Genomic DNA, 288,358 nt, shown 5'->3' on the forward strand with positions numbered 1-288,358 from the left:
CTGTGATCATCCCTCAATCAGCTCCATGTTCAACTGAAAGGGGTTCTCAAAGGAACAGACCTAGAAGGGGTAGAAAGAAGACATAAAGAAAGTAGGAAATCCAGATTTGGGGGAAAAGCAGGAAACCCAAGATTAGTTCCAAATTAATCTAGAGAGCTGTCTATATAAAGCATTGACTCCGATTCCGCCAGCACACCAGAGTTGCTGCTGCCCATGTGGTTCTCTCACTAATGCACAGCTAGTGTAGAAAAGCACTCTCTTGCTTTATTTCCAAGCTTTGGATAAATTTTCTTAACAAGGGATATGAGCAGGGAGCAGGGACTCAGGGTAAGAGGCAACAGTGGCAAGGGGAGGGCTCTGCCTGCATCAGTGGTAGGTGAGGTCTCTGTCTGGTGGCAAGGGACAAGAGGTGAGGCCTTTCTTTATATAAGGTTCTATGTCAGGTGTACTTAAAGGTAACACCATAATTAACATTTGCCATGGTGACAGGTTCCAGTGGGCACTTCATGAATAAAGAAGACACCAAAGGGTTATATGGATACATACTAGAATAATTGCTTTTATTAAAATGTTTTGCTTGACTGAATACTCGTTTATGGTGATGCCACACAAATATTACTGCCTATTAATTAATTATTTGCACATTTGTTCCTTTCTGGAAGTTAAAGCACTTTTCTTTCTCAGCTCTTCAGTTTTTGAAAATCCTAAAAACCAGTTTTTTTTGTCTTTTAAGTCCTTTAATTGAAGGACAAAACAAGAGCATTCCAATAATATCTGTTTAAAAAGTGTTGTTGTAACTTATTATTCTAGAATGAAAGTGTCATTTTTAAGAAATCATATTTTCCAGGACATGAAAATGGAAATGATGCTTATTTTCTAGGATCATTTTCTTCTGCTACTATCTGACACAGAGAATACATTAGATGACCTTTGGGACTCCTTTATAATTGTGTAGTCCCAGGATTCTAAAGTAACTGGAGTTCCCAAATGGTCATATATCACATTTCAGGGACAGATCATCAAAATTATACATTGAGGTAGATTTTTAGAAATTCACATCTCAAATTTCCATCAACCCATTTAAAATATAAAATATGTGTTAAGAACATTTACCATTCTCTACGAACTAAATTATAGGCACCTTAACAGCTGGGATCCTGTCATCTTGTGCATGTATAAGTCTAACATGCTGCTTAGCATATAGTAGCTGATTAAAAATATTTTTTGATTGAAGAATGAATACCGTTAAGTTAAATATCCAGAGACAGAGATTCTGATTGAAAAAAATTAGTCAAATCATTGTGTTGGTCTTCCCCAAATTGAAAACCACTCCATAAAAATACGGAGAAAATAGTTGTTTTAAAAAGTTTTCCCATTGGAGAATAGTTTATATTTTAGAATGTGAAAAATAAAAAACAAAAAAGTAAGATCCATTGCTATTAATTATTTACCACAGATAAAGTAACAACTCAAGTGTTATTGACAGGGTTAGAAGTCTATAGTATTCTTCTCTGGAATGCTTTTTCCGCTTCTTTCGGAGTATCTAAATCATTTTTTACTATAGTCACATCTCATTTCTGCCTGGTCATTATCTGAACTATCACAAAGTTATTAAACTGTTTGTTGTTCTGTTTTTGTTGTTTCTGTTGCCAAAAAGTACTTAATAATTAATTTCTAACATTTTGAGTCACATTTCTTGGGAAAATAACTATATGCTCCTCTTTTAAAGCTATCTAAGCTCTGTTTTGACATGTTTTCCAATGTTTGTCTTTTGGCAAGCTCTTGCAAAATTAAAAGCAGTGATGAAAGAGTTCTTTGTTTGAGACCAAACTATAAAACTCTTGGAAGTCTAACTGCAGTTACGAAAAATAACAAAATTCCATGTTAAAAATGACTTCCAGGAAAAGTATTCCATTTTGTTTGGAAAAGGCCTGTCAGAATTCCTACTGATGGGCATATGCAGTGTAATTGTAACCTACCATTTTTGTTTGATTTTTGTTCTTTACTTTTGCAAAGGTGCTTAGAAGAGAGAACTGGAGAAGGCACATTTTTGGATCTACAAAAAGATCCTAATCCATACATCCAATAAATGTTATTTCCATCTTCTCAGGTCCTATTCCAGGTACTGGTGATAATTAGTGAACTAAATACACAAGCTTCCAGCCCTGGAGACTTACAGCCTAGTAACTGAGACAGACAGTAAACAAGTGAGCAAATAAGTCAAGAATATAATTGCAGATTTTGATAAGTAACATGAAGGAAATAAACAGGGTTTATGATAAGTAGTCCTGGGAAGAAGAGACCATTTTAGATAGGTTTGTCAGGAAAATCCTCTCTGAAAAGTTGTATAGGTTAGAACTTTTTACATTATAAATAAAAACAATAAAAAGTGGCTTAAACCATAAAGAGAATTTATTGACTTGTCTGGGAATAGGTCTCATTTCCTGCAGGGTTTGGTCTAGCAGCTTGAAGTCATTCCAAAAGACCTTCAGCGTGCCTCCCAACTCCGCTTCCTCACTGACGAAGTCATCCAGTTGCTACTCTCCGCTCCTTACCTCCCACACACGTACACAAATATACTCCCAGTTATGAACATAACTACTATCCAATGATCTAGGGAAAGAGGAAGGTTTTGTCCAAAAGCTCTCAATGAATCAAAAGAAACTGTTCTTTCTCAGAAACCTTGATAAATGTCTTCTCCTTGGCTCTGACTGGGCTACAGGGCCATCTCTGAACTGATCTCCATGGCCAGGGTAATGGAAAAGACATACTGGCTCAAGCGATTCGGGACCACGCCTGGAGCTGCACTGGGGGCCATCCCCCCCTAAACCACAAGTTTAAAAGGGGGTAAGGGTGGAACTCCTGAGGAAAATCAAGTCGCTCTTTACCAAAAGAAAGATGGATAAATGTTGGGTGCAAAACAACAGATGCATCTATAAGGAGATAACATTTAAGCTGAAGGGAGGGTTCCATGTATCAGGAATAGCAAGCGAAAAAATCTAAGGCAGAAAAGAGCTTGACACGTTCAAGGGACAAAAAAAGTTCAGGTATTTATAAAACAGATCATTACTAAGCTCTGACAATTTAATCAAGAACTCTCTTTTAGCCCTGACTGGTATGGTTCAGTTGGTTGGGCATCGGACCCACACAGCAAAACGTCTCTGGTTCAGTTCCTGAGTAGGGAACATGCCTAGGTTGTGGATTTGATCCCCCATTGGCAAGCAGATGAGAGGCAACCAATCGATGTTTCTCTCTCACATTGATGTTTCTCTCCTTTTTCTCCCTCCCTACCCCCTCACTAAAACACAAATCATAAATTTTCTTTTAAAAAAAAAGAAGTCTCTTCTAACCACACACATACACACATACACACACACACACACACACACACACACACACAAATCTGAGTGGAAATATGTCCACTTCAGGTCTGTTTTCCCATATTTCTATATTTTACCTATAATAGCAAATAGCTTTCACATGAGCTATTTCTATGATATCAGACCATAATATGGCATAAAATGCTACACATGGTATAACTAAATAATTCTATATAAATTCTGTAGTTGATAGTTATTCAGGCAAATTAGGCAATGTCTGAATGGAATCGCAAATTCTTATTTTAGATGTGTAGCAGGACTATTTTTCATCAACATTATAACGTATTTATACAGCAATCTAAAGTTTTAACCAAACTTTCAATTGCTTGTTTTTGCATACTGCAGTTGCTAAGTGATTGAAAGATTATACAAGTATACACTGAAATTACTCGAGTCAGGTAACTTCCTTGTGTGTTATGTAAAATAAATGCATTCAAAATAGACTCCAGAGCTGACTAGAGAGCAAAACAGACTGTTGCCCAGAGCCTTCAAAGCGCATTGAGTACCTGGCACCAACTCTGTAGAAATCAGATGTGGAAAGTATGTTTCTCAAGTGCAGAAGGGCTGGAGAGCTCTAAACGGTCAGAGACCTTTGCCTGAGGGCACTTAGTACTGCCTCCAAGTACTTCATGGGGGCATGAAGTTCAATTGAAAAAACACTGCTACTCTGCGTTTTTTTTAGAGGTGGTGTTATCACACGTGACAAAAGGACATAGTATGTAAGGCAGGAGTGGGTACATAACAATTAATTATATTTTTTCTCTGATATATATTTTGAAATTTTTCATAATAAAAAATTTAAATTAATTAATTAAAAGATGATTTGTGCCTCTTGATGAGAGACTGTCAGTTGGTCATTGTTTTAATTTGGGAGTAGTATAAAGACCTAAAGAAAAGTTGCATGTTCCAGAATTGCCCTCTTTAAAAGGACAGAGGAATAGGTTTTTTCAAACACCTAAGGGAAGGTTACATATATCAAAGCTCTTTACCTATAAATATTACAGATTCCACATAGTTAAAAAAGAGATTCTTTTATATACACACAGTACACATGAACTATAATAAATTTAACACTGTTACAAAATTTTATCTGTCTTTATTAAAGTCCTGTCAATTTACATAATTATGTCAACAAAGGTATTTTCTTTGCCATTCAGAACATCATTTAGTAGGATACTTTTATTTCTTTTTTTAAAATATATTTTATTGACTATGCTGTTGTACTTGTCCCATTTTTTCCTTCCTTTAATTCCCCTCCACCCTACATTGCCCCACCCTGTAGCATTCCCTGCCCCCTTAGTTCACGTCCATGGGTTGTACATGTAAGTTCTTTGGCTTCTCCATTTCCTATACTATTCTTAATCTTCCCCTGCCTATTTTGTACCTACTATTTATGCTGCTTATTCCCTGTACCTTTTCCCCTATGAAAGATCATAGCTTTTGATCTTTCTCTTAAATAAGACCCTTTAACATTTCATCTAATAGGGGCTTGGTGATGATGAACTCCTTTAACTTTACCTTATCCAGGAAGCACTTTATCTGCCCTTCCATTCTAAATGATAGCTTTGTTGGATAGAGTAATCTTGGACATAGGTCCTTGCTTTTCATTACTTCAAAAACTTCTTGCGTAGGTCCTTGCTTTTCATTACTTCGAAAACTTCTTGCAAGCCTCTTCTTGCCTCTAAGGTTTCTTTTGAGAAATCAGCTGACAGTCTTATGGGAACTCTTTTGTAGATAACTGTATCCTTTTCTCTTGCTTTAGCTTCTTGTTTGTTGGACTTCCATACAAATCGATTTTCTGGCAGTTCTGGTTATTTTTTGTTTTTAAATTTGTTGTTGTCCTTCTTTTGGTTGTGCAAGGAGACAAAGTGTATCTACCTACACCTCCATCTTGGCCAGAAGTCTAAGATATTTGTATTTGTTTTTATGATGGAAACAGCCTAAGTGCCCATCAGTAAATGAGTGGATTAAAAAACTATGATACATTTACACAATGGAATACTATTCAGCAGAAATAAAGAAGGAACCCCTACCCTTCGCAGCAGCATGGATGGAACTGGAGAGTATTATGCTAAGTGAAATAAACCAAGCAGTGAAAGACAAATACCATAGGATCTCACCTATAAGTGGAACCTAATCAACAAAACAAACAAGCGAGCAAAATGGAACCAGAGACATGGAAATAAAGAACAAACTGACAGTCACCAGAGGGGAGCAGGGAGGGCGTTAATGGGGAAAAGAGGGAGGGTCAAATCAAGGAACATGTATAAAAGACCCATGGACAAAGACAACAGGGGGCAGAGGTTTGAATGTCAGGGGTCGGGGTTAGGGCAGGGAAGAGTAATGGGGAGGAAATGGGGACAACTGTAACTGAACAACAATAAAAAAAATTAGCACATTCAAAAATATATAAATAAATAAAAAGAGAAAACTTTTTAAAAAATTGTCAGAATCATGAATCAGTCACTGCAGCTGGGTCATCCCAATTCCATGAGCTCCTTTGTCCCCAAACAAGCCTTGTCAACATAGGTGAAGGAGGCCAGGTTCCTTAAGCCACCCTCCCCACTGTTCCAAGCTTTATCTTTAGGAATGCATTTCATCAAGGTAGCAAAAAAGTCTTTTTTCGGAGAAGTAAAATTTCTATCAAAGAAATGTTTCTGTACAATTAGAGAAAATTGATTAGTCCCCATCCTGCCACATTCTCTGGAGAGGGTAGTCTCTGTTCACTGTTTATCATAACTGAGGATTTTTATTCTTTCCAAATATATTTATTTTTTCTTCTAATAGCATAGTGCTCACTTCTGTGGGTGCTGTGTTTGGGTAATATTTAGGGAATATCAGAAGTTTGGGCTTAGAGAAAAGAACAAGTCCTCCTCAGTTCTTAGCAAGTGCCTACTTTGGTGTCTCAGAGGTGATCGGGACTGGGAAGGAGGTTGACCTTGGCTTTGCTTATCTGCCAGCTCAGAGTTATGTTACAAAGGAGGAGGAAGTGGGGATGCCTTGTTCACCCACTAAAGACCTTTTCTTCCTTTCTCTCCAGAGAGGTGAAAAGAGCTTGTGTGAGAGTTCCAAGTGTCTGAGTATGTGCATAATAACCTTGGATACCTGACTATGTGTACTCAGGGTGGAATAGGGTTGTAAACAATATCTGTTGTCTCTTTTCTTCTCTGTCAGGAAGAGGCTAATGAGAGGAGAAAACAGTCCAGGAAGCAAAAGAAAACCTGGAGAAGCAATTTATACTTATTTTCATGTAGTGCTCATGTCAATTTCTCCAACTGGAGTGTGAATTGGATTCCATAAAATTGACTCCTGATTGGCTCTCCCCTCAACCTTTTCTCCCTTGCCCAACCTTCACACCAAGACAGGCCAGCTCTGTAGTGGGTCAGGGACAGGACATTTTTTCCTGAAAACTGTGGCTTTTTGCATTTTAGAGAAAGTCTCCAATATTATTGGGAAAGTCCCCAATCCAGAACAGTATATGGGCTGGATTGGGGTATGTGTGGTGGGCAACACTGCTGTGTAGGATCCTGGGGTGGCTCAGGGTACAGACCAAGATTGGAGTAAATTCACTTAAGAATCTATTATGTCTGCAGTGTTAATCTGTCTAAGAAGCAAACCTTAAATATAACAAATAGGTCTCCCTCTGAAGTGAGCACCCTAGGGAAGGGAATCCCCTTCCAACTGAGTCTCTCAAGGGTATCCAATTTGATGACACATTGCTAAGATAAGGAATTATTTTGCTATTAATTGTGGAAGTGTTCATAGTGCACTCTCTCTGCCTGGGGGAAAATGAGGAAAAGAGTAAAAAAATGGTTTAGGTTTCACTAAACAAGGAGGAAGAAAAAAATATAAAAAGGGGGAATGATTCCTCTGGTTGGAAGAAATGAGGATGTTCCCATTATCCCCAGTCATGCCCCTCCATACACAAACAACATGATCCAGGCCCCACCTCCTTGAGGTTCATTAGTCACTGTGAGTTTGTTGATGTCATCCTCGAGGAAGCATGCAAGGATCTTGTCTTTGAGCACAAGATAATTTTTATAGGTGTATTTTTGGCAAGGCATGGCCCTATGCCCACTCTGGGGAAGATGGCTTTGATGCAGTACTTCCAGCCATACCTGATGACAACGTGTAAGACATGCACACACTTTGGTCATTAAGGTTGAGGCACTGTCTTCTTATTTTAAAGCTCTTGATCTTCAGAATCCCTGAAAGATCTCTGAAGAAGCCTGCAGTTCATGCAGGACAGGTGAGTGGCTGCTCCCAGGGTACACTGGTGCGACAGGTTGACTTGGACCCCAGTTCAATGCTTTGAAGTCAAAGTAGTCAGAGATAGCAAGCAGATCCTCCTCTTTATGCACATCCATGTCATCTGATCAAATCCATTGACTTCCAAAGGGGATATCTGCATCCAAAGAAGATATCAAAGGGATGGGGCCACAAAGGAGGCAAAGGTAATTTCTGAAACCCAATAAAAGGTAAACGTAAGAATGTATCAACACCAAACTGTAGGCCTTGGGTGAGAAGAGAAATGTGGATCATCCTGCCTCCATCTTGGTCTCATCACCCTACCCAGCTTTCAATTCATAGGCCCAGAACAGCAACCATTACAGAGAGAGCCAGTGTTAGAGGAAGCAAAGCCTATAGACTGACAACATTAATTCCAACTATTAAAAATATAATGCACAACCCTCATTTTTTTTTTCTCGTATCTTAAAGTTTAGAGAGGCTGAGTTACCCAATAAGTAAAAAATTCAGTACTACAGGAACCCAGCTGTGATTGTCAGTTTGGGGGTCCTTGCCATGAATCCACAGGACACCTAAGGGGTGACTGACCAGTCTAGGGTACACCCAAAGTCATCATTGGTCCCCAGATTTTCCCTTATCTTTAGAAATACACAAGAAATAAAGCAAACAGACAGGATTGAAAAAAGCAGGAGGCTAGTAAGGAGTAATCCCTTAATCTTACTCTGCATCTAGCTATATGGTTCTCCTTTGCAGGATCTATCCCATATAAAAAAGCAGGAGGGCAAAACTCACTAGCAGCAAGCATTCCAAAATTCACATCATAGGGGTGCCAGAAGGAGAAGAGAAATTGGAAACCTATTGAAATAATAATAGAAGAAAACTCCCCTAATTGGTAAAGGAAATAGAAATACAAGTCTGGGAAGCACCAAGAATCCCAGATAAGTTGGACCCAAAGAGGACCACACCAAGACACATCATAATTAAAATGCCAAAGGTTAAAGATAAAGAGAGTATCTTAAAAGCAGCAAGAGGAAAGCAGTTACTTACCTACAGGGGAGTTCCCGTAAGACTATCAGCTAATTTCTCAAAAGAAACTTTGCAGGCTACAAGGGATTGGCAAGAAATACTCAAAGTGATGAAAAGCAAGGACCTACAACCTAGATTACTCTATCCAGCAAAGCTATCATTTAGAATAGAAGGGCAGACAAAGTGCTTCCCAGACAAGTTAAAGATAAAGGAGCTCATCATCACCAAGCCATTATTACATAAAATGTTAAAGGGACTTATTTAAGAAAAAGAAGAAGATCGACCTATGAACATTAAAATGGCAACAAATTCACAACTATCGACCACTGAATCTAAAAAAACAAACTAAGCAAACAAGTAGAACAGAAACGATTGGGATGGTGGCCAGTGGGTAGGGGAGTCTGGGGGAATGGGGGAAAGGTGAAGGGATTAAGAAGTACAAAAGAATAGGCAAGGGGTTGCTAAGAGCAAGTATAGAAAATGGAGTTGCCAAAAAACTTACATGCATGACCCATGGACATGAACAAAGGAGAGGGGATTGCCAGAGATTGTGGGAACTGCTGGGTGGAGGGAGACAAAGGTGGGGGGGATTGGAACAACTTTAATAGCATGATCAATCAATCAATTAATTAGGAGCTATTTCTCTTTTAAAATAAAGTTTTCAATAACTTTGTGCCCAAACCTGGGGCTCATAGTGTTCAATTTCTCTCTTTTGTACCCACTCTTGAACCCTCTGCCCAGCTAATCTATACTCTTTCCAATCTCATCTTAAGGCTTCCTTTAACTTTTTTTCTCTGGTGTCTCCTTGTCCACCCCACCCCCGTTTGGTTTGAGGCCTCTCACCTATGCTCCCATAGCAAACTGCACTTTCCATGTCACAGTATTTATCACTTCAAAAGACCAGTATCTGTTCACCTGTCTATCTTTTAAACTACATCACATGCTACTTGTGGCAAAGACGACGACCTGTCTTGCTCACAATTATATTCCCAGCACCTAGTCTAATAAAAAGTAGAAGTTTAATATTCATTTCTGACATGGATGAATAATGTGTGCATGGCTCCGCAGAAGTACTGCATCTGCCTCATATTTTCATTCTGCACAGGAATTTATAAGGCAAAAGTGGTCTTCCACCCTGAGCCAAGAAGTGCTTTGTGGTTGGGCAGTGACACAGACATTGTTTCCAACAGAAACTGGAGAAGTATGAAAACAAACATGTAGTCACTTGAATATATCTCCCTATTAGCTAGGGAGAGCTCAACTCAAACTTCATTCCAGAAATTAACCCATGTTACTTCTGTTGTTTATTTATTTTTTTTAACTTGAAAGGGAATCAAAATGTTAACATGGAACACAAACTGCTAAAAAAAAATCAAGGGGTGGGGGCAAGGAGGAAGAGATGGAAATAGAAAAAAACAGTGAAAATAAACTGAGTAAAACAGCATTTCAAAAAACACTCATATTCTGAGACAACAGGGAGCTATGTGACTCTGGTTCTCATGATGTAAAACATCTGACAAAGTTTGTTGATTTTCAAGAGAAAAAAATAAAAGCAACTTCTGGATTTGAATCTGACTTTTTCTAAGATACCAAGTAGAAAACAAAATATTATCTTTCTTTTTCCTCAGCAGGGATCTCACCCCAAAAAAGAGGGGGGAGAGAGAGAGAGGTTCTGAAATTTTGTTTTTATGAAATGATTACACTATATAGACTAAACATAAATACAAGGAAATAGCAAAAAGATTAAAGAATAAAAAGAAAAACTACCTGTTAATTTTAATCATTCTTTAAAATATTGTTAATGCTCTTAAAAAGGAAACACAGTCTTTCCCTATTCAAACGGAGCAGTTACTATAGGCACCTCAGGGCTAGCTGTAAAGCGACCCCCTTCCTACTTTCTCCCTACCCACTCCGCCCACGCTCACCCACCAGCTATGACTATAGCACCCCCCATAGGAAAGATGAATCCCAGGAACAGTATCATGCCCGTTCCCTGACATAGCTGATTGAATCAGGGCCAACGTCGTTCCCCACTGTACCAATTAAATATATTCTCTCAATTTGAAGTAACAGACAGAATTTGGTTTTAATTCATCCCCCTTTATAACTAGAATAAATTTCACACTAATTTAAGTATGATTCCACTGCAATATAGCGGAGGGAGGGAGGGAGGGAGGGAGCGGGAGGGAGGGAGGAGGAAAGAAAGGAGAGAGAGGAGGGGAGAAGAAAAAAGGAGAAAGGGAGGGAAACAAAACATACTGAGGATTTCCACAGAGCTGAGATAAATGTTCATTAACTGTAGATAGGTTCTCAAACAAAGTAATTTAATACATTTTGACCTATTGAAAGTCAAGTCTTGTTATTGTGGTCAAATATTTATAAATTCTGAAAATATTTACTGCAAAGCAATTTAATGGTCTTGAAATTTCTAAAATGGTTTTACAGCTTCATTTTTAAAAATCTGTATCACATCAATCAGTTACTATAAAATTATGAATTTTGAATTAAGTATGAGTTGAGATAGGAAAAAACTACATAACAATTTCCTTTGGAAAATATGGAATAAAACTGAAGATGATAAAGCCATTTTCTAGAGTATTTAGCTATTTTTTAAAAAATAAAATTCCATTAATAGGTAATAATCTGGTAGACAATTAAATTTTAGGTAAGCCAACATTATTAATTACAAAAATTATACTCATTTATTCTACATTTATTGAAATACACTATATACCAGGCCCTCTACTAAGCAGTGGGGGCAAAGCAGTGAATAAAATAGATATAAATCCTGCCACATGGAATTTACATTCTAGATGAGGAAGATAATAAACAAAATTAATAAAGTGAGCAGCATAGTATGTTATATAGGGATAACATAGCATGAAAAAGGTGAAATAAAGAAGGAGATAGTCAGGGAAACCCTCAATGAAAATCTTACATTTGAGTAAAGATCTGAACGAGCCTTTAAATGTATTCATGTGGTCTAAACTTTAAATTGAAATGATACTTATTTCATAAAAACAAAACGATGAAGGGGAACTCTTCTGTGGTGAGAGTAAATTTTCTGTCCCCAGAGTGAGTGGCGCTCAGGTGGTGTCACTGAGTCTTTGTCCACCTGGCAAATACCATTCAAGGTCTGTGCCACCTTCCCAGACACCGGGACTCTCAGGCAGGATCTGAAGTCCCTTCACTATGAACAGACTTCTAAGACATCCTAGGCTTCCTTCTCTAATATAATATAGTCTCCTTGAGGTCTTTTTTTTTGAGGGGGGGACTCTATTTCCCCCACATGTAGCACAAGGACTCATTTATTACAGGCACTCATTTATTTACTTTTAATTGAACAGATGCACATATCTAGAGTTAACAATAAACACAATCATAAAACACATACCTCAATATTGGCTAGATTATCTCTGGCCCAGAAAATAGTGCATCCCTGCCTATAAATCCTTCAAGGCATTCTCGTGACCTACAGCAAGAAGTGTTAGGAGATCTGAACTAGGCATTCAAGGCCTACAGTAGCTAGGCCCTGCCCACTTTTTTAGCCTTCTCTCCCACCACCTCTGCTCACCAATCTTAGTCCAGTCATGCAAACATGCTATCATGCCAGAAAGCCAAGTTTCTGAGCTGATGCAGAGGCTGTTTTCTTTGCCTAAAGTTCTTGTTCTCCTCCTGTGTCTTGTAAATTCCTACTCATCTTAAGAATCTGTTCTAGTTTTGCTTCCTCTGAAGCCTTCCCTGATTTCCTTATGTAAAGTGAGTTATTCATTCCTCTGAGCTCCCATCTTGCCTCTTCCTTTCCTTGGCTTCAGTATTTACATCACATTATGATATAACTGTTTCCTTGTCTGGCTCCTCCACTCAATTGAGAGCTATTTGAGGTTAGAGACAATTTTATTAATCTTTGTATCCTCAGTGGATAGTAACAGTGTAAGGCAAGTCTCCAGTGTACTTGTTCCTGGATGCCATTCTGCATATTGAGTGGTGGCTCACATTCTGGAATCACACAAATTTAAACCGAGCACATCATTTATGTCATGATCTCTGAAATCCTTGGTGGTAGAACATGTATGTGGCATGCTATTTCATATGGCATTAAGGATTTAAAACACATTCAAAATTAGCAATGTGGATAACTAAAAGGGAGAATTTAAGCAAGAAGTTTTTAACTAGGGACATTCAACAATGTCTGGAGCCATTTTTTGTTGTCATAATTTTGGGAGTGAAGCTCCTCCTAGTATTTACTGGATAAAGGTCAGGGATGTGTTTAAACATCCTACGAAGTACAAGACAGCCCCCTTAAAAAACTATCCAGCCTCAAATATCAACAGTGTAAGGTTGAGAAACATTGACCTAATCTTTTTACCTTAAGAAACTATAATGTTTTTAAAAAGTAACTCTAATTACAAGTTATGATGGGTTCTTATGTAGATATGACTGCTTCCCTAGTCAACTTCTAGGAATGCACAACTTCTAAGAGTAATGGTAAAACATTGTACCTTGAACTGAGGGAATTCTTGGTCGCAGGAAAAAGGGAAGGGCTGGGTTTTCATGTTCTACATTTGACCAGTTGCAATTTGAACTCAGCTAAAACAATTAGATGATAATAATCATCATACTCAATCTCAGAAATATTTGGATGAATTATTAATTTTATTATTAATATATTATTGATGATAAATGGATGACAACTTTGGAAAGACTATTTTGACTACTTAGCAACAAGATGACCAACCTTTGTAACATTTTACCAATGCATACTAGACTAGAGTAGTTAAAAAATAAGGAAATACATCAAAGCAGAATCAGGAATGTGAAAGCACTCTAAATGATGACACCTAAGATTAACTAGGCACCCAGACCCCAGAAATATGTCAAGAATCTGATGAGAGTAGGAATATTCTAACCCTACCCACTTATTCCAGTGACATGATAGCAATGTAGTACAAAAGCAAAATTCTACCTCTGTCTCTAGCTACTTATTGACCATATCTTGTTTGTCCAGAGGTGATCTGCCCCCTTAGATTCCCCTTTCATCTACAGAATCTAACATTTCAAAAACTGAACTTGTCCTTCTTTCATAATAAAATGGAGGTCCTGTATTATTTTTTAATGGCATCACCCAACTTCTGAGCACCTGGGCTTACCATCCTGTTATCTTATATTTCACTGTCTACACTTCAGCCTCAATATCCAACTACTCTCTGGGTTTGTATCATGCAACTTCTTTTGGATTTGGTCCTTTCCCCATTTATTCCCTTTCATCTCTGTTTTTCAGGCCACTACCTTAATGCAGGTCTTTATTGTTTATATGCCTAGATTTCTGTAACAACCTCAGGCAGTATCCTGTCAGGTAGTATCTTCCTGATCCGCTGTTTCATATGATATTGTAAGAACAACAACCACAGCAATACTGATAATTCTAGGCTGCTGTAGCCTGGGAGTTTATAGCTCAAGTTTTGGCATCAGACTGCCTGGATTTCAAGCACTCACATACGTTATTTAATCCTTATAACAAACTAATGAAGTAGCTACTATGATTATCCCCACTTTACAAATGAGAAAACTGAAGACCACACGTCTAGTAAGCACTGAGCCACGATTTGTCCCAGTCTGCCTGACTCCGCAGTCCGAGGCCTCACCGTTGTGTACGCTGCCCTCCCTCCAGCCTCTTCCCCAGGACTTGGTGAGTCCTACATCCATACCACGAGGCCACTCTCTACACAGCGAGATCCTATGAACCCAACTCATTTTCTCTTTCTGTATCACTTGTGCCTATAAGGGACTAGTCGCCTTTTATTTTATGCTGCATACGTAGTGAATTGTTTTTTAATTGTTCTCAAGTAGCTCCATTTGCTTATATTTTGTCTCCTCATCTAGGCTTAAGTTTTCCAAAGAACTTGGTTATTTTTCTACATTCTTCGAAAGCACTGAGTGTAATACTTATGACTATAGAGTGCTTTAAGTCTAATCTTTTAATTACTTACATGAAAACACTTTACAAATAAAAAATAGAATGAATTTAGGTGAAGAGCTAATACTGGGTATTATTATAAATATAAAAAATCAAGTTGGAGAGTCCCTTAAAGCTCATCAAAGCAAACTAGGTTTGGAGATCCTGAACACAGTAAAACTTTAATGCTTCATTTGTGAATGCCAAATACGGGCAGAAAACCAGGCTTTATTTTTCCAATTATATAACTGGCCTAATCATTCCATAATACTGCCTCGTTTGAGGCATAAAAGCTCCCAATGCTTTCAATTCCATGGGCCACTGAAATTGGAACCTAGATTAGAAGTAAAGAGTGGGGGGCAGTCCTACACTTTGTACAGTAGCTGCATTTGGGCGAGAATCCTCCGGAGAATTGAAACTGCACTACTATCACCACTGTGGCTATGACTCAGAAATATCTAATTGGATTAATAGCTGCAACAAGTCATTATTATGGGTCTTTGGTTTGGCTTAATTTACCAATTCATGTAAACTCAGCCTTGATCATTGCAGTTCACTCACTGTCCATCTTGTGTACCCGTAACAGGTGACTCAATTTGTTGAATTAATGAATGGGTTTAGAAATTTATATTCTCTCCATATAACAGTAATAATAACACTAAAATTTATCATTTGTTGGTTAAAATCTAACTCTCTGGAGTCAGATCCCCTGAACCCATGCACCAGCTATTTGTCCTTAGGAAAGTTACTTAACTTTTCAAACTCCTGGTTTCTTCACCTATAAAGTAGGCCTCATAAGAGTAACTACCTTCCACAGAACTTCTGGAAGGATTCAAGCAGAAAATAAATGTTACACAATTAGTATAGTCTTATACACATTACTTAAATACTCTAAAAACTGTAGCTATTTTTGAGTGCTCACTCTATGTCAGGCATTACACCAGGGTTTCTCAATCTTGGCATGATTGACATTTGGGGCCAGATAATTCTTGTTGTGCGGGGTGGTCCTCTGCATTGCAGAATGTTTAGCACGTACCTAGCCTGTACCCACCAAAAGCCAAAAGCACCTCCCAAGTCACGACAATCATAGGAGCAAAATCAGCCACAGTTGAGAGCCACTGCACTAAACTCAGGTCTTTACAAATATTTTATTGATTCCTTAATATACTCTGACAAGGTTGTATTCCAATGGTATTATCTCCATTTTACAAGTAAGGAAAGGGCAGCTCAGAAGTGTTACCAACTTGCCTACGGTTACTCAACCTCCCTAGGTTCAGCTGACATCATGGTGTTGACTGTGCATTATGCCTCCCTTACGTAGGTGATGCTTCTCTTCGTGATTTATTCTTGGCTTCTTACCTACAAAGGCACTATCTGTAGACAGAGGTCAGGAGGATCTTCGTAGGATCTTCAGAGGATAATAGGGAAGCCAAATCTCACTGCTACAGTCATGAGACGACCTCAGGAACCCTCATCTCATGCTCATAATCCAAGCCCTGGCATTTCCATGCAGAGCAACAGAGTTTTGATAAATCCCACCTGGAGTGGGTAAACAAGCCAAAATGGCATTATTCTAAAAACCAGCTCAAGAATGTGAACTAAAAATATATAAGACCCATCTTTAATTCCTCTCTCTCCCTCAGTTTCTGTGTCAAGTCTCTCTCTAAACAATAGGAATGCCCTTCCATTTAGCTTCTTTTTGTTTCCATAGACTCCACCTTATCTCTGGGCCTCACTAAAGACCACGTCCAAAACGCTCAGTGGCTCTCCCTGTGCCACAGTTCATTTAGCATCCTGCTTCCAGACCAAATTCCAGCAGTAACTGACTACACCAAGTTACTGCCCTATTAGAAAAGCATTAATAAATCCTTATTTTCTGAAGCATCAAGTTTAAATTTCACTAACTGACATTCAAGACCTTTGAATACTCTCTCACTCTGCCCCTTGTCATCCTATCTCTCTATGATCCCCCTCCCCTACCCTGTTCCCCACCAGCTCACCACCCCACCACACTCCTCATTATCCTGCCAATTGGCTGAGGGGAACCTTTGTTTCTCTGTGTTCCTCACCCTGTGGCTTCCATGTTTGGCAAGGCTCTCCCTTCTCTATGCCTCTCTGTCAAAATCCTAACCACTCTTTTAGGCCCAGCTTAGGCTGAAGCCCCTCCACCAAGCATTCTCTGTTGCAGCTTCATCAAGATCTTTCCACTTAAAGATGTTCATAGTCCTGTAAGCCTATCCTATACCACCCAGCACCTTAATTTAACTCTCTGGTATGTGCTGTGGTTTCATGTTTTCCCAAATGCATTATAATTCTGTTGTATGCCAGTACTGTATCTCACATTTATGGGCTGTGCTCAGAGAAGGTCCTCAGTGAGTCCTTACAAATTTACCCCACGGAAGCCTCCTGCTGCTGTAGGAACAGAGGCCGTGCACACAAGCATGTGCACCCTGATCTTATCTGTACACTGGGGCTCCACCCTATATGATGTCACCTTATATGGTTCACTGCTACTGGGAGACACCGTCACCAGCATACCTGCTTTCTGCCAACTCATTTTGAGCCTGAGTCCTCTGTTGGCCCTTAGCTCTCAAGACTCCTGGTTTCCTTTTCTTATCAGCACACCTTGACTTACTTCGGCATCATGGTCTTTGATACTGACCTTCTTCCTTGGGAGTAAAGCCAAATCACCATGCTGAAGTTAGCTCTTTATGGCCTCTTTAATTGGCATCTCTGGACATGGAAATTATGACATCATCTAAGCCAATGATTCCCAAATATAACTGAGGATAAGATCACATGAGTACTTATGAAACATTTCAGTTCCTGGGCCCTCCCTGCTCCAGGCCTACTGCATCAGGGTGTTCAGGATATGGGCCTAGTCATTGGAATGCTTAGCTAGCATTCTGGGTGATTCTTACGATCAGAGCAGTCAAAGAAAAAGTAACCTTAGATACCGGGTAATAGTTTACCAACTGATCTAATGAGAGATTCAGGCTGAACTGCCGATCAGAAATCAGACATCCTGAAAAAAACTGATTTCAGGGGCTTAGCAACATCCTTCCTCATCAATTTCCATTAATATAAGAAAGTATGTTCTACCAAATAGACCACTAATATAGAAACTTGCCATGTGATTTTGAACAAGTCATTTAAGAACTCTGAGTTTCAATTTCTCTTTTATAGAAAAATGGAGGGTTGGGCCAAATCTGTAGCAGTTTCCTTTCATGGATACACATTAGAACCACCTCAGGAGTTTTTAGAATATACCATCCTGCCCTGGACGGTATGGTTCATGGGTTGGAGCATCATCCCTTAAACTGGAAGGTCATGGGCTCAACTTAAGGTCAGGGCGCATGCTTAGGTTGCAGGTTTGGTACCTTGTCAGGGCAAGTTTGGAAGGCAACCAACTGATGTTTCTCTCTCACATCAATGTTTCTCTCCCTCTCCGCCTTCCTCTCTCCCCTTCTCTCTAAAACCAATAAGCATGTCCTTGAGTGAGGATAAAAAAAAGAAACAGAAAACGAGTATGCCATCTCCAGGGATTCTAACTTAGTTGATCCAAGTAATTATGTTGTATAACTGAGGTTAAAATAAAATAAACTAGGTGATTTTTAAGATGACTTCCAGTTTTAAAATAATTCTGATTGAATAACGGTACCATTTTTTAATTCTTCTGTCAACTGTAGATATATATTACATATGTAAAAACATATACTCTTTTTTATCCCACTTTTTTTCAATAACATCTTTGTAAGGTATTAGATGTTCATGTGGGAATGAGACTGAATAATTTTAATGAGTTATTACTACCATGCAAAAATATTCGGGAATGTAATAAAGTCTTTTAAAAGCTATAGGCCCAGATATGAATAGCAACAGCCCAGCTACTAATTAAACCAAATACTGTGTAGGGGTTTACCTATCCATTCCTTCAGTATTTCAAGTAATATTTATTGTTGAGTGCCTATTATCCATCAGTTACTGGTGATACTGCAATAGATGAGAAACATAGTCAAGCCCACATGGAAAGATAAACATTGTGTGAATATTATCAATGTGATTAAGATCACGATGGCATACAGAGAGCTGCAAGACTGCATAAAGGGGACTTAACCTACTCTGTGCAAAAAAGGCTTGTAGAATGAAGTGAGCATTAAGGTGAAACCTGATAAACTAATTGGAATTAAGTGTATGTGTTGGGGCAGGGTGGACAACATGTCACAAGGAACTGAGGTGGAAAGAGCTTGAAGTGTACTCGGAACAGAAGGAAGACCACAGAGGCTGAAACTGGTAAGTGAAGGGGAAGTGGCACAAGTAGTGGGCTATGTAAGAGAATTTAGAATTTATTCTAAAATACCCAAGTATCAGAGTTTAGGATGTATTCTAAGAGCATTGAATATTTTAAGCAGTGTGCTGAGTAACCTGCTTCATAAAGTTTGAAGTCCCCACAGTGCTTGGAGTGGGTACAGGGAAAACGGGCTACCGTAACAGTCAGGAAATATGGTAGACTAATGTGGTGTGAGCAGAAGATGGAAAAAGGTGAATAGATTCAAGATATCCATCCAAGGAGACTCCGAAGGACATAGTGATTGATGGGCTGTGGGAGAATGGGCTGTGGGAGGTCAGGGAACTTAATGAGTCAAGGTTTCAAACTTGAGTAACTGGGTGGATGGCTCTACCACTTACTGAGATAAAGGAGCCCAGAAGAGGAAGAGTTTTAATCAAAAACATGCTTTCAGTCTGGGACACAGTGAGTGTGAATCACCAGTGAGTCAATGAAGTAGAGGTCTTGATGAAAATGGGTCTAGAACTCAAAAGAGAGACCTGGACTAAAATTACACATTGAGTGTGGTCAGCATATAGATGGCAATGGACGTCATCAAAGATGCATGAGGTCATCTACTATGTGTCAGGAACTTATGATAGGTGCTAGGGCAATAGATGGTATTCCAGTTGCTGACATTCCAACAAATGCAACCAGGTATGATCAGCACCTGAGTTTAAGTTCAAGTGCCATGAAAACTACCCTGGAAATCCTTATTATTAATCATAGCAAGTATACCCTTCTCTTTTCTACTCTCTGAAGGTTTAACTCCTAATTCAAACCCAAAACTAGAAATTCCCCTAAAAATAGACTGGCCTATACTTTGTTCTAAGAAAGTGGGCTTCAGTAGAGAGTACCTCTTAAGCCACTAGGAGATTTCACTTAAATCTTAAAAATAAAATTTACAAGTTAAAATATATTTACACTAACATCATACCTTTTAAATATCATTGGATGTAAAAATCCAGGGAGAAAATTGTAGATTTTGTGCTTGGTCATTCTCATGGTGATGTGAACTTTATAGTTTACAGGGCTACGATCACAAAGCCCAAGGTCTGTTAGGCCTATGCCACATGTAAATAAGTCCACAGTCTAAGGGGTTCTTGGGACATGGTCTGCTTTTAAAATGTACTTTGTAGTTTAAAAGAGCACTGCACCCAATAACTAAGCCTTCTGTTTGAAAGTTCACCGATGCCAGAAATAGTCACCAATACACTTAATGGAGATTGACATTTCTGAGATTTGACCCTTCTCCAATTATCCTTTTTCCTTCTCCCTTCTTTTTTCTTCCCCCACTTCTCCCCTCCCTCCCTTCACTGCTTTTCTCTCTCTATGTTTTTTTTCATTTTTCTTTCTTTCCAAAGACAGTTTCTGCTCCAAAGCTTTTATGGAATGAGACAAGGCATACATATATTATCTACACACCACATACGATGTTAATGGCCCATCTATGCAAGGCGCTTTGACAGAACACGGCATTAATGTTAGAAATGAAACAGATCTCATAGATCATCCTAGCTATCTAATTCATCCATTTTACAAATAAAGAAAGAGACACTTTCTTGATGTTCCACTGACATGCTTGAGAATCATCTTAAAGTTTATTTGGCCGTGATGTTAGATGTCATACTATAACAGCAGACACTTCCATATTTTATTAAGGCAGGAGGCCTAGAACTGCACTAACCAACATAGTCATTAGGCACATGTGCCAACTGAGCCCTTGAAATGTGCCAAGTCTTAATTGAGATGTGCTATAAAATACATAATGGATTTTGAAGAAAGTATAAAAAGAATGTAAAATATCCCACTAATTATGTTTATATCGTTTACATACTGAGTAAAATAAAATATATTAAAATTAATTTTACTTTTTGTTTACTTTTTAAAAAATTTTCACCTGAGGCTATGTTTATTTTAGAGAGAGAGGGAGAGAGAAACATTGACATGAGAAACACAGATTGGTTGCCTCTTGTACACACTGCCACTAGGGATTGAACCTGAAACCTAGGTATGTCCCCTAACCAAGAATCAAACCCACAACCTTTTGGTATGAGACGACACTCCAACCGAATGAACCATCCAGCCAGGACTATTTACTTTTTTAATGTGGCTATAACAAGTTTTTATATTAAATACATGGATCACATTTGCTACTTACATTATAGTCCTATTGAACAGAGTCATTCCAGTATAATAATGCCTACCTTATATAAGGTTGCTTGTTGATTGGCTAACATTTCAGGCTTTTATAATTTAAGTTCCTAAACCCATCTGGCATTGATATATAAAAGCGTTCATTCACATATCAAAAAAAAACAAACAAACAAAAAAACATAACTGAATTGCATGTCCTGGAGATCTCATGCTGAGAATTTCCTGGTCACAGCTCAAAAAGGACAAGGAATTTAATGATTTGTCTAGGGTCACATAGCTTATTAGTACAGAGATGATACCAAAACCCAGGACTATTTGCTCATTGATGTTTTATCATAGGACAGTTCAATGAACAAAATTGTGAAATGGTTTTCAATGGCTGCGAAACGAATTCCAGTTGAATTTAACAAATATTTGAATGCCTCATGGGTGCCAGACATTGTGCTAGAAAACAGCGTAAGTCATCACTTTAATGTCCAAGGAACTTCCATTCAGTCCCAAATGAAAAACAAAATTGTTTTCATCATGTTTTTCTCACCTTCGTAACTTAAATAGTACTACATCTGTATGGGAATGTTATCTTAACTTTCAAATTCTAAACTGAATATTTTATCAAAGTAAAAAAGCTGTTAAAAATTCCATAAAATGCAAATATATGTTAATAAAAATACTAATTTTGACTCTATGAAATATACATTAAAGCTATTACCAATTTTTTTCTCAAAAACAGCCTTATTCATTTTAGTTATAATTTAGTTAAAGCTTAAAACTGAAATGTATTATCTGAAATGTACTATTACATGATGAGGCAAAGTAGGTTTACATTCATATGGAAAATAATAAAATAATAGACAATAATACAAGAATAAACTCTGTGTTTTGCATTCTCACAACTGTAAACCTACTTTTTCTCCACCTTGTATATTCTTTTTTAAAGGGCCAGATTTTAACATCTATTGATATCATTACATGGTTATATGGGTCATAAATGTTTATTTGTTACTAAATAGGAAATTTTAGTTTATTTATTATAGGCAAACTTTATAAATATCCTTGGTGAATTTAGCGTAATTGCACTTTATCCAGAGTAATTCTTGGTTGTAAGTGTATTACAGGAATTACTTTAATTACTTGCTTTAAATTTCTTGACACTGTTGCTTAATTCTCTTTCTATTAACATCTTGGCTTTATCTGTCTGTCACTTAGGTCACCAAAAAGGAAACCTAGCCTTGAAACCTGGGAATAAATTCTACTTTGCCATGATCTTCTTCCAATTCGGTGATGGGTTCAATTTGTTAATATTTTAGCTAAATACGGGGTTGGCCAAAAAGTTCATTTAGTTTTTTTCTGTAAAATAAAAGGCACATTTTTCATTTTCACCGATAACTTTATTGATTTGGATATTTTGAATATGTTGGCTATCACCTGCCATTGGCTTCTAGTGGATAGAGGCCAGGGATGCTGCTAAATCTTCCAGTGCATAAGACAGTCCCGCAGCAAAGACTTTGATCAAAATGTCAATAGTACCAAGAAACTTTGCAAACCACTTTTGACGCATTCGATCAGTCAGAACACCTTTTCCATACACTGCACAAAAAATGTTTTTGTTTTTGAGATGTGTTTTTACCTTTCTTGAAATAATAAAGCATAATATGCCAAAAATGTTGCATATTTTCTTCCATCTTTAATATTAAAATGGCTGCACAGAAATTCACCAATTTTGGTGTGTTTTTTTAAATGCACTGATATGTCAGATATCACAATACAATTTAACAAAATTGTTTCAAATGAAATTAAAGACAACTAAACACTACTAGAGCCATCTTGTGGAAAAAACTAAAGGAACTTTTTGGCTAACCCAATATTTGCATCTGTAGTCATAAGTTTTGGGGGAGGGGGACTACTTTGATCAGATTTTGGTATTTAAGCCATGTTAGCTTCATAAGTTAGTAGTTTTCCCATTTTTTTCCCTATGATTCAGTCTAGTTCCAATGCAGGAATTGTCCACTCAGCAGTAAAAATCACTGTCTTGGTAGCTTTTGAAATAGTATTTCTTCAACAATCTTTTCCATTCCTTCTATATTTATTAGTCTTTTCTATTTTCTTTTCTTGCATCACTTTTGTTCATTTATATTTTGCCAGAAGTTGTTTCCTCTAGATTATAAAATGTATTGCCACTGAATTACAGATAATATTATCTTAAAAGGTTTTCTTTTGATTTCTTTCATGTCTATGTTCACATTCTCTTTCTCATTCCCAAATTTATATATTAAGCTTTTTTCCTTTTCCTTAATCAGGCTTACTATCTTTTCCAAGAATCCAGCCTTTTATTTTATTTACTTTCTATTAATTTTTAAAAATCTGTTTTACTATTTCAAATTTTATCTTCTCTAAATCTCTGTTTCTACTAGTGTTAGGTTTGTTTTGTTGCTGTTAGTTTTTAGTCTCTTAATTAATTTGAATTTCTAAATCATATTGTTTTGGTGTTCTTATTTTAAAAATAATGCTTTTAATACTTAGGTTGGGGAAAGAAAATGGATGAATAGTTTTCTCCTTTGTACTCTTCCATGTCATTTCACTTCTTGTCAAAATATAACCTTGCTTCTGTAGTTTGACAGAAAAACAAAAGAATAAGGTATATGTGTTATCTGTGAGGTTACACCGAAACTGTGGTGAATAAGTAAGGCAAAACCTTCATATCCCTCAATCATTCAACAATGACCTGAGCACTATAAAAACTGTGTCTCCACTACAACACCTCTTACCTTCCTCTCCCCCATGAACGCTAGCGTCCATCCTCAGTCATTAAGGGTCAGTCTACAACGGTGACATTGAAAACATCAGGTGTAAACATACAAAATGAAAGTGAACTGCAAAGGAGTATTACTAACGTTGCAAAACTGCAAAGTATGTTACATGGATCACTGGAAAAGCTTTTGACTAAAGAGAAAATCCAAAAGGCTCATATATAATACAACAGGTGATTCAAGAGAAAATGCTTTGAATATCAAAATATTTAGAGTCAATTTTGAGAAAATTAATGAAGTATTAAGTTCTCAAATACGTTTGCAAAATTGGCCTTCTCTGAGCATTTCATGTAAATCAAATATAAGGAAAGATGTCAAATTAGGCTCTCATATGTTGTTTTCTCTTGCGCCTCAAAACCCAACACAATTCATTCTTTGTTCATTCTAAAAAATATGGCATGGTAGTCATATAGCCTAAATTTTATTAAATATAAGATAAAAATAAATTTATTTTCATAAGTGTCATTTAAAAAAGTAATATAAAGTTGTTTATTTAAATATTTACTGTAAAATTTGTTTTCATTTTAAATATAGTCACTTTTAAGTAAACTTTTCTAGTACCAATTATCCCATTTGAACATTTAGCAACTGTCCCAGAAACCACGTGAAAACAATGTTTTCTTCTTCATCTGGTAGAATAGACAGTAAAAAGGAACAAAGAGAGAAGGCATCCAGCAATGATTTAACTGCTTCCTAGTGTCTCCCAGCCAGGCATTCCTCATGTAGTTTTATTACTTGTTTTTAGTTGAATTCCAAAGACAATAGGCAGTAAACCCTGGACTAGCAAATCAGGAGCCAGCTGCTTCAGTTCACATTGCACCTTTCCCGCATACCAGCTGCATAATGTTGGGTAAATTAGCCAACCCCTCTAAGTCCTCATCTGTCAAATGGGGTAATGCTGAGTGCACGTACCTCTCATAGCATCGTTACAAGAACTGAGTTACGTATCTGTGAGAATGGCTATCATCAATAAATCAACAAACAACAAGTGCTGGTAAGGATGTGAAAAAAGGAGAGCTCTTGTGCACTGTTGGTGGGATTGCAAAATGGTGCAGCCACTGTGGAAAACAGTATGGAGTTTCCTCAAAAAATTTAAAATGAACTACCTTATGACCCAGCAATTACACTCTGGATATATATCCAAAGAAATCCAAAACACTGATTTGAAAACACATGTGCACCCTTACATTCACTGCAGCATTATTTACAATATAATAATGCCAAGATATGAAGCCACCTAAGTGCCCATCAATAGACTAGTACATAAAGAAGATGTGGTACATATATACAATGGAATATTACTGGGCCATAAAAAAGAAGGAAATCTTACCCTTTCCAACAACATGGGTGGACTTAGAAGGTATTAGGCTATGTGAAATAACTGAGAGAAATAGAAATACCATATGATTTCACTTACGTGTGGGATCTAAGTAAAAAAACAAATGAACGAACAAAACAGAAACAGATGCATAGATACAGAGAACAAACTGTGAGTTGCCAAATGGGAGAGGGATTGGAAAGCTGAGTGAAAAACGTGAAGGAATTAAGAAGTTGGTAGTTAAAAAATAGTGATGGGGATGTAAAGTACAGCACAGGGAATACAGTCAATAATGTTTCAATAACTATGCATGGTGACAGGTGAGGACTTGAGTTACTTTGCAAATTACATGATCATCTAACCACTGTGCTGTATGCCTGAAACTAATATAAAATAGTATTAAGTGCCAACTTAAAATTTAAAATAAAATTTAAAAAAGAATTGAGTTCAAACATGTAAAGTTTTTAAATCAGTGCCTGCTCCATAGTGATAATTCTCCAATAAATTTAGCTGTTGTTAAACTTGGCATTCATATACATGAGTATAAAAGCATATAACTTTAATGGTGTTGTTGGATTAATCATCCCTGATTGCTTTTGAGTGTTTTCAGTGGAGTAAATAAGTGAGAGTTCATTATAATAGTTGCTTCAGTATTTCATCATATTTTCATTACCAAGCAGAAAAATTAACAATACACATTACATTTCCAATTATTTCATTTGATAATAAGAACAGATTACAACAACTTATCTTTAAAATAAAAATAATAAATAAAACTTTTTCTTTCCCAACATCATCCCTATTAACTTTCAACTTGTAATGCATCTTACTCTCATTAGAAATACAAAGAATAATAGAAATATCTGGCAAAGTTATCTTTCTCTCTGCACTAAGACTCTGAAATCTTAATACATATACATGATCCTTTCCTATTAAGTACAGAAATATCTGAATTCAACTGTTTCCCAGTAACATAATAAAAATGACAACTACATTTGCACCATGTGGAGTATTCTATTCCATCTGTCTTTTTTCATCCCTTGTACTTATTGTTTTGTTCAAATCCATTAACTATAGCAACAGAATTTTTTTAAAGAAAGTGGTGCATGGCTTTCAAAATCTAGGTTATATTTTCCTACCCCCACCTATTCAAATCTATTCAACTGTGCCTGAAAACATTTTGGTTGATTATCTAAAAACACGTCCTTATAATGTGTTTTAGAGGTTCCAGATTCTCACTGGAAATTTTTTCTTGCTACGTGCCTGTTTTTTTCCAAATTCCCAGAGATAAGAGTATAACATTCTGGTTGATTAAAAAATAAAACTATTCACCCACACATTTGGCAAATATTTAATAGTGACCTGGTGTGCATGACAAAACAGCCACAGTCTCTGACCTCGTGGAGGTGAGCTAAACAAGTGATCACACAAATAAATGTGCACAGTTACCGGCTGCTCTCAAAGAGACAGAAAAGGGAGGGGGGCTAATTTCAATCAGAAGATTTAAATCTCTGAATCTAACATTTAAACCAAAAACTAAAGAAAGAACGGGAGTTAACCCTGAAAAGAATGAAAGTATCCTGGGATAGAATGTGTGATGGCCTTGAGGTAAGATGCAGCTTTGTTTGTTGTAGGAAATAGACCAGCTAAGCAAGAATATGAAAAAGTATATGAATGGTGAAAATGAGTCTACAGCCATCGGTGAGACTTTGTAGGTTATTTACAGGATTTATTTTGAGCAAAGAACAACAACAATAATAATGTTAGTGATGGCAACCATTTTTCAGTTATCATATTAAATACTTTAAATGAATTATCTCCTTCAGTCTTTACTTTAACCTTCATTTTACAGTTGAGAAAACTGAAGTTTCAAATGGTTTGGTGACTTGCCCTAACTCGCTCAGCTGGTAAGTAGTACAGGTTATAACTCCAGAGCCCATGTTCTCAATCACTTTGGCATATTGTTTCCCATGATCAGATTTCCATATATATTAATTAATAGTTTATTGATAATAAATTTATATATAATATATAAACATGGAATATATTAACTATGAGATGCCTGTAAGACATTTATGTCAAGATATAAAATGAGCATTTAGCTACATATATCTAAATCTCAGAGGAGAGGTGAGGTGAGGATCCAGTTAAACTGTTAGCCTTTAGATAGATTAAAAGTCATAGGAGAAAATAAGGTTGCCCAAGACCAGGTTGTAGATTGAGGAAAAAAAGGCCTGATTAATTCTAACATTTAGAGATTGGATACAGATAGTCCAAGTGTCTAATTTGGCTAAGAAACCAAATAGGGATTAACCTAATCGATCACATGATGGTTCTATTCAATAATTGTGAAAACATTCTCATTTAAAAATTTTTGAGATTTAGCCCTAGCTGGTGTGGCTCAGTGGACTCAGTACCAGCCTGCGAGCCAAAGGATTGCTGGTCCTATTCCCAGTAGGGGCCGCATGAGATGCAACCACACATCGATGTTTCTCTCCTTCTCTTTCTTCCTCCATTCCCGTCTCTAAAAATAAATAAATAAAATATTTTTTAAAGTTTTTTTAAAAATTGGGGATTTATACACATGCATATTTATACCTATAGACCATCTTTTAAGAGAAATTACAATGGAATTTATTAATACCTTCCAGAAGTATGAAAACATTTTACATTAGCACAAGATATAAAAGCTGCCCTAAATTAGATACACAGACACACAGAGAGGTTATAGCTTCAGTTTTACAACTTCAATCCTATGCTGAGAGTCAACACAAAAGTACAAAAAAATTCACCAGCCCAGATCTCAAAAAGCTGTTCCCTTTTCTGGTGGGCACAAAATTCTTAATTATTTTGAGCTTGCAAAGGACAAACAAAGAGACTAAAAGACTGGATTCTCTGTCATTGCTCTTCTAATAGAGGCCAGCTCTCCATCACCCAACAGGTATCAACAAATGATCAGACCATAAAACCAAATTCCCAATCACTGCAGCTACCAGTGTGGAATAACTTAGCCATGCACAAATCAAAATAAAAAAAATTTTTTTAGTCATTAAAAAGGAAAAATAAACAGTAAACTTGGTCCTATAACCACTTTGGATTTACTCAAAGAGCCAATAAAAGATAAGCCTGGTCTTAAATGACCGATGAGGTTGTTCCTTACCCATAGTTTGTCTCCTTCATGTGAGTCCATTTGGATGTCTCCCTGGAAGGTTGAGATTTCCAATGACAAAGTATAATTTAAAAAATATAAAATCATGTCTCTCATGAAAATATGTAATGAACATATGCCAAAATTTTATTCAACTAATTAATTAATGAGGGAACAGGTAAGATGTTAAGACCAATTGAAAGAGTCTATGAAAAGCTAGGGCTATATTAGTAAAGAAATGTTAGCCTGGGATTGCAGGATTTGATACAAAACTGATTAATGTTTTACAGCACAATAAATTATAACCTGTGGGGTTATGGGTCCCCCAGATAGAACTTATTTTCATTTCTGCCACACAAAAATCTACAGGTTAACTTCTGTCCCTACAAAATCATAAAAGAGTCCCATCAATACAAAGTCAAGCCCAGAAAAGCACTGAAAAACAGCCAGTAATCTCTTGATTCTTTCCAAGTTTTGGCTAATTTTTCCCACAGGAGTGAGGTAGTGTAAATATTGTGTAGGGTGTACATATACTAAAAAGTTGTTCATTTAGCTGAAATTCATATTTAACTGGGCATCCTGTATTTATCTTTTAATCCTAATAGCAAGTTAACAAATTACCAAGTCTGTACAGTTCCATTTCCAACAATACATCTCTTAAATCTGGACTAGCTTCATATTAGATAATAAGCATTGGCCAAAAAGTTTATTTTTCCGTAAGATGGTTCTAGTAGCACTTAGTTGTCTTTTACTTTATTTGAAACAATTTTGTTAGATTATAGTGTAACAGTTGTCACATCAACGTGCATTAAGAAAACATCAAAACTGGTGAATTTTGGTGTAGCCATTTTAATAATGAAGATGGAAGAAAATATGCAACATTTTCAGCATAGTATGCTTTATTATTTCAAGAAAGGTAAAAATGTGAGTGAAATGCAAAATAATAATAATAATAATAATAATAATAATAATAATTTGTGCAGTGTATGGGAAGGATGCTGTGATGATCGAACTTGCCTGCGAAGTTTCATGCTGGATATTGCTCCTTGTAGGATACTGTGCAGTCAGGTAGGCCAGTTAAGTTGACAGCTCTCAAACCGAGACGTTGAGGACAATCAATGTTATACCACACGAGAGACAGCCGACGTGCTCAAAATATCTAAGTCAATAAAGTTATTGGTGAAAGTGAAAAATGTGTCTTTTATTTTATTTAAAAAAACTAAACAGACTTTTTGGCCAACCCAATATTAAGTCCTATTTCTACTGCGCTCCTATTCTTCACATACACCACTGGGAGGCGCACACAACTCACAGTCCACTGGTCCCCAGGAAGCGAAGAGGTCACCAAAGTGTTTCTATTTCCTCTGTGAGCTGACTTTTCAGGGGACCTATCAGAGTTCACGACCCAGCTCTGCTCTCCTGCTCCTGAAACATCGGTGCGCAGGCGCAGAACGGCTTCCTCGCCAGTCGGAAATTGCGTAGGCGTTCCCGGGAGCGCGCAAACGGCACGGGTAGGGCTCTCGGAAGGGGGGCCGTAGGTCGGTGGAGTCCTGGAGAGCCCTCCGAGCTGAGCCTGCCAGCCGGAGGCTGCTGGTGCGCTAGCCCCGCTGCGCGTACTACGTATTTTGTGCTCGATGGACATGCCCTTCCAGGAGGCACGCCCAGAAGACAGCGCCCGCCTGGGCAATACCGACAGTTCGGCCCCTCACAAAGAGGACCTGAGCAGCAAGGTGAGTGTGGAAGGAAGCGAGAAGGCCCGCAGACACGAACGGGGCGCCTCCGGGCCCCTGAGAAGGTCCACCGCAGCAGCAAGGCCTGCTCTCGGCTTGGCCCAACTGCCGTGCTCCTTTTATTCCTTGCTATGGACAGGTGCAGTTAAGGGAGACCCTGAAACGTGCCCGGAAATTAGACCCGACCGGCAGTGGGCGGAGACTTGGTTGGTCTTAAAGTTTTGTAAGTTCCGCCCATCTCAGATCCGCTCCCGTGGCTCCGAAAATGCTTCCATCCACTTGTCCTTGCCCGTAATTTGGGAGCCGTCTCTGACATCCACCATGAAGTCCTATCCATTCTACCTCTGAAGCTCGTTTCATATATATGCCTTTATCACCGTGTACACTCTTACCATCCCAAACCAGCCACCGTCATCTACCTGCTATACGGGACCCCGCAAAGGCTTCTAACTGACCTGTCATTCATCGTCACCGTCCTCCAATCTGTTCTCCACTTTAGCCAGAGCACTGATCCTAAAACATCTGATTGTCGTTCTTCCGCCCAAAAAAAGGGAGAGGGGAGCCAATATAATATAAATCTTACCTGCCATTGATAGATAAAACCTTTAAAAATATATTGATGTTGGGGATGGTTATCCCCATCATTATATTAATGCCTTTCAGGAATTAATGTCCTAGATTCTTTGGTTGTGTCCGAAACTAATAGTTATGACTTAATCTCTAATAGGCAAATCTCTAATCCCTCTATATCAGTTTACTTGTTAGAATTAAAATGAAATATATGTATACCTACCATTCCTAAAATGAATGGGAAGCTATTGTCCAAACACAAGTTTCAAGGATGTAAAAATTCGGTTTTGGAATTCAACTCAGTATATTCGGCTACCATACTGACTGTTAACTGGAAAGACAAAAGGGTACACACTCGTCGGTGTGTTGAATTTTCAAACCACACCCAGCCCACCCTGATTATTGTTGTACCATAGCCAGCTACTTATTCTGATGTATGACAGATCTCTGAGGTATGTGAGGTAGGTCAAAGATTATAAACCTGGTTTTAGAGGCACTAGTAATACTATGTAATTAGTTATGTTCACAAAATAACTAACATTACTGAAAAGAGAAAGAAACTTAGTTTCCACTTAGTTGAGCCCTCTCCTACTAATAAAAGTGAGGTCTCCTTCAGCTGTGCCTGCACAGTGCTAGTCTTTGACATGCAAAAAGAAAGAAAGAGCAAAAATGGAAGGTTATAGGTCTTACTCCCCCAGGTGGGGCATTTAGTATCACCTGCATGTTCTGAATGCCTGGCTGCACCATTTTGTACATAAATCAGGAAAAGCATTGGTATTTGGGGCAGGGAGAAGTAGCGCACCCCTCTTTCTGTTTGCTGTTCTTTGTTTTAAAAACACTGAAACAAAATAAAATCATTGGAAAACTGGTGCATGTTGTCTATTTTAAGTAAAGGGTATAAACCTAGTTCAGTGACTCCGACTCTTACGTTAATGCTGATTACCAACACCAAACGCCCGTCTGGACTCAGCGGGCTGTCTGATACTTAGCCAGCCTAATCACTGTTTCCTCCTCCCGCTTTCCCACACCTGCACTCTCACACCGACTACTGCTGAAAAGAATCTGTGTTCACAGGCTCATTTGGACAATGAGTACACTATAGCCTGTTATCCCATTTCTACTTTTAATGGGCACCCATTGAGCATACTTTGAGAACTTCCGATTTAACAAGTTTTTCGTTATTTCAATAGATTAAAGAACAAAAAATTGTTGTGGATGAACTTTCTAACCTGAAGAAAAACAGGGTGAGTTATCAGAGTAATTATGAATCAAATGTGGGAGGATTTGATTATATCTTATTAACTATATGCTAAAGTTGTAAGAATTTTAAGCTATATATTTCAGCATCTTTTTAAATGGCAAGAGTGAAGTGTCCAAGGTTATACATGTATATATATGTAGATAATATATAGATATCTATATTTATCTTAATTTTTGCAGTTCAAGAGATAATATACATATAAATATCTATGTATTAATCATAGTTGATAATATCTTTTCCCTATCATATGAAATTTACATTACCTTTGAACCAAATGATACTAATTATGCTATGATATCTTGGAGCTGTAGAAACTAATGGTATTTATTTTGTACCTAAAATTTGGTATTTTCTTTAAAAATAAATGAACTTTAAATATATTGAGAAGAGAGGAAACTGTTCCTTTAAGTGAAAGTGGATAATTGTTAAAAATAATTTTAAAAAGGGTAGAATTGCTTCCCCTCCCACTCCTGCATTTTCTTCCATAAATATTCCAAATATTTAACATGGTTATTTAATGCCATTTCCATTAATATATTCATAAACAAGCAAGCTACTGCTTCCTGTGTAGTTATACTGTCAAAAAATTACATTTTAAAGTTCAGGAAGAAATAATTTTGAACCTTTTAAAGCATTTTACAGATTATTTGATAACTGACGGTTAGACATTTCTGATATTGTCACTTGTGGAATATTAGAGGTTAAAGTGCAATTGATACAGATTTTCTAAAGGGCAAATTGGCAGAATGTATGAAAATCTTAAAGGTATGTAACACTTTGACCCAGGAGTTCCATTTATAGGAATTGATACTTAGGAAAAAAAGTCATGGGAGTGCAGAGATTTAGTTAACAAATACGTTTATCACAACATACATTTGTAGTAGTTAAAAGTTGGTAACACCTTAAATATCTAAAACTTGAGGACAGACCAAATAAACTGTAATATGTTACGCCCATACAGAAATGTTGTAAAAGAACACATTAATAAGAAAAAAGTTCTCAATATATTTTTGACTGATAAAAGCAAGTTAGAAGTCTATACTTATAGGAGACCGTTTTTTGTTGTTAAAGAAAAGTAGTATCATGGTATTGCAGAGAAAAGAAAAAATTTCCATCTCAATCTTAATGGTAGCAGTGGCAGGGTAATGGGTAACTTTTGTTTATGCTAAGGTACTGTTCTGAACATGTTACTGAAGTTCAAGAATAAGTAATAATAAGGTTCAGAGTTTTGACATCTGCTGCTTTTTAGATCAAATCGTAATATTAGCCTAAATTATGTTTTGCAGAAAGTTTATAAACAGCAACAGAACAGCAACATATTCTTTCTTGCTGACCGAACAGAAATGCTTTCTGAAAGCAAAAGTAAGTTTTTTTGGTATATTATGTAGAAATGTACAGAAAGTCTTTTGTAGTCTTTCTGTAGAAATTCATGTTAGTTACTAAATTATATTCTGTATATCAGAATGTTTAAATATATATCCAAAGATTGGGTATCGGTATGCCTGTTAATAAATTTAATGCAATAGTTTTGTTTTCTTCAAGTTAGCCTTCCAAAGGTGAGTTTATGGTAAAGATAAAAATCGAATAAAAATACATAAGATGTGTTAGAAAGCACTAATTACTAATGTGTGCTTTAGAGTTTGAGACAGGTCTAGTATGAAAAACTATTCTATCACTTTCTGAAACCCTTGTGACTTTGCATGAGTTACTTTGAGCCTCCAAAGTCTGTGGGATTTAATTAAGATGGTATATATAAGAGTGCACAGCCCTGTGCCTGGGCCAAAATAACCATCTAATATACAGAAACTGTGTTCCTAAAAGATAAATATTCATCATGAGAAGCCTATTATAAATTATTATTTGCATTAATACACTGCATTATACTCAAATGGTTTGATCTTGGTAAATATGTTGTCCTGTGAATTACTAGGTAAAGGTGCAATAATTTTTATTTTACTTAATATTCTATTCCCCTCTCTGCACAGATATATTGGATGAGCTAAAAAAAGAATACCAAGAAATAGAAAACTCAGAGAAGACCAAAGTCAAGAAATAGTCAACTTGATTTCACAGAACAATGTGCGGCATTTGTTGTTCTGTAAGCTTTTCTGTTGAACATTTCTGCAAAGATTCGAAGGAGGATTTATTGTGTAATCTTAAACGACGGGGACCCAATAGTAGTAAACAATTGTTAAAGTCTGATGTTAACTACCAGTGTTTATTTTCTGGTCATGTCCTTCACTTAAGGGGTGTTTTGACTGCCCAGCCTGTGGAAGATGAAAGAGGCAATGTGTTCCTGTGGAATGGGGAAGTCTTTAGTGGAATAAAGGTTGAAGCTGAAGAGAATGATACTCAAGTAATGTTTAATTATCTTTCCTCTTGTAAGAATGAATCTGATATTTTGTCACTCTTCTCAGAAGTTCAGGGTCCTTGGTCTTTTATATATTATCAAGCATCTAGTCATCATTTATGGTTTGGTAGGGATTTTTTTGGTCGCCGTAGCTTGCTTTGGCATTTTAGTAATTTGGGCAAGAGTTTCTGCCTCTCTTCAGTTGGCCCCCAAACATCTGAAGTTGCCAATCAATGGCAAGAAGTTCCAGCATCTGGAATTTTCAGAATCGATCTCAAATCTACTTCCATTTCCAAATCTGTGGTTTTAAAATTGTATCCTTGGAAGTATATTTCTAAGGAGAATGTCATCAAAGAATGTGTTGATAGCCTGACTCAAATTTCAGCAAACTTGCCAACATTTGTATCAGTGGTAGCAAATGAAGCCAAACTTTTCCTAAAAGAACCTGTTGTTCCTTTAAATATGATGTTACCACAAGCTTCATTTGATAGTCATTGCAGTAATATTTCCAACATCTCACCTACAAGAGAGACACTTAAGGTCTTTCTTACTGATGGACACATGAAGGAAATAGTCCAGCAATTCATTGACGTCCTGAGTATTGCAGTCAAGAGACGAGTCTTATGTTTATGCAGGGATGACCACCTGACACCAAGTGAAGTTTTGAAAACTTGTGATAGGAAAGCAAATGTTGGAATCCTGTTTTCTGGGGGTATTGATTCCATGATTATTGCAACCCTTGCTGACCGTCACATTCCTTTAGATGAACCAATTGATCTTCTTAATGTGGCTTTCATGACTAAAGAAAAGACTGTACCAACTAGTTTTAACAATGAAAAGAAACAACAGAAAAATTTTGAAATACCTTTTGAAGAATCTTCTAAAAATGCTGCTGCTGCTGCTAGTTCTGACAAACAATTCATGGTACCAGATCGAATCACAGGAAGAGCAGGACTAAAGGAACTGCAAACTGCTAACCCTTCCCGGATTTGGAATTTTGTTGAAATTAATGTTTCTCTGGAAGAATTGCAAAAGTTAAGGAGAACTCGAATATGCCACTTAATTCAGCCCTTGGATACAGTGTTGGATGATAGCATCGGCTGTGCAGTTTGGTTTGCTTCTAGAGGAATTGGTTGGTTAGTGACCCAGGATGAAGTGAAATCATATCAGAGCAGTGCAAAGGTATGACGAAATATCTGCTTGGAAGAATTACTGAGACCTAATCGTGGCCCTTAAAGCTTTTGACATTTAGGTTATGAAAATATAGCATATTTTAATTGCATTTAAACTGCAATACAAGGTATGTGACCTTAAAAATTGGGCATATTTTACTATTTTCTGACTTTGTCTTGTGGATTTTCTCTGAAAATGTTATCTTTGAGATTATAATTTTTTTAAGCTTTACTTTTATTTTCCTTACTGTATGGTAGATACCATTTTTATATGGATTTCTTTAAACCTCTATAGGTAGTTCTTACTGGAATTGGTGCAGATGAGCAACTTGCAGGTTATTCTCGTCACCGTGTCTGCTTTCAGACGCATGGGCTGGAAGGCTTGAATAAGGAAATCAAGATGGAACTGGGTCGAATTTCTTCTAGAAATCTGGGTCGTGATGACAGAGTTATAGGTGATCATGGAAAAGAAGCAAGGTAACACCAATTCTCTGAGTGTTTTGTAATTTTGTAAAAATAATAGGCTGTAAAAGGAGATTTTTAGGTTCCTCTTTGCTTTGGAGACCGTTCAAATGAATAACTATAGCAACGATAATATCGTGGCTTTGTATAGTAAACACAGGTGGCAGCAAGGAAGATGTGTCATTCAGTTATAAAAAGAAGAAATTTTTTCAAGTAGGTTAATTTGTTAAGTAGTAGTTTATTACAAGCACACAAGAACAGGGAGTCCAAATAAGCTTTGTGGGAGTTAGATCATCCTAATACACCAGCTCTGAGACTTCCTTGTTTCTTGTCTCCTCTTCAGTCTTTGCCTCTTTCCGCTGAGCTATGGTTGTCCTTACACCATTGTCATTCTTATGTTGCTAGTTCTTCTTTTTTTTTAATATATATTTTTTATTAATTATTAGGGAAAGAGGGAGAGAAAGAGAGGGAGAAGAAACATCAATGTGGGGTTGCCTCTCACACCCCTATTCCCCACTGGGAACCTGGCACTCAATTCACTGAGCCACGCCAGCCAGGGCCACCAGTTCTGACACATGGAAAATTTTGACCACTGTGCCATTATTCTATCATAATTTTCAAAGTTACATTATAAAGAGATAATGCCACAGCACAAAGCCTGTAAAATGTTACTCCTTTTGAAGGGGGTGTATGTGTGTGTGTGAGTGAGTGAGAGGTGCGGGGAGAAATTCAGTCTGTTATTTCAGCTAGGTCAGGGAAAAGGAATTTATTTTATTTAGTAAAAGCAGTTAATTCGGAAGGTCCCATATGATAACCTCAGGTAAAAATGCATATGAAAAATGTTTAAAACTGATTGTTATTTAACAAATACAATTATAGTGGCTAGATCTAAAAAATTTATTATGTACTTTTGTGTGCACATTAACAGTAATCTATTAATTAGATTCTTAATCTAAATATGCTTTTACAATTCATTTTTATAAAATATTCCATATTACAAATGCCTTTACCCTTCTAAATCTCTCTACCTGAGCTAAAATATAGTGAGGAATTGGGAGGGATGAGAGTGTAAAGTACAATATTTTAAACAGAAAAAAGAACAGTTTTGTAGGAAAACAGGAAAGCCAAAAGTGTAGAGAGTTAGTTTTTAAAATCTAATACTTTGTTCTGTTATGTCAACTTAAATGGTTTAAATGTTATTAAACTGTTTTGATACTTAAAGCTTTAAGTTCAGTATTGCAGAGTCTGTCTGTATTGGTTTCATGTCCTTAAATTTAAGCTCAATTTTTTAAGACATGATAAAGACCAGATAGAAACTGAATAATTGACTTAAGACCAGGCCTATTTTTAAGACACCCTCAGACATCCTCAAACATATCTTGTGAAATAATTTGAAATTATTTCTTGATACCATAGGTCTAATTTATATATTGAGGTAAATTTTTTCTGTAACATATATTAAAATTACATATTATAAAATACTTTTTTAACATATACTTTATTTGTTATGCTATTACAGTTGTCCCTTTTTTTCCCTCCCTTTTATTCCCCTCCACCTTGCACCCAACTCCTACCAGCATTCCTCTCCCCCCACCTTAGTTCATGTCCATGGGTCGTACATATAAATTCTTTCGGTTCTCCATTTGCTATATTATTCTTAACCTCCCCCTCTCTATTTTATACCTACTACTTATGCTTCTCATTCCCTGTTCCTTTTCCCCCGTTCTCCTTCCTCCACTTCCTCTCTGATCTCCATTTCTGTGATTCTTTTCCTGTTCCAGTTGTTTGCTTAATTTGTTTTTATTTTTTAGGTTCAGTTGTTGATAGTTGTTTGTTATCATTTTACTGTTCATAGTTTCTGATCTTCATCTTTTTCTTAGAGAAGTCCCTTTAACATTTCATGTAATAATGGCTTGGTGATGATGAACTCCTTCAACTTTTCCTTATTTGGGAAGCACTTTATCTGCTCTTCCATTCTAAGTGATAGCTTTGCTGGATAGAGTAATCTTGGATGTAGGTCCTTGTCTTTCATAACTCTGTATACTTATTCCCAGCCCTTCTTGCCTGTAAGGTTCCTTTTGAGAAATCAGCTGATAGTCTTATGGGAACTCCTTTGTAGGTAATTGTCTCCTTTTATCTTGCTGCTTTTAAGATTCTCTCCTTCTCTTTAATCTTGGGTAACTTAATTATGATGAGCCTTCATGTGCACTTCCTTGGGTCCAACTTCTTTGGGACTCTCTGAGCTTCTTGGATCTCCTGGAAGTCTATTTTCTTGGCCAGTTTGGGGAAGTTCTCCTTCATTATTTTTTCAAAGAAGTTTTCAATTTCTTGCTCTTCCTCTTCTTCTGGCACCCCTATGATTTGGATGTTGGAATGTTTAAATTTGTCCCAGAGGTTCCTAAGCTTTGCCTCATTTTTTTTTAATTCTTGTTTCTTCATTCTGTTCAAGTTGAATGTTTATCTCTTCCTTCTGCTCCAAATCATTGATCTGAGTCCTGGTTTCCTTCCCTTTACTTTTGGTTCCCTGTACATTTTTATTTCATTTTGCATAGCCTTCACTTTTTCCTCCATTTTGTAACCATACTCAACCAATTCTGTGAGCATCCTGATAATCAGTATTTTGAACTGTGCATCTGATAGGTTGGCTATCTCAACATCGCTTAGTTCTACTTTTGGAGCTTTGATCTGTTCTTTCATTTCGGCCATATTTCTTGTCTCACCATTCCTGATACATTGGAAGGGGTGGAGCATTAGGTATTCGCTAGGGCAGGGCAACTCAGGTTGCTTTCTTGTGGCGCTGTATGTGGGGGAGGGGTCTGAAAGGGAACAGTGCCACTTGCTTGGCTCCCAGCCAGCTTTCAGCCACTTCCCCCTCTACCCACAAGCAAATTGGGTTCTTCTAGTGCTGATTCCCATGTGGGTGGGATTGTGTAGGTTCTAGGACCCCGTGTATCTCTCCAACAAACTCTCTTATGAGGCTGGGAGTTTTTCCCACTGCTGCAACCCCCCATAGGTCTTTACCTGTAGAGGTTTTGAGGCTTTCTTTTCCCCTCACTGGAATCCTGGATTACATAGTCTGTCTCGCTCCCCAGCTGTTCCTCCTGGTTTATCCTCACGCAAATGTGGGACCACCTAGTCCGCCAGCTGCCGCCTTGCTGTGTGTCCTCTCCCCCCTGGCTGCCCGTCTCTGCCCCTCGTACCAGTCTGGATGAATGTTTCTTCTTTAGCTCCTTGGTTGGTGGACTTCCATACAGTTCGATTTTCTGGCAGACTGGTTATTTTTTGTTTTTAAATTTGTTGTTGTCCTTCTTTTGGTTTTGCAAGGAGGCAGAGTGTATCTACCTACACCTCCATCTTGGCCAGAACTGTAAAATACTTTTTGTATGTGATTAAATTTTAACTGCAAAACTGTGTAAATAACCAGAATATTTTTAATTGAGAAAAATAGTACCTTGAAAAAATTAATTTTATACTGTAAATTTTAACATATTGAATAAAATGCAAAAAAAAGTAATTATAACAGATTGATTTTATAGTGTTTCTATTTATCTATTTATTTTAGATTTCCTTTTCTGGATGAAAATGTTGTCTCCTTTCTGAATTCCCTACCAGTTTGGGAAAAGGCAAATTTAACTTTACCCCGTGGAATTGGTGAAAAACTAATTTTGCGACTTGCAGCAATGGAACTTGGTCTTACAGACTCTGCTCTTCTGCCAAAACGGGCCATGCAGTTTGGATCCAGGATTGCAAAAATGGAAAAGAATAATGAAAAGGCATCTGACAAATGTGGAAGGCTCCAAGTCATTTCTTTTGGAAAACCTTTCTATTGAAAAGGATACTAAAACATATTTCACAATGTAATAACATTTACTAAATAATGATTATACAAAAATAAAACACTGTTGCTCTGTTGTTTAATGTAGTAATTTTAAAATTCATTATGTGAATTTTTACTTAACTGTACAACTTAATATAACCAACTTAGTCATATTGACAGCCTACAGAAAGAATGATTATGCTTGAAAGAACAACTTGGATATTTTAAACACTGGTTTTGACTCTTACATGGTTAATGTCCCACCAGCAACAGAAGGCAGCTTTTATTGACTCTTTTCATCATGGTAACTACGTCCAAAAATAACTCAGTTTGTGGTTGTCAGGGTCATGGCTTACATGGGACCCTATTTGACAGGTGAGAGAACTAAGGTTTATAGAAGCTGAAACATTTGCTTGAGGTTCATGCTCCTGAGAAATACTTGGTGCTTCTGTTATATCCCTTTAGGCAACTCATTTTCCCACTCCGAGAGCATTTGAAGACTATTTTAAACATTCTCTTGTCCCACAAATCTCTGTCTCCCTCTCCTTACCCCATTCTCAGCTCATGACCTGGGCTTTTCAGAGAGATCAGTCATTATGCCAAGAACTGCCTCCACTTTCCAACACCAAAATGTCTAATGCGCCTGTAGGTACACCTATCCTTTTCTCCCTTCTTGCCATTGGAGAGGGAAATGCGTCAATCCACCCACCAAAACGCTGTGCCTCCACATATTCTCAGTATCTCAGTCCTTTCTGCTTTTCAGGGATCATTTCCCTCTCCAGCATCATCGGCCTCTTTGCTGTAGGATCTTTCCTGTCGTTATTTAACTATTGTAGTATATACCAATTTAAAATGCACATCTCTAGTCCTCCATCTTCCTCTATTTACCTCTTCTTCCTCCCATCCACACTTGCCCTCTCCACCTTCTCACCTGACTCACTCAACTCCACTCCAACCTGGTATCTACCCGTATTATTCAGCTGTGAGCACCATACCAAGATCACTTGGGCATCTATCCCCAATTAGGGCTGACATGCTTTCTGGATATGGACATGCTTTGATTCCTTTAATCATAGAAAATACTAGGATACATATACAATAGACAAAACTGTCAGACTTTCACATGCCCTGAATTTATTCCCTGGTAAATGCAATGTTGAAACCAGATTTAAATATTACCTGAATAGCTTTTATCTCTACCTAAAAGCAGACAACTTCAAGTGTCTGGTACTGAGTGTTAATTTGACATTGCTCATATTGCGAGTGGATAACCTAAGAGGTTTGCCCAGTAGCCTACAGTAGAATTTATAAATTTTTATAATAATATAGTTCAGTACTAAAAACAGCTGTCATTCACATAGTGCCTAATCAATTGAACCTCTAGGGGACCTCCAGGTCATCTGCTGCAGCAGGCTACTTTGTGCATGTTTGTTTTGGTTGGTTGGTTTTTTGCTGTATTTCCTAGAATGGCCTGATTGGTAATTATTTCCATAAACGCTGGGATAAAGTTCTATGTTAATCCTTAAACAAAGGAACAATCTTTCTGAAGGTTTGAGACGCCTGGAACAAGTGTCTGGGTATCTGAACAAGAAACATTTTAAGTAGAGATATTTATGTATATTGTTCATGCTTCATTACTGCAAACAGAAATCTCTTAAAATGATTCTTGACATCCCCTTTCCCAGCCCATGGTCTCCGTTAGCTTTCCTTCCTCTGCTATCTATGCATCTGATACTTACCACACTTTAAATAAACCTCTATGACCATCTGTGTAACTAAGCTCCTTGGGGATTGGGGTCTGCCCTGTGTTCCAGGTTCTCCCAACACAGTGCCTGGCTCATAATAGGCGTTCCATAAATGTTAAAGAATGATGATGGAGGTGGGATTCCAACTCGGCAACTCTCTTAGAGCCTGGTGCTGTCACCTCTGCCACTCCTTTTTTTTTTTTTTTTTCCAGAAACATGTAGTAAAAGTAGAAAGTAATAGTCAGGGTAACCAGAGCATGAGGAGGGGCTGATTTCTAAAGAGGGGGCGGGGTGGTGTACATGTATGGCAAGCATCTGAGCTGTCATCCGTGGTGCCCTAGGTGGGAGGACCCACCGCCCTGACCCGTGCACGGCAGGCAGGCTCGGTGGAGGGCTTCCAGGGAAGGGCCGCCCCACGGAGGGAGCAGGCCTCCCCAGGCTCTCGCCTAAGCAGGCCTCCTGACGGTGGACTCCCACCCTGAGAGAAGCCATTCCAGATGACCACTGTCTCCAGCCCGCCAGGAATATCACGGCGATCCGTGTGGACGCAGCTTCCCTCTCCAGGACAAGCAAACAAATCGTTTGAAAGTAGGTTTCTACACTTTCTCCTGTCTTTTCCCCTTTCCCTTGTCCATGTGGACATAGGTATTGGATTTGCTCATGGACAGACTTTGGTTAGTCCTGATTCTGAAGGTGTGAAACCTTAGGCACGTTCTATGACCTTCTTAGTCTCCATTTCTGTCCACATAGTGGGGATAACTACTCTCGAGTCCTCACAGCATCAGTATCCCCTCTTAACTTTCCAGAAATGCAAATTCTCTGGCCCCAGTGCAGCCAACTGAATCAGAAACTTTAGGGTAAGGTCCAGAAATCTGTTTTAACAAGTCCCAGGGGTGATTTCAATGCAGGCTAAATTTTGAGAACCACTGTAAAAATTGGGGGGGGGGGCACAATGAAATATTGATATGGAGTTAAATATTAGATGTTCAGTAAATAATGGTTATGGTTATTATTATTCCAGGAAGGGAGAAGTAGTTAGTTAGTTACAATGAAACAGAAAGGTAAGCAGGCAGTTCTTGTCTTTCCTTTTCTTTTAAGCAAATCTTTATGATCTTGCCTTAAAAAAATAAAAATAAAATAATAAATGCCAAAAAGTCTCTCCAATAAAATATAGCTATGCAACATTAGCTTCTCATGTATAAACTTACATTTCTTTTTGACATACTTAGTATTTTTTGACTTCTTTAGAAAAACAGAACAAGATTAGTGTTAGTTTTACTATTTTAATTGTTTTAATTCAAATTACAACTTTCTCATGCTGCAATTGGCTTAAGATCAGAAAGTATAATAGATCTACCACATGACCCAGCAATTCCACTTCTGGCTGTTTATCTGAAGAACATGAAAACACTAACTTGAAAGATATGTGCACCCCTATATATATTGCAGCATTATTTACTGTAGAAAAGATATTGCAAACAACCTGTCTCCAACAACACAATGGAATATTATTTAACAATAATGAAGAATGAAATCTTGCCACTGTGACAACATAGATGGACCTAGAGGGAATTATGCTAGGTGAGGTAAGTCAGACAGAGAAATAGAATTGCTGTGTGGTTTTACTTATGTATAGAATATAAACAAAACAAACAGATTTGTAGATACAGAGAACAAATGGATACTTGCCAGAGGAGAGAGGGGTGGAAGAATAGGCAACAAAGGTGAAGGGGGAATAAGAGGTACAAACTTCCAGTTATAAACTAAATAAGTCACAGGGATGTAATGGACAGCACAGGGAATATAGTCAGTAATATAATAACTTAGTACAGTGACAGAAGGTTACTAGTCATATCATGGTGATCATGCTGTAAAGCATATCAATGTAGAATCACTGTGCTGTACACCGGAAACTAATATGATGTGGTATGTCAACTATAATTTTATTGCTTTTTTTCTTTTTATTTATTACAGAAAATTCAAAAAGGATACACTAGAATTAATTAGAAATGTTAAAACTGCCCAAAAAAGGATTACCTAAATTTGATCAAACTCAAGATGAAGAAACCTACCTGGAAAATTTAGCAGTGCAGAGAAATGCTTCTGCCTTTTTTGAAAAATATGATCGGAGTGAAGTACAAGAATTGTTAACTGTCGCACTAGTTAACTGGTTGTCTGGGAAAGAAGACGTCCACTCTCAAATGGACATCCCGAGTGGAATTATGAGTCAAATGAATAATGTAGGCTTCAGCACTGCGATTCTGCTGACTCCTGTGGACCCTACTGCCCTTTTAGACTATAGAGAAGTCCATCAGATCATAAGAGAGTTGGCTGTTGGAATTTATTGCTTAAATCAAATTCCTTCAATTAGTTTAGAAGCTAATTATGATCAGAGTTCTTCTTGTCAATTACCTCCAGCTTATTTTGATACCAGAATTGGGCAAATTCTGATCAATACTGACTACATGCTGAAAGCACTGTGGCATGGAATATACATGCCCAAGGAAAAACGAGTCAGGTTCTCTGAGTTGTGGCGTACCATCATGGACATTGATCCAGATGGAAAGCCTCAAACAAATAAAGATATTTTTGCAGAGTTTAGTTCAGCAGGTAAGAGAATATAACACATTTTATTTTTATAAGAAGCCATTTAAAAAAATTGTGTTGTGAATGAAAGAGATTTTTTTATTGAGTTTATTAGAGTGATGTTGGTTCACAAAAACCATGCAGATTTTAATTGTACAACACAACAAAACATCATCTGCACACTACATTGTGCATTCATCACTCAAAGTAAAGTCTCTGTCTCCATCTATTCCCCCTTGCCCACCTTCACCTACCTCCACCCCCCTTTCCTTCTGGCTATCACCACACTATTGTCTGCATCTGTGTGATAGATAGATAGGTAATTTTTTTTATTAATCCCTTCACTTTCTTTCATCCAGTCGCCCACACTCCCTCTCCTCTGACAGCTTTCAGTCTTTTCTTTGTATCTATGCCTCTGTTCTTTTTTGTCTGTCAGCTTATTTTGTTCATTTAGATTCCACATATAAGTGGGATTTTATGGTATTTGTCTATTTCTGACTGGCTTATTTCACTTAGCATAATGATCTCCAGGTCCAGCCATGCTGTCATAAAAGATAATTTATCTGTGGCTCAGTTTTAGGTATTTAGCCACATTCTTAAAAGAGATTTTTTGAATTCCAAAGAATCCTTTCAATAAAATTTTAATTTTTTCAGCATCACCAAAAGTTATGTTTTAAGTCAAACAGCTTGCCTCTCTCATCTTAATTGCCATTTTCTACAGAACAGATCAGATTTCAAATACCTGATGGAGGATTTTCAGTTTATACTTTTTGTCTTACAGGGCCTAAGTAGGAAAATCCACAATAAAGCCAAGGATAGATGGAGTGCAATGAGAAAAATCTCCAAACTTGAAAACAAAATGATTACCAGATTCATTAGCCATCTACATTGCTATTTTTATAAACCTCAAAAATGAATGATATAAGAATGGAAATTAAGGATAAATAATGTGCATCAGCAATCCAAGCTTTGGTATTTTAGTAACATTTGGTTTCATGAATATTTATCCTTGATTTACCTAATTTTTAAATCCCCCCTTCTCATGGTCATAATTCTCTAATGTCTGTGTATAAACAATAGATGCTACTAAATCCTGATGCATCCCCTTTAGCATATTTCTGTTTTTTATTGAAGCTTTAAGATTTGTTCCCCATGGTTCTTTTACAGCAGGCCATGTGAAATGGAGAGTGAAATGGGAACTGTGTGACACTGTTTCTAACAGCTTTCATTGATCAAACATATTTAATCATTTTCTAAATTTCTATAGTTTTTGGGCACAGGCTTAACAAGTCTCAATTCTGGTAAAAAACAAATTAGAATTTAACTTGACTGGAGGAGAGAGTCTGGCAATTAATTTTAGATATATTTTATCATATCTGAAACTAAAAAAGAGAGACAGCTCATCCTTCAGAAATAAAATGTCACCCATATGGTGTGGCTCAGTTGGTTGGGCATTGTTCCACAAAGTGAAAGTTCATCATTTTGATTACGGGTCAGTGCACATGCCTGGGTTGTGGGTTCATCCCGGTTGGGGAACATATGGGAGGAAACTGATCAATATTTCTTTCTAACATCGATGTTTCTCTCCCTTTCTTTCTCTCTCCCTTCCCCATTCCTGAAAAATAAATAAAATCTTTAAAAATAATATTTTAATTTTTTATTCAGTCTATTTTGATACATACTCTTAATATGGCAAGAAGTTTTTGCACAATCTTACTAACAGAGAAAAGAATTATTATTGTCCCATAATTGGCCAGATTTCCCTTGGTTAAATAGAGCTAATAACAGAAAGTTCTAATGGTAAGTCAGGTGGAAATGAATCACTTTTACCTGAAGTGGACATCTAATTGAAGAGAAAAGTATCTGGAAAAAAAACAATTTTCATTTGTCTATGTAAATCTGGTTACTAAAGAAAATACTTTGAAAACTCAACTAGTTGTTTCTTAATCTCTCAATAGAATGTGGAAGAATTATGATCATTTGAATATTTAGTGTGTCCACTTATTTGTATTTTCTTTGATTTCTATCTTCAGTGTCTTAAAATTTTCCTATACAGGTGTTTTACATCCTTGGTTAAATTTACTTCAAGTTATATTTTTTTTATTCAATTGTAAATGGGATTGTTTTCTTAGTTTCCCTTTCTGATAGTTCATTCTTGGTATGTAAAAATGCAACTGATTTCTGGGTATTTGCTTTGTATCTGCTGCTTACCTGAATTCATTTATCAGTTCCAGTAGTTTTTTGGTGGAATCCTTAAATTTCTCTATATACAGTATCATGTCATCAGCAAATAATGACAATTTTACTTCTTTTCCAAAATAGATGCCTTTTATTTCTTCTTCTTGTCTCATTACTGTGGCTAGGATTTCTAGTACTATGTTGAATAAGAGTAGTGAAAGCAGACATCCCTTTCTTGTTCCTGATCTTAAGGAAAATGCTTTTATTTTCTGCCTTATGAGTATGATGTTGGCACTGGGTTTGTCATATGTGTCCTTTATCATAAACGAGTGCTGGATTTTATAAAATACTTCTGCATCTATTGATATAATCATATGATTTTTATCCTTAATTTTGTTTATGTGGTGTATCACATTTACTGATTTGCAGATATTGTACCAACTTTGCATCCCTGAAATAAAGCCCACCTGATCATGGTTTGTATTCTTTTTAATGTATTGCTGGATCCAGTCTGTTACTATTTTGTTGAGGATTTTAGCATTTCTTTTCATCAGGGATATTGTCCTATTATTTTCTTTGTAGTGTCCTTATCTGGTTTTGGAATTAGGGTAATGCTGCAAAGAAATAAAAGTTTGATGAATATTTGTAAAGGTTGAGAGTTTAGGAAGGATAGGTGGTGTTAGCTCTTCTTTGAATGTTTGGCAAAATTCACCTGTAAAGTCATCCTGTCCAAGAGTTTTGTTTGTTGGAAGTTTTTTTGATTACTGCTTAGATTTCATAGTTGTAATCAATCTGTTCAGATTATTTCTTCTGAATTCAGTTTTGGAAAATTATATTTTTCTAGGAATTGTATGTTTCTAGGAAATTTCTAGAAGAAATTTCCATGTCTTTTAGATTGTTTAATTTGTTGGCATATAGTTGTTCATAATATTTAATGCAGTTAATATGGTAAGTTACTTTCAAGGAATTGTTTTCTTATTTTTCCCTTCTCAGTCATTGATAACTAAATCAAACATTATATACATGTGCACCAAATATACATATATGTTTGTAAATGACTCTAGTTTGATTTACTCATCTTACAAATATTCAGTGAACTTTTATTTCTTGCTGAGACACAAAAATAAGTCTGGTGTCAAGGACAAGTAAACAGTAAGGCTAAATGTAAACACAATGAAAAAAGGGCCATTACCTGCCGTGTTTATCCCTGTATGTTTAGTGCCTAAAACTGCCTGCCACATTGTCAGCATCAACAAATGTTTGTTAAATTGCATTAAATGAACTGAATTAATTCACTTAACGAAGGGTTGTTGCACATCCTGAGAGATTAAGTCTAGCAAGGCTGTCCCAAGGGCATTTAATAATTGTCAACTCAGGGAACAGCCCCTCATCCAGGATGTCATCCTTCTACTTCTGTCTCAGCTGACGGATTCTTCTGTAGGCACTTTCTCCTCTTCAAAATACATTCTCCCATTCTCTGCTCTCACTCTCCCCTCCATTCCATTCTTCCGCCTCCTCTCCCGCCTCTCCTCCCCCTCTCCTCTCTCCTTCCCCTCCCCTTTTTCTTCCTGCTGTGCTATCTAGGAAAGGCAATCTCAGGGTCTCAATGCTCCTTAACCTTATACTATGACCTGTCCTTTGCTGCTTTAAATTTCTGAGTCTTTCTGTGCTGACAACTGACTTGTTCCCACCCACTCCAGCCCAGTAAGTCTGAGAGGTGTCAGCAGTGCTCTGACTCACATTTAGATTTTGTAGAACTGTCAGAAACACTTTAATTTCTTTATAAACTCTTAATAATTTATTTTACTAACTTTTGCCAAAGGGATATGAATCATAGTAGCCATTAAAAAATTAGAGAGTATTGTGGAGAGATAGTTAAATAGATAGAAAGAATTTATCTATCTTAAATTATCTACCTTGAGGGGAAAAAAGGAAAGAGAGGAGCACATTAATGTATCATTTACTCTTTAAGGTTATATGTTACAAACAAACTACACACTTTATTGAAAGTTGTATTTTATGATTCTAAGCTGTTTTCTCAAGCTTAAATTAAGCATAACATTATAAATGCAACTATCTTATCTTTATTTTTTCAAAATCAGTTTGCATTCAATATTATCTGTATTAGTCTCTGGTGTACAGCATAGTAGTTAGACAATCATACACTTTACAAAGTGATCCACCCCTATATTTCCAGCCCCCTTTGACACTATACCTGGTTATTACAATAATATTAAATATATTCGCTATGTTGTACTTTACATCCCTGTGACTCTTTTGTAACACTATTTTGTATTTCTTAATCCTTTCATAAATGCAACTATAAAAAGATATTATTAGAAACAAGAAAGTCCTTAATTTCATCATAAGTGGAAAGAAAATATAACAGGAAATTTGTCATTTATAATTGAGTAAAATCAAGTTTTAATTATTTGATTTATCATGGTTAGAAGGAAAGCTATTTATTGCATGTTTATCTTCTGTTATCAGCAAAAACAAAAAATAGGTAATATAGGGCTTAAAAAGCAAATTACACTTTTAGCCAAAATGAGATGCTGATTTCCTGTCTAAAGGAAGATAACATTTTCTTGTTCTTTCATGTTTTCCCTGATTTAAAGTTGGAACTTACATTATTGTTTTCATGGTATTGTGTTTCTTCTCCTTTAAGGAGACTGGAAATCTATTGGTTTTAATTCTACACACTTCCATCTTTCTTTACTCTGCTTAGTTACCACGCTTCTGTCTGTTTTTCACTTTTAACAATTTTATTGGCATTTATTGTCCCTTTACTGTCATGTTAGTAGGATTTCAAGATGAAACCTGTGTTTAATCGGCTGTTATTTATCTAGGAGCTAAGTATGAAGTTTTCACTAGCTAAAATTTTTCTTTGTTACTGTGAAGGTTTGATTGATATTACAAAGGATCCAGACTTTGATGGAATCTATGATGAAGACATGAATGAAGATCCAACATATAATCCCAATTGCTCTGAGGAAAAAGCTGTATTTATGAAACATGCTGAAAATATTATGCTGAAGTTGACATTCAGTACTACACAAATTCAACAGTGTGAAAATGTTTTTATATTTGAAACAGCCTATTGGCTTACTAATGCTATAAAATGTTATCAGGATTATCTTGATATTTGTACCTACCAGAGAATACAGCAAAGGTTATATCTTCAAAAAAAGGTTATTCAAAAACACTTTGAGAAGAAAAAAGAAATCAAAAAAGGGATAGGATATCTAAAGTTAATATGTTTCCTGATTCCATTTCTACTGAATTTAAAAAAGAAAATGAAAGTCCCATATTTAAACAGTCTGCTTCAGCCCTTTTCAGGTGAGTATCACCAAAAGTCAAACATAAAATATAGATATATATTAAATTTATATTTAAATTTAATTTTGTTTTAGTATGTTATTATAGGCATGTAACCTAGCTGTTTCTTGTTAGAAAGAAGAAACAAGATTTAATGTCTCCAAAGTAATTGAGTATAGTTGGTATTTGTACATAGTACTTGGTCTATATAATTGGCATATAATTGGTATACAAACCAATTATAAGGGCTATAGAAAGTCTTAAATTCTGAGAAACTTGGAAATATGTCCTATTTATGATGGGACAACACTGTAGATATACCATATTTCATCCAAATTACTCTATAAAGTCAATGTGCGCTTCTTTGTAAAATTCCTATCATGTTTTTCATGTAAGTTTATAAATTGATGCAGAAATTAATATGAACTGCTAAAGGATCATGAATGGTCTTAATTTTCAGCAAAAAAGATGAGAACATATTTTAAATTTTTAGTATATGGCTCTGCAGTTAACAAATAGACCAATGTAAGAGAACAGAGGGCTGAAATAAGACCATGCTTAGGTGGCATCTGACAGGACAGCAGTGCAAACTCTTCCTCCCACCCAAATTAGCACACAATTTACGTATTTTCATTGAGACCCAAGCATGTGGGTTACCTATTCAGATGACAAATAGAAATTTTGTCAGTAGAAATTTTGCAAATCACTTAATGAAAATTCATATCATGAGCATTCAAATGGTAAAGATTATCCATATCTGTCAACTATTTAAAAATGGATTCGTGACAATACTTGTCTGAGGGTGAGGGTGAGGGGATGGTGAATGTATCAAACTAAGAGGGCCTTGCATAAAGAGGGTGTTAGCTATATCCGTAATGTTTCATTCCTTAGATTATTAAAACCAAATATGTTAAGAGTTAATAATTAATTTCAAGGTGCTGAGATTAAGGAGCAATACTCTTCTTTGTACTTTTCTCTATGTGCCTTTTACTTTTTTCAAAATACATTATATACTTTATATTGATGAAACCATATTCTGCTAACAAGTCAAAATATTGAACAAACCTAATCCTTACTGATACTTTAGAAAATTATTTTTAAATTAAATATTTTATGTGTGGTTTTATTACTTTCCAGGAAAGTGGGCTGGTTATTTTTGTAATGTGAGAGACACCCCCTTATTTCTTTTTAATGTCACTTTTTAGCTAAACTAACTCAGTTAAATTTTTGTTTATTTAACCAAAGATTCTCTAAGGAATAAGATTTCAAATCTTTTCTGATATTTAGAGATAATATATTACTTTTGAGCTCACACATAGAAATCAATCAATAGAATAATGTTTTGACTATTCTTTTGGAATATCTATACAATAAAACCACAGAGAATACCCAAAATATATGACATAAATATAGTCTAATGTTTAAAATATACACTAAGAGCATAAATAATTTTGTAGACTACAATTGACAAATTTTTCACTTTATGTGGATTTTTCACTTTGTTTACATAGATGAAAATCTAGATTTCCAAAATATGATTGTTTATATGATGTTTTTCACTTTTTAAATAAAAGTTTGTTTTTATTTTTGGAGATGACAAGGTCAAGACAGAGCGAGAATTGCCTCCATTTATTTACGGGCAAGATTTTAAATGCCAGAACTTTCACTACACAGTGGATCAGTATTTTCATGTTCATGGAGGAATTGAATTTGATATCACCACCCCTTCAATTGAGAGTGCTTTGGAAGATGTTAAGGTTTAAATTATTATTGTTCCTGAAATGGTTTGTCATTTCATACCTCTTTTATCCTATTTTCCATTCAGAAACAGCCTCTGTTCATACAGACAGAAGGCAGCCTACAAATGACTATCTTCCCAACTCACTAATTCTCCATACATTATGTAACACACATGAATTAAGAGCCCTCGATTAGTAAACCAAAAAGTATAGAAGTCCATGACCATTCACTGCATGTTCTGTTTTCTTCAAAGATTAGTATTATAACAGAGATTCTCTAGAATTGGGGAATAATAATTCTTCATCTGGAACGTAGTAAAATATACATTTCAGTTGTCATTGCTTTTCAACCTTTTCTATATTTCTTTTCTTTTGTATTTTTTTCTTCATTCTCAAAGTAGGGATCTGACACATGCAGTTATTATTAGGGTCTGGGGGAATATTACATTTTAAAAAATTGTCCTTTATATGTATAAAATTTCATCTAAACACATCATAATTGTTTAGATTTGTTTAAAGATATGTATTTACTACATTACTTATTATTTTAGAACAATTTAGAAAAAATACGAGATTGTGCTGCTAATATATTTGTAGAAGATTCAGCATACAAAGAATATTACTCAATACCAGTCATGGAACTGAATGGAAAAAGGTAAGGAACTTTAAGTAAATATTCACAGTAGCCACAATTTGTTGAAAGCAGAAAACTGGAAAGTGTCAAAATTCAAAGGTTAACTTAAAACCTTAAGATGGAGATCTTAAAACAATAAAAACCCCCAAAATGACATACGAACTCAACAGAGTATTAAATGTTATGTTATTACTTCATGAACTTTCATCTATTCGGTGTAATAATCCTCTGAGCTGGTAATTATCATTAGCACAGTCTGATCCATACAGCTCCATAATGTTCTAGAGTTTATCACCACTATGATTTGAAAGCCTTCTGAGTAGCATTCAGGATACCTGCTCCTTGATTTCAGAGCCTGGAGTCTAGTTAGTTAGGCAAGTCCTTATTAATGAAGGTGGCAGCTCCATAAGTTGGGGCCCATGGATAAAGTGAAAAGTACCACCGCCAGGCCGGGCACTGTATTTGCAAGGTGAGGGTGAAGACAGCCTTTAGTTTATATTCTTGTGGTCTAGTTTCCTTTTGTTAGAGAAGAAGGATGACAACCTCAAATAAATGTGAGCAGGTCCTCAGACATGCTTACATATGTACAGAGGTCTATAATATTCAGAAAACTGAGATTGAACTAAAGGTCAAGGAAGAGGACATTAGCCTCTGATCATTTCATAACAGAGTGTTTCCCTAAGGCCTTCCTTTAACTGACCAGCCGGGCCCAGTTTTCTGAGCATAGTCGGTCACGGGCTCACTTCAGTAAAAATGTGCGCAGTGGAACAAACTTCTCAGCACCCGTAGGAGAACTGATAGTCACGAAACAGTAAAGTGAAGAGCCATGGGAGGGGGTTGACCACTGACAAGAATACTGTATTTACAGCAATAAATATTTACAGTATTTGAAGCAGAAACCCAGGTAACAGTAAGAGGCTTCCCACTGGCAGAGGTGCTTGCCACTGAAATCTGGGGATGGGTAAACCTATCTCAAGGGCAGAAGTGGAGAAAGGCCACCATTTTCTTTCACCAGTGATAATAAGCAACTCCAGAGATCAGTCACTCAAAATTTTGTTACTTTTCCATTCCGGATTGAAAGGGGCCTGGGGCTATTTTTTACCTCTGTCTCAAGGACCTGGAGCGGGGAGGGGGGGTCGCGGAGGGGCGGGGGGCGGGGCGGGGGCTTCTCTAGTCCCCTGCTGCAGTGAGTGGAAGTCAAGCAACCATTACCCAATCATCATTCCAGGTCAGACTCAAGGTAAACTCTTGAGAAAGCAAATGAAGGAATAATTAGATTAAAAGGGTTAATACATAAATTTGTTAAAGGAGAGTAGGCAGATGGTTAAAAGGTAAGCCTAGAATTCCTTCGGGCAAGACTTAGGGCTTCCAGTGATTTTCAGGCAATGCTCCTAGTCACTGGCATGGGAAGGACAGAGTCAATTAGAAGAACCAATATGGAGAAGATACTTGTTATAGAAAGACTTGGTTTTTAACAATTGGTAACCATGTTATTAAAATATTTACGATCAAGTACAATTTAAACTATATTTTTATATTTAATTGTTATTTAAAAAAGTTTACTGGGATATAAAAAAAGTAGCAAACCACTTCAAAGTCAGAAAAACTTATCTTTTTAAAAATTTTTTTATAGCTACTATGTGATTTATTTTGAACTTGAAACTTTCTATCAGCAACTATATAAGACACAGTGGTGGGGAGCCATAAATGAAATAATGAACAATCTGAAACTGAAAAGACTTCCACTGACAGATGCTCAATTACATGAACAATTTAAGAAAAAGTTTGGCTTCAAGAAAGCTATGAAATGCAAGGTACTTCAGTAATTACCACATAATTCTGTGTAAGAAGTTATATATCCTAAGAATATGTCTCGAATTTTTACCTCAGGGATAAATAATAGGTTAAGTAGAGTTTTCAATAAGAAATAAAAATTCCACATTTTAGCAGCTGAAAAGCTATACTGGTTTATAAGTTTATGGAAGGGTTATAAAACAACCTGCTAATAAACTGGATTATGATTTTAATAATGACTAATATTTATTGAGTGCTAAGTTTGTATGTCAGGCACTATTATAAATCTTTTTATCAAACTCTTTCAAGGTACTACTAGTATTGTCATTATTCCTATTATACAAATGAGAAATTTGAAGTACAGCGAGGTAAGGATCTTTCCCAAATCACATAGCTCATAAATGGCAGAGGCCAGACTCAGTACTGGGAACTAAGACTAAAGAGCAAACCTAACATCCTGAAATAAATCTCTGCATCTGCTTGAACAAGCTTTGATTTATAGCTTCTGGAACTGATTTTTAAATGGCGAACTCACCAATTTCAAAGAATATCCTGGCATTTCTTACCATTTATTTGTTTAAATTTCTATAAATTTTAAAATTTAATAACATGTTAGTTTAACTTTAAAATATTAAGTAGTTGGGGCTCTGGCCAGGTAGCTCAATTGGTTGGAACATTGTCCTGATATGCCAAGGTTGCAGGTTCAATCCCCGGTTAGGGTACATACAAGAAACAACTAATGAATACATGGATAAGTGGAACAATAAATCAGTTTCTCTCTCTCTCTCCCTCTCTCTCTCTCTCAATCAAAACACAAAAAATTTAAATATTGAGTAGTTGGAATGTCTCAGAGAACAGTATGACATTTTTATCTTTTTGTTTTGAGCCCAAAAGCAAAGAACACCAACTATATTTCTACAGCTATATATTTTGAGTTTCTAGACTTCTAAATTAGAGCTATATTCTCAAATCAGAGACGGAACCCAAGGGTCTCCCTTTGCTTTTAAATTATTTCAGAAAGATATTTGTCTACTCTCTTCTACTTGTCTCCAAAGAAGTATCTGCAACTTCTCCCTAAAAAAATGGGGGGGGGGGGCTTCTCAAAAGCAATGTTTAAAGTTCTTGATGTTTCTTTAATAGCTCTAACAACTTCAACCATTGCCCATGAGACACTTTCCATGAGGATCATGTGAAAATACTACAGAAATTGAGAACCAATCGTGATTATATCAATATATTTCACTGTCCTTTTTTTTTTCAATAAGCCAAAGTTAAGGTGTATTTTGAAAAGCACTAACTCTGGCTTTCTTAATAATTTTAGAGTATCCCATTTGGCATGAAGTCTGCTGTTGAAAGAGGATTATCTGCTGTTTTCCACACATTCAGCCGTAAAACCTCAAGCTCAGCAATCAATGTTTCAGATGAGGCCGGTTATGCTATTTTCCATCATGCTGCTCTGCACAACAGAGTTTCCGTAATATGTCAACTGTGCTATGCTAACTTCAACATCAACCAGAGACGCTTTATTATGTTAAGCCAAGGCACTAATAAGTTTTTAAATCTTTTAAAAAGTTTTAAAATGTTTTTCTTTTTCTTACCTCTATTCAGCATTAAGAATACATGTCAATTTTAGACAAGGCTAAAATTTGGTATTGGTACTTAGAACAAAGTTAAGGGTTTTGTTTCATTTATTTCAGAGGGGCTCCTTTTAATTTTCTAAGAATCACTTAATTGCTTCCTTGTCTATTGTTATGTGTGTATTGTGTCTCTGTCACTTGAACGTAAGTTCCATAAAGGTCAGTGATTTGGTTTACTTTGTTTGCCATGGTATCCTAGTGCCCAGAAGAAAGCCTGGCTTTGATTGGTGCAGGAAATTTATTGTCGCATGAATGCATGAATGTATGAATGTGAGGTAGCATTTGAGAATCACTGGCACAATGTGCAGTGATTTACTATAGAAATTCAGAGACGAGAGAGAAATAGAGACCTTAGCAGAACATCCATTTCTATCCCAGCAGCTCAGCCAGGGGATAGTTTCTTCACATGACATAAACTTAAATTATATTTAATAACAAAAATTTCCTCTATAATAATTTTTAAGATTAGTGACCTCTTTAAGCTACCCCTGTTTAAACTTTGAAAAGCACATTTTTCTGGTTCTTAGCTATACCTACATACGTACATATTCTTTGGAACATATTTAACTGGTACAAAAGTAATAAAGTTGAAAGTGAGGATGGGGGTCCTCCAAAAGTGAAGAGAGAAATAGAGACAAAGGGTCAGGGATGGCTGATGCAACAATATTGGCAATAAAAGAAAATGATGGTTTTATATTTTAACTAGCTATCTTAATAAGCTGTGTTAAATTTTCACTCATCAAAATGAAATGTTCTGCTTTCATCCTTTTGACTACTAATAAATTCTGTACTCTATCACTATAATTAAACTGTTTTGATAGGAAGATGCTTCTATTACTTGATTAAAATATTCAGTACAGAATGCACTTAGTTAAAATAGAGCACAAATTCAGTCAAATTAAAATGCAATGGGTAGATATTATTTTAAAATGTGTTATATTTTAAGCTTTTTTTGGTGTGAAAAAAATCTTTGATAAATTAGAGTCTCTCATTCATCCCATGACTACTTGAATTTCCATCGGCTGAGAATTGGGTAGATTTTGAAGTATAGAAAATGCTCAAGTCTACTGGCACTGTCTACTATTACTTAACCAACACAACACTGTCTCAACTGTGAGTTTTGACAAAGCACTTGAGAGGCAGCATTTCCAGGTCTTCTCTGACATGATGTGAGGTGCACGCAGTGTGCCCAGGTGGCTTGACCAAAGGTTACACCCAATCCTGTTTGATGAAATTTGTGTGTACACATAGTCTCTTTTTTCTTATTAATATGAGTCTATTTTGATTAATATAGGAAACTGTTAAATAATAATAATTATATTTCTTTGTGTATTTCCTTTTAAAATAGAGCCATCAAAAATGGATGTGAAGAAAGAAAGAAATGGTAAGACAGAAGTAAAATATTTGGTGCATTTTAAAATGTTATTGCCTATATTAAAACTTTTCTTATAATCTCCACAATGCTCTGTCTATGAGACTGTCACATAATGATGTTTTATAATCATTTTGAAGTATAAACTCTTTCTACCTGTGGTTACTCATATTCCTCCTAAGTTTGTTTGTTTTATTCATATTTTAACTGTGAAATTTGCAGTCACCTCTACTTATTTTTATACAATCAGATCCAAAAGTGATTTTGATACCTTAAACAAGCAAAAACCAGTTAATATTATTTAGATATGCTGCCATCTAGTGACAACAACAATCTATGAGGTCTGAGGGATGCGTGGGCTGACTGAGGAGAGAAAGTATACGGCTATACTTTCATAATCTGTGTTAGATAACTCAGTGAGGGTTTATTTTTAAAGAAACCATTTACAAAGACCTGAATGTTGTCAGGGGAGGGTGGTAGTATCAAGCCAGCCACCTTGCATTGGTGGAGGAGCGCAGCGAACCTGCAAAGACCTCAGAGCAGGAGCCTCTCAGAACAAGCAGCACAGGGCGGGAGGTAAAAGATGAGTGGGCCTGCAGTGGGGAAAAAAAGGTTATCTGGTTCACCTACCCCGTAGAAACTTACAGCTGAGTAACAATAGTGTTAAAGGGGAAAAAATTGGGACAACTCTAATAGAACAACAATAAAAAAAATCATTTAAAAAAAGAATCATTTTATGGCTGCCTCATATAATAGTACTTGCTTGTTCAGTGTGTCTCCCTCACTTGAATATAAACTCCATACAGGGCAAGGATTTGGTTTACTTTGCAATGGTATCCTAGTGCCCAGAAAAAAGCCTGGCATTGGTAGGTACTCAGGACATAGTTGCTGAATGAATGCATGTATGGATGAGTGCAGAGTAGCATATGACAATTACTGGCATAATTAATATGCAGTGATGTACTATAGAAATTCAGAGAAAAGGGTTCTCTGAACTCTAGACCAGAGTTCTCAACCAGAGAATAGTTTCTTCGGACTACATAAACCCCACCAGAGCTTCCCTGGTTCTAGAACACATGACTTTGGACAGTGTTTCTCATCTTAACCACTCTTGATACTGTGGGCTGGATAATCGTTTCTTGTAGGAGGCTATCCTGTACTCTATAGAATGTTTAGTAGTATCCCCATCCTCTACCTACTAAATGCCAGTAACAACCCCCACCTCAGTTGTGACAAGCAGAAATGTCATCAGACATTGCAGATATGTGTACTGGGAGGTTCTGTGATAAACTTTCAAATTCATATGAATCAGCCAGGGATCTTATTAAAATGCAGCATCTGATCCAGAGGGCCTGGGTGGGAGCCAAGATTCTGCATTTCTATCAAACATACTTTAAAATAGTAAGAGGGGGTTTATAGGAACAGTGCTCCTGCCCTTTGGTTGTCCTGAAATGGTATTTGGAGAGCAGTAGACAGGAGAGAATGTCAGAGGGGAGGGTGCTGTGGTTTAAAAAAAAAAAAAAGTTCTTCAGGTCATTCTGATACATTTCTCCTGCTGAGAGCAGCCTACTGCCTTCCCTTTGGTTGAAATGAACCAATATGCTCTAAGTCCTACCATAGGTCTCAGTCCTTCGGGGAGCCTGTGCTCTTGGACTGTGAATTTCACATGCCCTTGTCAGTGCTCTCCCCCACCTCAGGTGGATCAGGGTGGCTGCATTGGATATTTCCTTCCCCCAGATGAGTAAGGTTCTGATACCCCAGAAGTTTAGCTCCTGCAAAATAGTTTCTCCTGCAGAAAGGCTTGTTAAAGAAAACAGAATGCTCTGCTGTGTTTTGAACAGTTCCCTTTCCCTTCCTCCTGGAATCAGGGAGGGATTTTTTTTCTCTGTGAAGACCTGGAAGCAAAACTCACTCAAGGGTAGGGATCCCTCTGACTGGGTCCCCTGGAGTTTTTAACACTCAGATTTGTCCGCATTGAGCTGCCAGCAATTTGTAGATTACAATTCAGGTCTTTCCACCCCAGCACTGGTTCCTGTGCAGGTTTCTGCTCTTGTGTTTCTGCTCTGATTAAGTTGTGATTCTCAGAATCTGCCTGCCTAGCTCTCCAGTTCTGGGGACAGCATTTTTACACTGTGACCTCATTTCTCTAAGAGACCTAAGAAGAGTTGTTGATTTTTCAGTTTGCTCAGCTTTTTACTGAGGTTAGAATGGAGTGATGACTTTTAAGCTCCTTACATGCTAAACCAAAAACAAGTAAAACTAAGCAGTAACTTTAAATAGATTTATTTCAGATGTTATAGATTTTCAAGACTATGACAGAAAGCTTGGACTCCTAAGGCAGGCAGAAGGCTGTTGGAAGAAAAATGGTCCTTTTTTTTTTTTTTTTTTTGAGAAATTGAGGAGTTAGCTAGACCCTGGTCAGGGAAGTGTTGTCTGGGGAAAGGAAGCTTTCAGAAAGCAAGAATAGCCTAGGGTGACTGGATAATTCATCATCAGAATGAGGAGGACTTGATAATGGAAGGGCCACTATTAACATTGTTCTCGGGTGACAGTCATAGACTAATATTTTCCTGGGCAGCCTGGGATATGTGGTTGGTCTCCTTAAATTGGAAGAGCTATAAAAAGGCCCACATGAAGAAAACAAGGTGTGTAAGTTGTGGGTGTTTTAGAGGGTCGGAGTCCAGCTGGTGGTTCACGGTAAGTTGAAGCCCGTGGCTTTTCTTTCTTCTGTTCACGATCAGATGGCCTTGAGAAGCCACTGAAGAGTTTTAAACAAGGGGATAAAAAGGTCACATTTACATTTTTTTTAAAAAATGGATTGTGGAGGGGCAAAAAGAAGATGGGGACGTCAGCTGAGAGGTGATTATGGCTCGGAGGAGGGTGGCGGTGGCAGTGAAGACAGGTTCTACCAATATTTAGGATTGGTGATGGGCTGGTTATGGAGAGGAAATGAAAGGGAGGTGCCAAGGGGCCTTTCAGGTTTCCAGTTTGTAAAATTGGATGGCTGAGTGATGATCTCCTTCACTGACTTAGGGGACAGTGGAACAGGACCAGGTTTGGAGGGAAAGATAGGAATTCAATTTTGAATATGTTAAGTTTGAGGTGGTGTATAGAGATGCCTAGTCAGATGTTGGCGATACAGATCTGGAGCTTGGAGAAGAAACTATTCTAGAGACTGATCTCTAGAGACTGATCTACAATCCGGGGACTCACCAACTTACAGGTGGTAAGAGAAGACATTGACAAGATAAAAGGACCAAGACAGAGCCTTAAAACACATTTAGGTACAAAATGAGAAAATCCCAAAAGAGACTACAAAAGAACAGCCAGAGAGGTAGAAGAAAAATAGGATGGTATGATATCACAAAAGCCAAGGAAAGAAACTATTTTAAAGAGGTAGATGTGGTCAATTTACTGTTGAGAGGTCAATAAGATGAGAACTGAAAAGTGCTCACTGGATTTAGTGACATAGAAGCCTTTTGATTGAGGGTTGTTTTTTTTTTAATTTCTAAGAATCTTATAACAAAATATTTGAATTAAGTGGAAAATAATTTAAACAAGAAATAGTCTATCACAAGACTATTTAACACACTGAATTTTCCAATTATTTAATATTTTCAATGTTATTTATTCTTAATTTATAAAGAAGTATTCATTTTTAATGGTTAGACATCCTGAGTTAGAGAAATGTAGAACTGCCTACATTAATTTGTTCAGTACTTATCTTGGGGCTTCTATATCACATAATACTAAATTTTGGAGAGATATCAAAACATGTTTTTTAGGAATGATAGATCTTTGACCACTAAAGGAGTTGTCCATCCTTTCTAGGTCCAACGCCTCTGCACCTGGCCGCACAGGCTTGCTCATTAGAAACGACCATCTGTCTGCTGTGTTTCAAAGCTGATTACACGCTTTCTGAAAAAAGAGGCTGGATGCCCATTCATTTTGCCGCTTTCTATGACAATATCTGCATCATCATTGTTCTTTGTAGGAAGGATCCTAGTTTGCTAGAAGCTGAGGCAACAGCTGAGTAAGTTATTAAGCATTTTTAAGACTATACTTTTCTGCCGTCATAACTTGCCCGCAACACTGCCACTAAAAGAAATGGTTCATACAATTGACTTGAGCAACTGTGTAAGACTTACTCTGCCTTCCTTTCTGGCCACTATCTTCTTCTCCTACCACTTATCTTTAGAATTACACAGACAGGGCTTCTATTAATCTATGGATGTTGTCTGGAGGAATAAAGAATAAGCCCTAGCAAGCTCTCCTAGCCTTCTCCCAATGGTATGGTTCTACAAGCTAGTTTATCAGGTTTACTACTCAGTGCCCCAAAAGGACCCTGAGACTAGGGAGGAGAAAGTTCCCCTGAATTGGAACCTGTACAATCAGGAGGCAGCCCAAGGGCTCCATACCGGAACGGGGAGGTCTTAGGTGAGAGGAGACATATCTAGTGGTATCCAGGAGAAAAACACATTAAAAAGAAGTTAATCACATTGAAATAGAGATACATCCCAAACAAGTGTCTATTTTCACAGTCTTGCTGAGGACCAACTTTTGAGGGTAGGTACACTCTTGGCTGGTATTCAAAAAACCAAGTTATTGTTGTGAATCTCTGAACATGATTTAGGATAATTTCATTCAGATATTTCTTGGTCTGTGAATAACCTGTCCATTATTATTCAGTGGAGAAATTAATCCTCCCTCTAGGCTGGGGCAGAAATGTGTGCAGGGAAAGCTCTCAGGAAACTAGAATCTCTGGCTAATAGATTGTCTAACTAATAGATTCTGGAAAGATGCATGGAATGTGGAAACCAGAATTCAGGCCCTGGACTGTCAGGTCCTGGATCCATCAGAGTTTGGACAAGAAGGCTACAAGACTGCATGGATTGTAAAAGGTCAAACAACCGGGTATCCAAGGTAGAACATAAGGAAGAGAAGCAAAGGGATTCATAGAGAGGATGATTACAGAGGTTGAGATCTCCTCTGTGGACTTAATGAGGAGTGTGGCTGTGTTGAGTGTATGTTTGAATATGGAGCACAAATGTGAAGGTATAACAGGGAACTGTGAGATTGGAACCCAGATGGTAATTAGCATGGATGTTGAAGTCACTGACAATAGGAGGGACGTGTGGGTGAGGCAACTCATGAGCTAGGGTGTGGAAGGGGACCCACTTGAACAGGGGTCAATGGCAATGTGGAACTAGATAGGGTAATACAATGTGATAGCATATTTTTCAAAGGAGGCAAATCAGAGTGATGATGTTAGAAGTAACAGTAATCTTTATTGCTATGATTGAGTAAGAGAAAGAAAGCAACAGGAGAATAATCTTGTTAAAGTAGAAAAAGGAGAAAGTGAAGAGATGTTCACTATAAAGGGCAAGAATTTCCCAAGGGCCCAGGAATAAGGGAAGAGAGGAGAGGGCTTGGGGTCAGCAGGGCAGAAGTGAGAGTTCAAGAACAAGATGCAAGAGAAAGAGGTTTCATGAAGGGATGAAGGCATAGATATACGCATTTAAAAAAGTAATGTTTGAGGCAATGTAATAGGGTAAAAAGAGGAGAGGAGAATTATGTATCAAGACTGTGTGCTAAGTGCCTTATTCATCTCTTAGACCAATACTATCAGCTGATTGTTGCTACCTTCATTCTTTTACAGACAGAGAAAATAACCCAGTTTGCTTCAGGTGACATTGCTATTTGGCAGATCTATTAATTAAGAAACAGTTGAAGCTGCTGTGACAAAGATACCCTAAAATACGTGCAGTTTAAATTAGATGAACATGTAGTTCTTTTTAATGAAGTCTGGGTTCATGGTTGAGGACTGGCATAATGGCTTGACAATATGAGAGACCCAGACTTCCTCTTGTTGCTTCTAATTCTGTGGTTTCCATATCCTGGTGTGAAATGACCACTTCTGCCTTCATTATTTTGCCTCTATTCTAGCCATGAGAAAAAAGTGGGAGAAAAGTAATGGTGCCCTCCTTTTTAGGTTGTTGTCCAGTAACTTTTATTAATATGAGATTGGCCAAACTTAGTCTGGCAGCCATACCCATCATAACAGAAGATGGGAATGTCATATTTTGGTGGAAAGCCATGTGGCCAACCAAAATATTTTTATGCTCTGAAAAGCAGGTAGTGAGTTTTCAGAAAAACTGTTAGTTTCTGCCACAATGAGGAAGCTGGGATTTAAGGACCAGACATGAAGTATAAATGTGTTGTAACTCTACTTGAGTCTCAGTTTTGTCATAAAAGGAAAGCTGATAACACTTGCCTTGCTTTTTCCTTCACTCATAGAGTGATTGTAATGATAAATGAGATAGCATATTCAAAGAACTTTGTGAATTATCAACTTTTGAAAAAATTATAAGACATGGTGATTACTGGGTTGGCCAAAAGGTTTGTTTAGTTTTTTTCCTGCAAGATGGCTCTAATGGTGCTTACTTGTCTTTAACTTCATTCAGAACAATTTTGTTAGATTGTATTGTGACAGCTGTCATGTCAGCATTAAAAAAAACTTATCAAAACTGGTGAGTTTTTGTGTAGCCATTTTATATTGAAGATGGAAGAAAATGAGCAACATTTTTGGCATATTATTCTTTATTATTTCAAGAAAGGTAAAAACACAGCTGAAACACAAAAGATTTGCGCAGTGTATGAAGGTACTGCAACTGATTAAACGTGTCAGAAGTGGTTTGTGAAGTTTTGTGCTGGAGATTTCTTACTGGATAATGCTCCACACTTGGGGAGACGAGTTGAAGCTGATAGCCATCAAGACATTAATTGAGAACAATTAATTGTATACCATGCAGGAGGAGGTAGCCAGCATACTCAAAATATCCAAATCAATAGATTTATCGGTGAAAATGAAAAATGTCTTTTATTTTATGGATAAAAATGCTTATGAACTTTTTGGCCAACCCAATAATTTGGGAAGGGGTATAAGGACAAACACTAAGAACAGCTGGGGCAGGGGAAGCAAATCTATTATATATGGAATAAACGGAAAAATAACGCGTAAGAAGGAGAGGTGATGGGATAAATCAGACTTCCGCCAATAGCTAGTTTCCTCCAAAAGCAATTTGGGTAGTTTCACAAAAAGTACATTTGATGTGTTATATGTGTGTCCAATTTTTGTAATGTGTTCCTTGATTTTTAGGAATCAGTGTACTCCACTGTTACTTGCTGCCACTTCAGGAGCACTGGACACTATTAAGTACCTATTTTCTCTGGGTGCTAACTGGAGAAAAACAGACATTAAAGGAAATAATATAATTCACTTATCAGTGCTATCCTTTCACACAGAGGTTCTCAAGTATATAATAGAGTTAAATATTCCTGAACTCCCAGTTTGGAAAACTTTGGTAGGTGAGTATAGAACACATAATCTCATTATAAATAAATGTTCTAATTATTACTGTTTAATTATTGACACTTACTCTGAAATACAGGGAATAAAATGTAGTAACACATGCATAATGTTTTAAATATTTAAAAATCATGAAGTAAACATTTTTTTAGTTAAAACCAGAAATAAAAATAGCACCAAATTATAGTTTTGTATATGCAAAAGTAGTTTTATTTCTAAATTAAAATCAAAGATAAATAACCCAGAGTATATTTTATACAATTATTTTTATTTTCCAAGTTTTTTCCAAAAGCCCGACCATCTTCTCTCCATCAAAAAAGCAAATTAAGAAAAGAAAAAGGAAAGAGGGAGGAAATTAAAGTTTGAGTGGAGAAGATTCCCTCCAATTTATTCCTCACTTCCTAATTTTAGAGACAGATTCAGTAACATTTTTCTTCACATTTTGATAAATGTTTTGTGAGTAACCTCTTCAAGATTTCTGTCCAAATTTTTATACAATCTAGCTGGAACTATTATAAGGGAAAGAGCTACTTGGCCAACTGAATGCACACATCTAAATTTACTCATTCTCACTAAAATTACTTGGAGAGTAAATAAAAATAACACCACCACCAGCAGCAGCAAACAAGCATTCAGGAGAAAACAGGAAAAGATAGAACTGCAATAAAATATTGGAAACAGGCAAGTCTTAGGACTTAGCCGACCAAAAAAACCACCCAAGGCCAACAGTGGGAAAACTGAAACTCTCGGACCCCCACCATCAATCCCCCATAGATCCACGAACTCTGCAGAGCCCGGCAGGAGTGCTCTCTGCAGAGCCTAATCAGGAAAGACCTAAGGATGCGAAGGAGGGAATGCCCCGCAACCAGCAGGAAACGGAGCCTGGCCCAAGAGAAAAGCAAAGGGAATTTCAAAGATGACAGTAAAGGGAAGTCCCAGAATGGAAACTGTGTACCCAGGCCAAAGGGAAAATATGGGAGGAATTACCAATAGATACAAAGAAAACTAAGCAGATGATATAAAATAAGAAAATTATTACACCCAGGGAAAATGAAAGTAAGAAAGTAGACACAACTGTACTATACTATAATGCTTAGCTGTGAATAATATCTGTTTAGGTACCATAATATAAGTATTTAATATTCATTTTTTTAAAGATTTTTAAAATTTGCTTTTAGAGAGAGGGCAAGGGAGAGAGAAAATGAAACATCGATTGATTGCCTCTCATACAGGCCCCAAAAAGGAACCAAACCTACAACCCAGGCATGTTCCCTCACCGGGAATCAAACAGGCAACATTTTGCTTTGGCTTTGCAGGATGATGCCCAACCAACTAAGCCACACCAGTCAGGGCTTGAATGTTTATTTAAATATATGCATAAATATGGGAAAGAGGAAGCAGAGGAAATGGCAGAGCAGTATTGAAAGAGCTAGTTTCTCATTTACCATAACATGAAGTCAGTCAATTATGTCTAAAATTTATATAGCAAAAGGTAACGGTGCATATAAATATTTAGAAATATAGAGATATGTAAATCACAGAAGATAAAGGGAAAGCATCCAAAGTGGTTCGCTCTGGAGAGAGAAACTCAGAAGGCTGAAGAGGGTAGGGCAAGGAACCACTATATTTTGCTGCAGGCCTTTAGAGTAACATATACTACTTTAATAAAATAAAAACTAAAGCAAAAAATGAAAAAGTAGAGATAAGAATGGATATTTTTTTTCCTGCAACTCATTTTAGCATGGGAAAAGATATATTTATGACTTTGAGCCCAACCTACTGATTCAAGAAGTCTGAATAATTGGTTTTTACCGGTACTGAGAACACATTCCAATTATCAGCCCCAAGAGATACTGGAAAGTGTTTTCAATGTTTATATATGTGTGCATATGTATCATTTTATATATTAGTCTTTTTAGGAGGAATTAAGAAGACCATCCTGTTACTTTGAATTGACTAAGATATTTAATACATCACCTCAGTATAGAATAGTATTTTTACCAGGAAGAGCTTAATGGCACAAAAATTTCCCAACAGTCACTGCTTCCTGCAGTCACTGTCAAGAAGTCCCAATGATGATGCAAACACAACAAACAGTGAGCATCTGGCCACTGTTTCTTTGCTTTAGCCCTTTGGAATAATTCTTCCTCCTTATATTGACTATTTCCACTCTGAGTAAAAGAAAAATAGCCAGAGTATATTATATTTTCAGGATTAGCTTGAGTGGAAGCTAAATTTTAAAAGAGAGAGCCATGGAGTGATGTAGCCAAGGTAGGAGTTAGGACCAGATTTGTTATTACAGGAGCTGGGTAATGAGAGATGAGGCAAGGATACTTTATGTGGTTTTTCTTGCACCATAGACATTGTTTGGAAGCATACCCATTTGTATTATCTCATGTTTGGAATATAAATTCATTCTTCTTCATATTCAAGAAATGTATAAAGCCTCACATATGATTTAATAGATATTAAATATTCATTGACAACAATGTAGTTTACATTCTTGAAAACCCATACTCAAATTTTATTCGGCTTCTGATTTCAGGCCACAGAGGTGTACTATTTTCCAACTGAACTTGAATCATGTGACCTCCCAATCTAAATCATTCAGAGCAAAGATAAAAAAGTTTAGGGTTTTTAATGCATATTACACAGACTGTAAACCTCAAAGGCCTCGAGTGTATGCGACATGTTCAGCGCCTCCCAGAAGGCCACGTGCACAGGGAACTTCATGGCCACAGTGGCGGTGATGGCGCTGGCGATCTCAACTCTCGGCTTCACTCGGCCCAAACAGAAACAGAAGCAACCATTCCACTTCTTTTTGTAAGATTATAATGCGTGTTGTTTTTTATTTTTGTTCAATATTCACCAGAAATGTTGCAGTGCGAAAGCTATAAACGAAGGATGATGGCTGTCATGTCCTTAGAAGTAATTTGCTTAGCAAAGGATGAGTACTGGCAATATATTTTGAGTGCAGGTGATGTAAAATTTATTAACTATCATTTGCTTATGCTGTTTTATGCAGAGCTATATTATACTCAGTTAACCACTTTAAGAAATATTTTGATTTTCTACACGGAAGCTGCACAAGATCAAAAAACTACATAAATCCCATTTTTCTAAAACTTTGCAAATTTAATAATGATATTAAATTACTTTACCATACTATGTCTCATATTTAGTACTTTCGTTTAGAAGCAATCTATTCTGTATTTAGAACATTTATTTTTTCAATTAAAAATAGTTTTTGTGGTTTGTAACAGAAGTCCTGGGTTTGTAGATAGCTCTGCACTTAGAATTTAGGCTAATTGCTTACCCTCTCTAATCCTAGTAATCTAGTAATCTAATAATCCTTTCCTTAATAAAATGGGTCCTACCCCATGGGATTGTTTAGAGAATAACATTGTTCAATATAACTTTCTAAAATGATGGAAATGTTGTATCTGCACTGTCCATTATAGTAGCCTTTTCTCTAATGTAAATATTGAACACACATGAAATGCTCCAAAAATATTTGTTAAATGAGTAAGTAGAAAAAACTATTATAGGTATTTCCCTAATGTGTTCCGTAAAGTATGTACAAAAGTTCTATGTCCAAAAAGTGAACCATAGATAAATAAGTCATGAGGGAGATTACATTTCAAATAAATAAATAAAGGCCTAATTATACCTACTCAATATTATATTTTCCAGCACTTTGTGTTTGCTCTTTTCTTTCACATTGACCTGATGTAACAAGCATCCAACTGAAGCCAGATTTTTCTATTTTCACCATGTCCATTGATTTTAGAACCAGTTGCAATTAATCAGGCTAAGGTTGCTTTTTACTAGATTTAGCACCTTATTTTTGTTTTGCAGGATTTGTGTAAAATATGGTTAAAATATAATACAATGCTCAAATAACTGCGCAAACACTGCCACACAAATTTGGCACAATAAACAAAATGAACTCTACCATATGTCAGCTCAAAGAATGTATTTGTCCATGATCTTAAGCCAAAATTCAGTGTTTCAAAGGTTGCTTATGGTTATCAATATGAAATGTATGATTGTATGCTGTGTGAAAATTAAATATATGAATGAGAGAGCTCTGTACTGTAGATAAGACAGAAAAGTGCATTTGTGTAGTTATAAGCAATAACATAAATATTTTATAGAATTATTTGCCAATTTTTATATAGCATAATCCATGAACATTATTTAAATCTTATCATGATAAATTGACTACAAATGATTACAAATAATCCATGCTTTTCTTGATCTCTTCATTGCAGGCACCATTCCTGCTTTAATCAACCTATTAAAAGGTTCCAAAATAAAATTACAGTGCAAAACAGTTGGGCTCTTGAGTAATATCTCAACCCATGAAAGTGTAGTGCATGCTCTAGTAGAGGCAGGAGGTGTTCCAGCTCTGATCAACCTGCTGGTTTCTGATGAACCAGAACTACACTCTCGCTGTGCTGTCATTTTATATGATATTGCACAACTTGAAAACAAGGATATTTTTGCCAAACATGTAAGTTCTTTTTATAGAAAATCATTTTGACTGATAGTAATTCCCTCATAAAAAAGCTAGAAAGATACATATCATGTTATTATGCAATAGCAAAGCTTTCAGGGAAGAATTCCAGTCTCAATGAGGATGGCTAAGAGCATACCTGCCACAATCCCATGAGGGCCAAAAGTAAGCAAAAGCAAGACAGTACCAGAACAAGCACAGCAAAGGACATGAGCTTCAGCAGAGATGCCGGTTCCCCTGTCCCCAAGTCTCACAAGGTGACACAGTGGGCCCAGGTGGATGCTACCTACACAATAGCTTCGTGTTGCATCTGTGGAACCTTGAGCTTAAGAGATCTATCACTTTGCTAGCAATCAGTAAGCAAGCCTGTTCTTTGTCTGAAGGGAACTCTTACCATGTCATACAAGATTTCTAGCCACATAAAAATCCTGAAGGATGGCCCAGGCGAAAGAGCTGTAGCAATCTTGATACACTCGCACGATACAAGTAAGCATGCAAGAGGCCCAGGGAAGACTGTTTTCTCAACAAAAACATCTGGCAAAGCTATCCCCTGGGCAAATATGGAAGGCAAGCCAAATGCCTACTTAGGTCTAGGGAATGTGATTGCTTTTTGCTGTTTATAAGAAGATATTATAAGAAACACTATCATTTTAGATTTCCATTCTGCCTGAGAAATAGTCTAATTCTGTATTAGAATTAGAAGAAAATTATTTTTTGTAAACATTAATCTTTGCCATACCATATTTCCTCAAATAAAACATACTTTATTATGTCTGCTGATGTTTTATTTATGATCTTTTAATATATACTTATAACTAATATTTTAATAGTTTTCTTCAGATAATGCATCTTCATTATGGATTGAATCAGCATTATAAAATGCACTGTTTTTGTCAAGTATAATACTTTTGCACTGTTTTGTCCAAAAATATGTTTATGATCTGTTTTCTTTATGCTCTCATTTTTAACTTGGCTTTGCCCATCCTTTTCTTACTTTATTTTATTTCTTGTTGGTTGGTTATCAATCCTTTGGAAAACATAGTAGAAATATAAAAACCCCCAGGTCCTCCTTCAGAGTTAGTCAGTCTTATTAATTTAAACCTTATAATCTTCAGTGATTCTGAGAACTACCCAAAGTTAGGATAAATGTGTCCCTTGTATGAAGTATATTTAATTTTTGTTTTGTCATTTACTTATTATTGGGTTTATAATTCATTAACATTTATTGATGTCATATGTTTAATCTTTGTTCTGTCATATTTTGTTATTTTTTTAATATTCTACTATATAATCAGTGTTTTCTTTATCTTTAAAATCTAGGACTTACACATCAATGTTAGTCATTTATATTTCCTAGGACTTGGTATAATTTTTCAACACGTACATTCATCCTTTATTTTTGGAATGTTTTCTTGATATCTTTAAATACTACATCTCTGTAGTATTCTTTCAGTTCATTCATACAACACATAATTTTTGAGAGTTTATTATATGGAAGACACTATTTTAGATGCTGAGGTAATAGCAGTGAAAAAAACAGACAAAATCCCAGCATTCTTGGATCTTTTATTCCAGTTGAGGGTAACAAGGCAATAAACAAAACAAGTGAGCCAAATGCATAGTATGTTCTTTTAATTGAGAATAGGAGTTAAGGAGGAAAATAAAGCAGGGAAAGGGGAGATGGGAAGCTTGTTGAAAAATAGTCGACTAAGAATTGGGCATTTGAGTATAGACCTAAAGTAGATGGGAGAGTGCGCCACGTTTTTCTGCTGTAAAGACCATTCTAGTCGGAGAAAACAGGGACAAAGTAAGTGAAGTGAGAGTGTGCCTGCCACATTCAAGGAATAGCAAGAAAGAAAAAGTAGCTGAAGAGAAATGGGAGACAATCTTGGCTGGGCAATGGTGGACCACATCATGGAGAGCCATGCGGACAACTGTTAGATGCCTTGGCTTTTACTCTGAGGATATTAAGCCATTGAAAGATTTTGTTCAGGAAGTTCCATGGAGAAATTTACATCATTCTATTTCTGTGTTGAAATGGGTAAACAAGGGTAGGTGCAGCAAGACTAGAAACAACTGTAATAATAATTCAGCTGACAGATGATAGTGTCCTGAATCAGGGTGTTAATAGTCGAAATGATGAGAAGTGATCATATTCTCTGAGGGAAAGTTGGAAGATCTGGAGGGACTGCAAATGAGACAAAGAAAGAATAGCCAGTGAGGTAAAGGAAGTCTGAAGAATCTATTGTCCTATCAGCCTAAGGAAGAAAGCATTTCAAAGAGGACAAAATGATTAACAGTGTTAAATGTGGTTGTAAAATGAAAGTAAAAAATTGACCATTGAATTTATTGATCGCTGAATTAGTTGACCACTTCCATTTGGGCACATCAATTATTTGTGAACTATATCACCTTTTCCTGTATCAGCTTTCCTTACATAGCCATCATTTTCTCTCTATTCCTTTTCCACTCATTATTTCATTTTTATTTTTTTCTCAGTCCTGTTCTCCTTGTCCCTTGCTATGTTTTTTAGTTTTATTTTCATATGGATCAAAATTTAGCTTTTATATCTCTCCACATCTTTCCTGGGCTTTTCCAGCTCTTGTTTTTTCCTCCCCTGTCTCAAAAAACATTTTCCCTGAGCTCTGGGGTGTTTCCTGTGCACTCTTATTTTATAGAGGTGATTGTCCTATTATTTTTTTCATTAATGACCATATACCACTGTTAGTAATACTTTTATCTCTTTTGTGGCAATATTTTTCCGATAAGCATTCTTAATCTGTCGCAACTCTTTCCTATTTTTTTCTCATATTTGGACAGATCCTATCCTGGTCCTTTTATGATCATTACTCATCTCTGAATTAGGTTTTTCCCAGTTCAACTATTTGCAGGACGTATATTTGGGAGAGGGCCCAGTCCCATGTGCTAGTCTAGCAAGAATATGACTTAGGGAGTAGAGTTGTGTGCGTGGGTCCTGTCAGCTTTACTTTTCCCTAGCCAACAAAGACTCATGGAGAGTAGCTTACAAAGTCAATTTTATTTCCTCCACAATGCGAAGGCTATTTTTTTCCTTTTTTACCTCCCCAATAGACTACTTTTTCCAAACCTATCTGTTGATAAGACTCCTTGTACAACCTTGCTTTCCTTGGTTTTTGAAACTTTGTGCCACACTGGTCCAGAAAAAAAACATGCTGCCATGCTGCATACTCATTGCTCTAGTTCTGGAGGGGAACTTTGCGTTTCTTTTTCTGCCCCTCATAGTAGAGCCACTCATTTTGGAAAACTGTCCTCTGCCAGAATTTTCTGTGGCCAGCGGCCATGGGAGATCTCTCTCATCCAGGTATTGTGTATGTGGACAATGCATACACATTTATTATGCTTTACATTACAGGTGTCTCCTAGCTTCCTTGAAAAGGAGGTTACATTCCAGTTGTTTATCTTCCTTAATACTCTTGCATTATTTCTAGCAGTAGGGAGAAATTCCATCTTTACTCCATTTAATATTAGGAAGTTACATTCACATTTAAAAATAACAATTTATGATGCCCACATATAATTACCAATAATGAGTGCATCTCCAGTGGCAAGTATTTCCAAATGGACACTGTATTCAGTTGATCTTCCTCAGTTGCTTTACTTTTTAGATATTTATGAAATGTTACAGTGAACTTGGAGTATCAATTTATCTTGGTATAAAGGAGGATATTTTAAAATATAGAATACTTACATTAATACCAAACATACAATATTCTCAAAGTTGTATTAACTGTCACTTTATGTGCCATATCAGTAGATTTGTTTATGGATAGATGTCCTGTCCTAAATAAACTGTTATTTACAGCAAAATTATATACATGTGATTATAAATAGAGATTGCATCCCTTTCAAATAAATTTAATTATAATTAAATTTTTTGTTTATTTTTAGAATGGAATCCCAGCTCTGATAAATCTCTTAAAGTTAGACATAGAAAATGTCCTAGTAAATGTAATGCACTGTATACAGGTATTGTGTATGGGAAATGAAAACAATCAAAGAGCAGTAAAAGATCATAAAGGTATCCAATATCTTGTTGCATTTCTGAGTTCTGATTCAGGTGAGCCTCAATTTATGTATTATTTTTAAGCAACCAGATATATTATTAAGTGATATAAACACAGGTGTGGACTTGTCCTGGATTTATCTTAGAATGGATCTGGACATATGTTTATAACCCAATCTGGAACACCTAAATTTAAACTGCTGGGTTTATAAAATTAAGGGAGTAGAAGGGAAACCTTTCTCGCTCTTACCCTATATCCTGCATCAGTCCAAAAAGTCGAAATTACCACTTTCACCTCCCACTCAGGAATGTTACTCATTCTTCCCATGAAAGAAATAGTGAATTATGTAATTTCTCATTTCGAAGAATGAGTCATTACAAATGCATGGTTTTGGTTCTTTTTGGCACTTTTTCTCAAAACCAGCTTTCCAGCAATAAGATTGAAGCTTTTATCTCTGTTTGATTCCAGTGTCTATTTACCAATTAGAAAGAAATTCTAAAGGAAGAGGGCTGTTTTAGCACCTCAATCATCCCAATAATCTGAGCTTTAAAGTTCAGAAGAGAGGTCAGGGATTTGGATAGAGAAGTGGGAAGAATAGATTATAACCATAACAAAGTTCTTAACAGTAGGATTGCTTAAGGAGAGTTTGCTGTGTGAAAAAAAGGAGCAGACCAGGACGAGAAAGTTGAGGGACTCCAGCAGTAAGAGTTCGGTGAGAGAAGCCCAATGGTGAAGGTAGTGTGTATCTAAAATCCTTGGGATCATAATTCCAAAGTTTTCAGATTTTAGAAGGTTATGAGTACATGTAAACATAGTTCTGCAGTGAAAATGTATGAATAGTCATTCTGAGATGGATAAGGTGCTCTTTAAGTTTTTCTCAGGTGGTTTGGAGTTGAAAGCCTTTTGTGTGATTTCTGTTACATACTTGAATTTCCATGGTGGTGTCATATAAATCTTCATCAATACCACAGAGCAAGACTATTGCATGTCATAAAAAAGATGAAATCAGAAGCATTGAATGAATGAAAACATGAGTATGCACAAACATATGTGGAAGAATATGAAACAAACAGATAAAAATGGGTGAAGCATATGCCTAAAACAAACCAAGCTCAGGAAAGGCTGATGAGCCTCTAGAGATAGGGGTTAAAACTTAGGAGATGTTAATAAACCCATAGTCTCAAGAAACTGCTGTGAATCTACTTTGGGGCAATTTTACCAGAATGTGTGACATTTTAGAGTGGTTCAGAATGGTTAAGAAGAAATGCATAGCCATCAGAAAGATGCAAATTAAAACCACAATGAGATACCACTTCACACCAGTCAGAATGGCCATCATTAACAAATCACCAAACAATAAGTGCTGGTGAGGATGTGGGGAAAAGGGAACCCCAGTGCACTGTTAGTGGGCCTTTTGATCCAGTGATCCCACTGCTGGGATTATACCTTAAGAATCCCAAAACACCAATTCCAAAGAAGCTATGCACCCCAATGTTCATAGAATCATTATTTACAATAGCCAAGTGCTGGAAACAGCCTAAGTGCCGTCAGTAAATGAGTGGATCAAAAAAGTATGGTACAACTACACAATGGAATACTATGCAGCAGAAAGAAAGAAGGAACTCCTATGCTTCCCGACATCATGGATGGAACTGGAGAGCATTATGCTAAGTGAAATAAGCCAGCCTGTGAGAGACAAACACCACATGATCTCACCTGTAAGTGGAAACTAATTAACAAAACAAATGAACAAAATAGAACCAAGGACATGAAAATAAGAAACAAACTGAGAGTGACCAGAGGGGAGGGAGAAAGAGGAATAATGGGGGAAAGAAGAGGAAGGGTCTAATCAAGGAATGTGTATAAACATCCCGTGGTAATAAACAACAGGGCAGGGATTGCCTGGGGCGGGGCAGGGGAGGACAAAGAGAGAAAAATTGGGACAATGTAATAAAATAACAATTTAAAAAAGGTTTTTTCTCTCTCTTTAACCTTTGCCATTTTAATTATGATGTGGGCCTCTTTGGGTTCATCTTGTTTGAGACTCTCTGTGCTCCTAAACTTCTGTCTTCTTCCTTTACCAGATAAAGGAAATTTTCAGTCATTATTTCTTCAAATAGGTTCTCAGTTCCTTGCTTTCTCTTCTCATCCTGAAACCCCTATGATGCAGATGTTGTTATGCTTCATGTTGTCCCACAGGTTTCTTAAACTATCCATTTTTTCAAAAAAAAAAAAATTTTTTTTTTTTTTTTTGCTATCTTGTCTTTCAAATCTCTGATTAGCTCTTCTGCTTTATCTATCTGCTCTTGACTCCTTCTAGTGTATTTATTTGTGACTGGTTCCTTTTTATGGTTTCTGTGTCTATTTTTAAGCTTACTATCTCATTGTTGAAGTTTTCACTAAGTTCTTTGAGCATCCTTATAACCATTGTTTTGAACTCTGTATCTGGCAGATTGTTTGCCTCTAATTTCTTTAGTTCTTTTTCTGGGAATTTCTCCTGTTCTTTCATCTGAGGCATGTTTCTTTGTCTCCCCCTTTTGGGTGCCTCTCTGTACTTGTTTATGTATATTAGGTAGGTCTGTTATGTTTCCAGGTCTTGGTAGGGTAGCCTTATATAGTAGATGTCCTGTGGGGTACTGTGGGATAGTCACCCTGATAACCTGATATACATGCTCCAGGAATATCCCTGTGTGGATTACGTGAGCCCTCCTGTTAAAGTTTAGTCTTTTGGCCTGTCCATGGGTGGGGCTGGCCCTTGGATTTGCTAACTTTGAGACTTGATCCTGACCACAGTGTACAATGTGCTATGCAGGGACTGTTATGACCCAGCAATTCTACTTCTGGATATGTATCCAAAGAAACCCAACACACTAATTGGAAAGAATATAGGTACCTGTATATTCACTGCAGTGTTATTCACAATAGCCAAGATATGGAAACAACCTAAGAACCCATCAATAGACCAGTGGATAAAAAAGTGCAACGGAATATTATTTGGCCATAAAAGATGAAATTTTACCATTTGTGACAGCATGAGTGGATCTAGAGGGTGTTATGCTAAGTGAAATAAGTTAAAGACAAATCAGAATATTATTTCACTAATATATGGAATCTGAAGAGCAAAATAAATGAGCAAACAAAATAGAAAAAGACTTAATAGATACAGAAATCAAACTGATGGTTTCCAGAGGGGAGGGAATTTGGGGGGCTGGGTGAAAAGGATGAGGAATTAAGAAGTACAAGTTGGTAGTCACAAAATAGTCCTGGGGATGTAAAGCATAGGGAATATAGTCAATATTTTAATAACTATTATTGTGCCAGGTATGTACTTGAAGTGTTGGAGGGCCACTTTGTAAAGTATGATTGCCTACCCATTATGCTGTATACCTGAAACTAATACAAAATAGTATTGAATGTAAACTGTAATTTAAAAATAAAATGTGAGTTACTAAGGAAATGTGATATACCCATTCATGGAATATTTAGAAGACCTTGATATTTATAAAGAATAGGATAATATTATATTGGTAAATTAAAAGGCAGACATTGTGTTTATACTACAACTGCATTAAATATATCTTTAACACTATCTAAATTTATATATATTCATAAAAAACAGTAGATGGGCTTACATGAAATGTTTGTGTTTGGGTGGTAAGAATGTAGACAGTTTTATTTTTTCTATTTTTATTTTCTAAATTTTCTAAAAATTCTATAAATTTGATTTTATGAGAAACTAATGATATGCTGCTTTTCATATTCTTACACTTTAAAAGATTTAATTAACTGATTCTTGAATTCATTTGAAGATGTGTTAAAGGCTGCATCTTCTGCTACAATAGCTGAGGTCGCACGTGACAATAAGGATGTTCAGAATGCTATGGCTGCGGAAGGGGCCATCCCACCTCTGGTGGCTCTTTTTAAAGGAAAACAACTTAGTGTCCAAGTGAAGGGTGCAATGGCTGTGGAATCACTAGCGAGTTACAACCCTTCTATACAGAGAGCTTTTCTGGAAAATTCATTAAGTAAATATCTTTTAAAACTTCTCAAGGTAAGAATTTTATGATGACTTGTCCTTTTTCTTAAACAAACTATTTGATATTGAATTCAATTCAGCAAAAAGAAAACTAAAACTTCTTCTAGAATAAACATTTATAAAACAGGTATTCCTACAGTATTAAATAAATGCTCATTAAATGAACGCAATATCTCTTCAAATAGGCATTTCAAATAGATGTTAAGGAACAGGGAGCTGTAGCACTTTGGGCCTTGGCAGGACAAACACTGAAACAACAAAAGTATATGGCAGAGCAAATTGGATACAACTTTATAATAAATATGCTTTTGTCGCCATCAGCTAAAATGCAGTATGTTGGTGAGTTATTTTCTATGTATAAAGCTTCACAGTGTGGAATATTGGAGATCAGACATGTTTCTTGCTTTTTATTTTTTTTTTAACCAGGAGGTGAAGCAGTCATAGCTCTAAGTAAGGACAGCAGGATGCATCAAAATCAAATATGTGAAGGGAATGGAATTGCACCATTGGTTCGCTTACTAAGGATTAGCAAACTCGCTGAAGGCACACTTCTGAGTGTCATCAGAGCAGTGGGATCAATGTGTATTGGTTTGTAAATTTATTGATTTTTGAATTATCAAGAAACTTCCCATACCTGTCTTTCCCCACTGTTAGAGCCCTCAACCATATTTATTTTATAGATATAATTTTTTTATTTCTCCAAGACCTTAATAAGCAAAAGTGGTATAATTCAAATTTTTAGACCAGTTTGGCTCTTGAACTCTGGTTAGAAAGGGATGTGAGGTCAATGATCCTTGGCTATTTTGATTTAAAGGAATCTCATTTTTCAGTTTAAAAGAAAAATATTTTTTCTTTTAAACCTCAAGAACTCAGTTTTTGAAGATGTAGAAGAGTTTGTAATGCTGGGGCACATTTTTCAATTTCAGTCTCTTGTCTTGATGATTCTTTGTTCAGAAAGTGCCCCTTTGGAAAGGAATTAACATTTTGGAATGTCTGGAAAATGTTATGAAATTGTCAATGATTGACCTATGAAAAAATAAAAACTTGGGTTATTTAATGACCTTTGTGAATGTATGGGGCTGATTATATCCTGTGTCTTGTAGACAAGAGGAAAAAAATCTTTATTTCTAGTTCATTGTATTTTCTCAAAAAAAAAAAAAAAGGTAATCTAGCTGGAAAAAAATGTAGCAATTGCTTCCAAAAGGTTTTTTTTCTTTTATAGCTTGCTTGAAAGAGCTACATTACAGAATTTCATTAATTGCTCCAAGGCAATCAGTCATAAAAGATAATGTTCCTTTTTTAGCCAGAGAATATGGTATAAATTATAGGTAATTTTAAAATTCAGGTAAATTATTATATATAAACATAACTCATGGATGTGTGTATTCAATTGTTTCTCATTAGTCCACTTCAAGGCTGTCCACGTTTGCCTAGATAAGGAGTGCTCCAGTAGAACTACAGAAGCAAGCCCTTGTTTTCAAACTCAGCAACTTAGACTGGTTACACACACACACACACACACACACACACACTACACACACACACACACACACACACACTGTCCTTCCTTTTTCTTCCTCATCATGTTCATGCTTTCTTCTACATCCTTGAACAAACGCAGCATATTTTAAAATAGCTGTTTTATGTAGGATATAAAATAACTCATATACAGACAACAACAGAACGGTGGTTACCAGAGGGAAGGGGGTTGGGGGCGGGAAGTAAAGGGGCCACATGAATGGTGATGGAAGATGATGTGACTTTGGGCGGTGGGCACACAGTGCAATATACAGATTGTGTATCATGAAAATGTACACATGAAACCTATATGACCATATGAGTACACCAATAAATTTAATAAAAAATAAAATTAAAACATTTAAAAAATTAAAAATATAAAATAGCTGTTTTATCATCCCTGTATCTAGTTCCAGCATCTCTGTATTTCTGGGTCTCTTTCTATTGCTTAATTTTTTCCCTAATAATGAATCATATTTTCCTGCTCCTTTGCATGCCTAGAATTTTTCAGATAATGCTTCTTTTAAGTTTTATTGAAATATAATTGACATACAATAAAAATATTTAAAATAAATAATAGAATAAAATACATGATTTAAATGTTCGATTTGACAAGTTTTTACATATGTCTTCAGCTGTGACACCATCGTTGCAATCATATAAATGAATACAATCATCATCCCAAGAGATTTTATTGTGTCCCTCTGTAATCCCTCCCTCTTTGCACTCCTATCTCCAGATAACCACTGATCTGTTTTCTATTCCTGTAGTTTAGTTTGCATTTTCTAGAATTTTATGTAAATGGAATTCATTGGATATACTTTTTCTTTCACTCAGCATAATTATTTTGTTATTCATCCATATTATTGTACATGTCAATAGTTCACTTCTTTTTCATGCTGAGTAACATTCCACTATATGGTGTGATGGTTAATTTTATGCCTTATGAAATACATATATACATATCCTGTTGGTTCTGTTTTCCTGGAAAACTGTGACTGGTACATATCAATATACTATGACTTGTTTATCAATGCACTCATTAATGCATATTTTGATTGTTTTGTTTCTTGATATTGTAAATAAAACTGATAGGAACATTTATGTAGAAGTCTTTGAGTAGACATGTTTTCATTTCTCTGGGGTAAATACCTAGAAGTAGTATTTCTGGGTCACATGGTAGGTATCTGTTTGACTTGTAAAGAAACTGCCAGATTATTTCAAAGTAGTGTTACCACTTGGCATTCCCACCAGCAGTGTGTAATAGTTCCAGCAACTTCACTTCGTTGTCAACACTTAGTATGGTCATATGGTCATTTTAGCCAGTCTAGTGGGTGTGTAGTAAATCTCAACGTGGTTTTAACTTGCATTTTCCTATAGACTAATGATTTAGAGCATCTTTTCATGTGTTTGTCATTTGTGCATCTTCTCTGGTAAAGTGTCTGTTAAAATATTTAGCCCATTTTTTATTGTGTTATCTTATTTTCTCCCAGTCTATGGTGTATCTTTCCATACTTGTTACAAGGTCTTTGGAAGAGCAAGAATTTTTATTTTGATTGTCTAATTTATTGATTTAAAAAAATTTTAGTTTGTAGGTTTTGTGTCCTATTCAAGAAACCTCTGCGAAATCCAAAATCATAAAGGTTTTCTGTTTCCCTGTATATTTTGATGTACGATCCATTTTGATTTTTTACTATCCAGTTTGACACCATTTATTGAAAAGATTATATTTCCTCCATATATTTTTGGCACCTTTGTCAAAACTCAATTGACTAAGTATTTGTGAGTCTGTTTTTGGATTCTATCCTGTCTACTTATCCATTTGTCTATCTTTATGCCTTACTCACTGTCACAGTTACTGGAGGTTTACAGTAAATCTTGAAAGCAGTTAGAATTAAGTCCTTAAACATTTTTCAAAGTTGTTTTGGGAATCCCAGGACCTTTGTATTTCCATACAATTTTAAAAATTAACATTTCAATTTCTGAAAAAGATTTTCTGGGTTTTTTTTAAGATAAGCAGGTCAGTTTCTATTACTATCATTTTACAAGTGAAAAACAAATACTAAGAAATCCCAATACCTATCCTTTATATGTTTCCCCATTAAAAAAAAATCCCAAAGAATATTAATTCTGTACTTTCTGATGTCCAGCCCCCATATTAATTTTTCTTTAAACACAATCTACCAAAGTCACATCCTATTATTGTCCAGATCTTCTGTTATTTGATTGGAATTACATGTAATCTATAAATAAATTTGGGGAGAACAGACATCCCAACAATATCAAGTCTTCCAATACGTAAACATGGTAAATCTCTCCATTTACTTAGGCTTTCTTATATCTCTCAACAATGCTTTATAGTTTCCAATATACAACATTTGCATGTATGTTGTCAATTATATCTTAGGTATTTCATTTTAAAACCATGCGTTATAAATTTTGATTGAATGCTAGACATTGTGAGTTTCAAATTGATAGATGCTGACTCTTACTGTTTTTCTTTAAAGAATTAGGCGCCGTTCTGGCATCTGGAATCTAATCCTTCTGGAGCTAGCTTTTAAGCTTTGTTAGGACAAATCCAGAGCAACCTTTAACCTGGAAGTAACTTAACCCAGTATTAAGATGCTACTTTTTCTTAGACTTGAGAACTTGTATATAGCCCCCTTGTATTATGGGGTTGTATCTAGATTTTGTCCAGTAGGAACACAAACCATCACTAGCCCTATGTGAGCTCTGAGAACCGTTCAGCCATTGCTTGCAATGGCTCTTTCCCCAACTTAATGGAGTTTCATCCCATTGTTACCATGTGAAGTTTCAGTCAAAGAATTGGGGGTATTTTTCTTATAACAACATCATTATTATTATCATAACCATTATTGAAAATACTCATATTTTGAGGCCCACCTGTAGCGTCTTCATGCTTTGAAATCTCCCTTCCTATCCCTTTCCCAGCTACTCTCAAGTGAGCAATCCCTCTTCTGTCCTCCAACTGTACTTTTCTACACCTCTGTTAAAGCACTTATTACACAGTATTGAAATCATGTATTTAGATAGTTGCTTCCCCTATAGAATATAAACTCCTTGAGGGCAGATATTCTAATTCCTCTTTTTAGCCCTACTTCCTATCTCTGTGCCTGATGCATTAGGCATCCAATACCTGTCAATTGAATGAAGAATGTTCATGTAGTAAGTGTTTGTATAGCCCTAGCTGGTGTGGCTCTGGATTTAGAGCTGGCCTGTGAACCAGACAGTCACTGGTTCAATTCCCTGTCAGGGCACATACCTGGGTTACAGGCCAGGTTCTCAGTTAGGGGTGCACGAGAGGTAACCACATTGATGTTTCTCTCTTTCTCCCTCATTTCTGTACAAATAAATAAAATCTTTTAAAAAAATAAGTTTTGTATACATCCCTAGGTGGCCAGTGGGTGGGTAAGGGACAAGGACACAAAAGTGTTCTTTGTTCCTTCTATTTCCCCCAATTCCATCAAACCTCCCTAGATCACAATAAGTAGATGGTTTCTCTTCATTGTTTATGGAGAGGCCCAATCTTGCATTTATATTTAAGTGTATAAACACATATAAATATAAACATATATTGTTTATATTTATAAACTTGCATGTGTTGTGACATTTCTGGCAAAAGAACAGAATTAAAATTCTGTTAGGTCCACTAGAAAAAGATTTTTAAAGTTTCTTCATTGAGATCAGGCCTACAATTTAAAGTAGTAGGTTAAAAAAGAAAACAATAAGGTTATCTTTTAGTGTGTGTATTTAGGGAATCCAGAAATGTTTAATATTAGGGAAGCCAGAATATTTAATCTATTTAGCTTTATAAAAACAAACGTTAAGGAAAACAGTAGCATCATAAGCTTAAATACCTTGCACATAATAATTCGTCAATAAATGATAGCTATTATATTATTATTCCTTGATAGTCTAACATTTCTAATTTCTTTGTTTTGTGACAAAGCATGTTATTAGAAAACTACGTACAATTCTAATAGTAAATTTTCCATTAAACTTTGCCTTTTGAAAACTTAATTCAGGTAAATTAGTATAGATACAGCATTTCCTTTTGTAATTTACTAATCACATTTTTTACTGAGAGCAAATCCACTTATGTTTATTTACTTTTCAGTAAGTTTAAATCCCTGAGGGGCACAGCATTACATGGCTTCCATGTCCAATGGCCTTAGTGAGGTTGCCCTGGAACCTGGCATGAGCCACGCCACTGTTTGCATGAGCACCAGTTACCTTTCCCCAGGTCACTCTGGTTTTGTTCAGTTTGCCAACAAAAGTCACTATGTTGCTCTTTACTTTGTACACATGAGCACAACTCTTGCCTGATAGAATTCAGTTTCATCTCAAGCATAAACACCTTCAATTTTAAGAAGAGCTGTCTGTGTCCTCTGGCTCCAGGGATCCTGGTTATGCCACCAAAAATGGCTCTGGACTACAGGCTTCCAGGCATATTTGTCACTTTAGAAGCCCTTTTCCAAACAGGCCCACACAATTCAGAAGCAACAACCCCACTTACCTCCACAGGCTCCAAGGTGGTGGAGTTTACTAATCACATTATGCTAGGACACTTTATCAATCAAGCATATCAAGCTATGTTTGACTTGGCCGCTTCCTAGATGGAAATAAAGTGTCTTATTGACATGTGGATTCTTACAGGCGTTGCTCATACAAGCAATCCCATTAGTCAACGATTTATTGTAGATGAAAATGCCTTTCCAGTACTTATTCAACTACTGAGAAATCACCCTTCTCCCAGCATTAAGGTATGTATAAGGTTTTAAGGGTTTTTTTTCCTGATATGGTAAAAATGAACATAAATGAATTTTTAAGAATAATTTCTATCTTTATGTAAAGTTCACAAGCTCAATAAAAATATTTAACCTTTTAAACAAAATTCTAGAAGTTTTTTAAAAAGTTGCTACAAAGATAGTAAATTAAAATATTTCTTCAAAATAAAAAATTCTTATATCCTTACTCATCAAACAAGTTTTATTCCTCAGATGTTTGATTATTCACAGAATTTATTCCCTACTTCCTCAGATATTGGTTGCTAAAAACTGGGTGGGGATAATAAGGATGTGTGATTTATGTAGCAAAATTTCTCAAATATAAGTGAATCCTGTCATTGCTACATCATCAATATGGCCTTACCTTCTACCCAACAGCCTGTCCTAGCTGGCAGCAACAGTTTTCTCAAGGGTAAACATTACCAAGAACTGCTAGGAGTTGTTGAAGAGTCATTCATTCTTCCATTTACTTCTAGTAGAATGCCTTTAATAAAATGACATTCACTTCTACTCAAACCCTCCTACTAAAGCTTTGGAAATTGAGGCCAGGCAGAAAATGAAAACAACAAAAAAATACATTTTCTCTTCAAAATTTGGTATGGGCTTTGCTGGAAATAAGAAAATAGAAATAACCAAAGAGGAAAATATGCAAGTAAACATAGCATTATTTCTTTTGAGGAATGTGTTTCTTGACTTTGAAAGTGCAAATAAATTTTAAAAGATTATGGAAAATGCTACATAAAAATATTTTTATTTTAAAACATGCATTTTCATGATTGCATCCATCTATATTTCAGTATATCTTTTCAATGAGTTCTTAAACTTGTTGAAACAGAACATAAATACATTTCAATACTTTTCCTCAAATGAAATTCTGTAGTAAACACAATACTTTTGCATTATTCATGCTTTTCAAACTCAACATTTTTCATAGAAGTGCATAGTGTAACCATTTTAAAAACTTAACTGCTGAACCCTAGTAATAAATAAGGTTTATTTACATCAGAACGTGTAATAATAAATGCAGATAAAGAGAACTATTCCTTAGCACTCCTCCTCCTCAGTACTTTGATTAAACTGATAGGCGTTCCATTAAAAGCTCACAACTCAAAGATTGGGAGCTAATGACCAGTTCAAAAGAGCTTTTTAGCCCATGCCAGGACATTTTTAAAGATATAGAAAGGATATACCTATGCCCTCAAATGGAGTTTGCAGTCATGCCAGAGGAAGGGTATTTTTCCAACTGTTCAAAATGATAAGCGACATTCCATCAAAAGTTAAAATACCATTCTCTAAGTACTAGTGAGATAATTGGAATCAATGGATTTTATAGAATCTTTGAATTAATATATCCCATGTGAATTTGTATAACAAAAATGCCATTTGATAAACCATAAATGAAAAATAATTTCTGAAAACCACATATTTAGGTTGAAGTTGCATTTTCCTTGGCATGCCTTGTCCTAAGGAATGATGTGTTGCAGAATGAATTACAAGAAAATGAAGGATTTAAGTATGCTGATGTCCTTTATCTTCTTCATTCACAAGATAAGGTAATACCATTATAAAATATTACAGATCATTTAGAAAATAATGTTTTTTAGATCACATCCCCAAATTATCATCAAGTCTTTTTCATGGCAATATCCAAATGTGTTACTTGAGAAATGTAAAATCTCTTGTAAGTAAGTCATTTGTACTGATGGAATGATACTGTTCCATATTTTTCATAGTTAGCATGTTTCATTTTTGAAATGTAGCAATTTTATGCATTGGGACAAACAAGAAACACATCTCTTCTATCCTGAATGCATCAAACCTTTAACCTGATTTCATAATCTTTCAATCCTCAGTTATCTGCTGCTTACCCAGTATTCTAGAATGTTGCTTCTCAATCTATTTGTGATAGCTTTTCCCCACCAATCTATTATTATTTTTTTAAAAGACAAACTTTAAATTTTGAAACAATTTTAGACTTTCCAAAAATTTGCAAAAATAATACAGTGGTCTGGTACATCTTTCATCTAGTTTTTCTGGATGTCAACCAGGAAATGAACATTAACACATTACTACTAACCAATCTGCAGACCTTATTTAAATTTTGCCTATTTTCAAACAATGTCCATTTTCCTGTTCCAGAATCTAGTCGTAGATTCCACGTTGCATCTAGTTGTCATGTGTTTTTAGTATCCTTCAATCTGTGAAACTCAGTCCTTGGTATTTCAGGATTTCATCTCTTTCATGATCTTGACATTTATTAGGAGTCCAGGCCAGTCTTTTTGTAGAATGTCTTTCAATTTGACCTATCTGACATTTTCTCATGATTCAATTGAGGTGATGCATTTTGGTAAGAATATCATAGAAATGACATGGTCTTCCTCACTCACCTTCCCAGTGAGTGCATCTTCTCGGGAGGTACATGATATTGACATGTCCTATAACTGGCCATGTAAACCCATTAAAGTGCTGTCTGCCATATTTCTCCACTGTAAAGTCACTGTTATTCCCAGTGTAACGAATAAGTATCTTGAGGTGAGACTCTTCGAGGCTATGCAAATTCTGTTTTGCATTGTACTGTTACTCACCAATTTTAGCATACACTGATGCAACAGTGATTACTGGGGCATTTGCCTACTGGGGATTTAAGAAAAAACTTCCCCTCCTTCCTTCTACATTTATTCATTGCTACTTAATTGTAAGAAAGAACCATTTTTTAAAAATGCTTATTCTCAGTTTCTGTAAACCTGTTGTCAAGCATTTCTGTGGATTGTCACTGCTCCATTGGCCACACTTTGAACAGCTCAATCCCTAGAAAAAACTCCGGGACTTCTGTTATCTACAGTGCATTTGGCAATTAGGGAAGAAAATTGCCAACAATGTCTCTCAGTTCTGGGAGATTTGGGAGGGAGAAAGATGGGTTGTGAGGGGAGAAAGGAAGTCACTACATCATTTGTTTTAATAGAGAATTTTAATTCACTGTGGTACACAAAAGAGAGAGAAGTTCTGCTTTTAATAAGATGAGGAATCATAGGGTGAGGAGACTGAGTTCATGTCTGACTCTCCAAGCCACCTTTCTTTCCTCTCTGTTCCTTTCCATTTTAGTATCATCACCCTACTCCTCAGGGACACCCTTCTTCTCAGTCTTCTTCTACTACCCGTTCCATTATCAATCATCCTCTTTTTCCCTCCAGCCTGTTACCACCTGCTTCACTCCCTGGACTCTATTTCTTTGATTGTACTTAATAACTTTCTTCTTGCCTGTGGCCAAGCGGCTACTTAGTACGTATATAATTTTTATTATGGAAAATTTCAAGCAACTCATGCTCAATCCTATTTCCTCTATAAACCTACTTGCTATCCCTATGTTATTTTTTAATCAAATATCAGGCATCATATAAGTTTATCTGTAAATATGTCAGTATGTACATATAAGATTTTAATATAATGATTCATAGTGGCAGAAGAAAACTTACTAAGACTAACGGTTCTCTCTCTCTCTCTGTACTATACAGTTCAAATAAAATATTAAAAATAACATTTAGTCATAATATTCTATCCATTTTGCCTATCTGGAATATTTACCATAATTGTTCACTGATGGCAAGCAAACTTTCTCTAAAGGAGAATTGATTTCTGCTCTTTTCCCAGTCCCAGAATGTTAAATGTTAAAATGAGATTTTTAAAAAATAAATCACTTTTTTATTCCCTTTTGAAATACAGCACAATAGAATTTTACCAATGAACTTATTTTAAGAGGCGATAATCATTCCACAATGCATAAAATGCAATATATAGCCTGTTATACAAGGGAAGTTTTGATTTATCAACTCTACTTTGAAATGTTGAAAACAAAAATATGTTGAAACAAATCAGTTGAGCATAAATGAAATTATAAAGTTTCCTGTTACCATTTTGGCATTCAATTACATAATCGGTAATCTAACATTCCCTTTAAAAATTAATTTTTTTCTCTTTTCTTCTCCCTGATAACACAACCTAATTCTTTATTTTCTGAGGTAACTGTTTTTATCCATTTTCCCCAATACAGTAATGTCATATTTTACTCCCAGAGATAAGAATGCAATATATTATAATGGCCAAGAACGCAAAACCTATTACCTTGATAACATGATAAATGAAGTAAGTTAACGATAATGCATTCTTCTCCTATTTCTAGGATATCTGTTTAAGAGCAGGCTATGCATTAACCCTTTTTGCCTTCAATAATCGCTTTCAACAATATTTAATACTGGAAAGTGGAATAATGACCATATCAATTTTTGAACCTTTTCTTGAATCAACAATTGAAACTGAGAAGGCAATGGCAGCATTTCAGGTACAAAGTTGGAAGTTAAATCGTAACAAATGTCTTTTTAGTAAAAAGTTGAAAAGTAGAAAAATTTGGGGATCTCAAAAAATGTTTAATGATCTGTAAAATTCACACTATTTTTCACATGAGCCCCTTTCACATCATATAACCCCATTACATACAAGGATTTCTCTGTTTATATAGAATTTTACACATTAAAATGGAATTTTTGCTTTTATACATCATTTGATGTTTATAACACTGTTACATTGATAGGCAGGTGGTAGTAGTTCCATCACCTCCATATTACAAGGAAATAGGTAGAGAGACATGGCAGTGTCCAACTGAAATTTTCTAACTGCAAATCTTTACTTGATCACCCTGATTCTTCAACCCATGACAACTAGATGTATTTGGGTTCCTCTTAGTCTTATTCTCTCTCTCCTTTTTCTATCCTATGACCTTCAGGAGTATTTTCCATGAATCCATACTTCAAGGATATAAAAGTTACAAACATTGTAGAAAGAATAATATGGCCTACCATGGTCAAAGAAATGATCAGACAGGGACAAGTACTTTAACTTCTACCCCTGTCACTTGCTTCTCTTCTATGCAGTTATACCAAATTACCCCTCTTGCCTTCCTGAGAAGTACTAAACAAACAAACAAATAAATAAATAAATGCACAAACTAGAGAAGCTAAATAGAAAATGTTCAATAATTCTATGCTCCTTTTTTTTTTAGATTATTATATTAGCTAAAGTCATTATAGATGTGGACCATATTACTTTGTCTTCAAGAGGTGTTACTATTTTAGTTGATAGTCTGTATTCAGTTCATTCCTCGACTATTGTATTGACAGGTAAGAAATAACTGGAATCTACTTGTATCCACATAAAACTATTTTCAAAAAAGAGCTTTTGTAATCTGAGCAATAATGAAATAATAAGCCTGATAACTCTGTCACACAGTTTGAAGAATGAACGCGTCTACATGGAACAATTCAAGTCTCTTCTGCACCCCAAATGGGAGCAGAGTAACTCTGAACATGGCCTTTTTATTTCTTCAAGTACTTTTTCAAACCTCTAATTATTTTTTCAGAATATAAAATGGGAATTCAACTATGTGCTACCAAGAAAATTTACACACTGATTTATAATAGTGGCTGATTTATACTGACATACCTGTGCCTGGTTCCCTTTTGACCAATTGTACATATTTTGCTACTATTTAAAAGTTCTTTACATTGATATGCAATATAGCAAGGCAAATAGCCCAATAGAGTTCTTGACACAATGCTAATTGTGTAACTATATCTACTCTGGATCTCTCTCTCCAGTTGATCAATAAGTACTTTATTGACTTTGTATATCACTGTCAACACAACATAAAACAGTATCAAAACAACAGCCATATGGAGTAACTACCACCAAAATATAAATAACTAAGGTATTTGCTTTTTAACTGAAATGGATCACTGAAGGCAGCAAAGGAAACTCCACTTGCTGCCATAGAATTATATTTTTATGTTGTGCATTTACTTAGCACAGAAGGAAAATTCAGGCAAATGAAAAGTTTCTGATGGAAATTATCTAGAAAAAAAACATGTTTAAAAAAGTTATTAAACATATTTTTCTCTAACTAACATTCTTAATTCAATGTCATAGTAATCCTATGACTGAAAAACAATTGTAGTAGGTTTAATTTTACTCCATAAACTGTTGTATTCAAGAAATGCCACATTATAATAGCTTTCAAATATTAATTTGCCCAGGCTGATAGGCATTGAACCCCCCAAATCCCTGGGCTTTCTTTACATTCCTTCAGAGTTTTACAGATCTCCAGAGTCACATGCATGCCAGGGATATCTCAAGCAACGCGGGCTATTCTCGCCTCAGGTATTCCTTAAAATAAATGATGTGCTAAATGTCCAAGTTGACACAGTTCCCAGAGGAGGCTCCAAAGGCATAGGAGTTTTGCACAGACTGAAATATCTGTTGCCAAGTGTCTGGTTCTCTTGTGTTCCACTTTGCTATTATCCAGTTAAAACTCCCGTTCCTACTATGTCCTTCTTAGTCTTAGACTCTTTGTCCTCCTCCATCTGTTCCCCATTTCTTACTCCACAGATTTAAAGACACCTCTCTCCCCTCCTGCTAGCACATGCCCTCTATAAACTCAGGTTTTTGAAAATATAAACCTGAAAGAAAGGTCATCTTTACACAATTTTTGCTCTAGGCTATACAACCCAGCCCTCTCCGTCCTGAGACAATGTATACAAAGGTCTTCTTGGCTTGTAGTGATGGGGAAAAAAAACAAAACAAAAACCCAGCCAATACCTCAATAAAGTATCTACCCACAAATGCAAATACATTTATTTGTATCTTAAAAGTTGTGTTACACTTATACCAACACAGCAACAATATTATGAAAGAACATCACAAGAAAACTCTAAAATTAAAACAAGAATTTAATTGAAATAGTTTTTGTTGGTAGTTGCACATTTAATTACTGAATCACTTATTTTCAATCCCAAAACATTTATTTTCATGGCAAAAACTGCAGTGATTTTAATCTCCAATAAGTAATATATTGTTTGATTTTAAAATGCCATTAAGCTTTTCCTAACTCAAAGCCACTTGAACTTCAAACAGGACATATTGTTTTCTTATTATTTTTTTATTCTTGCCTCTACATACTGTTTTCTTAAGGTACGTCAATGTTTATAGGCATTTAAAAAAAGCCCTAAAACCTCAAAACAAAACATATTCTGAAACCATGAGGAAGAAAATCTCTAATTTTCAAATATTCCCTCTCTTACATAAGCCTATTTAAGTTTTACTCCTTGTGACAGAAAATCAAACCAGAATTTTGGGGAAAGTCAATTCTAAATTTGACATATAAATGCTTTTTCTCAGCACTTCTTCATTAACAAAGACGTCTTGTGACTTAAACCTTTCTAATACTATATGCAAATAACCAAAAGCACAGTGTATCAGTTTATATCAAATAGCACAAACTTTTTTTTCTTGTTTAATTTATAGGGAATTTAATAGCTAGCCTGGCTCACTCCAGAGCTGGTATTCCAGAAGCATTTACCACATTAGGGGCAATCCAGCGGCTCTGCTATCATTTGTACTCAGGAAAAGAAGAGGTAAAGACAAAAGTAATACTAAAATTGAACATCCTAAAAATATAATTTGTCTTTCTCATTTCTGTGGGCTAATTTCTTCAGAGGTCGACTGTTATAGAATAGCTCATGTTACTAACTCAAAATGAAATTATTTCTCTATTACTATATCTGCCATCCACAATTCTGATTCCCACAAAACGTGAAAATTTGTTTTGAACTTTGATATTTATAACTGAATCTACAAATAAGTACATGGATAATATGGAAATTTATAATTAAAACATTTATGAAAAATTTCACTAACTTTTGTGAACTTACTATCATTTCTATGACAATTTGGAATGAATGAAAGTGAAATTTATTGGACAGTTTTCCTGATCTGCCAAGCAGGGTAAGAGATGAGGGTGCGTGAAGAAGGCCAGGCTGGCCAGTAGTGGTGTGTCTCAGAGTGTTCCCCTACGCTTCCCCCCGCCACCATGTGAGGAACTGTTTCTCCAGTTTAGGGTAGACAGGAATCACCCAGATGAACCTGTTACACCATCAATTGCTGGGCTCCATTCCAAGAGTTTCTGATCTAATATATCTGGTATAGGACCTAGAATGTGCATTTTTAACAGGTTCCTGGAAACTGAAGCTACCGTTCCAGGGACCATACACTGAGAACCACTGTTCAAGGAGTGGAAGATATATGGGCATATAAGGCAGTCAGATGTCAATGTAAAGACCAATGTGTCAAGATTCTGGGGCCATGCATGGGACACATTTCTTATGCCAACAACTAACAGATTTTCTTAACAACTGCCCAGGAGTATACTTTAATCAATCATATGAACAACCTAATTATTCCAAGGTCATAGACAGAGGGTATTTCCTTCAAGAAAAGAAACGACTTTTCCTGGAGCCCTGTGGCCTGATGCTTGTTCTTGTTTGTTTTTGCCAATGGAAAATTTAGTTGCTTTCCTCAGTGGTTTCCTATTACAATCACTTAAGCAGTTTTGAAAAATTGTGATATCTATGCCATACCCCAAAATAATGAAATCATAGTTTTGGGGGAAGGGCGAACCCCAGGCATGAGTAGCTGTCATAGCTATCCAGGTGATTGCAATTCACAATGAAGACTGAGATCCACTGTCTTAATAGTTCTTACTGTGGATGCACATTAATTAGAATCTCCTGTGGCACTATAAAAACAATATAAATGCCCAGATTCTGCCCCAAGCATCTTTGATTCAGTTGATGGGCTTAAACAACCACAAAAACTTCTGGGGATCCTAAAATGCAGTCAAGGCTGAGAATAACTACTAGAAATCAATGGCAGTTGACATCCTCTCTAAAAATATGACTGTGGTTGCCATAGGTTGACATATTTGCTGTGCATAGCGACAGGGACTTTCCTATGAAATATCTAATGAGAGCTCTGGGTTAGATATTTTAAGAACAAAGCTCAATGGTTAAGGAGGAATTGTTTCTTCTTCATGCAGGTTCGCACAGCTTGCTCCTGTGCTCTTGGCTACTTAACTTACAATGCAAATGCTTTCCGCATCCTATTAAAGGAATGCAGGAATAAGCCTAATCAGTTCATTCGTATCACAAATAATATCAGCAGAGACGCAAGTATTAACCCGGCCTTTTTAAAGGAATTTCAAATACAACAAAAAGTGGGACTCCCTTCCTTAAGGTACTGTGCTTATATTTGAAGTTATAGTAGTGAAATTATTGATAGAGGAAATTTTAAGGAAGTTTAAGGATGATCAGATAAGGGGAACTATCCTTGATATGAATATATGCCTCTTACACCAAAGGATAAACTTCATTCTACATGTCCATTGCCAAAGCCTGTTTTAATTCCAACTTATCAACAGAAGTGTGAGTGCAGACAAGAACACAACCAGATCTTGCAGATCCTGTCTGACAAGGACAGCCACATTTCAGAAGTTTTGGAGAGCCTGGTTGCCTTCATGTCTGTTGAGAGTTGTGAGCCAACCAGGAATACCACCACCAAGACCCTGGCATCAAATAGGACTTTGGGCCTTGATGCAAAGCTAGGTCAAATCTGAACCAGTGGTTGGAGTTATGCCAAAGTTTGCCAGGCATTTATTCAAAGGATTTTGCATCAGTGTTCTAGTTTCATCATGAACTTAAGCTTCTGAAAAAAGACGGGAGGATCTCCTTCCACTAGGCATTATTTCCTTCTGTAAATGTAGCTGAATTACAAGTCTTCTCTGTAAATAGCACTATTTATATATAGGAAACAGACCTACTCAAGATATACTATTAACTTTATAATTATAGAATAGGATCCAATATCATGGTTCTAAAAATGAATTTTAAGTATAGAGAAAAATGCATACATCTTCAGAGTCATTTTAATTTGAATTCTTTGAAAAAACTAAAAACCCAAAACTTACTAATTTTTAAAAACTATTTTATTTATTTACTTTTAGAGCAGGGAAGGGAGGGAGGGAGAGAAGCATCAATGTGTGAGAGATACATCGATCACATGCCCCCACCTGGGAAACTGGCTGGCAACCCAGGCATGTGCCCTGACTGGGAATCAAACCAGGGACCTTCTGGTTCACAAACCAGAGCTCAATCCACTGAGCCACACCAGCCAGGGCTATTACCTAATTTTTTTTTTTTTTAAATAAAAAGCCAGGTAAACCTAAGTTGCAATTGCTGCAATTGGCAATGTCAAAAAGTAATTTTTGATGTTTGAAAAAATTAATTTAGGATGAATAATGGAAGCGGTATTTAACAGTTCACTCCCACAGCTAGCCCAAAAGGCACCTTTTTGGGGAATTAGGAAAAAAAAATACCTCTTCTCAGGACACTTTACTGCCATCTGCTGGAAAATTGTTGTCAAAACTATGCAAATCTGCAATGACTGAGGTGAATGCTCTTCCTATAATTGTAAACATTCAATTTTCAGGATTATAAATAAGCAGTGACTAGCGGTTAGTTAACCTCCAAGAATGGTTAGCCAGTGAGATGGAACTGGCGAGCAAATAACAATTATTCCCATAACAAATAGTGCTGTGCACTCCCCTTAGAGCACTTACATGGACTATTCCCCGTAACAATCCTATATAGGAGTTTGGTTTAAATAAAACTATGGGAAATGCATTAAAAGATTACTAAAACAAGTTTGGAAGCTTGGGATGAATAAACATATCCTTCCACAAAATATTCTACTGCTGGAAAGAGAATGCAGATTGATTGTGGTTAGGATCATAATAGCATTTTTTTATTTTTGAGTATATACCACTTCTCTATTTCCACGCTTTCATCCAAGAATGGAATATTAGAAGAGTTTTTAGATGTGTAAATTTTGAAGTACGTGGAGAGAAATATTTTACTGGTGTTAACTGACTCTGCATGAAAATAATGAGACCAACACTAGCCAGTTTCATGTTACCCTGTAGCCACGAAGTTGCCTCATCAAAGTTGAAAACAGCGAATGTTCTTCATCAAATTAACCAAGAATATATTTGCGATAACTACCTTTATTAACTTTAATGAAGATTTACATTTTATTACCAGGGGATTTTTGTAATAATGTATTTGTATGTTAAATGTACATGGAAGATGGTGATTAAAATAATGTCTGTTAAAGCCATAAATCGCCCCCCTCACAGAACACACACATAAACTTAGGTATACTTTATTATTCTTTGACTTGAAACACTTCATTGGTACCCTGTTACTTTGAAAATGAAGTTTAAATTTTCTTATTCTTTTTTATAAGTACAAACAATTCTTTATTGCAACATGAATTCTTAAAGTTAGTTCAAATATACACTTTCAAACATTAAGAATTTTTATTTAATACATATTGTATTTTTTTCCATTACCATTTAGTCCCCTCATACTCCCCTCCCCCCAGCAATCCCCACACTGTTGTCCATGCCCGTGAGTCCTTTTTCCTTTTTGCTCAATCCTTCTACCCTCTAACTTCCCCCTCACGATAGCTGTCATCTACTCTCCATCTATGAGTCTGTCTCCGTTTTGCTTGTTAGTTCAGCTTGTTCATTAGATTCCACATATGGGTGAAATCCTATGGTATGTGTCTTTCTCTGACTGGCTTATCTCACTTAGCACAATGTTCCCAGGTCCATTCATACTGTTGTAAAGGGTAAAATTTTCTTTGTTTTTATGGCCAAGTAGTATTCCATTGTGTAAATGTCCCACAGTTGTTTTTTTTGTCCTGACTGGTATGGTTCAGTGGATTGAGCACCAGCCTTTGAATGGAAAGGATTCTTATATTCCTGGCTGGTACCTTCCAGGAGATGGTGTTCACAAGGTAACTTTGTGGAAGGTAATCCTGTGGGAGTTCTCCACCATGAAACTTAACAAGAATTCAAAATACAGAGTAAACAATGTCTGTTGATTTCTCACATTCTTAATACATAAAATGACCTGATCTGTATTCTCCAACCTTATCTCCTATCATGTCTCCAGATACCCTTTAATTCTGACTATACCAGACTACTAAGTGCCCTCGGAACATGTGCTGCTGGTTTATAGTACTGTAATCTTTCATACCCTATTCCCTCTGTCTGGGACCCTGTCCCCCACCTCATCCATTTGAAAACCCATTTTCTTCAAAACCCAGGTCAAGTGTTTTCCCTTCCATGAAGCTTTCCATGATCGCTTCAAGAATTTAATGTTTCAAATGTTCTGAATGATTGTGTGTAAATGAGTAAACGAATATAAAATACCTACAGGTAACATGTATAAATTAGACCATTAGGCATTGAACATGGTACATAGGTATACAAAGTCTTTATATATTTCTAGTTTAATAAAAATGTTTTCCTTTTAGTCTGGAGAAAAATGGAGGACCATCTGTAATTCCTGTCTTTAAAAAAGGTAATTGATTTTTCTTTTATCTCTGAGATACCTTCTAGCCCTAACACTTTATAATTCTGTGTTCTGTTTATAAAAATGAAAAATGTAGAGGCTACCAAAAGTTTACCTGTAAACTTTTGCCTTTGTTATTCTGTATAACTAAAGTATCTTCCCATTTACAAGCCAATGTTAAACATTTCTTTTAAGGCCTTCCCTCTTACATCACTTGACAGAAATTCATTTTTTTGCTTTTTCTCATAAGCCATGCACAGTAATGAGTCATTACTGAAAAACATGTAAGTATGACTTAAATTATGACCTTGCTATTGTTCTTTTCCATGTACAACTTGCCTAATGAATTCTTAGGGTAGAGGCCACATTTTTTTCCATTGATATTCTGTAGTTCTCTACATAGTTGATAAATGATGGCTGAGTGGCCTAGGCCTGCAAGATCAAAGTCCAGATCTTATACTGTTACCCATCAGTCCCTATCAGACATATGACGGGAAAAACAAATTACTTACTGATTTCACATATATGCTTAGTGTTTGTTCATATGTGTTTAATGTAGGACCAAATTTAGTCTTACTTGGTATATTGTCCTATAGTCAAAAGCAAGGATAGAACCACTCAGAAGTCAGATTGCTGTAGTCACAACCAGAAAGAAGGAAATTAGGAAGAGAGAACAAAAGAAGAAGAAAATAATTTCATTTATTCAGGGAGTATTTGAGGGAAGCCAAATGTGTATGTATAGGAGGCTGTATTTCTGAATATCATGGGTAGAAGAATGCCTGTTTTTTTGTACAGCTTTTTTAGTTAGTCTCATTCTTTCTTCACTTTAATACTGATTTCTAAATAATAATCTGTGCCAGTAATGGTCTGAAGAAGTTTTCACAGGTTTGTGGTAACATAAGGCAAAATAAAGACAATGTAGTAAGTTTCTGATAAAGTCCATCATTTTGAAATAATGCCTTTTATACTTTTTTTGGTGTTAAAATATCCCTTCTTTTATAAAATAATATTAAAAATAATGGGCATTTGTTGTTTTATTAAGTGCCAAATTGGCACGATAAAAGTTGGCAACCATATATTTGGTCCCCAAAGATTTTTGCACTCTGACATCTAAAAGTCTGGAAACTACTGATCTACTTTCTTAGTATGTTTTACTGATGTAAAGAAAATAGAACTATATGGAACTAAAGGCAATTAGACCATACCTAGGATTCTTAGGTTTAACAAAGAGACATTTAATTGTGGCTCTCTAATTTTTAGGGAAAGAGCACAGAAGAAAATTAAAACCTAAAATTCAACCAAGAGATTCTTTGACTTTATTGCCTCCTGTAACTAACTTCATGGGACTCTTCAAGACAACAAAAAAGACCACTGTTTCTCATAATATTTTTTCCTTTTCATCTGCAATTTCATCAGATATCATAAAAGTATCAAGACCAAGAATAGTATTTTTGAACAAACTTGGAAAACAGGTACAGAAGGCTAATTTGGAACCTGCAGAAGGCTAATAAAGGCATGTTAGTATGAAAGGATTCCTGAGAAATCTTTTAAATTTTTAATTGCGGTAAAATACACATTAACATAACTAAGTAATCTTTTTAAATGGAAGATCTTAATATTTAACAGATTTCCCTTAGCATGTCTACGGGAATTAAACTCAGGCAAAGTTATAGATTCAAAAAGTAGGTAGAATTTTCTGAAATAAAATTTCTGCACTTAAAACTATTAAAATACAGGAACTGACACAAGTGGCATAATTAGCATTTGTATCAAGTGTTATGTTTTTTAATTAGTATGCTGGGCTAAAGAGGCCTAATTCCAAGTAGCCCACATGTTAACACTCACTGTAATACCTTAAGATATTTAATAATAAATACCTCAAATTCATTAGCTTTTAAATGCATACCTTTAAAACATTTTATTTTTATAAATCTGAACTCATTGACCATCAAGTATAAAAGTATGGCTAAAAAATGTGGCAAACAGCACTGACCACTCTCCGTACTTATTGAGAACCTCTGGTTTGCAGCTGGAAAGGGTGATGATATTCTCTGGCTTAGAATGACATGGTGTCTCTGCCCAAAGGGTACTGTTTCATCCCAGTAGATGGAAGTTTTGATGTATGTCTGCTTCTCCTATTTTACAGCAGCACATAGATGTGACACGAAAGCAAGCTGGGCTTCACTGTATCCTTTAAAGGCCCCTTTTTTCTCTATCCGTTTTGCTCAGTGTCTTCATATGTCCTCCTGGGCTGCACTGAACATATATACTAATTAGGGGTTATTTTTCCCAACATGCCTTAACACAACAGTAATGACGGTGATGACAGCAGCTACACATACTTGGACTTTTCAATGTGCCAGAGTCCAAAGCCTATGCTCTTAACCACTGCACCATTAACAAACCTCTTGAGTCCTCAAATACAATTCTATATTCTCTCAATTATTGACTCACAACTTTCTGGTAAATGGACTAAAATATAGGAATTGTGGTGGGAGGGATGGCTTATTTTATACTAGAAAGGGATAAATAATTCAAATGTTAAGAAACCATGTCATTTATTCAGTATCATTAAAAATTAGAGTTAATATCAAAAGAAATATAAAAGCTCTGTAGACTTTTAAAAAAAGCCTTTAAATAGCAAACTTTTAGCTTTGCAACTGTCTTTGGGTGAGCTAAACACTATATTTTAAGAGTATTTTCAGGTATCAGGATCAGGGTTTCTTTGTATTCAACGGTATACACATTACCTGAGTATCTTGGCCTGGCCATACCATCCTACTACTTCTAATACTTACAGTGTTTCTCTTAAAGTACAGCCCCCTCTTCCCTGTAAAGATTATTTTAATTATCTTCCACTTTCCTTTTGTTTTTTTAAATTATGTGTAAGATGAGAAAGGCCTCTAGATATAAAGGTTTCAGCAAATTGACTCGTACCTGACTATAAGCTAAGTTTGGTACATATCCTTGCTAATATAGAGTTCAATGTTTCTCCTCCTTTCCTTCCTCCCTCCCTTTCCTTTCCTCCCCCCCTCCCTTCCCCTCCCCCTGCCTTCTTGTGTTTTCCTCCTTCTTGTCTTTCTTTCCTTCCTTCCTTCTTTCCTTCCTATGGCTAAATACTGAAAGGGCTCAAGATATGAATGCTTCCAGAATTTGCTCATTTTCCATATCTATAGTTTCCCTTACTTATATCATGAACCCAATTCTGTATGCTTATAAATTTAACAACTTATAGATATATCTACTTTATAGTATTTGTGATAGTGGGGAGAAATTTTGGTCAATTTTCTTCCATAATTTATATGTACTCTGATTCTAATAGCCACAGCAAAGAATTTACACTTCTCTTTGAATTCAGATCTGCATAATACAGAACACAAATTCAAATGTTAAATGTGAATGCACCAACTGTTTCTTTTAAATATTTGTAAACCAAATCCATCATACCTATACTTCAAAATCAAAAAATGCAAAGCTTTATAAACATGGACTGTTTCTGTAAGTTCCTTCATATAAATTATATTTTCTATTTCCAGTATAAAATGGATGATCATGAAACAATACTCTATGATCACAATTCTAAACAAAAGAGTAACTTATGGAATTTCCCAAAAGGGAAGTCACCTGAAGACAGAAAATAAGAAATCTTTTCATTATAGATTTGTATCCTTACCACCTAGTTTCTCAATAAAGTCACTGACTAGAAAGTTAACGACATGTCCTGTATGGATGATGTAATATAAATCTCTACTGGTAAATTCTCTCAAAGGACATTAAATAGTCAGTAGCATTGTCCTTATATTGAAAGTTACTTTAATCTAGACAGAAAAAAAGTGATAAACTATTATATACAGTACAAAGTTTCAGATTCTAGGAAATTATCTAAAAACAAAACCAAACCCTTTTCATCGCATCTATTTTCACCAATTAAATAACATTTCTAAAATAATGAATAAAAATATATATGGTCAAAAAAAGTACAATACACAATGATAAATTACTTGCATATCATATTTCTTATTCTTTTACTCTCAGGTAAGTTTTAAGAAATGTATAGACACTCCATTTGCTCCAGAGAACATATCCATATAACATAAATTTTTTTATAATTAATAGCATACCTTCTGTTAGACATCACCTTTTGTCTTGATTTAGAATTCTCTGATTTGACATGACTTTGACCTGGCTCCTTTTCTAAAACTCTTCTCTCATTAGAAAAGTCAGGCTATAGTTTCAGCAAAAGCCAAAAAAATAGCTTCTACTACTCTGATATAAAAAGGGGAAAGATGTATCTAGATCTGTATAACATGGAGCCAGAATTTAGCAGAATCACTGTATTTCTTCCTGCAGGTTTGTTTTTTCTACTTGCCAATATCAGTTCATCCTTCCCCTCAACAGATGTTTTACTTCGGTTTTTATTTAAAATATGTGTATTCTCTAATAAGACAATAACATGTTATTACAGTCTCTCAGAAAAGCAGTCTAAATATCAAACATAAGAAAAGGAGTAAGAAAAGTGTCAATGAACGATATTATATATCTTCTACAATTTGATATACAAAAAAATCAAAACTGAGTGTTGAAATACTACCTTCAGGGATTTTTGAAAGCAAAAATCAAATCTTCATTTTTAATCGTGGTACTTTTATGGCAGCTTCTCCAACTTCTTTTGATATATCTATTCCTAGAGGACATCTGCATGATAATCAGATGAATAACATTATTTCAAATATTTGCTTCCTGATTTTTCACTAGTCTACAGACTACTTGCTCAGAATTCTAACAAATAATATGTGTATCTAATTTATAATTAGTCATATGGGGTGATAATTCTTAAATACATATAAATACAATCGGACCTGAATGGATAAAGAAAGGCCAAGTTCCATTGATAAGAAATCTAAATTTGGAAATTTTTTTAACCACTTTGAGGTATATTTGACATGTAAAAAGCTATACATATTTAATATATACAACTCAGTGACTTTGGGGATTGAGATGTTTTAAAATAAATAATTCCATGGTTCTCAAATACTGTAAATAAATAAAAACTTAAAATGAAGTAGAAAGATTTTTAAAAAGTCTTTTAATTTTCTACAAAGCTAAGAAGGCAAAAACAGTTTACCAAATAGCTAAAGTCGAACCCACACCCACTTCTACTTTAGAAATTCCCCAGGTTTCTACTGATTTCTCTCTGAGGTTTCAAAATCTGGCCTGTTTCTTTTATATCTTCCTTTGTCACTGTTGGCAAGGAGGTCTTAGACCCTACCCTCTTTCTTTGTTCTTCCTTAGCAAGTAACTTTAGCTTCAGATTTCTTTTTCACTACGTTGCTCAAACTGGAAAAAGCCACCGTCTCCAGCCTCCACATTGCCCAAAGAAGACACCACTGGATCAGATGATACATTCTACCAAAAACCAGGCCATAAACATAGGGGTTTTTTCTGCCACTACTAACTAAACTCAGTTCATTTATAATCAGCCATAAGAGGCTGTCGTTCACGTAGCTACAGGTATGGACTACAATGCTAAAAAGTTTTAAAAACATTAAATGAACCCATGTTGAAAACAGAATTATGTCAGATTATAAAACATAATCATCTTTCATTATTTTTAGTGTTCTTGAATTAACTTAGAGCAGAACTTGATAACAAATTGAGTAGCTGTGCTATTCTTTGGAAGTTTGACTTGGGACATAAACTAACACCTGCAGAAAATAGCTATCTTTTGGCCATTTCTCAGTTTGCACGTAGAAGAGCATATTCACAGCCCAGTCTCACACGTGAACACTTTTTGCACGTTTTCCTTGTTTCCCAGCAAACTAGCTGGTTCTGATGTAATATAGATGGTCTTGATATTGTAAAAGTCAGGCCATTGACATGGTTTCCATTCTGATTCCAAATGAAATTCATTACTTTATTATTCTCACTTTATAACATTTCTCACTTAGGATTTGTCACATTTTTTATAATTTGAAATTGCAGCAAAAATATTTCTTATAATGTATCTATTTCCTAGGCTCATGACACAAATGAATGTAAGCAGAATGTCAATGAAAACCTCATATATAAAGGCAACAACAAGGCTTTGACTTTTATAATGCAACTTGCATAAAGATATAAATGGTACTACATACTTTGGTTCATAACGGATGCCTTCTGTGTCGTATAAAACGCCCAAGCCAGCACGCAATCTTTCAATACCATTCCTAAAGAAGAATCATTGAAACAAAGTAAATAACCCAAAACTTAAAGCATGAAATAATGGCAATTAATACTTACATAATAACGAGGGAAGCACATATGTCTCATGGCTTACCATGCAATCATAACACCATTGTCAGTGCACAGTCTGGGCGGAGGACACAACAAAGTGCACTGTGTGGCATTTGTTACAATTTCCAGAGCTTTTCGAATATATAAGTTACTTGCAACTCCTCCAGACACAACCTGAAGTAATTGGGCAGACCAAAATTAACAAATATTACATATGGAAATGAACCAAGCTGTTATCTAAACTTGGGGGAAAACAGCAATGTTATACAATAAAAAGATCACATTTTGATAGATGGATAATGAGCAATTAATATATCTGTACAATAAAAATTTGGAGAGTAAAAAATATCACCAAAAATTATCAACCTATAATCACTCCTATCCTTTTTGTATTTTTAATTCTAACCTTTTTCTAATTACAATCATAGTACAATAATTTAGACCCTGAGGTTTTTACTTATAAGCCTTTTTCTTTTTTAACTCATAATTCTTAAAAAACTGTCATCTTTGATATTCCATTTTGTGAATCTACCGTCATTTAAACATCGTTTCACTTTATAATTTTCAAAACAATGAAGTTTAAGATACAGTTAAACAAGAAGTTTATCAAGGCTTTAAACACATTAAAGGGGTTTCATCAAAGGAACATAAATTTTAAGGAAATCAGCCTATTTGTCTAAAATTAATGACACCAGTTACTGCATTTCACTTCTTACTGTAAACTCCCTTTTAAATTCAATGAGAAGATGCAACCTTGGACTGTTTTGCCACATAGTCTGTACGTATACCATAAAACTGCCATACCTGTACAGATATGGATGTCAGCTTTATTTCATATCTCATATTGTCAGGGCTAGTGTTTGGCATAAAGGCCTTTTCATCCTCTGCACAGGGTCAATTAAGCTCTTGGAAAACAAGTGTCTTACAGTGAAGTGTTACTACAATTCCAAAATGAGATGAGAAAACTTACCAGTACTGCATTACTTTGAGATAACAAGTTTCTCTGCTTGCAAAACAGAATAGCACGATGTGTTCTTTTTGCAATGTGACATGCTGTGGTGTGCTGCACTGCAGCAGCAATGTCGGCAGCTGAGGACAGAAGTTGCCCCTTCTCAATACCTGCAGAAACGAGCAGGCATTTTTAGGCAAAACCCAGGATTACTTATCTGTCTAGCTTTACTAATTAGAAATATACCTTCCTCTTTTTCCTTTTGCATTATTGTTTTATCTATAACATGTTGAAGTCCAGAAAAAGAAAAATCGCAATTTTTCGCACGTTGCATGGGAGGTTTGAAATCAAAATGCAGTTTATTTCCTTGATTAGCCAAATGTTCTATAGCCTTCCCACCACTCATGGTGGAGCACTCTGGGTGTTTTATTAAAGAAAGTCTTCTTGCTACCTATCAAAAACAAAAATTTTATAGTGAGTCATAATTGCACATTTTGAAACCAAAATGCAAACGAAATGAAAACCATACAAAAACCTGGATGAATAAGACATGCTATACTTTTACTTCTGACAGTCTGGTCAATAGCGGCCGATCATTGCCTCCTTCTTTACTTTTGCTCTTATACTGGGTATGGAAAATAGATTTGAAGTTAACAATGGCCCCTCAGTGCTCAAATTCAAATTTCAAAAATAAGAACTTCAAAAATGAAATGAGTTCTCATTTATTCCAATCATGTCAATTGTTGGCAGCAGGATTCTTTGAATGGCATTAGGATTCTAAATCCTAGGATCCTAAAACAAAGGAAAAAGGAATCTGCTTGGTGGTCACGTCAACAATTGTGACGTTTAACCATAGAGCTTTCTGTATCTTTAGCATCCTTATCTTTATATATCCTCATTTTTCATATTTTTATACTTTACACTTCACAAAATACTTCCTTGCACATACATTCTCCTAGCTGATTAAAAACATAACTGTATTTGCAAACTATTTGAGCCCTTATGTGTTAATATAATCTTCTTACCATTTTATTTGGAATGGATATGAAAGAATCTTTTGTAAACTAGGCACTACTTTTTCTTTGTCTTACTTCATATACATTTTTCAGTCTAATATTACATCATTCAGAAATATTTAGATGAATGGTACCAGTGCAGCTATTACTATTTAACTGAAACTGACACCTTAACAAAAAAGAATGGAGAAATTAATTCTTAATTACCTTGTCAAGCATGTCACCCGGTGCTATGTCCAAAGACTTTCCAAGAAGAAGAAAATCTGTAACTCCTCTAACTAATGCCAACAGACAATGGCCTCCAGAAATCAAAAGAACTAAAAAAGGAAATTCTACTTTATTTGTCAGCCTAATAGTAAGTGCATGAGCTTCCATGTGATGAATGGGAATAAAGGGCTTTTTCAACTGATCAACCAGCTGTAAGCTAAATGATAAGCCCACTCCCAAGCTTAAAGCAAGTCCTGGTTTTATGGTAGTTGCAATTGCTGAGAGTTCACTTGGACTGACTTTACTGACAGAGAGAGCTTCTTGTACTATTCGTTGAATATTTTCTCTGTGAAGCTGTTGAGCTACCGGAGGAATAATCCCACCTGTTCTGAAAGAAATTATTAAAAAGCTTTTTATAATTTTAAGATTGTATAATAGGAAGAAAAATTATATATTATAGCTGAAGACGTTTTTAAATTAATCATTACATAGCTAAAAATATTAGTTAAGTATTTTCAAACATGTGTCTTATAATGCAGCACACTATAAGAACTCAGTATGTAGTGATTAAGGGTGTAGTATCTATTTAAAATTGTGCACAGCAAACTCCTACAGATTTGTTTGTTGATGAAGGAAATAACCAAGATAACCTTGAGGGGCATTCTAAGCAAGAAATTTGAACACAGAAAGGAGAGAATAAAATTGGATTTTAGGAAAATTAATCTCTCTGCAGTAGTAAGATTTTAAAGACTTAAAGTTATTGCAAAAGTGTATGGTGATTCTATCTTAAACTGGGTGATTGTGGGAATAAAAAGAAAGGGAGACAGAGTCTAGAAAACTATAATAATTATTGGATATAAGGGGAAGGGAGTCCAAAGCATCAAAGATGATTCAGATACTGAGCTGGAATGACTTGGAATACAGAAATACTAAGAGAAACATGAAGAGTTTTGTAAAGAAAGATAAATTTATTTTTAAATACTCTGCACTTGAAGTCATGGCAGAACTGTAGTAGACAGCTTGCAATGCGGAAATAAAGTTTGTGCTCAGTGTCGGTAATTTTGATTTTTGGTCCATGTAGGACAGGCAGTGGGTGCTCACTCCAAATGTCAAGAATAAAGAATTAGGAGGTAAAGTTGCTAATAAACTGCCAGCATGTGATAGAGAAGCAGAGCAATAAAATACACGGTCTGCAACAAGCACCTCAATTCTCAAAAAAACACTTCAAGTATTTGTTGTTGAAGATCTGCTAGTTCTCTACACAGAAGTTACAATCCTCAGTAAGAGCATGCAATGAATATTTATTTAACATAGTTGACCCTTGAACAATGCAGGGGTTAGGGGCGCCAACCTCCATGAAGTCAAAAAGCTATGCATAACTTTGATTCCCCCAAAACTTTACTACTAATACCCTTCTGTTGGCAACCTTACTAGTAACATGAACAGTTAATTAACACATATTATGCATATGTATTATATACCTTAAGTAAGCTAGAGAGAAAAAAGTTATTAAAAATAATAAGGAAACTACATTTATAGTACTGTACTGTATTTATGATACAATGAGTTTGTCATCTGTTCACAAGATGAACCCATCTATCATTACCTACATCAATATTGTCTTGTACAACACAAAACATTGTAGATTCATACATATTATACTAATATTAGACATCAAAAATGAAAAGATAATATAAACAATTCACATTTATTTACAGGTATAATGATTCATGCATTAATAACAAAGCAGCAGCAATGTGATTGCTTTATGGTATAATATAAGCGATATGATTGCTTCACAGTAGCCTACCCTATAATAATAAATGGTTATAAAGTTTTTATGGCATGCAGTACTATAGTTATATTCATTGTTACAGTATTGAAAACATTGTTACATTTTAAAAAAACTTGCCTGTGATGATTGGTTGATACGCAGTTCCTCCAGTTATAAGAGAGGGGCATACTGTACAATAATGTAATTCTTTGAAAGCTAAATTATACAACAGTAAGAAAACTAACATTATTCAGTTTATATTAAATATCACTCACCTTACACCTAAGTAAGGACAGGCTATCCACTTGAATATAAGTCTTGCACATGATGTTCTACATGATGAATACTTAGGTGATGATGATGATACAGAGAAGTCAAATACATTTTTGGCCTACAGTTATTAGATTTTCACATGAAGACATACATATACTACAGATAAGTTTATTAACTATACAGCATGATTATTTACTATTCATTAAATGGAAGTGGGTCATTGTAAAGGTCTTTATCCTCATTGTCTTCACATTGAATAGGCTGAGAAGGAGGAGGAAGAGGGGTTGGTCTTACTGTCTCGGAGGCGGCAGAGGCAGATGAGGAGGAGGAGGTGGAAGCGGGGGTGAGAGAGGCAGACACATTTGATGTAATCAAATTATGGAAATACTTCATCACTTCCGCCTGTCTTTTTCCTTTTTCATTTCTTTAAAAATATTTCTATAAGTACCAATCCTTCTTCCACTGTTGTCTTTAGTTTCAGCGCCCATATCGTATAAGAGTCCGTCATAAAAGAAGTCAAAAGCAGTCTTGAATAATTGGAACCCTTCTGCCAGATTATCTAATGTCAATGTATTTTCTGTCACTGCTTCTTCTACATCTTCTTCATTATCTGGCACTGGTTTGGAAGCACTCATCTCCATCAAGTTGTTGTTTGTTAATTCCTCTGGTGTGGTGTCTATTAGCTCGTGATTTTCTCCCAAAATCCGTATTTTGAAACTCCTCACCCCCACCTTTCTTGCTATATCCACAAACTCTTTCATGACTTCCTTGATTGGCCATCATAAATCCTATGAGGTCATGGACAACATCTGGATACAGTTTTCTCCAGCAGGAATTTATTGTTTTTGAGCTTGATGGCTGTCACAGCTTTTTCTATAGCAATGGCATTTTCAATGGTGCAGTCCTTTCAGACTTTCACGAGGTTCTCTTCCATAGAGTTGACAATCCTTTCCTTAGGGTACAGTGTGTAATAAGACTTAAAGGTCCTAATGACCCCCTGATCTATGCACTGAATTAGAGATGTAGTATTTGGAGGCAAACAGACCATTTTGATGCCTTTAGCATTAAAATCATAGGTTTCTGGGTGGCCAGGAGCATTGCTCAATATCAAAAGAACTTTAAAGACAGTACCTTACTGGCAGTGTACTTTCTGACTTCAGGGACAAAGCATGGATGGAACCAATCCAGAAAAAGGATTCTCATTGTCCAGGCCTCCTTACTGTCATACAATCAAAAGACTGATGTTTTATCTTATCCCTTCAAGGCTTAGGGGTTAGCAGCTTTATAGATAAAGTTAGTCCTGATCATAAATCCAACTGCATTTGCACAAAACTGCAGAGTTAAGCCTAACCCCTCCTGCCTTAAATCCTGGTGCTCACTTCTCTTCCTAATAAATGTCCTTTGTGGCATTTTGCTTTTCCAGAATAGGGTACTTCTGTCTGCATTAAAAACCGGTTCATGTAGATATCTTTTCTCCTCAATGATTTCCTTAACATCTGGGAACTCATGTGCTGCCTCTTGGTCAAAAGAAGCTGCTCCACCTGCCATGTTGACATTAAGCCAAAACTCTTTCTAAAATTATCAAATCATCAATTGCTGGCATTACATTCTCCAGCTTCAGATGCTTCATCTTCATTTTACTTTGTCATATAATGACTTTGCTTTTTTTATAGGTATGCCTTTCTTATAGCAATCCTGCACCCACATAAAAGCTGCATTTTCTTTCTTTTTTTAAAGACACATTTATTCAGCGTCATGATCAGACTATTACATTTAGCAATCAACAGCATGGGTGCAAAAAAAAAAAAGAATAAAGAAAAACTACATTAAAAACCCTTTGTTGGAATGCCTTACACTTCCCACAGAACAGAAACTAAAATAACCTGTTATACAATTAGTCACAAATACAGTCCTCGAGTTTTTTGCCCATTCTCATGAGTATTGTCTAAAACATGTCTTCTTTGTAGCAGCTAGGTCCTGCCACCACTGTGCTTGGCTGAATTCACAAATCCGTTGTAACCTGTAGCTTCTCTGTCACTTCTCTGGCTCTCCTCTCCTGCTAAGCTTTGTTTCCTGGCAGCAATTAAAACCTTCTGCCACTGCCATAGCTACTGCTGCTGCTGGAACCGCCATAGCCACCTTGATTTCGTGGTTTGGCAAAGTATTGGCCTCCACCACCATAGGGGCCAGAAAAGCTGCATTTTCAATACGAGATAAAAAAAAAAGTACTTCCTAAGACATGCAAAATCTTCACAATTGCTGACATAGCTGCAGCAATACCTTCATGATTTTTTTTTTTAAACAATGGCCCTTACACTGGATTCATTTACTTTCAAATGGAGAGTATATCTAGATACATATCAAGCAATCCATCTTTTTCTTGTAACGCTGTATCTTTTCTCTGCTTGGTATGCATCCCATGGTGTTATTCAAGGTTTATGGTACTGCACGAAACACAATGGAAACTGCACAAAACCCCAAGTAGATCACTTTCTACTGTGATACGCAATTTACTGGATAGATGAACTGCTTGTGTAGAGGTATTAGAGTCAAAAAGCACTTGCAGCAGATTAACTCGCAACACTTGAGCTCACTGCAATGGCAACAGGCCATGGCTACAAAACTATTATAGTAGTACAGTATGTACTACAGTTAATCTTATGCAGTTATGATTTACTACTTCATCTTTATGTTTGTTTACATTTCTCCTAACTGCAAATGGCACTGTGTATGGTCTACAAGTATATTAATAAGTTTTGATAAAATTTAACTTTCTATAATAGATTTGTGTGTATTTTATGGTAGTAAATGATAAAATAGATTAGTATCGACATATATTTTATGCATTCATGACATATTATCTTTTTCTTATTTTTTTCAATATTTCTAGGCTACCCAGTCCATTTGCAAGTTTTTTCCAACTGTCACAAATCTCCAAAAATATTTTCCAATATATTTACTGAAAAAATAACTATGCATAAGTGGACCTACACAATTCAAACCCGTGTTGTTCAAGGGTCAACTGTATATCATATCTCAGAGATCAGGATAAGCCTCTTGAAGCCTAGGACTTCCTAGGACTCTACTTCACTGTGCCTTACTAACACCTACCAGTCCCTTTCACATATTATGTAACCATTAGAGGCCTATTCTGCCTTTTCACATATATTCTTTTTAATTATAATAGTCTATATTATTTCTATTATATTTACCACAATCCTATATGGCAGGTATCTTTCCCACTTTATGGATATGAAAACAGAATCAGAGAGGATAAAGAACTTGCCTAAAGTCAGCCAATACCAGATGCCTAATTCATGATTCAAATACAGGTGTGTGATCTCAAAATACCAAACCTTTTTCCACTATTCATGTTTTAAGTTGATGGCTTCAAGGCATTTTTGATACACAGTGCTTCAACATATTTTGAATTAGCTACTAATTTAAAAAATCTGGAGGTACTAGAGTAACATTCTGGATTTCCATTTTCTCTTGAAAATTCTGATGATCCAATAATATAGGGTCTATATTCCTGCATGGCAATAATTGGCTGGAGCTGAGTACTGACTCCCTCCAGATATTTTCTACTTTATATCCAGCCCGCTTATTTATATAGCTTGCCTGGTGGTCCTCTGGAAACACCTTAGTTTATAAAACTTGCCCCATTCTGTGTTTTAATACAATAATATATTATTCTTATAGTACCAGGATGAGTTATGTATATAAATGTCAACAGGATTTTTTCTTTTCAGGGATTAACACAGGCTAGAGGTCAAGTCAGACTTTCCTAAGATTTCAGTTCAGAACATGAAACATACAGGTAAACAAAAGAGGAAGGGCATTACTGAGGGGAAATCATGGATAAATACTGGTGTTGGGAATGAGCTTAGTTTCTTTTTGTGAACAGGATTAGCTAAGGTTTGAACCTTATTGTGGAGAGCCTTAAAAGCCAGGTTGAGGAGTTTAAGATTTTATTATAATAGCAGATATTAGAAGCTTTTGTACAAAAGAAGAAATTAGCTCCTAAAATTGTTTATATATAAATACAAAAGAATTATTTCATTTTACTTTTTCCCCAAAAAAAGTGAAAACTACCAAGATAATATCTACTTACTTCAAGTGAACTTCAGTTTGGGAATGTATTGCTTCTCCCAAAACGTTTCCAGTTTCATCCACCACAGCAGCTGCTGTATCATCACAACTGGTTTCAATTCCCAAAACTAGTTTATGAAGAAATGCTTTTCCAGGATGAAAATTAAAACTCCTTATATATTCACAAATTTTCCTTTTTGATGTTTTAGAAATAACTCCGGCTATCTTATTCAATATTAGCATACTTATTCTATAGATAATTCCTGGAAAAGAATTAAAGAAACAAGCTAAATATTACTTGGAAAGGACATGAGCCACTAGTCCATTTAATTTAGCAAAATTCTGAAAGCTTGGTTTATATTTCAATATAGAGTTTTATAAAATTACAGGAAAGTTTTGTAAAAGTCGGCATAAATCTTTAAAGACTGTAGCAACATGTTATGTAATTATATAATTTATATAATATAAAGAACAGTATGAATGAATATAATGGTCTTCAAAGGGGAAAACAGAACATGAGATATAAATTTTTTTTTGTATTACTATTATTTTCATGCTGTTCTTACCAAACCACTCGTTATTCATTATAAAACAGCTACTATTACAGTTCAATAGCTGCATGGAATAGTCCTCTGAAAAGTCTTATTTATTTTTTGACAGCTAACATTAAGGCAAAACGAAAGTAAAAATAAATGCATTCCATTTCCGGGAAACATTATTCAAAATAAAATTTAATCATTTCGTTGGAAAACAGAGTACACACAAAACACACGCAAAATAAGATTTAGTCATCCAGTTTAGAAACAAGTGTTTTCGTAAAGCTCATCTTAAATGAACCACATCTCAACTACGGAGACTGCAACCTCCTACCTATTTTATCCATTAATCACAATTTTTCGAATTAAATCTACCTTTTTGCCACAGCTTTATCACAACAGAGATCTCCCCAAATCCTATTTTTTTTTCCCAAAATAACAGCAGTCCATCACTAAAGCCCCCTGGTATTTCCACACTGCCAAGTATCTAGTTTCATGCTCCCAAATCACTTGTTCTAAAACTTGTTGGGTGTTTACTAGGTAGGCTCTTTCCCTACCACACTACTGACAGCATGGAAAAAAGAGTGAATAAATATTGAAACTTTTATTCTTCCACTGGGACAGAGGGCACCCAGGGTCTGAATATGATCGACCTATTATTCACAGCGAACAGCTGCGGAGAGGGGTGCCCAGACAGACACACCCTGAGAAATTAGATTTGCAATCACTAAATCCAGGCAGGGCAACTTGTGCCAAGCACAGTACTTCTCTTTTGGGTCAAGAAGGCTCCCAAGTGCACCCAGAAGACCTGGCCAGCACTATCTGTTGTAAGAAGGCGAGGGACTCAGTCTGGAACGGCTTTCCCAGGCGTGCAAAAGCATCAGCAGGGAGAGGTGAGCATTCACCCACCTCTCCGCTGTACAACAGAAGCTGGTTCTCCTTTCTGTTCCCGGTAACAACGGTGCACTGCCCTTTCTCAGGCTCTATGAAGCCCGACCTTGGCGCTCCGGAAGTGACGTCATCAATACGCGTATCGTTGTCAGGTCAACTGCAATTGCCCTGGAGAGTGTCACTCTTCAGAGTAAATATACGCGAAAAACTTGTCTTTGCTCAAGACACTGGGACTGCGCTACTGCATCTTCTCCCAGATTTCTAGGCAACGAGACTTCTCTGTAAGGTCACAGGGCTAGTGAGTGATCTAGCGGAGGCCGAACGCAGATTTGTCCGACTACACACCATTAAATTCTGAACATTGTGCTACATTAAAAGAAAAAATACTTATTTGGCTGTATTTCGTACGCCACTATGAGAAAATGATTGGTAGTTTGTTCGTTATTCTGTCTTGGAGGAACTCGCACCAAAATTAAAGGTGTAGCCTGAGATAGCTAATATTTTTAGAGACAATAGAAACCCGGGGCCCCCATAAAGGTTTGAACAAGTCTCCCAGAGAACGGAAGCGTTTCCGGTCGGACAGTTAACCGTTACTCCCATTTCACTTGAAGTAATAGGTGTGGGGCTGGTTCGTTTTTCTGAGAAAAAATAAAACGGGGGTTGCGGTAAATATTCACTTAATTTAAAAAATTTAATACCCTATCTTCGCAATACATTATGTGGTCTTTGCCTACTGTGTACACAGCTTCAGCATGTCTTCATATCCTTGCACCTCCTTCACTTTTTTTTTTTTTTTTTTGCTTTGATTGGTATGTGAGCTTATTACCATTTGTTTGAATAGAATTATCCCAAGAGAGTTTCTTCTTCCTTGCTAAGCAAAGACCTTATAAATACAAGGTTGGCTGAGCTGGCACACATCCTTGTGCTTTGCAGTGAGAAGTTCTTGGTAGAAAGAAGATGAATAAATCACAGTCAGGAAGTCACAGTTATAGGTTAGTGGTAGATACAGATATGTAAATTCCTAATTACCAGAATGTTTGGAAAGTTATTTGTGTAACTTATGTTTTCCAATATTTTCATTTACCCTTGGCAGGAAGAATCATAATTAACAATAAAGTGTCACTGTGTGCCAGACACTGTTGTAGATTAATTTATTTAACTCTCCCATGAGGTAGTTACTGTCTTCATTTTACACAAGGCAACTGGTTCATGGAACTTGGGTGATGTTCAGGTCATACACCTAGTAAGTGCAGAGCTGGTATTAGAAGTCAGGCCATCTGCCTCTGGAGTCTGTTTTCTTAACTGCCAGAAGATAAAGTAACTCATATTATCCCTATGCTGCATTGTTGACTCAAAAGAAGGGGAAAAAATTAAGACCTACAGGTTAAAAAAAAAAATTGGTCATCCTGTCCAATTGGATAAAATAGTTCAGAGGTGGTTTTCTATTATGCACTGGAATCTAGCCTGAACATAAAACTTTTCGCATCTGGCATTGTTCTTGCAATTTGAAATATGCTCTGCAGGTGTGGCCTAATGGTCTCCTGTGCTTCCAAGAGTTATCCTTGTTGTATGTGCTAGCATCATTGGTAGATTCCTCATCTAGGCACCTTTGGCTGGTGTTGAGTTTGCTACATCATGTGAAACAGCAGAACTCTAGGACACATTAGAAAGGAATTTTATTCTTTTGATTGCATGTTAGTAGAAAGAAATGGCACTTTACCAGTCCCATATATTTGGCGAGTGAAGGTATCCATCTTCCACGTTCTTTATTGTACTACAGATGTTATTGGGGGGAAGCATACTGAGACCTTTCTAGGCTTTCATCAGACCACAATGTGGTTTGAGTGGCACCCATGGCATTCTCAATGAAATGTGGCTTAACCACTGTAACTTGAGCTTGAATTGAGTTCCAAACGAATCTAAGTACACCTGTTTTGCTTCTGCTGTTGTTTACATTTGCAAACTTCAGAGGAAAGTTATATACAGAAGAATCTTTACAATACTCATTTCCTAATTATGTCTTACTAAGTCGGATTTTATCATATATGTATTGGATTCCTCCCTTTGGGTTAGGAAGTTTATTAGTTGTTAGAGATAAAATACCCATTCTCTATCTTCATTTAACCAAGTCTAGTAAGAGATAATTGCAATACAGCATTTTGGAAAGTGTACACTGGAAAAGTTGCTTGGGGAAGGTGGTGTAGCTTGCCTAGCAGGACATTGGTGTGATTATTGAGTTTCAACATGATTCTTATCTAGGCTTGAAATTGGTTTATCAGAAGTGACTGGACTATGGAATACTTAGTCACACATTCAATTGGCTAATGAACTATGTAAAAACCATTATACTAATGTACTAATTGCTGAGAAATGCAACAATGACTGAATTACAATAGTTGAACTTGCTGGTCCTCACACCTGTGTTGACCAAATTACAATGGAACAGAGATGAGTTTGGTGCTTTTAATGGCTAATGTTTTGAGCTTGATGCACCCCTTCCCAGTTGAGTCACATACTTCTCTTACCTTCTTCATAGGTGGATTATGCTAGAAATACACTGATTGCTTCTCTCCTCTTTTTAGTTTCTTTGCTAACAAATATCTGATATGAAACATTCTTTCATTAATGGTAACACTGTCTATAAGATCTCACCTCTGGAAGATGTCTTTTTATTTTGTTTGCTGAGCCATTATGCTTATTTTACAAATTTACCCTTAGATGATTTTAACCATTTTTAGGTATACAGTTCAATGGTATTAAGTACATTTATATTGTGCAGTCTTCACTATCATATTACCATCCATCTCCAAAACTTTTCATCTTCCCTAACTCTATATCCATTAAACACTAGTTCTCCATTTCCCTCCCCTGCCCCTGCCTATGGCAGCCGCCATTCTGTCTGTCTTTATGACTTAGACCGCTGTAGGTATTTCACGTAAGCAGGATCACACAATGTGTTCTTTTGTGACTGGCTTATTTCTCTCAGCATTGACATCTAGGTTCATCCGATGTTGTAGTATGTGTCAGAATTTCCATCCTTTTAAAGGCGAATAATATTCTACTGTGATAGATACCTCATTTTGTTTATCCAGGCATCTTTCTATGGATACTTGCGTTGCTTCCACCTCTGACTACTGTGAATAATGCTATAAACATGAGTTGTACAAGTATCTTTTCAAATCCCTGCTTTCCCTTGTTTTGCACATCTACCCAGAAGTGGAATTGCTGTATCATGGGGTGATTCTGTTTAATTTTCTGAGGAATTACCATACTCAGATGATCTTATTTTTCAATATGTGCAGGGTCCATGTGTTTTTGGCACAGGAGGGAGAGGGTAAATCTCTTTGTTACTCCCATATGCTTCCTATGATTCTTAGTGCCAGGACAGAAGTATATGGTTTAGTAATTCATTGGAGGGCCAAATGTTTCAAAGCAGGATCACTATATAAGGTTTTCATGCAGTGGTGGTATACTGGTATCTTCTTGGGCAATAGCTAATTAAACCATTTGGCTTCTCTGTTCCCATTTTAAAAAACTGTAAAACGAAGAAAGTAATGCATGCTTATCTTTTTGATAATATAGTCAACATAAATACAGAAGTTTTGCAAAACCTGGAGGTTTTTCAAAGTATCATTGATAAAAATTTATAACCATATAATTATAATTGGAAAGTCAGGAAATTTATATATTATAAAATTCCTCTTATTTTTATATTTTAAAGAGTTCATTCTACAGTATTAATGTTTTTTTGTTCTTGTGTTTGAGAAGAATTTTTTACAACATAATTATACAGTTAGAGTGAAAGCACACAGTGATAAACTTGGCATATTTGCTAAACTTAAAATTATATAAATCTTTAGAGTTACAGGTTGAGTCACTTACACAACCATTAGCTGCTTATCATGGGCTTGAATGAACCAACAATGGAATAAATTACACTGCTATACTGAACATAAAATTCAAATATTTTTACTAAGCTATTTTTAAATTATGAACTATTCCAGATTATGAAAAAGTATTAAGAATAAAATAACCAACTTTGGTGAATCCAACACCCAATTTAAGAGCTAAAATATAACCAAATACAGTTGAATTGTGTGTTGTATACCCAAGATATTCAGTATTCTAAATTTGATGTTTATAATTCTCAGGTGTTTATTTGTAACTAAATGAGAAAATTTAAACACCATTTACCAAACTATCTGTTGAAGAATTTTTTTTAACTGAAACTGAAATTAGAGAGTAAAATAAAAACCATCTATATCTCACTTTTGACATCAAACAAAATGGAGTTAATCTTTGCTATAGTCTTGCCTACTTCCCCCTTCCCTGCCCAATGCTATTCCAAACTTCCTTTTAAGAGTATTTTACCTAGACCAGTCTTCCCAGCACTGAACATGTTAACACTTATCACATGAACATGTCATATCTATGTAATTATTTCAGTAATTACTCATTTATTTATTGTTAGATTATTAAATTGTATTGGTGTATACAGGGTTGCTGCATTTGTCTTCTTCAAATTAGCACAATGGTATCTGGGATCATATTTACTGGTGACATATATTAATATAGGAGACATAATGTAGGAGAAATATATTGCATGACAATCAAAGTTTAACTTGAGCTACACAAGATGAATCAATAAGCTAAAAATCTAAAAAGATGAGGTTCTAGAGTTAAAATAGAAAACATTAGACTTTGGTTCTTTATTAAATAAGTACTTGAAAGGAAAACCATTATTTAATAGTATTACATGTTGAAGACTTGAGGCTTTAGTAACTGTAAAGTAAATTAGTGAAAGTGGCTTTCAAAATAGCTAAAATGATGTTAGGCTGCATTTTAAAAAAGTATGGATATACCTGGAGAACACTACACGAAGCGAAATAAGCCAGTCAGAGTAAGGCAAATGCCATATGATTTCACTCATATGTGGAATCTAATGAACAAACTGAACTAACAAGCAAAACAGAGACTCACAAAGAGCAGGATGACAGCTAAGGGGAGGTTAGGGGGTGGAGAAATTGAGCAAAAAAAGGAAAAAGGACACATGGACAACAGTGTGGTGATTGTGTGGGTGGGGGAGGGGAGTATAAGGAGACTAAATGGTAATGGAAAAAAATACAATAAAATTTTTCTTACAAAAACAAGGGAAGTGGTCCTATTGTAGTGACATCAAATCTTAGGACTCTTGCAGTTAGCACTAGTGCTTACTAATGAACTCAGAGCAGAATTACCAGGACAGTGGGAGAAATCTGAAACCATACCATATGGAAAATGGTGAAGGTTATGCCAATGTTTGTTCAGTGCTATTGATAAACATTTAAAAGTTAAATATTTGAGTTATATAGAATATATAGTTATATATAAAATAAGGGTTATATTATGGTTCAGTGTAAAAGAAGTTATAAATTCCATTACAAAAATACAGCCTGGTAAGTTGTAAGTCCTCCTTTACCAGCACTAACCCAGAACTGAAGGGTGGCAAGGTAGGAGGTTGAATTACATAGTCTCTAACCTCTCTTTAAACTCTTAGCAGCATATAGCTGTATGAGGCTAATTAACAGATATTAGTTAGAAATATTGTTATTCCCCTTCAGATCTTTATAGTGTAGTAGACAATAGTGCCGTAAGCCTAAAAAATAGAGCTCAAGGTTTAAAAAAGAAAAAAAAGAATGGGAAGGCAAAAGGACAGAGGAACCAACATGGAAAGTTCTATTGGGAACTTTGGCTCCTAAGGCCAAAGCTGGAAGACAATTTGAGCAACAAATTGATTAATGATAACAACAGATTATAAACCAAAGAATAAAATATCCATGAGTCCATAACATAATTAATTGAATAAATAAAAGGGGAAAATCTTCTTACAAAAGAATTCCAATAAATAAATGTAGGAGTAAGGAAAATAGAAAGCTGGTACTGGAACTTCGTATTTGCTGTAGGAATGATTCACCAATAAATGCTAAAATTAATGGCATTTCTGAGCTCATGCCTATTTAGAAATTGTCATTATATCTCCTGACTTTAAATTAGAAGCAATTACAGCATAACAATTATATGGAACAATGCTTTTGTTCCAAATAGTAGTCATTATAGATTGTTGAAGTTTTTTTACATTAAACAATACCAACTTAAGAAATTGATAAGAGTTTTCATATTTAACACAATCATTCACCTAAGTGTTAAGGCCAAAAAACTAGGGGTTATTTTAGTTTCTTCCCTGCATCCTGTATTCAACACACCACTGTCTTATGAGCTGTATTTGCAAAGTACAGCCCAAATCTGATGACTACTCACTGCTTCATCAGAGCCATTTCCCTAGTCTGAGGTACTGTACTTTACACCAGTAGTAACTTCCCAACTATTCTTCCTGCTTATTTCCTTATAGTTCATTCTCAACATTAGCCCTAACCTTAAAGAATAAAGAAAAAATCGGATCCCTATAATCTGTGCAAAACTCTCCAATGGCTTTCTCACACTTAGCAAAAAATTTGCTCATTACTGTGGTCTATAAAGCCCTATATGATCTGACTCCTACATAATTCTCTGACCTCATTTACTACCATTCTCATCCTCATCACTCCTTTCTAGCTCCAGTGGCTGTCTTGTTTTTCCTCAAGCATACCACCCTCATTTATACTAGGAGGCCTCTCTTCCCAGATCTATGTCCATTAGTAAGGTCACCTTAGTTAGGATCTATAAGGAAGTCCTTTCTGAAGTAGGCTTCCCTGCCTTTCACTTGCTTAATTCTCCCCCAACACCTAGGGCATTTATTACTACATGAAATAGTATGTATTTATTTACTCATTTATTATCTATTCTCCAACTTGAATGTAAGCACATAAGAGATAGAACTTGTTTTGTTTATGAACTGTACCCATAATACCTAAAACAATACCTACAACAAAGTGGGCTCTCAAATATCTATTGAATAAATGTATTTAAAAAACTGAAGGGCAAAAATGGGAAAAGTAGCAGAAGGTCTAAATTACAGCCAGATTTCTATCTCTGAAGTATGTACTAAAAAAATGTAAGCCTTTTGAAATAAACTTTAAAAATGAAAGCAAAGAAACATTTTTAACTATCTTAAATTTTTACAAATTCAGTTCTTAAAAAACCCTTGAAAAATAAAAGTGCAACATTGATGACTGAATTTGGAGAGATTTTGCAATAATCCTACAACCAAAAGAAATTTTATTGAAGTATAGATTACTGGTTATTTAAAAATACATGGGAAAAGACAAAAATACAAAGAAATTATCATACAACTGATTTCTAAAGTCAATATTCTTGAAATACAAAACAATGATCCTTACCCCCAAAAGTCAGTTTATTGAAACAAATTGATTTTTAAGTTGGTCTATAACTCTTTCTCACTCAATTTTGTTTACAAATGTTACTGGGTTTTTTTTCAGTTTCATCCCATATCAGAATTATGGTTTTTGGACATATTTACTTCTCAAAGTTGTATATATTTATTTCTTGTAACTAATTGCAGCAACTATAGGAAGTTTCTCTAAGTGACAAGAATTCAGTATGGTCGCTGCTCTGGAAATAGTTACCATATTGAGTTATCTACACAAAGATTCATGTATTTAAAGTCAAAATATTATTGAGTAAAGTATGAAGACTGAGAGCAGGAGGACTAAGAAAAGATGCTGTTATCTTGTACTGCAGATCTGCTAAAAAAGACTTCATTGATTTACTTTGGTACTATTGCCAAAGAAGCAGTTGCTACCAGACCACAGGTTGGCTAAATAGTTATCCATTTTATATTTACTTTTCTAGAGAATGGCAAACTTTAATAATTAGATGGCTCAATCAAAGAAACAGAGACTTTTAAATTACCACATACTTTAACTTGAAATAAATTATTTTCTGAAATGGTTTAGCAGTCTTGTGTCTGCAAAGGCAACAAAACCCACTTCGTTTAAAAATTAGAAGGCTGACTCAGAGGCTGTTTGTAAGATGCCTACCTATCTTCTATCACCAATCAGTCATGAAAGTGGATCTTCATAAACTCAGTAACTTCACAAATGTAAAAATGATCTTATCCATCAACACACAATGTTGAGCCAACAAAATGAAAAAAAAGTACACTCATAAGATAGAAATTGGCTTGTATAAAACAAGATGGTACATATATCTTCTTATGTAACACAAGAGAAATATGTATGGTAATAAAAGCAATCTACAATAAACTTGTAAATAGATGATTTCGATTTACATATAAGTCAGCTTAAACTAACCATTACCGAATGATTGGAAAGTTTTTTCTCCTAACCAATGCCCATTCATTATAAGCTAAGCTGGTCTTAATTTCTTATAAATCTATTTCCTTGGATTTATCTACTACACCCTCACTTCATAGACATTTAACTTATAAGCTGGGCCTTCCCATTCTGCCTATAAAGCCTCTTGTCAGAAATATACCAGATGCATTAAACACAAGCATCCTCTAGTAAAAATCTGCACTTCAAAACAGCATATGAAGAACCAGCAGTAGGCTCTCCAATGTAAATACTTCTCATTTCACACCATCATAGGAACAGTGCAGTTTACTAACCACTCCTTCATTACAAGCAACTCAGTAGCTGTAAAAACTTTTCTTCAGTTTCAAAACCTTTCAATACTTGTTAATTCCAAAGATCCGAACACCATGTAGCTGTGGCATTTTGGGAATTAGCACACTCAGGAGAGAAGCTGTATTTAGGATGAAGTGAGTTGGATCATACTTCGTATAGAAACTGGCCAGAAAATATCTGTAGAAACAGAAGTTAAGAACATATGTAACATCTAAAAATAAAATTAATTAGCATTTTTTTAAAATTTAAAAGTAGGAAAAAAGGCCACCAAAACATAAATACCTAAAGGCAGAACCATTTCTCAACACTAAAACAAAAGAAAACATTAAGTTTGAGGACCTAAATTAATTTTATTTAGAATTTAAATATTTTTTAACAGAGCCATATATGCACATTATGCACTTCTGCAATTATGTTAAATACATTTAATAGAATACGTTTGCTACTTAGCATCCTTTACAGCAGGATTTCAAACTAGGATTCATATGCTCCCTGAAATTTCAGGTGTCGTTTTGTATTTATGTGTATGCTTCTGAAGAGAAGATCCAGATCCAAAGAATATTTCATATCCTCTAAGGGTTTTGTGACCCACCAAAGGATTAAGAACTGTAAAGCTGTGGAAAATGGGGATAGTACATGAGTACAATTAGTGTCTTTGAAAGAAAACAAATACTTAATTGCCCTTTTGATAGTCTGATTTCCATTCTGTTGATAAATAGGTCTGTAATCAGGTTAACTGGAAACTTTGAAGACACTGTTGTAAAATTCCAGTTGTTTTGCTATAACTGAACATACATACATATTCAAAGACACCTAACATCTGAGAATTTGTTTTAACAAGCCTGAGCCTCTGTAAGACCATAAATCATTGAGTCAAAATGTCTAGTTTTACACAAGGGGTACATCAGAGTACAGACACATCATCTGGCCCCTAGTATAGACAGGATTTTAAAAAATAAAACATCATAACTAAGAAGTTAGATTGTATATGGTTGTTTAATTTGTATTTTTAGAGTACATAAGGAAATTATAGCTTTTCTGCTAAGTACTATCATTAGTTTCTCATAAGGGGAAGCAGGCGTAATTTAGATATGGTTAAGAAAGAAAAGCTACTTTCAAGCCTCACTAAAAATATCAGAGAGCTATATACAAAACCATTTGAATTGAGAAATTCTATAATCTTCCACTTACTTTACAAACTATATAGTCCAGAAAATTCTTTCTTGAGAATAATCCACAGTCCTTAATCTTTATTTTAAACCCTTTCTTCCTGCTTTCATATACTTCAATGAACTTAAAAGGGGATATAACTTGCATTTAATAAGCTTATTTGATTTCCCATCATTATTATGGGTTTACTCTATAATCAGATATGTTCAAAACAATAAACCTTCTAAGAATGGCTTCTCTTATCATACTGTAGCATATATTCCCATTATGTCATCTAATGAAAACTGTGTGTGTAGATTATATGAAACTATTGGACTCTTAAAAACAATGGATAACCTTCCAAGGACATGCAAAACTAAGTGGGAATCAGCATAATAGTTGTTTATTTGCGAAAGGATATACTGGAAAGAGACTATATTAGAAGCTGGAAGTTAGAGATTCGTCTGGGCTATTGACTCCAAATAGCTGCATGGTCTGGAGGAAAAAATTCACCTGAGACTGTTTCTTATCTAAAAATCTGGGATAACATTGTACGTCCCATCTACTTGATAAATAATTCTCAAACAAAAAAATGTGACAGCACTCTGAAAAGTATCAATGCTATATTGTTTTAATGCTGTTTCTTCAGTTATGTAAGGAATTTGATCAAAGAATACTTGAAGTCATACCTGTGGGTCAAAAATATATTTTTAGAAATACGGATTAAAGAATTAAATGTTAGATTCAAAACCATAAAAATCCTAGAAGACACCACAAACAGTAAAATCCCAGACATTTCTCATAGCAATATTTTTTTCTGATAAATCCCCTCAGGCAAGGGAAACAAAAGAAAAAATAAACAATTGGGACTAAATCACACTAAAAAGTTTTTCCACAGGAAACAACAAAATAAAAAGATAACCCACTAAACGGGAGAACATATTTTCCAATGATATATCTCATAAAGGGTTAATATCCAAAATGTATAAAGACCTTATAAAACTCAACACCAAGAAAACAATCCAATTAAAAAAATGGGCTAAGGATCTGAACAGGCATTTCTCCAAAGAGGACAAACAGATCATCAATAAATACATGAAAAGATGCTCAAAGTCACTAATCAACAGAGAAATGCAAATTAAAACCACAATGAGATATTACCTCACCTGTCAGAATGGCTACCATCAATAAATCAACAAACAAGTGTTGGCAAAGATGTGGAGAAAAGGGAACCCTCATGCACGGTTGGTGAGAATGCAGATTGGTGCAGCCTCTCTGGACAGCAGTATGAAATTACCTCAAAAAATTAAAAATGGAATGGCTTTATGACCCAGTGACGCCACTTCAGGGAATATATCCAAAGAAACTTTAGACACTAATTCCAAAGAATATATGCACCCCTATGTTCATCGAAACATTTACAATAGCAAAGATTTGGAAGTAGCCCAAGTGCCCATTAGCAGATGAGCAGATAAAAAAGCCGTGGTACATTTACACAATAGAATATTAGTCAGCCATAAAAAAAGGGAAATTTGCCCTGGCCGGTGTGGCTCAGTGGACTGAGCGTGAGCATGTGAACCCAAAGGTCACCAGTTTGATCCCTGGTCAGGGCATACACCTGGGTTGCAGGCCAGGTCCCAAATTGAGGCTGTACAAGAGGCAACAGCCAACTGATGTTCTCCCCCTCTCTTTCTGCCTCCCTTCTCCTCTCTCTAAAAATAAATAAATAAAATCTTTAAACAAACAAATAAGGGAGATCTTACCCTTTGTGAAAGGATGTGTGGACCTGGAGAGTGTTATGCTAAGTAAAATAAGCCAGAGAAAGACAAGCCCATATGATTTCACTCATATGTGGAATCTAATGAACAAAGTAAACTAACAAAGTCGAAAGAATCAAAGATAGAGCAGACTGACAGCTGTCGGGGGTGGGGAGAGGGGGGTCACAGGGTTGGGTGAAAAAGGTAAGGGGAGAGCAATGGGGGAAAAGGCGGGACAACTATAACTGAACAATAATTTTAAAAAATGAAGGAAGGAAGGAAGATTGTTTAGCTAGTGAAATAGGTTTTTAGGTTATGTTTGAGATCTTGCTACCTGGCATATGTTAAAAAAAAAAAAAAGGTAAAGGGATTAAGCAAAAAACAACAACAAAAAACTCTCACAGAAACAGACAACAGCATGGTAATTACCAGAGGGGAAGGGGCATGGGGAAAGTAGAAGAAGGTATAGAGCGTATAAATGGTGACGGAAGGAGAATTGTCTTTGGGTGGTGATACAATATACAGATGATATTTTATAGAATTGTACACCTGAAACCTATATAATTTTATTAACCAACATCACCCCAATAAATTCAATAAAAAAAAGAAAAAAATAGAAATATTGATGTTGTACACAGGTACATCTCAGGTGACCACTTTTGTGATAGCACTTACTGAAAATTCGTCATATGTCAGGCTTTTTTACATGTGCTATAATTAAATCCTCAACATTTTAGAGATGAGCAAGCTGAGGCTTTCAAGAAAATGGTCAAGTCACATAGCTAGAAAGCAGTACACCCAACATCCAAAATTAAGGCTGTTTGAATAACCATTATTCTTGTTACTGCATTTCTCTTTGCTGGACTATACAAGTCATTTTTCTTTTGACAACTGTTTTAATTGTTTAAAACAAAAATTTAAAAACTTCCTCAAAGTGCTATAAATACACAAAAAAGAAACCTACTACTTTATGATCAGTTTCTCCTTTTCATTTGAAAATTCCTTCCCTTACTTAAACACCTATCCAAAACCTAAGTTCCCTTTAGTCTCAGTTTAAGGAATTCTGTCTCCAAGAAGTCTTTCCAGCTACTCTACACTACATTGGTTCTACTGTGGGTACATTATGTATAAGCTACGTGGTATAGAGAGTTTGATTAAGATACATGTGAAACACCTATTACGTGTAAGCAAATATACTGTGTGAATTCAAAGCAATCTATACACTTACAAATTCTTTACAGAAATAAAACATTTATAATAACAATATAAAGTGGCATAAACAAGAGGTATATAATAACTGCTATGGGAGTTCAAAGCAGAGTATTATTGCTAAAGGTTGAGTGCTCAGGAAAAGACCTCACTGAAGGTGCAGAATTTAAATCTTCAAAGAAGGGTAAGATACAAATTGAGGAGGCATTTCAAGTAAGAAAAGTGAGGTGAACAAAGGCATAGAAATAGACCTACACACAAAGTATTCAAGAAATGCAGTTTCAAAGAGCTTGATAAGGTGGAAGTTGGGTGGGGCTAAAATATGAACATCAAAAAAATAAGGTATGAACATTTTGTGGAAGGCCCTGAATATGAGGTTAACAGAAAATTAGATACCAGATACAAGATTAAATGCTTTACAGATATATGTTGTATCATTTATTTCTTAGAGCATCAGACTGAGTTAGCTGTTACTGGCTAGAATTTTATTTATGAGCAAACCAAACTGGCTAAGTGGTAGAGTATTCAAAACAGATCTGACCTATAAATAATAAAAGGCTAACTTCTCTTTCCTCTAAACCAGCGATAAGAATTTTTGAAACATGGAATACCTGACTATTTAATCAAGGGCACTGACCTCTTTTCCCTTAGATTGTCAAAAAAAAATGACAACAGCCAACACAATAGCTGCCTGGTATGAATCAATCAAAATTATACCTTTTTTGTCAAATCTGGTAAAAAATATATTTTTTGGTGTGCCACAGAATTAATTAGTTTACATGTGCCATGATAGGAAAAAGGTTGAAAATCCCTACTCTAAACCATTCTTTCTCTCCAAAGCAGTTTGAACATCCAAATGGGGCAGGTGGTCAATGAAATACACCTAAATCCTTGTTGAGAGGAATTAATCTGATAGTGGAATATAAAAGGTTCCTTGTAAGCAACTTACAAAGATGAATTAAAATGTATTTGATCTGTATATCCTAGAATGTCTAGGCATACTGGTAGGCATGTAATGTTGTCTCCATATGTTATTGGCTGAAGTGAAAACCCGTTTATTACCAGCTTGTTAAAAGATTTTGCCTGTATTTTATACTCTATACGTAGCTATTAATTGACAGAGGTTTTTAACAAACTATTTCTTACTGAAATTCAATCTAATAAAACAATAGCTTCCTCTCCTCCAAACCTCCTCATACCTAAAAATCTCTACCACTTACAGAATTATTGGAGAAATTGTGAAAAACTTCCGTGAAGATGTAAACTGTACTCCATAGTCCAGTTGTTCCCAATGAGTTAGGAGCCTTGCTTTTCCCTGGTCAGGAGTCTCGAAAGGTGTTCCTTTTACAGCATGCAAAAATACATACATCCCCTGGAAAACAAGGGAGTATATAATTAACATCAAATACAGAACTGGTATCTATCAGCATCAAGATAGTTCCAGACTATTTATGACAAGGTATATGATTTAATTTACAGGTCAAGTTTTAAGCTTTCATATTCTTATGAACGCTGTGGCCAGTTCCTTCACAGTAACATAAATCTTCCAGGGGCATATAAATGTTATTTGTTGAAAGCCAGTAAAAGTTTAACCAAAAGTAACCTGCTTTCACCTTTTATTAAATTGAAAATAAATAAAAAGTAACATCAGAGTAACCTTATATTAATACATTTAGATTTTCTAGCACCTTTCCTATTGGGAAATAGGGTTTCCTTGCCCCAATGTGAAGGAAAGTTGAGAATGTCATATTAGTAAATCTGATATTTATAAAATGATTTTAAAAATATAAATTGGTTAATAAAATAAACTCTCTGTATCAGGAAAATGGTTTTGAAAATATTTAATATTAAGATGGTCTTTGAATGCTTTTCTTCTAAAACAACAAAGATGGTTTGATGTAATAGGCATAATGTTCAACTCAATTTGCTTTTAAAGTCACAACTGTGCCTCAACAGTGTTTCTATTGAAGCTAGTTTTTAAAAATTTTTTTACAAGGTTTACTAGAAGTCAATCTGTTCACTGGTATCTCTAAACATCTAATTTTTTTGTTAACTGGAAAAAAACAATGTATACTAGTTTTAGTTTCCTTGAGATTATGACACCCATTGAGATTGATAGGTAGTGCTTCATTGCAGTATCACTGTCTGAGGAACTGGTAATAATAAAGCCTAAATATTATCATGAAACCGTTTTCCCACTAGATGTCATGATATGATGTCATTTGTTTCTACTTCCACTTTTAACAAATATATGGGGGAAAAAAACAGAAAAATTAGTGATCTGAAATTTTACATAAGCCAAGGAATGTCTATTCTGTAAGCACAAGGAAAACACTTTCACGTGGGCTTCAAAGGAAACTGTAAACAGAAATTCCCAAGTGTGTGACCAAAAAAATTAAGTCTATACTCTAGACCATGTAATGTGTTAGAATTATCAAAGAACAAGCCTCTCGTTATTTTCTTCAAACCACATGGACTCACCAGTATTTAGAATATACATAACATTCGGTTTATTTTATATATCATTCTCAATGAAAAAGAATAAAATCTTATCTGACCACATATATTCTACTCCATTTTTTTATTTTTAATAGTTTTTCTATGAAATTTTAGTGATTTATACCCATGTCAAAAGAATTAGAAAGTATGTAGCTCATAGTTAGCCCTTGATAAATATTTACTGACTTAAAATGAAGAGCATTCTCATTCATTTTAAAAAGTAGGCAAAAAATTTGGCAAAATATTAATGTTGCTAAGGTCAATTGTAGCACCGAAGAAAAACATTCACTACATGTTTCTACTTACTATATGGTTTCAGAAAGGCAAAGGCCATATTTTTTCCTAACCAGAAGTAACAATTAGGTCTACTTTCCCATATTTAAAAAGCATTCAGCATGTATTTCACATTTTTAATTGGTTTAATATAGGCTATCTTCAAAAGAAACTTAAATTTGGAGCCATATAATTGCTACAGCTATGTCTGGTTAGTTAGGTTTTTAGTGTGGTGAACAATTAAGTCAGCAGTTTGCTTCCCTACCTGTTGTCTATTTCCTACCCTTTGTCCCTTGCCATATACTGTGCCTCAACCTCAGTCAACCAAATTGAAAACTTAAGGGGATGAAATGACTTCTAAAGTATATTTAATAAATGTCATTGGAGAAGGAAAAATTAAATGACAGTACAGACTAATTTATTCAACAAACATTTAAATAGGTATTTGGAGATATAAAAATTAAAAATAAAAGAGATAAACAGCTAACTATCATAAATACATGATATAAGAATACAGCATGGGAGTTCTGTAGCATCTTGGATAAGGTGACACTTGAATAGAGTTTTCCTGAGCAAATAGGAGTCAGTCAGGCAGAGCAGGAAGATGAGAGGGTATTAAAACAGAAGAGCCTGAGCAAAAGAAAGAGGTGAGAGCAAGACAACTTTCAGTGTTGTTAGAACACAGCTTGTATTTGGAGATGGGCTGAGGTAACATTGAGTCCCTTTCTTGCCTCTGCATAGTTACCAATTGGTCTTGTATCTCACACAGGGAACTTAGCATTTTACTATAAATGAAACAGGGAATCACTGAAGAATTTAAACAGTGTGACCTGAGCAGACACATACTTTAAAACTATCACTCTACCAAGTTGGAATGGAAGAGAGTAGAGGAGCATCAAGGAGACCATTTATCTATTTCAGCAATTTTCAGACTTTTTCATCTCATGTCACACATAAACTAATTACTAAAATTCTGCAGCACACCAAAAAATTTATTATATTTTTTGCTGATCTAACAAAAGATAGATACAATTTTGATTTATTCACACCTTATGGCTACTGTTATGGTGGCTGTTGTCATTTTCTTTATTTGACAATCTGAGGGAAAAGAGGTCAGTGCTTCTTACTAAATAGTCAAATATTCCATGTTTTACTACTTGTGGCATGTTTGTTGAAAAGTGCTAATCTATTGGAGGAAGAGACAGAAAAATAAAGTGTACGAATTACAGCAATGCCAGTGGGGATCAAACTGAGAGACAGTAAAGCAGAACAGACAGGGATTTGCCTAAATGAACAAGAATATGTAGGAAAAGGAGTTACCCTAAGACTAGGGTGAGCATATCTGCTAGTTTGCATGGACAACCCTGATTTACACCTATTCTGTTGGAGTAGTTATTACTAGACCTCTCTTTTACTCTAACACAGTCTCAGTTTGGATGATAAATTATATTAATCACTTTCCCTTTGACATTCGGCTATCTGGCTTGGCATACTGGACACAGAATAGTGCCTTTAGATTAGATTAGGAACAAAGTCAGAGGAATAGATTGTGGGTAGAAAGAAATAGATAAGGAATGGGTTCAATTTACACTTGTTTAATTTAAGGTGCAAGGTAATCTAGTAATATTAATATGGGTCATCCTTCTACAGGTAGAAACTGAAAATATGGGAAGATGAAATTAGTTAGATAGAATATAAAGCATAAGAAGAGATGAAAACCTTGGGAAGAGAAGGTGGGAAGTGCAAAAGGAAAGAGAAAAGATCAGAAATACATATAGGAAAAAGCAACAATGTAAAAACCAAAGGAAAAGAATTCTAATAAAAGGGATCTGATTAATGACAAATATTTCAGAGAAGTTATCATTTAAAAAGTGTTTTCCCTACCAAAGTCTGCTACTGAAAATGGACTAAGTGCACATTCGCATATTTCTACCGCATCATCCTAGTCCTCGTCCAGTCAACTTTAAATACTCTCCAGAAGAAATAAATCATGTTAATTTTAAAAAATCTATTTCTCTTACATTTTTGTCTTAATTCTAAGTTATTAACTTTTTGGATATCTTTCAATAAAAATGTAGTTAATCTGGATTCAATTAAAAGTCTCAATTAACCGGATTTCTCTTCTCTTGTTCCAATTTAATAAGCTGTTAAAGACAAGAAAAGCCACTATCAGGTTTATTTTTTCAACATACAATTCCCAAGGCTGCATAATATGGTCAATAGAGTTGCTCAAACTTCTAATACTTTGTAGAGCTGTCATATAATACAAAAGAGTGCCAGCCAACAGAAAGAAGCTAAGGTACCATAAGATGCTGAATCATATAAAATGATTAAGCTGAAAATTTCTATACAGAAGTAGGAAAGTATATTTAAACAATTTAGAAAGACTTAACAAGGATTGAAGATTGAAACCAAATATGTTCATTAGACACCAGTTAATCAAAAAACATACCTACTTCTTCTGAGGTATTCTGGTTTATCAGTATAATGTAGTTGATTAATTACTGTCTTGACATGTTTGCTAAAATGACCTACTATTTTCTAGATTCTATAAAAACAGTATAAAGAAAAAAAAGTCTTACTCATAAAAAGGGCCCAATGTTTAAATATAAAGTGTCACAGAAAAATATAATCCCATTCAACACTTAAATCCTTTAAAATTGTCATATATACTAAAAATCAATGAACAACACACTTTCAATGGATGTTCTTCTAAGTTATATCTAAAACTGTTTAAAAACGAAGTCACATGTTTTTCTTTATAAGAAAATTTTTAAGCTTTTTAAAAAATTGTGTTTAAATATATTTAAATGTACCATGTTAACCATTTTTATGTGTACAGTTGCGTAGCATGAAGTACATTAGCACTGCTATGCAGCAATCACCACCATCCACTTCCAGAACTCTCTGCATCTTGCAAAACTGAAACTGTACCCATTAGACCATAACAGTAACTCCCCATCCATTCCTCCGCCGGTCCCTAACAATTAAACCTTAAGTTTTCAAGTGTTTTGTATAAGGTGAAATTCTTACCAGATTATGTATAACATTTGTTAAGGTCCAAGCAACAGGAACACTGAAGAAGGGAATACTGAGTAAGACAATATGAAGCAAGACGACTCCCAACGCATATGTCAGCCACATCCCCCGGCTGTTCATTACCCGGGTATTTGGATTCACCTCGCTGTGCGCGACTCCAACATTCATGTTTGCTCTGTAGGAAAGCAATGAAATGAATCAACACTGACATAATTAGAAACTTATATACTCCTAATTCTGACATCATAAATTAAGTTAACTAGTAGTATTTTTCCTTGTTCTGAAACAGAACAAACACACCCTCCAAAATAGGCTACTTGCCGATGCTGACAACGGCAGTAAAGAATTCTTAACATTTGATTTTACGGTAAGACAAACAAGACTTATTTTATGGTTCTCCATGAAAAAATAAAGTTAAAATCCCTTTCTTAAAACTTGTCTTTCAGGCATATTGGTTTTACTAAATGAAATAATGGGCAGGAAAACTCAAACTGAAAGAGAAAACCTACATTTTTCTTTTATCATGAGAACCAAGTGAAAACTCAAGGGCTAAATTCATCAACAGAATAAATTAACATGAAGAAAGCAGAGCTGACCTAGCCAGTCTGTTGTTAAGTAGCCACACTCATAGCTAATGTAATGATCTATCCACAAGGAGCGGCCAGAGTTAAAATCCCTCCTTTTGAATACTGAACCTGGGAGAACACAAAGTAGTGAAAACTTTACACGGTCAAGGGATAAGGTTTGTTTCTCAATCTCCTGATACAAGTAAGTCAAAACAACAATCTTCCTTCTGGATATTTTTACTCTAGTCAACTCAGTTATTTTTCCCCTTTCTTTTTTTTAGGTTTTTCATTTTGCGTTCAAGGTGAACAACAAAGGGAGAACTGATAATAGTTAGCAGTCATCTTAATGATGGATGATGTGTGCTTGGGTCTAAGAATACCTTAAGCGATATAACACTGTCCTCAAGAACACCTATCATCCCGGCAAAAAACGACCAGTGAGATCTGCGGGGGGGAAAGAGAGTAAAACTGTGTTTGGAACAGCTCTGATTTTAAAATATATAAACCTTTCCTATTACAGAGTTGGCATCGGGAGAGGAATTTCTCCTAGCCCCATCCAACAAGTGTTTCCGGAGTACAATGTCCCCTTCCCTCTCCAAAAAATGTCTACAGAACTCAACGCATCAAGGGTAAGAGTGACAACTGGTTACACTAAAACGAAGCCAAAGTCTCAAATTCACGTGTATTTTTTAAATCTCAACACCCACCATGCAGCATACACTGTTTTGTATGGTAAATTATACTCGAGATTACTTTTCCCACTTTCCATATGGGAGGAAAAATGCTCCCAAGAGCTGGAAGGCGAAGGTGTGACCCTACCCCCAGATCAGAAAAACCTTTCCGAGGAGTCTCCCGCGACACCCTTAAACAATGACGTCGGACAGAGAAAAGGCTCTCGGCTGAGATCCTAACGGTTCCTTGCGGATGACGAGGGGTCCCTTCCCTGCCAGCGAGCCAGGCACCAGCAGCCTTCCCGACTGCCGGAGCTCCAGGATAATGGAATTTAGCAAAAGCCAATGCTGTTACTCCCGCAGCACCTCTCCCACCGCCCATCCCTTCTCGGAGCCGCACATCCGTCAGAGCGTAGGCACGACGACAAACATTTGGGGTGCAAGCCTCAGGGGCCACGTGGCCCGCACCGCCACACAGGGGGCGCGGACGCAGCCGGAGCGCACTCTTCTCCCTCACATTAACTCCAGTCAGCCACCAGCTCGCTCCCGCCGCTGGCAGCGGCACAGGCCTGCGGCCGTTCGCGCCCACTCACCCACCGCCCCCACTCCCGGCGGCCAACTCAGGGGAAGACCCGCTCCGCAGCCACAGCGTCTCTTCAAGGCCGATAGCGACTGGTCCGCTCCAACGCAGCTTAGCTTAGTTTGCGGAAGCCTTCAAGACCTGAATGCGCCGTCAGTGGATTGGCTGCTTGCAGTGCCAATCCCACGTTCCCCGAGCGGGGCGGGACTAAATGCCGCGCCACTGCCTGCTCCGCTGCGCGGGCGCTGAGGGGGGAATCCGGCGTCTGCGGAGCCGGGCGTGGGCTGCGGGCGGGACGCTGGCTGGTCGACTAGTGGATGGTAATTTCCCACGTCGCGCGAGCAAGAAGGTAGTGTCGTGTGGCTAAGGGGCATTCATTCTTTTGTTCTGGTAGTCTCGGGGCCCCCTACCAGCAACTCGTCCGAGTCAGTACGCAAGCGCCGCTGGCCGCTGTGGGCGCCCCTCCCCCAACCGCGGGGCGGGAAGCGGGAGAAGCTGGACTTGCGAGCGAAACTGACCTCCGCGGGCGCGCACACGTGGAGAGTGGTCTCCGAGCCAGTCAGCTTTGGTCTTCGCCGACTAAATAATGTTTAGGCTTTTGTTGCAGGCAATTCCACAGGTCCTTCTGGGTGCAAGACTTACCGTTGTTGTTTTCCAGGCATAAATTCCAGCCCTGGACAGCTATAACTTCTCTTGTGTGTGGTGTTTTATAATACTGTATGTTGGGGCATCATACAAGTGGTGCAAACAAACTCTTTTCAGTTAATGATTTTTATTGGTGTCTTTCTGGGTTTCTAGACACGCTGAGGTCAGGCATCTGTATTACGGTGCATCCTGAGAAATGTGGATACCAAAAGTTGATTTTATTAGAGAACGGAGAGGAAAAATCAGGTGATTAGGAGTCATATTTGAAATTGAGTTACATTACTTGGAAGTGCACAACTTTTGTCATTTATATTGTTGAAATAACTTTCAACAACATTTCAAAATTGGTGTAAGAGAATGTTGACTATATATTTTGCATTTCTATTGGTTCTGTGAAAGTTATTTAAGTAAATTACTTCATTGTGTTCTCTGATTTCTGCTGCTTTTTTTGGTACATTGTTGTCCTTAATCACCTTTCCTGGTCATCACACTTTTTCAGTAGTGTTTTGATTTCCACCTCAGCAAATACGGAAGACTGATCCTTAACATCCAGGGGTGCCCAACCTTTTGGCACCTCTGAGCCACACTGAAGAACAAGAGTTGTCTTGGGCCACACATTAAATACATTGCAACATGTATTCATAAAGGAACTGATCATGTTTTGAGTAAATTTACAATTTTGTGTTGGGCCACATTCATAGCCATCCTGAGCTGCATGTGACCTGGGGGCCGCAGGTTGGACACCCCTGCATGCTCTAACTTTTAAGTCTGATATCAACAACCCTTTCGCTTTTCAAAATGCATAATTTGTTGCACATGCAATAGAAGGCTGGGCGTGTTCCAGAGATTATGCTAGGGATATAAGATTAATATAAAATCTATCCTCAAAGAACCCTGAGCCAGAAGGAAGGGACAGAAAAATAGAATAACCTGTGATGAGTTTTGGTTTAGAAATAAGGAAAAGGCACTGTAGGAATACAGAGGAAGGAATGCTTAATCCATAGGGGGTGGAGGGCAGTAAGAAAGTCTTCCTTCAGAGAGAAAGGAACCTTGTAAGCTAAGGAACAGTGAGTACTACTACATTAAGAGAGACATTGTGTAGTATGACTGTCCTTCTATACATTTGGAGAATAGCGGGATGAGATTAGATAGAGGTCCAATTGTTAAGGATGTTGGACTTTACCTTCATAGTAGTTGAATGTCTTTATAAAATTTTAAGTAGGGTAGCAACATGATAAAATTCATAGATAGAACCCTATAGGTGGTTGAGATTTAAGGGAAAATACCTATTTCGAGGTCATTGCAAAGTATAAGGGAGAAATGTTGAGTTGAACAGAGGCAGTAGCTCTAGATATAAAAGGGAGAGGGCTAGATCGAGATATGTTTAGGTAGTAGGATAAAAATTTGGTAGCAAGATGCAGAGAGTAAGGAGAATTTCTAGAATGACTTAAAGATTTCTAATTTTGCCTTGTGAGACTGGATGAGCATGGCCTTTTGAGTCAAACATACCATAATGTACAGTAGTGCATCTGTCACTTACTAGTTGTGTGATCTTAAACAAGTTATTAAGCCTTTAAGTCCCATCTGTGATAGAGGAATGATGATATACATAGAATTGTTGTGAGGACCAAATGGGATTATATATATGAGGAGGGAGCCCCCCAAAAAATGGATTTTATAAAAAAATTGTGTATTCTTCCATGTTCATAAACTTCAGACACCTTCAGAGTACTCTCCATTTGATGCATTACATTTGAGATGTGTTTTCCACTACTCAAAACAGTTTTTGAACTTGTCGATTATGATGCCTTTTAGTGCTTCTGCCCATTTTTCTTTCATCTGTTACAGATAGGCAAGATATTTACCTTTGAAGACTTTTTTCCTCCAGGGAAACAAAAAATAGTCTCTCTGGATACAATCGAGTGAATAGGGGGGATGGGGCCCGGGTCCGGGGGTAAGGAGGGTTGTCATGCTGTGTTTGGTCAAAAACTGAACATGCTGCGTGATGTATGCAGGTGGCTCTTGTAAATCACGCATCATGAAATGGGCAGATGTATTGAAAGAGTCTTCAAAAATTAAGTGAAGCCAAGTGCAGCTTCTCACAAGGCCACAGGTACACTGATACAGACAGGTTTCTAGAACATTCACCTAGCGGGAGAAGCCTGTACTGCTGGGGCCTTCCCTCCAGAAGATAGTTATGGTTTTTTCTGGGTCACCCCTCATATAAAGTTGCTTATGTTAGCTATTAATTTTATTATCAAAAAGAAATAAAGGAAGCAGGTTAATTAGAAAAAGATTCTGAGACCAACTTCGGACATGTTAAGTTTATTTTGCCTCCAAGGTATCTAAACAATGATACTTAGAAGGTACTTGGAAATCAGGCCCTGTTCTGGAGTTTAGAAAAAAGCATGGTTAGGTGAGGGATGCTATGAAGACCAGTTAGAGTATATAAAGGGAAGGAGTTAAGGCAGTGTTAACTTGCTGAGAAGGAGGATATTTACACTAATGTTTACACTGGCATCAGGAAGGTGCTGATAAAATTATTTTTTATGACCCTTTGTTAGTATTAATGAAGTGTTTTCCTTGACTGAAGTATTCTGATTATTATGTTGCATCCGGAACTCTGCATTCAAAAGTTGTATAGGTCAGAACAGGGGTATGAGGAACATCTAGTGAGAGATGCAAGCCAAGTTTTTTAGGAATGTAATGGAAGGGAAGGATCATTCCTGGTTTGGCGATCAAAAGGACTATGTTACAGATGTTCCTGGAACTGGGTCCATAATAACAAGATCACGTTAGGTGGAAATGGAAGTGCAAATAGAGTGGGATTGCTGGCAAAGGAAGAATGAGATTTTTGACCTTGGTTGCTTAGATCAGTGTATTTTTAAGAGAAATAACAAAATTTAGTGGAAGGCATGAGACAGGGAGCAGGAAGATATGTTCTGTTTTAGAAATACTTATTTTGCAGTGGTAGTGACACTGCTAGAAATGCCTGTCTTGGGAAGGGAGAGATTTCTTTTGGAGATATAGATTTAGGTGTTCTGTAACTGAGGCTTCAAATTTTAATATGTCTAAGAAGAGAAGAGAGGGATTGCGGTATGCCCATATTTCTGGGAGGAGAGTGAAAAAAACATGATATCAAAGATATTAGAAGGGAGTGGGTGATGGAATTGATGGCAGTGAATATAGGTTACTTAAGTTTTGGCTTCAAAACCGAAGGGGGGCAATACTTATTGGAATAAAAGGGTTAAAAAAATTTTTGTTTTTTTAATTATATTTCATTGATTATGCTATTATATTTGTCTGTGTTTTTCCCCCTTTGCCCCTCTACCCAGCCCCCCCCCCGCCATTTCCTTAGGAAGTCTCCATACTGTTGTTCATGTCCATGGGTCATGCATATGTGTTCTTTGTCTACTCTATTTATGATGTATTTTACATCCCCATGACTGTTCTGTAGCTACCGATTTGTACTTCTTAATCCCTTCACCTTTTTCTCCCATTCCCCTAACCGCCCCCCCAAGTCTGGCAACCATCAAGATGTATCTCTGTATCTATGATTCTGTTTCTATTCTGCTTGTTTGTTTATTTTATTTTTTACATTTGATTGTTGATAGATAAGCATTTGTTGCCATTTTTTGGTTCATATTTTTGATGTTCTTCTTAAAGAAGCCCCTTTAACATTTCATATAATACTGGTTTGGTGGTGATGAACTCCTTTGGTTTTTTGCATCTGGGAAGCTCTTTATGTGCTCTACAATTCTAAACAATAGCTTTGCTGGATAGAGCAATCTTGGCTGTAGGTCCCTGCTTTTCATGACTTGAAATATTTCTTGCCAATCCCTTCTAGCCTGCAAAATTTCTTTTGAAAAATCAGCTGACAGTCTTATGAGAACTACCCTGTAGGTAACTAACTTTTTTTCTCTTGCTACTCTTAAGATTCTCTATCTTTAACCTTTGGCAGTTTAATTATGATGTATCTTGGAGTGGGCCTCTTTGCATCCATCTTGTTTGGAACTCTGTGCTTCCTGGACTTGCATGTCTATTTTCCTTCACCAAATTAGGGAAATCTTTCATTATTTTTTCAAATAGATTTCTAATTTCTTGCTCTTTCTCTTCTCCTTCTAGCACCACTATAATGTAAATGTTGGACCTCTTGAAGTTGTCCCAGAGGCTGCTTACACTATTCTCACTTTAGGGGATTCTTTTTTCTTCTTCTTCTTCTGATTGGATGTTTTTTGCTTCCTTATGTTCCAAATCATTGATTTGATTCTCGGCTTCATTCACTCTACTCTTGTTTCCCTGTAAATTTTTCTTTATTTCAATTTGTGTATCCATCATTTCTGACTAGATCTGTTTTATGCTGTTGAGGTCTTCACTAAGTTCTTGAGCATCCTTATAACCAATCCTTTAAACTCTGCATCTGATAGATTGCTTATCTCTATTTTGTTCAGTTGCTTTTGTGGAGCTCTAATATATTATTTCATTTGGGCCATTCTTTGCCTCCTCATTTTGGTAGCCTTCCTGTGTGTGTTTCTATACATTAGGTAGAGCTGCTATGACTCCTTGTCTTGGTAGCTCGGCCTAATATAGTAGGTGTCCTGTAGGGTCCAGTGGCATGACCATCCCTACTTATGGTACATGCTTTATGTGGGCTGAGTACCTCCTGCTCTTGTAGTTGAGACTTGGTTGCTGTTGGCAGATCAGTGGGAGGGATTTTCCCAGGCCAGTCAGTCAGCTGCAAGGACTGGCTGTGACCACTGACCAACAGCTTCTACCCTCCATGGAGGATCAGTTGTGCAGGGGCAGGGTGGTGGTGCTCTGACATGGTCTGAAGCTGGCCACTGGGTGAGAATGCTCTGAGGTTTCCCCAGATGGTGCAGGCCATGTTCAGCCCCCATCCCTGTTTTGCCTGAGGGCTACCTTGCTACAGCTATAAAGGAATCTGCGATAGCTGCTACTTGTGCTGGGCTTGGAGATTCACAGGAGAAGCCAAGCTGTGAATCTAGGTTGGTTGCTGCTAGTTCTGTGCCTGGGGTCCCTTAGCAAGAGGTACAGGGGCTATGGGTTTACTTAAGCTGGCTGTTGCTTATTTGATCTGTTGCATGTTTGATAGGATTTAGGGAGTTGTGAAGCATGAGCCAAGGCCAGCCATTCATATGGAAAAGTCATGGTTAACAGCTTGGGTGGGAAGGCCAGCCATTCATGTGGAAAAGTCATGGTTAACAGCTTGGGTGGGCCTGTAAGTTGGGTGGGACAGAGTCTCTGGGGATCTCCAGGGTGAGGCAAACAGTGTTAGCCAGGTTGATGGAGTCTCAGATATGGCACTAACCTGCTGGCTCTGTGGCTCTCTGGGGGAGGGTTCAGAAAAGGGACAATGGCCTCTGCTCACCTTTCTGTCTGGGAGAAAGTTGTTGCCCAGTTCCCACCTTGATGCCAGAAACTTCAGTTCCTCCCTGTATGTCATTGGTGCCCTTCAAGCTGCTATCCCAGTGATGGAGTTCAGAGGGAGTAAGTCTGAATAAGTCCAATTTAGGTTATTGAAGGGGAACTGCTTGGGACTCCAGAAGTTTCTTCCATTGACTCAATCCCCACTAGTTTTTGCAGCCAGAAGTTGTGTGGACTTACTTCCTGGGCTGGGGGTGGTCTGGGTGTGAGGCTTGGACTCCTCACTTCCAAGATATCCTTCCCAAATTTTTATCCACCAAATGTGGATATATGAGCAGCCCATTCCGCGTCTCTGCCCCTTTTACCAGTCTGAATGTGGTTCCTTTAATTCCATAGTTGTCAGACTTCTGTTCAACTCGATTTCTGGCAGTTCTGAGTGATGGTTCTTCTATATTTCAGTTGTAATTTTGAGGTGATTGTGTGAGGTGGTGAGCTGTGTTTACCGACACCTCCATCTTGATTGGAAGTGCACAGTGTTTTTTCTTTCAAGGCCAAGATGTCTGTGGGAGTCCTGGATAAAGAAGCTAGGTGTAAGTGTTAGCATAGTGGGAAGAGACATTCACCTGAGACTGAGGGAAGAAGAGAATGTACAGGTGCAGACACTTTAAGAAACCAGAGGACACAGTGGGGTAGAGGAAAGAAGGTGTATATAAAGATAGAGTTCATGCTACCTTGATCTCGGTAAACTAGAAGAATGAGGAAGATTGGGATCAAATTACGAACTGCGGGGGCAGGGGGTGATAGAAGACTTTGAGGGGGAATTGTAGAGAATCAGATGGTGATGAAGAGATTGCCCAGAAAGAGTGAGGGTTGAGGTGAGGCTAAATTAAACCCCAAAGTTTGATTGATCAGTACTTTTCTTAGATTCTTGGGATTCTCAAACTAAGATAGACATCTCCTTGAATGCAAGTTTAACCTTATGCTAGCTTCTTTTGGGGTAGGGGGAAGAAATTCATTGAGGAGTTTCGGAGGAACTCAATTTAGCTCAGGTATCCTGGGATCTTTTAGCATATATATATGCCAAACACTAGAAAGTATCTTATTTACTTCTTACCACAACCATATGATAATCATTATTACCTCCATTTTGTAGATTAGATGAGTTTTAGTCTTTAATTCTCTCAGCATTATATAGCTATTAGTATAAGGGCTAGGATAGAACCAAAAGCAATGTGATTTCAGAACCTGCTCTTTTAACTACCCTACCCAGCACTGTGCAGTATAACTGTAATGTGAGCCACACATACAATTTTAAATTTTCGAGTAGGTACATTAAAAAAAATTTTAAATAAGTAAAATTAATTTTAATGTTTATTGTAACTCAATGTATCCAGAATATCGTTTTATCCTGTAATCAATGTAAAAACTAATAAATTTTTTTTAATGCTGATTTTCGAATCCAGACTATGTTAACATGTCTCAATTTGGAGTAGTCACATTTCAAGGGTTCGTGTGGCTAGTGGCTACCATATTGGACCATGCAGCTCTATATGCTTAGAGCTGAGGCCGAAGGTTGGGGGAGGGCATAGGGTGCCTTTCACTTATGACAGCTTAATTTGTATGAATGTTAAGGTAATGAAGTAACCTGATTGTCTACTGTTTTCCTGAGTTATTAGGAAACCCTCCCAACCCTTGAAAACCTTTGAGAAGTAGTTGTTCACAGCTATTTCCCTTAAAACTGGATATCTATCAAACTAAGTCAAATATATAATTAGAAGGTAATTGTCAGGGTTAAAAAAGAATTCCCAGTATTTGTGTACGTAATCAACTGTCACCATCATAAAATAATGTACATTTTATATGGTCTTATCATTTACAGAACATGTTATATATGCTTTTTTATTTGATTCTTGTAACAGATCAGTGAGGCATTATCTCCACCTATACAGGCGATGAATTGATTTTTCAGTGGGATTTAAGTGATTTGCTTCAGTTTATGTGTGATAAAGATGAACCCCAAAACCTGTCTTTTTAAACTCTGATCTGGTCTATTCTTCTACTGTGCTAATCAGCTTTACTTTACACAAAACAAAATATTGTTGTATTTATTAATTGTGACTAGCTAACACTGCTTAAAACTCAGTATGTTGGCCTACCAGAAATGTATCCTTTAAAATCCTACGTAATTGTCACGGGGGCTATACTGCATTTCTTGCTAGTTATTGACTCTAACTTTACCTGACATTCCTTGTCTTATGTTGCCTAAGAAAGAATCCTAAAAGGACACCTTTTGTTATGTTTGTTTTGGGCACTGCTGTTTGTTTGGACCTAGATTCCATAGGATCAACTTTGTGAGCATGGAACTTAGTCATGGTAAATTAAGGATGTGCATAGTTCCCCCCCCCTCACATTTTTTGTCAATGAAAACCTTGACCATAGAAGAATTACATGTTGTCAAGCTGGTGTTTTATATTTTCCTGATATCTTTTCTGAAATTAGAAATTAAGACAGATGCAAACCCAACTCCCTGCATATTTTACAATGGGATTTTCATACGAGATTTTTTTTTTCTTTGTTTGAAAGGGTTTCATAGCTAAAACAATTACTGGCAGGGAGATTTTGGATGTACAGGTATGTAAAGGAACTTGAATGCCAGCACAGAGATTGGAGCTTTACCTTATTTTGGCTTTGGGGAGACACATGATTAGAATGTTTTGAGCAGAGGATAGATGCCTGATATATCTGGGATATGACTAATTCATATTAACAGTAATTCTAGGGTCTAGATATCCTAACTCCAGAAGAACTCCATAATTGAGCAAGACATTGTAACTCATCAAAATATATGGATGGCTAAATGCTGTTTCAGCGAGACTCCCAGGAAAGCACACGACTGACATCTGCATCCCAGAATGACAGTACCACCGGTCATTCCTACTCAGGCACATCACATAGCATGCTCTTTATATATAGCACAGTTGTGTTTATCCTTCTTCGGTTATTATCATAATGTGATTAACTTCTCTGTGCCTTAGTCTTATAAAATGGAGGTGATAATGGCATCTATTTCGAAGAACATTTTTAAGAAATAAATGATCTAATACTGTGTGTGCTTACAGTAGAGCCAGACATACGAGTCTCTATAAATGTGAGCTGCTATTATTATTATTGGTGGTGGTATTAGTTCTTTTAGGAATATTTAATAATTTTTATTTTTACAACTTACATTTTTATCTTCTAGCTACTCTGCTAGAAGCTAGAATGAAACAGTTACCTGCAGCAACAGTTCGCCTTCTTTCAAGTTCCCAGATAATCACTTCAGTGGTCAGTGTTGTAAAAGAGCTCATTGAAAACTCCTTGGATGCAGGTGCAACAAGCATAGATGTTAAACTGGTGAGTGTCCCTGAAGTTAGGGTGCATCATAATAATTTAGAAAAGTTTGTTACTGGGCCCAGAATTTCAGATTCAAGGTGGGACCCACAAATCTGTATTTTTAATAGATTGCCAGTTGTTGCTGAGAACTGCTATTCTATACCATGTCAAACTTGTATTTTGTTTTTAAATATAAGCTTTATTAGTATGAAAAAAATTTATTAAACCCAAAAAAAGACTATTTTTTAGAATTTTCTATATTCACTTTAGTCTGATTCTAATACAATTGATAATTAAATAGGATTAGATCATTATATCTGACATTTCACTTAAGAATCTTAGGCAGACAAACATGTTCTTAAAAGTTCTCTGGAAGAAAAACAGTTTTTAAAAATCATGTTATGAAGCCACCAGAAGTCCTCTTTAAAAAGTAAATGAAAGTGCAAATTTTTATCTGGCCATGTATTTTATTCCCTTGACATTTATCAGTGTCTTTTTCTCTGCTTTGTAGTTTTAAAATAAACTATTATGTGCTATACATAATGTCTGTTTCGTTATGGTTTTATGCAGTAATAATATCCTGGTTAAGAATGTTCTCCTAATTAAACAGACTGATATTTTTTTAAAACAATTAAAACAGGTCTTTGTGTTTCTCAGATGACTGGAGTTCTCATTTATATTGAAAGATTTGCTTTTCTATAGTTAATGATTTTAGATTGAAGAGAGATGAGGAACTAAATCTTGGGTGTCTCTCCTCAGCACCTTGTATATATCTATTTTACCTAAAAAATACTGACATAAGTAGTATTAAATAATTTTAGGTTATTAAAATACCAGAGTCACTGTAATTGTGGGAAGATTTTATTCCCTATAAAATTTGCGTCTGTGGCCATACACATAAAACTTTGTGAGGTCAAGTTTATGATAGAAGTTTAGTACCAAATTTAGAATATGGTATTTATAGAAAGTGGGATCACTATAGGAATTTAGATTTTGTTTGTTATGTATGCATATATTTAGTACTAGAAAACTAAGCTATGAATTGAGGGTTTTTTCCTTGATTTTTCAAATTAAAAATTCACTGAGATTGCCAAATTACATGTATTTTCTCAGCAGTTTCCTGTTGTTTGTGCAGAAGGAAAATTAAAGTTTAATGTAAATATTTAAATTTCTTATGAAAACAGTAGGTAGTTCAAGGGCGAACATACCCAAAACCCAGGTAGAAGAATGGTAAGTGCAGGACTCTTGCTAGGTGTTATTTTTGATGGTTATGGTGGTGTTTTATTTGTTTGAGCAAATGTATATACAGAAGTATCTATAATATAAAAGAATCTTTTGATCAAGTTTAAACATGGATACCTGTGATACTGAGACAATTCAAGGGAATTTTGAAGATCAGACTGAGCTTTCTTATTTTACAGTTGAATCTGAGTCCTGGGAAAGTGAGGAACTTGCCCACTGTACCACAACTAGGGGATAGTAGACTTAAGAAATTAAACTCTTATTTCCTTAAAATTAGGTTTTCATAAAAGATAAATAAATGACAAAGTTTTTTCACTTGTGTTTCTGTTTTTAAATGTAACAGTTTAATGTCTGTATACTAAAAGTATTTTTTAACTTTGTATAGGAGAATTATGGATTTGATAAAATTGAAGTACGAGACAATGGTGAAGGAATCAAGGCAAATGATGCACCTGTAATGGCAGTAAAGTACTACACCTCTAAAATAAATAGTCATGAAGATCTTGATAATTTGACAACTTACGGTTTTCGTGGCGAAGCCTTGGGGTCAATTTGTTGTGTAGCTGAGGTAAGGTAATTTATATTGACTTTTAATGATTTTATAATCACAGAATACTAGAATAAAGAAAAAACTAGGCCAGTATTTGGCAAAGAGCATGGTTTTTTTTTTTGTTTTGTTTTTGAGGTGAATATACATAACATAAAACTTACCATTTTAACCATTTTTTAAATTAATTTTATTGGGTTAACATTGGTTAATAACATACAAATTTCAGGTGTTCAGTTTTATAATAGAACATCTGTGTATTCTATTGTGTGCTTACCACCTGAATTCCAATCTTCTTCCGTCACCATTTTAACCATTTTTAGGTGTACAGTTGAGTGACATTTCAAGTACATACATTCACATTGTGTGTAGCCGTCACCACCATCCATCTCCAGAACTTTTTCATCATCTCAAACTAAACTCTGCCCACATTCTCCTTTCAGCCTATCCCCCGATAACCACTATATTACTTCCTCTCTGAATTTGACTATTCTAGCTACTTCACATAAATGGAATCATACAATATGTGTCCTTTTGTATATGGCTTATTTCACTTAGTTAAATGTCTTCAAACTTTGTACATATAACATGTATCAGAATTTCATCTTTTGTTAAAGCTGATAATATTTCATTGTATGCTTAGATCACGTTTGTTTATCCATTCATCTGTTGATGGACATTTGAGTTGTTTCCACCTTTCATCTACTATTGTGAATAGTACTGCTATGAATATTAGTGTACTGAGGTCTGTTTGCGCCCCTGCTTTCACTTCTTTTGAGTATACAGGGTCTGTCCGGAAGATATCCAGCCATGTAACATGAAAAATAGAGACATTTATTGGCAGTTGGGAAGCAAGATACAAGAAACATTGTACATAGGACAATGACACTTCAGTCCCCTTCAAAACCTTGGGACCTCACATAGTTCTCCCAATTGCCATCAGCTGCCCTGTTGTATTTTCCTGAATCTCATCAACAGTCTGAAATCTCTTCCCTTTCAAAGGTGATTTAGTTTTGGGATAAGCCAGAAGTCACGGAGCACCAAATCTGGGCTGTAGCGGGGCTGAGTCACCTGGGTGATTTGATGTTTCGCAAAATAACTCTGCACGAGACATGATGCATGAGTGGGCACATTGTGATGAAGCTGCCAACCACCAGTTGCCCACAGCTGTGGCCTTCTGAATCATCTAAATAGTGTCAGTGGAGGACTGTTCAAGCTTAATGCAAAATTTGATGTAGATTTGTTGCTTAGCTCACTTAGTCATTTTGAATGTGATGGCCACACAGTATACATGCTCACTCAGTGGCGTCTACTGCTCCTGCTGACTAGTACAGTGAAGTCATCGTTGTTCACATGTGCACATTCCAGTCCACTCTCTTGGCTGTCAGGTTACATGGATGTCGTGCAAACTGTTCTTGTTATATTAACAATGGCTGGACTTTTTCCAGACAAACCTGGTATCCCCAAAAGTGAATTACTGGGTTATATGATAATTCTCTTTAATTTTTTGAGGAATAGTAAAGTATGTGTTGCAGTGTTTATATTTAGAAGAGGAAAAAGTGTTTCAGTGGCCTGTTGGCTTGGAAAAAGTGTATTCAATAAAATTAGATACCGTAACTATAAGCACTTTTCAGAACCTTAACTATATTAAAGCATATTGTGAGTCTCTAAGGTTGGTGGTTTACAGTAAGCTTATTTCCCTGCCACCTACTTGACTATGAAACGTTTTTATTGAGAACATACCATTTCAGTTGTTTTATGGAACACACTCTGGAAATACTAATCTACTCAGTACAGATAATTAGATTGTGCCCTAGAGATGTGAATTGAGTTGACTGAAACCCCTAGTTAGAGTCAGATTGGATACTAGAATTTTGCTCTCCTGGCTGATGGTTAGGTGATTTCAGTGTTTATAAACCTTTGAATTCAGTGCCTGACCCACTTGATTGCCGAGTACCAATGGTACAATGCCTGCCTCTGCAATAGATTGTACAACTAGTTTGTGGCAAAGCTCATCTAGAACCTTGTTTTCTAGGCATTTTTAGGCATTCATTTGCTTGTATTTCAGTTATATTTTGTCACATTATTCTTTGTGTTATGCTGTTTGCCTGTTTTATAGAGTGATAGTATGTGTGTGCTAGTGAGAGACGTGGTGATTGTGAGGGTGTTTTTAACTATCTTAAGTTTGTCCAGAGATCATGTGAATCTTCATTTGTGCTTATGCTGGCAGACCCTATTTAGGTAAGAATCTTCGGGTGTAGTAAAATGATAGGATTTTGTATCTTTTGTCTGTGAAAAGTGTCAGGGACATAAGATGTTGTTTCTTTTCATCTGGTCTCTGGACATCTATTGGTAGCCTAGGGTCCCCAGCAGTCGTATATTCTCCAGGCTTACCGTAGTGATCTTCCCTCTGCCCTTCTGCCTGTAGAGTGTTGCCATAGTGTAGGCTTTCTCCATTTTTTTGTGGGTAGGGTCCATTAACTCTTTGATGGCAGGGCTCTGTAAGGTGTTACCTAGATAAGAAAGAAGAATTGTGGGGGTGAGAGGAGGTGGAGTTTAGAGTAGCCGATTTTGCAGTTCTAGCACAAAGATTGTGGGCCCTTGCTTAGAAGTCAGGTGTTCAGACATCACTAAAGGAGGAAAGACTTTATCATTCCTTAAGTGCACTCTGCTTGAAACTTCTGTCCCAGTACTAGCACATTTTGTGTTTCTGCTATTTTCTTAGCATTTGATTTATTTAAAGTTTATTTAAAGTTTACTGAGCCTCCAAAGAGATTTTAGGGAAGAGTGACTAGAGGGTACAATTGGGCATTGCCTATCATTTGCCCCAGAGACTGTTTATGGGAACCAATAGCCCTGGGATCTTCGAGAAAGAGTCTATTTTATAAGTGGGATGGGATTTGTACCAGGAAACCTGAAGCTCCCAGTACTAGTACTATTGTATAAGCTCTTGGTGACTGTGTTAAGAAATCATATAATTTGCGTGAAAACGTAAGTATTTTATTTTTTTAGCTATTGCCCAAATTTAGTAGGTCATCTTTAAGCTTTATTTTGGCAGTAAGTTTTGTTGAAAAATATATAATTTAGCATTTCTTTATTTTCTAAGAACCTTTCAGAACTGAAATTAGTCATTATTGGCCTTGTCTGCTAGGTGGCAGCACTATACTTAGTCTTTTAAAGTATATTGTACATAGGCCATATGATTTATCCAAATCTACACTGTAGATCTGATTTTAGATGGCTGTTTTGCGAGTCCTTATCCAGTGGTACTCTCTGTTCTGTTTCTTTATTTGATTACTTGAACCCACTTGATGTCTGTTTCTATCACTTTATCTTTTGTTTCATTTTTTTGAGGCATTTGAATGCCTTGAATATAGATACTTAAAATAATGTTTGCTCATCAAAATTACAAAAGGAGTAAAAGAATTGTCAAAGTATCACAATAATAGAAAACTATGAATTTAAAAAATAGTATTCAGTTTTCACATTATAACATCAAATGCTTGTAGAAAATATTAACAACATTTTGTGGCATCTCTATGCTTTTAAATCTTCGGGAGAACCACACACAGGTGTGTGTGTGTGTGTGTGTGTTGTGAATTGTGAATTTTTATATCTGTATACTTTGGATCCAGATACAGACACACGGCGGGGGGGGTGTGTGTTTGTGTGTGTGTGTGTGTGTGTGTGTGTGTGTGTGTGTACACACACACACACGTACGTACACATACGTACGTACTCTGGATCCAGATACAGACAATTGTCATTACCCCTGAAGGTTCTCTCATGCCCCCTCCCAGTCAGTGCTCCTCAAAGTAATTGCTATTCTGACCTATATCAACAAAGATTAGGTCTAACTGTTTTTTGAACTGGATCTAAATGGAATCTTACTATATGTATTATTTTTGTCACAGACAAAATTTTTTAGGATGACTTAAGTTTGAAAGGTAAAGGAAATTCAGAACTTTGGTGGTAATAGTAATGGACCCTAGTCACTACCCAGAACCCTGTTTCAGGACTGAGCACTCAGTTTCCCAGCTACCAAGAGTATTGGTGACTGAATACTCACAGCTCAGTCTCCCTCTGGAGCTTGCCCTTACCTCAGCTAAAAAGAGTTGCCTTACTCATGTCATACAGGACACGCGCATCCAGTGACTGGTTGATAAGGGGTTGTAAAGGCCCCGTTCCAATTCACAACTCTGCCATACTATCTGTGCTCCAGAGTGTCTCCCTGGGGTCAGCCAAGGCCTTGTGACTGTGGCACAGCCTCGCTTCTCTTTCTGCTGCGTCCCCACGGGAGATCACCCTAGGAGCACTCCCCAGTAACTGTCCTAACTAGTCTCTATCTCAGTCTCCTTCATGTGTAAGCCGTTCTATAATGAGGTTTTATGGTTCAGTCTCATAAAACTGGTAAGGAAACTGAGGTCTTGTGAAGACCAAATACCAGGTCTTCTCACCCCGACTTCAAAACACAGTCTCATAATCAGTAGGCTAATACCTCTTTGTATGCAGGGTGCTGTGCTAAGAAGTTTACTCCAGAGGAATGATGTACAGTGAAGTAAAAATGGAATATGAAAATTATAAGACGGTCTGTTAGGGTACAAACCTGCCATCTTCTCAGATCGATGACCACCTGAGTAAAGCACCTATAAAGATTTAGAAAAAAAGAAAAAGAAAATTTGACTTATTTTGGGATACATAGTTCATTGGTGGTAAAACTAAGAATTCAGTTCCAGTTTCATGCTTCCCAGTGCTGAGTGTCCCACAGTAGGTCATGCTGCCTTATTAGTGTTAGAAAGGTATTTATAAGTTTCAAGTACCTCATATTTAAATAATAAATATCCCAGGCCTGCAGTGGTAAAGCTCCATAGATATCAGGAGAAGTCAAGTTTGAAACTTATGTGGCGAGGGTTCTGAATAGTGTTTCAGAAATACAGAAAGCAATATATGCTTGTTAAGATCAATTACACTTAAATACTGTTGCTACTCAGGAAGACTTAATGAGTGCTTTTTTGGGAAAAATCACTTTTTAAACTTAATATTCTTCATCACTCAGAATTTCATTTATAGAAGTTTCACATTTATTTTAAGGCTCCAATTTATTTTGAAAATTTTTGGATAGAGATTGCAATTACATAATAAAATTTAATGATTTGGTTATTTTATGTGCAAACTAACTGATGCTGATAATATTAAACATATAGATGTAAATCATCTCAGGATCATTAGATTGATAATATAGGGCAGGGCAAAAGTAGGGCTATGGTTGTGAGCAGGAGACACAGTTTATTCTTGTATTATTATTTATTAATTACTGTTATCATTTTTCATACAAACAGCTGTAAACGTACTTTTGCCCCAATGTGTATGTAATTGGGGTAGTGTTTTGTCCCAATATTAAATAGCTGTTCCCCAAAACTCCAATTATTGGAATTACTTTTTTGTTAGATTATTTTAAAGATGTTAATAATTTTAGTTATAAAAAGAAAAATGTAGACTTTGAGCAAAATTGGCAAGATAAATTTAAAATACATCTAATTCTTTATTCTTTATACACTTTAAAAGAATGGGCAGTTTTCCAGTTTGTCAATAATAAAATGACTTTAAATCTTAGAATCAAACAGTCCAAAGGTGTAAAATACTCTTTATATCTACAGAGTATCCTACTGGTATTTTAAAATGGAATTACTGATTTCATAATCTATGATGAATGTATCAGTGACTGGCAGAAATTCAATGATGCGGTTTTCTTTAAGTGATATCATGAAGCATAACTTCTCTTGAAATTTTATGTTGTTTGTAGAGTACTAATTTTGCTATATAGGCCATCCTTCAGTGTTAAATTTCTGGTACTAATTATTAAGCATACCCTGTAGAATGAACTCAAGTGAAAATTCTGTTTTGACCTATTCATAAAATTTTTTACGAATACTGTGCATATTGTTCCTGTCACATAATGAAATGCAGTAAAAAATGTTTTCTTTGTAAGTTGATAATTTACATACATTATATTAAAAATAGTATTTTTTTCCCTCCAAAGAAATGTTTAAGAAACTCATACAAGTTTTTTGAACTTGATTTTAAATGGAGGCTAAATTATACCTCAGTTTCAGGAGGAATGCAGAACAGTTTTGTTTTGTATTCTGAAAATCAGAACGAATTCTGAACTAAGAGTCAGGAACCTAATTCTCATTCCCAAGTGTTTGCATAAGACTTGGCTAAAGGTATAGAACAGGTTTCTGAGAGTTTTTTCTTTTTTATTTTATAAAGTAAGGATAATGATTTGAAGGTCAAAGGAAATAATACATATTCAAGTATCTTGAATATTGTCATGTGTCATATAGTGAGTTATTTTTACTCTGAACTTAAATATGGAAGGTGATATGCAGCTGTATCATATAGGTGATGATGTCCTCAGCCTTGCTCATTACCATGTTGGCAAGCAGTATTTCACCTCAACTTTCAAAGTTTATGCAAATTCCTCAATATTTGGGGGAAATCCTTTCTAAAATTTGACAGCCATTTTTAGGTAAATTCTTTCTAATTTTCACCAAAGGTCTTTATTTTAGTGTTTCATAAACCATGTTTTTCCTTTTGATTTTCCTTCAGAAGAATTAGAATTGCCAGCCATCCTCTGCGTAATACTCATGTTTATTGATATATCCAGCCAACATTTCTTGAAGTGGTTACAGTGTGCTGGGTATTCTGACCTGTCAAGTTTACTGTACATAATTTTGTGATGAGCTAATATGAGACCTGTAGGTTTGTTGTTGTTTTATATTGCATTAAACCTCCATGGCTTCAAAGGGATAGAATGAGAAGCTGAGTCATTCTGTTTTGGAGATGAAGTTGAGACCCCCATCTTTGTGGGCCCACTTAGCTATAATAGGGTAGGAGGAAGCCCCTAGTATAATTCCAATGGTTCCTGCCTCTTGCTGCACAGTGTATGGTACCTTCTGTCTTTTTGGAACCATGGAGGTGGAGCTTTAGTTAGAATAGGCAACAGGAATTTTTGAAGATTCTGCTTCCTAGATACAACCTCTTCACAGGTAAGAGAACTCTTGTTGAAAAGGGAAAAGACAGAGCCAAGGTCTCTCTGTTGCTGGTCTCCCCTAGTGGAGTATCTGGGAGAAGGTTCTGATGTCAGAATGCCTATATTAGTGTACAGCTATGCACAGGCAGGCGGGCATACTTACACACAGTAAGAAAAAGATGTTTAAGTCATCCAGGCAAGATCCATACTTAGTTGAATCAGGAAGATCATTTACTTACTTTGGTTTTCAGACTGATGGTTCTTGGAAGCATTCTTCCAAAAGTCAGTAAAAACAAGCAAAAACAAAACTGTAACATAATTATCTAATGAATTTTTCTCAAGGGAGGACTTTTTGCATGATTTACCAGTACATATCTTAAGTGTATAATTTACTTTTTATCTAAGACATTGAGGAAAAATGTGCTTATCTAAACTTCAAGTGCTTTTGTTTAACTTGAGCTTTGTAATAGTATAATTTCTTGAAACTCAGTAACTGAACCAGAATCAGTTTTTAATAAGTGATAGCTAATATAACCTCTAAGGTCCTCTAAGAAATTCTAAAAGCTCTTTTAAAATAAACTTCTTTTAAAATTCTTTGAATAAATTTTCGTATTTCTTTTACTAACACTGCTAGATTCATTCACTACCACAATCCCTCAATGTCTCCATTAAGAGGCATTGGTAATAATATGTATATTAGCAATATTTCTGAGGTGGAGTTACTGCAGGTTCAAATGCTAGCTACTGGACTGCTTACACATTCTGAACCTGTGCCTGGTCCAAAAAAAGGTTTCCTGCCTAGGACACAGGGTCATATGATGAAATGAACTCTTGAAATACAATTCCTTCCTCTGAGGAACACACTGTATTTCATGAATTTGTGAAACATGCTTAATGTGTTTTATCCTTCACTATCTTTAGTAGTGAATTGCAAAGCCTTTCCTACCTAAGTGAATTTTCATAGTACCCTACACATTCTAATTTTTAAAAGTTTAATGTTGGAAAATAATACTGTGTTCTTTTTTTTTTTCTTTTTACTTGAACATGAGTTACATTATGAGTCCTATAAGTCCTATTTTGCTTTTTAGTTCTTTAATTTATTCATCTAGGCTGGAGTATATTTACTATTCACTAATGTTCTTAAAGGATGAACAAGTTAATATCTGTAAAGTGCTTTAATGTAGTTAAAGCAAAACCAATGTAACCTTATAAAGTATTAGCATCATCTTCATCTTATCATCACCCTCCCCTTAAAGATGATACTGTAATTTATTCAGGACCATCTAGTAAGCCACTGGCAGAGTTAGTGCTAGAACTCAGAGTTCCAGGGCTGCCTTTGCTCATTGACACCAACTTTAGGTCAGGTGGCTAGGTCTTTAGAGAATAGAAATAGAATTCAGTTGACCTTGGCATTTTAGAGAAGTGGTTGGTTAAATGGAGAATTGTTTTTAAAGGGACAATCATAAAGTGATTAGAGACAAAGAAAATTTCTAGCAATCTGTTTTCTTTATTTTGACAAACTTTACTAGAAGAAATCACTGTTGGACACAGTGGAGTTGTGAAGTAGCTGAGAAGATTAATTATCAGAAAAAATTTTAAATTACACAGTTTTGAAACATGGATTATATTATTGGAAGAAGTAAAATAATCGCTTAAGATTATTAGAGAGCCGTTATTGCAGAAATAGCAGCCTGAAGCAATGCCCCTGGTGAGGATTTTGTGGATGTCACCCTTAGAGTGAATCTAATAGACCATACTAGTACTATTCCTGAGAGAAGCCATCCTATCTCCTGATGACTTCTTTTCAATTCCCTGCATAGTATCCACATGTTCCACAGAGCCATATGGCCTACGATAAATCGGTGCATGGTTAGAACAGGGTGACAGAACAATCAGATATAGACTCAGCTGGACCTAGTTAAGTTCTAGCAGTGGAGCTGGATTTGTAGTTTCTTTCTGTGTTACATAGATTTTTTTTTTAAGATTTTATTTTTTTGCTTTTAGAGAGAGGGTAAGGGAGGGATAAAGAAAGGAAGAGAAACATCAAGTCAGTTGCCTCTCATTACTAACCCACATCCAGGCTTGCACCCTGACCAGGAATTGAACTGAAAACCTTTTACTTTGTGGGATTATGCCCAACCAAGCCATACCGGTCAGGGCCATATAGATTTATTTTAAGATAACCAGTTCTGTTCAGTCCAAGGATGGCCAAGAAAGATTGCTTCCGATTTGGGGTCAGCATTGTTCACCAGAAGTGTGAGAAAGCTACCTTTTTCTGAATCCACCCTGCTCTCCTTGCCAGCCAGCATCTCTACACCCTACCTATGGTATTTTCTGGCAAGGATATGGTTTACTATTGTTATACTCTCATACAAATCTTAGGAGATGTGTAAGCAGAGTTTAAGAAAAAATTGGGCATACATATGTATGTGTTAATTTGTATGTTTTTATTCTTTTGAACCATTAACTTGAAATACAGAAATGCAGTATTATACAAAATATAAAAGGAGGGAATGATAACTTTACAAAAGGATTATTTACTAACAAATTTATAGTCTGTTAAAAAAGCAAGCTTACCTAATGCATTTGAGGTTTTGATTTTATAAATGAGTCACACAACACATATAGTAAAAATAGCCACTTCAGGCTATTTTTATATGGCTAAAATTCAGGCTAAAATATATGAGTATTTTAATTAAAGTAAAATATTTAAAAATTGGTAATTTAACTTAAAAATATATTGCTTATTAATGTAATTCAAAGCAATATAAGAATAGTGGCCATAAGAATTTATTAAAGTCTTCAATATTAAGTAAATATATAATTGTTTTAAATCGGGTTTGATAATGAGCTCTCTGTAAAAATTATAATTTTATTAGAAGTTTTGGGGTTTTTTTTAATTCCAGGTTTTAATTACAACAAGGACAGCTGCTGATAATTTTAGCACCCAGTATGTTTTAGATGGCAGTGGTCACATAATTTCTCAAAAACCTTCACATCTTGGTCAAGGTAAGAGAGTAGCTTTGTAACATTCTTTGCCTTTTCTGTCTTAATGGTTTATTCTTAAAAATTCTCACTCCTTTGATTCAAATGTTTCAGGCTTGATAATAGCTAGTCAACTTCCAAGTGAACATTTGGCCTCTACTTTAGCTACCAGTCTCCTAAATACTTAGAATTGGTCTCAAGAGGAACTGTGTAAAAAACTTTGGACAACAACATTGATTAGTTACTCTTCCGTAAAAACTGTAAGAGCAGTTATTTTATTCTCGCTGGATTACTACTGTCACTTTTATATATGAAGGATAATACTTGATTGAGATGCCTAAAACATTGCTGATTTTGTAATCATGGTAATAAACCCATATCATCAAGATATTACAACTAAATAATTTAAAATATATTTAGTTACAAAAACTTCAAACGTGCACAAGGAGATTGGATAGTGTACCCATCACTCATTTTATTTATTTTTAAAAATATTTTATTTATTTTTATAGAGAGGGGAAGGAAGAGAGGGAAAGAAACATCAATGTGTGGTTGCCTCTCATGTGTCCCCTACTGGGGACCCAGGCATGTGCTCTGACTGGGAATCGAACCAGAGACCCTTTGTTTGCAGTCCAGTGCTCAGTCCACTGAGCCACACCAGCCAAGGTCCCATCACTCAGTTTAAAAAATTACTAACTCTTCAGTAATGTTTCATATAATACCCTCATCTACTTACTCCTTTTCTGTATTATTTAAAGTAAATAATTATTTTAATTATTATTGCTATTGGTCATTTATATTTTTAGTGTTTAATACATTTAAGTAATTTTATTGTATTTTAATTGACATTTTATATTTCTGAGTACCCTTAAGTGGGGAATAATCTCTTCAGGCTTGCATTTCACGTATCTCCTTTAATCTTTCTCATACTGCTAACTTTTGGTAATAGGATGTTTAAAGTTGAGAGAATATTAAAGGTATAACCTCTCCAGAATCATGTCCACAAAAATTGTTAAATCTGAAAAGGAACCTGTGTTTTTGTTGTTGGTTGCCCTTCTTCTCCAATTTGTATTGTAAATTCATTTTTAATTTTGTGCTCTCTCCCTATAATTTATCAGTGTATTATATTTCTTTTGTGGTTTATTCCCTCCAGTTTTAATGTTAAATTATTTGATTTATTTTTTCAAATGACTTGCGTTTCTTCATTGAAATTTATTTTCTTGTATCTTAACACTAATATCAAATTTTCTCATTCTTTTTTTATAAACCTCCAATTAGTTATTGATTAGTTTTTTCCATTAAGAAATAACACTTTTGTATCCACATGGGGGAAAGAGTAAAACTCCTAAGAAAACACAATAAAATTTTTTCTAATTCAGTTCATAAAAATGAGCTTATCTAATTACTAATTAATGTGACACATAATAATGTACATGTTTTATTTTAGAATAATATTGTGATTCTTTCTATGTTTGGAAGATTAGGACAAAGAGAGGCATTTTTAAATATGGTTACTCTCCAGAAATGCTCTAACCCCAGTTCTTAGGAGTTCAAATTAGGAAACCATTAGGAGATATTTGAGTGGCTATCCAGTAGAGTACTTTGAAGTAATCTAGTCACCTTATAAAACTTAAATGTATTTATTTTTATCTTAGTAGTAGCCAGCCTAATCTGGATGGCCAGTGGCTTTGCATCACTCATACTTTTCATGCTTTCCTACATTCATCTCCATGAAAACTATGAAATAACAATTCTTAAATGTGGAATCCTGATCTTTGCCTGTTTCTGATTGATTTTTCTTTTCTTCTGACCTAAGTGTCCTGTTTTTAGTAAGTGAGATCAGGTATGCATATTAAGGGATTTCTACAGTCAATAAATGAACTGTATTTTCTTTAGCAATATTTCTTTTACCTTAAGAAACAGCATACTTGGAAATTCAGTAGCTGCTAAACTAGGAGAAAAAAGTAATTGCCTTTCATAGCTCACTTTTTTCTCCTAATTACAGTTTATTGGCTATGGAAACAACAATAAAAAAATCAAGCTCTTAGATTCAAACTGTTTGATTAGTTTGATTTCAAAAAAAAATCAAGCTCTTAGGTGGACATATTATAGAAATCCACAAACACTTTCAAAAGCATTTTACATTTATATTGCCTTAGTGCTGATAGTTTTTGAGTGATTGAATCACGTACTCACATTTCACCAGCAGCTGTCATTCAGCTTCCATTTAAATATTTTCTGTGTAAGATAAAACTACAGTTCAGCCATCTTAATTAATACCTGTGCATTTAGAGTTCTTGTAGATTAATTTCTGCTGTCATGTAAAACATCCTTACTTAGCAGTTACTCCTCATATCATCTGATAAGATGGCACCTGTAGACACCCTAACTGTAGATGCAGGGGCAACTTGCAAAAGATCTTTTTTAAGCATTGGAAAATTTGTTACCCCTTAAAAAAAACATTTTAAAATGTTTAAAAATAGTTTACTGGAGATTCCAGTTCTGGTATAGGTATTTGTTTTATGGGTTAATTTAGCCATTTAAAATGATTTTTGTGTTTAACAGTATGCCATTTAAAATTACTCTTACCTTCCGTTTGCTTTTATTTTAACACATTTAAAAAAAATAAATATAAAAATAAGTCTTCAGCTTTTAAATTCTTTTACCAAGTACTCTGACTAAATTATTTGTTTTAATCATTCATTTTTTGTCATCATTTCTGTTCCCTTTATCCTAATCAGTATTAAGCTTTCTAAATTGATTTACTGTCCTGGAAAAATTCTTTTAACACCTCCTAGTACTTCTTCTTCCTTAGGAATTTCTCAGATGCCAAAAGTAGTATATTTAAAGTACTCCGAGAGGCTATTTCCTTTCCCTACCCTGTTACTAGAGTAGAGCATCATGTTCTTTGTAAATCCCTGCTATGTGTGATTGTGCATGTATTGAAAGATTTTTTAATCTTGAGAATGAAACTTTAATAAATAGTTTAAGGAAATTCTGATATATTCAATCAATCATACCTCTTTACATTAGGAATATAAATAGCTGCCTATATAAATGGCATAACATAGGCATTGTATAAAAATATAACAGGGAGCATATCACAGGACTGCAGTTTAATTCTGGTGTTTGTAGAATGCGCTAAAGTTAGAGAGCTGAGCAATTCTCTTGTAAAATATGATAGTATATTCTAGAGCCTCCTCCCTATAGATAGATCATTATCACTTGGTACTTTTGTTTAAGGCTATATATTTTATTTTGAATCAGCAAAGTTTTCCATCACTAAATTTTATTTCAACATAATATTCTTGGCTTATTGGTAATTTTCAGTTTACTTTGAGGATATTTTTAGCTGCTAAAGCAATTACCAGTTAATATATATGGATTATATATAGTGTGGTCTTTGATATATAACATATATTTTAAAAATCAACATATATTTTTTCCTTTCACAAACACATTTATATTTTGCTCTACTGATTTCTCCCTGCCCTCCTACACACCATCTGTTAACAGCTACAGGATATGCCATTATATTTGTCACGGGCTAGTGGAGAACCCAGATGAGCAAAGGAACTGACTAGTGGACAACACAGATGAGTAAATAAGTAATAATAGTAAAAAGCAGCCGCTAGCTGCCAAGAGGAAAGTTAGCAAAATTTTCAAAAAAGAACATTTGAGTTGGAAAATGTTAGGTCAGAAGAGATGGTAGCATAACGTTTTAGCAAGAGAAGACTGATGGATATAGATTTCAAGAGACCATTGCTCTCTATGTAACCAGGAAAAGAAGAACACAATTTTAAAAATTGTATTTTTAAGAACCCATTGAAGTACTATGTCACAAAGAAGTTTAAATGAATTAAGTCGAAAAGAAAGATGACCTCTTCTATGATTAGAGACTAGTGGCCATTTGGCATCCCTGGAAACACTGAATCAGGAGGCATAGCAGGCAAAAGAACAGGCCTGCTAGAGGCAGGGGACCTTTTATGACCCTAGGAGAAACCAGCTGAACTTCGAATAGCCAGCCACATGTGAGTTGACATGACAGATTAGAAGATGGGAACCTCGAACACAGAGCTAGTTCACCCCAGATGCCAAATCTCAGGACTTTTACTGAGTAAGCAAGTGATGAAGAAAGCTGGAACTGAGCTAGAGACAGAAAGAAAGCTCTTAAAAGTCTTTCAGTGCTTAAGCCCCAAAGCATTGCTAGAGGAAGAGACCTGTTTCCGTCTTAAAGATACTTGAAACTGGAAGTGAACTGGAACTAAATGAAGAGGCACCTCAGCTCCAACACAGATAAACTGATTATATTGAAAAGATCCACTCCTCACCCTAGCTGCTTGACAAGAGAAATGAAGTGCCTTCTCTGGAGGAAAGTATTGTCGACTTCATTATCTATTCTTTTGTACACAATGCCTAGCAAAAATAAGAATATTAAGAGATGTGAAAAAAGGAAAATGAGATCCATAGTCAAGAGAAAAAATAGTTCATATAATCAGACTCATAAATCATCCAGATATTTAAAGTAGCATTTAAGAACTTTTAGAACAACTGTTAATGTTAAAGAATTTGGAGGAAAACATGGTTCTGATTTCATGGTGTTTTTTTTTTTAAACAAAAACTAATTATTAACCTGATATTTTAACAGTATAGTTTTTTAAACCTTTATTTAACTTCTCATTAAATAAATTAAGTTTAAAAAAATACCCTGTTTTGAATACTTGTTCAGAAGAAGAGGCCATAAATTAAACCACGCAATTAGATATTTCAGATAAGAATTTTTTGTGAAATAATTAAGGTTATGACATAGGCTATGTAGACACCTATCTGTTATATTTTAAAGTGTAGATTAAGCATTATCCCCAGGTGGTTTGAATACCAGCAGGATATTTAAGATACTACACTCTGTTGAGCCCATGTTTTTCTGCAGTGATAGAAATAAGATTGTTCTTGTTTATACCATGTAGAAGAGATCATTCTTAGGAGGTCAGGCCTGTTACAAATAAAAGAGTCTATCTAGCACAGGATCAGGATAGCTTGCAATTGAGTCTCCTTGGGTTCCCAAAGTTGGAGGATGACTGGCCTTCAGTAATAGACAGGGTTTATTACTGGCTGTGTATGGATTTGAAAATCTGAAGTTCCTTCCACATCTAAATAAGCTTTCCTCTTACCTGCCAACAGGTACAACCGTTACTGCTTTAAGATTGTTTAAGAATCTACCTGTAAGAAAGCAATTTTACTCAACTGCTAAAAAATGTAAAGATGAAATAAAGAAGGTCCTAGATCTCCTCATGAGCTATGGAATACTTAAACCTGACTTAAGGATTCTCTTTATACATAACAAGGTAAGTTACTGTTCTTTTATAAAATTTTTTTTTGTATATGATATAATAAAGGGACAGTGTATTTTTATCTGAATCAGATATATAGAGTCTTTTTCAGAAATTTTTCTGCATTTGTTTAGTTTAATCTTAGTAAATAAAGATTCTTTACCTAATATCTATATACAGTCTCCTTGAACCTAATATTTCTTAATTTCTAAGCTCAGCATTCTGCCAGCAGTCTTTTCTATCCAGGAAATATTTGAGTACTCATAAGTATGAAGACAAAGACTCATTCTTTTCCTATAAGGAGTTCACAATTAAGTGACAGTTTTAATCATCTATTCTAAATTGTTTCTTTGGAAGAGTTTGTATTTTAAAGGACTCACTACCTCATTTTTTCCATTTTTCAAAGGGCTGATGAGGAACTCTTGTTGACTGATAAATCTTGGGGGAAAGAAAAGTTCACATAATTTGATTGTTTTTCAATAAAATTCTACATGTGTACCTCAAAATAATTAATGGAAGGAGAGCAGAACCACACTACAGAAGTATGAAAGTCTGACAGGGAGTGAGGAATTAACGTTGATTAAAGACCTACCTAATGCCAGGACCTATCTAGGTGCATTAAACGCCTGTAATCCACAGCTACAATCAACTAAGGTAGACATACCAGTTTTGCAGTTGTCCTCTGAAGTGCACTTAGGGAGGTTCAGTACTTTGCTCTGTGTTGCCCAGCTAGTATTGTTATGATGGGATTTGAAACGAACATGCCTACAGAATTTCAGGTCTTTATTGTGTTGCTTCTCATTTTAATAGTACTCTATATTGATATAGTTCTTTGCCGGGTTTAGAGTACTTAATAATACAGCATTATTTCTATTTGTGTGGGGAACTTGAAGTTCAAAGTGATCAAAGGAATTGTTTTCGCAAAGTAATCAAAGGACTCATTTTATATTTTCTAGTAAGTAATAGTGCTGAGGTCAGAACAGTTTTCATCCAGTTTTCTTTCTTCTCCATGTGTTTTTACTTGTTATTAAGATTTTGTATTGAACCAAGCTGTGGTGAAATATTTATGATAAAATATTTGGTCATAAAAATATTAAAAACAGAAAAACATAAAGAATAGGCAACCATCTGCTCCTTCTGGCATAGAGCTCAACCAAATGATACCTTAATGTCCCTTCCAGCTCTACCATGCTGTGATTCCTCAGGATGTTGATAGATGGAGGCTCACCCTGCTAATATGAATAACTGTATGACCTTGATCCAAAGGACATTTAGTAATTAAAAGTTCAATATACCCAATTAAAAAGAGATCAAAGACAGAAGAAACAATGATAAGAAAATAGATGGAAATGTGAAATATTAAGATAGGAACTACGTATTTATAAAAATGAGTACAACTAAAGAGAAAAGTTGAGTAAGAAAAAAAACATAAGAATAAAACAAGATTATTGCCTCATGTAATACAAATGAATACTTAAAGTCAAATATACATATATCATATATATAAAGTTTATATATGTATATAAATATGTCTTATAAACTTTTCATAAGTTTATATTATTTTCCCAGCTACTATAAGATCATCAGTATAGGCATTTTCTTTTGAGAATGGGAAGTAGGGTTTTATAATATTCTGCATTTTATTATTTCTGGAGGACAGTGTATCTGAACTTACAGTATATTGTGCAAGCACAAGTCCCTCAATGGCCTTCAGTAATTTCAGGTCCTGGAGAGTGGGCTGAGAACGTTATACTATTAAAGTAATGTAAGATTATCAAAAGTCTTACAGTAAAGTTAGGTATTAGCTATTATTACAGAAAGACGTCACAGACTAAATTACAAGCAGTCTATCTTCAAGTTTTTTTCTCTTAGTACAATTGTTTTTCTACTTTTTTATTTCTCAGTAGTGTTGTTGCACCTCAAATTTTAAAATGTATTGTTAAATTCCCAAAATTACGTTGCCACATTTTCTTAAATCTTTTTGAACATTGATTACAGTTCTTGTCTTAGTCTTTTTCTTTTAAACATGCTAACTTTTATCACATTTTATGTACTTTTCTGAAGAATATTTTATGCTTTTGCTTAAAATTTAAACATGACAATATTGGCATTTTTTCTTTTTTCTTTTTTAAAAATTTCTTTTGCATTAGAAACAAACAATCACACATAATATGAGAAGTACTATTGCTATTTTGACATCTTGGATTAGATAGTGTTCCTTCTTTTTATGAAGGTTTAACCTGCCAGGACATTCTTTGAATACTGATAATGTTGATGTTCTTGCCAGTATGGTTATGTTAGAAAGAGGTGTTTTTCTTCTTTCATCATCATGTTCCTTGAAAGCATATTGAATAATGTGACAGCCAAAGGGAAATAATTTACAAGTGGATTCGATGAGTTTATTTAAAGTAGATAATATTTGAAGAAATGCTAGAATTGTTCCTTAGGATGAGCACTACAGTTTTCATCTTTAATTTTTAATAACAAATCCTGTGGAGTCCTGTTGCATATATTTTCATTTATAAAGTAGTTATTTTCCATAATTAGAAGTTTTTCTCAGTGTGATAATATATGAAACCAACTTAGCTATTCTTGGCTGTTTCACATGTACATGAGTAAGTCTGTAGGTCACGAGTTCAGAGCATAACGTTAAATGTATGAGTTCAGATAAAAGACACTTGTTGACTTTTGTCAGTATTTTCTTTTGCAGAAAATATTGTTTGTAGTTTTAAAAATTGAATTGAATTTTTGTCTTAATAATTAGAAGCCCACTGATATTGCAAATGCTGAATTGGTTGCCATTTATATAAGGAGGTTTTAACTGGTACAAAAGAGAAGTGATTGAAGGAATGACTCCCCACTTATCGTACTTCCATGTAATGTGAGTGCCAAGGCTTATTGAGACTTCATGTATCTTAGAGGTTTGGAAGAATGGTGACACAGCTTTGAAGAGCTGTGTTTCCAAGATTCTGGGAAAAGGCAGGGCATTAGCCAGTAGCAGAAACCCAGAAAACTGGCTGTGGGGATTTGTTAGTGAGTGTGGTGGCCCCCTCTCTTGACACAGTTTTTGGGTCTCTAGGAAGATGGTGGTGGCCAAAAATTTTGGAGGAGGTAGTAACCAAAAATGAGAAAGAAGGGACACATTTATTGAACTGCAAATTAAAGAAATAAGTGGTAGCTTATAATCTGTGTCGCCTACATTTATGGTGTTCTCTTTGCATCTTTTTTATTTTATTCTTTTTTACATATTTTCACTTTTACTCCAGAACTTTTAAATGTCCCACTTTTGTTTCAGCTGTGCTATGAGGAATCAAGGAAAAGTCTTTGCCCACAATTAGACCAATGTTAAAGGGGCATGCCCTCTTCCCCCATCCCAGCCTGGGTTGTGGAGGCAGTATAGTCAAAGAGAAGTTCCAATTTAGAACTTTGGTTTAAATGTCCCTTCCTTATGAAGAAAGTATTCTTTTAGTTCCAACCTTGAAAGTTTGGGTGGGTTTTGTTTTTGTGTCTTTTTTAATTAATGAAAGCAGGTGTCTATTTAGATATATTGTAAAGTTAGCGTGGGGCTGATTATCGATCATGATTTGTTGGTTGTTGTTTTTTTCTTTTCCTACTTGTAATTTAGTGATAACTAAATTTTTTAAAAGTGGTTCTCATGTCCTATTCTGTTTTAGTAAGTTCTTTTACTTTTCACCTAACTTCTATGAAGTACTCCAGAGTGGGGCAAAAGTAGGTTTACAGTTGTGAGTACACAAAATAGTTTTTTTTAAATTATTTGTTAACTACTATATTATTTTCCAATATGAACAACTGTAAACCTACTTTTGCCACACCCTGTATATAGTAGAAATGGGAGGTAATACATAAATCAAATTTTAATGTAGTTGATTTCTGAGTTTGATGTTTATGCACAATCTTAAAGGAGTGTCTGAAGTCTTCCTCTGTTCCCAGAAAGACTTAGTTACTTCTCGACTTTTTCCATAACATTTTCTACATATTTCTATTATGTCATTGTTAATTTGTTGGCAATGAATTACATTCTGTCTCCCTTTCTCAACAACTGTTTTGGGAGGGAGGGATACATCTTATCTGTATTTCCTTTTCTCGGTGCATATAGCACAGAATGGAATACTAAATGAATTAGGTAGTGCTAAAATCAAAATATAAATTTATATAGCACCAATTTTAAACACTCTGATGTCTTTCTAACCTTTCTCATACTCTTAATTCATGAAGTGAATCTTCTGAGGATTCATTCTTTCGGATTCCCCAGCGACCTCTTAGATTTTTACAGAGTATATTCTCACTTGTATCCACAGATATTATTCTAGTTGTTGTTTTTGTGTTTTTGTTTTTGTTTTTTTCCTGACATCTACGTCACCAATAATGTCTTCATTATAATTGGTCAGGAAATAGGGACTTCGGCACAATGGGAGGAAACACTTAACAGGGACACAGTCTCTAACAGCTGTCAATTTAATATACATTATTTCTACTGAGTTAACTAGAACCATATAATTATTCCTTTACAGATCCTCTAACTAAATACATATTATATACTTACTGTTTATCCTAATACATTTTTCTACTCCAAGACAGTAGATTTCTCTTCTGATTGGTAATACCCAGAGAACTTTCCACAAATCTAGCTTTTTGAGCTTAGCCCAATAAAAGGTGGTAAACTAATCTCTAAGGCTGTAAGAATGTATGCTTATATCTTGGGCAATTCCTCTTTTCCGTCACCTACAGGTTTTAATGAGATGATTCATATATCAAGTCGTAAAATAGTAGAAGGTATAAGGATTGCTAGATCTTTACAACTGGGGAGAACCACTGAAAACCATTTTGTCATGCCCCAGATCTTTTAGCAAAAAGAGTATTTTTGTTTCTGCCCCTTCCCATTTTATCTTCATGTGACCACTCAAGAGTTTGAGTGGATTACCCAATAACTTAACTGTTGAATACGGTAGAGGATGGCCTAAATTTCACATCTGTTAATTTTAATACAACATTCATTCTCCTTTGGCTTCTTTACAACGTCTAGACACAGGTTGAGTAGGTGCCCTCAAACAGTTATGTGACGGCCTACACTCTGAAAGAACTCACCGTATAAGTGAGAAAGTAGGTGTGAAAATATATGAACATTTAAATAGATGAAAACTTGTTTAATGATATTGATAATACTATAGAAATTGAGAGGAGGGAACATTTACCTCAGACTAGAACAATCAAGAAAGACTTCGTAGTGGACGTGTAGCGTAAGACAACTTCTCTCTCTTCCATGCTTCATCTGCAGTGTCAGATGGGATTCCCATTAACTCTTACTATCATGGCAAGACCTTAAAAGTCAGAATTTTGCAACTGTTAACTGTTTTTGGACTATCATTCCTAACCTTTCATGTTTTTATTCCTGTTTATGTCAAGGAACACAAAAAGCTTTGATATCTCAAATTCCTTATCACCCTGGACTTTTATTCTCATACAAATCATTACTTTTTCTAACTCTGTCTCTCACACATCCCTATCTCCTAACATGCCCCATTTCATGGTAAGTCAAATAAAATCTCCTGTGTCCTTAGCCTTTTCTTTGATTACATTCTCGTTCTAATTGACATCTGGCTCTCCCTGAGAGCAGTGTATGCCCTGCAACCTTTTCAAATGATGGCTGATTTCTCATACCTATTTCTTTTTTTTATTTTTAATTTTTTTGTTCAGTTAGTTGTCCTCATTTTTCTCCCCATTGCTCTCCCCTGCCTCATCCAACCCCTGCCTCGTCCAGCCCCCGCTCCCAAAGACAATCCCTGTCCCAGTGTCCTTGTCCGTGGGTCCTTTGTACATGTTCTCCTTCTTTCCCCCATTATCCCGCTCCCCTCCTCTGGTCACTGTCATTTTGTTCCTTATTTCCATGTGTTTGGTTCTTTTTTGCTCATTTGTTTGTTTTATTCATTAGATTTCACTTATAGGTGAGATCATATGGTATTTGTCTTTCACCACTTGCTTATTTCACTTAGCATAATACTCTCCAGTTCCATCCATGCTATCGCAAAGGGTAGGAGTTTCTTCTTTCTTTCTGCTGTGTAGTATTCCATTGTGTAAATGTACCACAGTTTTTTGACCCACTCATTTACTGGTGGGCACTTAGGCTATTTCCAGCACTTGGTTATTGTAAATAATGCTGCTATGAACATTAGGGTGCATAGGTTCTTTTGAACTGATAATTCAGGATTCTTAGTGCATATTCCCAGCAGTGGGATTGCTGGATCAAAAGGCAGTGCCATTTTAGTTTTTTGAGGAAATTCTATACTGCTTTCCACGGTGGCTGCACCACTCTGCATTCCCACAAACAGTGTTCTCTCACCTATTTCTTAGATCATTGTGTCTCATTGCAACTTCAGACCTTTCTCCTCTCCATCTAAAAAATATCACTCAGCTTTCAATCTTGTTCTTTAGACTTTCAGATTACTATCACTCTGGTGAATTCAGTATCCCCTATGTAGTCTTTTGTAGATTCTCAGATCTTTTACCCCTCTCCTCCAAGGATTTTATTCTGCATCCTGCCTTAGCCATTTATTCCTATAGCTAAACTGTATACCTAGTCATTGCTAAAAACTGCGCCTCCTCCATAATTTCAGTGTTAAGTAGTTTAGTCTCTATCACCTTTCTCTCCAGCTTATTCCCTACAAAAAAATCCTTTGACTCTATTGGACCTTTGTTTCTTCATCTTCTGTCTTTTAACTGTTTCTTGTCCCTGTTGTCCTCAGTTCTCTCCATACCCTGCTTTTAAATTAGATGGTATTAGAAAATAGGAGATGAGTATGGAAAAGTTGCTTGGGTCTACATTTTAATCTTAAGGACCTTGTGTACCTTACATGGGGATTTGGTCTTCTTACCACGTGGGTAAAAGGGAATAAAATAAGGAGTTTCAGTAGGAAACTAATAAGATAATTCTCATGGCAGTTGGAGGACAGACCGAATTATATATAACAGTTGTGTAATTGAAGAAGCTGATTTAGCAGTCAAGGTAATTGCACAGAGAATGGAGAAGAGTGCCTAGCAAGAAAAACATTTCTGATGTAGATATAATAAGATTTAATATGCAATTGGAAATAATCTTTCTTTTTTTAGAGATCACAAAGAAGGGGTATCTACAATCTCGCTTTGAAAGTTATGCTAAGATTAACTATGTTTTTAAATTTTATTTACATTTAAATTATATCATTACATGGTTCAAAAACCAAGAAGTATGAAAAGGTAGAGTAGAAAAATTACTTTTATCTTTGTCTCTCATCTTCCTAGATCTTATAAGCAACCACCACCCTCCCTCCCCCTCCAAAATAAAAGGTAAAGTTACCAGTTTCTTTGTAACTTTCAGAAGTAGTTATGCATACTCTATTCCAAAAAATGAATATAAAATAAGAAACATTTAAGCAGAGTCAAAGTATGGATAAGAGGATTTTAATTCATAATTGTGCCAAATATATTTTACCAAGATAGAATTCTTTTTAAAATTCTGAGGCTGTTTAGCAAGAATAAAATCATAACTTATTATGTTAATATAATGTGATATGCTTTAACAATAGTATTGATATTGTGGTGGATTAATACATAATTTTATACTGAATTCAGAACATTTAGCACTCTCTTAGTGATAAGCTTCTGTAGCTAATATCATTTCATATTGCCAATGTGAGGGGAAAAAAATTCTCATTTCCTGTAAGTTTTTGTGCCCCTGCCCTTTCTGGACCAGAGTCAGTACAAATACATATCCTGGAAGAGATAGCAGTACATGCAAATTAGTTACATCAACTTGTAAGGCCTTGGAAGTAGTTAAAATTTCTTTCAGTACATCCATGAGTATAGTTTGCATTCAGAGTTTGTGTGCACTCTAGGCCAATATGTATAATTTTATTTCTTATTAATGAAGGAGTCTACTTTTCACAGGCAGTTCTTATTAGTATTGCTTTTGGAATTAATTGTGTATCATCTGCGTACAATCTCCTTTTCCCTGTTATCACAAATTGCCTCCACAATTGAAGTTTGCTAATTAAATATTGAGTATTCTCATTTAATTTTATTTCCTTCAAATAGTATATGTCAATTAAGTAAGAATAGTGGCAAGATATATTTACATATATCTTCAGTTAACTACATGGTGTGCACGTAATAATATATTTTTGATTGAGGTGTTTTTTGCACTGTCATCACACTGACTAGAGTCGGATTCTTACTTGGCACATCCAGACACTTCAACTTTGTGTGACCTAAATAGAAAACATATGGGGGCGTGTGTGTGTATTTTTAGCACATGTTAACCTTTCGGCCTAAGGGCAAAATATATGAAAAGCTTCAGGAAGTGACAAGAAAATTCCTGTTTTAGAACATAATATAGGATTGATTAAATGATAGAGAAAGTAAACTAAAAACTATCTGCTGAAGAAAATGTATTTAAAAGTTCAACTTCATCTAGATCCTTCACTTTTAATTACCACTTTTTTTAGTTCTTTAATATGTTTTGAAAATGAATCTTAATTGCCTAATTGTGAAGATTGAATTTATTGGTAGACTATCATTTATTGCTAGCACAACTGTAACTAGTTTAAAAAATGCCCCTAAAGTAGCCCCTTTGATGCAGTAATTGCCTGATGTGAAAAAATGTTCCAGAACTATCAGCAGTGTTTACTTAAAACATTTTTTTTTTACATTTAGTGGTTCTCATTTGTCACAGCTTTTTTAGAACCCATTTCCTCAATAATCAACAAAGATTTATATTATAGGAATCACCTGAAACATCACTTTAATATAAATTAAACAGTATGATGTTTACATTAGAAGTATCCCAAGTTTTATATCTGTATTCAGTGTGCTGAGATTTTAAAGATTTTGTGTATTTATTTTTAGAGAGGGGAAGGGAGGAAGAGAGGAAGAGAAACATCAATGTGTGGTTGCCTCACGCGCGCCCGCTACCAGGGGGATCTGGGCCGCAAGCCAGGCATGGGCCCTAGACTGGGAATTGAACCAGTGACTCTTTGGTATGCAGGCCAATGCTCAATACACTGAGCCACACCAGCGAGGGATAGTAATTTATTTTTAAAGTATATTTTATATATATGTATGTCAGCATCAAGTAGCATAGCTTTGAAGAGGTAAATTTTTTGTCAATACCTTTTTTTTTTTTTAAACCCTCACCAGAGGATATATTCTGTTGATGACAGAGAGAGAGAGAGAGAGAGAGAGAGAGAGAGGGAGAGAGGGAGAGAGAGAGAGAGAGAGAGAGAGGGAGAGAGAAAGAGAGGGAAACATCAATGTAAAAAAGAAACATTGATCGGTTGGTTGCCTGCCTTGCACTTCCTGAACCAGCATCGAAATGTAACCACAACCTAGGTATGTGCCCTGAGAAGGGATTGAACCCACAACCTTTTGGTGTACAGGATGGCATTCCAACCAACCGTGCCACCAGGCCAGGGCAGCAAATAAGTATTTATTGTTCAACTATTTTTTTGGTAAAAGTAACCCGTGAACTGGAAAGTACAAAGCAGGAGCATCTCTCTCCAATGTAGTTTCAGATTATTTAGAACTTTACCTGCTGTTTGTTATTTTAATATTGCCCCTTAAAGCACCAGCTCCTGGCCAGCATAAAATAACAGCCGTAACAGCAGAAGCCAGCACTTCTTGGTCTTTTTACACAAACACACAGGAAGCACAAATATTACAGTCTGGCAGTTCCTCAAAAAATAAACAGTTACACTGCATTACCTAATGGTTCCACTTCTTGATATATACCCAAGAGAAATGAAAAGATGTCAAAACAAAAACTTGTGCATGAGTATTCCCAGCACCATCATTTATAATAACCAAAAAGTGGAAATAATGCAAACGTCCATCATCCAAGAAAAGGTAAGTCTAATAATGTATAGCCATACAACAGAATCATATTTAGCCACTAAAAAGGAGTGAAGTACTGATACAACGTGGATAAACCTTGAAAACATGGTGCTCAGTGAAAGAAGCCACTCACAAAAGATTTGTGATTATTAAATGTATGATTGCATATATATGAAATACCCAAAGTAGGCAAACTTATAGAGGTAGAACATAATTTAATGTGATTACTTGGGGTGAAAGTAGAGGGAAATGGGGAGTGACTGATAATGGATACAGGGTTTCTTTTGGAGTGAAAAAATTTTTCTAAGATTATAGTCATAATTGCACAACTCTAAATATACCAAAAACCATTAAATCATACACTTAAAATTGGTGAATGGTAATAGCATGTGAATTATATCTCAATAAAACTAATTTTTAAAAAAAGAAAGGAAAGTTTGCTTTGAATTTCCTAAAGCAAAGTAGTAAAAACATAATTTCTAATGTGTATATGATACGGCAGCCAGCAGTCTGAATCTTACAAAACAAAAATCTAGATTTCAATTCCACTAGCAAAATACATTCTTTTCCTTGTTCCTTAAATAAATTAGTGTTTATTGGGCCCTGCTGGGTATCTGACAGTGTTCCTGGTACCAGGAACTCAATAATGTTCCTGATTCTTCTTCACCTTCACATGCAGTCATCATGTCACATCAAGTCGATTTCATATTCTTTAGTCCACAATTGCTAAATCATAGTCAGTTCTCTGTATATAAAAGTTAGTTACAAAGGTAATTTTTAAAGAGCATGCATTATCCCAAATTTTTATACCAGTTTGACTATTTACACAAATCTTACAGTGTAGCTCTCCATCCTTAGTAATATCTTACCTGGAGTAATAATTCAATTTAAATATACTCTGAAATATATACTCTAAAGTTTAGAACAGAAAGAAAATGAATATTTAATGAAACTGTTTTATGCCAGACACTGGCCTAAGTGTCTGCCTCCATTGCATATTTTCATCTTTCAGTAACTCTGAGAGAGAAATATTCTTAGTGATCTTGTAGAAAGGAGAAAACTGAAGCTAAGGGAAATAAAGTAAGTTGTACACTGCAACATGTACAGCTACTAAAATTCCAAACCAACACTATCAGATTTTGTATGAATCCCTTCCAAATGATACTGAAAATATAAACTAGGATGAAGGCTAAATATAGAAATAAATGGTATAAGTATTTGAGTATGGTAAATCTAAATTGTATTAAAAGTTACCTGTGTCTTTTGTCCCAAGGCAATTATTTGGCAGAAAACCAGAGTATCAGATCATAAGATGGCTCTCATGTCTGTTCTGGGGACTACTGTTATGGGCAACATGGAGTCCTTTCAGTACCATTCTGAAGAATCTCAGGTATACAACAAAAATGTTTTTTTCAATTGGAATTTACCAAGGAAACTATTAACATATTTCCTTGTTGGGGGTTTGGGGTGGCAAGAGGGGTGTTTTTGTTTTGTTTTGTTTTGTTTTATTCTTAACATTTTTACCAAATACATGTATGAGGTAAAACACAAGCTAGATACAGAGCTTTATATTAAACCTCTCTCCTCATTTCTGCTTTTTGTATATTCTTTGTTTTTAATTTTAACTATTGTGCTTACATTAATTTTCTTAATGATTTTCGTTTTAGGATCTTACCTATATACTTTCCACTATGAAAGAAAGAGTTGAGCTCCTACCTTCATTTTCCCTTTTTCTAAATAATATACTCCAACTTCATTTTTTTTCTTTCCTTTTTTTATATCTATCACCTTCAGAGCGTGTTGCCTGTTTCTTGAGTCCCTATAGTATTGAATGTAGTAATTAACACCCCCACTCTTATTTTTACTTGCCCTTTCCTCTCAGTCATGTCAGTTCTATTTTTACGTTATCAAGCTTATATTTTCTTATGTAACCATTTTTAAGTCTTCCATCTTTTATTTGAGGATTGATTGTAAAAGTTGAAAGTTTATATGGAGTATACATTACTACAACTAAAAATAACCTTCATTACAAACCAAAATATGTGCTAAAATTACATTTCCTCTGTAAGGACCCATTTTTATGTCTCTGTGCCATACAAATGAGAATATTTCTATTGTTGCAACTGAATGAAATCTCCCATTGGTTTTTCTGGGCTTTTCAGAATTTTTTCTTTTTTTGAAGTGAAGAAACTGTCTTCATCATTTCAGCAATAAAATCCAGCTCTTTCAGTTACTCTTACTGTAACTTGTAACCCATTTCATTCCATTGTTTTTGAATGCATTATTCCTAGAACCTGCTCATTTTGCATTTGGAGTGTTTGAGTGTCAAGCATTGGGCACAATTCTCATTTTGGGCTTTCTTTTCATTGAAGTACTGGTTGTTTCAACTATTTCTGTATCCCATACCTTCCTCTTTTTTGATACTCATTCTCTCTTTTTTTTTTTTAATGTTGTTCAATTACAGTGTAACTTCCACAGAAAGGGAACATGAGAGGTAAACTTTCGTGTCTGAGTGACTTTATTTTACACTTTCTCTTGTTGATACTCTGGTAGACATGCAATTCTAGATTAAAAATAATTTTTCTTCAAGACTTTGAAGATACTGAGTATTTTTTGACCATCCATTGTTACTAATGGAAGATTAATACATTCCAGTTCATTCTTTCTAGGCAATGTTTTTTTCCTAACTGAAAGTACTTCAGCTCTTTCCTTCATCTTTAATTTTATAAGAATGTGTGTAGGTGTATGTCTTTTATTATACATTTGCTTATTATGCTTAGCTCTTTGTGTGAAACCTTCTGAATCTGAAGACATTTCTTTTTCAGTTCTGAGTTATGTACTTTGATCTGTCATTACTTTCATAATTTTTTTGTTTTTTAATGAAAGCCCTATTGTTGATTAGGACCTCTTGTTTTTCTGTTAGGTTTTTGTTTTTGTTTTTCAAGTTTTCCATCTTTTTTCTGTAAGTTTTTGGAGATCTTGATTTTTTTTTATACCTTCTTATTTTTCTATTTATTCTGAAAGTATTATGTTCAATTTCAAAGAGCACTTTAAAGTTGTATCACTTCTTTGAAACTTTTTATGGTTTTATGGATACAAAATCTTTGTTTCTGTTTTTTAATTATTTTTCCCTGGAATAATCTTTTTCTTAAGGAGTCAGTTTTGTTTTGCTTATCAGATCTTTTCCTTCCAAGCCTCTCCTCTTGCAATCTTTTCCTCTGAATAGCAGTTCTGATTGGGAACTCGGGGTTTGTGGCTGGCCTTACTGTCAGGTTCCACTTACATGTTAAGTAATCAAGATCCTGGTCCTGTTCCTGGAGTCTGGGGGAATCACAAGTGCCATTTTGGGGTTGACGCTTACTCTGCAACCATACTAAGTTATGGACGGTGGCCAGTTATCCAAGTGCCCTGGGAAATTTATTTTATCCCTTTTCCTCCCCTCCCTGCCCTTCCTTCTTTTCCCTCCCCCCGCCACAGCACTAAATTAAATTGTAATTGGTTTATGGAAGATTGTCCCTTTTCATTTTCTTTATAGAAGAACCTTTTTGTATGTTCTTCTTGTGTCTGCTCACTTTAAGCCTGAAAGTTCTCCGTTCTTCTCATCCCTTTTTTCTTAATTTGTTGAAATCTCTATTCTACTTCTGGTTCCCCTCCTATTCTCTTTGCAGTATTGAGTATCATTTTAGTAGAGTCTTGGATGGGATCTTGCGCTCAGTTGATGTCCTAAGAGTCCTCTCTGCCCTAGGAACAACTCAGGTCAGCCTTGATAGTCAGGTGTAGTACCTGGAGTATGGCCATGATCTGACACGGATCCTGTTTTTTCAGAACTCGCTTAGTAGTTCTAGTTTCAATATACCTGAATGCCACCTTAGACTGGTTATGATGGCTGACTTGGGATAGTAAGGGTATTGTCTAAATTCCCATGGGTTCCCTGTGGCTTCATGGGACTTTATTGCCTACACTGTTAACTCAGGAAGCTTATGACAGAAGATCCATACTTGACATCTGTGGTAGCGTGCTCTAGAAACTCTTAACTGCCATAGTTTGGCCTGAAGACCGGCAGCATTAGCATCACCTAGAAGCTAGTTGTTATAGAATGAAGAGTCTAAGGCCTCACCCCAGACACACTAAATGAGAATCTGAATTTTAACAAGGTCTCCAGGTGCATACTGAAGAATGGAAAGTACTCATTTAGACCTTGGTCAATTATGATTCCATGCATTGACAGGACTATCTCATAAGCCAGTCCTGAAGTTGGAAATTTTTTTCTCTCATCTTTGTTGATTGAGATGGGTTGCCAGATTTATGCTTGCCCATTGATTTTTTTAAAAATCTTTCTTTGGGTTAAAATTGCATAAGGGCTGTTGGTAATTTATGATAGATACCAAAAGGTTTGGTGCACCATCGTGTAGTTATTTTTGCATGGAGGAATGGGAGAATTTGGAAAGCATGTGTTGCTGAGTGGCTCCAATTCTATGGGCTATAATAATGATAAATTTTTTTAGTGTCTCTCTGGTGAGAGTAATTATCTAATCAAATACCTTCTTCTGCTGTGCACTGTGTGTCTAAATGGGTATTGTTTTATGTCATTACCAGCCAACCCTCTCCATTCTGTGCTTTCTGGGCTTGTAAGGAGAGTTGTTTTATATCAGAGTTTCTTTGACCTCTTCTCATTTCTGGCCAAAAGCAATCTTAGGCTGTTTGCCAGCTGCCAATGGTTGCCCCTCTCACCACATTTTTATTCTCATTACATACCTTGAAGTTGTGAAACTTCGTCACCAAGGCGTCTTCACTGGACTAGGATGGTAGTTGCATAGGGAACCTTGGGTGTAGAGAATCTTGCTATCTCTCCTCCCATAATGTTAAAGTCAGTTTTCTTTCTACAGGAACTTATCTTTGGAAGAATCTCCTAGTTATAGATGGTGGCCTTAGCCATACCACTGCTGCGGCGGCATTTGTTACGCGTTTCCCACTGTGGCTTTGTTGCCTTAATGGAGCTCCTCCAGTTTTATTTTGAGGTTTTTTTGACATCTATCTTCTCTTTGATTTTTTTTTTCCTGCACAACTCCATGCTAAGTCTACGTGAATTCCTCAGTACTCCTTGATTTTTATTCCCATAACTATATATGCTATTTCTAGGATTCAGAATTTATTCATTTTCCTCTTCTTCTCTTCTAAACTTGATTTATAGCTATTAGTTTTGATTTCTTTATCTTCTGGCTTATTTACTCTTTAAAAGCATGGTACACATACTAATTTCAAAGTCCTGTTCATATTACTCTATCATTTCTACTTTCCTGAGAAAATACTCTCATTCTCTGCTATTTTATATGCGTTGAAATTTTAATTTGCAAAATCATCTTGAATGCAGGTTTATCATTTTTGTTGTTTTGAGTTTTCCCCTTCCTATGTTCTCTTCCCTCCCCATAATTTGGCAGATACCACCCCCCTCCCAGCCCTGGTAAATCAGGTGTTGTATATTAGTAGTTTATGCTTTTCATCCTGCCAAGATTTTAGGGATCCCTGTTTCCAGGTGACTTGACTTAGCCTTATTCTTTGTTTCGGAGTTCTGCATACTCGTTCTTGTGACCCTTGCAAGCAGCTCTATACAGTGGTCACTGTATTTTTAAGCATTTTGGGGAGATTGAGTGGAGGGAGGGTATCTGAACCACCCATTTCAAATGGGAATACTGGTTTCAGTTCCCTGTTTTTCATGGAGGTGTTTTCTAACCATTTCTGTACCAGAATTAAATTTGCAACATTTCTGGTGCTGTAACAGAAGCCCACTGTGACTCTTTTGCTCTGAGTTCTTTGGCTTACTGCCAGTGAGAACTGTGGCTCTCAAGGCCAGAGTTTGGTAAAAAGGAAAAGAATTATTTAATTAAAAGTTATACAGGTTTAGAGTAATGGTGGAATTTTGCCATTAAGTTCCACTCCCTTTGAATGCCCACAAACACACACAGTGCTGCCCACCCTCCCCTTTGCCCAGTCAGGCTAGGCTCAGAGCATGCTAGTCAGAGGTACTGCCTTTCAGGGAGGAGACAAACAGAAGTCCACAGCTCACTTCTCACAGTTCCTCCCTGTAGTCTGTACTGGGCTGGGCAAGGCATGCTTCCCTTTGTTACAAGCACCATCAGCCGTGAAGCTGCAATTGGGTTCTGAATCTAAAACCACGTAGCACCTCCTCATGGCGGACCTGTGAGGATCCTTCCACCCCCTCTTTGAAACACCTGGTCCTGCAAGGTTCCATTGCACGTGGCTGCCCGCCTTTTGGTTTAAATCCTGGCCTGAATCCTCCTCTGTAACCCCATTTCCAACTCCTCCAACAATCAGCTACACCTGCTAGCGCTCCTGTATTTTTCCACCACTCTTAGCTGCCGTTGTTAGTCTGGGCATTTGTGGCCCCACGTTGTGGAGCAAACCATTTCCAAGCTCTCGCTCAGGGCTGTAACCCAGGGGAGCTGCCTCCCAGTTATGTAAGGAGTCAAAGTCACGCTCTTCTCCCTGGCCCAGGCAAACTATTCTGTCTTACTTTGAAGCTAGCCTGCTCTTATTGATATGCAAAGTAACACTCAGAGGCTCTGCTCCAAGTCTCCCATCCTCCAGCCAAGTTTATGGGGAATACCCTATATTCCCGGATACCCCAAGTTCTGGACCTTGTTCCATACCTGTTACAATGCTAGAGCACATAGGGCTTTTAACTTCAGCCATCATGCCCTGTTAGGTTTTTCACACTAACATCTTTATGTTTGTCATTTTAAAAAATGTTGGTCTTCCAAATTTATTGTAAAACTGATTTTTATCTCTCAGTGCTAACTATTTGCATTTGGGATGGGGGAGAAGGATATTTCTACATAGCTTGTTCCATAAGTCTGACCAAAGAATTTAAATTATTACTTGAGAAACATAACTCCATGGTATTCTAGAGGTTTACTGAAATATAAGAAAAACTAGTGTTAGACCAGTCAGAATTACTTCAACAGAATTGGGGTAGAAGAAAGGAGATGGGTTTGACTGATTCGGTAAGTAACAAGATTTTTTATCTAATTTTTTGTTGTTGTTGTACTTATTTGGTCTCTATAGACATTTTTTTCCATGAACTAGCCTTATTTTCACTTTACAGCATTTTATAAGACTTCGCTCTCTTTGATTTTACTTTTTCATATACCTAAAATATAATTTGTTAGTTCTTAACATTATCCTAATCCATTTTTAAAAGCACGGTATTTTGGAAGTAATAGTAATTATTCAGTGGCCAACCAAGATGGTAAGAAAGAAAAACACTAGCAGTATTACTCAGTTACTTCTTTATTTTGTTGTTCATAATTACCTATTTGGAGAAGACCTTTTTTTTTTAATCCACAAGCCCAGTAAATCTTTTAGAGACTAAATAGGCTCTCCCTGATGCTCAGCAGGTGTTTCAAGAAGGGTCTAATGTTACCAGGTTAATTATACAACCATTTATAAGTGCTGTTAAGTTTTACAGTTAATTAAGTAGTATCATTTTGTAATGGATTATCCAGCTTTATTAATTTACTTTTTAAGAGTGACACAATTTGGCACTGTGACAATAATGCACTTAGCGTTCTAAAAGTGGTAATACGTCTTCCTTAAACACTTATTTCCAAGCCCAGTGATAGTCATAGACATAGGTGGCAGCCTACAGGCTGTTAGGGAGCCTCATGGTTTCTAAAAACAGGCACCCCCCACCCCCCGCCCCGATTCTCTAGCTTTTCTAAACCAGAGCTGAAACTTTACTATTAGTTTTTTAAAAGATTAATAAAACAACTGGTTCCACTTGTTTCAGACCAGAAATTATATGACCAAGATCACATAGCTAATAGTGGAGCCAGGATTTAAATAATGTCAATCTGGCTCTAAACTGTATTATCTTTAGAGGTAAAGTAGGAGCATTTTCCTGTTTCCTGGTCCCTCAGTGTCTCTCTTCTCTTTGGTATTTTTTTCTAGGATCTTTTTTCATTTTCTTCCTTCTCTTCATACACTTGTAAAAGAGAGAAGGAATGCATAAAAACAATTGTGTTTTTTTTGTAGAAAAGTTCTCTAAACAAAAAAAATAAGGTAAAATACAATACTGCAGTCAATGTCAAAGAGCAAGAGATTTTTGACTCTGAAATGAAAACCCAGTAAGATTGACTTCATAGCATACTCAGAATAACTATAGAAACAGCTACTTCTTTATAGGAAAAGGTGGCTAAAAAGAAAAGGAAAAAACAGCCATGGAAAAGTCACAATATGAGGAAGAAAATCTTAAAAAGAATTTAAAGCTGAGCAGAGTATCTGTGTCTTTTGGCAGTAAAATATATGCCCATTCATGAAGCTTTTATGAATGCCAATGTTTCCTTAAAATAGAATTGCGGAAAAAAAAGAGGCAGAGAACATGAATTTAACATGCTTCACTATTTTATCTAAGGTTAATTCTCAAGACATGGTTATCAGAAAGTATATGGCTCTTTAGACCATAAGATGAAAATCTATTTTTTTATTTTTGATAACTTTTAACGTATTGTGTATAGCCAGTCTCATGGAACCACATTTATTGTCATTGCATATTAACTCTGTAATTATTACAATTGCAGATTTATCTAAGCGGATTTTTTCCAAAGCATGATGCAGACCACTCTCTCACAAGTCTTTCAACCCCAGAAAGGAGTTTTATCTTTATAAACAGTCGACCAGTGCACCAAAAAGACATATTAAAGGTAATCTGTTTAAGGAAAAAAAGTTATCACTTGGATCAGAAATAAAAACTAGCTCTGTCATTTGTTAACTTATTATAAGAATTACTTCTAAGACCTTAAGGAAAAGGAGAAAAAGAAATACATTTAACATTTATTAAGCATTATTCTAGGTACCTTACATATGGTGTCTGATTGACTCTTCTCAACTATGTGATATATTACTTTCCTTATTTATGATGAAAAGTTGAAATGTTAGTGACATTCTTGACCACATAGTGAGGAAGTTAAGAGTTAGGATTTGAACTCTGAACTTTGACAATATGATCTTTAACTATGAAGCTAGTTCCATTGGATCTTTGTACTTCCTCATTCATATAGGTTCAAGGCCTCTAAATGAGTTTAGATACTGCTCTTCCTAATAAGCAGTTATATCCACTCAGTTGAATATACTCCTTTTGGTGGTATTTTAAGGATGGCAATACATACTTATGTGAGTTTTTTGTCTTTTATTCATTACATGTATTTCTAGTTAATCCGACATTATTACAATCTAAAGTGCCTAAAGGAATCTACTCGTTTGTATCCCATTTTCTTTCTGAAAATTGATGTTCCTACAGCTAATGTGGATGTCAATTTAACACCGGATAAAAGTCAAGTATTGTTACAGAATAAGGTATGTTTTTCAGATAATTTTTAAACTTATTTTATTTATAAACTTAAACAATCACAACAATTTTTGTATGACAAAGGAGATTTGTTTATACATATTTTTAAATGTTTTAAATCTTGTCTATTATTTTTATAATTTATATTAAAATTTGTTCATTTGTATCTTTAGGAATCTGTTTTAATTGCTCTAGAAAATCTGATGACGACTTGTTACGGATCACTACCTAGTACAAATTCCTGTGAAAATAATAAAACAGATGTTTCCTCAGCTGACATGGTTGTTAGTAACTCAGAAGAAACAGATGTGCTTTTTAATAAGATGGAATCATCTGGTAGTGATTATTCAAATGTTGATACTTCAAGCATTTCTTTCCAAAATGATGTGCATAATGATCAATCTGGAGAAAACACTAATTGTTTAAATCATCATATACACACTGGTGATGATTATGATGATCATTTTATTAATGGAAATTCTAACATTGATAAGAACACTAAAAATACATTTCAGGAGATTCCAATGAATAGTTTGTTATGTGAGGACAACCAGAAGGAATACAGTGAAACCTCTTTTGCATGTTCTGTTAAGCACTCCCAATCAGAAAATGGCAATAAAGGCTGTACAGATGAGAATGGGAAAAACGAAGAAGAACCAGTTCCTGCAAAGTCTTTGGAAATTTGTGCAGATGACTGGAGCAAGGGAAATGCACTCAAAAATTCAATGGGAGAAAACATTGAACCTGTGAAACTTTTAGTACCTCAAGAAAATGCAGCATATAAAGAAAGTAAAAATAATAGCCCAAGCCCTGAACAGAAGAATCTCAGTGAAGGTTCCTGTAACAAAAAATCAAATGTGGTAGATGACAAATCTGGACAGCTTACAGCTTATGATTTAATTAGCAGTCATGTAATCAAGAAACCCATGTCAGCAAGTGCCCTTTTTGTTCAAGATCATCGTGTTCAGTTTCTCACAGAAAATTCTAAGACCAGTTTGGAGGATGCAACGCTACAAATTGAAGAACTGTGGAAGACATTGAGTGAAGAGGAAAAACTGAAGTAAGTTTCCAGAGTTTGCATGTGACCTAAATGTTCAGATATTTCCATCCACTGGGTTAAACAAAATTTTTTTAACTTCTTATTTATGGAAAAACAGAATGGAAAATGCCTTTTGACTTGGCAAGAGTACTTTTTTGGCATCACTTTTTTGGTTAGAGGTTTTTAGTTTTGTTTTTTGTTTTGGTACGAGCCTTAACTATTTGTTTAAAAAATTATAGCATTGTTGCAGATTCAATTTCGTACTATTAATGCTGTCCTTTATTCAGTAGCAAGGCTCCCTCCAAAAGTCTTTTGTTTATTTATTGCCAACTTTTAACTGTAGTAGTAGTTTTTTGGTAGATAAATAGACAGTTTGGTCTATCTTTAATTAAAATAGCTACATATTATTTGCCATGTTTATGTCAGGTGATCTGGATAAATATTTCCAGATAATATGATAGATATTTTTAATTCACTTAGGGCACTTATTATAAATACAGAAAATATTTGAGTAATGTAGCCAACCAGACCATAGAGGAGTAGAATTGTACTTCCAATCACATACTATTATCTAAGCCATCTCAATTCTGTGTCAGACACCAGGAAGAAAAATTTCAATGTAACCTATCATCCAGAGTTTATATTTGGTGATAAAATATATGAATACTTGACCAATTTCTTTCATTAGCTTATCCAGTTTTATAAAGATACTATCAATTTAAAATAATGAAGACCACTATTAATACCAGTAGGCAGACCCTCCATGAATTAACTTCTCTTTTCACACTTTTTTTTTGGTGGGGATGGTTGTCATATTTTCTTTTCTCAAACATACACTAAAGTAGACAAAACAACACAGCCCATCATCTCGTGGTCAGTCCTGCTTCATCAGTACCTCACTTCACTTACCCTTCTTTACCATTATTATTCTGAAGGAAATTAATATGTATTTCATAAATATTTTAGCATGTATCTGTAAAAAAATATACTCTTTTAAATATAGTCATAATACAATTCTCATAACTTTTTAAAACAGGAATTCTTTAATATCAAATAGTGTTTAGATTTCTAATTATTTCTTAAATGTCAGATTTTTTAAAGTTCCTCTACTTGAATCAGTATGCAAATAAGGGTCACACATTGTTATCTTTAATTTTACCTAAATGACACAACTATGCAGTTTAAAGATGAGTGCATTTAACCTTTAGTACAGCAAACCCACAGAAGTTGAATTGCATTGGCCAGGGAGGTGATGAATTGATAGCTGTCTGATACAAAAATGAAAGCATAGATATTTCTGGTGTTCATGGAAGTAGAGACAGTGTAACAGCCTAAGATAGCTATTACCTTCCAGCCTCACAACAGCAAGTATTGTACTTTTCGGGAATGTCGGCATTATTATACCTTGTAAGTCCCAAGGTGTTAGGGTACAAGGCTAATGGTTAATAGGCTTCATCTGAAAGTTTTGTCATCAGGCGATATTCTGGAATCCAAAATTTTCTCTGCCTTACTACCATAAAACAAAGAGGCAGTATTGGTCAAAATCAGACCACTAAAACTATGCTTACATTCTAACCCATCTCTCTCTTTGCCAGCTTTTTGTAAAAATGTGTGGACACTATCTCCCATAGTTGTGAGATTTAAATAAGATATGTGTGTTATCATAGTGAATGTGCCAGATGTCAGTGATGTCAATCAGATTTTTAATCTGTGAAAAAGAAATTTCTCTGTTGTGGTTGAAATTATTTTTCATTTGCTTAGTCAATATTAAATTTAATCTGCAGGCCAGAAGTAAAAGCCTGTGAAGAAAATACAGGTATCTTGAGATCAGAGGGCTTACTCTATATCACAAATTACTGTGTTAGAATCTTCAGAGCCAAAGGTCTTGAGACCATCTGTGATCAGCTATGTCCAAAATCATAATTAGGGAGATGGTGAAACAAAAATATCACACTAATAACACTAACTACCACTTCTCTTCTAGTCTTTTAGAATTCTTTCCATGATTCTAAATTCCACAAAAGTGCTGGGGACATGAGGGTAGTCTTCTCTTCCACAGATAACCACTCTTTTCGTTCATCCTTTTCTTCTTTCTCTGCTGTTCTTTCCCTTCCTTCTTCCCTCCCCTTTTTCTTCCTTTCCTCCTTTCCCAGGCCTTTCCCTCCCTTTCTTCCTTCTTTCCTTACTTAAATTAGGGGGCATATATTGAAGGCATTCTGTGTACAAGGCTCTATACTCTGGCTTTTCACTTCAGATACAGTTGTAAATAAACATTTTCTACTTATAAATGGTTCAGTCTAGGGTCGAAAACAAAAAACAGTAATCATAGAATGTGATAAGTTTAAAGTAAAAAAATACACATAGAGAATTATGAAAACACTTAGTAGTTGGTCTTAATCTTATCTATAGTACAGAAAATGCTTTCCTGAATAGAAGTCAATCAGAAAGCTGTGGGGAATTTTCCAGGTAGAAGGAACAGCATGTAAGAGGGCCCGGAAACTAGAAAGAGAATGGTTATTCAGGAACTGAAAGATGCCCTCTATGACAGGAACTGCATATAGGGAAGTGTGGTAAAGAAAGATGAGGAAAGGTAGGCCAGATCATGGAAGGGTTCTGAAACTGTAAAAAAAGTTTGGAAAAGATTTCTGCTGAGAATTTTGGACACTGTGGAGTAGGGGTATTTTCATTTTTCAGTTCTTTATTTCTGAGTTGTTTTTTTTTCCTGCCTTATTTTTCTCTCTTGTAGTGGGTTAGAATCCAGATTAAGACACACGCACTGCCACTGGGGTCTCAGTCCATTAATGTTAACTTAAACTTTCATTTGCAGTAGGTATGAACATATTTCTACTAAAAATAACTATGAATAAATTGTAATTGGGGTATTATTGAAAATGGTAAATAAACTTTATAATTACATGTAATTTTTAGTCACAAAAACATCATTTTAATTGATTACTTGTCAAATTAGAATTAGTATTTTCCATTCAAGTTACTAAATCCCTTAATGACATTTAGTCAAAGGTAGCAGCTGTTTTTACTTAACATTCACTTAATGTTCCTTTGGACATAACTTCTTGTATTTTTCAAGGAACTAATGACATTGCTTCTTGAGTAAATCAAAAGATTAGTACCATATGTGAAAATTTGCACTTTATAATTAATTACAAATGGTGACCTTCATCTTGAACTCATTTTCCTCTGTACAGGAAATGTTGAATTTGAATGTCCAGGAGCTAAAAATACTTAATTGTAGTACTATGAAAAGTAAACTAATCATGTGTTTTATATTGCTAATTCAGAAGTTCAGATTCTAAGTAGAAATGAGAGAAAATAATGTAAAATATTATTAATGTGATATGGTGAATAACCAAAAGAGGCATTTTTTAATTTTTTGAATCTAGTTTATAGAGAAACAAGGTCTTTTTTACATTCTCATCCCCATAACATTTTTTTATTAAACAAACATGTACTAAGTAAGTACAAACTACACAACATGCTAAGGTCTTTTGTCTCTTAGTTTCACTTAATACAGTTCTCCCAATAATACTATTTTTATTTCCTAACACAAATCTATTCAAATTTCTCCTTTAAAAATGTTTAGAATTCATCCAATTTCTTAAGTTTCTTCAAACAAGAGATAACATTCTCATTTGAAGTTTAAAACTGAATTTTTAAAAGAATTTAGTAAGATTGCTTAAATAATTATTAACCATTAGTCAGATCGTGTTCCCTTTTCATTATACATTTTTTGATAGAAAAAAATGGTAGCAAACATTACCATTTACTCTGTGCTAAGTACTTGACACATTTTAATACATTTTATTCCTCATATCAAAACTATGAAGTAGCTGTATTTATCCATAGTGAGGCACAGAAAAAGTAAATAATTTGCCACGGTTTATACAACTACTAATTGGCAGGGCAAAGCTAAGCCAGGGAGTGAATCTGGAGAGTCTGTGCTCTTAGGCACTACACTTTGCTGAGTAATGTAATAGTAGTTTTCAATTCTGGATATGCATAAGAATCAACCATGGAACTTTAAAAACAGAACTGTGTGACTTCAACCTCAGCCTGGAGCATTAGAAACTGAGAGGGGGACCTAGCCATCTCAATTTTTTAGAAAAGGGTTGATATAACAATTATGCTACAACCCAGTATGATTTTAAAACATTCATTATTTTGTACCTTTGAAATTAAATTAGATGATTTGTTCAATTTATTTAATTTTTTTCATTGATGACTCTAAATTGAGAAATAAGTAGCAACTAAAAAAAATAAACATTTAGCTATGAAACCATTATAAATTTAATCATAATTTTTATTCTGCTTGTTATAGTGACTTTAATTTTATTAGTATCTAATTAGTAAATGGAGTGTATTAATTAATGTATGTAAATGCTCTTTTGTAGTGCTCAGGGAATTGTTTATTCCATGTTGATTAATTGCAAAGGTATAAAGAACTCTTCAGATCTGGAATTGACAATATTTTTTTAATGCCTGTGCCTTCAGTACTTTCTTAAATGGTTTTTAAAACTGGGTAAAATTTAGCTGCTTTGAAATGCATAGATCTTAACCATATATACAGTCCAATGCATTTTCATATGTGTATACATACGCATGTGATCACCATCCCAAAATGGAGAACATTGTCATCACCCTAGAAAGTTCCCTTATAACACTTACCAGCTAATCTCCATATGCAGACACTGTTTTGATTTTTATCACACTAGCTTTCTTTTGCTAGTATTTAAACTTCATATATATAAAATCTTATACCTAGCATTTTCCCCTCAACAAAATATTTTAGTGATTTTCATCATATTTTTTAATCTGTATTTCATTTTTAACAGATTAGTTATATTCAATTGCATAAATATACAGTCATTCACTGTTAATGACAGGAATATATTCTCAAAAATGCTTTGTTAGGTGATTTTGTTGCATCACAAACCTAACTGGTATAGCTTACTACACACGTAGTCTTTATGGTATAGGCTGTTGTTCCTAGACTATAAACCTATATAGCATGTCACTATACTGAATACTGTAGGCATTTGTAACATGATGGTTAAGTACTTGTGTATCTAAACATAAAGAAGGTACAGTAAAAATAGGGTATAAAAGATTAAAAATGGTTTACCTGTTAGAGCATTTATCATGACTAGAGCTCAGGATGAGTCAGTGAGTGATGAGTCAATGTGAAGGCCTAGGACATTATTGTATACTTCTGTAAGTTTTATAAACACTGTACATTTAGGCTACACTGAATTTATAAAACACAGGATGAAGTCAAGCACAAAAAAAAATGATGAAGGAGACTTGGTAGATACAAGATCTATGAGTCTGCTAACAGTATAACATGGCATACTGTTGTTTTACAGCAAGCTTTTTTTTATAAATAGAGTACACTAAAGTAACAAAAAATATGCTAAATACAGGGATCTGTAACATAATCATTATCACTATCAAGTATTATGTACTGCAGCTATTTGTATGTGCTATAACTGGCAGCACCACAAGCATGTGAGTAATGCATTGTCACTATGACAGTACAACGACTGCTGCATCAGGAGGCACAGGAATTTTTCATCTCCATTGTAATTGGTATATGCTCTCTTTTGTTAACCAAAACATCATTATATGGTGCCTGACTGTACCACAATTTATTCAGTCTTCAGTTGACAGGCCCTTGGGTTGTTTCCAACTTGGGGTTATTATGAATAAAGCTACATTGTTTAGTTTTCAAATATTTGAGTTTTTATTGATTGTATTTTAGTTTTATTGATTGTTACTGATTTCTAGTTAATTTTGTCATGGATAGGGAAGATGCTGTGTTAGATTTCAGTATTTTAAATCTATTCTCACTTTTCTTTTATCTGAAAATGTCTGTTTTCATTTCTGTGGTGGTGGTTTTTGTTTGTTTTGTAATGTGTTCTTTTCCTTTGACTACTTTTAGGATATTACCTTTACCTTTGGTTTTCAGCAGTTATATAATATCTTCTTCTTCTTCTTTTTACCTCTAACTGCTTTATCTTTGTTTTTGGGTTTTAGCTTTATTTTTGTTTGGATTTTAGCTTTATTTTTGTTTGGATTTTAGCTTTATTTTTGTTTTTCAGCAGTTGGATTATAATATACTTAGCTGTGGATTTCTTTGCATTTATCCTTCTTAGGATTTACTGATTTGGCTCTAAAATAAATGTCTCTAGAGTTAGTTAAGTATCAGCCATAATTTCTTGATGTTTTTTCCCCCTCACTTTTATTGTTTATCTGGAACTTCAGTTACATATATGCTGGGTTGCTGGTTGTGCCATAGGTCACTAAGGTCTTTTTTTTCAGTCTTCAATCATTTTTCTCTTTGTTGTTTAGATTGGATAATTTTTATTGATCTATATTTTACTAACCCTTTCTTAACAGATCGGAGATCTGTTACGCCTAACCAGTGAATTTTTTATTTTAGATTTTTGTGTCTCTTAGTTCTAGAATTTCAGTTGTCATTGCCCTTTTAATAATTTCCCTTCTCTGTTGAGATTCCCCCTTCTATTATCTCATTATGATCATCTTTTTTTTAAGTCCTTAAATATTTATAAAAACCTATTTTTAACTTTTTTTCTTTGCAAATTCCAACATTGAGTCATCTTGAGGTTGGTTTCTGCTGATCAGTTTCTCTCATGACCATGACTCTTATTTTCCTGTTTTATTGCTTGAGTGATTGCTTTGACTATATAATCCCCACTATGACTGATACGTTGTAGAAACTCTGGGTTCTATTTTCTTCCGAAAATTGTTAGATTTTGTTGTGCCAGGCATTTAAATTATTGAGAAATCACCTTGAGCTTGTGAAGGATTTGTTTTATACTTTGTTAGGGAGACTAAATTTTGCCTTTAATCCTGGGGTAGCTTCCATAGTTTTAGGACAGTTTTTTTTCTTATCCCTTAGATGTGGTCCTCCTTCAGTTTTAATTGAAAGCCAAAAGTGTTAACTATGCCCTCTTAATTCTGTGGAACTCAGACTCCAAACTCTTTTTTTTTTTTTTCCTGCAATGAGTAGCCATTGAAATCTCAGTTTAGCTCACTTAGCTTTCTAGCAAGTATTTTTCTCTTGCTAGAGAAAATCCCATATGATTTCCACATATGGGATTTTCTCCCTCAATTTTCAGTAGTTTTGGAAGCAAGGAGCTCTGTGTTCTGCTGAGTCAAGCTAGTAATAGTGGAGCTTTCTGATTGAGTTCTTGCCACTCTCTCTTACTGCTGAGGACTCCTCTCTGGGTAAAGGCTGTATAAATGTATAAATCAACTCTTTAAGAGTTGAACCTATTCCAATTTATGCCTGCTTTTGGGTGCTCTTCGGTGCCAATTTTAAAAGGTTGGTATATATATTTTGTTCATATATAGGAGGGTTTTTATATATATATTTATATAAATATATTATATATAGGAGGGATAGTCCAATATAAGCTCTTTACTCATAACCAAACCTGGAATGTCAACTCTGTTTTTTATAAAATTTATTTCAGATGGTTAATATATTTCTGATGAAGGCCTCATTAGCTCTGTTTTATCTCTATTCATAGATATGAAGAGAGGGCTGCTAAAGACTTGGAACGATACAATAGGCAAATCAAGAGAGCCATTGAACAGGAGCCATTACAAGATAGCAGGAAAAAGATAAAACCCTCCAGTTCATGGAATTTGGCACAGAAACACAAATTGAAAGCGTCGTTATCTAATCAGCCAAAACTTGATGAGCTTTTTCAGTCCCAAATTGAAAAGAAAAAGAACCAAAACAGTAAAATAGTTCAAATTCCCTTTTCTATGGAAAACTTTAAAAAAAATTTTGAGAAACACAAGAACTTTGAACTAGAAGGAAAGGATGAACTTTGCTTGATCCACAGTCTCAAGTTTCCTGATGCGTGGCTAATTACATCCAAAACAGAGGTAATGTTATTAAATCCATACAGAGTGGAAGAAGCCCTGCTATTTAAAAGACTTCTTGAGAACCATAAGCTTCCTGCAGAACCACTGGAAAAACCAATTATATTAACAGAGAGGTATGGTGAAGTAATACAATATTCTTAACTCAAACATGAATCCGTACTAGATTAGAGATTGAAGGTAAAAGGTTGAAAGTGTTGCTCTAGTTAGAGTGTCATCCTGATACACCAAGGTTGCAGGTTCAATCCTCAGTGCACTTAACAGCAATCAACCAGTGAATGCATGGATGGGTAGAACAACAAAATTGATGTCTGTCTATCTGTCTGTCTGTCTCTCTCTCCTCTGTCTCTCTCAAATCAATAAATAAAAATTTTTGAAAAAGCTGCAGGTAGTTTCTAGTAAAGAAGAGTGATATTTATTTAACCTTTTAAAAACTTTATTCCTAATTTTCAGTGGAATTAATTGCTTTTAAATAAATAATGGAAAAATATTCTGCATAGTTCTGAAATTAATAAATATGAAGTTCAGTTCTCCAGTTAGCATCAAGTTAGGTTGTCATAACTCTTCTTCGTTGTGTGATCTTTAACATTTTAAAAATATACCAAAATAGAATTAAACAATGAATACCTTTATCAACAGTTTTCAAGATTTTCCCACATTTATTGTGTCTGTCCTTGTGTGTGTGTGCATATTTTCTTTGCTTTGCTAAAGTATTTTAGAACAATTCCCACCCATACATCTTTCAGTATATATCTCTAGAAAATGGCTATTACCGAACCACAGTACCTTTTTCATAAATTATGCAGTAATAATTCCTTGGAATTGTTCCTCATTGTCTCAGAATATCTTTTCTATAGCTTTTAAGTTTTTAATTTGTATCTAAACAAAGTCAACCATTACATTTTGTAATGCTCACAGATCTCTTTTAATATCACACCATCAATTTTTTGTTGATTTTGATGCTTGTTCATTGGACTGTCTTGTCTCAGTTTGTCTCTTTGCTTTCTTGTGATGGTGGTCAACTTGTTTTTCTCTCTCCTGTATTTAAATGAAAGCTCAGGAGGATTGAATACACTTATATTCTACTTTCTGGTAAGGCTGCTTAATAGATGGTACTATGTACTTTTATATTTCATCACATCAAAAGGCCCTGGGTTCAGCCGCTGGTAGCCTGATCCTCCATCTTAAAGTTCCCTATCAACCTTTCCATTTAATGGTTTCATCCTTTGATAATTATTTCTGAACTAATTTTATTGTAGATTATAAAACAGGGAGTTTCCTTTTCTTAGCCTATATGCAGATATTATTTTCTGTAAAAATGAATAACTAATAACATTAATATTCCCTTTTTTATACTCACTATTTCTTTTTTAGTCTGACAGAAGAGAATCATGTACAGTAAAGGAGATAAAAACCTGAAACTAAAGAAATAATTTCAATTCGTTCTCCAAGACACATCAGTAAATAATTGTTTTAGACTTCTAAGAATAAATCAAAAATTACTTATAAAATATATTAAAACTTTGGTGTTAAAGACCCTGTCACCAGAATGGGAAAGAAAAAAGGGACCAAAGACAAAAGAAGGAAAAAACATTTGTGAAAGTTATCTTTATAATTAAGGCAACATTAATCATTAAAATCCAGCATCTTTTGTGGTATAGATTGGCTTATGACACTATTACAGAATCAGAAAAAGAATTAATGCAGCCTTAGGCTACATCAAACAGTCCATATAACTGACACTTTTTATTCCCTTAAAAAGAGCTAGAGTGTATCTGGAATTTTCTGAAATGTGACATCCCCATTACAGTTAATAATTTTCAAGTTTTTCGGAACTGAGCTGTAGACAGTAATTAATTATGGGTTCAGTCTCAGTCTTCTCACTAGAATTCTAATGAGGGTTGTTTAGCTTACATCTGAAGAAAGTAATTTAGATATCCGTAAAACACCAAGTAAAAGCTCAATAATAATAACAATGATAAATGTTTATTGAGCCTTATGATAGGAACTTTACTAAGCCCTTTACACCTCTCATGAGGTGTAAAGATCATGAAATAAGGTGTAAGGATCATGAGATAGGTACAACCATTATGCATGTTTTATAGATGAGGAAACTGAAACAGAACTGTAAAGTTAACTTACCTAGGCTCGCACAGCTAACAAATAGTTGGATTCCATAGTCCAATCTAGACAGTAACTGTAGAGCCTGCACCATTTGTTGCTACACTATATCATCATCATCATCACCATTGATTCTCAGATTGATTTTCTGAATATTGGTTAGACCAGCGACAGCACACCCGATATGTAGCCAAAGCTTTCCTCTCTATGACATCTGCTCCCACAGCCAGTGGGGTCCTCTACCTTTCAGATATGATAAGCAAAAACACCTATTCATTTACTTTTTCAAGCGTACAGGATTGTAATGAAGAAATAACTAGCAGCTTATAATCTTGTACTGGAACAGTAGCTTGCACACCTAAGACAGCATCTATCACTTGGTAAGCACTCAAATATTCATTGACTGGGAAAATGTTAACTACTCACAAGTCACCCCAACAGACACTTTATTGTAAAAACGTGTTTCAGCATTATCATCAAGCCTAAAACCAACATGGAAGGCTAATTTGTGCCATAGGTAATCTTCAGCTATCTCAGAATTTTGTTTAAAGCCTGTACCACTGAGAACCATTTCATATGCCACCTTTGGCAAACGTGTCATGTCTAAAGTAGACAAGGAATCTCTCCCAAGCTCTGAATTACTAAGTTTATAAGTTCCTGGGAGAAAAAGATATATGCTTATCTTTTTATTATTGAAGAAACCTTGACAATTGAAAATTATGTAAGGTGAACCACTTGAGTAACTTGACAATGTATTCTGTCTGTTTGAAGGTGTTAATAGCATTATTTATAAGTAAAGTTTTCATTTTTATTAGAGCACATTTTTTTACTTTACATTTTACTTGTAACGTTCTAGAAGATAAAAACTCATATCTGTTCTTCCCCCTTCTATACATTGTATATAATAGGTCTTCTATAAAATATTAACAAAAATGTAAAAAAGTAAAGTTACATAGCTATTCATAGCTTTGTATTTTGGTTACTAATAATACTTTCTAAAAGGACCTTGGATTAACTTTCTTCCATAAATTTTTAAATTTTATTTTCATATTTAATAAGTTAAAGGACTATTATTTCTTTTTCAGTCTTTTTAGTGGATCCCATTATTTAGAGATTTTATATAACATGACAGCAGATGACCAAAGATCCAGTGGATCAACTTACCTGTCTGATCCTCGTCTTACAGCAAATGGTTTCAAGATAAAATTCATACCAGGTATGATGATATCGTTTAATATTTCCTGACTTGGAAAAATAAACCTTACTCCAAGAGACACATTTGGGTTTCATAATTTAGAGATATCATGGTGTATATATGTCTCTCCAAAAGTATGTCAGTTGTGTAAAAATAGTCCTATTTTAAACATGTCATGTGCGTCTGAAATAAGTTTAGCATCTCTTTCAGTCCATTGCCTCACATTCTCATTTCCATAACTAATTGAGTAGTTTTATTTTAATTTTTGACATCCTTTGCCACAGTGTTCACAAATACTCCCCTCTTTGTTTAGCTAAGTTATTAAATACTCCTTCAGATGATGAAGCAGAAGTAGATATGCAGCTTACTGGAAAGACCTAACAAAAATGGACTTTTTTTTTTTAAGATTTTTGTTTATTTATTTTTAGAGAGAGGGGATGAAAGAGAAACATTGATGGTGAGAGAAGCATCATCATGGAGCCTCTCCTACATGCCCCACTTAGGGACCAAGCCCCAACCTAGGGCATGTGCCCTGACCAGGAATCTAACCTGTGTCTTTTGCTTTGCAGGAACAACACCCAACCAGCTGAGCCACACCAGTCAGAGCACATCTCTCTTTTTTTAAATCATGTAGTTGTTTTATCAATTAAATATATGACATCAATACTCTTACTATTTGGAGAGTGAATGATATGATTCTATGGCTTTGCTAAAAAGACTGTGTGATAACACTGCTTGTTTGGTATGGAAATTCACTAGGCAGGGAAAAAAAAGAATCCTTGTTAGGAGACTTCAGTCTTCCTGGGTGACCCTTTTTTTGTTCTTTCAAAGTTTCCATACTTAGCTGCCTTCTGCCTTAGCCTCCTCAGTTGGTATCAAGAGGTACAAAGATACCACAGTGAGTGATACTATTGTTCCCCTTTCCCACCCACTCCTAAACTTGTCATGACCAAAGTGTATTTTCACAAAGTTCAACCAAAAGATTTTTAAGGGAATGTTTTCCTGAGACCTCAAAAGAAAATCAGTAAAAACAACATACAAAACCATGAAATTTAGGTATATACTAAAAATACTTTTGTGTTCTAAACTCTAATTTTACTTGACTTTTTCCGTTTTAATGATACCTACCCTAAACTTCTTATTTCCTGCCTCAATCTTGTATATTTAGATTTGGAATAAAGAGGGTCTTAATCCCAACTCTGCCATTTAAAAACTGTTTCTGGGAAAGTGAGTTAGCCTAAATGTTTCCTTAGCAATATCAACTCGTAATTATTGGATAGTTATGATGTGTAGGGCACAATTTTTAATATTAATGTATTAATTCATTAATCTTTCTAATAGCCCTAGGAAGCAGGCTCTGTTGCCATCCCCGTTTTATAGGTGTAAAAATCAAGGCACAGAGAAGTTAAGTTTGCTTAAGGGAACACTACTAGTGGTAGAACCAGGATTTGAACCCACGACATCTGCCTTTAGAGCCTAGCTGTGAAATTTTTTATATTGCTTCCCTGTTAAAACTGAGATATTTATTTCGTGAAGTAGTGGGCAACTAGATAAAAAATTCTATATCAGTCATTTAGCATAGTGTATAGCAGTGATAGATCTTCAAAAATGATAGGTATTCAGATATTCTTCCCATCCTCCAGTACTTCTTTCTGACCTAAACTTACTTGTAGCAATTTCTTTTAGTCCTCATAGAAGTTTTTTTCTTTGGGACCTGTGGCATCTTTTTAATTTATTTGCAGTGTGAAACAAGGTGTGTGTGTGTTGTATAGTATGATATTTTTTTCTTTTCGTTTTTCCCCAGAGCCTGGGTTTATTTATTTTTTTTTAATTTTTGCTCAATTACAGTTGTCCCATTTTCCCCCCATTACCCTCCCCTGCCTTACCCACCCCCACCTCCCACATTCAATCCGCCATGCTCTGCGCCCCCCACTTCACCTCTTCTTTGTCCATGGGTCCTTTATACATGTTCCTTGATGACCCTTCCCCTTCTTTGCCCACTTATCCCCCTCCTCTCTGGTTACTGTCAGTTTGTTCTTTATTTCCATGTCTCTCTTTATATTTTGCTCACTTGTCTTAGGTGTTGGTGGCTGGTGCCATTTTTTTCTTAAAATATGTCATCACAGTGATTTTTTTTTAAAGTTAGGATAACTACCCTATCTATTCCAAGAGCATGTTTATTTTTGAGCTACCCAGTAAGTTTCTGTCTGGCAGATGCTTTCAGCTCTTAGCTCGTAGATAGTGTTTTTTAAGTCCTATTAAGTCAGTTCTTTGCTTGATACCAGATTTAAAAAGGAATAAGACAGTCATCTGCAAACTTATTTGATTTGTTTGAATTTAACTTGGATTAACATCAGCATTATTTCTCTTGTCAACAACAGAACAAATTAAAAACACTTCATGTTTTCTTTCCTAATTTTTTGGCCTTTTTTCTTTACTAATTTTTATGCCATGTTTCTTAAAGCCCATTTCCCTTTCTGTTAGTGAGAGTTTTGTTGTATTCAACTTAACTTTGGATCAGCAGTTTGCCAGTTTTCACAAAGCATCTTTGCATACACATAAAGGCATATGAAAGACAAGAAGGATACATCCGGCTTTGAGAGAAAAGATTTTGAATGTGACCGTAAGAACTTTGCTTATTAATGGACATAGTTTTTTGTTCTGTATCAATAAGAGTTCCATATTTTAGGAAATTAAAACTTCTCAAACCACTTACTAAATTGAAGTATTTTCCCTGAAAATTAGGAAGCATTTCACAGAGTTTTATGGAAACTTCTTGAAAGTTTACTGTTGCATGGTTCCAAGTAGCCCTAAGTTTTCCAAATCTGAATTTTGCAAGCACGGAGATTAAAATATTGCTCAATTTCCTCATCTGTAGCCAAATACTTCGTACCCATGTCCACAAATAATTTTGTGAAATGTGTAGTTTTCCAGGGCAAATATAGTCAGTTTTAGACTTTTCAATCAAATCATATTATAAAAGTTCTAGAACCAGCAGTAATAGCAAGTCCTTCACTGGTATTTTGTAAATTTCCATATATATAGATATAGATACATATGTAACATGTAAAAAGATGTGACCTAGAATATTCTACCTCCTCTTTGCCTATCTAAACCCGGTTTCAAGTCCCATTCAAGTTCTGCTGCTTGCTCAAACTCTCATTTTGAATCCATTTGCTGAACTCTGTATTTTATCACTTAATGGTCAGTTATATATCTTCTTATACTAGTCTCCAATTGCATCTTGGGAAGAATATTAGCATGCATGCTCTGTTTAGTGTACTACTAGTACATCTGCCATCATACCAAGAAACAAGTCTATAACTGAGAATAGATTAGGGATAGAATCATTGACATACCAGGATCTGAAGCTCTTCAAGCTACATCACTCCCTTTTTTTTTTTTTTTTTTATCCATCCATTTATAGCTACAGCTTATACCACTTTCCAGTGTTGGACTATCTCATTTTCTTCACTTCTGGGTAACATTGGATAGACTTCAATATTAAGAACACTGTTACATATATATAGCCAAAGAAAACAAGTCTTCGCTATTTTCATGCATTCCAATACCCAACTTGATATTTTGAAACGTGTGCTGTTATAAATACTTTACCTGATTATATATTCAATCATAGCTAGTTTTTAGTTTTATTTTAATCATTAACTTATTTAGAGTAGGTTAAATAATCGATAAAATGTCAGTTTTAAACACTGTCCTAATAAAATATTTTTAATAAACATTAGCATTTCATTTCCTCAAATTACTAATGTATTAATAAATTACTATAGTGGTAATCATTTTATAATATATGTTTATCAAACGACACTTTGTGCATCTTAAACTTAAAATGTTATATCAGGTATATCTCAATAAAGCTAGAAAAAAGTTACTATATGAGTATTTTAATAATAATTTGTAAGTTAAAGTAATCCATGTCTTTAATTTAGATGTTAAACCAGTAGGATAGAACTTGAACAGCAGCAGTTGTTAAAATACTTAGGGCAGTTTTATTTTAATAAATATCATGGGACTCTATTTCTCTCCAAAGAAGGAAGCCTTCTAAACAAATGTAGGAAACAGAACAGCAATCACTGAGATTCAGTGATATTGTGGAATCTGTGAGCACTTATGACTTAATGTGAATATGAAATCCTATGGGAAATGATTATTTGTCCTCCAAAAAAGAAACTAAACTTTGTCCTATCTTACATTCTAATTCACTAAATACTTAAACCATGGTTTTGTTTGTAATAGACATTTTCTGGAGTGTAAATTAAACACAACTAAACTAACAATATATATATTTTTTTTTGTTTTTTAAATTTTAGGAGTTTCTATTGCTGAAAACTACTTGGAAATAGAAGGAATGGCTAATTGTCTTCCATTCTACGGAGTGATGGATTTAAAAGAAATTCTTAATGCTATATTCAGCAAAAATGCGAAACAAGTTTTTGAATGTAGACCTCGCAAAGTAATAAGTTATTTAGAGGTATGCATTATTCCATTATGTAGGTTGGCTTAGGATTTAAGGTACTTAACTGTTCCTTAATAAAATAAGTGGTTTCAAAATAGTAAAATTCCTATAAAGTTTATTGTTGTTTACAAGAAGGAAATACTATTAAACAAAGAAAACTCCTTTAATACTGACTGTGGTAAAATCTATCGTGGATCCTTAGCGTAGCCTTAGTCCTTGAGTACATATTGAGGAGAAGTCTTTTATGCATGAGACATTTTGTAATGAAGTTCTTTTTGCTGTCTAGTTTTTGATTTTTAGAAAGGATTAAAAATTGCTCCACCTTTATACGAAATACTTGTTTAAAAAGAACTGTAATATGATCTTAAGCCATGATCTTTTTAAGAGCAAAAGAGGAGAGGGAAAGTGAAAAGATGTAGATTATTAAATAAATGGAAATTTTAGTTTTCTAGAAGTGTCTACCACAAATGAGAAATGTAGCAGTCATTTAAAAAAAATAAATTGAAAGGTAAAAGAGGATGGAGGAAGATTGTAAACTTTTAAATGTCCAAATATAAGATAGTGGTGGGAAAACAACAGTAATTGTCTCCATATTCAAGGTTTTATCCCTCAAGGTATTATTTCTAAAATAAACCTGATCTTTAATAAAATTTATTTTCTCCCTTTTATAAAATGAGCTGTTTTCATTTTAGACTATAATCATAGTCTGCCTTTTGCATTCTGAGGGTCAGATTTCCTCAACAGGGAAATCCACTTTTTACCATTTCTGAAGATTTTATTCAATAGCAATCTGTGAGTCCTTCAAGAGCTTTGTCTTGTGGAACTTCCCAGCTTGTTGTAGGCAATTCAACGTAGCTAGTTTCTAGAGATGGAAAATGAAACTCTTGTTTCATGAAAGAATTAATATTAAATAAAAGTTGAAAGAGTTGTAGGTAGTGGTTTATGCACTTAAGAACCATTTGGGAAGAAGTAAGTTTTCAGAAATAACAGAGGAAAGGTGTTGAGATTAGATATAAATATTTTTGCTAATATTATACCGCTCATTGCATTGAGGTAATAGTGGATGTAATTCTTAAGGAGGATAGTCTAGGAAAAATGAGAACTATCAGAACCGCATCCACAGGAATGCTTCATTTAAGGGCAAGTTGAATTAGATGAAACAAAGATCAAAGACTAAATAAAAGGAACCAAGAGAGGGGTGGATACAAAAAGTCAAGGGAGGAAAGAAACTTAAATATAAGTTGGTAGTATCTATCACATTCTTCATAGGGTAGTAGTTGCTTCATAGGGTAGAAGACCATAGGTGTGACTGCTAAATAGCAGTAATAACCGTGAAGACACCCATGATGGAAAAATAGTAGGGATGAAAGACATTTATCTGCCAATGGTCAGGAGTAGTGTAGTAGTGAAAAAGTGTAGGCAGCAGGTCATGTGATGGTGAAAGGAAGAAAGGAGATTAGCGTGTGTTTATTGAATTTGGTAGAAAAAATTGACTATGAAAGATTGGAGAGCAGGTGTTCCAAAACAGGCAGGAAGGAAGGCAAGATATAACATAAGCTTTAGAAAGAAGAAATTGTTCTTTGATACAAAAGCCGAAGAGGCAAAGGAAAGTGAATGTAAAAATATTTTGAGGTAAACTTGACAGAAGTCATGTGTGATTCATGTGCTAAAGGGCTAGGAGAGTTATCTCCTGAGAGTGAAGGAGCTGGAGAGACATTGGGGATTTGTGTATAGTAGAAAAGATTTGAAAATAAGAGCTGTCGGCACTCTTAAGAGAAGGTTGATTAGAGAAGAGTAAGATTTTCAGATGCCATCAAGGGCTCATAAGGGCTAACATTGGTTTGTATCCAGCCAGGAGTTTTGTCATTCTCCAACAGTGTGTGGTAGAATTTACCCAAAGGCTGAGCATGGCAACATGACTGGTGAAAGAACAAAGGGTATGTGAAGAAATTTGAACACATTATATATACTAGAAACTATTTCAGTTATGAGAGGGATATAAAGGTTTTAGTAGGAGTCTAAAAGGAATGCAGGAAGCTAAAGATATTATCCTTTACTTCTCACTCATTATTCATACCTTAAGTAGGGAAAGGTAACAGAAGGGTATTTGTGGGCCAGGAGAATAAGGAGGGACTGTGGAGATTAAATGTCAAATTGAAGAAAAAGGAGAGGTTAGCTGGAATAAAAGAATAGGATGGTTGGGAATATAACAGGAGAGGGTGTGTGGTTAGAGAGAATGTTAGGATTCAAGATCTTTGAAGTACAACAATTTTTTTTAAAAAAAATTTTAAAAGAAGCCAGCTCTCTAATACTATTTTATCCCCAAACTCTTAGCCATACCTCAGAAAATAGTGCTACCATACCAAAAATGTGGACATGATCCATGATTCTGCATCTCTCATAACCAGTTTATCAGCAAGTCTTGACTACCTCCAGTTCACATCAGGAGTCTTTACACCTCCCTCCATTCCCACTATTATCACACAAGTCAGAAACATTCACTAGGACTACAGTGATTGCCTTAAACCATAGTACAGCAGCCAAATGTGAATTGTAAAAACAAAGTCAGGCTCTTGCTTAAAGACACCCTGTTACTACCCTGTACATTCAGATTAAAATCCAAATCTCTTACCCCTTCTTAAAGGGTGATGTGCCCCTGCCTCAAAGGGTGATCTGCTTCCTGACTCACTGCCTTTTTCGTCCCTTTCTTCCCTTTAGTAATTATGCTGCACTTACACTGATTACTTGATTCTTTCTGTTCTCTTTGCCTAAATGCTCTTCCTTACCCATGACCTTTGCATCCTGGTTCTTTGTTTAAATTAAAGCTTAAATATCACTTCAAGGAAGCTTTTCCTAACCAGTCAGTTACTTTCTATCATGTTGCTCAGTTTAATTTTATGCATATTACTCACTGAAATTTTCTTTGTCTTTTTATGTCTTCTGTTTCTTTGAACTAAAATATGAATTTCACCAGAGCAAGATCTTGTCTCGTTCTCCACTGTATTTCTAGAATCTACAACAGTAACTCATGTAATTGGTGCTTAATAAATATTTATTGAGTGAATGAATAATAAAAAGAATTTAATCAATTTTATGTCTTCATTCTTGACAGGAATAACATATTTCAGGGTATGTCACAGTAAAATGTATGGCTTTCTCTTCCCAGGGAGAAGCAGTGCGCCTCTCTAGACAGTTACCCATGTACTTATCAAAGGAGGACATCCAAGACATCATCTGCAGAATGAAGCACCAATTTGGAAATGAAATTAAAGGGTGTGTTCATGGTCGCCCATTTTTTCATCATTTAACTCGTCTTCCAGAAGCTACATGATTAAACATGTTTAAGAAAATTAGTTACTGTTGAAATTGATTTATCATAAATACGAATCAGTTTTTAAACCATGTCTGTACTGTGTTAAGTGGTTATTCTATAAGTGAGGATATACTGGCTTGTATATATATTGAAAAAAAATTTTTAACTGAAATAAACTAATAGACTGCTCATTTTATTTTGAAGAACCAGCCTTTATTATAATTGGTTGTAAACACCAAAATGTAAAATACCTAGTATTCTTGGGTGGTTGATATACTAGGTGCTGTGGACTAAATTGTGTCCCCAAAATTCATGGTGAAGCCCTAACCCCCAATGTGATGGTCTTTGATGATGGAGTCTTTGGAGATAATTAGGTTTAGATGAAGTCATAGGGCGGGGCTATAATGGTGACATGAACGTCCTTATAGGAAAAGCCACCAGAGAGTTTGCTAGCTTTCCTTTTCTCTCCTTGCCCCATGCGAGGATATGGAGAGAAAATGGCCTTCAGAAGCCAACCTTGATCTTGGACTTTTAGCCTCTACAATTCAGAAAAATATCTGTGGTTTAAGCACTACTGTAGGATTTTTTATGGCAGTCTGAGCTGACTAATACACTGGGTCAGTCTTGTGCAGGTAGAAATAATACAGACTCAGCTGACACATAGGAGTTGCCAATCCTTGTTCAAAGTAGCATGGTGAGACAGGAAGTGGGAGACATTAAGAAAACGAAGAGGAAGAAAAAAGAACATAACTGAGAATTCTACCATTTACCTCTATTTGGGAGGTAACAGTTTAGAAGTTGCTGTCTCTTACATGGAAATCACTGGACTTTGGGGTTAAAATTTATCAGAGAGCTAGGGAAGATCTACATATTTAACAGAAAATTTAGATTAAGATTATTCATCATGTGTCCTTTGAGAAACCAGGTCCCACAGTACATCAAGTACAAAAAAATTGAAACATGATTTCAGTGAATGTATTTGTTGTAGAATGTAAAATATACTAAATACAGTGTCCACACACCACCTCCCATATTTCTCAAGGAGAATTTTTAATTCTTAAGACCGTTATAAGAGGTGCAAACTGCGTTACCTGGAAGTATTATCTGTAGTCAGGCCTTTCTCCTATGAACATTGTAATTTTTTTCCATAACCTAAGTACTATTTCTTCCTCACCAACCCCTTTAAAAATTGGGGGCCCTTCTCAGACCTTTCTGGGAGTCCTTTTTTTAATTCACTGGGCAAACTGAGGAAAGAAGCTCACAGAGATGTAGAGGATGACAAAATTTGCATCATACATTTGTACCAGCTCTAAGTGAAATTTTGGAGTCATTCTCCAGCTGATGCTGTTTAAGAGGTCCTAAAATGATCTCTTAGATGAATAAACTTTTGTCCCTTTTTCTTTCCGGTTCTGGATTCTGCCAAATCAAGTTAGCAGTAATGACAGCAGGTGTTTACAGTCTATTTGCTGGATATACTGTGCACTTAACCTTGTGTGATCTCATTTGATCTTCACAACAGGATTGTAGGTACTATTGAGACATTCCAGAACTCACGTTCTTTACCTTTATGCTTCCTCCAATGAAGTGTAGGCCCTAAAGAGTCATTAGGGTCAACCTAAGTATTTTTGGAAAAATAAGTATAAAACACTCCCTGATGCCACTTAGGAATACTAGATCAAGTCTGGACTGCAATGTTTTTTTCTAACGAGTCTGGGGGTAGCAGAGAAGGGCGGGGTCAGGGCCGATTCAGATGACACCCTGCTTCCTTCCCAAGGCGTGTTGGCCGAAGCCCCACCCCCTTGAGCCACCCTCCTGGCCCAATCTCCCGCAATCCCTTGCAGTATCCCCTGCATTGCAAGACAAAATGGACAGAGTGGGCAGAAGTGTGTATGAAGCCCTGGGTCCCAGGGTGGAGGTAATAGCCGCTATAGGCTTGGAGAGCCAGCTCTGGGAATTAAAGGTGAGGCAGGAAGATAGAGAGGAGGAAGGTATCTTCATCCCAATTGCCCATTTTCCTCATTAGGTTGGGGCTTCGCCAGGGAGAGGGAAGACTTACTGTGTGAATATACCAAAGTGCTCTTAAGACCAAGGGGACTTGGGATCGTAGTCCAGGCTCTATAGGACAGGGTTGATGCCAAACCATGAAGAAGTGAGGCCTGTAGGCCCCTTTTGCCCTGGACCTTTTGTATTGAGAGTACCCATGTATAGCTCAACAATGCCTGTGATGTTTTAGATACTGAACACACTGAAAAATGTTAGGCCCGAATTCAGATGGACAGGTTTTTGTGGTTTTTATTGGCTAATTGAGTCTGTGATTTTATCCAGATTTTGTGGCTGAAATTGCAGGAATTGCAATCTATCCCACCACAGCCTACATTTCTTACCTACAAATACGAGTATGCCCTATTTATTTGGCACCTAAATTTGCCAAACAAATTAAAACTCCAGTAATTGTATTACTTAAATGAACTAGACTTGTTCTTGGAATCGGACCATTCTAGATTGAGTCAGACAAACCAGTGTTCATAGATTCATAGTTGCTGAAGAGAATCTGAGATGACCGAATCCAACCATTTTACAGACAAGAAAGCAGAACCCAGAATTATTAAATAATTCCCCCACAGCTAAGTCGCCACAGCTGATCAGTACTCTACTAGTTCCACTTTAAATTTTTATATTACCATAAACTAAAAAATAATGTAAACACTGAAAGAAAAATAAAATGTCCCTGCAAAGCCAAATTTAAAAATGTTGAGATTGTGCACTACTTCCCTTTATAAGCATGAGTAATCAGTCTGTTACCTTTTTCTAGATCTTTGGGTTGATCTAACCTAAACTTGAAATTTTTCATCTTCAAAACCATTGTTATACTAGCAACACACAATTGGCCTCTTAACACTGCTGCCTTGAGGTTGCTTTCTCTGCTTACCTATTTTTATCACACTTTTTATTCCTCCTTAAACCACTACAAATTAATGTGAAGATCCCTTTAGTTTTTTAAATCCTGTCCCAGTGTCCTATTGTATGTCGAAGTTTCCCTGACAATCTCAAGTCCAATTCTTTTATCCCATATTTTTTCTTACTACTTAAATATGATATCTCAGTAAACAAAAAACAAACTAAAACTTAGAAGCCATCACCCTCACTGTGCTTCTAGACATTTATTTCTTCATCTCTGAAATGTTGAATTTGACCCTCAAGTACACAATCTTTTCTAACATTCTGTAATTTTGTTTCTTCCTATTTTGTCTTGAATATTTATTAGCAGTAATGAAATAACCTCTTTGTTAATTACCACTACATTACTATTGACCATATTTAAATGCTTCTGACTAGCCCACTTTTTCCATAAGATCTTTTAAATGAATCAAGGAAAAGGTAGATTTCTTCTACCTTACTCAAATTGAACTTGAAATCACTATAACAGACTGCACCCATCTCCAGGTTAGTTGTACAGGTATACTCATTCCTTTGTTTATTCAAAGACATGTATTGAATGTCACACTTAGTGCTGAACACAATATAGAGAGAAGACATTTCTTGTCCTCTAGAGGAGAGAGACTTGCAGTGTAACATAAGTAGTATGTGGATATGTGGTATATACTGTGGGTACCCACTCCCACCTTGGAGAAACCTAGGGAAGAAACCAGAAGAAAAAAGAAGAGTCTTACAGGTAAAGGGAACAGCATGTGCCAGTGCATTGATGAGCACAAGTAATTCTATTATTACATGACTAGATCTTGAGTAAATGAAGATTGGATTAGAATGATATGCAGTACCTTGACCATAAAGGCTCTCAAAAACCTCTTAAGGATTCGGGAAATTTTCTCCTAAGGAATGTGGAAATCATTAAACTTCTAAGCAGGAAGGGACACAACAGAGTACAGAATACTTTTTAGTCAAGTGGGTAGGCTACTTGAGAATTCAGAAAATATGAGTGATCCAAACAGAAAGGCTCTGTGGTAACAGAGAAAGTATATCTGACATCAAGGCCCTCATAGCTTTGCAGCAGTTTTCACTTCCCAGTCTCTGGGATGATGCCATTGTAGAATTAAAGTGGAACTAATGCCTCTCCCCATTTTGCTAATTCATGGTGATAATGGATTACTAGAATAGAAGGTCATTTGCCTTTCCTTTCTGTACTAAGTCAGTATGATTTGAGCCAGTCCCAAGTTCCTTACAGACTAGAGAAACTAATATCTTTTTAAAAGATTATTAAATCTGGCATTTAAATTTTAATCTAGACTTGTATTTGAGGCCTTTTGGAAACCAACCTGAAGTTCCTAATTGTTTCTTAAATGAAATACAAGGTCCGGCAGAAGTAACGCCTGCTTGAGTGTGCCTGGTAGGGTAATAATATGGGTGTAATAATTTATAATTTTAATTTGAACATTTTGCCTAAAATGCAATGGTGTGTTTAGTGTGATACTGTTATGTTACAGAATTATATGTTTATGATTTTGTAATAAAAAGGGGCATTATTTGTGCCAGACCCTGTATATTTATTTATAAAGGACTCACATATTCAAATAGAGTTTTCTAGGTAGCACTTACGTTCGTATGCTTAACAAGACAAACTAATGATTGAAAGACTTCTGATTATCTTCAATGTTGAACTTATTTGATTTTTAAGAACTTTCTCATAGGCATTTTAATTATGTTCTATAATTTAGATTATAGATACGAATGACAAGAAACAGGCAAGAAATTATGAATGAATTGAACATATTTTTGGAATAAAATGGTATGTTTTCTAAAGTTAACTTATTTTATTTTAAAAGACATTTTTATTTAAACATTTTTTTTCATCTTATCCAAAGACCATTGATGAATTACAGCAAATTAACTTGCAAGACAGTGATACTATTCTGCCCAAAAATACAGGAGGTCCCCAACGTTTTTTCCACTTTACGATGGTGCAAAAGTAATACAAAATCAGTAGAAACTGTACTTCCAAATTTTGAATATTGATCTTTTCCTGAGCTAGTAATATGTGATATGCTGTATGATACTCTCTCATGATGTTGGGCAGCAGCAGCGAGCCACAGCTCCCACTCAGGCACCAGATCATGAGGGTAAACAACCAATACAGTGTACTGTGTTGCCACCATGTTTTGGAAAATGTGCTCTGAGCCCATTTAAGGTAGAAAAGATTAAGCTGTGATATTCAGTAGTTTAGGATATTAAGTGCATTTTCAACTTAGGAATACTATTTTCAACTTACGATGAGTTTATCAGAATGTAACCCCATTGTAAATTGAGGAACATGTGTGTTATATTGTAAACTCACTAATAATAACAGCAAAAAACCAAATTCCATGTGTCTTTACATGTAAATAGCTAAATGTAATATAAGGTACTTATTATCTGTTTGTAAGTTTGCAGTGTTTTTGGTCTTCTTCCTTATAAAAATCTATTGCAGAGCAAACATTTTCCCACATACATAATGATGACCCTCAATGTTGCAGATAAAAACAAGATTTCTCCTGCACACATGCTGTTCCCAACTTGTCAAAGACTTTATAGGAGCAATCAAGTTTTAGCTATTTTCCCACTTAAAACCAAAATAAAATGTGCAATTCTTCTCCCAAAGTTGGAAGAAGAGTACTTCATGTTTTCTAGATTTCTTTGGGTGACAACTTTGAGGATATTCTGTGTATACTAGTATATGGGTACGGCCTAAGTCAGCACTTCTCAAACTTTTAAGTGCATATGAATCTCCTGGGCATCTTGTAAAAATATGTATCTAATTCAATAGGTCTGAGATCGGGTCCAATATTTGCATTTCTAACAAGTTCTCAGGTGATACTTATGCTACTAGTTTAGGAAGAACACTTAGGTTAACAAGAGTGCACATAATAGTTTGGGTAAATGCTAGGTTCTCAAAATAGAATACAGATATATTTTTAACCCAAACATTCTAAAAATTAAATAATCTGAATATTAGCCTGATAATGGTTCTCCATTTCCTTTGGGAAGTGAGATTTAGGTTTTCTTATGGGATCATTTTGTTGTTGTTAAGAAATTTGTTTTATTTCATCTCAGAAATGTTATTGAGAGCTGGCTTCAAAATGGCCACCATCAGTTGTTACTTTCTTATGCACACATTTCTTCATTAAGAAGTGGAGTCTATTCCTTCTCTCTCTTGAATCTGGGCTGGTTTATGATTACTTTGACTATTAGATTATAACAGAGGGGATTCTACATGCCTTCCAAGGCAAAGTCATAAAAGCTTTGCAGCTTTTCTATCTTGAAACAGTTTCTCTGGGTAAGTCAGCTACCTCATAAGAATCAATCTACCCAGAGTCTGCCCCTTCATAGGAAAGTACAAAATAGCTAGGTGAACAGGCCATGTGGAGAAAGAGATGCTTGACTCGTTGGTTCCCAGTTATTCAGCCATACTAGCTCAGCTGCACTGAATGTAGACTTTGTAGGGTCCTTGTACTTATTGCTGTCCCTACACCTTCCCCTACATTCCATATGGGCCTAAATATATCCAGATAATTTCTTCTTTATTTTCTCTTGCCCAGCTCCCAATTATACCTCCTTTTTCCTTAATTTAATTAATCTTGGCTAAATATTAAAGCAAAAGGAATCAGATTGAAAGGGATTTATATCAATGTGAATGATATAAAGAGTCTATCATAAAAGGGGGAAAACTATCATGTCAATGTCTGGGATGTTTATATTTTAAGGGATTTAAGAAATCAGTTTGCATTGACTTAATCTATAATTGATTGAATTTCTGACAATTTAGGGATATATATTTTAGGAAGAAATTCATACTCATACACATGTTAAGACTGATTCTTACATTACATCTTTCTTTTCCTCAAAGGAAGAAGAAACAAAGTGTAAGTGAAGATGGTAGTTTAAAAGAAACACAGGATATATCAAAAAACTATATAAATGTCTTTTAAATTTACAACCTTTATTCAAATATAAGGTGTATATGGTCTAGATTTAAGAATCAAAATGTACATTTGCCTGATAGGTGTGGCTCAGTGAGTTGGGCATCACCCCACCAAGTGGCAGATCGCTGGTTAGGTCCCAGGTCAGGGCACATGCCTGGGTTGTGGGTTTGGTCCCTCACTGGGGCACATGCAAGAGGCAACGCATCAATCTTTCTCACATCAGGGGTTCTCTTCCTCTCTTTTCCCTTCCCTTCCTTTCCCTCTCTCTAATAATAAATAAATAAATAAATTTTTAAAAAAGAATCAATAATAATGTAAGATTGTGGACCCTAGAGTTAGACAGCTTCAGTATTGAATTCCAGCTCTATCCATTACTAGCTGTTAGCATAGACTACTTAAATTTCATGTACTTCCTCTATGTTGTGAGTGAATACTGTTTACTTTGCCAGATTTGGACAGACTCATTGAGAGAAAATGTAAAGCAACTAGTATAATGCCTAGGACATAGTGATATGTAACAAATACGAGTTCATATCTTTTATCTCTTTTCACCTATTAAGGGAATTTTATGGTTAAAAAACAAAGCATTTTAAAAATGCTTAGTTTGTGTATGCACCTAAGTATAACAAATGTACTGTATAACATTTTTGGTAAATACTCATTATGACAGTACCTTAGAGTCAGATACCATCTTAATGATTAAGTACTGATAATAATTTGGTACCATAAATTTACAGTTAACTTTCTATTATACTAATGAAAGAGAGCCCCTGTGCAGTTAAAAATAATTTATATTTTATTTGAAGTTTGCTTTAGAATATAGATATCCTTGATGTGATTATTCTTCAAAGAAAATAATAAGAATATTTTTGAAAGTCCATCTTGAGCAGCTGAAAATTTATTGAATTTTTTTTAATTCTCAAATTTTTCTCTTACAACTCCATTTTAGAAACAGATTACATCAACTCTCCGTGGCAAGGTATCTTTCTAAAGCAGATCTGAAACTGCTGTCACTGTAATACCTCCTTGGGGTGGGTAAGTTTTATATATTTCCTGCAGCAAATATGCAGTTAATGAGAGCTCGTATTCCAGCTTCTCTTTGTTTTGAATAAATAGATTACATCTCTGTCAACAAAATGCTTTACGTGTAGGAGAATTGACAAGTTATATGTACTCCAGGGATTTTACCATATCCTCTTTAGAACTCAGAATTGAATGAAATAAAACAGTAAGAGTGACACTAAAGCTCTTCGATGCTTCAGGATGGTAATATAATAACTAACATTCATTCAAAACTCACTTTTTATTAGATTTTATTCTAAGCCCTTTATATATAAGTATAGAAATATATAACATATAATAAATATATGAAAAATATATAAATATATGAAAAATATATGGAATATATATAAATAAATATATAAATATATAATATATATGGAGGTAATATATATTTATTATATATAATATATATATTACATGGTTGGGCAAAAGTAGGTTTACAAAAGTAAACAATGACAGTGAATATGTCATTGTTTTGTAAAAGTAGGTTTACAAAAGTAAGTTATATTATAATAATATTATATTATATGGTATATATATATGGTTGGGCAAAAGTAGGTTTACAGCCCTGGCCAGGTGGCTCAGTTGGTTGGAGTGTCATCCATACACCAATAGATTTGGTTTTGAACCCTTGTCAGGGCACATAATCTAGGCTGCAGGTTCGATCTCTGGTCGGGACACATACAGAATGCAACCGATTGATATTTCTCTCTTTCTCTCTTGCCTCCTCCTTCCCTCCCTTCCTCCCTCCACCACTCCCCCTCTCTATCTTTCTCTTTCTTTCATTCTCTCCCTCTCTCCCCCTTTCTGTCTGCTTTGTTTCTTCTCTCTCTAAAATCAGTAAATATATCCTCAGATAGGGATTAAAAAACAAAAGTAGGTTTACAGTTGTTAGTGTATGCAACAATTTATTCTGGTATTATTTGTTAATTATTATATTATTTTCCATACAAACAACTGTAAACCTACTTTTGCCCCACCCTGCAGATAGATACAGGGTCCAGCAGAAGTAACGCCTGCTTGAGTGTGGTTGGTAGAGTAATAATATGGGTGTAATCATTTATAGCTTTAATTTGAACATTTCACCTAAAATGTCATATGGTGTGCTTGAGTGTGATATTGCTATGTTACAGAATTACATGCTTAAGATTTTATAATAAAAGGGTTGTTATTCGTGCTGGACCCTGTGCATATGGTATTGTCTAAATTGTAAATACAGCATATAGGTGACTTGAAATGAAAAGGAGGACTGCTTTAAAAAAATCTGCCCCGGTGGCTCTCTCTGTGCAGCACTCCCATGCTTTTCCCCACCCCCGTCCCCATGGCACATTTTCCTTGCCTCTCTCTCCTAAGCTTCAAGTACCCCTTCTTTTGCCTTTGTGACTTGTCCCCTGAGCCCACCCAGCTCAGCTGGCTCCCTTCTTCGATGCATCACTCCTTCTACTTCTGTAACTTTCTAAATAAACTTTTGCTTGAAAAGAAAAAAACACAACTCCACAAACATATTTTCCCATCTACTTCCACCCTTTCTGTCATATGCACAATTATGTATACTTCATTTTATATGTTGTCTTTTTCATCTTTCCTGTGTGCCCATGTGCTTTTCTACTCAAATCTTCTTTTCAGTCTCTATATGCAATTTTAGTACATATGTATCAGTATACATACAATCATTATTACACAGTCCACCCAATCTCCCAAGTCAGGAATATGGAAGCCATTTTAGCATCTCCCTGATTATCTTGTCAGTTCTACTTCCTAAAACCTCTTGAGTCACTTTTTATTAATATCCAGGGCCACTGCCCTAGTTCGAACTTTTATCACTTCTGGCTTCGACCATTCTGAAAGACTTCTAGTCTATTTTCTGCCAGTCCTGCTCACTCAACAGCGTCTAACTGCCCCCATTGACTAGTTCAGTGAAGATGTCATTGTTTAAGTGTGCACATTACAGTCCATTCTTCTTAGCTGCCAGGTTACATTGATGTCACACAAACTGTTCTTGTTATATTAACAATGGGGTGTCTTTTCCTGGACAGACCTGTTAGCCCTCTCCCATCCTGTTCACTTCTCTCCCTTTCAAGAGGTAATATCTATTTTAACAATTATATACTTCCTAGTCTCTGGCCAGACCACCCTCATCACTCCTGGTACTGTCTGATCTCGGATGATATCGTCTGATCTTAAAAGCTAAGCGGGACCTGGACTGGTTAGTACTTGATTGGGAGACATTTATACACAACCCTCCTATGCATATTTTTATCATATAGGTTTGTATCCCTAATAATACATACATGTCCACACTCTATAAACTTGATATAAATGCGGGGGCAGGAGGGTTGCACCTTTTTTCACTGAACAGTGTTTTTTAGTTTTATGCATGTTTTGGTATCTTAGTCAAGAAATCCTGACTTATCTCAGTGTTTCCAAGGTTTTCTCTCACATTTTTTAACAGTTTTACCACTTCATCTTTTGTATTTATCAAAAGCACCAGACAATTAAAAAGATTATTTTATTTGGGCTATTGTAATAGAACAACATTCTTTAATGAGGACACCTCGGAATAAAAGAAGGAGTCTGAGGTTTTATAAAGGCAGGTAAACAATGAGTCATAATCATTGAGGAATGGTGGAGGTGGGTCATGTAAGGAAGTATGTAAGAGCAGGGTGACCTTTTATATTTAGTCAGTTCTGGAAACACAAAAGGATGGATAGATTTCTCAACTATTACTCCTGTCAGGGAATACAGGGCCAAAATAAAATTACATTTAAGAATTGATTTCATCTAGAATTTATTTTGTATATATTCAGATAATTCTTTTATCATATGGATAGTCAGTTTTTAGCTAAGGATAGTTATTGTTACAAAGGTCCATCCACTAATTTCTGAATTTTCTATTTTGTTTCACTGATCTTTTTGTCTATCTTAGAGTTTAATACACAGTTTTTAATTAGTATAGCTTTATAAATTAAATCAGTTCTAAATGTGCTTGAAAAGAGTTGTACACACACTTTCAAGCTTCTTAAATTGTGTTGTTAACATGTATGTGCATGAATTTTTTTATTAGTTATTGAGTATTAATGTTATTGAAGGAGGATGATAATTTAAAATATTCCACTGTGATTGTGGATATTTTTCCTTCTGGTTCTGTCAACTTTTGCTGTATGTATTTTGAGGCTGTTATTAGTTGCATACAAGTTTAGAATTATTTTATCTTGCTGATTAATGTCTTATGCAATAACTTTATAACTAGAAACCAATTTTGCCTTTAGATCTATTTGATATTAGTGAAGCTACACCAGCTTTCTGTTTTGTTTTTGTTAATATTTGTGGAGGATTTTCATCTTTTTTTCCAACCATTTCTGTGTCCTAAGAGTTTAGGTGTGCAGCTGGTTTTTTGTTGTTAAGCCTAGTAATCTTCTCTTAATTACAAGGCTTTGTCCATTATTACTTGTAGTAATTATCGATGTATTTAGTTTATGAGGCATATTATTTTTTGCCCTATTTTATATTATTATTATTATTATTATTATTGCACCTCCTTTTGGTCCTTCTTTTCTCCTGTATTCTTTTTCTCCCTCTCTTCTCTTTGACCACTGTGATTAATTGAAGTATTTTGGGCTTTCTTCCCTTGTTCCAATCGAAAGTTTTGTTATTTGGGTTTTTTTGTTGTTTTGTACTAATTTTAAACTTATACTCTGTTTTCTCTGTTGGTTTTTTCCTCCTAAAGTACCCAGGAACCATTCTTATTTAGGTGTCTTAGTAAGCCGAATGTATCTATGGCCTGGAATGGAGGATAGAGCTGTAAATGCAGTCTTGAAATAACAGCTGTTATAGGTGAAGCTTTGGGTGTATATAAGTGATTTAAAGAATATACAGAGAGGGAGAGAAACTAGAATTTAAATTTATTTAGAAATTTATTTATAAAGTAAGAATGGAACCCGAGCCAACACACATATTTTAAGGAATAGGATCAGCCCATAAAGATTACTAAGAAGAGGCAGCCAAAGAAATGATGCAGAAGCAGGAGAAATAAAGAAACAGTGGTCTCAGAACCCAAGGGAATTGATCATTTTAGGAAGGAGGGAAAAGACAGTAATAAATGCTTGAGAGGTCAAGTAAATAAGGATTGCAAAGTATCTGCTATTTTTAGGAATTTAGAGGTCACTGATCACCTTAGCAGGAGAAGTTTCAGTAGAGTAAAAAGAACAGATAATTTATTATAGTAGATTGGCACGTTCATGAGAAAAGAGAGGAGTGGATGCGTAGAGCATACATGAAGATGGAGTGTCAGCTAAAGTGGGATATGAAGCCTAGTGAAATTTTTGTTTTAAACAAGTAAAAAAAAAAAACCTTTCAACATGTTTATATGTTAGGAAAAAGGCATAGAGAAGAGTAGATAAGGGTGCAGGAGAGCAAGAACCATTAATAGAATAAGAGGTGGGCTCCACAGGATAGCAGGAGATAAAGACAGGGACTGCTGCGGGGAAAGGCGTATTAAGGACCACTTTCTATCCAAGGTCAAGTAAATACCTTAGCTTTGCCTAATTGCTGAGTGATGTGCATCCTATAGTTTTTTTACTTTTGGGAAATATTCAACTGCTGATAGAAGAAAGACAGATTTCAACTTCTTTCTCTCATTTTCCTTCACGTCTTTCAAGTGTCTTTAGAGTACTTTTTAACTACTTCCAGTTGTGAGGAATGGAGCCTGCCTTTTAAAACTTAACCTTGTAGGGTTCCAAGAAATTTGGATATTCTTTTCAATTCCCTGACTCAGTGTGCCCAAGTACCCATACACCAGAAATTTACAGTGGCTCTAAATGATACCATTCATTGCTTTTTCTTTGTAGAGAACTAGGGTTTATCAGATATAAAACCCTACTTCAGGAGGTTTAACTATCAGGCTGAGCAGCCAGTGTTTTATTACCACATATATTTTATGTCAGAATGATCTTGACTTTACTTGGAAACTTCAAAGAATTTAAAAGATTCGGTAATGTCTCTACATCATACCTGCAGTGTCATTTTTGTGTGTTTGTTTTACCTTTTCCAAATTGAATTTTTTAATATATAGCAAGAAAAAGGAAGCAAAGTAGAGGCTGATATGTGTTGTTGTTTTTTTGTCTCTATCAGCTTCCTGAGAGTTGCATATCATTTGGAACCAATAGGCTTCTTTTGTTTATCTTCATGCTCTAAACATATCTAAAAAGTTTCTTACAGTAACAAGAGGGGAGGGAGATAACGGGGGTCAGAGGGAAGAAGGGGAAGGGTCGTCAAGGAACACATGTAAAGGACCCATGGACAAACCAAAAGGGGGTAGGGTTGAGGATGAGAGGTAGGGGCCGGTGGGGCAGGGGAGAGTGGTGGGGGAAAAATGGAGACAACTGTACTTGAACAACAATTTTTTAAAAAGTTTCTTACATTGCCTCAAATATGTTTAATAAGCCAGTTCTCATTTTAAGCTAACTTTCATGACTCAGTTTTTACACATTTGTAGTATAGTTGTGACTCCGAGCAGTTTACAAAGTACTTTCATATGTATCAGCTGAATCAATTCTGTTTCGTGTTCATTTTTATGTGATTTTCTGTACATCATATAGATTCTTGAGAATATTAACCATGTTTCCTAAACTACAATGATATTATTTTCATTGAGGGAATTGGTGGCTCTGTTATCAGAAATGGGATAATAAATGGTTTTCAGACTTTACTCTTTTTTGATCTATAGTCTTTTTGATGATCTTTGACCATGGATTCAAACCTGTTTCTATAATAATTTTGAAATCTTTTTCTTTTTTCTTTTTTTCAAACAGATCAATTTAAGAAGCATGAAGTCTTTTTTCTGCATTCCAATGTAAATTTGTCTGTTTTTCTTCATTTGGCTTTTGTCCTTTCTCATCCTTGTTACCTATGGGCCTGTTATCTCTTTTTTTCTTCATGTGTTATCTCTCCCTTTGATTATCATCTTATTTCTCTCTCTCTCTTAAACCTATTGTCCTAAAAGCATTATCTGTATTTCCTTCCTTACTTTTTTACCTCCTTTTTAAGTTTGCAGATTAATTTGTAAATTGCATAAGTTAGCTATGTATTTTACAAAAGGTAAGAAAAATTTTTTAAAGGGAAAAATATCTAAATTCCAATGCAGGCTCAGTTTCTATTTTTCCAGGGGTTTTTTGTGTGTGCGTGTGTGCACATATATAGTATTTATATAATTTATATGATTATATTAACCATGCTGATCTATATCTTCCTTTTTTAATCAATAGCCATGAGTGCATTTTTATGTCAGTAAATGTAGACTTTTTGGTGGCAGGAAAATGGAAACAAATATATTTAAACAATAAAAAAATTTTTTAAAGTAAATATAGACTTTTTATTTATTGATTTTTAGAGAGAGAGGAAGGGGGGAGAGAGAGAGAGAAAGAAAGAAACATCAATTTGTTGTTCCACTTATTTTGCATTCATTGGTTAATTCTTGTATGTACTCTGACCAGGGATTAAATCTGCAAACTTTGACCTATAGAGAGTACACTCTAGCCAACTGAGCTACCTGGCCAGAGCAGTAAGTTTAGATTTGAATCATAACTTTAATTGTAGTATATATATATATTTGCTAAAACATATTTAAACAGTATTAATTGTTGCAGTTTAGTTTGCTTCTAGTTATTTTTCCCCATTATAAACAATGCAGCCCACAAACATGTTTTTACCAAAATATATGACTATTTGTTTATTTGATTAGAATAAACTTATGGGCAATATTTGGATTGAAGAATATGATTTTAAGTAGATGTTTTATACATCACCACATTTAGCACCCAAAAAGACAGTAGAAGCTAACTCTCACATCAGCAGTAATTGTCAGTGGAGATTTTACCCACCTTTGCCAACACCAGCTATCTTTGCTCATCAGGCAAGTAAAATACCTCACTGTTATATTAATATGCATTTCACTGATTATTAGTGAATATGAAAATATTTTAATGTGTTAATTGGTCATTTTATTTCTCCTCTTGTGAATGGCCTATTCGGTCCATTATTATATTCTTTCTATTCAGATGGCAGTAGTTTTATTATTTGTAAGAGCTATATTGAAGAGAGTAAAACTGTTCTATATAATAAAAATGAAAAATTACTGGTTTATTATGGTATTCACCTTGGTGGTAGTATATTTTGTGACATAGACATTTTTGGTTCTTCTGTAATCAAATATATTAGAAGTTTCTTTTATGGATTTTGTTCTTTTATCCTTAAAAAAAATCAAAATTTGTATTTGCCTTAGTATATCACTGTTATAATTTATAAAATTAAAAAATTAGTTATCCAGGTTTATTAAATTGCTAGAATATGATAAGCTTTTTTATTCACAACATTTTAAGTTGATTGTGGTATGTTATATTTTAAAAACAAAAAACAAAACTATGAAGTTCACTATGGCATTCACAAATTTTGGTTATTTTGACATGCTTTAGGTGATTGATTGAGAATTTATTAAAATACTGACTTTCCACATCGACTTGGATTAAATATATATGGCTATAGAGTAGCTGGAGTATTTGTCAAAATAAATTATAAGCTCAAGCTTCATTATCATTTGTAGTTTAAACATAGTGAATCTGATATAGTGTTACTTCATAATTTTGATGCTCTTTGCAGTAAATTTGATATAGAACAGTTGCTAAAGAAACCCTGTTTAAATGTGTGACCATTTTTATGGAAAACATCTGGGGTAATTATAATTAGTTCAGGATGTGTACTGTTTAAAAATAATCTTTAATTCTTGGAGAGGAAAAAAACATATCTTTTTCTCAATGACTAGAATAATACAAATTAGAATAAAAAGTTTTTAAAGTTATTGGTAGCTGTGCTAGGAGTATAATTTTAGAGTATTCCAAAAGGAAATGAAGAGAGTAACTTTTATGTAAAATGCCAAATTGGCACTTTACACCTGTTAGTGTGTTTCGTTTAGAACAGCTGTGTCTTTTATTATCAGTAAACAGATGCAGAAAGTAATGGAATGTTTTAAAGCAATATGTTAATCCTGTCTTCCACTACTGAACTGTCTCACAATATAGTGATTAAATATTGACTGTGCAGCTGTTACTTACAATTATAGAATTTCTTAGTTAATTTCTCCTTTGCAGGCCCAAATGTTTTAATATTTAGGGATCTCATTTCTAATCTTAAGTGCTTCATAATGTAATTTATTATAATTTGATTTCTAAAGATAGGTTATTTTACTATTATGATACAAATTCATATGTTGATAAAATTCTTATTGTACAAATTGACTAGTATTCTAGGTAGGATAAACTTTTTTTAAGATTTAACAATAAATTATGAATATGAAGATTATTAAATATGATTTTGTTTATTTTTTTGCTTGAAAAGTGCCATCAATGAACTAAATAGTAAATTATGATTTTTAGCAAATACTTATGGCACAGAGTACATAATACTTTCTGAGGATAATGACCATGTTCAGGCAAAACATCCTCCAAGTTACTTCAACTCTATTATTCTTTTGCAGTTTAATTATGTTTTACTTAAACCTTACATTTCACCTTGTCAAAGAAGATGCCACTTCATTAATTAGCACTTTTATACTTAAGCTTGAAGAGCAATTGTAATAGCCAAGATTATTATGACTAATAGCAAACATTTATTGCACTCTTAATATATGAAAGGTATTGTGCAAAGAACTCTATACATGCTACAATGTTCTTGTCCAGCTTTTTAGATAAGAAAATTCAGCTTTAAAGGCATGAAGTAAATTGACTGGTGTTATAGTGGGGAAGTGGTGGAGACTGGATTTAATTAAACCCAGGCATTTTCACCCTCAGACCTCTTGTTCTTAACAACTTTTGCCTTTTTCCTGCTTTTACATCTAGTATCAGCATTAGGCCCTGGCAGTGTAGCTCAATTGTTTGGAGCAGCTTCCCAATGCACCAGAGTCGTGGGTTCAGTCCCCTGTCAGAGTACATACAAGAAGCAACCAATGAATGCATGAATGGGAGAACAACAAATCTCTTCCCCCCTTCCTCTCTCTTTCTCTCTCTAAAATCAATAAATTTAAAATTTTTTTTAAAAAGAAAGAAACAGAGAGAGGGGAAATCATGTGAAAAGTAAACTTTGACAGTGTCCTATTTTTGAAGCCACTATATGCATCCCAGAGTGATGCTTAGATCATTCAGTCCTCTTGCTAACTCAGTTAAAACATAAATGGAAATACGGCAAATTCTAATTCTTGGTATCTCACCACACAGCAACTATGTTTGTGCTGTTCATCATCATCAGGAGTGACCCATAACACAGGTATCATGACACAGTCTATACTAGAAAAAAATCTTCAAATACTCCTTTATGATTTTACTCCAGTTGTACTACTTTGCAGAAACAACTCCAACAATTTGTTCCTCTCCCCCCCGCAAAAAAACCCTTCTTTGAGTCAAGAGATTTTAAAGATCAGCATGATGTAATTGCTACCTACATGACATTGTTTTATTTATGCCTAAACCTAGAACTATCAATTATTATTGGAATTTATTTTTATTAAATTACTTATATACTCAGTTTATTTTGTCATTTGTTATAGGAATTATCCCATTTTATATATGAAGAAACTGAGACTCAAAAATATTAAATAAATTGGTCAAGATCACAGTTAGCAAGTGATATTTTTATCCATTTGATTAAAAAAATCTAAAAGAATTCAGCTAATTATTTTTGTAGAGAGTTTTAAGATTTCCGTCTGTAACAGGTGGCTACTTCAATGTTTTTTCTCTTCACAGTGACAAGAATGTTTATAAGATTAAATAGGATCAGTAATGTCATGAGGTGTTGCTAGAAGAAATTTAGTAGTGTAGAAGACCAGTAAGCTGGTTAAGGGGCAAAATGTTCTTCATGCAAGATGTCTGAAATATCACAAGACGGATAGACACCTCTTTTTGCATGCAATAATATGAAATGTCATATTTCATGTTATCAGTTTTTAATTAATATTTCATATATTTTACTAAATTTAATCAGTTATCCTATATTCAGCATTACAGTTTTGATCAAATAGTTTTCTGCATGTCTTCCTCAAAACTAATTACTCAACACAAAGAATATGAGCTTAACAATGAAATTATTTTATGCAGTACAGAGATTTTCTGGACAAAATTATTTGGCAGTTTTTCTTTTCTTTACATTTCTTGAAGACTTTAAAAATGAAGGGCTTTTTGAGATAATTGTAGATGTACATGTAATCCTAAGAAATAATAATACAGAGATCCCATGTACCCTTTACCCCAGTTCTTCATGGTAGTATATTGCAAAACTGTGTAGCACAACATCCCAGCTAGGACATTGCTGTTAAAATAATCAAGATATAGAACATTACCATCACCACAAGGATCCCTCATGTTAACCTTTCACAGATGCATGCTTCTAGTCCACCACTGTCCCTTAACTGTGACAACTGGTTGTTGGGAAAACTGTATAGCTGGGATGCTGTGCTATACAGTTTTGCAATATACTTCCACTGAGGAACTGGGGTAAAGGATGCATGGGATCTCTGTGTTATTTTTCCTTAAAATTACATGTAAATCTACAATTATCTATAAAAACCCTTCACTTTTAAAAAGTTTTCAAAACATGTAAAGAAAAAACAAACTACCATAATCTGTTCCTCACCTCTGTAATTTTGTCACTTCAAGCATGTTATATAAGTGAAATTATACAGCATGTAACCTTCAGGGACTGGCTTTCATTCACTTAGCATAATTCTCTTGAGACTCATCCAGGTTATTGCAAGTATTGATAGTTTGTCCTTTGTTTAATTACTGGTTAGTATTTGATAGTATGTATGTACTATCATTTGTTTAACTCTTCACCTCCTGAAGGACATCTGGGTTGTTTCCAAAGCAATGTAAAATCTGCATACTTCGATAGTACTAAAGTTTTAATGTTTTATATTTTACATTTAAGTTCATGATTGATTTTTTAGTTAATTTTTGTAAAAGTGTGAAATTTAGAAATACATTCTTTTGGGGCTGTGGGGTGGGGTGGGTAGGTAATGAATGCTAAATTGGCCCAGCACCATTTGTTGAAACAGCTATCTTTGCTCCATTGAATGCTTTTGCGCATTTGTGTAGGTATTTTTCATGATTCTCTTTCATGTTCCAATGGTCTACATGTGTTTCCTGACACCAATATAATAAAGTCGTGATTACTATAGCTATATAATGTCTTAAAATTGAGCATACTGATTTTTCTCATTTTATTTTTTCAAAGTTGTTTTAGCTATTTGAACTCCTGTATGCTTCATATGAATTTTAGAATAATTTTGCCCATATTTTCAAAAATTCTTGCTGGGGTTTTGATAGGAATTGAATTAAACTTGTATGTCAACATGTGAGGAGTAGAGTATTAAAACTTTTACTTTATTGAGTCTTCCAATACATGAACATAGTGTTTCCGATTTATTTAGGTTTTTTATTTTCTTCATCGATATTTAGAATCTAGGTACTATATACTTTGTTAGATTTATACCTAAGTACTTTGTTTTTCTTGAATATTGTAAGAAGCATTGTATTTTTGTTTTGGTGCCCACATGATCATTCTCAGTATATAGATATACAACAACTGGGATTCTGGTCAAGATGGAGGTGTAGGTAAATATGCTTTGTTTCCTTGCACAACCAAAAGAAGGATAACAACCAATTTAAAAATAAAAACCAACCAGAGCTTCCAGGAAAATGAACTGTATGGCAGACCAACAACCAAGGAGTAAAGAAGAAACATTCATCCAGACTGGTAGGAGGAGCGGAGACAGGCAGCCAGTGCTGAGAGGATGCACAGCAAGGCAACAGCTGGCAGACCAGGCAGTCCTACATTTGTATGCAGATAAACCAGGAAGAACAACTGGGGAATGAGACAGACAACACAACCCAAGGTTCCAGCACCAGGAAAATAAAGCATCAAAACATCTGGCTGTAAAAACCTCTGGGGTTTGAAGTGGTAGGAGAAACTGCCAGTCTCACAGGAGAACCATTGGAAGGGCCCCCTGGGTCCTAGAACATACATAAGCCCACCCAACCAAGAATCAGCACCAGGGCAACACCTGAAAGGGCACGATTTGTGTGTGGGAAGCAGGGAAAGTGACAGAAAGTGGGGTGAAAACCAAGCAAGCCCCATTGTTCCCTCTCTGACCTCTCCCCCACATACAGCACCATGACACAACGAAGTGCATTGCCCTGCCTTGGCAAATACCCATGGCTGCATCCCTTACTACATAACAGGTGCACCAAGACCAAGAAATATGGCCCAAATGAAAGAACAGATCAAAACTGCAGAAAAAGAAATCAGCGACAAGGAGACCGACAGACAACCTATCAGATGCAGAGTCCAAAACACTGGTAGGAAGGATGCTCACAGAAATGACTGAGTACAGACACAAAATAAAAGAAAAAATGAAGGCAATACAAAGTGAAATGAAGAAAAATACACAGGGAACCAACAGTGAAGGGAAGGAAACCAGGACTCAAATCAACAATTTGGAACAAAAGGAAGAAATAAGTATTCAACTTGAACAGAATGACGAAACAAGAATTCAAAAAAATGAGAGACTTAGGAAACTCTGGGACAACTTTAAACGTTCCAACATCTGAATCATAGGGGTGCCAGAAGGAAAAGAGAAAGAGCAAAAAATTGAAAACTTCCTTGAAAAAATAATGAAAGAAAACGTCTCCAATCTGGTGAAGGGAGTAGACATACAAATCCATGAAACACAGAGTCCCACACAAGCTGGACCCAAAGAGGAACACACCAAGATACATCATAATTAAATTGCCAAGATTAAAGATAAGGAGAGAATCCTAAAAGCAGTAAGATCAAAAAAGATAGTTAACTACAAAGGAGTTCCCATAAGACTAGCAGCTGATTTCTCAAAAGAAACTTTGCAGGCAAGAAGGGGCGCAAAAGAAGTATTCAAAGTGATGAAAAGCAAGGACCTACAATCTAGATTACTCTATCCAGCAAAGCTATCATTATAATGGAAGGGCAGACAAAGTGCTTCCCAGATAAAGTTAAAGGAGTTCATCATCACCAAGCCCTTATTATGTGAAATGCTGAAGGGACTTATCTAAGAAAAAGAAGATCAAAACTATGAACATTAAAATGACAGGAAACTCACAGCTGTCAACAACTGAACCTAAAAAAACAACAAAAACAAACTAAACAAACAACTAGAACAGGAATAGAATCACAGAAACGGAGATCACATGAAGGGTTATCGTGGGGAGAGCAAAGGGGGAGGATGGGGGAAAAGGTACAGGGATTAAGAACCATAATTGGTAGGTACAAAATAGACAGGGAGGGCTAAGAATAGTTTATGAAAAGAGGAAGCCAAAGAACTTGCATGCATGACCCATGGACATGAACTAAGGGTGAGGGGAATGCTGGAGGGAATGGGGGTACTGGGCAGAGAGGGATAAAGGGGAGAAAAAATGGGACAACTGTAATAGCATAATCAATAAAATACAGTTTAAAAAGTGTACAATTGGGAGGGTTGTACAATATATTTTCTATCCTGCAACCTTGCTGAACTCACTTATTCTAGAAGATCTTTTGTAAATTTCTTGCTATTTTCTATATAAATAATCATGTCATCTGCAAATAGAGACAGCTTTCTTTCTTTTCAGTCTCTATGCATTTTATTTAATTTTTCTACGTTTTTGCCCTGGCTATAACTTCCAGCACTATGTTAAATAACAGTGGTTTATATCCTTACCTTGTTTCCTATTTAGGAAAAAAACATTCAGTTTTGCCATTAATTGTAATACTGGCTGTAGGTTTTTGTAGATACTCTAACAAGTTGAAGAAGTTCTCTCTATTCCTATTTTTCTGAGTTCTTTTTTTAAATCATGAAATGGGTAGTGAGTTTTGTCAAATGCCTTTTATGCATCAATTCGTATCATCGTGATTTTTCTTTATCTTGTTAATATGTAGGAACACGTTGATTTTCAAATATTGATCCAGCCTTGCATCCCTAGAATAAACTTCAATTGGTTATAGTGAATAAATCTTTTTATATATTGCTGAATTGTATTCACTAATACTTTTGTTAAGGATTTCATCTGTATTAATGAGTGATATCTTGGTCTATAGTTTTTTGTGTGTATGCCGGCTTTGGTTTTGGTGTCAGTGTATTTCTAACTTCATCAAATGAATTGCAACGTGTTCCACCTTCTGTTTTCTAAAAAATATTGTGCACAATTTCTGCTAATTCTTCTGAGATTATATCTGGTTTTTGGTGGGATAAGTGCCTTTCAGTTGAAACCCAGACATTTTTTGTTCTGAATTATAGTAGAAGACTCTAAATATTATTTAAACCTGTTGCTTAGCTGGCTTCCTGTGACACTTGTCCAACAGGAGAAGGAGGACTTTGCCTCCTTACTGCCAGGTGGGAATAGAAGTTCTGCGTTTCCCAATTGTCCTACATTGATTCCCTAGCGATGGGGTGGGCTCCTCATTACTGTTGGGTAGGTGTGAAAGTCCTCCTTCCCCACAAGGCCTCCACTGATATCCAGTGGGTGGGACTCATTATCCACCAGGGATATGAAAGTTCTGGCTCCCTATTGGTCTTCTCTGACATCACCTCTGCAGCGTTGAGGGTGTGTATGGAAAATGGAGTCAGTCAAGCTCCCTCACCCAGATGTCCTGGCAAACATAACTTAGCAGCATTCGTATAACCTTGAGTAGAGCCCTGCATGTGTAGAATGAAGCTCTGTTATATAACTAGTAGAAGGTCAATATTGGCCCCTTGTTGGCTTTGTGTGCACTGAAGGTCAGTATTGGCACCTTGCCAGCTTTGTGTGCATTTAGTATGTGAGGGGGTCGAGACTTCCCACAGAGTGATTTGTGGCTTATGGCATGTGTGGATCGCCCCACCCCAGAATAAAGTCATGTCAGACATCCCCACAGCACTGTGTATGTTTTTTCCATCTACCTGTATCCCGTGTGAACCTGCCTGGGTTCAAATGCTTGTACGACAGGATGTTCTGTTACAGCCTGGTCAGAATGCAGATCTAGGCTCTCTGTTCAGGCTTGCTGATGGAGGTGGGATATAGGCAATTTTTCCTGTGACGTTTGACTGGACTATGTCAGATATCATATAATGCCCAGCCCTACAATTCAAAGAAACTGAATGCTGCTTTTAGAAGAAAATGTAACCCTAATGAACACCTTAATTATAGGCTTGCAGAGGATTCATCTAAGCAATGTTCACTCTGAGTCTATAGAAACTGATAATATAGGTGTATTATTTTAAGCTATTAATTTTGTGATAATTTACTACACTGCAATAGATAACAGACTGCCCAAATATCCATTACCACTTTCTACCTTGCCTACCTGCTTCTCCTTTCACCCCACTTCTTTTTGTTGGAAGGAACCCTCTTTTCCATTGTATTCTGTGATTGCTAGATTTTCTGTCTATGAGGTTCTTGTCCATGGCCACATTTAAAGTGCATATTAAAGAATATGCTCTTCTTATGAGATGTAAACCTTGGGAGCCAATATCTACCAGTGTTTTTTGGGGGAGCCCATCATTTAATTTAGTGGTTAAATAGACACTTTTATAACTAACGTATGCGACTTATTACAAAAAAATTCTCTCCAATCTTAGGCTTCCAGTTTAGCTTATTCTAGCTTGTCTCATGTGTAAATAACCATAGCCAAAAACCTCAAAAGATGTAGTCCTTTATTTTAGACCTTTCTTCTTTGCCCATTCCGTCCCTCAACTAATCTGAGGCCCCCTGAAACAGTATGTTTGCTACTGCTTTGACTTTCATTTTCTGAAGTATAAGAAGCTACTGGGAGCTGTAAATGCCTGCATTAAGAAAGGAGAAAGATCCCAAATTAGTAGCATTTACTTTGTACCTTTAGTAGAGCATCTCTATTACAAATAATAATAATCTTCCCTAAATGGTAGAAGGTACCAAACTTGATGATCCTCTATTTTTATTTTTTTAATCCTCATCCAAGGATAAGTTCATTGATTCTAGAGAGGAAGAGGGAGAGAGAGAGAGAGAGAGAAACATTGATGTTAGAAACATCGATTAGGTGCCCCCACCCTACATGTGCCCTGACTGGGAATCTAACCTGCAACCTAGGAATAAGCCCTGACCGGAAATAAACGTGCAGCCCATCAGTGTACAGTATGACACTTCAACCAACTGAGCATCCTGGCCAGGGCAAAACTTGATGATCCTTTAAATTGAGGTAACAGAGAAGGAAAAATCAAAGATAATTCTCAGCTTCTATCTTAAGCAAATGGTGGTGCCATTTTTTTAAGAGGGAATAAGAAAGAGCAGTTTTAGGGGATACACAGGGATCAGAAGGGTAAGTTTAGTTTCTGACATCTACCTAGATATGCCCATGAGTCCATTTGTGGGTATGGAGTTCAGGAATCGTTTAGGATAGGATTTTTTAAATCACTCCCCTCTGAGCAACACATAGTTTTTGAAGGCAGGAATGTGGGATGAAATCACTCAAGGACAGAGTGTAAAATTAGAAGAGATGATGTGCATCTAGGACAGAATCTTAAAAAATATTAACAATTAAGAAATGAGTAAAGGAAGGGGAACATGCAAAGGATATGAAAGCAGAGTAAAGAGAGATAGGAAATCAGGAAATAAACATAATTAAAGCCAGGAGAAAAGGATGTTTCAAGAAAGTGTATTGTATATGAGGTCTATCCAGAAGGTATCCAGCCATGTAATCTGAAAAACAGAGACATTTATTGAAGAAGATACAATATATAAAAAAAATTACACACAGGACAATGACTCTTCAGTCCCCTTCAAAGTAGGCATCTTGGGACCTCACACAGTCTCCCAATCACCATCAGTTACCCCGTTATATTTTGCTGAATCTCATCAACAGTCTGAAATCTTTTGCCTTTCAAAGGCAATTTTAGTTTCGGGAAAAGCCAGAAGTCGCAGGGCACCAAAATTGGACTGTAGCGGGGCTGAGTCACCTGGGTGATTTGATGTTTCACCAAAGAACTCTGCACAAGATGTCCATGCAAATGATGCATGAGTGGGTGTGTTGTCCTGATGAAGCTGTCAGTCATTAGTTGCCCAGAGCTGCGACCTTCTGAATCATCTGAATAGTTTCCACGGAGGAATGTTCAAGCTTAACGCAAAATTTGATGCAGATTTGTTGCTTTACTCACTAAGTCATTTTGTATGCAAAGGCCACACATTATACGTGCTCTCTCAGCGGCATCTACTGCCCCCACTGACTAGTACAGTGAAGTTGTCATTGTCCACACGTGTGCATTCCAGTCCACTCTCCTTGGCTGCCAGTTTACATGGATGTTACACCAACTGTTCTCATATTAACAATGGCTGGACTTTTTCTGGACAGACCTCATATAATCAAACATGTAAACATTAAGGACAAAAAAGTATTTATTGAAAAGTACGTATATGATCTTCCTAAAAATAGATTCAGTGAAGTGATAGTAGAAACCTGATTATACTGGATTAATGAGTGTGTAGAAAAAGAGAAATCTGATTTGAAGTTTAGATAATTTTTCTTCCTTATTTTCCAGATTTTCTATTTAATGACCTTTGCATCATTTATTATTGACATTTGCTTGTTCACATATAGCTGAATATATAGGCATTTTAAAATTATTTTCCTAAGGATGAACCCATTAAATTTCACTCTTTACAGAGCTCTCAATTTTAATCTGTGGGAATGACAATGTATGTCCCACATCTTCAAAGAAGCCTAAAATATTACTTGTGTTCTCCAGAATGACCTTAACTTTTAAATACCTCTGCTGCTCTTAATATTTAGTACTTAAGGTGAAATCTGAGCTCTATTATCTTTTTTTTCCTCTGCTTACTACACAAGTTTAGAATAGCTTAACATATTATACACTTTTGGTCAAGAAGTAAATGTTTATAGAGTGATAGAGGAATTTTGTTATGAAAATTGAATTAATAGTTGAATGCTCATACTTCAACTATTATGAAAACTAAATGAAAAATAGTGGAGATGAGTAGAAACTTGATTAATTTATATTTACAAATAAATTCTAGTGAAAACAACATTAATTTATGCAGCTTTTTATTCTTTTCTTGTTTTAACTTTTAATTTGAAATAGTGTTAGACTTATAAAAGAGTTGCAAAAAATAGTACAATGAATTCTATATACCATTTACCCAGATGCTCCAAATATTAACATTTCACCACATTTGCCTTAGCATTCTCTCTTTTCTCTGAAACTTTTTAAAGTATTTAAGTTACACACAAATGCCCCAGAACCTCTAAAAACTTCATAAAGTGTTCCCTAAAAATAAAGAGTCTCACAATCTCAATACAATTTTCAAAATTGGGAAATTAACATTGATATAGTTCTATTGTCTAATCTATAAACCTATGCTGTCCAATATGATAGCCACCTGCCAAATTTAAACGTGGCTATTTAAATTGAAATTAAATAAGTTAGATATTCAGTTTCTCAGTCATACTGGTCACATTTCAAGCACTCAGCAGGCCAGTGGCTATTGTATTGGAGAATATATATGTATATACACACACATACACATATAAGTATACCATTTCCATCATTGCATAAAGTTCTGTTACACAGTAATACTCTAGACATTAAAATTGTGCCAGCTGTTCCACTAATATCCTTTATAGCAGAAGAAAAATAGTTGTTTCAAATTTTATTAAATATCCTACTGTTCTCACTTTGGTCCAGGATCCCTATTGCATTTAGTTGTCACATCTCTATTAGTCTCCTTCAATCTGGGATAATTCCTCATCTTCCTTTTTACTTCATGACAAATATTTTTTTTCTAATTCTATAATTTCTATCACTTTTATTTGTTGGAATTCTATTTTAAGAAAAAGCTTCCTCTCCTATATTAACTAACTTTTATTGGTAAGTACCCAGGGACTCTTTCATTCTGTAGTTAAAATCCATTACTATCATTGGTTATTTTATGCTCAAATTATCCCAGATTTGAATAGTAAGAATGGTCCAGGCTGGTTTATATTCCTAGTGAATATGTCACCTAATAAAAATGGGATTGTTTTGCTGTATTAGTAAGATTTAATTAAAAATCATATGGTTTATGACATTCTTTATCTCCTGAATATCATAAAGCTATTTAAAATATCTGAATCATCATTATACTACTAAAAAGCAAAGGTTATTTATCATATGCTTATTTGTATCTCTGGATTATCCTATAATACATCTCATGCCCATTTTTAAGAACAAGATACTCTTACTGACATTGCTTTGTTTTGCTTAACTTGGGCAAATACTCACTGATTTATTCTCACTTTTCAGTTCTGAGAGAGCTTTCATATAATCAGCATCAGCATTTAGTTGTTTTCTTGATTGTTAAGTATGTTAACACTCGCAAAACAAGGTTAACACTACATAAGAGTTGAAATTGGTAGTTTACTCATGTACAGAAGTCTTTCTCAAAAAGATTCCTAGTCTTTTGGGGGGAAATATTAGTGTGGGGGAGAAAACAACTTTCTAGAAAGTCAAAACCGTGTACCCAGTGCCTAACACAATGTTTGGCCCTATCTGCACTCAGTAAATGTTGAATGAGTGAATAATAGCTAGAGGAAAAGCTCCCCTACAATTTCTTTTATATTAAATTCCTTTAGATCATTTTTTAACTTAATAGTTTTCACATCTGGACCATTTTTACTTTTAAACATTTTGCATTCTAAATATATATAATGATCTATTAAAGCAGCTCCAAATTCTCTTCTGTGGGGAAAAAAAATGTTAAAATATTCAAAGTAGGGTAGAAATTTCATGTAAAAAAAATCAGGTGGGTTATTTTTCTGTATTTTGCTAACAGAGCCTTTCATATGTTTTTGTATACTGTGAACCTCTTAGGGAAAGCACAATACCCAGCATTTTTTAAATGCTCATTTAATAATATAATCCATTTTTCACAATGTATAAAGGACTATGGTATCGTGGAACACACTTTGGGAATTCTTATCTGATCTTTAGAATGCTGCTTAACTTTCTTTGGATTGATTCCTTTGTTATTATTTTGTATCATTTTGTCCTTTCTGGTCTACTTGATATGCCCAAAATGAATTTTCTTTCTCACTAATCCATGCGGTCTCTTTTCAGCTACATACGACATGTCCTAAGAGGTCCATTGATTTTGCAAAAAGCTGATCAGATCCATGAATTAGAAATGGCCTTAAGAAGATTACTCATCTAAACATTTGTCACACACACATCAGGCAAATTTAATGCAATTTTTCAAAATCATTTAGATTCTCTGTAAGCCATTCCATACACCTTGGAAGCAAATGTTTTGTAGTCTAACAGAAAACATAGTAGAAATTTTAAACATTCAAGGAATGTTGAGTCAGTCTCCTAATGGCAAAATTATACAAAGTAAGAAACAAGTCCATAGAAATAGAACCAAGAGGAGTCTATATAAATAGTAATGTGAAGAAGAGTGAATTCCTTTTTAGCTGTAACATCACATTTTTTGCATGTTGCACACATTGTTTAGCTGTTTCTAAACACATTTCCATTTACGTCATTTGTAAAAACTGCCTAGTCTCATATTCTGGAAAACTGACAACGTTGTAACGAACAGATGCAGATTCCATAATTGTAATTGGCTTTTACTCTAAACTGATGTTCTGACTCATGCATCATTAATGATTTCTATTTTTCTCCATTATTACCTTACAAATTTGTAAAGGTACCTTTCAGAGTGAAACACTTTTGTTGACTTTTTAAAATGAGAGCTTTATTGCATTATGACCTGTAATTTCTCTCGTCACTTATATTTAACCCAGAATTTTATTTAGCATGCCCTTTTTAACATTTTTGTTGATACTGGATTCTATGTTTTATTTTCCTTTTGTATTTTCCAGAGAAGCACATTTTAAATGTAACCCTCTTTTAGTTACATTTTTCTATCAATTAATATTTTTGTTTTTAAACTAGATATCATAGGATATAATTTATCCACTTTATTTTTCAAGAATTCAAGTCTCTCTCTGAAGAGTGAATAATAAATATTAATATAACCCCAAACAGAAACAAAAAGATGTACTCTTATATTACTTATATCATTCTGCTAAGATTTTAACAATAACATGGAAATGGCTTTTATTTTCCAAAATAGGACTAACTTAGGTGAATATCTGGAGGACTTAAAGGGACCAAATAAACTGTTTCTAAGCATAATGTATGTTCATTATCAAATAATATGAAATAAATCTGAAAAAATCCTTGTCTTTGAAAAACTCCATAACAGTTTCTGACTGTTGCTAGGATTTGATATATGAATGAAGAACACAATATTTATTAATGAAGAAATAATTGTTTTATAATTATTTTGGAAGTGTTTATAGGTTCTTTTCATTGAAGGACCAAAATACCAAGCAAGTGTTCTGGCATATTGTTGCTTGTTTCAAGGAAGATTTAATAGCTTGTTATGGACTATTAATATGAACAGAAGTCATTTAGAGTTCAGATATATATTTAGAACTAACGTGTGCAAAAAGATACCAAGTGAATCAAGAAATTCTGGAAAAGATTGTTTGAAAGGGACAAATTTCTGTGTTCTGACTAGCATTAATGAAATAAATACAGAAAATAGATTTAAATGTTTTATTTTGAAGGATTTTAAGAACTTCAAATAGTAACTTGAATCAATGAAAGTATGAAACTCTTTATCTAAAATAGTAGTTGCATAAATACCATTTAATTTCTAATCTTATCTAGGAAATCCAAAAGGATTACAGCTGTTGGTTAGATGATTACAAACTGAGCATCTATCTGACTTAAGTAATAAAATGCTTTCTTTTACTGCTTACTGAAAAGTTAAAATAATTATATATAAATTAGTTTCCTCTAGTTTTAAAAATAGTTTTGCATAGAGATGAGAAAAATCTTCAGCTCCAGATACTTATTGACCAAATATTAATAGGAATGCAAGTGAATAATTTGTTCTTTAACCTCTAATTTGTTGATTAAAATGTATGTATAATGAAAACACATGCCAAGTAGGTTTGCTGCATGAATTTTGCCGCATATGGTAAACTAAAACCCTGGTGACCTTTGGTCCTGTTGATCACATGCATGAAGATGATCATCTGTTAATCTCTACTAATCACTGGTACATCCTTGTATAGAAGACAGGATAGTTATTTGTGCTACATTTGCTCTTTTCGAAAAAGAGCTTAAACAAGGAATTTTTAAAAAATATTTTATACTCTTAAGATTGTAAAATAATGAATATTTTATACCAAAAAAAGGTGATTTAAAATAAGAATTAGAATTTCTAACCTGTATATATATCCATATTTTGTTTTTTATGAATTTATTTAAGATAATTTTATGAAAGTCATGATATGAATGACTCTGTTAGGCTTGTCAATAAATAAACACACAGGCTTACACTCTTTTACATACACAATATGTATCGTTTCTTGTTAGAATTCTGAGGGAAAAAAACTTAAGTGCTTCTCAAACTTTGATATGCATATGAATTACCTGGGGATCTTGTTAAAATGCAGATTCTGACTCAGCACTCTTAGAGTGGGGTTTGAGATTCTGCATTTCCAGAAAGTTCCCAGCTAATGACTATTCTTGGGAACATTTGCTAATGTCAGCAAACTTTTTTTAAAGGGTTAGGTAGGAAATATTTTAGAGTTTGAAAGCCAAGAAGCAAAATGTATATAGTTATTTACATACCAAATAAAACAAAAACAAATGTCCACAAATATTTTATGGATGATTTTCAAAGTATAATAATAATTGAGTACTTTTCAGTACTTATATAGATGTAATAATTATATCTCTATAATGGAACTCTATTCAACAATTAAAAGGAATGATCTACCGATAGACATGACAGGAATGAATCTCAAAAACATACCAAGTGAAAGTGGCCTTACACAAAAGTGACATCCTCTGTGATTCCATTTATATGAAGTTCTAGAAAAATACAAATTCATTAACAATAACAGGAAGCCAAGTTTCTCCTTTGCAGAAGGAGAAAGAAACTATTGTTATAAATAATAAAAAGAATCAAAGAGTTCTTCACTCTAGCTCCCTAGAAAATTGATGCAGTTGCAGAATGTGAAAGACAAACTAGAACAGAATCTCTAATAGCAAAAGAAGTTCCAGGTCAACAAACTGATGACGAAAATTTAAAAACTCGAGGATACTATTTCTTTTTTTTTTTAAAGTGCTTTTAAATTAATTTATTTTTCCAAATACATTTGTCTCCGCCTTCCCCCTACCACTTCCCCTGCCCCCTCCCTCTCTCCCTCCCTCAATCCTTCCCCACTTTGGTTTTGTCCATGAGTCCTTGCTATATATTCTTTGACTTTCCCCTTCCCTTCCTTTTTCCCGCCCCCCCCCACCTTCCTTCCTGTCTCTGTTGGGTTTTTTTTCCTTTCGGTGTTGCTGGTCTTATTTTCCTTGCATCTTTGTATTGTTGGTTAGGTTCCGCTTATAGGTGAGATCATATGGTATTTGTCTTTCGCCCCCTGGCTTATTTCGCTTAGCATAATGCTCTCTAGTTCCATCCATGCTGTCGCGAAGTTTAGTAGTTCTTTTTTTCTTTCTGCTGTGTAGTATTCCATTGTGTAAATGTACCATAATTTTTTGATCGAATCATCTACTGATCAGCATGTAGGTTGCTTCCAACACTTGGCTATTGTAAATTGTGCTGCTATGAACATTGGGGTGCATAGGTTCTTCTGAATTGGCGTTTTGGGATTCTTAGGGTATAGTCCCAGCAGGGGAATCGCTGGATCAAAAGGCAGTTCCATTTTCAGCTTTCTGAGGAAATTCCACACTGCTTTCCACAATGGCTGCATCAGTCTGCTTTCCCAGCAACAGTGTACGAGTGTTCCTTTTTCTCCACAGCCTCACCAGCACCTGTTGTTTGTTGATCTGTTTATGATGGCCATTCTGACCGGTGTGAGGTGGTATCTCATTGTGGTTTTGAGCTGCATTTCTCTGATGGCTAGTGATGCTGAGCATCCTTTCGAATGTCTCTGGGCCCTCTGTATCTCCTCCTTGGAAAAGCACCTGCCCAGGTCCTTTGCCCATTTTTCGATTGGATCATTTGTCTTCTTGGAGTGGAGTCGAGTGAGTTCTTTATAGATTTTGGAGATCAAACCTCTATCTGATGTATCATTAGCAAATATATTTTCCCATAGGGTTGGCTCCCTTTTCATTTTGCTGAAGTTTTCTTTAGCCGTGCAGAAGCTTCTTATTTTGATGAGGTCCCACTTGTTTATTCTTTCCTTTATATCCCTTGCTTTAGGAGACATATCGGTGAAAAAATTGCTGCGTGGGATATCTGAGAGTTTCCTGCCAGTGTTCTCCTCTAGAACTTTTATGGTGTTGTGACTTATATTTAAGTCTTTTATCCATCTTGAGTTTATTTTTGTGTATGGTGTCAGCTGATGATCAAATTTCAATTTTTTGCAAGTAGCTGTCCAGCTCTCGCAACAGCATTTGTTGAAGAGGCCATTATTACTCCATTTTATGCTTTTGCCCCCTAAAGGATACTATTTCTAAGAAAATTTAAAAACTGGAGAATGATTCCATTTCTAAGAAGTTTACATCGGAGCAGCTTTGTTGCGAGGATGTAACTTCCATCTTGACTCCCTCATATTCCTTGTGATGCAGAGTTGTTCAAATATGGGCTATTCAGCAAGAAATAAGTTTACATGGTAAACCAGTACACTGATGTTTTTGTAACTCTATTTATGACTTTAACAGTTTCATGAACAATGCTAAAAACAAACAAACAAAACACTACTGAAGCCAGAAGTGAAGAGAGGTACCTGAGGGAACTTTTTGGATAACAGAAATGTTCTGTATCCTGACTGTAGTGGTGATTATACATGTGTATATGATTTACAAAACTCATTGAACTTGGAGAAGGCATGTGACATTTTGTTTGGGTACTCAAGCAGCCTTATGAAGATGTGCAGATTGTTAGGAAGTAAGGTCTGTTACCAAAAACCAGCAAAAAACTGAGACCTTCTTCCAAGAACCAAGTTAGTGAGTCATCTTAGACACAAACTGTTTGGCCCCACTCAAGCCTTCAAATTACTCTAGACCCTGGCTGATAAATTAATTACAATTTAATAAGAGACTCAGAGCCAAAAGCACCTAACTAAGCCCCTCTTAATTTTTAGTTTATTTTTAAGTGTTGTTCTATATAAAACATATACGAGGTCTATCTGGAAAAGGTCCAACCATTGTTAATATAATGAGAACAGTTTGCGTGACATTGATGTAACCTGGCAGCCAATGAGAGTGGGACTGGAATGCACATGTGTGAACAATGATGACTTCACTGTACTATTCAGTGGGGGCGGTAGATGCCACCGAGTGAACATGCCCATCACATTCAAAATGACTGAGCGAGTAAAGCAACAAATGCATCAAATTTTGCATTAAGTTGCACTTTCCTCCATGGAAGCTATTTGGATGATTCAGAAGGCTGCAGCTAGGGGCAACTGGTGATCGGTAGCTTCATTATGACAAGGTGCCCCTCATGCATCGCATCTTGTGCAGAGTTCTTTGGTGAAATATCAAATCGCCCAGGTGACTCAGCCCCCCTACAGCCCAATTTTGGTGCCCTGCAACTTCTGGCTTTTCCCAAAACTACAATCACCTTTGAATGGGAAAAGATTTCAGACCATCGATGAGATTCAGGAAAATATGATGGGGCAGCTGATGCTGATAGGGAGATTACTGAGGCATCATTGTCCTATGCATAATGTTTCCTAAATGTCTCTATTTTTCATATTACATGGCTGGATACTTTCTGAACAGAACATGGCTGGATACCTTCTGAACAGACCTCATACAACACATTAATATGTATATAACATATACATAAAAAAGTCGTACAACAATTTTAATTTATTTAAATTAAATAAATTTAATTTTTTTCTTAAAATTAAAGAAAAAATTTTTCTTTATGTGAATTTTGAATTTTTATTCAGTGAAATGTATCCTTTCTTTTTTTGTATACTTGCAGTGCTAGTCTTAGAAGGGTCTTTTCATCCCAAGATTATGTACTTGTTTCTATTTTTGCTAGATTTTTTATGGTTTTACTTTTATATTTAACTCTTTAGTTTTTTGTTAAATGAAGCCAAAGTTTTAGGGTATGGAAGTGTATCTGTAGTTAAACTGAATATCTGTTACCAGTATTTCACTGTCCTGAAATATCTCCCCAAGTACCCTGCTAATACCTACAAGTTAGAGAGTCTCTAAGGTTAGAGAATCATCTTACCTTATTCTTCAGTAAAGCATTTGCTAAAAGCAAGAAAGAGGCAAAGCATAGCCCCTATTTCTTCACTTGCTCTAAGTTGGTCAGTGGTATATTCTCAAAGCTTGAGATTCTAATCTTCCAAATCAGACCCTTTTGGAACTGAAACAAAATCTTTTTTCTCCTTGAGGAAGTACCTAGATCTCAGGGGAGAAGAAAAGGTCATACTATGAAGATCCTATTTTGGAATTCTAACCCAATAATTTTGCTCTTTTAAGGTTTTATTTATTCCTTTCCCTGAGGGCAATATTTATAAATGAAGAGAGATGAGCAAATGAAAGTTAACAAGGAGTGGAAAGAAAACATTTTAATATCTAAAAACATCCCATTATAGTTTTTATGGTCATTTTGAAGCAAAATACTTCCACCATACCTAGGATGTACAGTTATAAGGTAATTATAGCTATGTATCTTTTTAAGAACTTTTGCTCTTTTTTGGGGGGGGCGAATCACATCTTACAATTTATTGAATATATAGTCAAGGGTGTTTCCTTTTTATTTTGGGGTATTTAACTAGTTGCTTCTTATATAACTATAATTATCATCAGCCTTCACTATAAATAAGTTACTTTTAGTTATACCAGTTTAGGATTTGAAAGTTGTAGGCTGAAGTGATGGAAAGAGGGGAAAGTATGAACTATTAAATAGAAGTAATGTCAAAACAGAGGACAAGAATGTAGAAATAGCAACAGAGATGAGAAGTGGGTAGTCAGATGGCTTTTGTTATCTGTGCCAGTCTTGGGAATTACATCTTTTCTTGATGGTTTAAGTTTAACATTTTTGGTACCTACTGTTAAACATGAGAGCATCCCTAGACTCCTTGTCTAGGGTCCGCTTAAGAATCTGAGATAGAAAAACTGGGGACAGTTTACATCTAAAAGAACTTTTCCAAAGGCCTTGTCTATCTAGTTCACCAGTAAAATCCAAATATGCAATAGAATGCTTGGCACATCGATGCTGAAATGACAACAATAATAAAAGCAATTGACATGATTTTTATTGCATGTTAGGCACTGTAATAAGACTTTTACATATACTGATTTGTTCATTCCTCACACCAGCCTATGAGGGTAGAAACTTATACACAGAAGTTAAGTGACTTTTTCAAGGTCTAATGGCTAATAAATAATTGTCAGAACCAAGATAGAGACAAACCATCTGACTTCAGGCTCCAGGTCTTAACCACTAAGCTATCCCTTCTATTTCTTCATTGTTTGTGATATTGAATGAATGAATCCCACAATTGCATTGCCAAAACAAAAACCTAAGTCAGAGGGTTAGAAGAAAATTCAAGGTGATGATTGTTAAATGATGGCAATAGATGTTGAGCCAGAGAGATTAGTTGAAGATGTAATAAGTAGATGAACATCGAGATTAAGGATCAAGGATTAAGGATCTTGCTTCCCTTGGGGGAAGGCAAGAGAAAGTTTAGAAAAGAGAAATATCCCAGGTCAAGTATTCCTAGAAGCAGAAACAACAACAAAAAAACATTCTGCAAGCTCTTTTTTCCATACCTTCTTGGTATAAACTTCAAGAGGCACAACTACTTCATCAAATTATATTTTCTCTTAAGAAAATTATGGAATGCATTCACATTCTATATAGTTGATTCTAAGTAGCAATATGATAAATTTGCATATGCACACACACTAGTTACTTACATCTATGCTAACTTATTTTGCAAATCATCGCTACACATGGTTTTATCAAATTTCTCTCTGGTTTGTTGATATGTTTATATGAGGAACCATACAAATATATAAACATTAAATCACATTGTGTTTAAATGTTAAATTTTTAAAGAACTCTTATTAGTAACAATTTTTGCATCATTTTTATCAGTGACTAATTCAGTTAACTTAATTATTTCTTTAGATATCTGTTGGCATATCTTAAAATAATTCATTTGAAATATTGCAGTTTTATTGACCTTCAGTGACTTTTCTAATATTCAAACATTATCAGCAAAAATAATCTCTGCATCCTTGCTCAGAATTAAATAACGCAGTTGTACATTTTTATGTGTTTATTACTATGTTTGAATTACAACATCTTTATAAACATTCTAATATCTCTGACCTCTAGAAAGTTTCTCTTTAACCTGGTCAACTAGCACATTTTTTATCAGGATGTGATTAAAGAACACAAAATTTATCATAAACACCATCATGTGGCAAAAAAAAGGCAGAGAAGCTTCAAAAAAGATTTTATGTCTTTGTTGAATCATCCCACTCAGACAAGGTCTTTAAAATACTGAATCCAATATAAGTGTCTTAAAACTTAAGATATCAGAAAATTGAATAGAACTAACTTAAACCAGGTATATTAGATCTAAGTCACAGTGAATATCATTGTTAGCTATTTGCTTTGTTTGCTCTCTTGCCTTATCAAAATTAAAATTTTTATTCTTCAAAATTTGGATATAAGAGATGTTTACATATGAATGATAATGCTCTTATATTCTGCCTCTTCATTTTGGAAATAACAAGATCCACACTCTGTCTAAAGATCCTCCGAAAATTCTTAAGAATAATGGGGCATTTTCAATTGATAATGGTTAGCATCTTTAAACTTATTTTTCTTAGTATATTTTAACAGCAGCTATAAGACTCCCAAATTCTACATAAAAACAAAACATTAGGCTTCTCTGCACTATAGTAAAATTACAGTTTTCATGCCATATACTGTTACAATATTTTTATATTTTTACAATAATTTTCCATTCAGCTTGAAGAATATCAGACATGGTTTTCATTATAAAGATATCCTTATTTGTGGTATGATGTTAAGATGTGAAAAGTAAAAAAATTCTTTTCCCCAACCCCCACTTACTACCATTTACATAGACGCTTACTATGCTTACACATACATATCCCTGTTGATAAACAAATGAATTACTTCCGTTATTCATTCAGATGTCTCAAATGTGTCTTTGCAACTAATCTTCACTGATGTTTTATTGCGGTTAAGTGATAAATTATACAAAACTTTTCAGAAATCTGTGCTTTTTGTAGTTCCAGATTTATCAGCCAACAAATTAATTTGTTAAGTCAACTGCCACCAAGAACAGAGAAGAACAATCATTTAAACAATCATTTGAGCCACAATTTTTCATATGAACTTCTGTTATTTAATAACAAAAAAATTATCATATGATAGAACTGACATCTCCCCAATTTCTATAGGTCTTTATTTTAGCTTTTATATTAAGAATCTTTTTCATATCTGGTGATAACAGTATGAAAAAAATTTTTTAGCAAAGAAAAGATGTTTAAGTAGGATACATTAAAATAGAGAACTGTTCGTCAAAAGACATAGAGTAAAAAGATAAGTCATGGAAAAAGATATTTGTACCATATAACTGGCAAAGGATTAATATCTCAAACATATAAAAAACTATTCTTCTTTCAGCTAAAAGTCAAGCAACTCCACAGGAAAGCGGATGAGACTTGAACAAGCACTTCACAAGTCGTAATCAATATGACTGATAAACAAAAATGTACTCAACCTCATTGTTAATTGGAGAAGTGAAATTAAAACCACAACTAGATACTGCTAAAAACCTACCATCTTGACTTAAATTTAAAGTCTAACAACATTAATTATTGACAAGACTATAGAGCAATTGGAAATACTGCTGATGAAATTATAAGTTGATAAAAGCACAATAGAAAGTAGTTTGACATAAATTTTATAGTCATGTATGTTACATATAATTTTGACATTATATGTGTGTATGTCTATATGCATACATACACACACATATATATCATTATATCCTCATTGGAAACTCTTGCATATGTGCACCAAGAGAGTTATACACAATTGTTGTAACACTAGGTAATAGCAAAAACTGGAAACAAACCTTATTTCCATCAACAATAGAAATGGATAAATATATTGTGTTTCTTTCATACAGTGTAATGCTGCAATGAAAATGCATTAATTACAGCTGCATACAATAATTTGGATGAATCTCAGGAATACAATGTTGAACAAAATAAATGCGAAAGGATACTTACAGTATTGTTTCATTTATATAATGTTTAGAACATTCATTTATGTAAAGTTTAGAATATGCTTAGTGGTGAAACCTTACTTGGTATGACCCTAAAGAAAAGCAAGAAAATGAAATACATGAAATTCAGGAAAGTGATTGCCTCCAAGGGACAGAGGAGAAGGAAATTAGTTAAGGAAGGGGCACACAACTGCAATGGTAATATTATTTTCTTAAATATTTTTGTTATTACTTACATGTTATAACTTTGTAAATATTTTTTCATGTCAGCATTTAATAAAAATTTTAAATAATTAAATAAAACATTCACATTTAGTACAGAAATTTAGCTTTACATGTAATCTAAAAACCTGTAAATGATTCTTTTCTAAAAGGATATGTTTTTGCTTCCTTTGGGATACTAACTGCATTACATATAGAAATAATATTCTAGAGAATGAGTTCATTATATAATGCGGTGGCTATTTTCACCATAACAATTTTTCTAAATAATTAAATTTTATTTAACAGATCAACTCTTTGAAATAAAATGTTCTTTTACTTACTGAAATTTTTTTCAAAATTAGAGCCATATTTGTAAGTTTCTCATGAGCAGTCTTAAGCATGCTTTAAATAATTTTAAGAAAATATTTTAAAATTTCCATTCTTAAATACTGATATTTTCCAAAGTAAGTGCTATTATTGATACGTTATTGGATTTTGCTGAGTAAAGCTATTTCTACACGCAGACGTCTTGGCCACCTGCAACTGTTTGTCAGTGGACTTTGAGAACACTAGTAGTAATTGTAAACTTAGGAATGTGTGACAAGCTAACAGCCAGCTGTGCATATCTTGACTTTTTCCAGGTGTTAAAATAAATATAACCATTTGGTTCACTTGTAACTCAACAAAATATGTCATGATTTGTTGGCTTAAAAATCCATTTATAATTTTTATTGGAGGGAGTAGATAATGTTATATTCATTTGAAATGAAAAAAATACATACCCAGAAATATTTGTGGCATCATTACTTACTATATTCAAAGGTCTCTTCAAAAAAAATGAAAAGAATTTTAATGTAACATTTGTGTAGATGTATTTTCACGTTCTTTTCACAGGAAAAAGAAACTGAGCCATTTCTGCATATAGGCATTAAAAAAGAATAGGAAAAAATGAATGAAAATATGTTTATGCAGTCAGAGTTCAACTTGCCTTGGCAAAACCAACTTTCAAACTGATCTTATATTAATTTCTGTTTGTGACACAGACCGTATGTTTGATCATTATTATTATTTATGGAACACCTGCTGTTAGGTGTTAGCTCAAGAAACCCAGCTGCCTAAATCTTTCCTTGGCTAAATTACCCATCCTCATAAGGCTCCTGAGGGAAAATATAGACATGAGACAACTGCAAGTGGAAAATCCAAATTCATTTTATTATTAGATTATTTTGTATCTGAAACCAAATATGGAACTAGAGTTCCCACATACATTAGAGTGGAATATAGGGCTTAGGCAGCCCCCCTGTCATCCCCAAACAAATAAAGTCTGGAAAGGCAAAGAGGAGAAGTGATCCTGGAGAGAGAAAAGAGCTAACAGGGTTTCTTTACCCCTGGCCCCTCCCATCACACACAATTATTTTTCCTAATCTGCTAATTCAGTAATTACTATGATCCCCTCTTAGGGTAAAGTAAAATAGTCTTTCTAACCCTTGGAACAGAAGAATCTTTCCTGCTTTTTTCTGGAAAAGAGGATGAATAAGCATAATTGGTCAGATTCCTGGACATTTAATTATACCTTGTTAGTTTCTGGCGGAGACTCACAATGTTTTTAAAAAGGAATACACTGATAATAGCTCTCTTTTTCTTAAGTGAGACCTACCCTGTGGCTAGCCAGAGGAAATTAAAGTCAGGATAGTATATCGTCCTTCACCCCACCTCTGTGTGTCTGCTCCCTTGATATTTACTATACTTTTAATAAAAATATAATGGGTTTACAGAGATGCCTTTTTAGAAATCAGTCATTAGAGGCTAAAGATTAATTCCAATTGCAGACTATATAAAAAAAAATCCTCATGCTAGTACAAATGTGTTTATTTAAACGGCAAATATTTATTAAGTGCCTTCATTGCGCTAGATGCTGAATATATAATGGTGAGTAAGGTAGACCATTGTCCTTATCCTACTGGAGCTTACAATTTCAAATATGCAGTGCTGTCACAGAAAATGATGTTTGCCTAAAAAAGATTTGATATGTCTATTAAGCATCCAAGAACTTTATTAACATTGTTCTTTTTCTGTTCAATTGCTTTTGTACCATTCACTTGATAGAGAACTCTGGATGACAGGTTTTTTTTCCCCCTTTCAGCGTTTTAAAAATGTGCCACTCTTTTTTTTTTTTAATTGTGGTAAACAGATAGGTGACATAACATCTATCCTCTTAACAAATCTTTAAGTGTAGATTACAATATTATTTACTATAAACACAATGTTGTACAGCAGATCTCTAGAACATTTTCATCCTGTATGACTGAACTTTTTACCCATTGAACAGCAACTCCCTATTTACTTGGATTAATTTGACTACTTCAGAGACCTCCTATAAGTGGAATCATATACAATGTTCTCAAGTTTCATCCAAGTTATAGCATATGAAAGTATTTTCAGGATTTTCTTCTTTTTATGGCTAAATAATATTTCATTGTGCGCATATACCCCAATTTTTTTAATCCATGTACTTGTCTATTTGGTAGTTTTCACATCCTGGTTCTATGACCAATGTGCAAGGAACATTGGAGTCCAGATATCTTTCTGAGATCCTGATTTCAATTCTTTTGGATAAATACCCAGAAGTGGGATTGCTGGATTATTTGGAAGGGTTTTTCTGTTTTCTTTTGCTTGTTTTTAGAGGAACCTCCATACTGTTCTCCATAGCACTTGCACTATTTTGCATTCCCACCCACAGTACAGAAGGATTTCAGTTTCTCCACCCCTTGCCAATAATTATTTACTGCTTTTTTTTCATATGTGTGTGTGTATGTATGTATATATATATATATATATATATATATAAAAAATGGCTATCATAGCAGTCATGAGGTGATCTCACTGTGGTTTTGATTTGCATTTCCCTGATGATTAGTGATGTTGAGCATCTTTTCTTATACATGTTAGCCTTTTGTATGACTTCTTTGGAAGTCTTTGAAGTCCTTAGCCCATTTTTTAATCAAGTTATTAGTTTTTTGCTATTGACTTGTAGGAGTTCCTTATATATTTAGAAATGAACCCCTTATCAGACACATGGTTTGCAAATATTTTCTTCCATTACATTGGTTGCCTTTTCACTGTATTGATTGTTTCTTTTGCTGTGCAAGAACTTTTTAGTTTTATGTAGCCCCACCTGTTTGTTTTTGCTTTTGTTGCCTGTGTTTTTCATTTCTTATACAAGAATTCATTGCCAAGATCAATGTCATGAAGCTCTCCCCCTACATGCCATTTCCTTCTGGCCCCTATAATTTATTATATGAAATTTATTGCCATTGTTTCCCTTCAGGCACAGTGTTGTTTCTCTAAAACTAATTTCAACAGTTTTTCTTTGTTTTCGGTTTTTCTGAAATTTGATTTTGATATCTGGGCATCAATTTCTTTGCGTTTTCCCTTTTTGAGGTTTACTAAGATTTTGGAAGCTGTGGGTTTATGTCTTTCACTAAATTTGGGAAGTTTTCAAACTTCTTCAATTTTTTTTTCACCACAGCATTCTTTTTTCTCTTCTGGAAATCCAATGACATGATGTTAGGTCTTTTGTCATTGTTCCTGAGGTACGGCGGGGGATGGGGCTGGGGGTGGTTTCCCCTTGTTTTAAAATCTATTTTCTCTTTTGTTCATATTTGATAGTTTCTACTGCTTTATCATAAAGCCCACCAATTTTTTTCTTCTGTGATCTCCATTCTTCTGTTGAACCCAGCTAGTGGATTATTTTACTTTGGTTATTATATTTTTCAGTTCTAAAATTTTTATTTGCTTCTTTATATCTTTCAATTTTTTCTGAGATTTTTAGTTTTCTCGTTTGTCTTGAGAATGTTTATTATTGCTTCTTGGAGCATTTGTATGATAGCTCTTTGAAATCATTCTTTGGTCGGTCCAACAGCTATATTATCTCTGTCATGGTGTCCATTGATTGTCTCTTCTCATTCAAGATTAGATTTTTCTTGGTTCTTGAAATGCATAACTTTGGGTTGTTATGAGTATTACAGATATTTTGAGTACTATGTTCTGAGAATATATTTTCTATTTAAGTCTTCTCTTCTAGTAGCCATTCATACCTTTTAGGTTCAGAATACACATCCTGACACACTTTTGTTGGTTCTGGCTTCAGTTTCAATTTAGTTTTCAAAGCAAGTGCAATGCAAATCTGATCTGCCTCACTTGTGTGCTACCCAAAGGTTAATTTGAAACCTGGGAATGTTCTATACCATAATTCAATTCTCAGAACTTTTACTGTGTTGATTCTCATTGATTTCATACCAGGACAACTTGGGGTGTGCCCAGGACTTCACAGACAAATTTAAGGAATCCCTTTCTTCAGCGTTCTCCTCTCTCTAACCCTCCTCTCACTCTCTAGTTCAGGAAGGAATGGGAGCTGTTCTTTGCTCTTTTCCTTAGTGTAGAACAAGAATAGTTGACAGGGCTCTACCCACACAGTGGTTGGCAAGGAGGGAAGGGAGCACTATTTCTTTCATGATATTTGCTGGGCTTGGGGAGGTACAGTTAAGAGTTCTATTCTGCAGAGCCATCCCCTTGTTTTCCTTTGGCTGGACAAAATGGGTTTCCATTGTGGCTTGTTCACTTATTTATTTATTCATTTGGTGTGTGCCTATTGCATATACAGGAGGCAGACAAACAAACAAGAAAAACAAAAAAACAGCAAACTCACCCATGTCATCTTTCAAGTTCCATGGTCCTTAGCCAATTGCCTTCTTTTCCTCACCTTTCAGAGTTGTCTGATAATTGCTTTATGTATTTTGTCCACAGGTTGTTTTAATCTTGAGGAAGAATGGGGTCAAATATGCTTACTCTAACTTGTCCAGAACTGGAAGTTTCTCTAAGGATGTAAATATCATTTCTTTAAAGTTTCTTCTGCTCCTGGCATTCTCTTAGTTTCCTCTTGATTTGATTTCTTCTTTTTGCCATATTTTCATATTGGAGGTTTTCCCCAAATATAAATTTATTTTTCAAATTTAATGTTGAACCAAAAAGCTGATTACAGACCCTCGTGTATCTATGGGCCTTGATGACTAGCAGGTTTGCTATAGGGCAATCTGTGATTATAGCCCTATAGCAAACCTGCTAGTTTTCTAATGCTAGTTGCATCAAATAAGAAAGCTATTTCTTATAGCCCTATAGGGCAATCTTCAAAAAGGTTAAAAAACACAATTTATACTGATTATAAAAGCAGTTGAGAAACTAACATATATGTTATGTATATAAATTTATTTTTTCTAGCTGGTTATAGAAGGGGCAGTGAGATAGATACTTAATAGCCTGAAAAACATATATCCTTGCTGTGAACTGCCTGTGGAGGCCAAGTGGAAAGAGGTGAGAGTGGTCCATGGATGACAGTCATCAAAGAAATGGGTACAGCCTCGGTTGTACAGTTCCAAGGAATCACATTCTGCCAACAAAAAGAATGAGTTTGGAAGAGGATTTTCCCCCGAAAGCCTTCTGATAAGAACTCAGCGTGGCTGACAACCTGATATCAGCCTCATGATACTCTTAGAGGAAAACCCCTCTATGACTCACCAGACTTCTGATCTATATAACTGCCTACTAATGAGTGAGTGTTGTTCTAAGCTGCTAAACTTGTGATGATTTGTTATATTCACCATAAAAGGTGAATATAAATTGGTAAACATAAAAGTAAATCTACACAAACATCTGTGTAAAAATAATAATATTCTGTTTATTATGAGGGATCTTCAAAACACAAAAATAAAATTCTGAGCAGAAGCATAAAAATCGAAAGAGGCCTTACCATAGTTAAAGTCTTCTAAGATCTTTATGTTTGAGAGGCAGGGATTTATAGGCATGGTGTTCCTCCCAAAATCTGAAGCCCCATTCTGCTTCGGCAAATGACCATTCAGTCAGAGACCACAGTTCTCTGCCTCCCATAAAACTGGGTTGGCCATGTGTCAAGTTATTACCAATGTAACGTGAATTGGAGTCATGTGTGCACCTTACTTGCTTAAAAGGAAATTGCTTGTCTTGGACTTCTCATCCTCTTTTTTGATGTTTGCAACAGACAATATAGAGACTTAGCTTTGACAATACAAATGCAGACTGTAGGTGATAATGAAATGCTGCAAACGGATATTCATAATATGGTTTTTCCTATAATTCGTCCTTCAGTCCCTGCTCTGATCATCTGATCTGGGCCTTAAGAACCGAAAGTCCTGAGATGCCTGTATGACCACCAATCCTACAGGTGACACTAGCACCAAGAAATAATGGGGAGCCAACACAGGTGACTGTGCTATTCACTCTGATTTACTAATGCAGCTTTTAGTAATGCAGACTTAATCCAAATCCATACTAAGCTAATAACAATACTAATCACTAAGAAACAGTCAGTAATAACATCACATGAAAGAATTGGGGGATAATGAACTGAGTCCCAGAGTCTCAGTCTGAGGGTCCAGGAGACAGCACAGAGCGCAAAGAAGCCACCAACATCTTGCAAGGAAGGCTCTCCAGTGCCAGGTGGGCAGCAGGGCAGATGAAGTCTCCAGTCCAGCAGGGCAGAGCCTCCAGTGGCCGATGCCAAGGGAGATCAGTATGGCATGGAGCAGCACTCTGGTGTATGGAACTCAGCTGCCTCAGCAGTGGCCTGGAACGTGTCTCAATTATACCCTTGAAAGCAGTGTACTTCACCATTCTGGGTCTCTTGATAAGTGTCTTGGCACCCCTGATGGCAAGTGGGGCATTTCCCTAGGAGCCCATCTATGAGTGGTCCTGCTCTGCAGACACAGCTTTTCTGGTCATACATACAAATATCTTAGGTGTGTCTCCTTGCCAGATGTGTCTAGCATGACTTAGGTAGTTTCCCTCTTGAACCAAAGTGTCATGGCTGACTGGCAGCCATTTGGTTGATGTGAGTGACTCCATTTTGTTTTATGTACTTTATGCTATCTTGACAGACCAATGCCATTTTATTGGTCCTATTCTCCACATGGAGCAACAAAATGGAATTTTCTGGGTTCCTGAATAACTAAGTAGAACAAAGCCATATTGCTAACCTGTCTATATCTTGGGACCATCACGTGAGGTAGAAATTTACATTAACCCTTTGTAATTTTAGATGTCTTTTTTAGAAAAGCTTAACTTTAACTAAATCATTCCCTGGAACAAATGTGAAACAATCACAGAAACTTTGAATATGGGGCATTTGGCTTAGCAAATTTAGGACTGAGCAGTGAGGCAATAGCTCTTATGTTATTTGGGGTATAGAAGTAGTTGGCTCTTCTAGCCTGTGAGGCTCAAATTTCTGGATTCTCTATCCTCTTCCTTCTCTGCTTGCAAATTGGCATATTCTTGCCTTAGCTCATCTTTTTCTTATAATACCTTGCTAAAAGCAGCAAGAGAAGCCAACACATATTCCCTGTTGCTTTTAGTAATGTACTATAAGAAATAACATGAAATAAAGCTATGAATCGAAACCTTTCCTTGAAGCTTCCTAAAAGAAAAACGGCAATCCTTTGACAAGGTCAAATTAAGGATGTTGCTTTCCAACCTAAAACTATTGTTCAGATAGCCTCAAAGTCACTGTCATTGAAAGGAGAAAGAAGGAGAGAAGGAACCAAGAAGTCAGGGGAAAGGCCAGTTTAAAAACTTTGTTCAGGAGAGCAAAAAAGCAAAACAAAAATATTCGATGTGGTAACTGACATATAAACAAATAGGAAATCAATAGAACCGAAGCCTACTAAAGTGTTTTGAGAATTATACTGCCAATGAGTCTATAAGTAAGATCTTGTGAAAGGCTTTGGCTGTTCAATCCCTAGAGCAGTCCTCAGGCTGCCAAACCTACCATAGCAAAGAAGTAGGATATTAAAACAGTACACTCCCCCATTTCTACTCTACCATATCTATATTCTCTCCAAAATCAGAGATGGCCGCAGAAGAAATGAACAATGAAGGCAAAGGCAGATACTGTAGATGATAAAGGAATTCTTCTAAGATATCAGAACCAATGTGTAAACAAGGAACCCTCTTTCATTACCAGCCAGAAGGTTCTTTATAATTCCTTTGCAGCATGATTTTCTTTCTGTCTGTGGCCCAGTGACTACTCTATGTTTTCCATTCTTTCTTTCTCTTTCATCTTTCCTTTCTTTATTTAAAAGTTATTGCATCATTGTATATTAGGGTTCAGGTTTATGTAATTTGACTATTAATATATTGCCTCAAGGATTATGAGAAAACTCATATGAAATGAATGGGGAGAATATGGACTTTGGGCTAGATGGGATCTTAAATTACAGTCCAAAGAGAGGCATTAAGTCTTTTCTCTGTAAGAGAAGAAAAGAAAGTATCTTTTCTGTAAGAAAGATAGCTAGACTCCTAGTTGTACCCTCCAAATCTTTTCTTCCTTCTCTCTAGGTACTTGGTCTTACCAGCAAGAGACTATATTTCCCAGTCAGAGTTGCAGCAATATATTGTCATGTTACTAACTTCTTGATATTGGACAGAAGTGCTGTGTGCAACTTCTGTCTCATTGGCTTAAAAGAAAATTGCTTGCACTGGATTTTCTCTTTCCCCTTCCTGTGGAATATAAATGTGGCAGCAATATGCCTTTGACTATGTAGATGAGGACAACATCCTAATAGATGACAATACAGTGACATGGAGGCAGGTAAAGGCCCTAAGTGATCTCATGGAGCAGAGCTACCATATTAACCTGGACTGCTCACTTCAGGACTGTCATGTGAAAAAGAAAGAAACTTTTCTTTGAGCCACTGTATCTTTGAGTATCTTAGCCTTTTTCCTAATTCAGAAAGCTAAGATAGTGTCTTAGTTTAGACTTTGTTATGCACACATGAAAAAATCTCAAGGGTAACCACTAAAAAATTAGAGTGTATAATTTCTAGTATAAAAATCCTAACCCTCCCCTCCTGCCAAAAATGTTAAGAAAGAAGTAGAAACAAGAAAGTCAGGACAAATAGCACAAAGCAAGATTCTATAAACAAGCCAGAAATATAAATAATCTCAATAATGAACTAAACTCATCAATTTTGAATTTAATTCCTTTGTTGTCAGAAACATAGCGGTATGTGGGAAAAAAACATATTTTAGAGTCTTTTATATTACTAGACAAAATTTCCATTTTACTGCTATAAATTTCTTCCTATGGATTTGAGTTATAGTCTCATGTCATTTCCTTTCAGCCTGGAAGACCTTCTTTACTATTTTTTGTAAGGCAGGTATGCCAGCCCTTAATTCTTTCGGTATTTACTTATCTGGGAATGATTTGATTTGTTTCTGCCCTGCCTTGGACTACTTAATTTTTCTTTTTGACAGTTTAGAACAGGTATCTAAGAAGCCGTAGGGTATACAAGTCCAGATATGACCATGACCTCTCAGAGTCCTCCTTCCATGACAGTAGCATTCTTGATTTACTATTGTTAAGGGTCAGGCATAAATTTTGACAAGAGCCTAACTTTGTTCTTGGACATCTGAAGTAATGAGGACTCTTGTGAGAGCCTCTGAAACTAGTTCAGTTGTATACTTGGACCCAACCAGGACTGCAGCCTGAGGCAAATAGAGTCAAGCTATTGGCCCTCACCTGCTCGCCAGCCTTTGAGAAGTCACTCCCACCAGCAATGCCACTTGGTATGGGCATCATCCACTGTTCCAAATCAAGTGAGCCCCCTTTGAAGGTCACAGGAAATCTTCTAGTCCTTATGGCCTGCCCCACCCCGTGGAACCACCACATAGACCAAAACAGAGGATGTGGTAGGAGCAGCCTCAAAGAAGAATATTGCACATTCCCTGTTCTTAACCTGAAGTTTCGCAGTATTGCAAGCATAGATGCTTCCCAGACTCTCATATACCTTTGGTTGACTTCCAGGGTACTGAATGATTATTTTTGTAAAATTTTCCAGATGTATAGTTAGTTATTCTTGGGGAGAGGGTTTGCTGAGCTCATCACTAGGTCATAACTAGAAACCCTATTTTCTACTTTTATCTGGACTTTCTCTTTTCTTCTTTTTTTTATCCTACTCAATTTTAATTTCATTGTCATTAGTTTCTCCTTCATGTGGGGGACTCTCCTAGAAGGCATTCTTAGAGGCTTAGTTTCATGGGGCTACTCTGCTCCAGCCCTTTTCACCCCTTGTACTCACCCACTATTGGGTTGTACATCTGCTCTTCTGAAACTGACTCACTGCTTTCTGTTGAATATCTGTTGTTTACTTTGGTTCTCAAGTCCATCACATGTTTATTTTTTTTCCTTCTGTTTTAATTTTCACAGATGCCAAATTCTGCAGGTTTTAAGGTCTTTCTTCACCTGTTTAGTATTAGGGTTTTCTGGAAATATTTTGTCACCCAGTTTTCTTATGTTAAATGCTCACAGGATTTTGATTTTTTTATTTAGTTGCTCTTTCTTTTTTTATGTCAATAGTATTTAAAAGCTATGTCTTCACTGCTCCATGCTGTCGTCTTCCTGGAATCCTGGGTCTTTTATGTTATTCTTTAAAGTTTTCTAGTTATTTTCTTAAAGAAGTTTTAATTTTTTTGTTAGTTTTATTCCTAGATATATGATAGTTTTTGTTGCAATTAAAAGCAGAAAATTTGCCCTGGCCAGGTGGCTCAGTTGGTAGGAGTGTCATCCCATATACCAAAAGTTTGTAGGTTCCTTCTCCAGTCAGGGTACATTCCTAGGTTGTGAGGTTGTGGGCCAGGGTGCCTTTCTTTACTCTCAAAAGGCAGTACTGGATTCTGTGTGTGTGTGTAAGTAAATGGCAAGCTTCCTTGAGTGTCCTCCTTTAATTTATAAATCTAAATATTTTGAATACTTGTAGCACATGGTATTCATTTTGTAGCTTTAAGCACCAACTTAACTTTTCCTTATTTTTATATTTTCCTTGGTCAATTCAGTTGAGATTGGAAGAAGGAAGGCAGACACTGTTTAAAGTCTAAATCTTTGTCCACTTAGTCTCTTTCTTTGCAATATCTGGTATACTATATTAGTGCGCAATACATAAGAGTTTCTACTATCATCCAGTAGGGATGCAAGTGAGCATTAAAAGTACCTAAAGATGGCCCATTAAGAAGTCTAGTAAGTCTAGTGAGAAGTCAGAAATATAGCACAATGTTCTTACCACTTATAAGATGAATAACTCATCTGTGAAAAGGCTGTATCAGAGAACTGAGAGATTCAAGAATTGCAGTTACGAAGGAAGCATTCCTTGACACCATTTCTGGAGCATAACTGAGTAACATACTTGTATATTTTCTAAGCTAGTTCTCCCCTAGACTCAAAATAAAATATCTAACTAAATGAGCCACAACTTCCTTCTCAGAGTGTTTGAGTCATTGAGCAGCTCTCCATAAAAGCCAGTTAGAAGCATAATTCTAGTGAACAGAGTTAATGTGGTATATGATGAAGAGCTCTTATATAAGAATCTAGCTAAGTAGATCTGACATCTTATCACCAAAAAATTTCAGTGATTTATTTTAAGATGTCAGGTCACCACAGCAATGTACATTTTATTACATGAAAAAAATACACTAATTCATAATCTTCAAACTGGGGGAGGCTACCTCTTAGAGATGTGAAAACTTTCTAGGGGATACAAAAATATGGATCAATTAAAAAGGATAAATTTCCAAATTCTTCACTTCCAACTCTTTTCAAAACTTAATTTCAGTGAGAATTTTCACAATTAGTGTTGAGGGAAACATGTTTTTATTCACAGGATTCTAACCTTGGAGGGGGCTGAGAGCACTTGGGGCTTAAAGTGCTGCCCTCCTATGAGAGGCTACCAGCCAAAACCACAACCACCACCAAAACCAGAAGTTCCCCATATCCTTATCTGTTTTTAAGCTGGCTGCTCAAGCAGTTCTCCATCCTCTGGAAAGTACATTCGTGGGTTTCAAAGTCACCATCCTCTTACAGCAGCTCTCTCCTTCAGGATCTGGGGTACTTTGTCCTCGACCTCCATGTAGTAGTCCAGGAAAATGTGCCATGTTACCCTGGATCATGGTGAAGTCCAGAAAGGCACACTTCCCAAGAGAGTGTCCTCTCTGTCCCTCAGAGACGCAGAAGTCAGCAATCTAGGCATCTCACAGGAATCTGTGCTTGGTTTGGCAGGTTCTCACACAGCTCCATCAGCTTTGCCAAATCCCCGCACAGCTCCATCAGCTCTCTCCTTACACCCTTTCCTCTTGCACGGCTGCTACTTCGCTGCAGACTGTATGCCTGCTTCCTCACTACATGAGGCTGCATGGCCAATACCCCAGAGGAGCAGATGTATCTCCCCCCTCACTACAGGCAGCGTAGCAGAATCCCTCTCACATGGCTGCCTTCTTCACTGCAGTCCCGCAGGCTGCTCGTTGTTACTCACTACCCCAAGGTGGACTGGCCCTCCTCTCTCTGCCTGCCCTTATTTTAAATGCTGACCCGGAGCTTCCTTCCTGACCTCATATCCGGCCCTCCTACAATGGGCTACATTTGCCAGTTCCCCCGTATCTTTTTATCTTATTTTGGTTGCCATCTTTAGTCAGGACAAGAGTACCCTGTGACACAGGGGCCTCCACCTCCCTGCCTCTCTGGCAGGTGCAGTATAAGTTCCTCAGCTATGTCACAAGTCAATATACGGTCTTAAAGTCACATAGACCTTTTGCTTTTCCCAGGGCGGTAGCACAGCTATCAGCTTGCTTTTTGTTATGTAAAGTATCTTAAGCATCATACCATTCATTTCCCCCATCCCTCAACCATGGGCTGAGGAGAATATTTTCAGGGAACCTGACTCTCCACCCCATTACAAGTCCTGGGATATATCAACATTAAAAAGTTAGGAAGAAGAGAATGATTCAGCAAAGGGGTCTGAGAAATAGTGACCAATAAGGTCCTAGGATAACCAAGAAAAGAAATGAAGTGAATATGGTGTTTCAAGGAGGAGAGAGCAATGAGTTTTTAGTTGCAGAATAGATTAAAGAATTGAGATGGTAGCTGGTTGCAGATATAAGACCAAAGAAACATACATTTTAAAGATGGGAGAAGTAAAACCCTATATATCACACACATGTTGATAAGAGTGATCCAGGAGGGAACAACAAAAATGATGAGTTAGTGAAGACAGAAGTATTTCTGGATCTTTATTCTTGAGTAAGAGCTATGGGATAGGATCTATTTGTCATCTATGGAGCTGCATCCTTTAGGAGTGTACTGAGACTAGAACAACCAAAATGGTTGTTGGCTGGGGCAGGAATGACCATCATCATCCTCCCAGGCCTTTCTTCCCATGACTTCTGATCATTCACTGTGTAATAACCTGGGTTTTACATGAGAGCTGGATTTTAAAAGAGCTAAAAGAAAGGATGCTAGTCCCGTCAATAACTATGCTCAGAGGTAGCTAGAACATCACTTCTGTCACATTTCATTGTGACTGTGACATTCAACATGACTTCACAAAGCAAGTCACAGGCTAGTGCAAATTCACCTCCTGATGTGAGGGGACATGTTTATGCAGAGATAGGAGGAATCTGGAGACAGCTGAACATTTAGATTTGTTCTTCAGTTAATTTTCTATTCATTTGCATTTTCCATTTAAATTCTCAGTTGTCTTGTTCCAGCAACTTTTAAGCCTGCTGTATCACAGAGTACAGTCCATTATCTGTCAGTTGCAATGTAAATATTTTTTGCCTAAATGTGTCATTTCTGTTGAATTTGTTTATAATCTCTTTGCCATACATGTTGTTTATTTGAACTTGGTCAAACATCTTATACATGCAAATGTTTAGCTTTTCTAGTATTTTTATGTCTTTTTAAGTATTTAATCAGTCTGAAATTCAAGTGTGTATGTGATGTGAGATCAGGATCCAGGTTTATTTTTTTTCAGATGATTGGCCAATTGAGCCAATGCCATGTTTTGTATATAGCAATCCTTTTCCCACTTAACTGAGATACTTCATTTGCCATATATATATACACACACACACACACACACACTCAAGTTCTGGGTTATCTATTCTGTTTAACTGATCTGTTTTTTTCAAGAAACCATTTAAATCATTTTTCTTTCTTTTTTATTACTTTAAAAAAGATTTTATTTATTTACTTCTTAGAGAGAGGGGAAGGGAGGAAGAAAGGGAGGGAGAGAAACATCAATGTGTGAGAGATACATCAGCTGGTTGCCTCTTGCATGCCCCCAACTGGGGAACCTGGCCCACAACCCAGGCATGTGCCCTGACTGGGAATTGAACCTGGGATCTTTTGTCTCGCAGCTAGCACACAATCCACTAAGCCACACCAGCCAGGGCTAAATCATTTTTAAGTATACAATTCAGTAGCGTTAAGTACATTCACATTGTTGTTCAACCATTGCCACCATCCAGAACCTTTTCACCTTCCCCAACTGAAACTCTATAACTATTAAAAAAATAACTCCCCATTATCCCCCCACTCCAGCCCCTGGCAACAACCATTCTTTTTTCTGTCTCTATGAATTTCATTACTCTAGGTACTTCATATGAGTGAAATCATACAGTATTTATTTTTTGTGACTGGCTTCATTTAACATCTCAAGGTTCATCCACATTGTTGTAGTATGTGTCAGAATTTCCTTCCTTTTTTAGGCTGAATAATATTACATTGTGAATGTATACCATATTTTGTTATTCACTTATGCAGCAACGGACACTTGGATTGCTTCCATCTTTGGCTATTGTGAATGGTATGTCTAAGAACACAGGTGTACAAATATCTGCTTGAGTCTCTGCCTTCAATTCTTTTTGTTATAGCTCTAATAACTGAATTATTTTATCTATTTCTCTGTCAAATTACATTGACTTCTAAACATTTTATAGGTTTCACTTTTATGTAAAGGAATACTTTCATCATTTATATTTCTAGATGTTTATTGCTATTACAGAAAAGAAAAGCTATTAATTTTATATATTTTATTGCATCTGATCACCTTACTAGACTCATATTATTTTCAATAGAATTTTGCCATATTTCCATGGGATTTCTAGATAGTGGATATCACTTTCTGATACTTGATATTGATTTAAATTATTTTTGTATTTTTTTAAAATGATACTTGCTATTAGTTTTTAGAAAATAATCTTTATCAAATTTAAATATTTCCCTTATATTCCTTCTTAGATTATTATTATTAACAGTGGCTTCTGGGATTTTATCAAATGCATTTTTAAATTTTTTGAAATTAGTTTTTGTTTTTCAATTTCAAATGCCTTTTAGCACGATTTCTTTGATTATATAGTTTTTCTTCTGGTAATGTAAGAAATAGTGTTAATAGAATCCTTGATATAATATCACCCTTGTATTCTTAGAATTAAAACTTACTCAGTAATAGAGTATCATTTTTTTGTGAACAATTGCTGTGTTGTGTTTCATAATACTTTACTTAAAATATATTGTGTAAATCATTTTGCAATTATACATATATTAAATCATGTTGTACCCCTAATATTAATATAATGATATATATTAATTATATCTTAGTAAAAATGGAAGAAAAAAGATACTTTGATAGGAAAGCTTGAGAAATACTGTAGGGATTAATCATTTTGAAGAAAATTTCATATCTTTTTTTATTCTAATATTTTTTATTTTAAAAAGTCAAAAATTTTTTAATTTAATTTTTTTTGTAATATAACAATCTCTTTAAAGAGGATTATCTTACCAGAAACTTAAGGCAAAAGAAAAGCTGCCTAGATCTCTTTGGGATCATAAACAGAGCCTCAAAATATCATATATACTATCCTGTAAGTAATACACACACACACACACACACACACACACACACACACACACTTCCCAGTCTGTACTTAAATAATTTGAAGTAAATATAAATTAGTTAGGTTAGAATATTTTCTAATGTAATTACAATTATAATTTTTGGATGTTTTCTGAATGATGTTAAAACTCCAGTATTTTCTTAAAGTAATTTCCCCATATCTATAAATCTATACCTATTATTGCCTTATAAAATTCAAGATGTCCTTTAGATACACTAGTGAATGTGTTTGGTGCCATGCAAATACAGGTATGAGGAATTAATGAGATGAGAGGACAGCATCTTGATTACCATGGTGCTCCTACCAGAGCTGTTCTCACAGGATAGCATCATGGTAAATGTGGGCTTTTTAGGAATATGAGCCTAAATCAAGCAGTTAGTCGGTGCTGGCACTTGGAATCTAACTTTTTTGGACTGAGAAACCAATATAAGATTTGTAAGTTGTTATATATGCATTTTTTTAAATATACCTAGTTCTTTCCACTGTATACAAGGACACAAACAAGTAAAGTTATATTTATATATACCTTCTGCAACTGTAGAATAGGCACAATTCCCATTGATCACTAAGATATGTCAGTTTTATCTTTCAAATATCCATTCAGTGTGACAACCTCATACTTTTAATCTTCCTGTTTCTAGTCTAATCTTTCTTTCTTTTTTATTGTTGTTCAGTTACAGTTGTCCCACCTTTTTCCCTATTGCTCTCCCCTGCCCCACCCACTCCCATATCTTTTTTCATTAGTGCTCTTTGCTAGTACTATAGTGATTCTTTATGAAAGTAGTTGGACTACTTGCTAATTTGAATTCTTTCAGTTGCACACTATTTAGTACAGAATACGGTTTAAAATCTTTACAGGGCACCCAAGGAGCTTCAGAATCTGCCCTCTGATTACTTGCATATCCTCATCTCTGCTTCCCACTTTCCATCTCCCCCCATCATGTCTCCACAATACACAGATTATTTTTAGATAGTTTAAAAACATTTACATAGTAAATTACATTCATTGTTTTTGGTGGAGATTTCTATAAATTTTGACACATGTATATTGGTTATTTACCTGCAACAGTAATTGAGATACAGAAAAGTTTTATCACCACCAAAAATTACCTCATGCTGTCCCTTTGTAGTCAGCCCTTATCCCTGTCCCTGTTCCTGTCCCTGTCCCTGTCCCAACCTCTGGTGATCTCTGATCTGTGTTTTATCCCCATAGCTTCACCTTTTCCAGAATGTCATGTAAATAGATTCATAAAATATATTGCTTTTTGAGTCTGGTTTCTTTCACTTAGCATAATGAATTTAAAACCCACTCACATCGTTGTGTATATAACTAGTTCTGAGGCATTTATATTGTATTTACTCTAAGTAAGACAGTCTCTGTAACCTCTCATGTCATCATGACTAGGCATTCTTTATTTGTGAAATGCCTTATTAGCCTATTGAACATGTACTCATTTTTGAAAATTCAGTTCATCATTAACTTTTTTTTCAACACAGCATGGCCATTGTAGGCAGAATTAAGCATTGTCTTTCCTATATTACTTTCTACAATGCATTGCAATAAGCAAACTATGGCCCACAGGCTACTTCCAACAGGCCAAATCCTGCAACCCTTACCCCCTTGTTTTTGAACACCTGGAACTAAGAATGGCTTTACAATTTTTTTCCATTTTAGAAAAATTTATATGTGTATATTTTTATTGGCTTTATATTTTTAAAGAGTTGTTAAGAAAGAGAGAAAGGAAGGGATGGAGAGAATATGTGATAAAAACAATCTATAGCCCACAAAACCTAAAATATTTACAAGGTGCTCTTACAGAAAAAATTTGTCATCTCCTACTCTATTTGGCTGTGAAATCTTTACATCCCCAGCATCCAGCTACATCAGGTAGAGTTCAGTTAGAAACCAAGTTAGGTTTTTCAAAACAGGTATTTTGGTTTTTTTAAATTGTTGTTCATTCGTGTGTGTGTGTATTTTAATAGGGGAATGGTCAGAAGGGTGAGAGGAGTATAGAGGGCAGATTTTGTTAACCAGATACTAGGAGCCAGTACTCCTAATTCCCTTGTCAGACCAAGGCTTTTGGCTGCCAGAACAAAAAAAGAATGGTGCCTATCTAGTTACTTCCTTATAATTTCACATGAGTGCTTTCAAATGGTAGAATCTAACTAGAACCAATTTGGCAATGGGCTTTGGAAAATGTTTTCAAGACATTAGTCCCCGTGGTTCAAGGGAGAACATAAAAGTGTGAAAGTACAGATGATTGTCAATGAAAAATATGTGTGACACACTGGCATGATGTCTTGCACATAGTAGGTTCCTAGAAAAGGTTATTGAATTGAATTCAATGAACATTTTGAGCATTAATGTGCTAGGCATTTAATAAATGGCTAGGTTAATAAAACCACTTTTTGCCTTCAAGTAGTTCACTACTTGTAAGCCAATCTAGCAAGAGATATTGAGTGTAAACAACTAAGTATGCCTCAAGGCATAATGTAATAGATGGCAAAGAGAGATTACTTGTAAAGGGCTGAAAGAAGACAGAGGAAAGAATAAACTCAGCTGGGAAAATGGAAAGGGGATGGCTTCTTGGAGGTATATACTTTAGGTATTGAAAAGGCTTTTGAAACTGAGAGGGGATTGGAGGAAATTTCACTTCAAGGAAAAAGGAGCCACGGCTCCAAGCTGTGAGAGCAAATGGCGTTCTGGGGAGTTAGTACAGTGTAGCTGTAACTCAATGAATTTTTATGTTAAAGTACTTAAGTTTTTAAAAAAACATGATAAAATTTCATTATTTTATGCACCACATTATTTTACTTAAGTTATTTTTAAATATATACTTCAATTATGAACTTCATTTTAACCCAAGTCCAGAATTCCATGATTAGAATTTGAGACCAAGTTTATTCCATGTACTAAAATACAAATACTTAACTTGGTCTTGGAAAGATTATGTACCTTAGCATTAACTTTATACTCAACACCATTTGTTAAAAGAGTAATATTTCTTGCCCTCTAACCCCACACTGACCTCACCCCACATGCCACATTACGTTCCAAGTCCAAGCCTGGGACGTGCATGCACAATGCTCTATTCTTAATAGAGTCAGTAGGCATCATGTGGTGGCTATATACTACAGATTAAACTTGACTTGAGGTTTCAACTAACTAATTTCTCTATCAAGTTTCACATGCTGCATATACCAATCACATTTTGCATAGAGGGAGGAGTACATACAAACACGGCCTCTTATTAAACTTTGTTTTAGTTTTCATTTAAGCAGAAGAAATTAGATTAGAATGAAGATTTAAAATGACATCCTTATTTTTAAATTAAGTGATGTACATAAGTCTGCCACAATTAGCACCCAAAATTCAGTGTGACCTTTCTGGCAGCTGGTGATACTCTAATATTTCTGAATAGTACATAAAAGGTGAAAGGGCATATCTCCTTTCAATGTGCATATGAAACTGCAATAAGTATTAATAGGAGGACATACTTGTGGGTAATCCTGGAATGTATATCTATATTTATAATTAGGAATAGTTATGTGAATTTGATATAAATATCTGTCATCAGTGGTTTGATCATCAATTTCCCTTGTACATTTTATAAGCACTATAAGCTTATGCTAGGCTATTAAGCTATTAGGTTTTATAACAGGTAATGAAAGAATGTTTAGAATTTTTTTTTAATTTTTTTCATGTGCAACAATATTTGTTCAAGATCCATAAATCTAAATGTGAAGCTGTTTTTTTTTATTTGTTTTATTTTACAAAGTTATAGTAAACTTTACATTGTAGAATTTCAAAACGTAATTTTGTGTATGAAACGCAATTCTTTGCTGCCTCTTTTTGTAACCCTAGGAACAACTTCAACACCAAAAGATAGTGGTTCTATTTTATTCTGCTGCTATCTGAACAGATTTCCCCTTTTTTGTGGTTTTCCTTCATTTCCCTTCCTTTGTATAGCTTTTTGTTCATTCTCATTCCCTGGTATTTGCTTCAGATATGTTTAACTATTAGTGAAGAACACTGAAAATAAACATAAAAGCATGTTTGTGTGAAGAATTTTGGGTGATTTTTACTTTCTCCTCTGTTTTTCTGTACTGCTTGAGGTTTCTAAGCATTAGAAAAGTAAGGGAAACAAGGTTATTCTGATCACAAAACACTAGCATTAACATTCTAGAAGTCATTTCCAAGACTTTAAAAACTTGATTAGTAGGATGTTTAATTAACGTCCAGGCTTTAGAGACAAGCTTCGGATTCCTGCAATTATATTAATTTTCAAATGAATTGATTTGACCCGTTCATGATACTGCTCTTCCTAGGACATGTTTATGAAATAATTAACTGAATTTTAGGAAGCTCTTTACATTTTATATGTTAAACAAAATAATAGCTCCTTTATTAGATTGCCACTGTGAAGGCAGCAACCATGCCTGTTTGCTTCTTTAGATGGAATATTCCCTATGTCTTTTATCTTCAGTAGATACTTGTTGAATTATTTAACATATGGCACACTTACAAATCAGCTTTAAGAAATGCTCCAACAGAAAAACTGGCAAAGTACATGACATAAATGTATGCCATTTATATATATATACACTTACATACATAAATATATATTTTTACATGCATTTATGTAAGTATAATGTAATACAGTACATTATTTCAGAATGAAAGAAGCCTAAATGGCCAATAATCATGAAAGATGTATTACCTCAGTAAGAAGCAGGCAATACAACTGGAAACAATTGATATATTTTTTTCAATAATTCAAAACACATGCTTATGATAAGCATTGACAAGTGAATAGAGAAAACGTGCACTCTTATTCTCTTTTGATAAAGTGAAAATTACTCGATTCATTCTGGAAAGCAGTTTAGAAATATGTTTCAAATATAATATAAATGGAGCATTTGACCCCACAATTCTACGTCTGAGAATGTATCTAAAGGTAATAATCAAGTGTGGTAAGATTTCTATGTAAGGATGTTTTGTGGCAGCACTGATTATTATATAGAAGAATTAGAATTCTATATATGTGTCAATAGAAATTTATTAAATAAACTATGCTCCTTTATATAATGAAATTCTCTGCAGCCATTAAAATCTGTATTTATTGATCTGTAAAAGTATTAATAATATATTGAGTGAAAAAACAGTTTACAGTACTGCATGTGTAATATGACTCTGCATAACAAGTTCAGCAAACTGTTTCTGTAAAAGGCCAGATACTAAATCTTTTAAGCTTTGCCAGTCACACAGTCTGTCACAGTACTCAGCTCTCCTGTTGTGCTGCAAAAGTAACTATAGACAATGTGCAAACAAGTGAGCATGGTTATGTTCCAGTAATTCTTTATTTACAGAAACAGGCCTCCACTTTAGTTTGCTGACCCCTACAATACACATAAAAGTGGGTGTAGGTTGAGGAGAGAAAGAAAGACTATACATTTCTAAAGAATGTTCACCCACATATTAACAATATGGCTCTGTGGGGGATATTCTAGATGGTTTTTACTTGCTACTTTATTTTTCTGTATTGTTTGATTTTTTATAGGCATCAATATTATTTATTATTTCATAAATGGAGTCTAGTTACCCTTAAGAAAAACTGGTTCATAGGATAATATGCCTGAGAGTTCTAGTTCTAAAATCTTTCGTGTTACATGCATATATTAAATACAGTATATATTTAAATATAGTTCACCATTTTATCTGGTGCAAAATCATCTCATGTCTGCTTTTTAAATAATATCTTCTCAGTTTTTATAGTCCTTCATCTTCCAGTTACACACAATGCCATTGTAACCTAAGTATATTTTTAAATCTAGAATTCTATTATCTAGGTCTTCTAGAATCTATCAGAAGTAAACCAATTTTGTAACAAAAATATATAGACACACACACACACGCGCCCGCGCATTCCTGCCTTGCTTCTCCTATTTGTGGTACTGCCAACTTTCTGATTTCTCTTCCCATTACCTTAAATGGCACCCCAAGTTTCTGCTCTCATTTTCTTCTCTCACAACATTGTTTCCTTTGGCATTCTCATGAGTTCAAATACCATCTCCATGTGATGACTATCCAGACACTCATGGAAGGAGGTGACAGGTAGCCAGTTCTGTCTTGGGAATTTACTTAAACCCACACCTACTTAAAATAATCAGGTACCTATACTACTTTCACCTCCTAGGTTTTAGCTTTCTATTAAACTCCACCTATAGATGTGCCAAGTTTAGACTTAGTAAATCAGATTTAACATCTGGCTCAACACAGTATACCTAGATTGTGAACATAGATTTTCAATATCGGCCTCGGATGAGGCATTTTGGTGCTTTCCAGATATGAATTCAGAGACAAGAGAAGAGTAGAAGCAGAGAAAGAAGTTAGTTTTGCCTTTAGTTGTCTCAACAAGATAATAATGGTGTCTCTGACTAGCTGTATTGCAATGAGAATAAAAAGAAGTAGTTGGATTCTGAAATATTTTTTGAGCATTTTAAGTTTTATTCTTAGAATCATAAAGGCAGTTTTTACTTCAGAAATGTTTTTCTGCTGTAGCCAACTTTTCTCTTTTTGCAACAAGTTTTTTTTATTGTTGTCCAATTACAGTTGTTCCCATTTTTCCCCCATTACTCTCCCCTGCCCCGCCCACCCCCCACCTCCCACATTCAATCCTCCTTCCCCACCCCCTCATTGTCTTTGTCCGTGGGTCCCTTATACTTGTTCCGTGACTTGACCCTTCCCCTTCTTTCACTTGTTATCCCCCTCCCCTCTCCCCTCTGCTCATTGTCAGTTTGCTCTTTATTTCCATGTCTCTGGTTCTATTTTGCTTGCTTGTTTGTTTTGTTGATTATGTTCCACTTATAGGTCAGATCATATGGTATTTTCGCCATCTGGAATCTGGGATTTTAATAACACCAACAACATTTAGTGTTGGGCTAGATTTGAGAGGGGAAGGAGAGGGTCCATCAAAGATAACTCAGTTTTCTGGGTGCACAAATGGGGAATAGTGGCAATCACCATCTGCTGAGAAAGAGAAGCGAATTGTCAAATGTTTGAGGATTTTGCCAGGCCAGGAGGCATTTCTGGCAGAAGAAACAATATTAGCAAAGGCTTGAAGGCATGGAAATAATCACTGTTTTTTGGAAATTGCAAATACCCAAGTGTTCAGTAGTGTAAGGTATGGGGTAGGGAAGGTCAGTACAGAGAAGTAAGTCTGGGAAAATACACTAAAGCCTGAATGTGAAAGGTTTTAAGTCCCATGCTTATCCTTATCCTTATAAATCAGCTGTCCCCAGATGTTTAGTTTCATCAAATGCTAAAAATTCATATCTAATTTATAAGACCAACATAGAATTGCCTGCTTTTATTGTGCTAAGTTTTAAAGCAATAATAAAACCACTATTTTCCTTAAAACCTGAGATCTCTTAAAATAGAATTTATTTTTCATTTGACAATGGTGACAAAATAAATTGTAGAATCACTATAGAAATTACTATAATTTTTGTAGAACTCTATCTTTAACTAATGCAGAATTTCTGGAAATGAATAAACATTAAACTTCTGTTTGAAAAGAGGAACTCAGGAGCTAGTTACTTAACTTCAACACCTTAGAAAAACAGCCACAAATCACCAGTCAAGTGGACAACTTGAGCAATGAAGAATAATAGTAACAGCATTGCTGAGCCTTACCATATGATAACATGCTTAAAAGGGCTTGGCAAGTGACTGGACTTCCACTGTCACAGATGGAACAATGATTTATGTTTAGTAAATAGGACAAATGCTGTAACTGCTTTTTTTTTTTAATTTTCTGAAGTTGTGCTAGAAAGGGATTTGTGTTTGTATGACACTTTTAGATTATAAAATTTAGAATTAAATGCTCATTTTAAAAGATGGATTTTAGTATGAATCATTGCTAAGAAATTTTTTAAATGTCTTATTTACACATATTTTAAAATATCCATCAATTCTACACTCATGGACAATCATATTGAATACAAAGACAATGGTCTAAATTATCAAATATTCTCTTCCTTTGCAACATTAACTGTTATTTTTTTTTCCTTTAGTTCCATTGTTTATAGTTTTCTCCTAAGGAGATCCTGAAAACTGAACACCAAGTATTTTCTCATATTTCAGGAATAGTAGTAGAATTGACATAGCTCTAAATTACATTATAAAGGAAGCTAAATAACATATAAATCACGCCAAAAATACTTAGGATTGAGAGGATTGGATGCCTCAGGGAATTGGTAATTTGATCCAAAGCCTGTCACCTGTTAAAATTTATCCTGGGTCAGTAGTGACTGAAAAATCATCACGACCTGACAGGTGTTCAGGATTGCGTGTAAAATGAAGTGGCAGACTCAGTATAGTTCCTATTTGACACGTGTATGCATTACTGAAACCACTGCAACATTAATTGATAACTATGCTGGCAATCTTGATTGAGGTGCCAAGGACTAACTGGCCTGAACTCTCTTCACCCCTACTAATGTGCGTTTTTAAATAGGCTCAAGTGTGCTTGTGTAGTAGAAAAGTGTGTTTGGGCCTGATCCTTTGACTAGATTTCTTTACTCCTAAAATTGACCATCTGTGTTTCTTCACAGTAGATTCCTTTATTAAAAAAAAAACTGAGTCTCCCCCACCCCACCCAGTGAACTGTTTTGTCTATCTTTTGAATTATCAAATGATATAAAGCATTAAATTGCTGCTATTTATCACCCATAGGAATAAGCAGACCCATCCCCCTAATTTATTCTCTCATTGGAATTTAATTTATAAGCACAATAATGCTCTTTTTATTTTTATTTTTTACTGTAAGTTGCTTGTTGTAAGATAACTTACAGATATCTTCTCTAGTAATTTAAAAAATGGGCCAATAATTTCTTCTGATCAGGACAGCAGTGAGCTAAAAACAAAATCAGCAGGCTGAATTATCCTTCTTTACCTCTTATCTGAGGAAGAAACTTGATTTTCATTAATTCAGAGCTGCAACACCAGAGATGATTTCAATCAACTCCTTTGTGATGACAGCTTGGCGGATGTGGTTGAAAGTTGAAGTCAATTTGTCATCATCTCAGAAGCATTCTTGCTCGCATTGTCCACGGCCATTATCCTGGCACTTTGCTCACTCATGGTGGATTCCTTCAGAGAACAGTAGATGATGTTGGCCAGATTATATCCTGGTAATTATGCATGTCAGCATCAATGACATCATAGATATGCTCTGAGCACTTGCAATGCTATTAAGGAAAAAGATGGGCTTTTCCTCTGTCTTTTAGGAGATGACAGACCTGAATCAATTAAAGACAATAGGCATTCATCCAGTTCATATCCAAAATGTAAATTCCAGAGCAATGACCAACACATCTCCAAGAGTAGGAGGTTTTCTTCCTACTTCTTTGAATGTCACCAGAAACTGGAATTCCATACACTTAGGAATTCCATTGTAGCTGGTTGTATTTAATTTGTGGATTTTCTCAAAAGAGAGATTATGGTGCATTTAACATGTAGTAGACATTTAGAGATGTTTATTGAATGGATGATGGAATGAATAATTAGAATATTATTGTTTTCATTTTGTTGTGTTTAAATAAATGTTTTGTCTCATAATTAGGTAAACTATAGACTGAGAGAAGTATCTCAAAAATATATTTTAAGTATTTTTGTTTCTAAAGAACTTAATTTTTTAAAATTCTGACCATAATTTTATTGACTATGGTTTTTGAGTATGGTAGTCTTAAGGTAGTGTTCATAATTGCTAATTTGTATATGTATGTTGAAAAAATAGCCAGTGGACTTTTTTTTCATTGATCAATTGTGTAGAAGTTCCACAAGTTTTATGCCTTGTCGCAGGGAAAGGTGGGGTAAGATGGTTGGAGAGGTATAAATGGCACAAGCCTAGCAGTATAAAGTGCAAAAATAATTAACTGTCAATTATGGAAAAATTTAAACATATTCAGAAGTAGAGAGAATAGTCCAGTGAATTCCCAGTGATCCATCACCCAGCTTTAACCATATCAACCTCTCATCATTCTTGTATCTATTCCCTCACTCATCACATCAGATTCTTTTTTTAATGGTAGATTTATTGACAACTTGTATATATGCAATATAATGTACCCTTTTTAAATGTAAAGTTTGAAGAGTTGAGACAGACATACACAGTTGCACATGTGTTCAAGATACAGAATATTTCCATTAACACAAGACTTTCCTTATGCCACTTTCAGGTTAGTCTCTTTACCTACCCCCACTTCTTGGTAACCACTGATTTGTTTCTGTTCCTAGAGTTTTACCTTTATCTAGAATGTCATTTAAGTGGATTCAAACAGAATGGAGCTTTTAGTGTCCGGCTTTTTCCATTTAACACCAGTCTTTTGAAAATCATCCATGTTGTTGTACGTATCAGTAACTGTTCAGTTGGTTCTCTATGCAGTGGCTATAACACAATTTGTTTATGCATTCAACAGATGATGGACATTTAGATTTTTTCCAGTTTAGGGCTCCTGTGAGTAAAACAACTCTGGATATTCACATACAGACTTTTTTGTGGATATATGTATTTATTCCCCTTGGGTAAATAAATACCTAGGTATAGAATTGCTAGATCATATGATGAGTGTGTTTACTTTTATAAAAAATAGCCACACTGTTTTCAAAGTGTTTGTACCATATCAGTGAAAAATTCAGTGTATATCAGTGCAAATTTTTAAACTAATAAAACTCCAAATTTTTTTATTTTAAACTTTTGTTACTAATAAATCTTTGATCTGAAGTTCTTGGCTATTTTTATTACTGAAAGCAACAAGACTCACTGAGGCAACTATCAAGACATCTTGTTACTTACTGCTGGCAAGATTCTGGCTAGAGTTCTCTTAGACAGACTACAGTACAGTCCAGCCAACTATGTGCTCCCAAAATCACAGTGTGGCTGTGGGCCATGCTCAGTACAGCTGACTTGATCTTTGCAGCGTGTTTGGATTTAGGGAAGTCAAGGCTTAAAATGAGCCTGTATCTTACAAGATTTCAGATCCCAGGAGATTCATTTTTCTGATTAAATTAAACTGCTTCGGAGTATATAGCTTTACATGTAGAGTTAAAATAGTCTTCTATTGAATAGGTTTTTTAATTTAAGAAGTATCATTGCTACTAATTATTTTAGAAAGAAATTAAACAATGTCATCCTAGTATATTATCCTTTGATCTGGTGAAATAATTTGATTAAGTCATGAGTTCCAGATTCTTGATAGTATTTTTTTTAGACATCAAGAGTTTTGAAAGATCCTGAAGTTAAGACTATGACATATTTTCTAGTTTATTAGAAAATTAAAGACACTTTGTTTTAATTCTTGCTTTGATACAGTATGGAATAGATTTAGATATAGTATTATTATCATCATTTTATTTTCAACTACCATTAATTGAGTGCTACTGACAGTGAGGCCCTATACTAGATCTCTATCTAGTGTACCCTTAAAAAAAACAGATTAAATTAAAACCTCTGGAATAGCTTCCACAAAGACCAAGTACACAAATGGCTTTAGCAAGGTGCATTATCTAATCAGTTAAATGAACACGCAGGAATTATTCTGTGCTGGTAAACAAATATTGGCAAATTATAAAAGAAGACATTTATGATAACTGTCTTAGAAATTTATAACACAAAACAACAGATAAATTGTCAATCAAGAAGGAATGAGGTCTCATTTTATTTTCAGGAAGGCCAAATATCTCCTTGATAATGATGCTGTTGATTCCTTGAACTGGGAGAAAGTTCCATTGAGACCTGGGATGACTGAACTCCTAGAGGTGAGATGTCCTTGAAGTCTACCCACTGAGTAATCAGACTTGATTTTCCTTGGCTTTCTAAGAGTTGATCTGAGTATGTGCCATAGCTACATGGACTGATAGATGGACACAATCCCATAGTAATATTTATTTTGTAGTCATTCGGAACCCATTTAGGATGCCCAAGATTTTAGACACAGCCAATATCTCCATCAAAGAGTGATTATAAATCTTAGATTAGAGACCCAAGTCAGCCTGAGGTCAGGGCCAGAAACTTGTGAAAGAAATGACATGCAGAGCTTGTAAGGGGATGTCCCTCTGTTTGAACTCTGGATCTTCAAAGTACTGGGTCTTTGCAGAGGAGGAAAGGTAGAGACAATTCGTGTCCTAAATATAGTGGCTGGGGCATATTTAGAAAATGGACTACAAAGGCAGGGTAGAAGGAGTGCATGCAACTAGGAGATGGGAGTTAAGAACAGTTAAAAAGCCTAAGAAAACCATGGTGGAGATATGTCGGCTTTGCAAGAGACAAGGCTTAGCTGATTTCCCTATAGCTCTTTAGCTTGAGAGTCAAAATCCAGAGTCTGATGATTCTCTTTCTTCCTTGAGATCCATGGTGTGATTTTCACATGAGTGGGTTTGGGTTGCAATAGTCACAATCTTGGGTTGAAGAGATGTAACTTACTTTATTGTCTTTACCTGATCTCATCTTGCTTTTAAATCCCCGCTCCTCTACAATGGAAAACGCTTGAGCTTGCCAATCAAACTTACCTATTTTCCAGTTAAAAATGTAGAGTTCTTTCAGAAAGATATTATATTATTTCACTTTATGAAGTATCTGAACTAATCAAAGTCATAGAAACAGAAAGTGAAATGGTGTTGGCCAGGGGCTGCGGATGGTGGTGGTGGCTGAGGGGGCTGTGAATAGAAAATTGTTCAAAGGGTAGAGTTTCGGATTTACAAAATGAAAACATTCTAGACATACGTTGCACAGCAAGCAAATATGTTATTACAGAAATGTACACCTAAAAGTGGTTAAAATGGTAAGTTTTATGTTTTTTACCAAAATTTAAAAAAAATAAGACATCACCAAAAACATATAGGTTTGGGGGGAGCTATTACTCTTTTTCAGCATTTCTTCCTTCAGAATGGTTCTCCCCCAACCGCCATTCTGTTTTTCTAGATGAATCTGTAGTAAAGAGGCTCACCTAGCTTGCTGGCATTGCAGAGGACTTTCTGGTCCTCCCTCACAGGCTTCTTGTTGAGGTGGTTTGTTTTGGTTGGCCTCAGGGCACCATAGTTGGACTCCTTGGTAACTGGGTGTCCTGTACTGGTAGCCACTGATATATTGCTGGTCATCTGGTTTTTGGAGCACTATGCTGACACCTGCTATTGCTGACTATACTATTGCCTCCAGTTATGATGTCCCTATTCTTTGTCATCCTCATCTGAATCCAAAAGCCAATCCATCTACCCATTTAACAAGCTGTCCCCATTAGCAACCTGGTGGCTCTTGGATGCTATCTAAAAAACTATCTGGAGAGTTTAGGATCCAATATGGATGCACTTAGTCTAGGTACCTTCTCAGTCATTGCTACTTAACTGCTCTGACAATGTACTAAGTAAAAACACATGACAAGCAGAAAAATTCTCTTAATGCTTTCTGACTATTCATGCTACACAGGAATTAGGGTATCAGCCCCAATATTCTTTGATTCTCTGAGATTTCTCTAGATTTTTCTATTCCACTAACCTCTCTCAGCCAAGCTTTGATCCAAAAAAAGGGAGCAAGGTTACTTGGATGGGATCCCTCACATCTCTCACTTTCTTACTTTCTTTTTCTCTCCTTCTTCAGACAAGAAAAAAATTGTATAGCATATGCCAATTTCCTAGATAGAGTTTTCTCTACTTTGCAGAGGAAATAAGCCTCAGCCTCCTGGTTTATCCTTATAACCAAAAATCTACTTGGGTAGGAGGGTGAAGAATTAACAACAAGGGAAAAATGGGTGGCAAATATTTTTACAATGTCCCCACTTCATCTGGGCTTCCTTGAAAATCCCTCTGTCTTCTTGCTTCTCTATGTCCTGCTCACTCTGTATCCTAAATGCTTCTAATACATTCTTTTACCAGTTTCTATTGCCCCTATAATGGATACGAGTGAATTCCTCAAGTCAAACTACCTCAGTTCAAAACTTGATCTTGGTACTCAAAATTAAATGAAGTTTTTTAGCTCTCTCTCCTTCACTTTCTTCACATGTAAAATATAAATTAACAATAACCCTAACTCTTCAGATGATATAATCATATAAAGTACTTTGAACAGTGCCTGGCATATACTTAAGTGCTCAATTAATATTAGCTATCACTTGTAGTTGTCACTGAGTTCCTTGAGCCAACATATGGGAAAATATATTTGCCAATGATACCTTGGAGAAGGATTTGATCTCCAAAATACATAAAGAACTCACATGACTCCACTCCAGAAAGACAAACAATCCAATTAAAAAATAGGCAAAAGACCTGAACAGTTACTTCTCCAAGGAGGACATAACAGAGGGCCCAGAGACATATGAAAGGATGCTCAGCATCACTAGCCATCAGAGAGATACAAATTAAAACCACAATGAGATACCACTTCACACTGGTCTGAATGACCATCACAAACAAATCAACAAGCAACAGGTGCTGGCAAGGGTGTGGAAAAAAGGGAACCCTACCTAGTCCACTGTTGGTCGGAATGCAGACTGGTGCAGCCACTGTGGAAAACAGTATGGAATTTCCTCAAAAGACTAAAATGGAACTGCCTTTTGACTCAGCAATTTCACTGCTGGGAATATACCCCAATGACCTTGAAACACCAATTCAAAAGAACCTATGTGCCCCAATGTTTATAGCAGTGCTATTTACAATAGCCAAGTGTTGGAAACAGCCTAAGTGCCCATCAGTAGATGAATGGATCAAAAAACTGTGGTGCATTTACACAATGGAATACTACACAGCACAAAGAAAGAAGGACCTCCTACCCTTCACGACAGCATGGATGGAACTGGAGAGCATTATGCTAAGTGAAATAAGCCAGGCAGTGAAAGACAAATACTATATGATCTCACCTGTAAGTGGAACCTAATTAACAAAACAAACAGGCAGCCAAAATATAACCAGAGATGAGGAAATAAAGAACAAACTAACAGTAATCACAGGGGTGGGGGAAGGGGGATAACGGGGGAAAGAAGAGGAAGGGCGGTCAAGGAACATGTATGAAGGCCCCACAGACAACGACAACAGGGGTGAGATGATTGAATGTGGGAGGCGGGGCTGGGTAGGGCAGGGGAGAGTAATAGGGGTAAAAAAAGGACAACAGTAATTGAACAACAATAAAAAGTTAAAAAAATTAGCTGTTAACATTCATACCATCTTCACTTCTCCTCTAGACTAGTAAAATAAATTTCTAATTGAATTCATTATCCCTATTTCAATCCCCAGGCTCCTTCTTTTACATTATTATATAGAATTCAGAGGATTGGAGAATTGGCTGGGAAAATTACATCTTTATATTAGGTTCAGTTAAATATATTGAACTGAAATTTAGCATTTCTTTTCATTTTGAATGTAGGCTTGAAAGCACAAAAATATTCATAATACCTGTGACTATGTCACCAACAGAAATCATAAATAATTCATATCAAACTGTGCTTATTGCAGGTAACTCATTTATGCTCATCAATACTTTTACACTATGATAGTTACGGAATTTACTTTTAGTTATTTTCATTTACTTTATTAATTTGTGTATTATTAGATTTTATTATATCACTTTAAAAATATTTTTATGGTTATAATTTAATATGATTGGTTTCCTTTCCATTTAAACCATTATTCGGAGAAGGGATACACACACACACACACACTTCATCAGACTTCAGAATGGACCTTAACACAAAAAAAGTTAAAATACCCTATTGAAAGTAGATTTTTAAAAAATTATTACATCTAACCATATTGCTCCCTGCTTAAAATGTTTTACTAGCTCTCATCACTGACAATATTAAGAACAAGCTCCTTAGGAAGACATCCAAGGCATGTCCTGGCTTAGCCTACCCCTGTAGCCTCATTGCTTGTCGCTGCCCAAGGTCAACCTTTCTGAACTACTCACAGGACCTGGAGGGCTTCATGCTTTTTCATGCCTGTGTTCATGTGTGTGTATGTTGGGGGGAAAGAGTACAATGCTTTTCTTCCTTCTTCTTCCTCATTTATTCATTCTTTCTCCTTCCTTATCCATCAAATCCATTTTTTTATTATTAAAGCCATTGCTAATCTAACATCTTCCTTTAAGTGTTCAGTGAACACCTAGTATGGTTGAGGTGAGTTTCCTGTCGTCTCCGACAACATCCTGTATAAACATTTGTCCCATTCTATTAAAGTGGACCATTTGCTTTTCTATTCTTACTGGCCTGTGACTTTGTTGAGTGAGAATGATAACTTACTCCTCTCTCCACACTTTCTGCAGTAATATCTAGGACTCAATGAATGGGTAAAGTCCAATAGGATATCACACAAATATGAACAGAGTTGATATACTATGTCAGAAGGAAAGTACCAGAGACATTCTGTATTACTTCTTGCCCTCCTCATCTGGTAACAGTGGGGAGAAAACATTGTTCCTTTAAGAGGCTGAATGATATATTGAGTGGCATGACTAAGAATCTGTGTGACTTTGGAGAAGAAGGGCTGTGTAATTTTTTTTCCTTCGGAGTTGTGGGAGAAAGGGATCTTGGCCTCAGTAGAGCTGAGGGACACTGTCCTGGAAGGACTTGATCGTTGTGGGCTCAATATCCCACATCTAATGTGAGCAGGAATTCAAATATGACAATACCAGACTTAACATTTTTGATGGAATAAATGGACAAATATGTGTAGGGCTGCAGCTGGTTATTTCTGAATGGACAGAAAGGAACCCTGTTATCATCCTACTGTTGGATTCCTACTCTACACTTGTGACAAAATAGAGTTGAGATTGACATAAAAGATTTTAAAAGGAAATAACAAACCATAAGACTATTAGAAGAAAATACAAGATACATTTTAAGTGGAAAAGGCCTTTCCAAGTATGACACAAAAATTGGAAGCCATAAAAAATACTAAAATATGTGACATTATATGAATATTTTAAGTTCTGCATTAAAAAAACCAAGAAGTCACAAAACCAAAAGACAAATGAAAATCTGGTAAGAAAGAGTTTAGCTAATTTCTTAAATATATAGGCATTTTTAAAAATACTAACAACTTAGTAGAAAAAAATGCACAAAGAATAAAAGCAAACAGTTCATAGAAAAGGAAGTACAGATGATCCTTAAATGTGAAAAGATTAATAACCTCTTTCAAAATAAGAGAAATGCAATTAAAGTTATGATAAGATACCATTTTTCACTTATTAGGCTAGAAATAAGAATGATGAGGGTGTGGGAAAATAGGTAATTTCATGTATTTTTAATAGAAATATAAAATGGTACAGCCCCTACAAAGTACAAATTGGTGATGTCTGTTAAAATAACGAATCGTATTCTTTGACTCCTCAAAGTGGATTTCATACACACATACACACATACACACACACATACAAAATACGGTTCCCTTCCTTCAGTTTATGTCATTATCATGTAAACTGAAGCAGCTATCTTATAGTCATAAGGGGAGACAACCTGAGGACCAAGCAAACACAACAAGGCTGACAGAATGAGAGGTAGGAAGAATCTAAGTCTCTATTGATCGTATTGTACCTAAAACTATCTTACATCTGGACTTATATGAATTAATAAAATTTTCTTTGTTTAAGCCATATTTGAATTTGGGTTTCTGTTATTTATAGCTCAAAATATTCTAAACAAATAAATATGTATATAGTAAGTGTGCACAGACATGCATATACATCAATACACACACATATATATCTTTACTTGAATATACTATTACTAAATCTATCATAATGTAACCATTCTTTTGATAGAATATATGTTATTTCCAATTTTTAAAAATAATAATATGATTTTACATAAATGTTTTCTTTGAATAAAATTTTAGAAGTAAATCATTTTATAGAAAAAAAATTTAATAGAAATTTTAAGGATCTTTTTAGATACTGGAAGGCAACTAGTCAGGGCCTCTCTACAGGCAATGGATAGAGTATTTCTTTCTGATCACCCCACTTATAACACTAGATATTAATAAAAAAATTTAATGCATTTATAGGTGAAAGGATAACATGAAGTTTAAATTTATTATTAGTAAGAATTAACACTGTGATTTAGTAAAAAGATTGTATATTTTCAGGAGATACCTCTCAGATCAGAATCAGAAAAAATAGATGGCAAGTATTCAGCTTTTAAGTTCAAGAGTCTAGGGTCCGGGCATGAAATATAAAGAATTAATAAATAGAATCAATCAGCCAGAACACGTTCTTGTATCTTCTCACATAAAGATCTTATGAACTAGTTACGGGAATGAATCTGGTGGGAACAGCTAAGCTTAAGACACTGGTCTTTTTCTGTGCCCTACCTTATTGGCTAAGCTGGACATAAGGAGGTAGAGACATTATAATCCTCCTTTAAGTTTGGAGATTTGAAAATAGGGGGATATTTTGCATTATTTTCCAGGTGAGGTCCAGGGAAATAAGCATTATTAGAGCAGTCCACTGACATCACGGTATTGCATCCATAAAATAGAAATGGTGATATAGCATGAGGAGGCTTTAGGTAAAAGCTGATGTCAGTTTTGCAACAATTAAAGTTTTATTTTTTAACATCTGAGCTAATGACTGAAAAATTGTACTACTACATTTGTATTTGTATTTCTCCCATCATGTGTGCACCTGTCTCAGCCACTTATTAGTCATGAGCATCTCTTAACCTCAACTTCCTCATTTTAAAATGGAGATAATAACATCTATATAATGAGTGTTTATCTTGCAAGTAAATACTCATGCATCTTGTCCAAGATCCTGTAAGTGGTTTATTCCTTGCCAAGCTGACCAGGATATACAAAGGCCCAGCATACTACCAGGTAATATACCTGGTCAACAGATACAGTATAGCAATACAATGTATGTTGTGTCAATAAATATAAAGCCAAATTCTAGCCTCTGGCACGAATTTTGCCCTGAAATGGAACTGTTCTATTTGACCAGTACCAGGAATTGGCCAAACATCTGGTCAGGCAAGGTAGGGGCTGGAGGTTCATAGTCTATCAACCTCTATCAGCAAAGGAGAGAGCTCTGCTGGCACTGCAGTTGCAGGGCTGTATCTCCCAGGAGACTCCAACCTGGTGCAATTTGTTTTATTTATATATTTTAATCCTCACCCAAGGATATGTTTATTGATTTTAGAAAGGGAGAGAGAGAGAGAGAACCACTGATGTGAGAGAGAAACACAGGTTAGTTGTCTCTCATATGCACTCTGACCTGCAACCTAGATATGTGCCCTGACCAGGATTCGAACCCACAACTTTTTGGTACACGGAATGACACTCCAACCAACTGAGCCACACAGCCAGGGATGGTGCAATTTATTTTAGTTGTAGGGATGCAACCTGACCTATGAGTAAATGGGAACCTAGCAACTTTCTTGGAATTCTGTCTGATTCCAGCTATAAGGAACTTAAATTCACTATAAGACACAAGTTCTGATATATTCTAGACTTTGGGACAATATTACTGGCTGCAAGATATATCTTCAAGGAGGGAAGACTACCCTTATCTGCTCTTTTTTGCTGTAATTTCTGTCCCATGGCACCTGTCCTTGTTCAGAGCTCAAAATGACCTGAAGTTCCTTTGTAGAATCCTTTACTTAGAGTGGTGCAGGCAGTCACATAACTCATGCCATTACTTGAGTTGCTGAGAAGTATGCAGCTTTTCAGGAAGACATTCTTGGAGCTTGAGGCCAAGCAGTTGCCTCAATGACTGCCTGATTGTTTCCATTTAACAATTTGGATTTTCTCCCACAGTCACTTCAGTGTGCTCAGTTAATTGGTGTTTTATGCTTGATTTTCGCTTTCAGAATTCTGTCTCAGCATTATGAGGATTCAATGTCATGATGTAGGCAAAGGGTCTTATATTGACATGTTTTGTTTTTGCCTGGTGGAGAGATAATGCCAGAATTCTGAGTTCCATGGGAATAGAGCCAAGAGACGTTTGGCTTCTCAGTCAGAGTTAGTGTCCGTGGGAGCGGATCTGGGAAAGTCTTGTGGAGGATCCATGGCCAAAACCGCATAATCAAATTTTGTTCTGAATAGTGTCCTTCATAAGACATTAGGAAAAGAGAGAACATAACACTTACAGAAAAAACATTTTTATAATAGAATAAACTTGCATGGTTAGGAAAACAAAGAGGTGAGTTAGTAGTTTAATCTTTTTACAGTTTTGGTTTAAAGTAACCTTTAAGATTTAATTTAATTAAATTTACCTGTTGTCCCTTCTCAGGAGAACTTTCCAACAAATCTCCTTGGGATTGTAATCAGAGAATATGCTTTAGATTTCTGTAAGCTAATTCTAATGAATTGTGTTTTGCCCGTAATGCATATATAAAATAAAAGAATATTTTATTAAAGTCACTTTTTAAATATGTGTGTGTTTAATAAAAACATCACCTTTATTATGAAGCAGAAGTAATAGCATTATAATATTAAATTTTTTTCTGGTTTACTTTAATCCAAAATTGGAATAAACTAAAACTAAGTATCCATATCTTTGTTTCATTGCCAGAGTATGTATTTCTATATCAGGAATATTTTGTATAAGGTTAAATCATAGCCGGAGTGAAATATTCAACCTTTATAATAGATTATTAGACATTTGTGTGTTATTATCACACATACAATATGTTTGTCAAATAAAATGGGCAACTTCATATGTAAAATCATATTCTTGAACATCCTGTGGTTTTGACAGGATGTACTATTCATCAAGCTATTTGATATTTAATCTAGTAAAAGCTATGTAAATATTCCCTCTATCTTGTGTTTTAAAAGGTAACAAATATTGTCTTGCTATTAACTCTGCATGCTACCTAATGAAAATGTATTCATTTTCCAAAGACTTCCTCTGCAAAATTCCATCCAGACATGAATGAACTAAATTTAGTACCATTTTTCATTGCTTGACATCTTACTCAAGAATGACCAAAATTAGTATAGTTTACTTTGATATGTTTTGCAGTGTGTAAACTGGAACTGAATGACCATGGAAATGAAATTTCAACACTACATGTCATATGCCAGGCAAGTCATGACTTGCATATCACGTTTTAGCCTATGGTTTAATTTATTAGTTATATTATGGGGTACTATTTTTTTATTTTAAAAAGTGATCATTTGTTATTTTAAATGGATTTTTAATCATGCTATGTTTTAAACAAGTACTATTGGAATGAATGATCAAACAAGTATAACATTGATTTATATTTCTATTTTTAATTGAGGTATAACTTATATAGTTCTTATATACAAATAAAAATGCTATGTTTACTTGGTAAATTTTTTTCCAAGTGAGGATTTCTTTTTTTTAATAGTTCATTTTTATTGTATTTTTTTTTGCATTACCATTTATCCTCCCTATACCCTCTTTCACCTCCTTCCACCCTTCTACCCCCACCCCTTGATCAGCACACTGTTGTCCGTGTCCATGAGTTCTTTTTCATTTTTGGTTGATCCCTCCACCCCCTCAACCCTCCCCCCGTCCCGAGAGCTGTCAGCCTGCTGTCTGCAGCATTATGAGTCTGTCTTCATTTTGCTTGTTAGTTCAGTTTGTTTATTAGGTTGCATATATGAGTGAAATCATATGGTACTTGTCTTTGTCTGACTGGCTTATTTCATTTAGCATAATGATCTCTGGGTCCATTCATGCTGTTGCAAAGGGAAACATTTTCTTCTTTTTATGGGCAAGTAGTATTCCATTGAGTAAATGCCCCATAATTGTTTTATCCACTCATCTGCTGGTGGGCACTTGGGTGGCTCCCAGATCTTGGCTGTTGTATTGATTAATTTCTTTTAGCCTCAATTCCTTCTATGAAATGGATATAGTAATAATACTTAACTTTCAGCATTATGGAGGTAAAATTAAATCATTAATGTGAAAGTACTTTGAAAGCTATTTAATTATTATTATTATTTTAATTTTTTATCCTTATACCCAATAAAGTGGTAGTTTTAATCACACATTACTATAGATTTCCCACTAGAGTCTACTTGTCCTGTCACAAAAGAGATTGGTCCTGATGCTTCCTTTCATGATTATATTGGTTGCAAGAGAGGGCTACCATATTGTAAAGTTGGTGATGTGATCCTGGGACCCCATGATAAAGGTGAATATAAAAATTGGGGAGTGGGTCTTTGGGAACTGAGGTGTTCCTTCCTCACACCCCGCACCATAAAGGTCAAGATCTTCAGTTATTTTTACGCCAAAGCCTAAGGTATGGTAATGGACCTACTGACATAGACTTTTGGGTCATGTATATTCATTGTCCTGGAAGAAGTAAGTTTCAGCATGTGCAACTGAAGGTGGCCTCACCCCACCACCATAATTGGCTCCTTCCCCAACAGGGGCAACCCTCTTACAGCTCCAGCCTTATCAATGTGAAATAAGTCAGTAGAAAAATTAGAAAAAGTACTACACCTTGGACAAGTAGACATTGTTGTAATACCATTGATGGTTGAAAATTACATTTATATTAATGATAAATTATGTATTTAGGAACCATGAACTAGATAGAATTTTAATCACCTGTAACTGCTTTTCAGAAAGCTAAGTTACTAAACTGATGAAGGGTGGAAAAGAGAGTTCTCTATGAAAAGATTTATGTACAGTGTTGCACGTATGGATTTGCAGGCATTTTATAATTACTTTTTCAATTCAGTTTGAAAATTAGTGCCCACAAACCTCAGATAAATGTGCCATATCATTAAGTGCTAGAAAAAAGATGCAGTTCCTCTGTGTCCCTGTGGCTTCAGTAGAACTTGTAACTCTAGGACCATATACCCTTGCCAACTGCAATCATTGGGAAATTGAACCTATGAAAACATATAAATAGTTTTCAGGTCAACATAAAGGGAAATGAAACAGATAAAACTAGTTCTCGCTTTTGTAGTGTAAAGCAACTTGTCTAGGACCAAATTAACAAGAATTTCACTCATGAGAACTGGAGTAGCAGACTTAAAATTCCCAGACCAAACTGTTACACTAAGCCATTAGATTTTAATAATAAAGTGAAAATCAGAAGTTCAGAATTAACCTTCATAACATGAAACTGCTTTGTCTTTCAAAAAAGGTGAAAACACTTTAATATAATTTATATTGTTTCTACACATTACATGTAAGAAATAATTTCACCTAATTGTAAGTACAACGAATCTGATTAAACAAAATTCTAATTTACAAAACAGAAGTAAATATATGCAGAAATATATTCATTATTGAATTATAAAATAAAATTAACAGTTTTTGTTAAGATATCATCAGTTTATTATTCTGTATTTCAGATAATAGAGTGAAATGATTTTGGTATGCTTAATAATACTTGTAAGTATTAATAATGGAACGTTGAGATTTGAATACGACAGTAAACCATTGAAATTTCACATTCACATTATACAGCCATCATCAATCCATAAGTGAATGTTAATAATGTAAAAAAATATAAAATGATTGTAATATAACCATCCAACCATTAGCATATGGAGTTTTAAGACCACTGTTTTATCTGCTGATTTGCTCTGAAATATAAGCAGTTGCTTTTCTCTCATATAAGACATCTTTGTGCCTTAATACTTAATTTGAAATGTCCTTACTGTAAAAATATACCAAAGTAAATAAAAAAGGAGACACTTATTTACAAAAAATGTATACATATTATATAAATGCAATCATTTCAAAGTTTTTTATATGATATTGATAGAATCTGTCATTTTCATTATTTTATAAAAACTGCAGTATTGCAGAGGCTGTAATTTTTAAATTTTTGTAATTTTTAAATTTTGATAAAAATGAATACTTTTTGTCTACCTTTTAAGATAAATCAGTTTCTCCAAGTATGCTACAAAAATGATTCTTCTTTTATTAAAGAAAATCCATTCCCCATTTGGAGGTGTATGAAAGTGCACCTGAAGAAAGGAAGAAATTATTATTTTACTGAATGTTTTTACTTGACAAACCTGATAACATCAACCATTCAGCCTATTGTATTAGCACCATTGGCATGGATTGTTAATGTACTGTACCAATTATAATAGGAATGAGAACTTGCATATTGTGTACCATCCCTATTTTTGTGGAATTTCATCTTACCAAGTATGCTATCATACAATATAAATTCAAGTGTAGAAGGATGATTCAAATGATGGTATATAACAATCCTGCATTTTACCAATACTATTATAGAATTTTCTGTAGATACTAAATGAAATTCTAAAGAAATAGACTTTAAAGCGATCTCCTTTAGTTCACTACAAGGAGACTTGCTTTCATTTACCTGCATATGTTGTAATATATTTATGAACATAAGTGTAATTTTATCTCCTAGTCCAAAAGCTCTGGAAATCATAAAGCTTTTTGTTGTATGATTTATTTTGATGGTTAAATGCCAACCATTGCATATATTCTCTCTTTTAGTTTGTATACTGTAATTTACCCTTAAGTGACTGTAGCATACTATAGGCTTATGGCCTGTGGTACATAATTTCACAGTTTCAAAATTGTTGCGGGGAAGGCCTTCCATGTTCTTGGAAGTTATGAACCAAATATAAATTTCATGAGCACCCACAGCGATCTACTACCATAGCTGGAATTTTCCCATATATTATTTGTTCTTTGCCATTAAAATATAGCATATTAATTGGAGACATCTTTGTAGGAGTACAGCAGGGGCCTGCTGAACCTCTGGGGTTAGCTTGGTGTACAAGATGAGTATGAGGATATTTTTGTAAAAATACAAATTCACACTCTCCAGAGCAGTAATTGGCCTTATATCTTTTGGGTGCAATAATCCAATCCCATCCAAATGCTTCAAAATCCACAGTTAGAGGGTAACGACAGCATCGAGATTCCGTTGAGTGCTCATCACAGTCAAGTCCAAAATCTCTTCTGGATCTTTTTGGTGTGTCTGTTACCTTGACTTCTAAAAAGGGATTCTATGTAAAAAGGAAAGAGCGATCAGTAGTATGCGTAGATCCTGAACACTTTCTTATCCCAAGAAGTCATTATTGAAGAAAAAGTAATCATTCTGCTTATACCACATTTATGTTTTTAAGATTTTTTATTATTTTGTATTGATTTTAAAGAGAAAGAGAAAGGGGAAAGGGGAGAGAGAGAGAAACATCAATGTGAGAAATAAACATCGATTTGTTGCCTCCCATATGCGCCCGGACCAGGGACCAAACCCAACACCTAGGCATGTATCCTCACTAGGAATCAAATCGATGACCCTCCAACGAACCGAGCCACATGAGCTGAGGCTATACCACATTTATTTTAAAAAGCACAGCATTGAGGAATTTTAATTTACACTAAGATTGATTCTTCCGTTATGGCTCAAAACTATACAGAAGCAATACAAATTTCCCTGTGGCATATAATAAATGCTCTGAAAATATTTCTAGAATATTTATGAGACGTAAAAGAGGGAGGGAGGGGGGAGAGAGAAGTTAAGTTACTCCCCCTCTTCTCTCTTGGTGATCACATATGTTGGCTACATGTGTCTGATGACTCCCAGAGAGATAGGTATACTCATCCATCCTCTACTCAGGGAAACTTGAGTATTAAAGCCAGAACAAAATAGTTACCGCCCAGCGCTGTACGGGTGGCAGTGGGGAAAAGGACGGTAGGGCGGTGAAGGTGGTGGGATGTACAGGGGGCTAAAGGGGAACTCTAAGAGAAGGAGGGACAGATTCAGTAAAAGGTGCAATATTTCCTTTATTCTTTCACTGAGAGATGTTTCTAATCAGATATTTAAACAATAATTTTCTAATTCTTCCCCTGCTCCAATTTCCTCAGGCATTTGAGATCTTTTTTCCTTTTACATGAAAAACTCTGAGGAATATATCATATTAACCACCTCTTTAATAATAATTAAAACTTATCACGTTGCCAACTTTGATGATTAAAATGCTACCCATAAAAAGAACACTTTCTTAAATATATATTACTTTTTATCCTATACCAAAATCAAAATAGACTGAAAAGTCATCGTTATTTAACATTATAAAAACAGTAACATTATTCTGAGTCAATAACATTTTATATAGCATATTTAAAGAAAAAGAGATCATTTATAAAACTGTATAATCTCCTCAAGAATGTTTCCATTAAAGTAGACCTGACTTAATATCACTCACTAAGAACACTGAAAAGATAACAATTATTCCTTACAGGTATAATCTTTTGTTGTAAATCATGTCAATAGATGGAAGTAAAATATATGGTCACATTAAATAAGTTTTTGAAACCATAAATAAAGACAAGCATAGGTAAGCTAGAAAAGTAAATCTAAATTTATACTAGGTTTTAAAATTATTTTCATTACTTTTATAATACATAGGTATTGTCATCTGCTTGGCCTGATACTAAATTAGTTGGCATTACCTAAGTAAACTCATGAATATTTACTTTTGAATGGTAAGGCAGTTCAAAAATAACCTAAGCAGCACAATTAACTAGCCTGAACATTAAATTTTATTAGCATAATTCACAAAGTAACCAACATATACATCAGTGCATTAATAGATTACAAAATAATGAATGTATTTGTCATTAGGGACCTTAAATGTAGTATGTTTAATAAAATATTAGCCTAAACATATTGTACTTAGTTAATTATGATAAATAAAAGCACTTACTTCAATTATAATTTTTAAAGCTTCTTTCTTTCTGCTTTATTAAGCCCCAAAATTTCAATACATTATACTCTTCTGGGGCAGAGGGAGTTTTAATTTCTTGGATATATACTAGAATCCACTATGAAGATTTCATGTTTTTATTCATATAATTAGGTAGCATATCCATTCCCAATTTGAGAGAGCTACCTAAGAAGTTAAGGACTATGGAATAGCTTTTAAAAATCATCATGCAAAGTAAAAGTATGAAGAGGATATTTCACAGAATATGAAACTTGATACCTACTTTTATTGGATACAAGGCTACCATTGGGAAAAGATACCTTCGTTTGGCTTATGAGCATAGGAATTTGGTAACTATTTTCCACTATTATTCATTCACATTATGATGAAAACATAACAAGGTTGTTAGAATGTTATTTTCACTTATCACTTACCAGCCCATCTTCTCCTGGTCCTGGGAAGGTTACAGCAAGATCATGACCATTCTCATCTAAAGCTTTGATTTCAATGCCTAAGTTGGATTCAGGTTGTTTGAGCCAATTTTGCAACACTGTCTTCACATCAATGCTCTGCCAAATACCAGTGCCTGGGTTCATGTCAAGTTTCAGAGATCGGATTCCAGTATACCTTGTACCGTCTTTCATGGGTTTGATGAGTCTCAGGATTTGCACAAACACTGTTGTAGGAGTCTTGACGGGTCTCAGATATATCCACAGTTGGGCCTTTACTACTTTATTGAATTGTATTTTAGAGCTAAATTTAAAGAAACAACATTTGGGTTTTCCTTCCACTTGCATTAGAAGATCAGCTATAAATGAATCAGAAAAGAGTTATTGAAATTATTTCTCATATAAAATGAACAAATCCTTTCATAGTAACTGGAGAGTATGTTTTCTATTGGATTAATGAATGTCTATTTAGTCTTTTAAAATTAAAAACTATATAGAATTTCATTTACAACTCAGAAAAATATCAAAGAAAATAATTATTCTAGCTTTTCAGAATTTTTAGATCTGTGCTTTTTCAGTTGTTTATGAGGCAGCTACTCACTTTCCAAAGAACTGTGGACTAAGGAAAATTCTATGAAGGAATGAACAGTGGATGAAATTTTAAAATGATGATGATTAGAGAGAACAAGAGACACCGTGGAGGAACATCCACTTAGAATTCTTTGGGAATCTGAGTAGTTACACTTACTGAGCAGCTGTACCAATCAGTCTGGAAGAAGGAACCCTTCCCCCAGGCCTGAATTACCTGGGGACAAGACACACTGAGCAGCTCACTGAGCCTGGGGAATTAATAGAAAATATAGTACATCTGTTATGTTTGGGCTCTGGAATAGCCTTTGAAAGGATCAAAACTAAGCAGGTAATTAGCACTAAAATTTAAATTTTAAATTCAAAAGTTAGAAAATATGTCTTTAGTGCCAGGCTGTCAGTGTAAGCAGAAACACTGAAAAATCTCTTTCCTCTTGTTTTTCCAAGATTGTTTATGAATAAAGCAAATTTATTCCAGGACTATCTGATAACAGAGTCTTAAAGGAAAATTATTTGTTGCATTTACAACCAGATGAGTTAATAAGGAAAGTAATGTTTTGAAACTCTTTTGAGTCTAGTTTATAGTGTATGAAGCACTATATAAAGCAAGACCACAGACATGACACAGAATCTTCCTTGTCATGCTTTCTCTCTTAACGTGCCTGTCGCCCTTTCTTTCTTTGACTAGAGCTTTGAAAGGACTGCAGAAGGAATTGTATGAAATATATTAGCTTTCAGAAGCAGTGTAGGTACTACAGGTAATAGTCCTCCCACCATAAAGAATAATATTTTAGAAGGTCCTTAAGCAATGTGCCTGCCTGGAAATATGCACACTGGGTACTCACAGCAATAGTACCATGGTCAAGGTTTAAGTAGGACTTTGTGAGTGAGCCATAACATACTCAATTAAAATGTTTATTTCTTAGGCATTTTCTGATAATTAACTCATGATAATCAATATGCTATGTTTGCTTCATCATTGCTTTTATTAATGTATTACATATTTTAAAATATTTTTTCATACTCTCCAGTGTAATAGCTTTCAAAATTAATTTGTGAAGAATTTAAAAATGTGAGAAATAGTTTTGAATAACAGAAGTCATACTAGGTGTTCAGCAAATGCTCAAATGGGCTTAAACATCTACAGATTTCTTCCTTTCTCTATTATTAGTGGAAAAAAACTTGTTACTATAAATGCATATTGCAAGCAACCAAATGCATTTATGGAATTTCATATAAGTTTTAGATATTGCTTATAGTATCCCTCAGTAGTTGCCTGGGTGGCAGTAAGCTGTGAAAGCATAAGTTCGTTATAGTTGTCACATTAAACTAAATAACATTAATGCTTTTGCAAGCATTTTCAGATATTAGTCTCATTAGTATAATGCTCATGAAATCTTGAAAAAAAGAAAACCTCTTTTCCCTCCTACTTACATAAAAGCCAACAGCTTCTTAAAAGAGCCTGAAAATAGATCTGTTTCTCATAAACACTAGGACAACAGTCAGCAGAATTGTTGATATACACTAATAGGACTACTTACATTCTGTAGGCATGGTAATGATCGTTTCTGTCGTAGCGTGATAATCATCATCTTCCAGGGAACCATCACTGCTGTCATCTCTCTGGACATCGTACTGATCAATCAGTTCCCGGAGTGGAGGAGCTTTGGGCAAAAGTTGTCTTATAGCATCTTTGCTGATGTTAGGAGCTGTTTCCAGCCGAAGTTTACTGAGGATTTGAATTTTTATGGCTTCTATTCTTGAAGATTTAGTGTTTTGTCTCCAAGTACATGCATTACACAGCCCCTCTTTTTCCACATTTTCTTTTTGCTCGCTGTTCTCATTTAGATCCACTGGACCAGCAACAATCAGCATAAACAGGTAAATATAAACATAAATTTGCAGTTTTTGCATGATTTTAAAATCAATACAATCTTTTCCTTGTCCTTATTTCCTCCTTTTACTTTTCTTTTGCTTTTGAGTAATGCCAAGCAAAATTGTAATGCCTGTACAGTCGGAGAGACAACTTGCCACACCAGTGAATCTTTTATACTGTATTCCAAGTGGCTTTTTATATTCCAACTTTGATGAGACAAGTGTCGTCAGGATCTATGATTGGCTCTTGCTCCACAATGAATCTCGCTGTCAGAGGTTAAAACCCTGTCTGTCACAAGTCACGAAACAGTATTTTGTTACAGTCAAGGGTGAGCTGATTCATTTGAGTACTTCATAAAAGAAATAAATCTACAAATAATGAAAGATATATGTGACATTTGAAAAATTAAGTCTATCTAAACAATAACATAAACTACAGTTTGATCTTATTAATCTTTATAAATGAAACTCTTGTTATAATTTAAGTAAGTATTGTAAATCTTAATTTACACTTCATACTTAAAAAGTTGAAATGTTACTTCCTCAAGAATTAAAATGATTTTATACTATTTAAGCAAGCTTTTGAAATAAAATAATTATTTGTTGTATTACATTATTTTTAGTCCTGTGTAATTAGGGAAATATGAATTTAAATTAGGAAGGCTTGTATGAAAATAAAAATCAAGATTGTAATACTAGTAAAAGATATTCAGCTATAATTTGAGAAACTTGTTTTCCTGACTAAATTTTTAGTACATGTTGAAAAGCATTGTTATTGTAATTCACACAAAATTATTTTTAAATAATTTAATATCTTTTATTAATACAAAAATTATGCTTAATTTTTTACTAATTACTATTGTTATCTCCTATTCTAAAACTATAGACTACTATTGCTCAGAAGATGTATTCCTTCATTGTTTATTACTAAGAGGATGTCAGGCAGTAGAAAATTCTCTGAACTAAGAATAAGAAGATAACAGATTTTATGACTGGTGATGCTGCACTTACTACAGTTTGCCTCAAATTTCCAGTGGTAAAAGTAAAAAATGTGTCTGTTCTCTATAAATTATATCAGAATATTAAGAACACATAAAGGCAAGAGCACCATAATAAAAGGGTGTCCGTTTTTTGTGGGGGGTTTTTTTGTTTGTTTCCCAATACTGTGAATAGGTTTGCACCCCTTTGCCAGTTTTTTATTTTGACCAGAGGGCAGACACCTGGCAGGGATTTGGGGTAAGGTCTGGGAGCAGAGAATAGAGCTTTTTGTTCTCTACATTCAAGTGGCCTCTGTAGGGATCAAACTCTCAACCTTAGCTTTGGGAGCCACAAGATCTAATCAAATGGACTATTAAAGAGCTAAACAAACAGCCAGAGAGAAACAGAACTGTTTCCAAGCCACAGATTTCTTTTTCCTACTACTTTTTGGAAAGCTATGGATGCCTAAACAAGTTAATCTATTACTTTTTTTTTTCCTTTCCCAAGAGAATGCAGTGGTTTATATCAAATAGTTATTTTTCAGGTCACTACTACTTTTGCACATTGTACACTAATTTACTGCCTCAGTGCACTAAAATGCAACTCAGTAGCCTGAAAAGTTAATGCATTTTCATCAAATTCTTAAGAGGTATCTACATCTCTTGAGGAAAAAAATGGCCTTACATAATGCGTTAGATTTGCCCATCATTAAAGATTAAGGATAACCAGACACAAACCAGATGCCCTGAAGGATTTCAGAATTTCAGATACTCTTTATTGTAGGATAATATTAAACCAGGCTTATAAAGTTTTGTTTGGTAAGTTTATTTTTCAATGTATAAATCTTTGTAATGTTATAATAATTGTAACATGAGAAGTCAAACCTTTCTTAAAATTTTTTTTTATTAGAATTGCATAGTCAGGCTCTGGAGTCAGATAGACCTGAGTTCAAATCTCAACTGCCAATTCTAACTAACTATGTGATAATGGATGAGATATGTAAATTAGCTAACATTTGGTGTCCTCATAATGTTTTGGGGGAATGTAATTTAATAATGCATGTAAATTGCTGAATATAGCGCCTGTCATATAGTAAGTGATTGATAACTGGTACTTGAGTGTTTGGTTTTTGTTTCATGCAGAGGGGTTTGAGATTATGCTTAACATGAGCTAGAACTGCTTCAGGTTATAGCTGCAAATTCTATCACATAGGCTACTTTTCTAGGCCTCTGAGTTAAATAAAATTTTCTCAGACAGCTTGATTACAGGACATATTTCAGCTTTTTATTCTTACTTCCTGGACTAAGTAAACAAAGGTTGTCATTTCCATATATGACCAATGCTTATTTATTGTGGATTCCATATTTGCAAATACGCTCACTTGCTAAAATTTATTTTTTAACCCCCAAACATATTTATGATACTTTGTGGTGCAGAATGGTGAAAATTTTGAGGCTTCTGACACACAGGTTCCCAGATGAGATCAAACAAGGCAATTAATTCTCTGCCTTGTTTCAACTCTCATACTGTAAACAAGTGTTCTTTTTGTATTTAGTACTATGTTTTTCACATTTTTGTGTCCTTTTGGGAGGGTAATGCGGTGCACGATGTACTATGCAGATGTTTTATTGGGTTGTACACTTGAAACCTGTATTGTTTTGCAAATCAATGTCACCCCAGTAAATTAAATTTAAAAAGATAATAAAATAAAATCAAAAGAGTAAAAGAAGTGAGACAAAGACAAAAAATATAAATATAAATAAATAAAATGGCCCCGAAGAAGAGTGCTGAAGTCCTGTGCTCCTAAGCACAAGAAGGTGGTGATGGAAAGTAGAATAGTGGTTGCCAGCGGGTGGAAGGAGGGGTGGGGGTGTGAGGAAGCTACAGTTTAATTGATAGAGTTTCAATAGGGGAAGATCAGAAAGTTCTGGAGATGGATGTTGATGATTGCACAACAATGTAAACATTCTCAGTGCCATTGAAGAGTACACTTTAAAATGGTCAAATTCATGTTTTGTATATTTTATCACAGATTTTTTTTAAAAGAAGGTTGTGATATGACTTAGGAAGAAAACTCATTATGGAAAAATGTGTGTTAGATTAGCTTTGTTCAGGCTTGAATTGTAGTGCTTTTGATCTTGAGTTAATGAATCAACAATGTATATTAAATAAGATTTCTTTAAACAGGAGCTCATATAAAACAAGGTTATATACTTATTAGTTGATAAAAATGTTATGACCAGGGGCTCACAGGAACCTAACCTTGTATTTCCCCTAGGAGCAGTGGTTCAGTTATCACTTACTCAGTGTTGGCAATGACTTTACAGAAATAACTACCATGAATAAAAAGAATCAACTATAACTAATCAACTCCTCTAGAGGGCAGCAGTGAATGAATCAATGAAGCGTTGAAGAAATTTTGAGAACATATATTGCTTTTCCAGTGGCAGTGATTGCAACTGTCCCAAGGCCCTGGAGCAGGCCAGTTCACCAGCTATAGGAACCTTCACTGTGGTCTGAATGCTGGGGGCCTAACTTTGGCTGCTTTCATTAAGGAGACAGGACAATATGTCATTATGGTGCATGAAGAGAGAAATTCTTTAATTGACTGGGAGAGCTTGTTTGACTAACTTTTTTACTTTGTCTTAGGTTGGCCATCTTTAAAAGCAGCTTCCCACAGGAGTTAGGATTTAGGTGGCCCATGTAGCTCTTAACAAGATTTATGTTTGTCTTTCCTCTGTTCTTCTTTGTACTGGGTGGGCCTTAACATTTCTGTAACTATTAGTAAAGTAGCAAGCAAATTTCTCTCACCTCTATTACAAATACCAGAGGATGTTTCAAAACAACTTTGAGAGTATAAAGTATATCTCCCCCCCCCAAAAAAAAGTTTATTATTTACCGTCTGGGAACTATGTGGTGCACTAATGTAAAGGCTTGCTAATTTCGTGCTGAGGCCAAAGATAGGAGGAGGAGACTAGGAACAAGAGTAAGAATGGATCATAAAAACTTTAACTCTTGTGGGGGAAAACCCAGAAAGTTATATTTTACTGATCACTTTTGCCATTCCCTGAACTTCGGTATCGCTCTATGCTGATGCTTAAGGTTAGGAAAAAATTGTATAGTGCTCAGCTCCCATAACAGCATGAGAAAGTAGCCATCTCACATTGATGATACCTGATCATCCATGCCTTCAACAGATTATAGAAGAAAAATTAACAAAAACAAAAAAACATTCTTTAGTGAGGGAGCAACAGTATAGGAAGAGAAGACATGAGACCTAGAATATAATTCTGGTTTCGCTGCTGAGATTTTGTGACCTTGAAAACAACCAGTTAGCAAGTGCTTCTTTTATAAGTGTATGTATGTATTAATTCATTTATTATTTTATGAAATATTCTAATGGCTGTTATGTGCTTGGCACTGTACTAGATTCTGAGGAGAAAACAATGAGCCAGACAGAAACTATCACTGTCTCCATGAAACCTACAATCTAGTTTCTTCATGTAAACAAAATATGAGGAAATTTGATGAGGTCTGCCCTTCAGTTGAGGTTTATTCCGAAAGGCAATACACTTTCTGGTCTCAATATTTTTTATACTCTTAAAATTATCTAAGATCCTCAAAAGCTTAGTTTATGTAGGTCATATCTATCAAAATTTAACATATAAGTTAAAATGAGAAGTTTTATAATATAGACATATATTCTATCTACTGAGAGAATGATGATGTCACATATTGTGGAGCCTCTAGAAAAATCCCACTGTACACATAAGAAAGAATGAATAGCAAAAGAAATCTTAGGCTGTTATGAAAATAGTTTTTACTCCACAGATTTTCTGAAAAGATCTTTACTCCAGGAATTCCCCAGACTATCCTTTGCGAAACATGCTCCAACATAACAATTATTATACTATTTTAATTGAATATTTTTCCCTGTAACTCAAAGTCCTCTCTTTCTATTACCTATAGCTTTGCTTAGGTTAATGGGACATCAAATAGTCATTTTGAGACATTGTGTATTTATTTACCAAGATGTAATAATTGCCAGAGCAGAGATATGTTATTTATTATAATCGCCAAACTACCCAATAGTATGTTACCTAGAGAACATTCGTACATTTGTCAGTTCTAGTGTATAGATGGAGATCTGTGGTCTTAAGGAATTTCTTGTATTTGGTCTTCAAGTCAGTTTTGAGGTGATAACATGCATTTTATTGCAGTGCCTCACAATAATGTCCCAGTTAATGAAGTTAGAGGTAGAATTCACTCAGGAAAACTCAAAATGTTATTTCTCTCCTCCTTCCTTTCCAAAGTGGGAAGTCTAGTTTATTTGTTGTACATTTGAAATATAAAGAGTAAAAATAAGTTATAATTTGGTTTCCTCATTTTTCCATTGAAACAAGATACTAGACTCAAAGACTTGGTGTTAAAATTGTATAGATTGTGCCCTCCCCTATTACAACAATTTTCAAATGTTTGCTTTTGTTTCCTTACTTGTCCTTCCAGACCTCAAATAGACTATGAACCCTTTAAAGGCAGGGGATTATTTTGTGCATTTTTGTCTCTTCAGCTCTTGGTCCAATACCTGCCACGTTATTAGGTTGGCAAAGGATGTTTACTGAATAGTAGAAGCAGAAAGTGAATTAATTTCTCCTTAAATACAAGAAACATCGACTTTCTAATTTTTCAAGATGTATAATTTGTATATGTACAGGCTTTCTAAGGGATTCTCGTGTGTTTTTAGTTTGTTCTGACTATGGTTCATAGCATTCCTATTGGTCCTCTTCCTCAAGCTGGTAGGGGAGACTGGTAGTCCTTGCCACCTCTAGTCATTGTCTGCTAGAGCAGTGGGCGCATTTAACATTCCAATGGAGCTGTTGCATTTAATGATGTGCGACTCTTAACAGGAACCTTGCAAGAGAGGGACCGTGCTGGCTGTGACACCACTGTGTAAGGTAGTGGAGCCCTTCCCCAGCAGGGGTCACATTTGTTTAAGGAGCAGCAAAGATAATCACAGCTCTGTGTGTGTGTGTGTGTGTGTGTGTGTGTGTGTGTGTGTGTGTGTGTGTTTAAACAAGGCAAAAAGACCAGTATGCGTTGACATAGTGGGAAGAACTGTGAATTAACTGATTAAATGTGTTACAGTCTTCTTCCCTCGTATTTTTGTAATAACGTACTAGGTTTCTCAGTGATCCTTCTCTCCCTGCTTTCTCTTCATACTGGTAGGAAAGAGATTTCCCCTGAAACTGTGATAGAATTTATAACCTCATTTTAACCCAAGAAGGCATAGCTATTTGAATAGCCAGCTGAGGTGGGCCGGAGGTCAACCTATTTTTCAGAATACTCTCTCAAAATAAGCTTCTTACCTTCTCAAGATCATCTGTGAGTTCCACAAATAATTTCCTAAAACTTAGTTTTAAATGCATATTTGGATCATTTAGATAACCACCTTATAGCTGAGTACTACTTCAATGTGTTCATGTTTTACAGTATCTTCAAACAGTGTTTACAGGTGAGTTTTTTTACTATACTCGTTGGTTTCAAGTACTACCTAAAGTGATAGAGGTTGAATTTTATTTATGGGACTTCTCAAAAATTTGGTTTTCCTTTGAAAGAAATCTGTACATTATTCAAGCCTAAGAACCTGGCTCAAATAATTTTCTTATTTTCTCCATAGCAAAAAATATAGCTACTTCGGCCCTTCACCTAAAGGCAGTGGCTAGTGTTTGGAGAAAGTTTGTGATTCATTCATTTAGCTCCTTTTACTGGACTTAAATTTTCTTTTCGTTTATTTGAATGTACACGCAGTGAGATAGATGGTAGGAATGTTTCAAATTGCCTGATACAGGCTATTCCAGTCTTTAGTTGGGCTCTCAAATCTGGCAC

General features: G+C 35.3%; 7 protein-coding genes across 9 annotated transcripts; 4 read left to right on the forward strand and 3 right to left on the reverse strand.

The window, feature by feature from the left end:
- Positions 1-29,842: 29,842 nt before the first annotated feature.
- Positions 29,843-34,048, forward strand: ASDURF (ASNSD1 upstream open reading frame). Its single transcript, XM_054562353.1, has 4 exons — positions 29,843-30,097; positions 31,858-31,911; positions 33,215-33,290; positions 33,914-34,048. The coding sequence occupies exons 1-4, from the start codon at positions 30,002-30,004 to the stop codon at positions 33,982-33,984; spliced, it is 297 nt and encodes a 98-aa protein (XP_054418328.1). The 5' UTR covers positions 29,843-30,001; the 3' UTR covers positions 33,985-34,048.
- Positions 34,006-39,806, forward strand: ASNSD1 (asparagine synthetase domain containing 1). The gene is made up of 3 exons (XM_054562352.1): positions 34,006-35,460; positions 35,746-35,927; positions 39,475-39,806. Exons 1-3 carry the CDS (start codon positions 34,006-34,008, stop codon positions 39,740-39,742), a joined length of 1,905 nt encoding a protein of 634 aa, XP_054418327.1. The 3' UTR covers positions 39,743-39,806.
- Positions 39,807-43,483: 3,677 nt separating this feature from the next.
- ANKAR (ankyrin and armadillo repeat containing) lies at positions 43,484-96,832 on the forward strand. Its single transcript, XM_054562746.1, has 22 exons — positions 43,484-44,084; positions 49,140-49,577; positions 51,150-51,313; positions 51,847-51,950; positions 53,563-53,743; positions 55,045-55,264; positions 60,564-60,765; positions 63,892-64,100; positions 66,974-67,078; positions 68,376-68,617; positions 72,548-72,716; positions 76,473-76,714; positions 76,885-77,038; positions 77,126-77,287; positions 82,895-83,001; positions 84,456-84,578; positions 87,203-87,361; positions 88,079-88,196; positions 90,376-90,485; positions 91,946-92,142; positions 95,287-95,333; positions 96,585-96,832. The coding sequence occupies exons 1-22, from the start codon at positions 43,484-43,486 to the stop codon at positions 96,830-96,832; spliced, it is 4,302 nt and encodes a 1,433-aa protein (XP_054418721.1).
- Positions 96,833-97,298: 466 nt separating this feature from the next.
- OSGEPL1 (O-sialoglycoprotein endopeptidase like 1) lies at positions 97,299-111,452 on the reverse strand. Its single transcript, XM_054562747.1, has 9 exons — positions 111,354-111,452; positions 109,931-110,171; positions 103,770-104,157; positions 102,793-102,997; positions 102,568-102,716; positions 101,641-101,771; positions 101,459-101,530; positions 99,916-100,019; positions 97,299-97,580 (listed from the first exon to the last, which is right to left on the reverse strand). Exons 2-8 carry the CDS (start codon positions 110,149-110,151, stop codon positions 99,941-99,943), a joined length of 1,245 nt encoding a protein of 414 aa, XP_054418722.1. The 5' UTR covers positions 110,152-110,171; positions 111,354-111,452; the 3' UTR covers positions 97,299-97,580; positions 99,916-99,940.
- An 8,426-nt stretch (positions 111,453-119,878) lies between these two features.
- On the reverse strand, positions 119,879-131,873 carry ORMDL1 (ORMDL sphingolipid biosynthesis regulator 1). 2 transcript variants are annotated; one of them, XM_054562568.1, is made up of 5 exons: positions 131,677-131,873; positions 130,793-130,856; positions 129,841-130,021; positions 125,256-125,407; positions 119,879-120,097 (listed from the first exon to the last, which is right to left on the reverse strand). In XM_054562568.1, exons 3-5 carry the CDS (start codon positions 130,012-130,014, stop codon positions 119,962-119,964), a joined length of 462 nt encoding a protein of 153 aa, XP_054418543.1. In that variant the 5' UTR covers positions 130,015-130,021; positions 130,793-130,856; positions 131,677-131,873; the 3' UTR covers positions 119,879-119,961. The 2 variants fall into 2 exon arrangements, with proteins under 2 accessions (XP_054418543.1, XP_054418544.1); XM_054562569.1 differs by lacking the exon at positions 130,793-130,856.
- Positions 131,874-131,882: 9 nt separating this feature from the next.
- On the forward strand, positions 131,883-197,721 carry PMS1 (PMS1 homolog 1, mismatch repair system component). Of its 2 annotated transcripts, XM_054562565.1 has the most exons (13): positions 131,883-132,012; positions 140,935-141,086; positions 142,693-142,875; positions 152,794-152,896; positions 158,054-158,217; positions 169,358-169,474; positions 176,682-176,804; positions 177,313-177,456; positions 177,622-178,508; positions 186,059-186,535; positions 189,626-189,756; positions 194,067-194,227; positions 197,379-197,721. In XM_054562565.1, the coding sequence occupies exons 2-13, from the start codon at positions 140,955-140,957 to the stop codon at positions 197,541-197,543; spliced, it is 2,787 nt and encodes a 928-aa protein (XP_054418540.1). In that variant the 5' UTR covers positions 131,883-132,012; positions 140,935-140,954; the 3' UTR covers positions 197,544-197,721. The 2 variants fall into 2 exon arrangements, with proteins under 2 accessions (XP_054418540.1, XP_054418542.1); XM_054562567.1 differs by lacking the exon at positions 194,067-194,227 and having other exon boundaries at positions 197,379-197,459.
- Positions 197,722-275,190: 77,469 nt separating this feature from the next.
- MSTN (myostatin) lies at positions 275,191-281,678 on the reverse strand. Its single transcript, XM_054562700.1, has 3 exons — positions 281,161-281,678; positions 279,017-279,390; positions 275,191-276,878 (listed from the first exon to the last, which is right to left on the reverse strand). The coding sequence occupies exons 1-3, from the start codon at positions 281,531-281,533 to the stop codon at positions 276,498-276,500; spliced, it is 1,128 nt and encodes a 375-aa protein (XP_054418675.1). The 5' UTR covers positions 281,534-281,678; the 3' UTR covers positions 275,191-276,497.
- Between the last annotated feature and the right edge of the window lie 6,680 nt (positions 281,679-288,358).

Source organism: Pteronotus mesoamericanus, unplaced genomic scaffold, assembly GCF_021234165.1.
Source record: "Pteronotus mesoamericanus isolate MK-2021 breed Mesoamerican mustached bat unplaced genomic scaffold, CSHL_Meso_final scaffold_651, whole genome shotgun sequence".
In the NCBI taxonomy this organism is placed as follows: Eukaryota; Metazoa; Chordata; class Mammalia; order Chiroptera; family Mormoopidae; genus Pteronotus; species Pteronotus mesoamericanus.

Coding starts and splice junctions, on each gene's coding strand:
- ASDURF (XM_054562353.1), top strand. CDS start 30,002: ATGGACATGCCCTTCCAGGAGGCACGCCCAGAAGACAGCGCCCGCCTG. Junction 31,912..33,214: donor CTAACCTGAAGAAAAACAGG/GTGAGTTATCAG, acceptor TATGTTTTGCAG/AAAGTTTATAAACAGCAACA. Junction 33,291..33,913: donor AATGCTTTCTGAAAGCAAAA/GTAAGTTTTTTT, acceptor CTCTCTGCACAG/ATATATTGGATGAGCTAAAA.
- ASNSD1 (XM_054562352.1), top strand. CDS start 34,006: ATGTGCGGCATTTGTTGTTCTGTAAGCTTTTCTGTTGAACATTTCTGC. Junction 35,461..35,745: donor CATATCAGAGCAGTGCAAAG/GTATGACGAAAT, acceptor AAACCTCTATAG/GTAGTTCTTACTGGAATTGG. Junction 35,928..39,474: donor GATCATGGAAAAGAAGCAAG/GTAACACCAATT, acceptor TATTTATTTTAG/ATTTCCTTTTCTGGATGAAA.
- ANKAR (XM_054562746.1), top strand. CDS start 43,484: ATGTTAAAACTGCCCAAAAAAGGATTACCTAAATTTGATCAAACTCAA. Junction 90,486..91,945: donor TGTACTCAGGAAAAGAAGAG/GTAAAGACAAAA, acceptor TTCTTCATGCAG/GTTCGCACAGCTTGCTCCTG. Junction 95,334..96,584: donor AATTCCTGTCTTTAAAAAAG/GTAATTGATTTT, acceptor TCTAATTTTTAG/GGAAAGAGCACAGAAGAAAA.
- OSGEPL1 (XM_054562747.1), bottom strand. CDS start 110,151: ATGCTAATATTGAATAAGATAGCCGGAGTTATTTCTAAAACATCAAAA. Junction 104,158..109,930: donor CAAACTGAAGTTCACTTGAA/GTAAGTAGATAT, acceptor AATTTCTTTCAG/AACAGGTGGGATTATTCCTC. Junction 102,717..102,792: donor GCAAAAGGAAAAAGAGGAAG/GTATATTTCTAA, acceptor TCGTTTCTGCAG/GTATTGAGAAGGGGCAACTT.
- ORMDL1 (XM_054562569.1), bottom strand. CDS start 130,014: ATGAATGTTGGAGTCGCGCACAGCGAGGTGAATCCAAATACCCGGGTA. Junction 125,408..129,840: donor CAAATGTTATACATAATCTG/GTAAGAATTTCA, acceptor CTTGTTTTCCAG/GGGATGTATGTATTTTTGCA. Junction 120,098..125,255: donor ACAATTTCTCCAATAATTCT/GTAAGTGGTAGA, acceptor CTGTTTCTACAG/ATATTTTCTGGCCAGTTTCT.
- PMS1 (XM_054562565.1), top strand. CDS start 140,955: ATGAAACAGTTACCTGCAGCAACAGTTCGCCTTCTTTCAAGTTCCCAG. Junction 141,087..142,692: donor CAAGCATAGATGTTAAACTG/GTGAGTGTCCCT, acceptor AACTTTGTATAG/GAGAATTATGGATTTGATAA. Junction 177,457..177,621: donor AAGTATTGTTACAGAATAAG/GTATGTTTTTCA, acceptor TTGTATCTTTAG/GAATCTGTTTTAATTGCTCT.
- MSTN (XM_054562700.1), bottom strand. CDS start 281,533: ATGCAAAAACTGCAAATTTATGTTTATATTTACCTGTTTATGCTGATT. Junction 279,391..281,160: donor CATTACCATGCCTACAGAAT/GTAAGTAGTCCT, acceptor ATTCATTTATAG/CTGATCTTCTAATGCAAGTG. Junction 276,879..279,016: donor GACCAGGAGAAGATGGGCTG/GTAAGTGATAAG, acceptor CTTTTTACATAG/AATCCCTTTTTAGAAGTCAA.